The 278979-nt window shown below is 45.0% G+C and overlaps 3 protein-coding genes across 5 annotated transcripts; 1 reads left to right on the top strand and 2 right to left on the bottom strand.

Annotated features, from left to right (window-relative positions):
* Window positions 1-35694: 35694 nt before the first annotated feature.
* On the top strand, window positions 35695-102771 carry adck5 (aarF domain containing kinase 5). 3 transcript variants are annotated; one of them, XM_052015505.1, is made up of 15 exons: window positions 35695-35851; window positions 54247-54350; window positions 59634-59783; window positions 62507-62582; window positions 66003-66161; window positions 67099-67239; window positions 73529-73642; window positions 75261-75392; window positions 77065-77148; window positions 80370-80451; window positions 82042-82120; window positions 91336-91427; window positions 92886-93144; window positions 99718-99834; window positions 102108-102771. In XM_052015505.1, exons 1-15 carry the CDS (start codon window positions 35828-35830, stop codon window positions 102211-102213), a joined length of 1719 nt encoding a protein of 572 aa, XP_051871465.1. In that variant the 5' UTR covers window positions 35695-35827; the 3' UTR covers window positions 102214-102771. The 3 variants fall into 3 exon arrangements, with proteins under 3 accessions (XP_051871465.1, XP_051871464.1, XP_051871466.1); XM_052015504.1 differs by having other exon boundaries at window positions 65961-66161; XM_052015506.1 differs by lacking the exon at window positions 73529-73642 and having other exon boundaries at window positions 65961-66161.
* A 1913-nt stretch (window positions 102772-104684) lies between these two features.
* On the bottom strand, window positions 104685-198703 carry cpsf1 (cleavage and polyadenylation specific factor 1). The gene is given in 39 exon segments (XM_052015499.1): window positions 104685-110695; window positions 111646-111784; window positions 113993-114122; window positions 115241-115396; window positions 116943-116990; window positions 118204-118270; window positions 118989-119165; window positions 121618-121770; window positions 123106-123247; window positions 128131-128215; window positions 128435-128525; window positions 129962-130078; window positions 131584-131736; window positions 133571-133720; window positions 134309-134398; window positions 135429-135635; window positions 137864-138041; window positions 142543-142679; window positions 145766-145944; window positions 149216-149357; window positions 150616-150726; window positions 154813-154914; window positions 158183-158263; window positions 160054-160128; window positions 162834-162929; window positions 164577-164627; window positions 167623-167673; window positions 167676-167747; window positions 169059-169146; window positions 172152-172245; window positions 173049-173159; window positions 176815-176954; window positions 182409-182555; window positions 184372-184523; window positions 185598-185678; window positions 185856-185989; window positions 188705-188732; window positions 190566-190720; window positions 198560-198703. Coding segments are annotated over 38 exon segments (4347 nt in total). The 5' UTR covers window positions 190710-190720; window positions 198560-198703; the 3' UTR covers window positions 104685-110647.
* Window positions 198704-209384: 10681 nt separating this feature from the next.
* On the bottom strand, window positions 209385-249210 carry slc39a4 (solute carrier family 39 member 4). Its single transcript, XM_052016914.1, has 12 exons — window positions 248909-249210; window positions 236790-237083; window positions 233883-234093; window positions 231760-231929; window positions 227360-227537; window positions 225886-226058; window positions 223099-223236; window positions 221553-221660; window positions 220619-220670; window positions 215824-215976; window positions 214453-214640; window positions 209385-212525 (listed from the first exon to the last, which is right to left on the bottom strand). Exons 1-12 carry the CDS (start codon window positions 249125-249127, stop codon window positions 212394-212396), a joined length of 2016 nt encoding a protein of 671 aa, XP_051872874.1. The 5' UTR covers window positions 249128-249210; the 3' UTR covers window positions 209385-212393.
* Window positions 249211-278979: the final 29769 nt, after the last annotated feature.

The raw sequence follows: 278979 nt of genomic DNA, 5'->3' as shown, positions 1-278979 counted from the left end.
GCAATGCGGAATGATGGCAAAAGATGAGTCAGAGAGGGACCCCTGGACTCCTAGATGGAGCGCAAGACATACCCAGACCCTCCAGCTCCTTTAGATCTCGTTCCAAACCCTTCAGACACTCCTGGATGTCTTTAAGAAGCGGCCGGGGTCTCGATTCGAGGACCAGTTTGAGGAGGGCGAGGAGTGCCTTCTTGCTCACTCTCATACTGATCTCTCCATAGGCAACGTAGAACTGGATCTCGTTCGATCCGGGTTCCTCTGATCCATACAAGAATTCATCGCCAAAGAACTCGACCCCGGCGCCGTCGCCGAACGAGAAGGGCCGTTTGTCCAGGAGAGCCTGGACGTAGCGAGGGGTCACTTGGTCATCCAAGCGCCTGAAGAAGGCGCTGATGGGGAAAGGGAGTTCAGACCAGTAGTCACCCAGATCAACCTTCCCATTATCTGCCCAACTGAAATGAGGACCCATCTGGCCCATGCTAAAACGGCCAGGTCGTCCTTGAGCGCTTGCAACAACAACAGCACCACCTTCATCAAAGAGTTACAAGTGAGAGGAAGCCTCCCATCCGCAATGCAGTCAGGAGGTTCAGCATACGCCTTTGGGTGTGTCAGAGCCGCGTCAGGTGATCTCCAAACGTTATTTCTACCCAATTATCATGTTATTTTTATATACAGTGCAACGCATAGGAGTTAACTGATCTTGAGACAAGCGACAGGGCGCATATTTCCTTTGCATTGATTTTACATTCCAAAGAAAAATAAATCTATGTCTTATGTTAGCTCTCCATGGACTGGATTGTCTAAGTAACTGCGGACGGGGTTACAGGAGGTGACGCCGACTCTTTGATCTTAAGGTTTCACTGACCTGGGTACTTCGTAAACCGGGATCCTATGCTGGTTGTGTGATGTGATATGTATCTTAGTAATTAGTTAACACAGTCATCACTGTAGATCCGACTAACCGGATGCAACAATGAAGGGTCGGGGGTGGAGAGGAGATGGGTGGAAATGAGAAAGAGTAAACATTAATCCGTTTACGTGAGCTCTCGGAACGCGGGCTCCCATCAGAGACCTCCTGGTTGGTTTCAGTAAGCCGGTCCATCTCTCTGCAGCCCCCATGTCCGACCGTCGCTGGAGGTTGGTGATTTTGGAGTCCGCCTTCCAGCACTACGATGGCCACAGCGTGCGTGGTCGCTTGGTCAAGGGTTGTCACAACATCTACCGCTTCATAGAGCTGGTCCAGAGCGGCGCTGTGGTGGTGGGGGCCATGACCTCGGACAGAAGGCACCTGCCGGTTGGGGTGGTCCAGGTGCATTACAAGGTTACACAGAGAGGGATTCGAGCGCGGCCTGGAGCCCCCAGAAGAGCACCCACATCTCCCGGCGAGGCTGCAGAATCATACGAGCCCAAGACCCTCACGGAAGCCAACATCTGGACCAGAGATGCGTTGTCCACGGCCGTCAGAGAGGCTTTCCAGGAGGCGTTCAACAGGGATCCCAAGTCTCCCAGAGTGAGGAGCTCTCTCCCGCCACATGGTACCATTGATGCTTATTTTGAGGGCAAAGTGTGCATCGGGAGGCGGCCCATAACCTATGACATCCAACACAATAAGAAGGTTCAGTCCTACATGCCCTTCATATCTCCTTCGGAAGAGCCCTACTGGATTGGTTCTCTGTGCAGCGTCGATGTGGATCGGAAAGAAGTGTCCGTCCGGGTCTTTTACTTCGTCCACAACGAGCAGACATTAATATAACCAGGGGTCACATGCGCCTCTCTCTCCCACACCGACTGCCTCTGTAAACTCGGCTTCCTTCGGGGGGTGGGGGCGGGGGGAAACAGGGTTTCAGCCTAAGGAGCTGAACTTAATTTGTAAAACGTTACTTGTCTTATCGGTTTAACGCAATTTCGTCAAATGGGAAGAGTCCTTGTTTCCGATCTCATTTACCATTATTCATTACTGAGCGATTAGTTGGTATCGCAAATTATTTTATACTTGCCCGCTTTGACATTAGCTGCTAGTTACCAACTAAAATCATAGGGCCTGAATGAAGGAGAGCTCGGAGGGGTTTGGGGTGAAGAAGATTGAAGGGAGTGTGGCCGTGGAGGGATTTGACAATTTAAAAAAACAGTTGTGTCAAAGCTCGGTGTCTCAAGAGGCTTCACAGGAATGTTGATATAGAATTATAGTATTGGGAGAAATGACCAAAAGTGTGATCAAAGGAATAGGTTCATGGAGAGAGAGAGAGAGAGAGAGAGAGAGAGAGAGAGAGAAGAGAGAGAGAGAGAGAATATTCCAGAGCTCTGCGCAATGGCATTGGGAGACAAGCCGCTGGTGGATAATCAACTATTTTAGTGTAGGCTAGTATATACTGCCAACTGTTTGTGGTTGATCATATTATTTACTTCGCTTTTGTTTGGCGCTTATTAACAATAGTGGATTTGACTACTTTGATATATTCAAGTTCAAGTTTATTGTCATAGGCATACATGCACGGTATAAATGCCATGAAAATTAGCTGTTTGCAGCAGCAACACAGGACATTATGAACATGACAAACATAAGTGAACAAAAATTTAAATGATATATAACTAACAGGACAAAATAAACGTAACGACGCTAGTGTAAGCTGAGAAGGAGAAAAAGAAATATTGTCCAAGGTAGTGTTTGGTTTTAGTTGTTTTAATAACATTAGTTAAGTTTACGATATTAGTATTTTATTGATGTTAAGTATTGTGCCATTGATTGATATTTACCAACTTTTGCTTAAAGTTTGTTTTGAAGAAACCATTGGGGTTAATGATAATGAATGCGCCCAAGTTTGAGTGTTAGGAGCGTATGAGATACTACATCCAAGGACAAAAAGAACATATAAAAGGCAAAGAAATGATACGTGTTTATGTCATAAGGCACAGAAACCGGTCCTGAGGACCACTCTGTCCATGCCGACCTTATGACAACCCGCACTAATCCCGTTCGACTGCATTAGGACCGCATCCTTCTACAGCATCACGTCACACTCCTGAAGTCCTGACCAAGTATGAAATTGCAGCTCTACTCAGCTCTGTTAACTCACCTCTCATTTATCTTCAAGGCAGTAACTCATTACTGGAGCCTTTCCACTCTGAACACCAGCTATCCTCTGACGAAAACTGCCAATATCAGTGCCAAACTATAGAAATTTACAATGCTTTGTATCAACTCTGTCACTAAGACAATCCCTTTCTATTTCTGCAATATCTCCAGTCTCTGAAACCTTCATCAATGTAATTTTGTTACCACCGGACGTGTCTATTCCAATACATTCCTGACCAGCTTCCATTTGTCCATCCTCTTGAGACCTCTGCTACCCAAGTCCTAATTTGACCCTTCACTCCTGTACTCACCAATTTATATTGACTCCTGGTTAACCAACATCTTGATTTTAAAATTCTCATCCATGTTTTCAAATCCCACCATGGCCACACTCCTCCCTATCTCTACAATTTTCTTCATTGTTATAACTGAGATCTCTGTGCTCCTCCAAGTCTAGCCTCTTCAGCTTCCTTGACATTAACTGATCTAACATTGACACCTGTGCCTTTGGCTGCCATGGTGCACTGGAATTTCCTTCCTAAACCCCTCAATGTCTCTGCCTCATTTTCTCTTTTAGGTGCCCTAAAAACTTTGGCCAAGCACTTGGTCATTTTCAAATATGATTGTGTGCCAATGTTTGTGTGAAGCTTTTGAGTTGTTTCACTTGATACAAATATATTATCGGTTATGTAATGGAACATCACAATTTTACAGAAAATGATAATGCCAATAACTCAAACTCTCTTAGATTGTGTTACACAGGATGAGTAAGAACAAGCTCTTCTCTGATGTAGTCCAACCTGCTGAGAAATTCAAGCATTTTCTATTTGTACTTTAGTAATAACATAAATGGTTATATCTGTGTGCTGTCTGACATACATCAGCATTCTGTGAAATGCTCAAATAGTCAATGATATATTTACAAACTACTTGACAAAGCTTAGTTCTCATATCTGACTGCTTTAATGATGTTCTAATACTCTCCGCTGTATGCTAAGTCTGATATAAACCAATACTCTGTGGCATTTGTATTTATGAGAGTAGGATGGTGTGTCCAAGTGTTATATGGCAGGATATGTTGTGTGGTTAAATCTAGCACTGCATGCTAAAAATATTGTAAAGCATCTAAGTATTCAATTTACACATAGTTTACCAATGGAATGAGATATTTAAACACTGTTTTTACCCGTTAAAGAATATACAAAATGCATTGTGTAACATATTCAGGTATGTTGTGTTATTTTAAATAATGCACTATACAGCCCAAGTACTGCATGACATTAAATGCATGTCCAGCTATATATGAATGTTTAAATTTGGTATTGCGTACAAAAACAACAGGATACTTAAAAACACGTCATTTAAATAGTAATAGCTTAAAGTGGGGTTCCATCTGTCTTAGCTGAGTGTTGAGGATCTCATGCCACTATTTAGAAGAAATTACCTCAGTATCTTGGTCAATATTTAGCCCTATTTTTGAATATTAAAGGTATCAAGGTTAATGGGGTTGGTACAGGAAATTGGCTCCAAGGTTAAAGACCTTATTGAATGGCAGAGTTGATATTGAGGGCTCAAATGGCCAGGGACTGGGGTTCAATTCCCGCCGCTGTCTGTAAGGAGTTTGTACGTTCTCCCCGTGTCTGCATGGGTTTCCTCTGGGTGCTCCGGTTTCCTCCCACATTCCAAAGATGTACGGGTTAGGAAGTTGTGGGCATGCTATGTTGGCGCCAGAAGTGTGGTGACAGTTGTGGGCTGCCCCCAGAACACTCTACGCAAAAGATGCATTTCACTGTGTGCTTCGATATACATGTGACTAATAAAATATCTTATCTTATTCCATTTATCCTCAGTCAACAGAAGTAGTTTCCCAGTCACCAGACCTCTCCAGGTTGTTCCACCATTAAATGTCCATGGCTGATTCTCTATCTTGATTACTTTCCTACCCAATCCAAAATTCTATCAGTCTTAGCCTCAAATATACTGAAACACAGGCGGCTAAGGTAAAGCTTATAACCCCCAGTGTAGAGAGATCCCTCTTCATTTCAGTCCTAAATAACTGGTTCCTTATCCTGATATCATTCCCCTGGCTCTAGATCACAAAATTAGATTAAATTAGATTAAAGTAGTTAAAATAAGATCCAGCAATGATCAGAAACTCAACTGAACACAACATATAATGACCAATGGCTATAAGAGCAGGCCGGAGATTTGGTGTCCTGTGGCAAGTAGTTCAGGAAGTGACTCCTCAAAACCTTTCCATCATCTGGCCACACACGAGTGGTCTCCATGCTCTCTGCTTGCCTGGGTGAGTGCAGTTTCAATAACACTCAAGGGGCTTGATAGTATACAGGACAAGGCCAGACCACTGTTTCCTCCCCACCCACCACTGCCACACACTGGATGCAGTGTGTGTCACCTACAAAATGGATTTATTAATTGAAGCCAGATCTGTATAAAGCAAATCATATCTCACTAACCTGAGTATATATATATTTATCATAATTATAAGGTAACTGGTTGATGAGGATAATGCATTATCATTGTACTAGTTCCAACAGCCACTTGATAAAATGCCACATAGTAAAGCTTGTCTGCAAGATTCTCTTCAGAGAGAGAAGATTGAGGGAGGTAAGAGTGAGTTGCTCCAAATAATGAGGAGTCTAGACAGAGTAGATAAAGATAAGGATTCCCATCGGCAGAAGGGTCAAAACTAGAGGACACAGATTTAAACCAATCAGCAAAGAAACCAAGGGTGATATGAGGAAAACTTCTCAAAGCAGTTAGTAATTGGCTGCGTGACAGCGTGGTAAAAGCAAAATAAATAGGGAACTTGATCAGTACTTTAAAGAGGAGATTTACCAGGATGCTGCCTGGACTAGAGAGTATTGAATATGAGGAGAGGCTTAAGGTGCTAGGGCTTTATTCACTGGAAAGGAGGAGGATGAGAGGAGACATGATAGAGGTATATAAAATACTGAGAGGAATAGATAGAGTAGACAGTCAGCGCTCCTTTCCCCAGGGCACCAATGCTCAAGACGAGAGGGCATGGCTTTAAGGTTATGGGTGGGAGGTTCAGGGGAGATGTCAGGGGGAGGTTTTTCACCCAGAGAGTTGTTGGTGCATGGAATGCACTGCCTGGGGTGGTGGTGGAGGCAGATACATTGAACAGGTTCAAGAGCTTGTTGGATAGGCATATGGAGGAGTGTGGGATGGGGGGATATGCGGGAGGAGGGGTTAGGTAGTGTGAGGGTGGTTTGATGGATGGCACAACATGGTGGGCCGAAGGGCCTGTTTTGTGCTGTATGGTTCTATGGTTCTATGGAAAAATTGCAGGCTCCAAGGAAGTAGAGGGGGAGTAAAACTAGCTGTAGTGATCTGGCAGAGAGCTAGTAGAGATTCAGTCCGGATAAAGGGTCTCAACCATTTCCCTCCACAGATGCTGCCTGATCTGCTGAGTTCCTCTGTGTGTTGCTAGTAGAGACTCAATGTTGCTATTCTATGACTTTATGTGAACCTTGAAACCAAAACCATTTGATTCAGCCAAGAATGCTGGGAACCAGGCCATGCTAACAGTGGCAATCCAAGGGCTGCAGTAATCAACTTATGAAAAAAAAACTGCGCAGTAATTCCCATTAACAAATACAGATCTGCAGAGTAAGGAAATCTACATCCTGTACGATTGATTTTTTTTTTCAATTCTCTCATCTTCTCATTAATTAAGAAACTATGTATGGAAGATTATTAGAATGCTATAGAACTAAAAATGACAGTAACAATTTTACACAAGTCATTTATGATTCATTTATAATGTAGAATATATCTTCTATTAGTAATGAATCCTTTAAGAGTAAGAAAGTTAAATTAAGCATCAAATCTTTTTCCCTTTTACATATTGATTGGTAAGGCTAAATGGTGCTGCAGTGTTTGCCATTACCCATTTACAATTGATTAAAAGCTTACAAGTATCTTGTGAGCTGCTTCCTCTTTTAAATTCCTAATTTTTTTCTGCTGTAGGGGCACTCTTTTCCCAGTGGCTGTAGTGATGCCACTGATGTGATTTTATTTCGACATTCACACAAGTATATGGACGTAAGAACTTGTTTATAATCTCTCCTTTCTATACAAAAATCCTTCTCAACAAAGAGAGCCCTCTCGCCTTTATCACTTTGGATGGGCTTTTCTCATAAGCTCAACTATGAATTTGGGACTTCCCAAATAAACCTACAGGCAAGTCCAGAGCAAGCGGTCCAAATACATGACAGTCACTGATAGATCTCAGTACTAATGACAATGAAGTCCATCATCTCCTCCCACTTGTTGAAAGCCCTTGTAATTTTTGCCATGTACAACAACTATAGAAAAAAACTGATCAACCATTTCCCCAGAACTTGCATCTCCATCTCCAGAATCTGCATTTGTGCTTTACCTCTGTCCTTGCAAGTTACCAATCTCCAAACTCCCAGGTTCTCCAAAGCTCTTTAGCATGTTGGCACTTCCCAAATCCCGATCCATTTTCCCATAACTCTAAATGTTATCACTTTTATCAGGTTTTTGTCCTGTCATAGCATTGTAAAAGGTGACATGAAAGTCTCTTTCATTGTGACCATGGGGCACTATTCTTCCCCTTCCTGCTCTATCTGTGTGAGAATGCTTGACCACACTATTTAATCCAACGTCTTTCCTCCAAATATATCCACATTCTTAACTGTCCACTTACAGCTAGAGAATCTCCTGCCTTTCTATCTTGGCACTATTAATTCTGGACAACACTAAATAAATATCCTTGGCCATCTCCTCTCACTGACAACATCAAAGACATGGCATCACATTTCACAAGTACATCTACTTCTACTTTGGCATCACCTCTCTCAGCCAACAACACCTCCAATCTTGTCAATCTGACAGAATGAGCATAAGCAAATCGGAGCAGAAATAGGCCACTCGGCCTCTCAAACCTACCCCACCATTCAATATAATCAGTGCTGATCTGTCCCTGACCTCATCTCCTCTTCTGTGCCAGGTCCCAATAGCCCTCAATTCCCCAATCTTTGAAAGATTTATCTACCCCCAATAATCTGACCTCCACAATCCTCAAGGGCAGAGAATTCCAGAGATTCAACACCTTCTGTGAGAAGAACTTCCTTAGCAAACATCTCCTAATCTTAGAACATAGAACAGTACAGCACAGGAACAGGCCCTTTGGCCCATCATGTCTGTGCCGACCACAATGCCAATCCAACTAATCCCATCTGCCTGCACATGGGCCATTTCCCTCCATTCTCTGCCTGCTCATGTGTCTGTCTAAATGTCTCTTAAAAGTTGCTATCATATCTGCTTCCAACACTTTCCCTGGCAGAAGATTCCAGGCACCTACCACTCTCTGTGTAAAAGACTTGCCTCGCACATTTCCTTTAAACTTAAACCTATTACCTCGAGTATTTGACATTTCCACCCTGGGAATAAGACTCCATCTGTGCCTCTCATAATCTTACATACTTCTATCAGGTCGCCCCTCAGCCTCTGACGCTCCAGAGAAAACAATTCAAGTTTGTCCAACCTCATAGCTAATATATTCCAATCCAGGCAACATCCTAGTGAACAACTTCCAGATGCTGTCCAAAGCCTTCACATCCTTCCTGTAGCATAGAACTGAACACAATAGTCCAAATACGGCCGAATCAAAGTTTTATACAGCTGCAACATGACTTACCAACTTTCATATTCAACACAATGACCAATGAAGAGAAGCATGCTATTAGACTTTTTTTAACCACCCTTGGTAAATTGATTTATTACTGTCACATGTACTGAGGTACAGTGAAAAACTGCTTTCCATGCCATCCATACAAATCATTTCATTATATAAGTGATTTGAGGTAGTACAAGGGAAAACAATAACAGAACGCAGAACAAAGCGTTACAGTTGTAGAGAAGTGCAGTGCAGGCAGACAATACAAGGTCATAACAAGGTAAATTGTGAGGTCAAGAGTCCATCTTATCTTATGAGGGGACCGTTCAATAGTCTTATAACAGCGGGATAGAAGCTGTCCTTGAGCCTGGTGGTATGTGCTTTCAGACATGAATATTCTGCCTGACGGGAGGGGGAAGAAGAGAGAATGTCACAAGATCACAAGACAAGGGAGCAGAAGCAGGCCATTCGGCCCATTGAGTCTGCTCCAAGGAAAAGGGAAAAAAAAATTATTCTAATCCCATTTTCCAGCCTTATCCCCATATCCCTTGATACCCTGACTATTTAGATATCTGTCTATCTCCTCCTTGAACAGCCCCACTGATCTGGCCTCCACTGCTGTGCGTGGTAAGGAGTTCCACAATTTCACCACCCTCTGGGTAAAGAAATTTCTCCTCATCTCTGTCTTGAAACTGTACCCTCTAATTCTAAGATTGTGCCCTCTGGTCCTGGACTCACCCACCAAGGGAAACAGCCTAGCCACATCTACTCTATCCTTTCCTGTCAACATTTTAAATGTCGCTACGAGGTCCCCTCTCATCCTTCTGTACTCCAGTGAGTACAGTCCAAGAGCCGACAAACGCTCATCATACGTAAGCCCTTTCATTCCCGGAATCATTCTTGTAAATCTCCTCTGAACCCTCTCCAACGTCAGCACATCCTTCCTAAGATGTGGGGCCCGAAACTGCACACAGTATTCCAAACGAGGCCTCACTAGTGCCCCGTAGAGCCTCATCAACACTTCCTTACTTTTATACACTATACCTCTCGAGATGAATGCCAACATAGCATTCACTTTCTTAACCACCGATCCAACCTGGTGGTTAACTTTTAAGGTATCTTGTACGAGTACCCCCAAGTCCCTTTGTACTACCGTACTTTCAATCTTCTCTCCTTCTAGATAATAATCTACCCGCTTATTTCTGCTTCCAAAGTGTACAACTGCACATTTCTCAACATTGAATCTCATCTGCCATTTCCTTGCCCATTCTCCTAAACTGTCTAGGTCCCTCTGCATCCTTTCTATTTCCTCTATGCTCCCTTCTCCTCCACTTATCTTGGTGTCATCCGCAAACATAGCCACACAACTATTTATTCCATCATCCAAATCATTGATGTACAAGGTAAAAAGGAACGGCCCCAACACCGACCCCTGCGGCACACCACTAGTAACTGGTAACCAACCAGAATGAGATCCTTTTATTTCCACCCTTTGCTTCCTGCCAACCAGCCAATGCTCCACCCATTCTGCTATCCTACCCATAATTCCATGACCTCTCATCTTATTAATCAGTCTCTTGTGAGGCACTTTATCGAAGGCCTTTTGAAAGTCTAAATACACAACGTCTACCACCTCTCCCTTATCCACCCTACCTGTGATTTCTTCAAAAAACTCCAATAGGTTGGTCAGACAGGACCTCCCCTTCACAAAACCATGTTGACTAGGTCCAATCTTGCCTTGCGCCTCTAGGTATTCGGTAACCTCCTCCTTGAGGATAGATTCCAATAATTTTCCCACCACTGACGTTTGTGCTGCCTCCCACCTTTCTTATACAACGCAACTACATTCGCTACCCTCCAGTCCACCGGAACCATGCCAGAATCTATCGAATTCCTGGAAAATAATCGCCAATGCCCTCCGCTATCTCTACAGCCACCTCCTTCAGAACCCGGGGATGCACCTCATCCGGTCCGGGAGACTTATCAGTCTTAAGCCCTTTAGTTTTCCTAGCACCTTCTCCCTATTAATCTCAACTGAACTCAGTTCCAATTCATGAGACTCCTGACTAACGGGCACATTGCTTATGTCCTCCACGGTGAAGACCAATACAAAGTATTCATTCAATTCCCTTGCCATCTCACTATCGTTCATTATAATACCTCCTGCACCGTTATCAATTGGTCCTATGTCAACCCGTGTCTCTCTTTTATTCCTTATGTATTTAAAAAAACTCTTAGAATCCTTCCGAATGTTGTCTGCCAGCTTCCTTTCATAACTCATCTTTGCTTTCCTAATGACCTTCTTAGTTTCTCTCTGCAGATTTTTAAAAACTTTCCAATCTTCTGTTTTCCCACTAATTTTTTTCTACTTTGTACGCCGCCCCTTTTGCTTTTATTTTATCCTTCACCTCCCTCGTTATCCACATCTGTGTCTCTTTTCCATTCAAAACCTTTTTGCTTGGAATATATCTGTCCTGCATTGTCCTTATTTCCCTGTAGAAATTTCTTCCATTTCTCCTCCGCCGTCCCTCCAGCTAACTTACTCCTCCAATCAATTTGGGCCAACTCTTCTCTCATACCTTTGTAATTTCCCTTATTCCACTGAAATATCGATACACCAGTTATCAGCTTCTCCTTCTCAAACTTGAAACTAAACTCAATCATATTGTGATCACTTGTTCCCAGTGGTTCCTTTACCTTTAGTTCCCTAATCACCTCGGGTTCACTACATAGCACCCAATCCAAACAGCCGATCCCCTGGTGGGCCTCCTCAATAAGTTGCTCCAGAAAAACATCCCTTAGACATTCCACAAACTCACTCTCCTGAGTACTACTGCCTTGCTGGATTTCCCAGTCCACCTTCATGTTAAAATCCCCCATAATTATCTTCACATTGTCACTCTGGCACGCTTTTTCTATCTCAATCTGCAATTTATGGTCCACTTCCTGACTGCTGTTCAGGGGCCTATATATGACTGCTACTATTGTCCTTTTACCCTTGCTATTTCTTAGCTCTACCCATAAGGATTCCACCTCCTCTGACCCAATGTCCTTCCTTTCTATTGATTTTATATCACTACTAACCACCATGGCCACACCTCCCCCTCTGCCTACCCGCCTATCCTTCCTATACACTGTATACCCCTTGACATTCAGTTCCCAATCACATCCATCATGAAGCCACGACTCAGTGATTGCAACGATGTCATATTTATTAACCTGTAGTTGTGCCACTAGGTCATCTACTTTATTCCTGATGCTACGTGCACTTAAATATAGTACGTTTAGACTGGTATCTGCTATTGATTTTATTGTACTTCTATTGTTCAGCAGATTATCCTGACTTTCTACCTGTCCATCCTTCTTACTATCTTCGCTACCTACTATCTTAGACATGTTCCTGTAGACCTCATCCCCTATCCTAACATTCGGTATCCTAACATCCTCATCCCCGATCCTAACATTCTGTATCCTAACATCCTGATTTGTTGTACTTCTATTATTCAGTAAATTATCCTGACTTATCACCTGCCTGTCATTCTTGCCGTCCTCAATGGATTCGTTTCTATACACTTCCTCCCTCACCTTAGCATCTTGTAACCTAGCATCCTGGTTACCATCCCCCTGCCAGATCAGTTTAAACCCTCCCCTACAACTAAATTAAACATTCCCGCCAGGATATTGGACCCTTTGGAGTTTAGGTGCAACCCATCCTTAGCAAATAGGTCTTGCCTCCCCCAAAGAAGGTCCCAGGTATCCAAGAATCTGAAGCCCTGCCCCTTGCACCAGTCACTCAGCCACGCATTTAACTGCCAGAGCTTTCTATTCTTCCTGTCATTGACACGTGGCATGGGTAGTAGTCCTGAGATTACTACCCTTGAGGTCCTACTTCTCAACCTTCTCCCTAATTCCTTGTATTCCTCCTTCAGGACCTCTTCTCTTTTTCTACCTACATCATTGGTACCTACATGTACCAAGACTTCTGGCTGCTCACCCTCCCCTCTCAGAATATTCTCGACACGGTCCATGATATCCCGTACCCTGGCACCAGGGAGGCAACACACCATCCGAGACTCATTGTCGGTATCGCAGAATCTGCTATCCGTACCCCTTACTATCGAATCCCCAATAACCACTGCATTTCGCTTCCTCTGCTGGACAGTACCAGACACGGTGCCAAGGTCCTGGCTGCTGAGGTCTTCCTCTATGAAGTCATCCTCTCCAACCGAATCTAAAATGAGATATCGGTTTTTGAGGGGGACCGCCACTGAGGTGCTGTCTACATATTCTTTATAACTCCTGTCTATCTCCTGCTTGCTCTCCCTAACCAACCGAAGGTCATCCAGCTGCTGCTCCAGACTCTCAATCCGTTCCTTGAGAGTCCGGGGTGGGTGGGGTCTTTGATTATGTTGGCTGCTTTACCGAGGCAGTGAGAAGTGTAGACGGTCCGTGAAGGGAAGGCTGGTTTCCGTGATGTGCTGAGCTGTGTCCACAACTCTCAGTTTCTTGCGGTCTTAGGCAGAGCAGTTGGCATACCAAGCCATGATGCATCTGGATAGGGTGCTTTCTATGGTGCATCAATAAAAATTGGTGAGGGTCAAAGAGGACATGCCAAATTTCTTTAGCCTCCTGAGGAAGTAGAGGTGCAAGTGTGCTTTCTTGGCCATGGCTTCCACATGATTAGATCAGGACAAGCTATTGGAGATGTTCACTCCTAAGAACTTGAAACTCTCAACCCTCTCGACCTCAGCACCATAGATGTAAACAGGAGCATGTGCACCACCCCCCTTCCTGTAGTCAATGACCAGCTCTTTTGTTTTGCTGACATTGAGGGAAAGGTTGTTGTCATGACACCATTCCACTAGGCTCTCTATCTCCTTCCTATACTCCGATTCATTGTTATTTGAGATTTGGCCCACTACGGTGATGTCATCTGCAAACTTGTAGATGGAGTTAAAGCAGAATCTGGCCACACAGTCATGAGTGTATGGGGAGTAGAGTAGGGGGCTGAGGACACAGCCTTGTGAGGCACCAGTGTTGAGGGCAATCGTGGCAGAGGTGTTGCTGCCTATCCTTACTGATTGCGATCTGTTTGTCAGGAAGTCCTTCCAGTTGTGTTGCCACTTTCAGGAAACTATGAACTTGCACCCTAAGATCCCTCTGTATATCAATGCTCCTAAGGGTCCTACTATTTACAGTATACATTCCTCTTGCACTTGACCTCCCAAAGTGCATCTCCTCACACTTGTTTGGATTAAACTCCATCTGCCATTTCACCACCCACATTTCCAACTGATCTATATCCTGCTGTGTCCTTTGACAACCTTTCACAACTCCACAAGTCCATGCAGAAAACACCCACTGCCCTACCCTCATCCATCATCTTTGTCACTTCATCAAAAAAGTCAGTTTTGTAACTATGTCCCCTCATTTATGATCCTCCCACTAATGGAAACATCTTGACAACTGCCTATCATGTCCCTTCAGGATCTTATAAAATCATCCCTCATTCTTCTAAACTCCAAAGAACACAGACCTAGTTTCTTTATAGAACATTACAGCACAGTGCAGGCCCTTCGGCCCACAATGTTGTGCGGATATTTTATCCTGCTCTAAGATCTACCTAACCCTTCCCTCTCACATAGCCCTCCATTTCTCTATCGTTCCTGTGGCTATCTAAGTGTCTCTTAAATGTCCCTAATGTATCTGCCCCCACAACCTCTGCCAGCAGTGCGTTCCACGCACCCACCACTCCCTGTGTAAAAAACTCACCCCTGACTTATATCTTATATACTTATACCTTCCTCCAGTCACCTTAAAACCCCTTGTGTTAGCCATTGTTGCCCTAGGAAAAAGTCTCTGACTGTCCACTCGATCTATGCCTCTTATCATCTTGTACACCTCTATCAAATCACCTCTCATCCTCCTTCGCTCCAAAGAGAAAAGCCTTAGCTCACTCAACCTATCCTCATAAGACATGCTCTCCAATCCAGGCAACATCCTGGTAAATCTCCTCTGCACCCTCCCTAAAGCTTCCACATCCTTTCTATAATGAGGTGACCAGAACTGAACACAATACTCCAAGTGTGGTCTAACTAGAGTTCTATAAGAGCTGCAATATTACCTCATGGCTCTTGAAATCAATACCCTGACTAATGAAGGCCAGCACACCATACGCCTTCTTAACAACTCTATCGACCTGCACAGCAACCTTGAGGGATCTATGGACGTGGAACCCAAGATCCCTCTGTTCCTCCACACTGCTAAGAGTCCTGCCATTAACCTTGAATTCTGCCTTCAAATTCAATCTTCCGAAGTGTATCACTTCACAATTATCTGGGTTGAACTCCATCTGCCACTTCCCAGCCCAGCTCTGCATTCTATCAATATCCTGTTGTAATCTGCAGCAACCTTCTACACCATCCACAACACCACCAACCTTTGTATCATCAGCAAACTTACTAACCCACCCTTCCACATCATCATCCAAGTCATTTATAAAAATCACAAAGAGCAGGGGTCCCAGAACAGATCCCTGCAGAACACCACTGATTACCAACCTCCAAGCAGAATTTGCTCCATCTACCACCACAGAGCGAGCCAATTCTGAATCCACACAGCCAAGATCCCCTGGATCCCATATCTCCTGACTTACTGAATAAGTCTTCCATGAGGAACCTTATCAAACACCTTACAAAAATCCATGTATACCACATCCACTGCTCTACCTTCATCAATGTGCTTTGTCACATCCTCAAAGAACTCGATCAGGCTTGTGAGGCACGACCTGCCCCTCAAAGCCATGTTGACTGTCCCTAATCAGCCTATGCTTCTCCAAAAGCCCATAAATCCTGTCTCTAAGAATCTTCTCCAGTAATTTACCCACCACTGAAGTAAGACTCACTGGTCTGTAATTCCCAGGATTATCCCTACTCCCTTTCTTAAACAAAGGAACAACATTTGCCACCCTCCAATCATCTGGCACTACTCCTGTGGCCAGTGAGGATGCAAAGATCATCGCCTATGGCGCAGCAATCTCTTCCCTTGCTTCCCATAATAACCTTGGATATATCCTGTCCGCCCCCAGTGACTTATCTATCCTAATGTTTATCAAAGGTTCCAGCACATCCTCTTCCCTCACATCGACATGACCTAGCATACCAGCCTGTCTTACGCCATCCTCACCCACATCAAGGTCTCTCTTTCTCCCTCTGTGAATACTGAAGCAAAGTATTCATTAAAGACCTCCCCTACCTCTTCCGACTCCAGGCACATGCTTCCTCTTTTATCCCTGACTCTTACTCTATACCTCACTCTAGTCATCCTCCTATTCTTAACATACGTGTAGAAGGCCTTGGGGTTTTCCTTCATCCTACTTGCCAAGGACTTCTCATGCCACCTTCTAGCTCTCCTAAGTCCATTCTTAAGCTCCCTCCTGGCTATCTTGTAACTCTCCAGAGCCCTGTCTGATCCATGCTTTCTAAACCTCAGGTAAGCTTCTTTCTTCCTCTTGACAAGATATTCTACATCTCTCATTAACCATTGTTCCTTCACTCTACCATCCTTACCCTGCCTCAATGGGACAAACCTATCCCCATGCAAGTAGTCCCTAAACAACCTCCACATTTCCGCTGTGCACTTCCCTACGAATATCTGTTCCCAATTTACGCTCCCAAGTTCCTGCCTAATAGCATAATTCCCCCTCCCCCAGTTAAATACTTTCTCATATCGTCTGCTCCTATCCCTCTCCAAGGCGATGGTAAAGCTACTTGAGATAGGGCAAATCAATGAAGATAAGGAACAGTGAGGCACATTCTTGAACCCACATTGGAAGGCAAGTAGATAACATTGGAAGGGCTATGTCTGCAGGTAATAGGAAACATTTTCGGATGTGGGGAGGCTGAGAGGCCGGGCTATACAGAATTCCAGTGGAACTGCTGCCCATTTTCCCTTTGATGCTCAGCTCGCCTTTGACTGGACAGAAATGAACCAGGCAGAGATCCATAAAGGTTAGATGCTGATGCACCTGAGCTCCCACTCTGTGGCTGGACTCATGACGGAGTCCTGTAGAGTTTCCAGATCGAACTGAACAGAGGGGCAGGATGCAGGGCCAGGGGCAGGGACTTCGCATCTGGTTCCTCAACTTTACACTACCCAAATGTGGCGCCCAAATAACAACCCTATTCATGGGAACAGACCTGCCAACCTTCAATAATAGGATATATTCAACTTAAGATTATTTGTTTTCTTTATTTTATTTCATTATCTATTTAATTAATTCACAGGAATTGAATGTAGTTTTAACTAATTAGTTATTTTTATCCTTTTAATAAAAGTAGTCTTTATCTAAATTAATTTAGGTGAAAGTATGTTTTATAGTAGCGAGCACCAGACTTCAGGAAGTATGTCGGTGGCACAAATATTAGAGCTGCTCTTCATAGCTCCAGCAATCAAAGTTCGATCCTGACCTCTGGCTCTATATGTATGGAGTTTTACGTTCACCCTGTGAAAGTGTGGGTATCCTCTTGGTGCTCCATTTTCCTCCCACAGCCCAAAGCACGCAGCTTAGTAGGCCATTGTAAACTGCCCCTAGTGGTAGAATCTGGGGGCAGTTTATAGGATTGTATTGGTATTGGTATTGGTTTATTATTGTCACTCGTACTGAGGTACAGCGAAAAACTTGTCTTGCATACCGATTGTACAGGTCAATTCATTACACAGTGCAGTTACATTGAGTTAGTACAGAGTGCATTGATGTAGTAGAGGTAAAACCAATAACAGTACAGAGTAAAGTGTCACAGCTACAGAGAAAGTGCAGTGCAATCAGGTGCAAGGTCACAACAAGGTACACCGTGAGGTCAGAGTCCATCTCATTGTATAAAGGAACCATTCAATAGTCTTATCACAGTGGGGTAGAAGCTGTCCTTAAGTCTGGTGGTACGTGCCCTCAGGCTCCTGTATCTTCTATCTGATGGAAGAGGAGAGAAGAAAGAATGTCCCGGGTGGGTGGGGTTTTTGATTATGTTGGCTGCTTCGCCAAGACAACGAGAGGTAAAGACAGAGTCCAAGGAGGGGAGGTTGGTGTCCGTGATGTGCTGGGTGTTGTCCACAACTCTCTGCAGTTTCTTGCGGTCCTGGGCAGAGCAGTTGCCGTACCAAGCCATGATACATCCAGATAGACTGCTTTCTATGGTGCTTCGATAAAAGTTGGTGAGAGTCAAAGGGGACAACCCAAATTTCTTTAGCCTCCTGAGGAAGTAGAGGCACTGGTGAGCTTTCTTGGCCGTGGCATCAACATGATTTGACCAGGACAGGCTGTGGTGATGTTCACTCCCAAGAACTTGAAGCTCTCAACCCTCTCAACATCAACACCATTGATGTAGACAGGTGTATGTACACCGCCCCCTTTCCTGAAGTCAATGGCCAGCTCTTTTGTTTTGTTGACATTGAGGGAAAGGTTATTGTCATGACACCATGTCACTAAGCTCCCTATCTCCTTTCTGTACTCCGACTCATCGCTGTTAGAGATACGGCCTACAACGGTGGTATCATCTGCTAACTTGTAGATGGAGTTAGAGCAGAATCTGGCCACACAGTCATAAGTGTACAGGGAGTAGAGTAGAGGGCTGAGGATGCAGCTTTGTGGGGCACCAGTGTTGAGAATAATCGTGCCGTTGGTATTGCTGCCTATCCTCACTGATTGCGGTCTGTTTGTTAGAAAGTCAAGGATCCAGTTACAGAGGGAGGTGCTGAGCCCTAGGTCTTGGAGTTTGGTGACAAGCTTGTTTGGGATTATTGTATTGAAGGCAGAGCTGTAGTCAATAAACAATAGTCAAATGTAGGTGTCTTTACTGTCCAGATGCTCCAGAGCTGAGTGTAGGGCCAGGGAGATGGCATCCGCTGTAGACCTGTTTCGTCGATAGGCGAAAGGCAGTGGGTCCAGGTTGTCTGGGAGGCTGGAGTTGATGCGTGCCATGACCAATCTCTCAAAGCACTTCATGATGGTGGATGTCAGAGCCACTGGTCAGTAGTCATTGAGGTATGTTACCTTGCTTTTCTTCAGTACCGGGATGATAGTGGTCTTCTTAAAACAGGTGGGAACCAGAGATTGAAGCAGGGAGAGGTTAAATATGTCCACAAATACTGCCGCCAGCTAATCAGCACAAGATCTGAGCATACGGCCAGGGACACCATCTGGGCCAGGTGCTTTCCTCGTGTTCACTCTCTGGAAGACTGATCTTACGTCCTCCACTGTGATCACAGGTTCAGCTGCATTGGAGGCTGTAATGGATTAGGGTAGGATCAATGCAAGTGGGTGTTTGATGCATTCGGCAATCATAGTGGGCTGAGAGCCTGTATCTCCCTATGATTCTATGTGAAGGGTCCTGCGGTTGGGGCCTCAGCCTCCATCATCTGAGGCTGGTTGACATTTGGGCCTTCATAGAAGACTCATTGTGTGGGGGTATCCAATATAATGGATCCTTTGAGACCCTGACAGATTAATGCACCCACAAGGTTGATGCAGAGGGATAAAATGTGGTACAGGATGGCTTAATCCCAATCTGGCACAGATGAGAGTTGGGTCTTTATTATAGAGAGAGTGCAGTTTCTTCCATTCAAGGACTGCAAAGGGTAGTTACTATACTAACTCACCTAGGCTACTCCAACAGCATCTCACAAACACACGGTCTCTGCCACTGAGAAGGACAAGGGCTGCAGGTACAAGTGAGCACCACCACCGACATGTTCCCTTCCCTGTCACACACTGTTCTAACAGAGATACATATCGTCATTCGTTCATCATTATTGATCCTAAATACTGGAACTCCCATCAAAACAGCATTGTGGAGCACCTTTAACAGAAGGGCTGCAGCCACTCAACCAAGTGGCTCTTCTCAGGGCAATTAGAGATGGACAATAAATGCTGGTTTTGCACCTGCCACCCAGATCCTAAAAATTTAATGAATTAAAAAAAAATTCAAGAGAGGTTCGGAGGTAGGTTCTCCTTTTACAATCTCTCACCCTCCTGCCCAACTCCCACACCTCACAAGTTTATCTAGTACATTTTCCTGGACTTTATTGAATGTCCATCAATCAAATGAACCACATTCAAAGATGCAGCAAATGGTACATCTCTCTGTAAGGTCAAACAACAAGAAATCCAGTAAAATCCTAAAATTAATAATCAATTCACTTTATAATTCAATAAAGGTCATCACTTCACCAAATGCACTCATGCTTTATTTCTAAATCTTAGTACAAACTTATAACTTTAGTGAGAAATGCTGATTTGTTCTTGTGAGACACTAACGGACATCAGTTGAAACACTAACAATCAGCTTAAAATATTGAGCCGGCAAAGCTTCGGATGAATTTCAAAAAACATGAAAAACAAAATGTGTTTGTTTTTCTTTGCACTAAGGTCTTGCCTTTGCACCGTCTTTTACTTTTTTCACTGCATGGTATAATTTTATGTATAATTTATGTGTAATTTATATTCTGTGTGTTGTCTGCATCTACATGCCTGTGATGCTGCTGCAAGCAAGTTTTTCACTGAGATAGGACCAGGGAGTAAGACTTGAACATGAACTCACAGGTAATGGCAGTTAGCAGAGTATTTATCAGGGACAGTAACATGATGGCATGATGTTGAAAGAGATCATAAAGGATAAAGGCATCACAGATTGAAAGGAGGACATAATTGATAAACTAATTAAATTTACAGAAAATAAAGCTCTGGTCCAAATGGATTGTATCGGCACTTATTAGCAAAAGTTGGGATTGCAGGGGCACTTTACAGCCGTATAAAAGTTCATTAGAAGTAATAATGTTGCAGTTGTTTTGATTCCTGTATATGAAAGGGAATTTAGAAAAGTTCCAGGAAAGTAGGCCCATTGCTATTTGTCATCTATGTCAATGATTTGGATGAGAATGTACAAGGCAGGGTTAGTAAGTTTGCAGATGACACAATAGGTGCAATAGTAGACAGTGAAGATTGTTGTCAGGGTTTACAGAGGGATTAGCTGGGTAAGTGGGCGAGGAATGACAAATGGAGTTTAGTTCGGATGAGGTGTTGCATTTTGGAAAGACAAACGAGGGTAGAACTTTCACAGTGAACGATAGGGCTCTGGGGAGCATTGTAGAGCAGAGGGACCTAGGAGTACAAGTACATAGTTCTGTGAAAGTGGCGTCGCAGGTAGACAGTGGTGAAGAAGGCTTTTGGCACTCTGGACATCATCAGTCAGGCCATTAAGTATAGAAATTGGAACACTATGTTGGTGAGGCTGTACTGACACCAACAAGACATTGATGAGGCTGCATTTGGAATATTGTGTTCAGTTTTGTCATTCTGCTATAGGAAAGATGCCATTAAGCTAGAAAGAGTGCAGAGAAGATTTATGAGGATGTTGCCAGGACTTAAAGGACTGAGTTATGGAGAGAGGTTGAGACTTTTTTCATTGGTGTAGAATGAGGGGTGAACTTATAGAGATGTATAAAATCATGAGGGGCATAGATAGGGTGAATGCAGTCTTTTCTCCTGGTTAGGGAATCAAGAACTAGAGGGCACAGGTTTAAGGTGAGAGGGGAGAGACTTAATAGGAACCTGAGGGGCAACTTTTTCACCCAGAAGGTGGTCAGTATATGGAACGTGCTGCCAGAGGAAGTGCTTAAGGCAGGTACAATAACAACTTTTAAAAGGCAGTTGGACAGGTACGTGGATGGGAAAGGTTTAGAGGGATATGGACTAAATGCAGGCCAATAGGACTGGCTTAGATGGGAATCTTGGTCAGCATGGACTAGTTGGGCCGAAGGGCCTGTTTCCGTGATGTATGACTCTTAAGTACAGATCAACCTTACAACTTATCAGTGTTAGGAAAGATGTCCTTTATCATATTGTAATTGAAAGGATGTTAGTGCAGATTAGTCCTGTTTGATGAACCAGACTGAAGTACTATGATATGGTGTCACAGGGTCAACTTTTCGTTATAATACATGTAATATATTTTGGTTCTCCAAGAAACATTTGACAAGTTTCCACATATCAGCCAAATAACTAATGTTTGAACATACAGGCCACCCCGCACTCCGGCCGCTTTCCGTCGAAGCTCGGCTCCCGCCAGCGTGAGGAAACTGGCAGGCCCGGGGCGGGAGATGGAAACGCCGTTCGATGATTGGAGGATCCGCCGCGTCGGTGGAGGGGAAGCGATGTCGTGATTGGAGGATCCGCCGCGGCGGCGGAGGGGAAACGATGTCGTGATTGGAGGATCCGCCGCGGCGGCGGAGGGGAAAACGATGTCGTGATTGGAGGACCGCTGGAGCGTGAGACGAGCCGGCCATTTCAAATGATGAGCGCCAGCGGCCAGCCAGGAGACTGGCCAATCAGCGCTCAGTGGGCGCGAGAGGCGGGAAAGAGGAAGCTTTGATAGGTCGATCAGTGAGCACGAGGAAAGGAGGGGAAATCTGTGATTGGGCGATGAGCACAATAAGAAAGGAGGGGAAAGCTGTGATTGGGCGATGAGCTCACTGAGAAAGGAGGGGAAAGCTGTGATTGGGCGATGAGCTCACTAAGAAAGGAGGGGAAGCTGTGATTGGGCGATGAGCTCACTGAGAAAGGAGGGGAAATCTGTGATTGGGCGATGAGCACAATAAGAAAGGAGGGGAAAGCTGTGATTGGGCGATGAGCTCACTGAGAAAGGAGGGGAAAGCTGTGATTGGGCGATGAGCTCACTGAGAAAGGGGGAAAGCTGTGATTGGGCGGTGTGAGCACGGGGGTGGGAAAGCTGCGGCTACGATTGGACAATCGCTGATTGCGGGTGGGGAGGAGCAGAAGTTGTGAATGGATGATGAGTCAGACCGAGGGATACAAAGGGGACGCTGTGATCGGTCCAATAGTGAGCGCAATGATACAGAATGGTGCTGGCCGAGTCCATCCAGAGCCGCAGCGGAACGGATCTGCACCCCGCGGAGCTCGAAGGAGAATGCAGGATGCAGCACTTGCCACAATGCATGGCCTTCCTCCTCACTCACAATCAACACAGGACTTGCTCTACTCAAAGTCGAGTTTATAGTCGTAAGCACAAGTCCACGTGTGCACAGGTGCAATGAAAAACTTACTTGCAGCAGCATCACAGGCACATAGCATCAGATAAGCAGCATTCGCAAGAAAAAAACATACATTATGCACGATTATACACAAGAAAAAACAATAAGAACAAAAAGAAACAAAGTCCATTTTAGTGCAAAGTGGTCACAGTGGCAGGCACGGTAGCGTAGCGGTTAGCGCAATGCTATTACGGCGCCAGTGACCTGGGTTCAATTCCAGCCAGTCTGTAAGAAGTTTGTACGTTCTCCCCGTGTCTGCGTGGGCTTCCTCCAGTTTGCTCCCACATTCCAAAGACGTACGGGTTAGGAAGTTGTGGGCGTGCTATGTTGGTGCCGGAAGAGTGGCGACACTTGTCGGCTGCCTCCAGAGCACTCTACACAAAGATGCATTTCACTGTGTGTTTCAATGTACATGTGACTAATAAAGATATATTAAACTGTAGTGATTAGGGTTTTGCCGGTTGGTTCAAGAACCGAATGGTTGAAGGGAAGTAGCTGTTCTTGAAATTGTGGTGCGGGACTTCAGTCTTCTGTACCATGGTCTAGTTTATTGTCATATGCACAAGTACACGTATGCAGAAGTGCAATGAAAAAGCATCACAGGCACATAGTATCAGATACACAAAATTCACAAGAACAACATAATTGTACAACGTTATACAAGAAAGAACATAACTAGAACAAAAAACAAGGTCCATTGTAGTGCAAAGTGGTCAAAGTGTTATCTTGAGGTAGTGATTAGGGTTGTGCAGGTTGGTTCAAGAACCGAATGGTTGAAGTAGCTGTTCTTAAACCTGCTGGTGTGGGACTTCAGGCTTCGGTACCTCCTCCCGAAGGTAGCTGCTAGAAGATGACATGGCCCAAAGCTGTTGTTTCCATGCTGTATGTCACTATGACTCTATATATAGCACAGAAGCAGGATCTGCAGCCCACCATGGTCATTGATTTCAGAGAGGGGGATGGTGCACACACTCCTGTCTACATCAGTGGTGCTGAGGTCGAGAGGGTTGAGATCTTCAAGTTCCTAGGTGTGAACATCACCAATAGCCTGTCCTGGTCCAACCATGTATATGTCATGGCTGAGAAAGCTCACCAATGCCTCTACTTCCTCAGGAGGCTCAAGAAATTTGGCATGTCCCCTTTTACACTTAACAATTTTTATCCATGCACCATAGAAAGCATCCAATCTGGATGCATCACGGCTTGGAATGGCAACTTCTCTGCCTGTGACCACAAGAAACTGCAGGGACTTGTGGACACAGCTCAGCACATCACGGAAATCAGCCTCCCCTCCATGGACTCTTTTCTACAGCTCGTTGCCTTGGTAAAACAGCAGCATAATCAAAAACACCACCCACCCCAAACATTCTCTTTTCTCCCCTCTCCCATCGGGCAGAAGATACAAAAGCCCGAAAGCACATACCACCAGGCTCAAGGACAGCTTCTATCCCACTGTTATAAGACTATTGAATAGTCCCCTGGTATGATAAGGATTCTTGACCTCAAAATCTACCTCATTATAACGTTGCACCTTATTGTCTGCCTGCACTGCACTTTCTCTGTAGCTGTGACACTTTATTCTGCATTCTGTTGTTTTTACCCTGTACTACCTCAATACACTGTGTAATGAATTGATCTATATGAACAGTTTGCAAGACACATTTTTTTACTGTACCTCAGTACAAGGGACAATAATAGACCAATACCAATTCCATGTCCATGCCCATGCCGACCATCAAGTACCTGTCTATACTAATCCTATTTAACAGCACTTGTTCATAGCCTTCTATGCCTCGACAATTCAAGTGTTTGTCTAAATTCTTCTTAAATGTTGTGAAAGTATCCAGATTCCATCCGCTCCCCAGATAAAAATATTCTTATGCATATCCCTGATAAATCTCTTATCTTTTACACTAAATCTATCCCTCTAGTTTTAGGCACCTTTGATATAGGAAGAAGTTTCCTTCTATCCACGGTATCCTTGCCTAGAATAATCTTGCATACCTCCAACAGTTCCCCCTCAGCCTCCTCCACCCAGCCTCTCTGGTTCACGTCATAATTGAAACACTCCATCTCCGCCAACATCCTGGTGAATCATCTTCTCTGAACTACTTCCAAGACATTTCTTTCCATCTTTTAATGCAATACTGTGCACAGCACCTCAGATGTGGGTTTATCTGTTGGCTACATAATGGAGGCATAACCTCCAAACTTTTGTATTCAATTCTTCTGGCAAAAAGTTATAACATTCAGTTAGCTTTCCTAATTAGTTGGTGTACAAAGGTATTTAAGGTGGCATGATGGCTCAGCTGGTAGAGCTGCTGCTTCCCAGCTCTACCCACCCAGGCTCAGTCCTGACCTCCAGTACTGTCTGTGTGGATTTTGCATGTTCTTGCTGTAACCACATGGGTTCCCTCCATGTGCTTAGTTTTCTCTCATGTCCAAAAGTTGGTTAATTGACCACTGTTTTTCTACTTTTCTATAAAAATAGAGGGCTGTGGGTAAACCTAGTAATTTCTAGGGTAGGGACATGTTTGGCACAGCTTTGTGGGCTGAAGGTACTGAATTGTGCCATAGTTTTTCTATGTTCTATCCCCTTTCAATAACTTTCCAACTTAGAGGAATGGAGTTGACATAATATTGCTCTGTTTCTACTGAGAAATTTTAGTCCAGTCTTTTTTTGCTCTTTGTTTTTGTTTGAAATTTTTCTGTTTAATTTAGTTTGGTTTGATGCATTGTTTATAACTTTTCTTATTGATTTGGGTTTTTTTTCTTTTTCTTTCTTTAATTTATATAATAAATCTTTTTCTTTCCTTTCTTTTATATTATATTCATTTACTAAGAGATCGTTGGATCTACAGATTTTTTTATATTTTATTGTTCTTTATGATTATCTCTGCCATGATTGTTCTCCTGATCTCTTTGTATTACATGCACAAACATTGATGTTATATATTAATCTGTATTAATTTGAAAACTAATAAAAAGATTGAAAAAGAAAGAAAGTTTTTCTATGTTCTATGTTTCTATGTTAATTGCACCCCCGTCAGTAAGTGAGTGCTAGAATCTGTGGGGTGCTGACGGGAATGTGGGAACATCTTCAACCTCCCACTGTGGCAGTCTCAGGTTCCCAGCTGCTTCAAAAGTGCAGCAATCATACCAAAGCCCAAGAAGATAGGGGCAGAGAAATGGCAGATGGAGGGGCAGGCATGGTATTACAGCGCCAGCGACCTGGGTTCAATTCCGGCCGCTGTCTGTAAGGAGTTTGTGCGTTCTCCCCGTGTCTGCGTGGGTTTCCTCCGGGTCCTCCGGTTTCCTCCCATGTTCCAAAGACGTACGGGTTAGGAAGTTGTGGGCATGCTATGTTGGCGCCGGAAGTGTGGCGACACTTGCAGGCTGCCCCCAGAACATTCTATGCAATAGATGCATTTCACTGTGTGCTTCAATGTACATGTGACTAATAAAGATATCTCATCTTAACCCAACCAAATGTATAGTGTTGCACTTTGGGAGATCAATTGTAAAGGGATAGTACACTGTTAATGGCAAGACCCTTAACGGTGTTGATGAGCAGAGGGATCTTGTGGTCCAAGTTCATAGCTCCCTGAAAGTGGCTATAGTGGTTGATAGGGTGGTAAAGAAGGTGTACGGCATGCTTGCTTTTAGTAGTTGAGGAACTGAGTTCAAGAGCCAGGAAGTTATGTTGCAGCTTTATAAAACTCTGGTCTGGCCGCATCTGGAGTGTTGCATTCAATTCTGGTCGCCTTATTACAGGAAGGATGTGGATGCTTTGGAGAGGGCGCAGAAGAGGTTCACCAGGATGCTGCCTGGATTAGAGAACATGTGCTATAAGGGGAGTTTGGACAAACTTGGGTTGTTCTCTCTGGAGCGGCGGAGGCTGAGGGGAGATATGATAGGTGTTTATAAGATTATGAGAGGCATAGATAGAGTAGGCAGCCAGCATCTTTTTCCCAGGGTTAAAATGTCTAATACCAGAGGGCATGAATTTAAGGTGAGAAGGGGTAAGTTCAAAGGAGATGTGTGGGGCAAATTTTTTACAGAGAGTGGTGGGTGCCTGGAACGAGCTGCCTGGGGTGGTGGTGGAGGCAGATACTATAGGGGCATTTAAGAGGCTCTTAGATAGGCTCGTGAATGTGCAGAGAATGGAGGAAAATGGACATTGTGTGGGCAGAAGGGATTAGTTTAGTTGGAAATTTAATTTCTAATTTAATTATTTCAGCACAACATTGTGGGCCAAGGTTCCTGTTCCTGTGCTGTACTGTTCTATGTTCTAAGGGCAGGGTGAGCTGCCTCAACAACTATCACCCAGTAGCACTCACATCTACTGTGATGAAGAGCTTTGAGAGGCTGGTCATGGCTAGAATTAACTCCTGCCTGAGCCAGGACCTGGACCCATTGCAATTCACCTACCACCTCAACAGGTCTACGGCAGACGCAATCTCAGTAGCTCTCCACTCTGCTTTGGAGCACCTAGACAACTGCAAAACATACAGCAGGCTGGTGTTTATCAATTACAGCTTGGCATTCAATACAATCATCCCCTCAGTACTAACTGACAGGCTTCAAAACCTGGGCCTCTGTGCCTCCCTCTGCAAATGGATCCTCGACTTTCTTATTGGGAGACCACAGTCAGTGCAGATTGGTAGTAACATCTCCTCCTCGCTGACTATCAACAGAGGCGCACCTCAAGGATGCATGCTTAGCCCACTGCTCTACTCTCTCTACCCTTGTGACTCTCTGGCTAAGCACAGCTTAAACCCCATCTATAAATTTGCAGATGACACCACTGTTGTTGGCAGAATCTCAGATGGCGATGAGGAGGCGTACAGGAGTGAGATAGATTGGCTATGAGTGGTGTTGCAACAACAACCTTGACTCAGTGTCAGCAAGACCAAGGAATTGATTGTGGACTTCAGGAAGGGGAAGTCAGGAGAACACACACCAGTTCTCATTGAGGGGTCAGCGGTGGAAAGGGTGAGCAGCTTCAAGTTCTTGGGTGTCAACATCTTGGAGGATCTATCCTGGGCCCAACACATTGATTGAATCACAAAAAAGGCATGTCAGCGGCTCTAATTCATTAGGAGTTTGAGGAAATTTGGTATGTCCCCAAAGACTCTATAGATGTACGGTGGAGAGCATTCTGACTGGTTGCATCACCGCCTGGTATGGAGGCTCCAATGCGCAGGATCACAAGAAGCTGCAGAGGGTTGTAGACTCAACCAGCTCCATCACAGGCACAACCCTCCCCACCATTGAGGACATCTTCGAGAGGCGGTGCCTCAAGAAGACGGCATCCATCATTAAGGATGCTCACCATCCGGGACATGCCCTTGTCTCGTTACTACCATCAGGGAGGAGGTACAGGAGCGTGAAGACCCTCACTCAATGATTCAGAAACAGCTTCTGCCCCTCCACCATTAGATTTCTGAACAGTCCCTGAATCCATTATTCCTTTTTTTTGCACTATTTATTTATTTTTGTAATTTATAGTAATTTTATATCTTTGCACTGTACTGCTGCTGCAAAACCACAAATTTCATGTCCTATAAGTCAGTGATAATAAACCTGATTCCTGTTTCTGATTCAGATCACTTCATGCATGTACATTGAGATAGTGCAAAAGGAAAACAGAATGCAAAATATACTGTTACAGAATTGGAATTGGTTTATTATTGCCATCATGCACAGAGAAAGTGCAGTGATTCTGATTCTGAAAATAGGATGGGAAAATTAATGGAGGAATATTACAGGCAGCATCAACTTGATCGGCTGAAATAGCCTCATTCAATGTTGTATGGTAACCTGGATAGCAGGTAAGACGACCAGATCCCGCTTTGTCTCAGAATCCTGTACTGAATCGACTTCATAGAATCATAGAACAGTACAGCACAATACAGGCCCTTCGGCCCACTATGTTGTGCCGACCTTTAAAACCTCTCCTAAGGCTATCTAACCCGTCCTCCCACATATGCCCCTATTTTTAAATTCCTCCATATGCTTATCTAGCAATCTCTTGAATTTGGACCAATGTACCTGCCTCCACCACCACCCCAGGCAGCGCATTCCATGCCCCAATCATGAAGAACACATCTTTTTCAGTACTTTATGAGCATAAGTAGAAATCACGAACATAACACACAAAGATGCCAGACAAAGTGGGGGAGAAATACAGCAAGGTGGAGGGCTATTTCTTCGACAATTTAGCAGGTGTGTTTAAAAAAACAGACGCTGGAAAGCTAAAAACAAAAATATGCTGGAAATAGCAGTTCAGGCTGCATCTGTGGGAATCAGCGTGAAATGTCTCTGTTTCATTGGGCTGATAACTTTTATTCCAAACTTTTGTTACGGACTCAGTGAAAGTCCCTTTAAGATAGAGAGTGTGTGTGTATGTGTGTGTGGGGCGTGCTTACGTCAATAGAAGATAAAGGACATAATGACGTTGTTGAAGAAGTTAGAAGAGAAAGAGAGAGAGAGAAGGGAGAGAGACACCAGCCTGCTTGTTTTCTCTATCGATGGATGAGAAACAATAAACTGTGTTTACCACTGAAATCCATGTATGGAAGTTGGAAGTAATCCGGTGGAGTTCACTTTGTTGCTGACCTGTAGAAGGAAACAGGTATTTGTTGTGTGGACGACCACGGTTCGGATGCTTTTCGGGGTGAGGAAGTCACTACCGAGTAAACACTGAAGTGTCGTTGGGTTCCATCGTGGAACATTTGGATTTCGTATGTACTCTCTCTATGTTTCTACATCTACATCTTATCTTCAGACAACGGTGGTTGTTGAAGAAGCCCTTGCTCATGTTTCACCTTATGGCTTGCGGAACTGAACTTTAAGAACCATTCAGGAACTGGGAGTTTTGGGACTTTGTCACACACCACACACGAAGAGTTTAGTTTGGGGTTAACGTTCGAGTTTAACATTCTTGAATTCTAACATACTAACATTTTTACTTTTATTTAACGTATTATCAATAGGTAGTGAGTAATAAAATAGTTTTTAACACTGAATCATGCTCAGTGTGTTTCTTTTGTTGCTGGTTACGTGACAAAATTGGGGGCTCGTCCGGGATAGTTCCCAGGTTAACGAGTGTCCGTCTGGGATTGTACCCCAGATTGACGAAATTTTGTTCGAGATTCAATCCAAAGATTTTTGAGGAAGGTCTGATAAATTCTTTTTAATTGGCTTGTGTGTGTGAAACCAGCAGCAATGGATATTAATGCATTTTTGGAGTCACCACCCAAAAGGGATTGGAGGTGGCGAAAAAGGATGATTTGATAAAGATTGCTAACAAGGCTAAACCTTACAGAAGTAAAGCAGTCCTATGAGAAAGGCAGATATTCAGAGACTGATAGCTGGCCATTATGTGGAAAAGAAAGTGTTTGAGAAGGAAGTGTTAAAACAGTTTCCTGGCAGTGAAATAGCAATTTCTGAGGCACAGGTGCAGCTGGCAAAGATAGAAGCTGAACGAGAACAAACCCAGTTAAAGATAGAGGCTGAACGAGAGCAAAATAAATTAGAAAGCTGAACGAGAAGAAAAGAGATTAGAGGCTGAACAAAAGCTAACTCAGATGAAGATAGAGGCTGATCTAGCACTGAAGCAGATGGAATTGAAGAGGATGGAGCTGGATAGTGAGGAGAGGAGAAACAGAGGCAGCATGAGTTACAAATGAAGCGTAGGAGTTCGGAATCTGATTCTGATGATGGTTTTTCAGCCAGCAGGGAGGTTCAATTAGTCCCCTCCGTTTGAAGAAGATCAGGTTGATCAGTATTTCCAACATTTTGAAAAGGTTGCTGGGAGTTCAAACTGGCCAAGGAAAGGATGGGGTCTCTTATGGTACAGAGTGTGATTAAAGGTAAAGCTCAAAAAGCTTATTCTGCTTTGTCTGTTGAGGATGCAGCTGATTATACCAAGGTAAAACAAGCTATATTGAAGGCCTATGAATTGGTCCCTGGGCTTATAGACAAAAATTCAGAGACTTGAGGAAATCTGCAGATCAGACTTATATGGAATTTGGCCAATGGAAAGAGAATATGTTTTGAACGATGGTGCCTGGCTAAAAATGGTAGATGGGGATTATGATAAATTGACAGAATTGATACTGGTGGAAGACTTTAAAGATGTGTCCAGCTGAATTAACAACATATTTAAATGAAAAGGCAGTGGAAACTTACAAGAAACTGCTAGGTTGGCAGATGATTATGCTTTAACCCATAAATCCAAATGGGGACAACCTAAAACCTTTCAAAAGAGTTACAACAAGACAATCCAAGGTAAACCAGAGATTAAATTGGGAGGTAATCAAAAGGAAAGGATGAAAAGAAGCCAGGGCTGGAGAACCTGTTGAGCGTACTTGTTATTAATGTAAGAAACCTGGCCACGTGATATCTAATTGTGCCCTTTTGAAGAAAAGAAGGAAGCTTGGCCCAATGCTTGCTTTCAGGCAATTAAAAATCAAGAAGGTTTAGACATGCTGTTAAAGATCAGTCCTTGCAAGAGGAAAAGCGGAAAAGTTGGAGGAGGTGAGAAAAAGAATTCCGTTTCGTAGGTATCAGAGGGTTTTGTTTCACTGAATGATGAGTCACCCCAGGTGCCAGTGAAAATTCTTAGAGAATACTGGTGCTTGTCAATCTCTCTTGCTGACAGTGTTTTAAATTTTGGTGAAGAAAGTGACACTGGTGAGGTAAATCTAGTGCAAGGAGTGTTACAGGTGAAACCATATCTGTCCCTTTGCACAAGGTGACTTTAAAGTCAAAGTTCGTAGAAGGACCTGTCGAGATAGGGATAAGACCTAGGTTACCAGTGGAAAGGAGTTTTCTTTGTTATTGGGAAATGACCTTGCAGATGGAGAAAATTGTTCCTGTGGTACGGTTAACGACCAAACCAAGGATTGATGAGTCTGAGGATGAATTCAGATGTTTACCCATCATGTGCGGTGACTCGAGCTAGAGCTAGAGAATTAGCCAAGACAGACAGTCCGGTGCAGTCTGATGTGGTTCCTTGTGACAGTCCTAAACGGAAGAAAATTTTGATGCCTTATCTGAGACTTTTCTGTCTTCACTGGAGGATCAACATCCTTATAGTGAGCCTGAATTAAAGATTTGTCTTTGTCGAGGAAGGATTTTATGGTGGAACAGACCAAAGGACCCTGAGTTGACAGAATTGAAAGAAAAGCTCTCTCATGTGAGGAGATTGAAAAAGTGCCAACTGGATACTATGTCAAAAATGGAGTGTTAATGAGGAAATGGAGACCTCCTCATGTTCCTGTTACTGAGGAATGGGAAGTTATTCATCAGGTTGTTGTTCCAAAAGTTTATAGGGATGAGATTTTAAACCTGGCCCATAGTATGCCTTTGGGTGGTCATTTTGGTGTGAATAAAACTGTAGGGAAGATCTTGAAACAATTCTATTGGCCTGGTTTGAGAAAAGATGTGGTGATGTTTTGTCGAACCTGCCACACATGTCAAATGGTAGGTAAACCAAATCAAAAACCCCCCTGTGGCTCCTTTGAAACCAATTCCTGCTTTTGGGGAGCCCTTTTCGAAGGTGATTGTGGACTGTGTTGGCCCCTTACCAAAGTCTAAGACTGGAAATCAGTATTTGTTAACCATCATGTTTGCCACTTCTAGATTTCCAGAGGCAATACCCCTTAGAAATATTAAGGCCAAGACGGTGTCAAAGGCTCTTGTTAAAATTTTTTACCTTGTTTTGGTTTGCCAAAAGAAATCCAATCTGATCAAGGTAGTAATTTTATGTCAAAAATTTTTCAACAACTAGTCTATGAGCTGGGAGCAAAGCAGATTGTATCATCTGCATATCACCCAGAATCTCAAGGAGCTCTGGAGAGATTTCATTCTACTCTCAATAATATGCTGAAGACTTATTGCTTTGAAAACACCAAGGATTGGGACGAAGGTATCCATTTACTTTGTTTGCCGTTAGAGAATCGATCCAGGAGTCAATCGGATTTAGTCCGTTTGAGCTTGTATTTGGACATAGGGTGAGAGGACCTTTGGAATTGTTAAGAGAGCAATGGGTTAATGAAGAAGTGCACTTGAGTCTGTTGGACTATGTCCAAAAATTTAAAAACTCGGTTGGAGAGAGTCTGTCAGCTAGCGAGAGAGAATCTGAAAACAAGCCAGATAAGAATGAAGACATATTTTGATAGACGTGCTCGGCCTAGGACATTCGCAGTGGGCAAAAGGTATTGGTATTTTTCCCTAGCCAAAATAATCCCTTGCAAGCTCGTTTTTCTGGACCCTATGTTATTGAATCTCGAGTGACTGATCTAACATATATAATCAAAACACCAGATAGACGCAAAGAAACACACAACTCTGTCCACGTAAACATGCTAAAACCTTATTATGAGAGGGATTCCGTTGTGGCTTGGTGGATGGTGAAAAGGTTGTTTCTAGAATGCCTGATGTTGATGTTGAGGAAGGCCAATTTAGACCAAATATTGTTCCATCGAAACTAAAAAACCAAAATATCATGGAGAACCTTGAAACGAAGTTGGACCATTACAAGTTTCACAAAACAACAGATGAGAGAATTAATTTTAAAATTTAAAAATCTGTTCCCTAGATGTTCCAAACAGAACATCGATAATTACCCATGATGTTGATGTTGGGGGATGCAAAACCAATCAAACAACACCCATATCGAATGAATGTGGAAAAAAGTAAACTTGTTGATCAAGGAAATAAAATACATGTTGGAAAATGATATTATTAGACATTCTAGTTCAAATTGGAGTTCGCCCTGTGTTATTGTACCTAAACCTGATGGAACTGTTAGATTTGCACAGATTACAGGAAAGTGAATGCTGTAACAAAGTCAGATGCTTACCCTATTCCTAGGGTGGATGATTGCATAGAACAGAGTGGGAAAGGCAAAATTTCTTACAAAGATTGACCTGTTAAAAGGGTACTGGTGTGTTCCATTAACAGATAGAGGAAGGGAGATTTCAGCCTTTGTAACCCCTTCTGGATTGTATGAATACAATGTTTTGCCATTTGAATGAAAAATGCTCCGGCAACATTTCAAAGAATGATTAATTCAGTGATTCATGGGTTAAAAACATACAGATGCCCTACAATTGACGACTTAGTGACTGGGAATGATACATGGGAGGATCACATCTCTGCGTTAGAAAGGTTGTTTGAAAGACTTTCCAAGGCTAACCTTACAGTTAACTTGGCTAAAAAGTGAATTTGGCCATGCCACTGTGACGTATCTTGGTTATGTTGTAGGTTCAAGGCAAGCAAGCTCCTGTTCAGGCAAAAGTTCAAGCAATATCTGAGTTCCCTATTCCCACAGGTACGAGGACTGTTTAGAAGATTTTTGGGAATGGTTGGATATTACCGAAAAGTTTTGTAAAATTTTGCTGATATTGCTCTTCCCCTAACTAATCTTCAGAAGAAGGGAGTAAAGTTTGTTTGGACAGATTCTTGTCAAGAAGCATTTGAGAAGCTGAAAGCCATTTTATGCTACCATCCTGTGCTCAGAACACCTAGACTTTGAAAAGCCATTTCATTAGCAGTAGATTCCAGTGAATGAAGCTGCAGGAGCTGTGTTGTTGCAGAAGGGTGACCTTGATGATATTGACCATCCTGTAGCTTACTTTTCAAAGAAATTTAATGAGCATCAAAAGAATTATTCCACCATAGAGAAAGAATTACTGTCGGCTTGTTTAGCCTTGCAACATTTCAGGTGTATATGTTTGCACCGCTCAGAAACCATTGACTGTATATACAGATCATAACCCACTGGTGTTTCTGAGCCGAGTCAAAAACAAGAACAGAAGGCTGTTAAACTGGAGTTTAATTTTGCAAGAGTTTGATCTCATGATAACTCACATTAAAGGCAAAGATAATGTGATTGCTGATTGTCTTTCCCGATGTTAAATGGGAAACATGTATCTGTACTAATCTGATAGTCTGTAAGTTGTGTAGCATGATAATTATTAACATTATTAACTATGCGCGGTTAAATTTTCTTGGGAAATTTTTTTTTAGGTGGGAGGTGTTACGGACTCAGTGAAAGTCCCTTAAGATAGAGATGTGTGTGTGTATGTGTGTGTGGGGCGTGCGTACGTCAATAGAAGATAAAGGACGTAATGACGTTGTTGAAGAAGTTAGAAGAAGAAAGAGAGAGAGAGAAGGGAGAGAGACACCAGCCTGCTTGTTTTCTCTATCGATGGATGAGAAACAATAACTGTGTTTACCACTGAAATCCATGTATGGAAGTTGGAAGTAATCCGGTGGAGTTCACTTTGTTGCTGACCTGTAGAAGGAAACAGGTATTTGTGTGTGGACGACCACGTTCGGATGCTTTTCGGGGTGAGGAAGTCACTACCGAGTAAACACTGAAGTGTCGTTTGGGTTCCATCGCGGAACATTTGGATTTCGTATGTACTCTCTCTATGTTTTCTACATCTACATCTTATCTTCAGACAATGGTGGTTGTTGAAGAAGAAGCCCTTGCTCATGTTTCACCTTATGGCTTGCGGAACTGAACTTTAAGAACCATTCAGGAACTGGGAGTTTTGGACTTTGTCACACACACACACGAAGAGTTTAGTTTTGGGGTTAATGTTCGAGGTTTAACATTCTTGAATTCTAACATACTAACATTTTTACTTTTATTTTACGTATTATCAATAGTAGTGATTAATAAAATAGTTTTTAACACTGAATCATGCTCAGTGTGTTTCTTTTGTTGCTGGTTCGTGACACTTTTATCTCTTGAAGTACTGGAAACTACAATACCCAGAAGCAAGCGGGAGAGAGGTCTGTATCACGTGACCCAGAAGCCACCCCTTCGAGCCTTACTCCGTCCCCGTGAGCGTGATGACGTAGATACGCAGCGGGTCGTTGCTAGGAGGCGGTGGGCCGGTGATATGGGACAGTGGGAGTTCGGCGGCCGGGGGTGAAGGATGTGGCGGGACAGGCTGCTCAAGGTAAAGGCGGCGGCGGCGGCCGGATGGGTGGCGAGGCCGGGCGTTGGAGGGCGGAGTGCAGGCTGAGGCGAGGGCTGAGCTGAGGGGCTGGGGAAGGAGGGAGAGAGGAGGGGGAGCTGGAGGGAGATCCAGAGGAGGAGGAGGGGCTGGGGGAGGGGCTCAGGAGGCAGGCGGGCTGAGGAGGGGCAGGGGGAGGGGGAGGGGGAGGGGGAGGAGGAGGTGGGGGCTGAGGAGGGGCAGGGGAGGGGGAGGTGGGGGCTGAGGAAGGAGGGAGAGAGCAGGGGGAGCTGGAGGGAGATCCAGAGGAGGAGGGGCTGGGGGGAGGGGGCTCAAGGAGGCAGGTGGGCTGAGGAGGGGGGGAGTAGGGTGGGGTTGAGTGGGGGAGAGGGGACCTGGGGGGGAGGGGGGGGTTGGGTCGGGGGAAGGGTGCTGAGGTGGTGGGGAGGGGGTGCTGGGGAGGGGAGGGGAGAAGGGGCCAGGGTAAAGGGGGGTGAGGGTCTGAAGGGGGGCCTGAGGGGGGGAGGCTGTGGGAGGGGCCTGGAGAGAGGCAGGGGGGTGGGGGGGCTGATGGGGGAAGGGGGCTGGGGGAGGGGTGCGGGGAGGGGATTGGGCCGGGGGGCTGAGGGTGGGGGGAGGAGGGGTCGGGTCGGGGGGGAGGAGGGGTCGGGTCGGAGGGGCTGAGGAGGGGAGGGGGTCGGGTCGGAGGGGGCTGAGGAGGGGAGGGGGGGTCGGTCGGAGGGGGCTGAGGGGGGGAGGGGGGGTCGGGTCGGAGGGGGCTGAGGAGGGGAGGGGGTCGGGTCGGAGGGGCTGAGGAGGGGAGGGGGGTCGGGGTCGGAGAGGGGCTGAGGGAGGGGAGGGGGTCGGGTCGGAGGGGCTGAGGAGGGGAGGGGGCACGACGTTTGGGTCGGAGGGGCCGGGGAGGGGAGTGGGGTTGGGTCGCGGGGGAGGAGGGGGCAGGAGGGTTGAGTCGGAGGGGCCAAGGAGGGGAGGGGGTTTGGGTCGGGGTGTGGGGGAGGAGGGGGTAGTAGGGTTGGGTCGGAGGGGCCAAGGGGGGAGGGGGGTTGGGTTGGGGGAGGAAGGGGCAGGAGGGTTGGGTCGGAGGGGCCAAGGAGGAAAGGGGGGTTTGGTTGGGGGGGCTGAGGGCACAGGAACTGGGAGGGGAGTCAGGGCGGAGTGCTGGGCAGATGGGCAGTGACACTGGCTAAATGGGTTAAACATACGCCTTCATAGACTTTGAGTAGAGGCATAGTTTTTACATTTCAAAATGTTATTCATAAAAATATGTTCAAAAATACAAAACATCTGTGCATGCCTTTCTTTACAGTCCATAGTCTGTACATTCATCGTGTTATCAGTTCGGTGCATTTGTAATGTGAGGATATGCAGAGTACCTTGCGCCTTTTTGCTTACCTGTACTGCACTTTCTCTGTAGCTTTGACACTTTACCCTGCATTCTGTATCGTTCTACCGTGTACTTCCTCGATGTACTGTGTAATGAATTGATCTGTATGAACGGTATGCAAGACATGTTTTTCACTGTAACTCAGTGACAGTAATATTCCAATTACAGAGCACCATTCCCAGGCTTTGGCTGATACAAAAGTTATAAGTGTTTGAAAGGCTTTTAATTGATATTGGTGTTCACACCCTCTTCTCGTTGCTACCATCAGGGAGGAGGTGCAGGGGCCCGAAAACTCTCACTCAACAGTTCAGAAGTAGCTTGTTTTCCTCTGGCATCAGATTTCTAAATGGTCCATGAGTACTATCTTGTTCATTTTTTTTGTATTATTGTGACCTTTCCCTCAATGTCAGCAAAATATTAGAGCTGGTCATTGGTGTCGGTAAGTGGGGTGGTGCACATGCTCCTGTCTACATCAATGGTGCTGAGTTTGAGAGGGTTGAGAGCTTCAAGTTCCTAGGAGTAAACATCACTAATAGCCTATCCTGGTCGAACCACATAGACGCCACAGCCAAGAAAGCTCACCAGCACCTCTGCTTCCTCATGAGGCTAAAGAAATTTGGTCTGTCCCCTCTAAAACTCACCAATTTTTAGCAATGCACCATAGAAAGTGTCCTATCCAGATGCATCATGGCTTGGTATGGCAACTGCTCTGCCTGTGACCACCAGCATCTGCAGAGAGTTGTGGACACAGTTCAGCACATCACGGAAACCAGCCTCTCCTCATGGACTCTGTCTACACTTCTCGCTGCCTCGGTAAAGCAGCCAACATAATCAAAGACCCCACCCACCCCGGACATTCTCTCTCATTCCCCTCCCGTCAGGCACAAGATAGAAAAGCCTGAAGCACGTACCACCAGGCACAAGAACAGCTTCTATCCTGCCGTTATAAGGCTATTGAACAGTTCCTTAGTACAATAAATGGAACTGTTGACCTCACAATCTACCTCGTTATGACCTTGCACCTTAGTGTCTACCTGCACTGCACTTTCTCTGTAGCTGTAACACTTTATTCTGCATTCTGTTATTTTGCTGTGTGCTACCTCAATGCACTGTTGTGATGAATTGACCTGTATGGATGGTATGCAGACAAGTTTTTCACTGTACCTCAGTAGCATGTGACAATAATAAACCAATTTACCAATTTAGGGTAGATGGCCAGCATCTTTATCTTAAGAAACTATATAAAACTTTGGTTAGGCTGCACTTGGAGTATTGTGTGCAAGGGATCTTGGGGTCCATGTCCATAGATCCCTCAAGGTTGCCCATTGTAGTTCATAGGCTTGTTAAGAAGGCGTATGGTGCATTGGCCTTCATTAGTCGGGGTATCAAGTTCAAGAGCCGCGAGGTGATGTTGCAGCTCTATAGAACTCTGGTCAGACTACACTTGGAGTATTGTGTTCAGTTTCTGGTCCACCTCATTATAGGAAGGATGCAGAAGCTTTAGAGAGGGTGCAGAGGAGATTTACCAGGGATGTTGCCTGGATTGGACAGCATGTCTTATGAGGATAGGTTCAGCGAGCTCGGCCTTTTCTCTTTGGAGAGAAGGAGTATGAGAGGTGACTTGCTAGAAGAGTACAAGATGATAAGAGGCAATAGATCGAGTGGACAGTCAGAGACTTTTTCCCACGGCGACAATGGCTAACACGAGTGGGACATAATTTTAAGGTGATTGGAGGAAGATATAAGGGGGATGTCAGGGCTAAGTTTTTTTTATAGAGAGTGGTGGGTGCGTGTACACACTGCTGGCAGAGGTTGTGTGGGTAGATACATTAGGGACATTTAAGAGACTCTAGACAGACACATGAATGATGAGAAAAATAGTGGGCTAATGGGAGGGAAGGGTTAGATAGATCTTAGAGCAGGATAAAATGTGGGCACAACATTGTGGGCCGAAGGGCCTGTACAGTGCTGTAGTGTTCTATGTCTAATTCTGGTCACCCATTACAGGAAGGATGTGAGCTTTAGAAAGGGTGCAGAAGAGGTTCACCAGGATGTTGCCTGGATTAGAGAGCATTAGCTATAAGGAGAGGTTGGACAAACTTGGGTTGTTTTCCACTGGAGCATCAGAGGTTGAATGGTGACTTGATAGAGGTTTATAAAATTATGAGAGGCATAGACAGAGTAGCTAGACTCTTTCTCCCAGGGTAGAAGTTTCAAATATTAGAGGATGTAGCTTTAAGGTGAGAGGGGGAAGGTTTAAAGGAAATGCAATAATTTTATTTTACACAGAGTGGTGGGTTGCCTGGAACTGGCTGCCAGGAAGAGTGGTGGGTGCCTGGAACTGGCTGCCGGGAAGAGTGGTGGGTGCCTGGAAACTGGCTGCTGGGAAGAGTGGTGGGAATAGATATGTCAGTGGTGTTTAAGAGACTGTTTGATAGACACATGAATATGCAGGAAATGGAGGGATATGGATCACGTACAGACAGAAGAGATTTAGAATAATTTGGCACTGTGTTCAGCACAGACATTGTAGGCTGAAGGGTCTGTTCCTGTGCTGTACTGTTCTAAGTCCCTGAAGAAATGTAATATCCTCAACAGCTAACGTGAATCCCTGACCCAGCACCATCCTAAATGGAAATGAAGCTTCCAGAGTGGCACAGAGACTGGAGTCTCTCTGAGTACATGTGGAAGGTTAGCAACAGTGGCAGGAGGAGCCTACCATCCCACCTATCAAACACTTCGTGCTACCCCACGACACAGTCTGTAGATCCCACATTGGTGTCAGCAGACACTTCAGAACCAAAGATTGAAACGGACAGCAAATCATCCTTCCCAAAGGAACTTGCTCAGAAATTGATTACTTATCCCTCAACCATTTTCTTTGAAATAAATTACAGGTCCTCCCCAGGTTACAAATGCCCAACTTATTGACAACCGATGCATACGAATGAGTGTTTGGGAGACCGGTGGGATGGAAGGGGACGGATTTGCCAGCTGTTGCAGGGCTGCGGACATCATTTTCTGGGTGGGATGGGGCATTTCTCCTCTCTACCCGTGCCTGCTCGCTCTCCTGTCATTTCTGTTTCTGTGATCCTCTCCCACACATTTCTTCATTTTCGCCTTGCGACCAGTTCAAGTTACGAACAGTTCTCCAGAATGGAACCCTGTTGTAACCTGGGACTTCCTGTATTTGGTCACTCACCTCACTGGTACTTGTGGGGTCTGCTAAGTGATAATTTGGCATTTCCTACTTAAAGTGACTAAACTTCACAGGGAAAAAGCAAAGGAAACCAAAGATGCTGGAAATCTGTAGCAAAAGCAGAAAATGCCAGAAACACTCATCAGGTCAGGCAATATCTGTGGAGAGAGAAACAAGTTAGTGTTCGGGTGGTTGAACCTTCAACAGAATGGCCTCCTTCCACAGCTCTCACACCCAAAAACTAGAATTGTGTTTAGACGCTGGACTTTGAATTCTCAAATGGGATTGGTAACTTTCCAGAATTATTCTGGAGTCTTCAGGAGTTGAAAATTAATCTTCAAGCTACAGTGACAATAGAACATAGAACAGGATAAGGTAAGATCTTTATTAGTCACATGTACATCGAAACACACAGTGAAATGCATCTTTTGCATAGAGTGTTCTGAGGCAGCCTGCAGAGTGTCCACCATGCTTCCGGCGCCAACATAGCATGCCCACAACTTCCCACCCGTACGTCCTTTGGAATGTGGGAGGAAACTGGGGCACCCAGAGGAAACCCACGCAGACACGGGGAGAACGTACAAACTCCTTACGGACAGTGGCTGGAATTGACAGTCGCTGGCGCTGTAATAGTGTTACGCTAACTGCTACACTAACCGTGCCTGCCGTATAAAATGCCTACCTAAACTATCCCTTCTACCTACATGATGTCCATATCCCTCCATCCCTTGCACATTGATGTGCCTATCTCAGAGCCTCTTGAATGCTTCTATCGTATTTGCCTCCACTATCACCCCAGCAGTGCATTCCAGGCACCACTTTTTTTAAAAATAACCTGCCCCACCAATCTCCTTTGAACTTGCTCCCTCTTGCATTAAATGCATACTCTTGTACTAGACATTTCAACCCTGGGGAAAAGGTACTAGCTGTCTATTCTATCTATGCCTCTCATAATCTTACAAACTTCTATCAGGTCTCACCTCAGCCTCCGCAGCTCAGAGAAAAACAACCCAAGTTGTCCAACCTCTCCTTATAGCTCATGCTCTCTAATCCAGGCAGCATCCTGGTGAGCCTCTTCTGCACCCTCTCCAAAGCCTCCACATCCTTCCTATAATGGGGCAACCAGAATTAAAAGAAACTTCTTTCTTTTTAAAGATTTAGTTGTTGCAATCAAGGCTAATTGTGTGGGTTGTGTCTTGAAGTTGAACGCAGTTGGAGCATGGATTGAGAATAAGTTATCAAACAGAAAACAGAGTGGGAATAAACAGATGTTTCCCAGGTTGGCAGGCTGTGACAAGTGGGCTACTGCAGGGATCAATGCTTGGGCCCCAGCTATTCACAGTTTACATAAATGATTCAGCTGGCAGGGGAAACCAAATGTCCTATTTCCAAGTTGGTTGCTGACAGAAAAATGAGGTGGGATTGTGAGTAGGGGAGAGGATACATTGATACTGCAATAGCACATAGACAAGCTGGGGAAATGGACAGAATGTGACAGATGAAATAAAACGTGGAAAAAAATTGAAGTTTGGTGCACAAAACAGTATTTTCTTTTAAATAGAGATTGTTGATGTGCAAAGGGACCTGGATGTCCCCGAACACGACACTGAAAGCCATCATGCAGGTACAGCAAGCAATTAGGAATGCAAATAGTATATTGGCCTGGAGTAACTGTTTCAAATATAGGACTGAAGTTGTCTTATTGCAATGAGAGGGCCTCGGTGAGACCACACCCAGAGTATCATGTATGGTTTTGATTATATTACAGCAACAAAAAAGATATTTGCTTTTGAGAGTACACAGTGAAAGTACACTATGCTGGTTCCTGGGAGCTTAGGCTTGCTGTATGAGGAGAGATTGAGCATACCAGGCCTGTATTCTCAAGTTATAGATGATGCAAGGTGATCTCACTGAAACTTGCAAGACTCTAACAGCGCTCGAGAGTCTGGATGCCAGAGGATATTTCCCATCACGCAAACCAGCCTCCTCTCCATGGACTTGCTGCCTCAGGAAAGCAGCCAAAGTAGTCAAGGACCCTCTTGTGATTAAGTTAGTATTTTCACAAGAGGAGAAAGTGAATGCGAGAGGGGTCATTGACTGAGGAAATGGGGAGAAAATAAGACTGAAGTAAATATCTCTTCTCCCGTTGAAAAAGCTTGAGAGCACGTACTTGCCAGGCTCAAGGACAGCTTCTATCTCGCTGTTAACAGACCTCTCATACGTGAATGATGAACTTTTGATGTTCCAATCTACCTCGTCGTGGCCCTTGCACTTTATCTGTTTACCTGCACTTTCTCTGTAACTGCAACACTGTATTCTGCATTCTGTTTTTTCTTTTTTCTTCCTCAATGTAGTTAGGGAATGATCTAACTGGATGGCACACAAACAAAAGCTTTTCACTGTATCTCAGTATGTGTAATGACAATAAAAGAGGTGAGTCTCTGTGCCTGTGCTTGTGAATTTCACCTTGCAAGGGTCTAAACGAGGCACACTTGCAAATTGTTACCAGTTGATTGGCTTATTAACAGCAGCAAATAAAGGGAAGGCAGGTATAAGCGGAGCGGGCATGTTGAGAGCAGCCATTGTGTGAGTGGACCAGTGTTAGAGTGGGGAGCTGAGGCTTTGGCTCGAGGCTTCAGTGAGACGAGGTGAAGGTGAGTCTCTGGTAAGTTCCTTTCTTTGCTTTGGTGTTCCCTTTAGTGCCAAGCCAGAGTAGAGAGAATGGCTCCAGGGTCAGTGGAGTGTTCTGCTTGTGAGATGTGGGAGTTCTGGGAGACATCCAGTCTTCCTGATGCTCCGTACAGAATTGGAGCTGCAGCTGGATGACCTTCGGCTTCTGTGGGATAATGAGGAGTACATAGATAAGAGCTACAGGGAGGCAGTCACTCCTAAGCTCCAGGATGCAGGTAGCTGGGTGACTGTCAGGAGAAGGACTGGAATAGGCAGGTAATGTAGCGTACCCCTGTGGCAATTCCCCTCAGTAACAGGTATACAGCTTTGGATACTGTTGGGGAGGAACGACCTACCAGGTGAAAGCCACAGTGGCCTGGTCTCTGGCACTGAGCCTGGTCGTGTGGTGCAGAAGGGAAGGGGGGAGAAGAGGAGGACGGTAGTGATAGGGGATTCCATAGTAAGGGGGCAGACAGGAGATTCTGTGGACGTGAAAGAGACTCCCGCATGGTATGTTGCCTCCCTGGTGCCAGGGTCAGGGATGTCTCAGATCGGGTCCACAGCATTCTGGAGGGTGAACAGCCAGAGGTCGTGGTACATATCGGTACCAATGACGTAGGTAGGAAAAGAGATGAGCTCCTGAAGAGGGAATATAGAGAGTTAGGAAGCTGAAAAGCAGGACCTCAAGGGTAGTAACCTCTGATTGTTGTCTGTGCCATTGACCAGTGAAGGTAAGAATAGGTTGATTTGGCAGATGAATGCGTGGCTGAGGAATTGGTGCAGGGGGCAAGGTTTCAGATTTGTGCATCATTGGGATCTCTTCTGGGGAAGGTACAACCTGTACAAAAGGGACGGGTTACACCTGAACTGGAGGGGGACAAATATTCTTGTGGGTGGGTTTGCTAGAACTGTTGGGGAGGGTTTAAACTAGTTTGGCAGGGGGATGGGAACCAGAGTGATAGGTCACAGGTTGGTTCATTTAGTGTACAAGTAGATGCAGAGTGTAGAAAGACCGAGGAAGGATAGGCAGTTGAAAGGGCAAAATTGCAATCAGTTGAATGGGCTGAAGTGTGTCTAATATGAGAAGTATCAGGAACAAGGGTGATGAACTTAGAGCCTGCGTAAGTACGTGGAACTATGACGTGGTGGCCATTACAGAGACTTGGCTGTCACAAGGGCAGGAATGGCTGCTGGATATTCCAGGGTTTCGATGTTTCAAAAGGAACAGGGACAGAGGTAAAAAAGTGGGGGAGTGGCTTTGCTGATCAGGGACAGTATCACGGCTGTAGAAAGGGGGGATGTCATGGAGGGATCGTCCACTGAGTCAGTGTGGGTGAAAGTCAGAAACAGGAAGGGAGCAATTACTCTATTGGAAGTATTCTACAGACCCCCCTCCAATAGTAGCAGAGATGCTGAGGAACAGATTGGGAGGCAGATTTTGGAGAGGTGCAAAAATAACAGGGTTGTTGTCATGGGTGATTTCAACTTCCCTAACATTGATTGGCACCTCCTTAGTGTTAAGGGATAAGATAAGATTGTGTGTACATCGAAACACACAATGAAATACATCTTTTTGCATAATGATTTGGGGGCAGCCCGCAAGTGTCGCCACGCTTCTGGCGCCAACATAGCATGCCCACAACTTCCTAACCTGTACGTCTTTTGGAATGTGGGAGGAAACTGGAGCACCTGGAGGAAACCCACACAGACACTGGGAGAACGTACAAACTCCTTACAGACAATGGCTGGATTTGAACCTGGGTCGCTGGCACTGTAAAGCATTATGCTAACCTCTATGATACCGTTCCTGTCATAGATGGGGCAGAGTTTGTTAGGTGTGTACAGGAAGGATTCCTGACACAGTATGTGGACAGGCCGACTAGAGGAGAGGCCATACTGGACCTGGTACTAGACAATGATCCTGATCAGGTTTCGGATCTCTCGATGGGAGAGCATTTTGGAGAAAGTGACCATAACTCCTTGACCTTTACCATAGACTTGGAGAGGGATAGGAGCAGACGATATGGGAAAGTATTTAACTGGGGGAGGAGGAATTAAGCTATTAGGCAGGAACTTGGGAGTGTAAATTGGGAATCGATGTTCTTGGGGAAGTGCACAATGGAAATGTGGAGGTTGTTTAGGGAGTACTTGCATGGGGATAGGTTTGTCCCACTGAGGCAGGGTAAGGATGGTAGAGTGAAGGAACCGTGGTTGATGAGAGATGTAGAATATCTTGTCAAGAGGAAGAAAAAAGCTTACCTGAGGTTTAGAAAGCATGGGTCAGACAGGGCTCTGGAGAGTTACAAGGTAGCCAGGAGGGAGCTTAAGAATGGACTTAGGAGAGCTAGAAGGGGGCATGAGAGGTTCTTGGTGAGTAGGATCAAGGAAACCAGGGATAAAAGAGGAAACATGTGCCTGGAGTCGGAAGAGGTAGGGGGAGGTCCTTAATGAATACTTTGCTTCAGTATTCACCAGAGAGAGAGACCTTGACGTTTGTGAGGATGGTGTACGACAGGCTGATATGCTAGGGCACGTCGACATGAGGAAAGAGGATGTGCTGGAACCTTTGAAAAACATTAGGATAGATAAGTCACCAGGGCCGGATGGGATATATCCAAGGTTATTACGGGAAACTGGGGAAGAGATTGCTGCATCTTTAGCGATGATCTTTGTGTCCTCACTGGCCACAGGAGTGGTTCCAGATGATTGAAGGGTGGCATATGTTCCTTTGTTTAAGAAAAGGAGTAGGGATAATCCTGGGAATTACAGACCAGTGAGTCTTACTTCAGTGGTGGGCAAATTACTGGAGAAGATTCTTAGAGACAGGATTTATGGGCATTTGGAGAAGCATAGGCTGATTAGGGACAGTCAGCATAGCTTTGTGAGGGGCAGGTCATGCCTTACCTGCCTGATTTGAATTCTTTGAGGATGTGACAAAGCACATTGAAGGTAGAGCAGTGGATGTGGTGTACATGGATTTTAGTAAGGCATTTGATAAGGTTCCTCATGGAAGGCTCATTCAGAAAGACAGGAGGCAATGGATCCAGGGAAACTTGGCTATGTGGATTCAGAATTGGCTCGCTCATAGAAGACAGGGTGGTGGTAGATGGAGCATATTCTGTCTGGAGGTTGGTGACCAGTGGTGTTCTGCAGGGATCTGTTGTGGGACTCCTCTTTGTGATTTTTATAAGTGACTTGGATGATGATGTGGAAAGGTGGGTTAGTAAGTTTGCTGATGATACAAAGGTTGGTAGTGTTGTGGATGGTGTAGAAGGTTGCTGTAGATTACAACAGGGTATTGATTGAATGCAGAGCTGGACTGAGAAGTGGCAGATGGAGTTCAACCCGGATAATTGTGAAGTGATACACTTTGGGAGATCAAATTTGAAGGCAGAGTACAAGGTTAATGGCAGGACTCAGCAGTGTGGAGGAACAGAGGGATCTTTGGGTCCATGTCCATAGATTCCTCAAGGTTGCTGCGCAGGTCGATAGGGTTGTTAAGAAGGCATATGGTGTGTTGGCCTTCATTAGTCAGGGTATTGAGTTCAAGAGCCACGAGGTAATGTTGCAGTTCTATAGAACTCTGGTTAGACCATACTTGGAGTATTGGTCAGTTCTGGTCACCTCATTATAGGAAGGATGTGGAAGCTTTAGAGGGGGTGCATGGAAGTGTAGACGGAGTCCATGGAGGGGAGGCTAGTTTCCGTGATGTGCTGAGCTGTGTCCACAACTCTGTGCAGTTTCTTGCAGTCATGGGCAGAGCAGTTGCAGTACCAAGCCGTGATGCATCGGGATAGGATGTTTTGTATGGTGCATCAGTAACCATGGTAATTATTGGAATAGGTTCAAAGGGCTGGCAGTCCTACTACTCTTATTTCCTATGTTCTTATGAAATCTTTGAGACCTGAATTAGATTTTTGGGCCTCTCTGAGTTGAAAACTTTCTGTGTGGCATGTACTGAGTTTTGGACTCCCCAGGGTAGGGGAGTCCAAACTAGGGGACATAGATTGAGGGTGAGAGGGGAAAGATTTAAAAGGGACTTGAGGGGCAACTTTTTCATGCAGAGGGTGGTGAGTATATGGAATGAGCTGCCGGAGGAAGTGGTTGAGGCAGGTACAATAGTATCATTTAAGAAGCACTTGGATAGGTACATGGAGGGGTTTGGAGGGATATGGACCTAATGCAGGATATTGGGACTAGCTGGGTGGGCACTGTGGTTGGCATGGACTTGTTGGGCCAAAGGGCTTGTATCTGTGCTGTATGGCTCCAAGACTATGAATAAGAGGCATTTAAGCGGCTTTTGGACAGGCACATGAATATGCAGAGAATGGAGGGATATGGACATTGTGAAGGTATAAGGGACTAGTTTAGTAGGCTTTTAATTACTAGTTTGATTAGTTTGGCACAACATGGTGGGCCAAAGGGCCTGTTCTTGTACTGTTCCATGTTCTGTGAATGAGGAATCAAGTTTTCTATTCAAAATAAATCCTTGGGTTGTTGCTTATCCCAAAAATTTTTTACTGCACAGTTTCTTCCTGCGTTTCAGGTCATTGTGACCTGCCTTTATGTTAGTGCATCTAGGCAAGCAGAACAGAAGGTGGCTCGGGGCAAATAGTTTCTCAGCTTCCCTGTGGTGGATCACTGTGTGCTGAGTCAAAGACAAGTCAAGATGACATCCTTGAGCTTCTGCCAGTCCCTGAAACTCTCCACAGGGACATATATTTCTGCCAAATACAAATTCTACATTTCCAGTGCTGTCCTGACTACCTTCCCAACCTGCACTTTCAGCTTATTCGAGACTTGGGCATAATCTGGGTGGACAGATCTAGGCTGTGCCTTTCGTACAGACTGGAAATCAGCATGAAAGTAGAGCTAGGGAGATTTTATTGATGTCCTGGTCAATATTTTTGCACAAATATATAAATCACCAAAACTGCATGTAACAATTTAGTTTCCTGAAATAATTTCCTGAAAATAATTTTTAGCTCCCTGAAGTGACCACACAAGTAGATAGTGTGGTAGGGGAGGTGTATTGGCATGTTTGCTTTTATCACTTGGGGCATTGAGTATTAAAGTAAGGAAGTCCTATTGCTGCTGTATCAAACTTTGGTCAGGCATCACTTGGAGTTCTGGTCGCTGCATTACAGGAAGGATGTGGAGGCTTTCGAGAGGGTGCAGAAGAGGTTCACTAGGATGTTGCCTGGATTAGAGGGTAATAGCTGTTGGACAAACTTGGATTGTTTTCTCTGGGGCATCAGAAGCTGATAGAAGTTTATAAAATTATGAGAGGCATAGATATAGTAGACTGTCAGAATCATTTTGCCAGGGTAGAGATGTCAAGTACTAGAGGACGTGCATTTAAGGTGACGGGATATTTTGATTCTAAATCTTCCAGCTAACTTCCCTCTGATATTGTTGATTGGTGTACCTGTATGCTTGAAGACTTTCCATTCCTTCCCCCTCCCACACCCCCCACCACCAATTAAATAATATAACTATAGAGGTAGGTTCTGGCCCACCACTGACCACCTTCCTGGAGACTTGCACAGCAAGCAGTTAATATTTCCTTCACCTTTCCCCTGCCATTCTGTAAAAGCACAGTAGACTGTAACTTGGCCCTGACTACCCAATATATTTTAGCCTGTTGCTTTGGAACATCTATAAATAGCTACTTTAATCTGCAGATGTCAACCAAGGAGTAAGAGATGGTACTAGTGGAATGAAATTCTTGTTCACTCTACCTGATTTTGTGTGATTCACCGCACACTCTTGTTCCCCACTGCTGCCACACTCCACACCCCACCCCCATGCATACACATCACCTCCTGCATTTATTGACAGCCCCTGTTGATTTTATTCATTTTCAAAAATGTTATTTACAGCACTCAAAATGGCAAATCAGCTCAGCATTTTCTTGCTGCCACATCTGATTTTTTTTTAACTAAAGCTGTTGTCTCATCCTCTCTAACATGGTCTTCCTTTAGTCTAAAATTAATCCCACTCCTCCATACTCTGTACTCAGTGCTGCTTTAATCTAATCATTTGGCCTCTTCTTTCACCCATGGTTTGTAGCAAGAGCCATTTTGAATATATATTTTCATTTTATTCTTAATGGATGTGAATTTAAGCCACGTATAAGAGGTGTTTAGATAGGCAAATGAATTGGCAGGGAATAGAGATACAGACCATAGAAACATAGAAAACCTACAGTACAATTCAGGCCCTTCGGCCCACAAAGCTGTGCCAAACATGTCCCTACCTTAGAAATTACTAGGCTTACCCATAGCCCTCTTATTTTTCTAAGCTCCATGTACCTATCCAAAAGTCTCTTAAAAGACCCTATCGTAGCCGCCACCACCACCGTTGCTGGCAGCCCATTCCACGCACTCACCACTCTGAGTAAAAAAACTTACCCCTGACATCTCCTCTGTACCTACTCCCCAGCACCTTAAGCCTGTGCCCTCTTGTGGCAACCATTTCAGCCCTGGGAAAAAGCTTCTGACTATCCACATGATCAATGCCTCTCATCATCTTATACATCTCTATCAGGTCACCTCTCATCCTCAGTCTCTCCAAGGAGAAAAGGCTGAGTTCCCTCAACCTGTTTTCATAAGGCATGCTCCCCAATCCTGGCAGCATCCTTGTAAATCTCCTCTGCACCCTTTCTGTGGCTTCCACATCCTTCCTGTAGTGAGGCGACCAGAACTGAGCACAGTACTCCAAGTGGGGTCTGACCAGGGTCCTATATAGCTGCAAGCAGATGGGATTAATTAGATTGGCATCATTGTCAACACAGACATGATGGGCCGAGTGGCTTGTTCTGTACTGTTCTGTGTTGTACATCTTGGTTGATTTCCTTGCTCGGACAGTTATCCTTCCAAACAAGTTCTCACGATATCTATCAGTGAGGTAGAACATGTTTCCTGAATTTCCACCTTAATCAGAGGCAATCTTTTCCCCTTTGTTCATTCCAGATTACAGAGTACATTCTGGGACTGATGTACACAGCTGTCAATCAACTAAAACTTGAAAAACCGCAGTTGCCAGATATCCAAAATAAAAACAAGTTGGTAGAAATGCTCAGCAGGTCAGGCAGTATCTAGAAGAGTTAACATTTCAAATTAGTGATTCTTCATCAGAGCTGGAAAAAGTTGATGCATTCTGGCTTCTGCCCTCTTTCTTTCCAGACCTGATAGAACATAGAACAATGCAGCACAGGAACAGGCCCTTCAGCCCACAATGTTGTGCCGAACCAATTACATTAGTAATAAAATGACCAACTAAACTAATCCCTTCTGCCTGCACAATGTCTGCATCCTATCATTTCCCTCACTTTCATGTGCCTATCTAAGAGCTTCTTGAACTCCCCTATCGTATCTGCCTGCACTCCCACCCCAGGCAGCACATTCCAGGCACCTGCCACTCTCTGTAAAAACAAAACTTGCCCCACACATCTCCTTTCAATTTACCCCCATCACCTTAAATGTATGCCCTCTGGTATTAGACATTTCAACCCTGGGGAAAAGATACGGGCTGTCTACTCTATCGATGCCTCTCATAATCTTATAAACCTCTATCACATCTCCCATCAGCCTTCGCCGCTCCAGAGAGAACAACGTAAGTTTGTCCAACCTCTCCTCATAGCATGTGCCCTCTGATCCAGGCAACATCTTGGTAAACCTCTTCTGCACCCTCTCCAAAGCCTCAACATCCTTCCTACAATGGGGTGACCAAAACTGAATGCAAAACTCCAGATGCGGCCTAACTGAAAGGCCTCTGATGGTTATTGGTTTACTATTGTCACATGTACCGAAGTACAATGAAAAGCTTGCCTTGCATACCATTCGTACAGATCAATTCATTACACAGTGCATTGAGGCAGTACAGAGTGCATTGAGGCAGTACAGGGTAAAAGTGTCACAGCTACAGAGGAAGTGCAGTGCTGAAGGGTCTTGGCCTGAAACGTTGACTGTTCATTTCCCTTCATAGATGTTGCCTGACCTGCTGAGTTCCACCAGCATTTTGTGCATTGCTCCAAATTTTCAGCATCTGCAGTCTGTCTTGTGTCTGTATTAAAGAGAGACTTGCACTTAAATAGTCTCTTAAGTTAATCAGCACCTCCTAAAGGAAAGGTATGTAATAGAGTGGAGACCAAGGTTGTCCAGGTGACACAATGCATTTACTGCCATCTAGTTAGTAGATGAGTATTGGTATTGTTTTATTATTGTCACTTGTACCGAGGTGCAGTGAAAAACTTGTCTTGCATACTGTTTGTACAGGTCAATTCATTGAGGTAGTACAGGGTAAAAACAATAACAGAATACAGAGTGAAGTGTCACTGCTACAGGAAGTGCAGTGTAGGTAGACAGTAAGGTGCAAGGTCCATCTTATTGTTTAAGGGAACCATTCAGTCGTCTTATCACCGAGGGATAGAAGCTGGCCTTCCACCTGGTGGTACGTGCCCTCAGGCTCCAGTATGATGGGAGAAGAGAGAATGACCCGGGCGGTGGGGTCTTTGATTATGCTGGCTGCTTCACCACGGCAGTGAGGGGTATAGACAGAATCCAGGGAGGGGGTGGGCTGGTTTCCGTGACGCGCTAAGCTGTGTCCACAACTCTCTGCAGTTTCTTGCAGTCCTGGGCAGAGCAGTTGCCGTACCAAGCCGTGATGCATCCTGATAGGATGCTTTCTATGGTGCATTGGTTAACATTCATGTTGATAAGTGTTAAAGGGGACATGCTAAATTTCTTTAGCCTCCTGAGGAAGCCAAGATGCTGGTGAGCTTTCTTGGCCATGGCGTCTACGTGGTTGGACCAGGACAGACTATTGGTGATGTTCACTCACCACAACTCATAGAATCAGCCAATAGCTCAGGCAGCTTCTACAGCAGGAGGTTTATGAATAGAGAGTACCAGTGAGTATTGGTAACTGTTGCTCCACAGGCAACAGTGTAGGAAAACCTTGAATTCGAGGGTTTCTGTTTTATGACTAATTGCACTTTTGCACAAAGTTAGAAATGTTCCCTTCTCACCATCTGGAGTTGAGTTATGTTGATTGACATATTGAAGATAGACATGCATTTAAATGGAGCCTTTCAAGTTGATCCGGATGTCGTGAAGCTTCTTTGACTGATCCTGTTCCAGCAACCCTTGCTACTTATCCTTCATTAGCATATAGGGGTGGTCATATTGCCCGTCTCTCCCTCATTGGGGATGTCACTTCCTTCGTTCCATAGACAATTGATGTGGAAACCCTCGGTGATGTCTTTAGGCTGTGTTTTTGGAATCTGAATGGCCATGTAGATAACTCCCAGCCGACTTGCATTCTCTCTCCTTTCTAACTTGTCCCTCTCAGGGCAGATCACTGCTGCTGTTCTGCATCTCCAGAGCAAGGTCCTTGTTAACTTGCAGCTTGTTATGGATAATAGTCTTGAGTTTGTGATTTTGATGGGAACTGTGCCAGGGTGTGAAGCTGCTCCTTGGCAACATCACTGGAAAACGCAGCATCGTTTCCCACATGTATGCTGCTGATACCCAGATCCACCATGTCACTAAGTTGTGAGATTGCTTAATTGTTCACTAGTATTGGATGAACATTAATTTTCTGCACTAAATCACTGCAAGGACTGAATCCATTTGTCATCAATCCCCTTTCCATTCCCCAACCACAGAATCCATCTCAACATCTGACCACATGTCTGCATCATCACTGATTATTTCTATCTTTTGCCTATGTGTCAGCTAACTGCTGAAAGCCTTATCCATGGCCTTTTTACTTGCAGATGACTAACCCAGCCTGCCCAGATTTGCTTGTTCTATTCTCTGTAAATATGAGGTCATTCAAAATTCATCTCCCTGCGTCCTGATTTGCAGCACTCCATCACCTCTGTGCATACTAACCAATGTTGAGAGCTGTTTAAGTAAAGCATGAGTTTAAGTTCTCACCTCTGTTTTAAAACCCTTCCATTGTTTTGTCTCTCCCTTTTTCTGCACCACCTTCCAGCTCTATAAGCCTCTGCATTCCTCCAAATCTGACCTTTTGAGCATCCCAAAGTCAGTTGCTTCTCCATTGGTGGCTGTGGCTTGAGTTGCAGATGCCCTGGGCTCTGGAATTCCTCTCGCATCACTACCTATCTTTCCTTTCATGGCCCTGTCTACATCAACAGTGCGGAGGTCGAGAGGCTTGAGAGCTTCAAGTTCCTAGGAGTGAACATCAATAGCCTGTACTGGTCCAACCAAGTAGACGCCACGGCCAACAAAGCTCACTAGTGCCTCTTCTTCCTCGGGGCTCCCCCTAGAACACTCTACGCAAAAAGATGCATTTCACTGTATATTTCAATGTACATGTGATCAATAAAGATTTCTTATCTTGTGTCACCTTTGACCCTCACCATCATTTATCGATGCACCACAGAATGCATCTTGTCTGGATGCATCACAGCTTGGTACGGCAACTGCTCTGTCCATGACCGCAAGGATCTGCAGAGAGTTGTGGACACAGCTCAGCACGTCATGGAAACCAGCCTCCCCTCCATGGACTCTTGTCTACACCTCATTGCCTTGGGAAAGCAGCCAACATAGTCAAAGATCCCACCCATCTCGGACATTCTCTCTTCTTCCCTGTCCCATCGGGCAGCAGATACAAAAGCCTGAAACCACATAGCAGCACACTCCAAGGACAGCTTCTATCCCAGTGTTATAAGACTATTGAACAGTCCCCTAGTATGATAAGATGGACTTTTGACCTCACAATCTACTTCGTTATGTTCTTGCACCTTATTGTCTGCCTGCACTACACTTTCTCTGTAACTGTAACACTTTATTCCGCATTCTGTTATTGTTTTCTCTTGTACTACCTCGAAGCACTGTTGTAATGAAATGATCTGTATGGACAGTATGGGTGACAAACTTTTTCACTGTACCTCGGTACATGTGATAATAATAAAGCAATTCCTTTACGACATGACTTTATATCCCACTTCCTTATCCAAGCTTTAGGGTATCTACATCAGTATCTCCTGTGAATAGTGAAAAATTGTCTGGTAACTTCCAAGTGAAGTCACTTGAAGCTTTTATTAAATGAAAGATGCCTATGTAAATCTAAGTTGTTGTTGTTGTTTGTAAGGTATGCTTGTGCAGACATCACTGGACGTTACTGCAGAGGACGAGGCACGTCCCACTGATTCCCACCATCGTTTTCAAGCAGCAATTTAGCTCCCAGCCCATGAGGTAGGTCACAAAAGCAAGCGTGCCTTGGGGGTGTCATAGAGCGCAGAAACAGGCCCTTCTGTCCATCAAGTCCATGCCGACCACTTGGAGTACTGCGTGCAGTTCTGCTCACCACGCTACAGGAAAGATGTCATTACGCTGGAGAGGGCGCTGAAAAGATCCACAGGAATGTTGCCTGGACTGGAGGGATTGAACTATGAGGAGTGACTGAATAGATTGGGACTGTTCCCCAGAGCAAAGGAAGCTGAGGGGTGACCTTGTGGGGGTTTATAAAACTATGAGGAGCATAGATAGGATAGAAAGTCATATTCTTTCTCCCAGGGTAGGAGTGCCTAAAACCAGAGGGCATAGGATTAAGGTGAGGGGGGAAAGATTTAAAGGGGCAAGTTTTTGACACACATGGAGGTGGGGATATGGAACAAGCTGCCAGAGGAAGTGGTAGAGGTGGGTACAATTACAATGTTTAAAAATCATTTGGGCAGGTACATGGATAGGAAAGGTATAGAGGGAAATGGGTCCAATGCATGCATATGGGTTTGGTGTAGATAGGCATCTTGGTCTGCATTAATAAATTGGGCCAAAGGGCCTGTTTCTGTGCTGTGTAATCTGCATGAATGTACGAAATGTATCCATCTATACTAATCCCTGCACTTGATCCATAGTTTTCTATCCCACGGCACTTTGAGTGCTCGTTTCCATAGAACACTACAGCACAGAAAACAGGCCATTCGGCCCTTCTAGTCTGTGCTGAAAATTTATTCCGCTAGTCCCATTGATCTGCACCCAGTCTATAACCCTCCAGACCTGTCCCATCCATGTATCTATCCAATTTACTCTTAAAACTTAAGAGTGAGCCCACATTTACCACGTCACATGGCAGCCCGTTCCATACTCCCACCGCTCTCTGAGTGAAGAAGTTCCCCCAAACCTTTCCCCTTTCACCCTAAAGCCATGTCCTATCGTACTTATCTCTCCTAATCTAGGTGGAAAGCCTACTTGCATTTACTCTGTCTATACCCCTCATAATTTTGTAAACCTCTATCAAATCTCCCCTCATTCTTCTACGCTCCAAGGAATAAAGTCCTAACCTGTTCAATCTTTCCCTGTAACTCAACTCTTTAAGACCCGGTGACATTCTAATAAATTTTCTCTGCACTCTTTCAATCTTACTGATATCCTTCCTATAGATTTGATTCTTAAATTTCTGCCTTAACTGTTCCCTTCAGGCAGTGTGTTCCAGCTGTAGTTTTTCTTGCAAAGAAGTGCTCATTGTGGAGTTATAAAGTCATAGATTTGTACAGCACAGAAACAGGCCGTTTGGCCCACCACATCCATGCCACCTGTTCTATTGATCCACACTAACCCCATTTACCACCATTACGTCTGTAGCCTTCTAGGCTTTTGATGATTCAAGTACTTGTCCAGACACTACACCAACTCATTCTGCATCCGTGTCTTCCAGAATTATCAGGTTAGGGATAGAAAATATCATGGCCATCTTGTCCATTCAACCTTCTGCATCCCAATACTCCTAGAGCAATGGAATTTTATTTTTATTTAGTTATCCATGAGATGTGGGTGTCAATGGCAATGCCAGCATTTGTTGCACAACCCTATTCGTCCCTGAACTGAGGAAGCAACTAAGAGTCAATGGTATTGGTGGGTTTGGAATCGCACACTGAGTAAGGACAACAGATTTTCTTCCCCGAAGGGCATTGGTGAACCAGGTGTTTTCATGACAATCTAGTCTTTTTCATGGTGTTCATTACTGAGTAGCTTTCTAAAAGTTCCAAATTTTTATTTAATTAATTCTCTAGCTGCTGTGGTGGGGTATCTCTGGATCAGTAATTCCCTGCTGTGTGTCCAGTAGTGTAACCATTCTGCCACCATATTTCATATGCCCTGCAAATGGCTGAGAAACCAGGTTAAAAAATCAAAGAGAAAACAATTCTCAGTGAGATTTTACTCCCGAAACCTCAGCGAGATCATATGAGTCATAATTTTTATTACTTTTGGAAGAGTTGTTGGACCTGGGTATGGAACAAGTCAAAAGGGCAGGAGAGGGTATCTATGGATAGATTTGAAAGTGAGTATGAGACAGCAGAGTGGTCAACCAGATCAGCAGTGATGAGTGCTCAAGATTTTGGTATAGAGGTTTCTATAGGATGCTTTGGTTTCATGCTTTGGCTGAAGAGCATCGTGTGTATTTCAGACCCAGGAGTACAAGCAAAATGCTGCAGAAAATGCATTTCCTCCTTTTATTAGGTCTGCTCTCCTTGTTCCCTGTTATGGAACAGGATGGGGCATTGCCTTTACTTCCCTTCCCTCTATGTCTGAGAATTTACGACGGGGAAATGCACCACTGAAATTAAGAAGCTATACAAACTCTGTCATGGAGTTGTTATGACTCCATGTCGGATCTCTATAAATGACTCTGGATAATCCCATTTCCCTGCTCTATTCCCAAAGCTCTTTACTTTTGAAATTGTTGATTGTCTCTGCTTCTGCCACCCTCATAGGTGGCAAATTCCAGGTCATTATCTCTTGCCCTGTAAAACAAAAATACCCTCCTTGTATTTCTTGCCAAAGTCCTAAATCTGTGTATAGGAGGCACTGCCTCAAGAAGGCAACATCCATCATCAAAGATCCCCACCATCCGGGCTGTGCCATCTTTTCACAGCTACCGTCGGGCAGGAGGTACAGAAGCCTGTACCTCCACCGGGTTCAGGAACAGCTACTTCCCTTCAACCATTCAGTTCCTAAACCAACCTGCACAGCCCTAATGACCACTACAGTTTAGTAACACTATAACCACTCTGATCACTTTGCACTAAAATGGACTCTTGTTTTTTTTGTTTTAATTGTTTTTCTTGTAAAAATTATGTATAATTTATGTTTAATTTCTGTTTTTCTTATGAATGCTGCTAAAATGATGATAGGTGCCTGTGATGCTGCTGCAAGTAAGTTTTTCATTGCACCTGTGCACACATGTACTTGTGCAAATGACAATAAACTCGACTTTGACGTAGACCATGTACTGCCAATTATTTAAAAAAAAATTATTCAAGGGGCGTGGGCTTTGCCGTCTGAGCCAGCGTTTAATTGTCCATCCCTACTTGCCCTTGAGAAGGTGGTGGTGAGCTGCCTCCTTGTACTGCTGCGGTCCTTGAGGTGTGGGTATCCCGACAATGCTGTTGAGTTCCAGGATTTTGACCCAGGAATGGTGATATCTTTCCAAGTTGGGACGGTGCGTGGCCTGGTGGTGGTGTCCCCCCATGCTTTTGCTGCCCTTGTCCTTCTAGCTACAGTTTTTCTTTATCTGCCTTATCCATATCCCTTAATGTTCTGTATTTCTGTCAAATCCTCCCTCAGTCTCCTGGAGGACAACCTCAGCTTCTCCAATCTAACTTTGTAACCTAAAATCCTCATTCAGGTAAATCTATCCTGCGCCCTCTCAAGGACCTTCAGACCCTTCGAAAGTGAGATGACCAGAACTGGATGTCGTTGTGGTCTAACCAGAGCTTTCGCTCTGCTTTTATTCTCAACGCCTTTGTTTCTGAACTCTGCCATGACTGATGACAGGCATCACTTCACACTTCCTTGCATTAAGGTCCGCCTGCTCTCATCTGCCCTTTCTGTAGCCTATTTCTGTAGTCCTGTTACTGTTGATTGTTATTGCCTTCAAGTGTTGCTACGTCTCTGTTTTGGTATCATGGGGAAATTTTGAAACTTTCCTCTGTACTTTACATAGGTAATTAATGTATATCAATAAAACCAGTGGTCCCAGCATTGATCCATGGGGAACACCACTGTTTACCATCCTTTTGTCTGGAAAACAACCACATCACTACTCAAAAAAAAACAAAACAAAAGGCTGGAGTAACTCAGCAGGCCATGCAGCACCTGTGGAGAAAAACAGACAGTCAACGTTTCAGGCAGAACCCTTCTTCAGATGAAGATAGGAAGCCCAATAAATATGTGGGGGGGAATCAGGGGATCAGAGCAGTGATAGGTGGAAGGGAGAGAGGGCAGGCCCAAGGTAGGGGCAGGTGAGAGACAGCAAAGGGTAGATGGGAAGGAAAAAGGGGGGGGGGGTGATAGGCAGGAGGGGAGAGCAGATCTCCCAGGGGATAGTGGGAGAGCTGTGGAGACAGACAGGAGGAGGGCAGGTTATGAAGGTGATAAGCTTGTCGGGATAGCCAGAGAAGAAAGTGGGGGAGAGGAGCCCCATGGGGAGAAGGGGACTCCTTGTTTTCTGGCCTTTAGCCAATACCTAATCCAAGCTGATGTTAACCCCCCGTTTCATAAATATGGGTTTTGTTTCTCAACTTTTTATGTGACACTTTTATCAAAACTTCCGTAAAATCCGTATAAACAACAAACACTGCATTCTCTTTGTCTACCTACTTTATTACTAAAGCAAAAAAATTCATGTAGCTTAGTCAAGTAACTGCCTTTTACAAATCAGTGATGGCTCTTCTTAGTTAAGTTAAACTTCAGATTCATTGGGGGCTTTTAAGAGGGGCTTGGATGGGCACGAATGAGAGGAAAATGGAGGGATATGGCCATTCTGTAGTTAGGAGGGATTAGTTATGTTGGCATAACATTGTGGGCCGAAGGGCCTGTTCTGTGCTGTACTGTTCTATGTTCTTTTGCGTTAGCCCTCTATGGTTTCTAAAGCCTTACCCACGCTGACGTTAAAGTGACCTGTAGTTTCAGGGATTGTTCTTGCACCTTCCCTTGAATAGGGAAGTTCTTGGGCACTATTCATTTAGGAAAGATTTATGGCAAGCCCTACCCCGACTTCCCACTCCCACTTCCCTTACAGACCTGGGATACAAGCCATCTGGACCAGCTGACTAATTCACCCTGAACATAGCCAGTCTTTCCAGCCAGTCTACGGGTCTTCACCCCTCCATTATCTCTACCATGTCCACTAATATTTTCTCTGCATCTTCTGTTTTAGTAAACAAATATATAGTATTCATTGACCCATTATGTATTATGGCCTGACCCCACATCTTTAAGTACACATCACTTATTTTGTCCCTGCCAGATCCCACCTCATCTTTCTACCCCCGTACTATCTGTGTGCCAGTGGAAGATTTTTATATTGACTGCCATCCTGTTCTTGTATTCTCTTTCCCAGTCCCCTTTGCCTCTCCCCATTGTATTTAGCCTGGTTTAGCCATGTCACAGGCTTCCAGAAATGGTGATGCAGAGCTTTTGCTGGAACAACATTTTGTGAAGGTGTGGTGTGATCTTGTTTCTGTGCCTCTACAGCAATGTTTATCGCCGAGGCCTGTATAACAAGGTGCTTCTCGGGCTGGTACTCTCTGCGCCACTTGCCGCTGGCGCTGTGTGGTGTGTGTCTGACACACGTGACCGCAGAAGGATGAGGATTCTGGTCGAAGGTATTGGTCGCTTCTACAGGTAAGTGGTATCGGTGTTGGTTTATTATTGTCACTTGTACCGAGGGACAGTGAGAAACTAGTCTTGCAAACCGATCAATTCATTACACAGTGCAGTTACATTGAGTTAGTACAGAGTGCATTGATGTAGTACAGGTAAAAACAATAACAGTACAGAGTAAAGTGTCACAGCTACAGAGAAAGTGCAGTGCAATAAGGTGCAAGGTCACAACAAGGTAGATCGTGAGGTCACAGTCCATCTCATCGTGTAAGGGTGCAATGGTGCGTTGTGGTGTCTCCCTTCGGTTTTCTGCTTCTAGTCCAGTTCTCTCTGTGGGTCTCTTCTGGCTCCTGCTTCTTTCTGGTCCCTTGGAATGGTTTCCAGGTAGCCATCCTCTATCACAAGCCAGAACAGTGACTGTTCTCAAGCTTATGGTCAACTATAGGCCATCGTGGGTACACTCAATAAGCTGATGGGGCACTCCAGGACTGGACCTTCCTGTGGGATGCATTTATTTTTACAGCTGATGATCATGTTCATATTTGTATGTATATCTAATCTCTGCTCTGTAATGTCATTGAGCTACATAGCACAAAAACAGGCTCTTTGACCTACTACGTCCACGCAAGTATTTAATTATAATAATCCTACGTTAATCCGATATTATTCTCCCTGTGTTCCCAACAACTCCCCTCAGATTCCACAACTCACCTCTACAATGGGGGCAATTTGATATACAGTGGCATGCAAAAGTTTGGGCACCCCTGGTCAAAATTTCTGTTACTGTGAATAGCTAAGCGAGTAAAAGATGAGCTGATTTCCAAAAGGCATAAAGTTAAAGATGACACATTTCTTTAATATTTTAAGCAAGGTTACTTTTTTATTTCCATCTTTTACAGTTTCAAAATAACAAAATAGGACAAGGGCCTGAAACAAAAGTTTAGGCACCCTGCATAGTCAGTACTTAGTAACACCCCCTTTGGCAAGTATCCCAGCTTGTAAACGCTTTCCGTAGCCAGCTAAGAGTCTTTCAATTCTTGTTTGGGGGATTTTCACCCATCCTTCCTTGCAAAAGGCTTCTAGTTCTGTGAGATTCTTGGGCCGTCTTGCAGGCACTGCTCTTTTGAGGTCTATCCACAGATTTTCGATGATGTTTAGGTCGGGGGACTGTGAGGGCCATGGCAAAACCTTGTGCCTCTTGAGGTAGTCCATTGTGGATTTTGAGGTGTGTTTAGGATTGTTATCCTGTTGTAGAAGCCATCCTCTTTTCATCTTTAGCTTTTTTACAGATAGTGTGATGTTTGCTTCAGAATTTGCTGGTATTTAATTGAATTCATTCTTCCCTCTACCAGTGAAATGTTCCCCGTGCCATTGGCTTCAACACAAGCCCAAAGCATGATCGATCCACCCCCATGCTTAACAGTTGGAGAGGTGTCCTTTTCATGAAATTCTGCACCCTTTTTTCCCCCAAACATACTTTTGCTCATTGCAGCCAAAAAGTTCTATTTTAACTTCATCAGTCCACAGGACTTGTTTCCAAAATGCATCAGGCTTGTTTAGATGTTCCTTTGCAAACTTCTGACGCTGAATTTTGTGGTGAGGACGCAGGAAAGGTTTTCTTCTGATGACTCTTCCATGAAGGTCATATTTGTGCAGGTGTTGCTCCACAGTAGAACAGTGCACCATCACTCCAGAGTCTGCTAAATCTTCTTGAAGTCTTTTGCAGTCAAACAGGGGTTTTGATTTGCCTTTCTAGCAATCCTAAGAGCAGTTCTCTCAGTTTTCTTGGTCTTCCAGACCTCAACTTGACCTCCACCATTCCTGTTAACTGCCATTTCTTAATTACATTACGAACTGAGGAAACTGCCACCATGAAAACACTTTGCTATCTTCTTATAGCCTTCTCCTGCTTTGGGGGCATCATTTATTTTAATTTTCAGAGTGCTAGGCAGCTGCTTAGAGGAGCCCATGGCTGCTGATTGTTGGGACAAGGTTTGAGAAGTCAGTGTATTTATAAAGCTTTGAAATTTGCATCACCACGATGCGAACAAGCCATAGCCCTAACAAGTTAATGAAGGTCTGAGACCTTGGTATAAGTTATCTGAGAGCTCAAATCTCTTGGGGTGCCCAAACTTTTGCATGGTCCTCCTTTCCTTTTTTCACTCTAAAATTGTACAAAGCAAAAATAATACACTAATCTTGCTTAAAATGTTGAAAAGAATGCTTCATCTTTAACTTTATGACTTTTGGAGATCAGTTCATCATCTAATCACTTAACTATTCACAGTAACAGAAATTTTGACCAGGGTTTGCCCAAACGTTTACATGCCACTGTACCAATCCACAAATCTTTGAGATGTGGGAGGAAACTGGAGCATCTGGAGGAAATCCATGCAGTCACGGGGAGAAGGTGTGAATTCTAGATGGCGCCTGGAGATCAGGGTCGCTGGAGTGGTGAGGCTGCACCTCGACTAGCTGCACCACTGCGCTGCCCAAAGATCTGCCAGTCCCCCCCATCCCCTAATCCCTTCTCTAATGCAGGACTCCCCAAGTAGAGATGAATGGATCCAGATTACTTGGTGCATGGAGAGAGTCTTTCGAGTAAAATTAGATTAATTGGGCCATTGTGCAACATTTTTGTTGCCCTGTAGGATATCGGTTACCCAATATGAAGAATAATTGGTGAGGATGCTTGAGAGCTGGAGCATGTTTTTCACGTCACTGGTCTGTTCTTGCCTATCCAGGTCTATTCACATTGGGATAAGAATTTCTGCAGATTACTGGTGGACCATTAATGTTAAATTACGTGGAATAGATGAGGTAAGCTTCAACTTTATCAGTATTGGTTTATTATTAAGGGTGCGGTTTATTCTTATTACCAACTTAATCGCAAGAGGATATCGCCATCTGGGCACTGTGACAATTCACCTGAGTGAATTGGGTCTTAAGGAAGAAGAGTCACGAGGGCATATTGCATTGACCAGTGTCATAGAGTTGTACAGCACGGAAGACAGGCCCTTCGGTCCACCTCATCCATGCCTACCTGAGCTAGTCCTACTTGCCTGCATTTGGCCCACATTCCTCTAAACCTTTCCTATCCATGTACCTGTCCAAATGTCTTTTAAACATTGTAATTGTACCCGCCCCTACCATGTCCTCTGGCAGGTCATTCCACATATCCACCACTGACTTGTCAAGTTCCATGTTCCGAGAAATCAGTAAGGGGTGTGACAGAGTAGATAGAGAGAAGCTACTTCTTCTGGTGAGACGTTGTTAAACTGAAAATGCAGGAAACACTGGTCAGGTCAGGCAGCATCTGGGACGGTCTACGCCTTGGGTTGAGACCCTTCAAAGTTACTCAACCCAAAACGTTGACTGTCCATTTCCTTCCATACATGCTGCCTGACCTGTTGAGTTCCACCAGCTCCTTGTGTGTTGCTGAAGAGAGGAAAAAAACAAGTTGGTTTTCAGTAGCAGAGAAGGTGAGCGAGATATGGGTGAACAAAAGGAATATATTTTGATCAAGTGAGTCCAGGGACAGTTACAGTATATTACACTTCTTTGTGTAATGCGAGAGGAGTCCAACAGGCCAGACTATATGAACAGAATACAATTTTCCTTCTCTGGGAAGAGATTTGAAAGGAAGCACATCTTTAAACCAAGGGATTGTGAAATTCTGGAACATTCTGTGATTGCACAAACCTTTGCAATAATTAATCTTGTTTTATACTGACAACCTTGGTTGCAATTCTATCTTTAACCACAAGTTCTGCACTGCCTTGTATTTATCCCAGTCCTTTCCCCTTCCTCCCCCCAGTTATTTGAAGTTTACTCTTGCCGCAAGAGTCCATTAACCTCTGCATCAGGCTGCCTGTGGCTGAGTTGTAGCATTGTCACTGCTGAGGCAAAAATCTGGGTTTATTATTGTCACATGTACCGAGGTACAGTGAACAACTTTGTTTTGCATGCCATCCAGACAGATCATTTCACCACATCAGTACGTCGAGGTAATTCAAGGGAAAAGCAATAACAGAATGCAGAATATAGTGTTACAGTTGCAGAGACAGAGTAGTGCTGGTAGACAACAAGGTGTAAGGCAATAACGAGGTAGATTGTGAGGTCAAGAGTCCACTTTATCGTGCATAGTCTCATAACAGTGGGATAGAAGCTGTCCTTGAGGCTGGTGGTACGTGCTTTCAGACTTTTGTATCTTCTACCCGATGGGAGGGGGGTGGGGGGAATGCTGTTATTTGAGTGAGACTTTAAAACCGAAGCCCAACTCCCCTGGCAAGTGACAGAAAAGATCCCAAAGTACTATACTAGAAGAGCAGGAGAATTCTTCCAGTGACCTGTCTAATATTTATCCCTAAACAAACTGCCATCAAGTCAGATTGTCTGGTCCTGTGGGAGTTCACAAACTAGATGCTGCATTCCCTGCTTTAAAACAATGACAGCACTTCAGAAGTATTTAATTTGTTTTTATACATCCTGAAGGCATTGTGAAAATACAGCAACAAATAAACTGCTGGAAGAACTCAGTGGGTTGAGCAGCATCAGTGGAGGCAAAGGGATGGTCAACGTTTTGGGTCGCAACCCCGCATCAGGACTGCGAGTGAACATAGAACAACACAGCTCTGTCCCACGATGACTGCGATGAACATTATCCTGAGTTAAACTAAGTCCCTTCTGCCTGTACACGGTCCACATATCTCCATTCCCTACATATTCATGTGTCTAATAACCTCTTAAATGCCACTATTGTATCTGCCTCCACCACCACCCCTGGCAGCCTGTTCCAGGCACCCACCACTCTGTTTTTAAAACAAAACTTGCCCCGCACTCTCCCCCCCGCCTTAAATGTATGTCCTCTAGTATTTGACAATTCTACGCTGGGCAGTGTAGAGGGCAGGTGGCCAGCGTAAAGAGTGGAGAGTGAGGGGCGAGATGGGCTGGTAAGTGATAGGTGGAAACATAGAAAAATAGGCAGGTGGGGGAGGGGATAGGAAAGGTGAACTGAGGGAGGAGAAACCCTGGTGCAACCTCACGTCCCCTCACTTGCCTCCATCTACCTAATTTTTTCCCCTTTATCTCACCCCTCCCATACACTGGCTAACTCCCCTCTGTACTCTCGCTCCTGATGCAAGGTCTCGACCCAAGATATCAACCCTCCCTCTGCCTCCACAGCTGCTGCTCGACCCACTCAGTTCCTCCAGCTGTTTATTTTTTTTTTACACATCATACTTTAAGGTGAGAGGGGAAAGATTTAAGAGGAACTTGAGAGGCAATTTTTTGTACACCAAGGATGGTATCTATGTGGAATGAACTGCCAGAGGAAGTGGTTGAGGCAGGTACAATAACAACATTTAAAAGACAATTGGACAGGGTCATGGATTGGAAAGGTTTATAAGGTTATGGCCCAAATTGCTGGCAAATGGGGTGTCTTGGTCAGCATGGCCTGTTTCCATGCTGTCTTACTCTGACTTGAATGTGTTATACAATATATTTTACACATACTTTAGTACGTAAAACAGTACTTAAATATCTCATCCCCATTGGTATTTATGTGTAAGTTGAGTACTTAGATGTAATCATAGAACAGTACAGCACAAAACAGACCCTTCAGCCCACAATGTTGTGCTGACCTTTAAAACCTCTCCTAAGACTATCTAACCCCTTCCTCCTACATATCTCCCTATTTTAAATTCTTCCATTTACTTATCCAGCAATCTCTTGAACTTGACCAATGTACCCACCTCCTCCACCACCCCAGGCAGTGCATTCCATGCCCCGACCACTCTCTGGGTAAAAAAAAAACCTTCCCCTGATATCTCCCTTGAACTTCCCACCCATTACTTTAAAGCCATGCCCTCTTGTATTGAGCATTGGTGCCCTGGGAAAGAGGCACTGGCTGTCCACTCTATCTATTCCTCTTAATATTTTGTATACCTATATCATGTCTCCTCTCATCCTCCTTCTCTCCAAAGAGTAAAGCCCGAGCTCCCTTAGTCTCTCCTCATAATGCATACTCTCTAAACCAGGCAGCATCCTGGTAAATCTCCTCTGCACCCTTTTCAACGCTTCCACATCCTTCCTACAATGAGACGATCAGAACTGGACACAGTAATAAAAGAGGTGATTGTGAAAGTCAGTGAAGATGCAGGAATCAGTTATCGGTGCTGTGCTCTTGGATCCTGTCAGGATGATCCGGACTTCATTGCAACCATGTCTGCCTGTCACCAGCGAGCTGCAGACCTCATTGTGGATGGTGCCATTAAGAATGCTGGCCTGTACATCAAGCTGGGCCAGGGGCTGTGCTCCTTCAATCACCTGCTTCCTCCAGAGTACATCAACTCCCTGCGGGTTCTCGAGGACAAGGCCATCAACAGGAGGTACAAGGAGGTATGTCTGTTAATTTCTCATCAAAGGTAGCACTGGGAGCACCTTGCAGGCTGCGAACCCAATGGGGACATCAGGCCTTTTGGTCTGTTACTCTTAGTTCTGCACCAAGCTCCCACCTCATACATACAGCTTCCCTCTCCTGTCATTCAGGCAAGTCTCAGTGTCAGCTCATCAGAAGTGATGAATATCCACTCAAGTTCATGAGCATTTCCCTGAATGGATTGAGTCTGACCCTGTGACCAACCCTTCTCTGCTGGGGATCTGAACTGGACTGAATTTTATTTATTTATTCATTTCTTGCATTGTCTTCCCTGGTTTGGTCTGACTCTGGGCCCTGACCTGGGTCTGAGACACCAGAGACTGCAGATGCTGGAACCTGGAATAAAAAACAAAATGCTGGAGGAACTCGACGGGTCAGGCAGCATGTATGGAGGGATTGGACAGTTGAGGTTTCAGATTGAGACCCTTCATCAGGACTCCGCGTCTAACCCTGTGCGCCGACCTTCTGTGGACCAGGTCACAGTCTTCCCCTGTGCAGTATCTATCTATCCTCCAGAAAGAAAGGAGAGCTTTTCCTCCACACCACGTTCTTGTAGTAAGATAAGATATCTTTATCAGTGACATGTACATCGAAACACACAGTGAAATACATCTTTTGCGTGGAGTGTTCTGGGGGCAGGCCGCAAGTGTCACCACGCTTATGGCGCCAACATAGCACACCCACAACTTCCTAATCCATACGTCTTTGGAACGTGGGAGGAAACTGGAGCACTAGGAGGAAACCCACGCAGACACGGGGAGAACGTACAAACTCCTTACAGACAGTGGCCGGAATTGAACCTGGGTTGCTGGCGCTGTAATAGTGTTACGCCAACTGCTACACTACCATGGTGTTTGTATGAAATATTGTTTAACCTTCTCCCTCTGATGTTGGCAGATTGATTCTTTGTTCCTTGAAGACTTTCAAACCACCCCAGACAAGATGTTCAAACACTTCGAGCCGGAGCCGTTTGCAGCTGCCAGCCTTTCTCAAGTCCACAAGGCTGAACTGCATGACGGGACAGCTGTGGCTGTTAAAGTAAGTCCCCCCACTGCACAAACACACATTCACCACCCGAATGTTAATGCCAAACAAACACTGCTGACTTCAGATTACCACCTTGTCTTGTTCCCTCCTGAATGTATCGGAGATTACTGAGATTACTCAGTTTCCCAATCCATTTTTGAGATTTGGTCATTATGGAATCTTCTGTCATTTAGTGAGGGCAAACCTGAAATGTGTCTTAGCATCTTACAGTACAGCACAGAGACAGGCCCTTCAGCCCATGATGTTGGTGGCTCAATGCTACTTGTATTTTCCCCAGGTTTATGGACTTTAACAAGACTTCTGACAAAATCCTGCATGCCAGGCTGGTCCAGAAGGTTAGAGCACATGGGGTCTAAGGTGTGTTGGCAAACTGGATCCAAAATTGGCTTGGTGATAGGAGGCAGAGGATAGTGGTGGAGGGGTGTTTTCCTAACAGTGGTGAACCGCAGGGTTTGGTACTGGGACCATTGTGGTTTGTTGTACGGCTTGACTGAAAATGTGCGTGGACTGATTAGTAAGTTTGCTGACGGCACAAGAATTGGTGGAGTAGTAGATAACGAAGAAACGCACAGTGAAATACATCTTTTGCGCAGAATGTTCTGGGGGCAGCCTGCAAGTGTCGCCACACTTCTGGCGCCAACATAGCATGCCCACAACTTCCTAACCCGTACGTCTTTGGAATGTAGGAGGAAGCCAGAGCACCCGGAGGAAACCCACGCAGACATGAGGAGAATGTACAAACTCCTTACAGACAGCAGCGGGAATTGAACCCGGTCACTGGCGCAGTAATAGCGTTACGCTAATCGCTACACTACCATGCCTGCCCCTAACAGGACATATACAGGGACCTCAGGAGTGTTAATGTACAGAGGGACCTTGGGGTGCAAGTTCATAACTCTCTGAAGATGGCGACACAGGTGGATAGGCTAAAGAAGGCGGCATTTGTCAGGCTTGCATTCATGGGCTGAGGTATTGGTTTAGTATTGTCACTTGTACCAAGGTACAGTGCAAAACTTGTCTTACAAACCAATCGTGCAGGTCAATTCATTACACAATGCAGTTACATTGAGTTAGTACAGAGTGCATTGATGTAGTGGAGGTAATAACAGTACAGAGTAAAGTGTCACAGCTACAGAGAGAGTGCAGTGCAATCAGGTGCAAGGTCACAACAAGGTAGACTGTGAGGTCATGAGGTCATAGGTCATAGTCCATCTCATTGTATAAGGGAACTGTTCAATAGTCTTATCACAGTGGGGTAGAAGCTGTCCTTAAGTCTGGTGGTACGTGCCCTCAGGCACCTGTATCTACTACCCGATGGAAGAGAAGAGAGAATGACCCGGGTGGGTGGGGTCTTTGATTATGCTGGCTACTTCACCAAGACAACAAGAGGAGAAGACAGAGTCCATGGAGGGGAGATTGGTGTCCGTGATGCACTAGGCTGTGTCCACAACTCTCTGCAGCTTCTTGCGGTCTTGGGCAGAGCAGTTGCCATACCAAGCTGTGATACATCCTGATGGGATGCTTTCTATGGTGCATCGGTAAAAGTTGGTGAGAGTCAAAGGGGACAAACCAAATTTCTTTAGCCTCCTGAGGAAGTAGAGGTGCTGGTGAGCTTTCTTGGCCATGGCATCCATGTGGTTTGTCCAGGACAGGTTGTTGGTGATGTTCACTCCCAGGAACTTGAAGCTGACAACCCTCTCGACCTCAGCGTCATTGATGTAGACAGGTGTTTGTACATCGCCCCCTTTCCTGAAGTCAATGACCAGCTCTTTAGTTTTGTTGACATTGAGGGAAAGGTTGTTGTCATGAGACCATTCCATTAAGCTCTCTATCTCCTTCCCGTACTCCGATTCATCACTGTTTGAGATACGGCCTACAACGGTAGTATCATCTGCAAACACGTAGATGGAGTTAGAGCAGAATCTGGCCACACAGTCATGAGTGTATAGAGAGTAGAGTAGAGGGCTGAGGACACAGCCTTGAGGGGCACCAGTGTTGAGAATAATCGTGCCAGAGGAATTGCTGTCTATCCTCACTGATTGCGGTCTGTTTATTAGAAAGTCAAGGATCCAGTTACAGAGGGAGGTGTTGAGTCCTAGGTCTCGGAGTTTGGTGACAAGCTTGCTTGATATTATTGTATTGAAGGCAGAGCTGTAGTCAATAAGCAATAGTCTAATGTAGGTGTCCTTACTGTCCGGATGCTCCAGAGCTGAGTGTAGGGCCAGGGAGATGGCATCCGCTGTAGACCTGTTTCGGCGATAGGCGAATTGCAGTGGGTCCAGGTTGTCTGGGAGGCTGGAGTTGATGTGTGCCATGACCAATCTCTCAAAGCACTTCATGATGGTGTATGTCAGAGCCACTGGCTGGTAGTCATTGAGGCATGTTACCTTGCTATTGATTATAAGAGCTGGGATATCATGTTGCATCTGTACAAAGCATTGGTCAGACTGCACTTGGAGTTCTGTGTACATTTCTGGTCATAACACTGCAGGAAGGATGTGATAGCAATAGGGAGAGTGCAGCAGAGATTCACCAGATGTTACCTGGAATGGAGGGCTGTGGTTATAAGAAGAGATTGGATAGGCTGGGCTATTCTCACTGGAATGTGGGAAGCTGAGTGGGCACGGTAGTGTTGCGGTTAGTGTAATGCTATTACCGCACCAGCAACCCAGGTTCAATTCCTGCCACTGTCTGTAAGGAGTTTGTATGTTCTCCTCGTGTTTGTATGGGTTTACTCTGGGTGCTCCGGTTTCCTCCCACATTCCAAAGACATACAGGACACTTTTCAGCCACTTCTCAGCCCAGCGCTGCATTCTTTCAATGTCCTGTTGTAACCTAAAGCAACCTTCTACACTATCCACAAAACCACTAAGCCTGTGCCTGTGATGGACCAGGCTGTGTCCACTACACTCTACAGCCTCTTGTGCATTGGAATTGCCATATAAGGATGTGATGCAATCTTAGAGAGGTTTATAATTTATGATGGGCACAGAGTAGATAGTCATAGGGTGGGGGAGTTTAAAATTCTAGGTTTAAGGTGAGAGGGGAGAAATTTAAAGGAGATCTGAGGGGTAAGTTTATGACACTGGGTGGTAAATATCTGAACGAGCTGCCAGAGGAAGCGGTAGAGGCGGGTACAATTACAACATATAAAAGACATTTCGACAGGTACTTGGATAGAAAAGGTGTGGAGGGTTACAGGCCTAATGAGGGCAAATAGGATTTGTGTAGATTAGTGGTTGGTATGGATGAGATTTCTATGCTGTACAACTCACTAGAGTATAACGTGGTCTCCAAAGGCTTGGTTATGAGAAGTAACTAAGGGAATATTTGGCATATTGGTAAATTGGTTTATTATTGTCACATGTACCAAGGTACAGTGGAAAAATCTTTGTTATGCATGTCATCCCTACAGATCAATTCATTTCAACAGTTGCATTGAGGTAGTACAAGGGAAAACAATAACAATGCAGAATATAGTGTTACAGTTACAGAGAAAGTGCAGGCAGACAATAAGGTGCAAGGTCATCTTAGAGTCATAGAATTTAGATTTAAAGGAGTAGAACGATTATAATGGAAGCAATGAGTAGATCTGTAGAGAGCAGCATCCAACGGGTCGCCATGCTCTGACCCCATTGATGTCTTGTTAATGCTAATCAATAAGTTATAGAAAACAAACTGCTTGCCTCCATTTTGAATGAAGGTTGCTGCTTTAGATGCAGCAGCTGTGGTTGACGTGAAGCTGAGGTTCCTTAAGTATTGAAGGTTAAGGGTGAGCTGCTGCCTCACACCTCCAGAGATCCGTCTTCGTTGCTGACCTGTGGTGCTGTCTGTGTGGAGTTTGCACATTCTCCCTGTGACTGCATGGGTTTCCTCCAGGAAGGAGATAGAGAGCTTAGTGGAATGATGTCATGACAACAACCATTCCCTCAATGTCAACAAAACAAAAGAGCTGGTCATTGACTTCAGGAAAGGGGGCAGTGTACATGCACCTGTCTACATCAATGGTGCTGAGGTCGAGAGGGTTGAGAGCTTCAAGTTCCTGGGTGTGAACATCACCAACAGCCTGAACTGGTTAAATCATGTAGATGCCACGGCCAAGAAAGCTCACCAGCGCCTGGAGGTTAAAGAAATTTGGCATGTCCCCTTTGACTTTAACCAACTTTTACCGATGCACCATAGAAAGCATCCTATCTGGATGTATCACGGCTTGGCACGGCAACTGCTCTGCCCAGGACCGCAAGAAGCTGCAGAGAGTTGTGGACACGGCCCAGTGCATCACGGACACCAGCCTCCCCTCCTTGGACTCTCTTTACCTCTCGTTGTTTTGGTGTAGCAGCCAGCATAATCAAAGACCCCACCCACCCGGGACATTCTCTCTTCTCTCCTCTTCCATCAGATAGATGATACAGGTGCCTGAGGGCACACACCACCAGACTTGAGGAGAAGCCTCTACCCCACTGTGATAAGACTATTGAACAGTTCCCTTATACAATGAGATGGACTCTGACCTCACGATCTACCTTGTTGTGACCTTGCACCTTATTGCACTGCACTTTCTCTGTAGCTGTGACACTTTACTCTGTACTGTTATTGTTTTTACCTGTACTACCTCAATGCACTCTGTACTAACTCAATGTAACTGCACTGTGTAATGAATTGACCTGTACGATTGGTTTGTAAGACGAGCTTTTCACTGTACCTCAGTACAAGTGACAATAATATACCAAGACCAAGGTGCTCCGGTTTCCTCCCACATCCCAAAGATGTGTGAGTTAGCAGGTTAACTGGCTGCTGTAACTTTCCCCCAATGTGTAGCTGAGTCAGTCCGACCCTGGTGGGAGTTGACGGGAAACATGAGGAGATTAAATTGGGTCGGGGATTGTCGACATCAGTCCTGAAGCTGTGGACCTTGTTTCCGTACTGTATCTGTTCATGACTCTAACACATCACCGGCTTTTGCCTTTTGAGTGTTACGAATTGTGTAGTGTCGTTTTTGTCTTTGCCTTTTAAATTGATGCCTGGGAACAGTCTCAGGTTTAAAGCTGTGCATGAAGCTTGCCTCCTCTGCCTTTCAGGGAAAGAGTTCCACCCTTCTGCCTTTCTTTTCACAGAGAACAGTTTCCCAGTTCCTCTCCTCAGTGGCCTGGCTCGGAATTCCCCACCACCAACAGCCAGTTTCATCCCATCTCCCCCATCAACTCCCTTAAAAATCCTAAAGTCTCACAGTACAGCACAGAAACAGACCCTTCAGCCTAACTGGTCCATGCCAACCAAGTGCCCATCTAAGCTAGTCCCACATGCCCACTTTTGGCCCATATCCCTCTAACCCTGTCCAAGTGTCTTTTAAACATTGTTAATGTACCTGCCTCAACCAATTCCTCATTCCATATATAGACCAACCTCTGGGTGAAAAATTTGCTCCTCAGGTTCCTATTAAATCTGTCTTCTCTTGCCTTGAGCCTATGCCCTGTAGTTCTCGATTCCCCAACTGTGGGCAAAAGACTGTGTGTGCATTCACCCTATCTATGCCCCTCGTGATTTCATACACCTCTGTAAGATTACCCCCTCATTTTCCTATGCTTTAATAAATAAACTCCTAACCTGCTCAACTTCTCTCTATAACTCAGTCTGTTGAGTCCCAGCAACATTCTCGTAAATCTTTTCTGCACTCTTCCAGCTTAATGGCATCTTTCATATAGCAGGATGACCAAAACTGAACACACTATTCCAAATATGGCCTCACCAATGTCTTGTACAACTTGTCGGTGCAGATTCACTGGGCCAAAGGGGCCTTTCCCATGTTGTATGACTGTAAAGTCTGTTTATGTACCCTGTTGGCAACATTTATGTTTGAGGCAGATCGGCTGAGTTTTAGATCCATACTGCAGGTTCAGTACTCCTTGACTGCTGAATTCATTAGAGCCCCCTCACACAATCTATAACATGTTTAACAGCAGCACCAAGTGCTTGAAATGAAATGTCTGGCATTTGGACTAAGGAATACATTTTTTCCCTACAGCTCCACTGTTTTCTTTTGAATGATGCTGTGGATTTCTTGCATCCATTAGAGAGAGCTCCATTTCATGCCAACTGAAAGATAGGGCCTCCGATATTGTAGCATTCCTCAGTACTGCACTGGACTGAGGCGGACCCATGACCTGCTGACTCTGAGGCTAATTTCCTACCAGGAATGTGGGTGTTTAAGTTGTTAAATGTGTCACCACTCTGTCAGCTCAGCTCAGAGCTGGATATAATTTAATACCTCCTCCTGTTTCAGATTCAATTTATCGATCTACGGGACCGGTTTGATGGAGATATCTTGACTCTGGAGTTCCTCTTGACCATAGTGCAGCTAATGCATCCAAAGTTTGCGTTCAGCTGGGTCCTACAGGTGTGTTACCTTTGCTAACTGAATGCTGAATATATCATGATATATTCTCGGTCAGATTGTTTCGGACAGTGTCTATGGTAGTGTGAGCTTCTTTAAAGAAGCAGAAATGGTCAGTTTCTTGCGGTCTCGGGCAGAGCAGTTGCCATACCAAGCTGTGGTGCATCTAAAAATTGGTGAGGCGTCTACGTGGATGGCCCAGGACAGGCAAATTTCTTTAGCTTCCTGAGGAAGAAGAGGTGCTGGTGAGCTGTCTTGGCCGTGGTATCTACATGATTAGTGATGTTCACTCCCAGGAACTTGAAGCTCTCAACCCTCCCGACCTCAGGAGCATGTGCACCACCCCACTTCCTGAAGTCAATGACCAGCTTTTTTGTTATTTTTCTGACATTGAGGGAAAGGTTGTTGTCATGACACCAGACCACTAGGCTCTATCTCCTTCCTGTACTCTGACTCATTACTATTTGACTCACTACGGTGGTATCATCTGATGGAGCTAGAGCAGAATCTGGCCACGCAGTCATTAGTGTATAAGGAGTAGAGTAAAGGGCTGAGGACACAGCCTTGTGGGGCACCAGTGTTGAGGATAATCATGCTGGAGGTATTGCTGCCTATCCTCACTGATTGTGGTCTGTTGGTCAGAATGTCAAGGATCCAGTTACAGAGGGAGGTGTTGAGTCCCAGGTTGTGGAGTTCAGAAGTGAGTTTGCTTGGAAACAGAAGGCAGAGCTGTAGTCAATAAACAATAGTCTAACCCACGTGTCTTTATTGTCCAGATGCTCCAGAGCTGAGCTTAGGGCCAGGGAAATGGCATCCGTCGTAGACCTGTTTCGGCGGTAGGCGAATTGCAGTGGGTTGAGGTTTTCCGGGAGACTGGAGTTGATGTGTGCCATGACCAGCCTCTCGAAGCACTTCGTGATGGTGGATGTCACAAGGCAGCAGTCATTAAGGCATGTTACCTTGTTTTTGTTAGGTACTGGGATGATGGTGGTCTTCTTAAAGCAGGTGGGGACCACCGAAAAAGTAGGGAGAGGTTAAAAGTGTCTGCAAATACCCCTGCCAGTTGATCTGTGCAGGATCTAAGTAATTGTTCTGTAGGGCTGTATTAGTAACAGATTAGAAGCTTCAGATAGCTTGGTACACAGTGAGCAACAAAACAATTCTGCTGGTGAAACTCAGCGGGTCGAGCAGCATCTGCAGGCAGAGAAGGAACTGTCGACATTTTGGATCAAGACCCTGAATCGGTCCTGCTGAGTTCCTCCAGCAGTTTGTCTTGTGCTCCAGATTCCAGCATCTCCATCTCTTGTGTCTCCATTTGATAAATAGGAGCATTTGCATTGTTAAAGTCAAGTTTATTTGTCATATATACAAGTACATGTATGCACGGGTACATCTACCCTCCTTGAAGTTGTAGCTTTTCACAGTATGTTTTATCTTAAATAATCTGCAGTTTGGCTTCTAGAATTCGGATCTCTGCCTGAGGGGTTAAACGATAACCGATGGAAAGAAAAGTTGCCAATGACCTGAAATTGATAGCAGATTGGCTGGCCCATTACAGTATATCCCAACTGACACAGCGATTTATGGAGTCAATGTATGTGTTGTTCTGCCGTGTTCGCAGGACCTGAAGGGGACCTTGGCCCAGGAACTGGACTTTGAGAATGAAGGCCGTAACGCGGAGCGCTGTGCACAAGATCTCAGTCACTTCAAATATGTTGTTGTTCCCAAGGTGTACTGGGAGCAGACCAGCAAGGTGAGCCTGGAGGGGAATGGATCTAGGGCAGCACAGTAGTGTAGTGCTATTACAGCGCCAGCAACCCTGGTTCAATTCCCGCCACTGTCTGTAAGGAGTTTGTACATTCTCCTCGTGTCTGCGTGGGTTTCCTCCGGGTGCTCTGGTTTCCTGCCACATTCCAAAGATGTACAGGTTAGGAGCTGTGGGCATGCTATGTTGGCGCTGGAAGCGTGGCGACACTTGCGGGCTGCCCCCAGCACATTCTCAGTAACGCAAAAAGATACATTTCACTGTGTTTCAATGTACATGTGACTAATAAATAATTATCTAAGTATCTAATATCTATCTGGGCTGTGCTGAAGTGGGTCTCTTCACCAATAAAATTAAAACAAGACTGTTACTGATGACATGAATCTTCACATTCCAAGATTTTCAGGCAGTGAATTCCAGACCCTTGATGCTTTAGGGTACAAATATACCTCCTTAACCCCTTTTCCCAGTCTCCCTCTCCCACTCCCACTCCTCCAACGCATTCCTAACAATCACCATAAAATTGCTAATTTATCCTGTTCTGAGGGAAATGGGCCCCTCTTTGCCCTGTCCAGACCCCTCTCTTATATACACCTGTATTAAATGTCCCCTCAGTATCCAAGGAAGTGATCTTTCTCTCCATGTCCATACCTCTGACGTTCTGATGAATGGTCTTCAATCTAAAATGTTAGCTCGCTTTCTCTTCCCACAGATGCGGCCTGACCTGATGAGTATCTCCAGCACTTTGTTTTTATTTCAGATTTCCAGCATTAGCAGTTTTAGAATATGGTTTGCTTGATCTGCAGTAACTCTCCAGTTCTAGCAACACCTTTGTATGTCTCCTCTACAACCTCTTGTGTGCAATGACATCCACGTAACGTATAGTCCCTGTTGTTTTGCACCTCTGCCATTAAAGGCAAGTATCCCTTGTGGCTTCTTAACCATCTTGTCCACCTGTCCTTCCTTCTAGGACCAGCCAAGATTCTGATCAGAGTCATAGAGTTGTACAGCACGGAAACAGACCCTTCGGCCCAATTCAGCCATGCCGACCAAGGTGTCTACTTGAGCTGGTCCTGTTTGCCTATGCTTGACCCATTTCCCTCTAAAACTTTCCCATCCATGCACCTGTCCAACCAAATGTCTTTCAAACATCGTAATCGTACCCACCTCTACAGCTTCCTCTGGAGGCCTGTTCCGTATTCCCACCACCCTCTGTGTGAAAAGGTTGCCCCTCAGGTCCCCTTTAAATATTTTCCCCTTTCATCTTAAACCTTTTGTTCTCTAGTTTTGGATTCCCTAACCCTGGGAAACTGACTGTGACCATCCACTTTATCAATGCCCCTCGTGCCTCTACAAGGTCAGTCTTTGACTGACCTTTTTCGTTCAGAACATCATCAGCACTGGGAAAATATGTAAACAAGTTGTAATGTACTAAGAAAGGGGGAAAAAGGAGGGGAGATTAGCTCCGATGATCCGGATTCTCCTTCCACTTACCCATACTGGAGACTTTGTCCCCCTTGGGCTTCTCTCTGGTTTCCTCAGCTCTGAGCACTCCCAGTCCGCGTCCTCCCACGCAGCTTCTGAGCATGTTTCGGGCCCTTGATGTGCTGTTGAATATTCAGTCTACCTCTGTCTGACCCGTATGTACTTTCCCTTTCAGCGGATCTTGACTGCTGATTACTGTGAAGGCTGCAAAATCAACAGCGTCGATGAAATCAAGCAGCAGGGCTTGACTGTGAAAGATGTGAGTGTGGGCTTTGTCTCATGTGGGCAGCGCCACGAGTTTCCATCCCCTCTCTCTCCAGGCACCTACCTCCTTCGGACGTCACCCTAGGTGATGGGTGTTAGAGGGTCAGTGAGGGAGGGGAGGGTCACAGGTCAGTGCTCAGGGAGTTGGGTGGCGAGCCAGGAAGATTATTTTTGCTTGTCCCTGTCTAGTCATGAGGGGCATAGATAGGGTGAATACGCACAGTCGTTTTCCCCAGAGTTGGGGAATCAAGAACTAGAGGGCATAGGTTTAAGGTGAGAGGGGAGAGATTTAATAGGAACTTGGGTAACTTTTTTTTTTACACACTGGACCATATATGGCGGTCCATTTATGGAACGAGCTGCCGGAGGAAGTGGTTGAGGCAGGTACAATAACAATGTTTAAAAGACAGTTGGACAGGTACATGGATCGGAAAGGTTTAGAAGGTTATGGGCCAAACACTGGCAAATGGGACCAGCTTGGATGGGGCATCTTGGGCCAAAGTCAAAAATCACGGACCAGTTGGGCCAAAGGGCCTGTTTCTGTGCTGTATGACTCCAAGTCTGGTCTTTGCGGCCACTTATAGTTTCAGTACACTGAAGCTTGTGTGCATTGAGCACGCGCTGGCTGTGGCTGACTCTCAGAGCATTCGAAGTATTAGAAAGCTTTTGCTTTGGTAGATAGTCACAGAGTAATGACTCTAGTCAAGTGCTGTTGAGGTATTTGTTCAGATTCAGATTAATTTATTGTTACGTACACCAGGGTGCAATGAAATTCCTTGCTCGCGTGAAGCTCACAGTAACAAATATCCATCGTGATAATAAATACATCAGTAAATACAGAGACTAGCGCAAAACAACAAAGTAGTGCAAAGCTTGTAGTGCACACTGAGGTGGCGTGAAAAGAAATGCTAACGTGATGATAACGGAATGACCGAGAGAGGTAGAATTAAGAGAACAAGGCAGCACCACCAGGAGGGAGTGTGAGATGGGACTGGTTCAGGATTCTGACAGCAGTGGGGAAGGAGCTGTTCCTGAGTCTGGACATATGGGCTTTCAAGCTCCTGTATCTTCTCCCAGAAGGTAGAAGAGAGAAAAGGGGATGGTCAGCGGGGCAGGCATCCTTGACGATACTGTTAGCCTTCCTGAAGCAGCGCAACATGAAGATGGTGTCAGTGGTGGTCCCTAGAATATTGATGTGGGGGCCTCGGTGATAGCACTGCCAGTGAATGTCCTGGGTGGGTGGTTAGACTCTTGCGTGGTGTTTTGGGGGTGCCGCTGTTACCAGCCATTTATTAGCCAGTACCTGAGTATTGTCCAAGTCTTGCTGCATGCAGGCGTAGGCTGCTTCATTAGCTGAGCTGTGAATGGAACAGAACATTGTGTACTCACAGAACATGGAACAGTACAGCACAGGAACAGGCCCTTCGGCCCACCTTGTCTGTGCCGACCATGATGCCAAATTAAACCAAATCCCATCTTTTAAAACAAAACTATGAAACTTTATTTATACAGCATGATAACGAGCCTGCGCCGCCCAATTACACCCATGATAACCTACTAACCTGTACGTCTTTGGAACGTGGGAGGAAACCGGAGCACCCGGAGGAAACCCACGCAGTCACGGGGAGAACGTACAAATTCCTCACAGGCAGCGGCCGGAATTGAATCCCAATCGCTGGCGCTGTAATAGCATTACGCTAACTGCTACACTACCATGCCGCCCTCATCTCCCTGCACATGATCCATATCCATCCATTCCCTGTCCGTTCATGTGTCTGTCTAAATGTCTCATAAACACCACTATTGTATCTGCTTCCACCACTTCCCTGGCAGCTCATTCTAAGCACCTACCACTCTGTGTTTTTAAAAAAAAAACTTGTCCCACACATCTCCTTTAAACTTTCTCTCTGGGCACCGTGGTCGTCATTGACTCATTGGGCTGAAGGGCCTGTATCCATGCTGTATTGCTTGATGACTCTCTCTCACCTTAAAGCTATGTCTTCTAGTATTTGACATTTCTACCCTGGGGAAAAAAATTACTGGCTGTCTACTCTATCTATGCCTCTTATAATATTATAAGCCTCTATCAGGTCTCCCCTCAGCCTCCGATGCTCTAGAGAAAACAACCCAAGTTTGTCCAACCTCTCCTTATAGCTAATACTCTTCTAACCTAGTGAACCTCTTCTGCACCCTCTCCAAAGCCTCCACATCCTTGCTGTGATGCGGTGACCAGAACTGAATACAATACTCCAAAGGTGGCCTAACCAAATTTTTATACAGCTGTAACGTGATCTCCTGACTCTATACTCAATGCCTCGACTAATCAATGCAATCATGCTGTACGCCGCCTTTACCACCCTATCCATTTGTGTTGCTGCTTTCAGGGAGCTATCGACTTGTGACCCAAGATCCCTCTGTACGTTAATGGTCCCAAGTGTCCTCCCATTAGCTGTATAATTTCCTCTTACATTTGACCCCCCCCCACAAAGTGCAACACATCACACTTCTGACCTAATGGTGGAAGGAAGGTCATTGATGAAGCAGCTGAAGATGGTTGGGCCCAGAACACTGCCCCGAGGAGCTCCTGGTGTCATGTCCTGGGATGGTTATGACTGAGTATGAGTGCAGTCTTTCCCCTTGTACTACCTCAATGTACTGATGTGATGAAACGGTCTGTTTGGATGGCATGCAGAACAAAGTTTTTCACTGTACCTCGGTACGTGTGACGATAACAAACCAATTTATTTACCAGTCTGCTTAATCTCATCATAGGACCAACCCCCATCTCAGGAATCAATCTGATGAGCCTTCTCTGTTGTGCCCCTAGAACAAGCATGTTGTTTTCTAGATAGGCAGACCAGACCTGCACACAGTATTCCAGCTACGGCCTCACCACTCCCTCCCTAACAACGACACAAAAGCACTTTCATCACCTCCGTGCAGCAACATGGGCAAGTGTCCCACCATTTCCTCAGGGCTCATGGATGTGCTGGAGAAAGGACTGATCACCTTTATTTGAAACAGTGTTTCTAATGTTACAGAAAGAGATTCCAGGGTGGTGCCTGTTAAAGAAGGTTTGTCCCTCCATTATTTCATGCTGTGACACCAGTTCCCGTGTATTGCACACCAGCGCCCTGTTTTGTTGGGTTGTGGTGCAGCTGAGAGTGTGGAACCACAGGCTGACCAACTCTCTCCTTACATCCTCCCTCTCCTCAGGTTGCAGAAAAACTGGTGAGGACTTTTGCAGAGCAAATATTTTACACTGGCTTCATCCACGCAGACCCCCACCCTGGCAACGGTAAGTCCTTGTGCACTGTTGAACGTGACCTTGCTCAGCTTCGAATGATCATCCCTTCAAGGGACAGATCCTGTAGTGAGATAACGGTGGAAAGAGGAGGGCAGGTTTGGTCGGTGGGTGCAGTGTACCTCCATGTTACAGCAGATCATGTAAAGGAAATTGGCTCTTATGGAATCCATAGACCATTACGGCACAGTACAGGCCCTTCGGCCCACGATGTTGTGCTGACACTTTATCCTGCTCTAGTATCTATCTAACCCTTCCCTCCCACGTAGCTGTCCATTTTTCTACCAAAAAATTTGAGATATGGAATAAAAATTTACTCTTACAGAATTTATATGAAATAAAACAAATAAATATGTACAAAATGTTTACAGAGAACTGAAATAGTTTACCAAGGACAATGATGGCAGGATGCTTGTTCACAGCAGGAAGCTACTTAAGGGATTTACTCTGGAAACTGACAGGGCACTCTCTTCCATTAATACTTGTACAATGATAGTTCATCAAACAATGTAACATCCATTTCTAGTTAATTAAAACAACAATTCTTTCTCGGAGCCACACAATCAGGATTCCTGTGCCTGTGGGCTTGTGCACCTGATGAGGGCATTATTGTTGAGAGAAAAACTTCCCTCAGCAACACATTTCTACTTATAACATGGGATCCCATGGAGAAAAGGGTTTGTGTTACTGAAAATTGTGATACAGATGGTTTTCTAGGAATGCAACCCACCTGTAATGTGGGATACACTTGTATTTATTTGCTATCTAATAGTCCTTTTCACAGTTAAATGTAGACGTCGAGTTACTGAAGATATTGGGACAAATGGGCACAAGCCAGCACAGACAGGAAGATTTTGAGGAGAATCTTAAAGGTAGAGAGAGAAGAGTAGAGAGACTGAGGTGTTTAGGAGGGAAATTCCAGAGCTTGGACCTCAGTAGCTGAATGATTTCTCACCGGTGGAGAGCTGTTTTTACTGGAGGCCAGAATAGGAAGAGTGAAGAAATCTTGGAGTCTTGTCGATGCAATCACAAAGAAGGCACACCAGCAGTTCTACTTCATTAGGAGTTTGAGGAGATTTGGTGTGTCACCAAAGACTTCGCAAATTTCTACAGATGTACAGTGGAGAGCATTCTGACCGGTTGCATCACCGCCTGGTATGGAGGCTCCAATGTGGAGGATGGCAAGAGGCTGCAGAGGGTTGTAGACTCAGCCAACTCCATCACGGGCACAACCCTCCCCACCATCAAGGGCATCTTCAAGAAGCAGTGTCTCAAGGAGACGGCTTCCATCATTAAGGACCCTCACCAACTGGGACCTGCCCTCTTCTCGTTACTACCATCGGGGAGGAGGTACAGGAGCCTGAAGACCCACACTCAATGATTCAGGAACAGCTTCTTTCCCTCCGCCATCAGATTTCTGAACGGTCCATGAACACTACCTCGTTATTTTTCTGCATTATTTATTTATTTTTGTGATTTTAGTAATTTTTATGTCTTTGCACTGTACTGCTGCCGCAAAACAACAAATTTCACCTCGTATGTCTGTGATAATAAACCTGATTCTGTTTCTCATTCTCATTGCAGTGTTGGTTAGAAAGGGCCCAGATGGGAAGGCAGAACTGGTGCTTCTGGACCATGGATTGTATGAAACCCTGAGTGCAGAGTAAGTGGTTTTTTTTTGTTTGTTAATGCACTGCAACCTCGATTATAATGTCCCTCCATCATTATTACGGTCTCAGATACACCAAGGGTAGAAATTTCCTCTCACTGAGGGTGTCAAGTCTCTGCAATTCTCTATCCCAGAGGGCTGAGGTATTTAAAGAGGAAATAGATACATTTCTAAAAGGAAAAAAAAAATTGGAGCATTGAGGGTTGTGGGGACTTGGCACAGAAGAGGAGGTCTGGGGTAGATCAGCCACAATCACACTGAGTGGTGGGGCAGGCTTGAGGGGCCGAGTGGCCACCTTCTGCTCACAACACAAAGCACTGGAGGACCTCAGTGGGTCAGGCAGCATCTGTGGAGGGAAATGGACAGTCGATGTTTCGGGTTGAGACCCTTCATCTGGATGAAGATAAGAAGAGAGAAAGCCAGTGTAAAGGGGTGGAGCAAGGGCTGGCAGGTGATAGGTGGATCTGGGTGAGGAGGGGGGATAGGCAGATGGCGGAGGGGAGGGTGGGAAACGGGTACAGAGGCTGGTAGGTGGAAGCAACAAAGGGCTGCAGATGGAGGAATCTGATAGAAGGTGGAGCATGGAACCAAATAAAGGAGGTGTGGAGGGCAGATGGGGGTGGGGTGGATCCCAGTGGGAGGGGTGTGTGGGTGGTGGGGACTGGGGTGGGTGTAGGAGGGACTGGCCCACCATCAGGAGGGGACGGAATGGGGACAGAGGGAGCAGGTTCCCTGAAATTGGAGAACTCAATGTTCATACCGTCAGGTTGTAGACGACCCGGGGGAAATGAGGTGCTGTTCCTCTTGTTTGTGTTTGGCCTCACCCTGGCAGTGGAGGACGCAGAGGACAGACGGGTCAGTATGGGAATTAAAATGGCCGGCAACCGGGAGCTCCAGACAGGGTGCAGGTGCTCGGCGAATCGGTCGCTCAGTCTGTGCCTAGCCCCTCTGAAGTAGAGGAGGCCTGGATACAATAAACAAGGTTGGAGGAGGTGCACGTGAATGTCTGCCTCACCTGGAAGGGCTGTTTAGGTCCCTGGATGGTGTTGAGGGAGGATGTGTCGGGACAAGTGTAACACTCCCTCTGGTTACAGGGGAATGTGCCCGGGGAGAGGGGTGGGGTGGGAAATGAGCAGACCGGGGTCACGGAAAGAGTAATCCCTGAGGAAAGCAGTAAGGGGAGGGGAAGATGTGGCTGGCGGTGGGATCACGTTGTAGCTGGCGGGAGTTACCCATCTTCAGCAGTGTTGGGGTTTTAAATACAAGGGACAGAGCAGTTTAGAACCATAGAGCGCTACAGCACACAAAACAGGCCATTCAGCCCTTCTAGTCTGTGCCAAAACTTTATTCCGCTAGTCCCATTGACCTGCACCCAGTCCATAACCCTACAGACCTTCTCCCATGTATCTATCCAATTTATTCTTAAAACTTAAGAGTGAGCCTGCATTTACCACGTCAGATGGCAGCCCGTTCCACGCTCCCACCACTCTCTGAGTGAAGAAGTTCCCTCTAATGTTCCCCCTAAACCTTTCCCCTTTCACCCTAAAGCCATGTCCTCTCGTACCTATCTCTCCTAATCTAGGTGGAAAGAGCCTACTTGCATTTACTCTGTCTATACCCCTCATTTTCAAATCTCCCCTCATTCTTCTGCGCTCCAAGGAATAAAGTCCTAACCTGTTCAATCCTTTCCTGTAACTCAACTCTTGAAGACCCGGCAACATTCTAGTAAGGTTGTACAGGTTTCGTTCACAGATTGAGGGTGCAGCGGACAGGAAGAATATTTATGCCAGTATGGAGCCGGATTTTCCAACCTACCACTGGCTGCGTGCCAGAAGTCCATCAACTCTGTATTTATCCCCCTGTTCTGTGGAGGGATGTCTTTTCTCAGGAGCCTGCAAGTCGCCGGCCTTGCTCTTTCTGGGGTTGACTGAATGATTCCTGTGTGCGTGTGTGTGTGTGCTTGTTTTTATTTTGGAAGTTAGGAGACAGCCTTGGCAAATTATCAGTTTGCAGAAGTGCTGTCATTATCACTGCTCCTCCATCCCAGCAGAAGGTATCCGTGAAAAGCTGGCCTTCAGGAACCATTTAGCACCGGGTGGGATTGATCACTGCATTTGTCGCACTCACGATCTATCGGTGGATGCAGGAAGACTGCTGAGCAGGATGGTGCCTTTTAACCCACCTCAGTGAAAAGGCCATGATGGGACCTTGTGCCTGAGAGAGAGACACATGGGATTACTTCTGCCCCTTACCTGACATGGGTGCAGTCTCTGCCTACCCCGACCTACTAGCAACTCTCTACAACCCTTCTCTTTCTGAAGTCGCTTGTTCTATAAGAAATAGCAGGAGCAGGACATCTGGCCCTTCGAATATGCTGTCGTACTTTTACCTCGATGCCATTTTCCAGCAATATCTCCATATCTCTTGATTCCACTGATGTCCAGAAATCTTTCAGTCTGTGTTTTGAATGTTTTGGAGGGCTGTGCGAGCTGAGCCTCCAGAGCAGAGAATTCCAAAGGTTCACCGTTACCTGAGTGAAGAACATTCTCCTCGTCTAATGGCCCAGACTCAACAGAAGGAACATCTTCCTGTCAAGCCCTTTAAGAATTGTGTACATTTTGATGAGATTGTCTTTCATTCATCTGAATTCAAGAAAATAGTATTCCCGGGTCAATGCATCCCCTTCAGTCACTTGCTATACGTCAGTATTCAGTAACTTGTGTACAAGCACACCAAGACTCCTTTGAACATTACCCAATGTCTCCCCAATTACCAAATACATCATTTCTATTGTGTGCAGTTCTGGTCACCTAACTATAGGAAGGATATCAGTAAGATTGAAAGAGTGCAGAGGAGATTTACTAGAATGTTGCCGGGTCTTCAGGAGTTGAGTTACAGGGAAAGATTGAACAGGTTAGGACTTTATTCCTTGGAGCGTAGAAGAATGAGGGGAGATTTGATGGATGTTTACAAAATTATGAGGGGTATAGACAGAGTAAATGCGAGTAGGCTCTTTCCACCTAGATTTGGAGAGATAAGTACGAGAGGACATGGCTTTAGGGTGAAAGGGGAAAGGTTTAGGGGGAACTTCTTCACTCAGAGACTGGTGGGAGTGTGGAACGAGCCGCCATCTGACGTGGTAAATGCGGGCTCACCCTTGAGTTTCGGGGCAGACTAGAAGGGCTGAATGGCCTGTTTTCTGTACTGTAGCGTTCTATGTGTGCCAAGTGATAGCTTCTTAGCTTGCATGTTAATTAAAGCTAGCCAGTAACTGAAGCCGGCAGGCTGATGTAGAATCCAGTGAAGGAGTTGTATGGCAGTGAAGGAGGAGCAGGTCCCTGACAGGTAGGGGCTGAGTATTTAAAAGTCGTGTTTATTGGTTAATTAGTGAGAGTGAGTACTTGAGGTAATTGAAAGGGACAAATATCAGGAGCGGTAATAAGAGGAGCGGCCAGTGTGAGAGTGGCTCAGGGTAGGAGTGGAGCCTTGAGGCTTCGGCGAGCAGAGGCCGAGGAAGAGCTAGCACCCTGAGAGGTAAGGCCGGTAAGTTCCTTTAAGTTAATTAAAGTCGGATTGGGTAATGAAGGCAGCAGCTCGGGCAGTTGTGTGCTCCGAATGCAGAATGTGGGAAGTCGGGGACAGCACGCTTGTCCCTGATGACTACACCTGTAAAAGGTGCATCCAGCTGCAGCTCCTGGCAAACCGTGTTAGGGAACTGGAGCTGGATGAACTTCGGATCATTCGGGAGGTAGAGGCAGACATAGATAGGAGTTTCAGGGAGATAGTTACACCTAAAAGTCAGGAGGCAGGTAGCTGGGTGACTGTTAGGAAAGGGAAGGGGATTAGACAGAAGGAGCAGTGCACCCCTGTGGCCGTTCCCATCAACAATAAGTATACCGTTCTGGATACTGCTGGTGGGGACGACCTACCAGGGACAAGTTGTAGTGGTCAAGTCTCTGGCACCGAGGCGGGACCCTCATCTCAGATAGGAGGGAGGGTAAAGAGGAGAGCAGTAGTGATGGGGATTCAATAGTTAGGGGGACAGATAGGAGATTCTGTGGGAGAGATCGAGAATCCCGGATGGTCTGTTGCCTCCCTGGTGCCAGGATCCGTGATATCTCAGATCGAGTTCTTGATATTCTCTGGAGGGAGGGTGAGCAGCCAGATGTCGTGGTCCATGTAGGGACCAATGACGTGGATAGGAAGAAGGGGGAGGTCCTGCAAAGAGAGTTTGGGGAATTAGGTGCAAAGTTAAAGGACAGGACCTCCAAGGTTGCAATCTCAGGATTGCTACCAGTGCCACATGCTAGTGAGGCTAGAAATAGGAGGATCATGCAGCTAAATATGTGGCTAAGGAGTTGGTGCAGGAGGGAGGGCTTCAGGTTTCTGGATAATTGGGCTTTGTTCCAGGGAAGGTGGGATCTGTTCCGAAGGGACGGTTTACACCTGAACTGGAAGGGGACTAACATACTTGCGGGTAGGTTTGCTAGTGCTGCTCCGGTGGGTTTAAACTAGATTTGCAGGGGGAGAGGAACCAGAGTGTTAGAGAAGAAAGTGAGGAGGAAAATGATCGTGCGAGGTCTGCAGATATGGACAGAAATCAAAGGTTTGTACATGATGGTAATGTTCTCAGGTGCATCTATTACAATGCAAGGAGTATCGTAGGTAAGGCGGATGAGCTTAGGGCGTGGATTGGCACGTGGGATTACGATGTTATTGCTATTAGTGAGACATGGTTGCAGGAGGGGCAGGACTGGCAGCTTAATGTTCTGGGCTTCCGTTGTTTCAGACGTGATAGAGGGGGAGGGATGAAAGGGGGAGGAGTGGCATTACTGGTCAGGGAACAGATCACGGCTGTGCGTAGACAGGACAACCCGGAGGGCTCATCTACAGAGGCCATATGGGTGGAACTGAGGAACAGGAAAGGTGTGGCCACACTAATAGGGTTGTATTATAGACTGCTCAATAGTCGGAGAGAACTGGAGGAACAAATCTGTAGGGAGATAGCAGAAAGTTGTAATAGTGGAGGATTTTAACTTTCCACATATTGACTGGGACTCCCACACTGTGAAAGGGTTGGATGGCTTGGAATTTGTCAGATGTGTTCGGGAGAGTTCTCTAAATCAATATATAGAGGTACCAATGAGAGAGAATGCAATACTTGATCTCCTATTAGGGAACCAGGCAGGTCAGGTGACAGAAGTATGTGTAGGTGAGCATTTTGGGTCCAGAGACCATAATGCAATTAGTTTCAAGATAATTATGGATAAGGATAGGTCTGGTTCTCGAGTGGACGTTCTAAATTGGAGAAAGGCCAATTTTGTGGAAATGAGAAAGGATCTAGGTAGGGTGGATTGGGGTAAGTTATTTGCTCAGTAAATGGAAAGCCTTCAAAGATGAAATTTTGAGAGTGCAGACAGAACATGCAGAGTTCTCTATGTTCTTGTCAGGATTAAAGGCAAGGGTAACAAGCTTAGGGAACCTTGGTTTTCAAAGGATATTGGTAAGCTGGTTAAGAAAAAGAGAGCGGTGTATAGCAGGTATAGGCAACTAGGAACGGATGAGGTACTTGAGGAGTATAGGAAATGTAAGAAAATACTGAAAAAAGGAAATCAGGAAGGCAAAAAGAAGACATGAGGCTGCTTTGGCAGATAATGTGAGGGTAAACCCAAAGGGTTTCTACAGGTATATTAAGAGCAAAATTGGTCCCCTAGAAGATCAGAGTGGTCGTATGTGTGTGGAGCCTCAGGAGATGGGGGAGATCTTAAGCAGTTCTTTTGCATCAGTATTTACTCAGGAAACGGGCATCGTGCATATGGAAGGAAGGGAAACAAGCAGTAGTGTCATGGAACATAGAGATTAAAAAGGAGGAGGTACTTGATGCTTTACAGTGAATAAAGGTAGCTAAATCCCCAGAGCCTGACAAGATATTTCCTCGGACCTTGAGAGAGACTAGTATAGAAATTGCAGGGGCCCTGGCAGATATTTAAAATGTCCTTAGCCACGGGTGCGGTGCCAGAGGACTAGAGGGTAGCTCATGTTGTTCCATTTAAGAAAGGCTCGAAGAGTAAACTAGGTAATTACAGGCCAGTGCGCGTGACATCAGTAGTGGGTAAATTATTGGAAGGTGTTCTGAGAGATAGGACATATAAGTATTTGGACAGCCAAGGGTTGATTAAGGATAGTCAGCATGGTTTTGTGCGTGGTAGATCGTGTTTAACGAATCTTGTGGAGTTTTTTGAGGAGGTCACTAAGAAGGTAGATGAAGGTAAGGCTGTGGATGTTGTCTACATGGACTTTAGTAAGGCCTTTGACAAGGTCCCACATGGGAGATTAGTTCAGAAGGTTCAGTCAATGGGTATTCATGGAAAGGTTGTAAACTGGATTCGAAATTGGCTGAGTGGGAGAAGACAGAGTGGTTGTGGATGGTTGTTTCTCAGACTGGAGGCCTGTGACTAGTGGTGTGCCTCAGGGATCTGTGTTGGGGCCATTGTTGTTTGTTGTATATATCAATGATCTAGATGATAATGTCGTAAATTGGATTAGTAAGTTCGCTGATGACACTAAGATTGAAGGTGTAGTGGACAGTGAGGGAGGCTTTCGAAGCTTGCAGAGGGATCTGGACCAACTGGAAGAATGGGCCAGAAAATGGCAGATGGAATTTAATGCAGACAAGTGTGAGGTGTTGTATTTTGGAAGGACAAATCAAGGGAGAACATACACAGTAAATGGTAGGGCACTGAGGAGTGCGGAGGAACAAAGGGATCTGGGAGTTCAGATACATAATTCCCTGAAAGTAGAGTCACAGGTAGACAGGGTTGTAAAAAAGGCTTTTGGCATCCTGGCATTTATAAATCAAAGTATTGAGTATAGGAGTTGGAATGTTTTGGTGAGGTATAAGTCATCGGTGAGACCAAATTTGGAATATTGTGTGCAGTTCTGGTCACTGAACTACAGGAAGGATGTCAGTAAGATTGAAAGAGTGCAGAGGAGATTTACTAGAATGTTGCTGGGTCTTCAGGAGTTGAGTTACAGGGAAAGATTGAGTGTGTTAGGACTTTATTCCTTGGAGCAGAGAAGAATGAGGGGAGATATGATAGAGGTTTACAAAATGATGAAGGGTATAGACAGAGTTAATGCAAGTAGGCTCTTTCCACCTAGATTAGGAGAGATAAGTACGAGAGGACATGGTTTTAGAGTGAAAGGGGAAAGGTTTAGGGGGAACATTAGAGGGAACTTCTTCACTCAGAGTGGTGGGAGTGTGGAACGGGCTGCCATCTGATGTGGTAAATGCGGGCTCACTCTTAACTTTTAAGAGTAAATTGGATAGATACATGGACGAGAGAGATCTGGAGGGGTATGGGCTGGGGGCAGTAAATGGGACTAGCAGAATGTTTTGGCACAGACTAGAAGGGCCAAATGGCCTGTTTTCTGTGCTGTAGTTTTTTATGGTTCTTAAAGGAGAATTATGCTTGAGTTTTTGTTGTTTTTTTACTGCTGTTGCAATCCCTGCAGTTTAGTAATTCAGCAAAGACAGTACTAATCTCCGGGGTAAACACACTATCTGGTTCAGTACACTATCTGCACTTTGTGTACGGAGGCAACAGCTGGGTCAGCACAGTAGGTCTTGGGTTCCATTGCCAGCAGCTACCCTGTGAAGTGTGAGTGTTTGCCTGTACAAGTGGGATGGTGTTTAACTGTGCCCTCAGTTGTCTGACTTTGAGAATGCCCAGTTAGCCCAGTGCCACAGACGCCCTCTATCCCAGAAAGGAGGTTCCTGTTGAAAAATACAGGCATTGTGACCTCGAGGTGAGCTCCACAGGGGCAGCACAGTGACACAGATGGCAGAGCTGCTGCCTCACGGCTCCCGTCACCCAGGTTCTGACCCAGATCCGGTGCTGTCTGTGTGGAGTTGACATGTTCTCCCCTGTGACTGTGTGGGTTTCCCCTGGGTGCTCCGGTTTCCTCCCACATCCCAAAGATGTGTTGGGTTAATTGGCTGCTGTAAGTTGCCCCCTGTGTAGGTGAGGGACAGAATCTGGGGGAAGTTGTTGGGAATGTGGTGACCAGTAATTGGTTTATTATTGTCACTTGCTGAGATGCAGTGAAAAGCTTTTGTCTGCATGCCATTCAGACAGATCATTCCATACATAAGTACATCAAGGTATTACAAAAGGGGGAAAGAACAATGCAGAATATAGTGTCACAGTTACAGAGAGAGTGCGGTGCAGGTAGACAGACAAAGTGCACGGACGACGAGGTGGATTGAGAGATCAAGTATTCATCATTATCGTTCAAGAGGTCCATTCAACAGTCTTATAACAGCGGGGTAGAAGCTGTCCTTGAGCCGGGTGGTACATGTTCTCAACCATTTGTATCTCCTGCCTGATGGAAAGGGGGAGAAGAGAGAGTGACTGAGGTGGGGAGAATAAAATAAGGTTAGGATAGGTTTGGTAATTGCTGGTCAGCATGGACTCGACAGGCCAAAGGGCCTGTTTCTGCACCAAGTCTCTGTGACTATTTATTGTCAAGTCCCGATGCCTGAGATGGTGGGGACTCATCTCCTCCTCATCAGTGTGCCCTGTGTGGTAACAATGCTGCCACGCTGGGAACGGTACAGGAATGGTGAGACCTCCCGAGTCCGGTGTGTGGGAGTTGGAGCTGGTGCTGTTCCCTTCACGTCCTATGGACCATAAGACCCAGGAGCAGAATCAGGCCATTCAGCCCATTGAGTCTGCCCTGCCATTTGATCACTGGCTGATTTATTCCCTCTCAACCCCCTTCTCTCCATAACCTCTGTCGCCCTTACTAATCAAGAGCCTATTAACCTCCGCTTTAAATACACCGAATGACTTGGCCTCCACAGCCGTCTGTGGCAATGAATTCCACAGATTCACCACCCTCTGGCTGAAGAAATTCCTCCTCATCTCTCTTCTCAAGGGACGTCCTTCTATTCTGAGGCCGTGCCCTCTGGTCCCAGACTCTCCCACTGACGGAAACATCCTCTCCACGTCCACTCTGTCCAGGTCTTTCAATATAGGGTAGGTTTTAATTCGCTTCACCCCCCCCCCCCCCCCCCCCCCCCCCCCCAGTGAGGTCCTGTTCGATGCCAGAGGTTGCTGGGGTGGGAGAGACTGTCGGAGGAGGACTGATTTCTCCTTGACCACTTACTGTACCTGGTGGTCACTCATTGCTGCATTTCCTTCTAGAGATCGGGTGAGCCTTTGCAAACTCTGGCGTTCCATTGTCCTCCTCAATGATGCAGCGATGAAGAAGTACTCCAAGGAGCTAGGAGTCAAAGGTGAGACACCTGACCAGATCTTTACTTTCGTGAAGCAGTTCGCTGATCCATCAGCAAATATTATGGAGTCATACAGCACGGAAACAGATCCTTGTGCCCAACTCGTCCACGCCGATCAAGGTATCTTCCTAGTCCCATTTGCCCGTGTTTGGCCCATATCCCTCTAAACCTTCCGTATCCATGTACCTCTCCAAGTGTCTCTTAAATGTAGTTGTACCTGCCTCTACCACTTCCTCTGGCAGCTCGTTCCACATCCCCACCACCCTCTGTGTTGGAAAAATTACCTCTCAGGTCCCCTTTAAATCTTTCCCCCTCACCTTAAACCCATGCCCTCCAATTTAGACTTCCCTGCCCTGGGGAAAGGGATCATGACCGTCCAGCTTATCTATGCCCTTCATGATTTTATAAACATGATATCATAAGGTCAGCCCTCAGCCTCCAATGCTCCAGGGAAAACAGTCCCAGCCTGTCCAGCCTCTCCTTTCAACCCTTACCACCCTCCACACCGGTGGGTGGTAGAGCCTGTGGGGAGCTGTTGGGGATGTGGGGTGATAAACGTAGGATTAGAGTAACTGGGTGGTTGATGGTTGGTGCGGACTCTGTGGGCTGAAGGTCCTGCTATATCACTTTGACTCCATAGGTAACACCTGTTGTTCACAGACCTCTTTCTCATTTATGGGAATGGTTGAAAAGGAGCGGACTTCCTAAGATGTGTGGAGGACCCCGTCCTTACTTGATCTGTCTGTCCCGCAGGGGTGGGAGCGCTGGTAGCAGCTGCTTCTCCTGAATCAATGAAGTTTGCCTCAGTGTTGGGGTGGTGAGGTGTACAGTGTAAGTGGGAGAACAGGTTGGTACAAACAGGGCACCACTGTGTGCTGCATGTCCTGCTGACACTAACAGTCTAGTTGTGGGCAAGGGATTTGTTCTGGCAACCTCTTCCATTGGAGACTGAGGGGTGACCTTATAGAGGTGTATAAAATCATGAGGGCCATAGATAGGGTGAATGCACACAGTCTTTTTCTCGGGGTTGGGGGATCAAGAACTAGAGGGCACAGGTTTAAGGTGTGAGGGGAGATATTTAATAGGAACCTGAGGGGCAACTTTTTCACCCAGAGGGTGGTCTGTATGTGGAACGAGCTGCCAGAGGAAGTGGTTGAGGCAGGTACATTAACAACTTTTAAAAGGCATTTGGACAGGTACATGGACAGGAAAGGTTTAGAGGGATATGGGCCAAATGCAGGCAAATGGGATGATCTATGATGGGAATCTTGGTCGGCATGGACCATTTGAGCCGAAGGGCCTGTTTCCATGCTGTATGACACTCTGACACAGGTTTTAGGGATGTGGGGTGGAGAATGTACACTGCTGTAATCCTGTGATTGATTTCTGCCTTGGAATGGGTGATATTCTTGTGCACCTTAACCTGACTGTAACCTTCCTTCCCACCCTTCTCTGCAGACTACTTCCTGTTCTGCGAGATCCTGATGCAGCGGCCAATCAACATGAAGGAGACGGCCTTCCACCTGGCCAACATCCTGACCCATGAGGAGAGGGCATACATGCAGGACATGGCCAACAACCACTTTGACAGGATCATCCAGGTGCTGAAGGATCTCCCGCGGCCCATGCTCTTGGTCTTCAGGAACATCAACACCGTGCGCAGCATCAACACCATCCTGGGCTCGCCTGTCGATCGATATGTCCTCATGGCCAAAAGGTACAAGGCAAATGCAGTGTTGGTAGTCATTTTGAGGCAACTAGAATGTAAAAGCAAGGATGTATTGCTGAGGCTTTATAAGGCGTTGGTCAGCCCGCATTTGGAATATTGTGAGCAGTTTTGGGCTCTATCTCAAGAAGGATGTGCTGGCCCTGGAGAGGGTCCAGAGGAGGTTCACAATAATGATCCCAGGAATGAAAGGGTTAACCTATGAGAAGTGTTTGTCTCTGGGTGTGTACTTAATGGAGTTCAGAAGGAGATGAGATATCTTGATTAGTCACGTACATCAAAACACACAGTGAAATGCATCTTGCATTTGAGGGGGGATCTCATTGAAACCTACTGGATACTGAAAGGCCTGGATAGAGTGGACGGGGAGAGGACGTTTCCATCAGTGGGAGAGTCCAGGATCCGAGGCACAGCCTCAGGATAAAGGGACGTCCCTTTAAAGCTGAGGTGAGGAGGAATTTCTTCAGCCAGAGGGTGGTGAATCTGGAATTCGTTGCCACAGACGGCTGTGGAGGACAAATCATTGGGTGTATTTAAGGCAGAGATTGACTGGTTCTTGATTGGTGAGGGGGTTATGGGGAGAATGGGGTTGAAAATAAAAAAAAACAGCCATGATTGAATGGCGGAGAAGACGATGGGCCAAATGGCTTGATTCTGCTCCTATAGCTGATGGTTTTGTAACGATGTCACCACACTGCTAACTCCAGGTTTCTGCTCCCTGTCCCTGGCCATCTTCCCAGCTTCCAAATGAACTTTACATTGCCCTTCCGGAGGAGCGGGTTCTCCAAAACACGTCTCCTCCATAGCACTTACCACGTCTTCCACAGCCAGTGGTGTGACGTACACGGGCATGGTCAGAGACTGTGGATTCCACGTGTATGGACACAGTCCTGGGATCGGGGATGAGCTCTTGCAGGATTTTTTGCTGCACTTTTTCTGAGGAGCCGAGTCCTTGGGCTGCAAGGGTTGGCTGGTGTTCTTCTCAGACATTTATCTGGGTGGTTTTCCTCACTGGGGTTTGGCAGCTGGCCGCTGCCTCGCAGTGTGCGGTGTTGATGCCGCGCCTCTTGCTGTTTTCCCTGGGACTGTCTGTAAAGTGTTTCCTTTCCCCACTGGTGATGTGTACAGTCATGGAGTTATACAGCACGGAAACAGGCCCTTCAGCCCAACACGTCTATGCTGACCAAGATTCCCATCTAAGCTTGTCCCTTTTGCCTGCATTTGGCCCATATCCCTCTAAACCTTTCCTATCCATGTACCTGTCCAACTGTATTTTCAGTATTGTTATTGTACCTGCCTCAATCACTTGCTCTGGCAGCTCGTTCCATATATGCACCACCAGCTGTTGCCCCTCAGATCTCTATGCCCCTCATGATCTTATACGCCCCTCAGTCTCCTACGCTCCAAGAATAAAGTCCCAGCCTGTCCAACCTCTCCTTATAACTCAGGCCCTCGAGCCCTGGCATCATTCTTGTAAATATTCTGTGCTCTTTCCAGTTTAATGACACCTTTCCTATAACAGGGTGGCCAAAATCGTACACAGTGCTCCAAGTGCAGCCTCGCCAATGTCTTATACAACTGCAACGTAACGTCCCAACTCTTGTAATCAGTGCCTTGACCGATGAAGGCAAGTGAGCCAAGTACCTTCTTCACCACCCTGTCTACCTGTGACGCCACTGTCAGCGGACTATGTACCCGTGTAGCAAGCAAAGGCTCCCACCATTATCTCTGGATAGTCAGCGCTGTAGATGTTGGTGTCTGTGATGACACCAGCATCTTCCCACTTTGAGGATCTTCCAATGAAAGTGCTGGTGCTGCCATTGCAAGCCTTTCATTAACGCAGGGATCAGAGAAGAGAGTTGGGATCATCACCACGTTGTGAATGCAAAGCCTGTTCTGTAGTCTGTTGCGGTTACTGAACATCAGTCACATCATCTGCCAAAGGTGAGAATCTCAATGTCCTCTGAAAGAGGTGCCTTCCCAGTTAAACAAAGGGCTGCACCTTTTCCATTTGCTCACTGTCGATATAGACCTTTGCTGGGTCCAGTGATCGACTGAAAGGAGCTGTTGGAGAGTGTTTTGCTTTGCTGATGTTGAGGGCTTAGAGGCATCCTTTGAAGGTCCAACTATGACACAGCCCACTGGCTGCTGAAGTTCTGTTACTGACGGGACTGTAGTCCCAGCAGTGGAGAGGATGGACAGCTTGCCCCCAGTCCAGTGTTGGTCTTAGATTGGATTAATGTTTCAAGAGTGGCTGGGAAAATGGAGAAAAGGTTGCGTCCCAGTAGACAACCCTGTTTTATTGCCAGTTGTGGAGGCAAAGCATTCAGATGGGATGGAGCCAGGCATCTGATTGTGGAGCAGGTTTATGTCAGTGGTACTTTTGGGCAGCCAAATATTGGCACGTTTTCCCTCAGCCTCCTGGTTAAGTGGGAGGCTTTGATCATGGAAACAGGCCCTTCAGCCCAACTCATCTATGCTGACCAAGATCCCCATCTAAGCTAGTCCTATTTGCATGCATTTAGCCCACATCCTTCTAAACCTTTCCTAAATATGTACCTGTCCAAATGACTGTTAAACATAATTGTACCTGCCTCTACCACGTGCTCTGACAGCTCGTTCCATATACCCACCACGCTCTGTGTGGAAAATCTTTCCCCTCTCACCTTAAATCTGTGTCCTCTAGTTTTAGACTTCTCTACCCTATGATAAAAAACTTAAATATGCCCCTCATCATTTTATATAAATCACCCCTCAGTCTCCTTCACTCCACGGAAAAGTCCCAGCATATCCAGTCTTTCCTTTTTACTCAAGCTCTCTGGTCCCAGCAACATCCTTGTGAATCTTTTTGCCACCTCTGTAGTGTAATCACATCCTTCCTACAGTGTGGTGACCAGAACTGGTCACAATACTCCAAACACAGTCTCACCGAAGACTTGTACACGATGTCCCAACTCATTTACTCAGTGCTCTATCCCATAAAGGCAAGGGTGCCATACCCCTTCTTCACCACCCTGTCTACCTGTGTCACCACTTTCAGGGAACCATGTACTTGGACCCCTTGGTCTCTCTGTTCTACAACACTCCCCAGGGCCCTGCCGTTCACTGCACATGTCCTGCCCTGGTTTAACTTTCCAAATTTCGGAGTTAAATTCCATCTGCCGTTCCGTGGCCCACTTCTCAGTTGATCTTGATCCTGTTGACAACCTTCACTGTCCACCACACCACCAATTTTAGTGTCATCTGCACACTTATTAACCATGCCCCCTACGTCCAAATTGTGAATATGGATGACAAACGGTGGACCCAGCACCAATTCCCGCAGCACACTACCAGTCACGGGCCTCTGATCTGAAAAGTAACCATGTGTCTTCCAGACCAGTCTACCTTATGGGACCCTGTCAAAAGGGTCCACGTAGACGACGCCTACTGCCCTGCCGTCATCAATCCCCTTGGTCACCTCTTCAAAAAAGCTCAATCGAATTGGTGAGACACGATCTCCCACGCACAAAGCCATGCTGACTATCCCTGATCATTTGTTGGCTTTCCAAATGCTTGTAGATCCTGTCTCTCAGAATCCCCTGCAGTAACTTTCCCACCACTGAAGTTAGGTTCACCATCCTCACAATGTGGACTATGTCTCACTGAGGTGTACCTTGAAGCCTTCGGGTGTTGTACTGCTGGCCATGTGATTTGTTGCAATCCTGATGGAAATAACTGATCTCAATGACAGTGATCAGTCCAACAATTGTCACCTCCTCCCTCCCTCTGAACGCCTCATGGATCCTGCCTTCTAAAAGCTACTGTTTCTTTGGTGATGTTGTTCTGTATCTATTTCTTTGTCTGAAAATTGTGCTTGTAATGACAAGCCCACACTGTGTCCCTTGCTGAGCGGTATGTCCATGCAATTAGTGTTGCCCTCACCTCCATCCCCAAGTGTACCACTCCATATGTAACTCTTGCCTCAAACACCCAAGAGGATCTTGTCTGTATTTGGAATGAATGATAGTTTTGTCGTAGTCAGTATGGACTATGGAGGGTGACGAGGAGTGACCTGGTCTGGAACTGTGGGTCTAGTGTGTACTGATGCTGTCTGGGCCAAAATGTGACCTGTTTGTGTTCTACCCAGTTCGCTGAGCTTGGATACAGGCGACGTGTGTATGTCGCTGAACTCAGATAACACTGACCTCTGGCACTGCTGCTGTTTTCGGATCATCTTTTTTTTCTCTTCCCGGAGCTGTTCTCTACTAATCCTGACCTTGAGAAGTAGTGATAGTAATTTATTGTTAGACACTGGAATTTGTACCACATCTGTCCTGATAAGTGATTTGTGTACAAAATTAGAATCCCAAAGACCAGAGGCCACAGCCTCTCTGGTTGGAGATACTCATGGGCTGGCAGTATGTGATAGAAATGTGACTTCCTGAAAATCAGCCCATGGTCCTCAGGCTTGGAGGTGACTGTGGTGGTGGCAGATCACACAGTGACAGGCTGTCCTCGTTTAAACTGCGACTTCTGGCCTGAGTGTACCCCCATTTAAAACAACCGTCGTAGGGCACTACGCTCCGCTCCGTGTGGTGGCTGTTCCCGTCAATACTGCTCTCGCTGGAACCTTCAAACATTCAGACGCTTCCTGACTTACTACAAGGAAAGAAACCATTAATGTTACAAGCCATCAGTCTTAGATGAGTGACAGCTTGTCAGTTGAGGGGTTTGATGGTGGTAGCCAGGAGGGTTCCCCAAATGCATTTGACGAAGAACCACTGCAGGGTGAGAAGAGCAAACAGACTTGCACGGTCTGACCCTCCAAGCGGAATCCAGTTGCTCCCATTTCCCCACCCCATATGTCATATGAATTCATGCACAACTTTTAACAGCACAGGAACAGGCCCTTCGGCCCACCATGTCTGTGCTGACCAAGATGCCAATTTAAACTGCACAGCTACCTCTATGTGATCCAGATCCCTTCATTCCCTCCCAGTTCACATGCCTGTCTAAAGGTGTCTCAAATTACTTTCATATCTGCTTCCATTACCTTCCCTTGCCAGTGTGTTCCAGGCACCCACCACGCTGTGTAAAAGTAAAACTTGTCTTGTGAATCTCCTTTAAACTTTCCCCTCTTAACTTAAAGCTATGCCCTCTAATCTTTGACATTTGTACCCTGGAGAAGAAAGATTCTGACCGTCTACCCTATCTATACCTCTGATAATTCTATAAACCTCTATCAGGTCTCCCCTCAGCTCCAGAGAAAATGACCCAAGTCTGTCCAACCTCTCCTTATAGCTCATGCCCTCTAATCCAGGCAGCATCCTGGTGAACCTCTTCTACACCCTCTCCAAAGCCTCCACACCCTTCCTGTAATGGGGTGACCAGAACTGCATGCAACACTCCAAGTGCAGCCTAACCAAAGTTTTATGCAGCTGCAACATGACTTCCTGGCTTTTATACTCAACACCCTGGTCGTTGAAGGCAAGCGTGCTGTACGCAGGGGGAGGGGACAGGTTCCATAGTTACAGAAGCCATCCATGAGACTTCACTGCCATTGATGTACAGCAGCTACCCACAGCAATGAGTTAGAGTACAGGAAGGAGATAGAGAGCTTAGTGGAATGGTGTCGTGACAACAACCTTTCCCTCAATGTCAACAAAACAAGAGCTGGTCATTGACTTCAGGAAATGGGACGGTGTACATGCACCTGTCTACATCAATGGTGCTGAGGTCGAGAGGGTTGAGAGCTTCAAGTTCCTGGGAGTGAACATCACCAACAGCCTATCCTGGTCAAATCACATAGATGCCACGGCCAAGAAAGCTCACCAGCACCTCTACTTCCTCAGGAGGCTAAAGAAATTCAGTTTGTCCTCTTTGACACTCACCAACTTTTAGCGATGCACCATAGAAAGCATCCTATCTGGATGTATCACGGCGTGGTACGGCAACTGCTCTGCCCAGGACTGCAAGAAGCTGCAGAGAGTTGTGGACACAGCCCAGTGCATCACGGACACCAGCCTCCCCTCCATGGACTCTGTCTTTACCTCTCGCTGTCTTGGTGAAGGCAGCCAGCATAATCAAAGACCCCACCCACCCGGGACATTCTCTCCTCTCTTCCATCAGGTAGAAGATACAGGAGCCTGAAGGCACGTACCACCATTCTTAAGACTATTGAACAGTTCCCTTAGATGGACTCTGACCTCACGATCTACCTTGTTGTGACCTTGCACCTTATTGCACTGCACTTTCTCTGTAGCTGTGACACTTTACTCTGTACTGTTATTGTTTTTACCTGTACTACATCAATGCACTCTGTAATGAATTGACCTGTACGATCGGTTTGTAAGACAAGATTTTCACTGTACCTTGGTACAAGTGACAATAATAAACCAATACCAATAAAGCCCCAGTTACAGGCTTGCTGCCGGTCGTGGCTTTGGTCGGTTTTGTGACGTAGCTCAGACTGGGGCGCCTTGTTCATTTCGGCTGTTGTTAATTTCTGAGCCATGCTCCCGGTCAGTCTATTCGGGGGACGACTTCCAGAGCTCACAGCTCCAACCCTCTCTTTCCTTGCAGTGCGGTCCAAGGAGGGAGCCTGTTCTCCAGTGAGCACAACAGGGGATTTTGGGCTGTCGGCCCACTCACGTGGATGAAAATGAAGTGGGCAAGGGTCCAGTTTGAGATCAGTCTGAGGTAAGCTCGGAGCTGTCACGGGAACAACCTGCGAGGGGAGTTCTTCACCCCATGTAGGACAGGAGCAGAGCAGACTGGACACCACTGTCTCCGAGGCATGACGATGACCACAGCCGTTGCTGCCTGACCCAGCCCTGCCCTCACCCCCACCCCCACCTCCACAGCAAGAGGGAGAACAAGGTCTGAGAAACAATGCCAGAAACAACTCAGCAGGTCAGGCAGCATCTGTAGGGAGAGAACCACAGTCAATGTTTCAGGTCAAGGACCTGACATCGGAACTGGAAAAGTGAGAAAAAAGGCATTTTTAAGTTGCAGAGACCAGAAGTGTTTCTATTTTTGTGTCTCTCTGTCAGATGTTAAATAATTTTTAACTTTGGTCTGCCTGCACCTCCCCAATTTGTTTCCAGTTCTGATGAAGGGTTCTTAACCTGAAATGTTAATTCCATACCTCTCTCCACAGATGCTGCCTGACCTGCTGAGTGTTTCCGGCATGTTCTGCTTCATTGTTTACCAGGAGTTTGGGTCACTGCGTCCCTAGGTGTCTCGTTTCCCCGCCTATATTCCCCCATTGAGACTAAACAAGAATATCCTGTTCCTCCGAGATCATTCCCTGACTGATTGGTTAAAGATTGCTGGGGCCCTGGCAGAGATAATTCTGTCTTCGTGATCCATGGGTGAGGTACCGTAAGACCGGAGGGTGGCTAATGTTGTACCTTTATTTAAGAAGGGCTGCAAGGACAGGCCAGGGAACTAGAGGCCGGTGAGTCTAACATCAGTGGTGAGAGTTACTGGAGGGGATTCTGAGGGACAGGATTTAGTTGCATTTAGACAGATAAGGTTCAGTCAGCATGACTGTGTGTGGGAAATTGTGCCTGACAAATTTGATCGCAGAGTTGACCAAAAGGATGACGAGGGCAGAGTGTCGGATGTTGTCTTTGTGGAGTTTAAGCAAGGCCTTTGACACAGTCCCACATGGTAGGCTGGTCCAGCAGGTTAGAATATATAGGATCCAGGATGAGATGGCAGATTGGATACAACATTGGCTTGGTGGAAGTGGGGGACTGGAGACCGGTGGCGTGCCACAAGGATCTGTGCTGGGTCCGTTGTTGATCGTTATATATAAAGAATTTGGAACAGAATGTAGAGGTGGCATGGTTAGCAAGTTTTCAGATGACACCAAGGTTGGTGGTGTAGTGGAGAGCAAAGAAGATTGTCTAAGGTTACAACAGGATCTAAATCAACTGGGGAATGATAGATGGAATTTAACTCTGACAAGTGCCAAGTGATGCACTGTGGGAAGTTCAACCAGGGCAGGACATGGACATTGAATGGTAGGGCCTTGGACAGTGCTGTTGAACAGTGAGACCTTGGGGTGCAAGTACATGGGTCCCTAAAAGTGGCGATATGTAGACAGTGATGAAGGAACACATGGTACGCTTGCCTTCATCGACTGAGGCATTGAAAATAGCCGAGACAGACTGCAAATGTTGGAATCTGAGGCAAAAAACAAACTGCTGGAGGAACTCAACAGATCAGGCAGCATCTGTAGAGAGGAATGGACAGTTGACATTTCAGATCCAGGTGAAGGGTCTTAACCCCAGATGTCAACTGTCCAATTTCCTCCAACAGTTATTTTTGTATTGAGTACATGTTACTGTTGTACAAAATGTTGGTTAGACTGCACTTGGAATAGTGTGTGCAGTTCTGGTCACCATGGTATAGGAACGATGTCATTACGCTGGAAAAAGTGCAGAAAGATTAACACAGATGTTGCTGGGATTGGAGGGCTTGAGTTGTAAGGAGAGACTGGATAGGCTGCGACTGTTTTCTCTGGAGTAAAGGAAGCTCAGGGGTGACCCTAAAACTGTGAGAGGCAGAGATATGATGGATGGGCAGCCTTTTCCCTGGGGAGTCTAAAACTAGAAGGCACAAGTTTAAGGTGTGAGGGGAAAAATTTAAAGGGGACCTGAGAGGCAAGTTTTTCCACACAAGGTGATGAGTATATGAAATGAGCTGCCAGAGGAAGTGATAGAGGTGGATACAGTTATGGTGTTTGAGATATTTGGACAGGTTCATGGATAGGAAAAGCTTAGAGGGAAATGGGCCAAACACAGATTAATGGGATTAGTTTAGGTGGGCATCCTGGTCAGCAGGAATGAGTGGGGTCAAAGGGCCTGTTTCTGTAACTCAAACTAGGAATCTGAAGAGCCCTCTGAAGTGTGGCTGGAGCTGACGGCCCTGTGTTTGGTGACCATACTCTGTTTCTCCTGCAGGTCAGAAAGCCTCATGATGAAGGTTGCCTCGATCATCTTCCGCCTGTTCGTTTACTTCGGTCTGGTGACCCCTGATGAGGACCTGTACAATTACCTGGTGCAGTAGTGGGCTGGGCCCTCCCCGTCATCCTCTGCCCTGGGAGGATGCCCCAGACCTCACTGGTGAACTTGTTCCTTTCTTACTTCATGAAGCAGAAGGGAGCCTGAAATACAACACACCTCACAGCAGTGGGAACGAGGGCACTGAACCATGCTGACGATGAAGGAACAGTGGGCCAGAGTGCTATGGATCCCTACCTGGTTGCACCTCGTCTCCTGGGTAAACACTGATTCATCCACATTACACCAGTGTTCCCCACCCCACCCCAGCCAAATAGCCTTCCGTACCCAACTGGCTGAGCATTTCCACTGCTTCTGAATAGACCACAGATAGGATGTCCTGAAATGCAATGAATAAGGAGCTCCTGTTAAGGATCAGACTTTTGCCTGATGGTATCAAAGCTCACTGAGCCCCTCATTTTCCCCCTCCCAAAGACAGGCCAACTGCCCCAGTGAATCTCATCCCCCTCAAGTATTAACTCTCATCATGTACTTAACTGTATTTTGAGTAACAATGTTTTTATTGCCAATATTTTGTTAAGCAAAGATGTTTTCCTGAACCTCACTCATTGGTTTTAGTTTGTGTGTATACTCCACAGTAATCAGCACGGTAACAGGCCCTTTGGCCCATCGATATCTGCACCGACCACGATGTTCTCTCAGCTGCCCCACAGCCACGCCCTTCCCTCTCTGCCTCCTGCCATCAACTTCAATTTACACCACTATTGCAAAATAACTCTCAAAAAAAAATGGATTCTGCGCCACGAGGAGTGGGAAAATCCAATGAGAAAGTAATTGGAGCAAAAGACTGCAGAGGTCTGGAAAACTAAAATAAGAGAATGCTGGAGGTATCAGTCAATGTCTATGGTTCCAGTCCTCAGCAAAGAGTCAGACAGTACATAACAGGCCTTTTGGCCCACTATCAAGCATCTGTCTCCACCAGTCCCATTTACCAGCACTTGGCCATTCAAGTTCTTGTCCAGTTCCCTCCCAGCTGTTGTGAGAATACCAGTCTCCTCCATCCCCACAGGCAGCGTGTTCCGAAATAGAACATTAGCTGTGGAGACGGAGAGACCAAAAGGTAACGATTACTTTAAACCAGGTTCCACCACCAAGCACATTTTCCATTCCTCCTCCAGCGATTTGGAGACCATTCCCTTTGCAACACCCTTGTTGGTTCTTCCAACCACTCCCCTTTTGACAGCACTTTCCCCTCGCAAGAGGAGGAGATGCAACCCCTGTGCTTTCACACCTTCCCTTCCCACCATCCTGGGACCCAAACAATCCTTCCAGGTGAAGCAGTGATTCACTTGCACTGTGGTGTTCACAATGTGGTCTCTTCTACACTGGAGAAACCAAACCCAGAATGGGTGATCACTTTGCAGAGCACACATGCTCAGCCCACAAGAGTGACCCGGAGCTTCTGGTTCCCACTCTGACCTGCCTGGGTCCTCCTGCACTGTTACAATGAGGTTAACACAAGCTTGAAGAATGGCACGCCTTCTGGACTAAAAACTGAATTCTCTCTTGTCTCTAGTTGTTCGCTTGACAACTTTGGGCTGCATCCTATCACACACATTCCTTCTCACCTCCACCCTCCCCATCTCTGCAAATGAAAAATACACTTCTCGCTTTTCCAGTTCTGATGAGGAATCCTTCACAAGATAAGGGAGCAGAAGCAGGCCATTCAGCCCATCGAGTCTGCTCCAAGGAAAAGGGAAAAAGAAATGGGGTGGGAAAAAAAGAGAGAGAGAGAAAAAAAAACTATTCTAATCCCATTTGCCAGCCTTATCCCCATATCCCTTGATACCCTGACTATTTAGATATCTGTCTATCTCCTCCTTGAACACCCCCACTGATCTGGCCTCCACTGCTGTGCGTGGCAAGGAGTTCCACAATTTCACCACCCTCTGGGTAAAGAAACTTCTCCTCATCTCTGTCTTGAAACTGTACCCTCTAATTCTAAGATTGTGCCCTCTGGTCCTGGACACGCCCACCAAGGGAAACAGCCTAGCCACATCTACTCTATCCTTACCTGTCAACATTTTAAATGTCGCTACGAGGTCCCCTCTCATCCTTCTGTACTCCAGCGAGTACAGTCCAAGAGCCGACAAACGCTCATCATACTTAAGCCCTTTCATTCCTGGAATCATTCTCGTAAATCTCCTCTGAACCCTCTCCAACGTCAGCACATCCTTCCTAAGATGCGGGGCCCAAAACTGCGCACAGTATTCCAAATGAGGCCTCACTAGCGCCCCGTAGAGCCTCATCAACACTTCCTTACTTTTATACACTATACCTCTCGAGATGAATGCCAACATAGCATTCGCTTTCTTAACCACCGATCCAACCTGGTGGTTAACTTTTAAGGTATCTTGTATAAGTACCCCCAAGTCCCTTTGTACTACCGCACTATCAATCTTCTCTCCTTCTAGATAATAATCTACCCGCTTATTTCTACTTCCAAAGTGTACAACTGCACATTTCTCAACATTGAATCTCATCTGCCATTTTCTTGCCCATTCTCCTAAACTGTCTAGGTCCCTCTGCATTCTTTCTATTTCCTCTATGCTCCCTACTCCTCCACTTATCTTGGTGTCTCCCTACTCCTCCACTTATCTCCTTGAGCCGAAAAGCTGACTGTTTCTCTAGAGAGTACTTCCAGCACTTTCCAATCAGAAAAGTGGGAGATAATTTCACAGAGTGAAGAGCAATTTTGTTCAAGAACCCAAAGAAAGAACAAGCTACTTTAGGTTTAGTATTGTGTAATAAGGGTTAATTAATCTTGTACTTAAGGAACTTTTTAGGGGAAAATGATCATATGGTAGAATTTTATATTAGGCTGAACATTCAAAAAACCAGGGTTCCAAGTCTGAAGAATGCAAAGCAAACATGAGCCATGAAGATTAGGAAACTACATTGAAAGGACTGAATAAACAAGCAATAATCAATATTTAAAGAATTCATAGTTTACAACAATAGTTCATCCCTTTTAGAGCAACAGGCAAAATGGTTTCACTGTGGCTATCAAGTTAATGGTAGGATTAGGTCACAAATACTGCGATGGGCATCATGTTATGGGCTTTAGTAAAGGATGGTCGCACTTTTAAATCCACATCTTTAGTCTACACTGCTGATGCCACAGGAATGCAGGACCATTTAAGGATTTGTTTTTAAACATAGAGAAAGATTTTAATGAGTGATACAGAGATAAATATGAATAAATTGTCAGGGCCCCTACAACTGGAATGTTCCTACACAAGGGGTAGAATTGGCAGATGTACCATCAGAAACAGAATGTTATTGAGCCTGGGAAATCCAATTACCTGAAGGCATGCATTAATCTGTGGGTCAGACGCACCAAGGATAATTGGACAAATTATGGGTTAAGTGTGGGTTAAGAATGTCAGGAATAGCAAGCATAAGTCTATATCCCTCCATTCCCTGCCTGATCATGCGTCAGTCATATGATGTTGCTGTATGTGTCCACCTTGTCCCCAGTAGCACATTCCAGACACCTACCACTTTGTGTTTAAAAAAAACCTTGCCCCGCACGTCTTTAAGGCTATGTCGTCTAGTATTTGACATTTGCACCCTGAGAGAAAGATACTATCTGTGCCTCTCATAGTTTTATAAACTTCTATTAGGTCTCCCCTCAGCCTCTGACACTCCAGAGAAAACAATCCAAGTTTGTCCAACCTCTCCTTACAGCTATTACTCTCCAATCCAGGCAACATCCAGGTGAAAATCTTCTGCACCCTCTCCCAAAGCCTCCACATCCTTGGTGTGATATGGTGACCAGAAATGCACACAATATTCCAAATGTGGCCCAACCAAAGTTTTATACAGCAGCAGGAACTTGAACTATGCAGGTTTTTAATACATTTGTCAAGATATTAAAAAAACTTGAGTTCTTCAGAAGCAGTGTCGAGAGGCAATGATAAACCTACATATAATTTTCAACAACCTAATTTAAAAACCCAAGGATTAGGAAAGCAGAATTAATAAGGAGAGAGAAATTTAATACATGAGTAACCTAGTTAAAAGTTTGTAAAAGCTGGAAAGATTAGCACGAGTTAACGTGGGTCCCTTACAGACTGTGACATGAGAAATTCCACTGAGTAAGGAAATGGCAGGGAGATTAAAAGCAGTTCGCATGTGTCTTCACAGAAGATGTCAACAAATCTCTGGCTGCAGTGGTGATGACTTCTGAAAGAAATGTGACTGAAAGCTGATAAATCTCCAGAAGCCAGAGGTTTTGAAAGAGTTCCCTCTGGAAATGGTGGATGCTCTGAATGTCACCTTCCAAATTCCAGAAATTTGTGAATTGTCCCTACAGGTGGTAAAGCAGCAAATGCGAGACAACTACTGTTGGGGAACGGAGGAAACAAAAACAGGGAAGCAGAGAACGTTTAGCCTGACAGAAACACTCGAATCTAGCCTTAAGGAAGCGGAAAAGGGCTCATAGAAAATGTGTCACTTTAAATCCCCACCCCCTTCTGACCTGTTCATGGCCCCGTGTTGTAGCTCGAGGAACCACACCTCATCTTCCACCTGGGCACGTTGCAGTCTTCAGAACTCAATCTCCCGCTTTAGGTAACTCGCTGGTTCCTTGTCTCTACCAGTAATGGTCACTTTTGCATGTTCATCATTTCGGCTCAGTTTTTCGTGCATAGTTTGCCCTCCCTGGGTCACAAACAGCTGACTTGTGAGCAGCCCACACGAGCGTTCAGGAGACCGGCGGGACAAATTTGCCGGCTGTTGCAGGGCTGCAGGCATCTTCTGCAGTGTGGGAACGGAGGATGTGCACGTGCCTTCTCTTCACCCTCCCCAGGCAGAGCTGGGAGTGCTGAGCACCGAGTCAGTGAGGCCGGCTGGTGACCACTCTTCCCCCACCACCGCTGTTTCTGTGATCCTCTCCCACATATTGTTTGTGGTTCACTTCTAATGAAGAGTTCAGGTTACAAACAGTTCTCTGGAACAGAACCCCCCGTCATATCCCAGAGACCACCTTTACATTTTTAATCTGATCTTAACTGCCCCGGTAGTTCATCCTGTCTCAATCATTCAGAGAAATTCTACCCATCCCATACCTACTCTGCTACTGAAAACTAACTTGTTTCTCTCCTCCCCAGATCTGACGAAGGGTCCTGGATCTGAAACATTAACTGCTTCTCTTCCCACAGATGCTGCCCCATTTGTTTTCACTGAGAAAATTAAAACCAGATTGTGCAAAGTGGACAAAGGTTTACAAAAGGGAAAGCATGTCGCTACAGATTCTTCACGTGATTAGAACAGGGTACGGTGTCTTTTGGAAGGCCTCTCAGTTCAGGTGTCACACAAGAGGTTGTGGGGAATAATGTACTGGTATGCATCAAAGCTAGTTGCAGCTGTATAACACATTGCTGAGCGTGCGCTCAGTGTATTGTGTACAGTTCTGGTCACCACACTACAGGAAGGATGCAGGAGCAATAGAGAGAGCGCAGAAGAGATTCACCCGGACGTTGTCTAGAATGGAGAGCTGTCACTGTAAGGACAGATTGGATAGGCTGGGGTTATTCTCAGTGGAACAGGGGAGGCTGAGGGATAGTGGTTGAGGAAATTATGAGGGGCATAGATAGGACAGATGGTCAGAATCCTTTCCCCAGGGCAGGAGAGTCTAAAGCTAGAGGGCATGTACAATGTACCCAATGTACAGTAGTGGAGGCAGATACAATTACAACAGTTAAATGACATTTGGACAGGTCATGTGATAGAAAAGGTTCGGAGTGATACAGGCTAAACGGATGAATGTAGATAGGCATCGAGGTCAGCACAGGCTAGAAAGGCCTGGTTCTGGGCCGTACCAGTCTGTAGGTTAACAAACGGAAAACAGCCAGAGTAAGTGGCTTATTATCAAGCTGGACGGCTGTGACCTGGGGTCTCACAGCTGTTCACGATGATTCAGACAAGGAGAGATGCAAGATTTCCACACTTGCTGATGATACAGAGCTGGGCGGCAGTGTGGGCTGTGGGGAAGGTGCCGGAGGGGATACACGCAGGCTGAGGAAGTAGGGGAAGGAGAGGTGGATGGAACGTGAAAAAATGGGAGGTGTCCACTCTGGTCGACAGAAACGTTCTTGCTAGAGGGCGGGAGAGTGAAAGGCACTGTCATTAAAGACCTGCCTGTCCTTGCACACAGATCAGCAGGTTAACAGAGAGCTTTGTGGGCCTTTTGTACTCAAATCCTCCAGCTGGAGAGAGGTACTGCTGGAACTGTCTGCAGCCGCAAACTGGATGACTTTATTGTTGGATCTCCAACCCAAGGAAGCAGTCACAGAGCCACACAGCACAGAATCAGGCCCTTCGGCCCAACTGGTCCATGCTGACCAAGATTCTTATCTAAGGTAGTTGATTTGCCCACGTTGGCCCATATCCCCCTAAACCTTTCCTATTCATGTATCTGTCAAACTGTCTTTTAAATGCTTGCAATAGAGGGAGTGCAGCAAAGGTTCACCAGATGGATTGCTGGGGTGAAGGGGATAGGGTGGTTGCCTTGTGAGAGAGTATACAACTGGGGCCCATTGCATCTAGAGTTTAGAGAAATGATCTCAGTGAAAGACGCAACATCCTGACGGGGCTTGATGCTTCCACAGGCTGGGGTGTCTACAGTGTTGTGGGAGGGTGTGGTGGTGGGGGGTGTCACTGCCTCACTATAGGAGATAAGGTGTTCAGGACAGACATAAAAATCCCTGGAATTCTCGACCCGAGGACTGTGGAGGATGTTCAAGGCAAGGATTGGCAGACAGAGACACAAGAGGGTGCAGATGCTGCACTCTGGAGCGACACACTAACCGCTGGAGGAACTCAGCGGGTCAGGCAGCATCTGTGGAGGGAGATGGATAGTCGACGTTTCGGGTGGAGATGCTTCATCTAGTAAATATTTGGATATTGAGGGAATCAGGGATACGGGGTTAGTGCAGGAAAGTGGTGCTGAGGTAGATCAGCTACGATCTTACACAGCAGAGTAGGAGCGAGACAATGCATGCCACGTTTGAACCAAAGGTTTGCTCGATGCTGGATTTATAGAAGCGTCTTAAATGAGAAGAGGTTTCCAAAATCGTGAGGGGCATAGATAAGGTGATTAGCCACAGTCTTTTCTCCGGGGTAGAGGAGTCCAAAACTAGGGGGCACAAGGTTTAAATTGAGAGGGGAGAGATGTAAAGGGGACCTGAGGGGTAACCTTTTCCACACAGAGGGTGGTGGATATATGGAACGAGCTGCCAGAGGAAGTGGTAGAGGCGGGTATAATTACTATGTTTAAAAGACAGTTGGACAGGTACATGGATGGGAAAGGTTTAGAGGGATATGGTCCAAACACAGGCAAATGGGACTAGCTCAGGTAGGCAACTTGACCGGCATGGACAAGTTGGGCTGAAGGGTCTGTTTTCTGTAATGTGTAGCTTTACAACTCTGAGGTGGAGAGGTTTTGAGGGAATTCCAGAACTTGGCCCTCACCAGTGGTCAAACAAATAACTAACAATGCACAGCGGTCCAGAGGGGGAGGTATGCAGATATAACAGGTGGGAATAGGACTGGGAGAGACTACAGAAGGAACAGGTGTTGGTTAAATGCTGCTTTGTCAATAAAAGAATTGTGAAGAGGTTTTCTAACCTGGGTGAAATGCATAAGGAAAGACAGGACGGTTGTTGGGAGCTACCCTTCAGTGTATCGTGATAGATATGGGCCTTGCAATCCAGGGTATGCAATCAAGATGCTAAGTGCTCTTCTCTAACTCTTGGAAAGGCACAAAGAGGAGAAAGGAGAGAGTACTAAAGAGGAATGGACCTTTCACAGGTAGTGTGGAGCTTTCTGCTCTAGTTGTGGGTGCCTGCTCTTTCACTGTACACAGAACAGGTGCCAAGAAAGGTTTCAGTCCGAACACTTTGCAAAGCCAAGTTGACTTACACAAGGCAGTGGATTGAGAACAGGTGAGGAGGGGGATTTGGCCAAAATGGGCTCTGTGCTGCCTCTGAGAAGGCTCCAGCACCTAACGTCAGCAACCAGTGGCAGGGAAGCCAAGTTTACTCTGTCTCTCATTCCTCTCAACGTGCAGCTTTCAATCCCTTTGGAATCTTTACAGGACTTTCAGATGGAAAAGAAGATAATGATGAAAATGGGCCAGATTAAAAAATAACATCTTTTTTTTACCTCATTTGCATTACAAAATATTTTAAACATGAAAAACATGCACAATGCATTCAAACTAACTCACATTAACAAATCAAGTCCTAAAATCTGCCTCAGACCTTCTGCGGCTCGAGATTCAGTCGCAGAAGGGAGGACCTCCAGCCGCCACCCTTGTGTCCACGTTGTGAACTTTAGAAAGCGCACACACGCTGGCGCAAGGGTTAAAGTCATCAACAATGTCCCTGGGATTTCCGTCGGCTCTCGGTCTGAAATCAGAAGTGGGCAGTCACCCGATCGATCTCCAGCACGTCTTCCAAGATCTGAAAGAAAGGTGGTGGGGAGAATGTAACACCGCTGTAAACAGGCACTCGGGCAGCAAGGGCAACCCCCAGCCAAACTGTGCTCGGTCTGGGCGAGAGATCAGACTGCTCAGTGGAGGGGGCTGGCTGAGCTGGAGATCCCACTGCACAGGGACAGCCGACACGTGCAGGGCATCAGATTCGGAAGCTGCCAACTGCAACACGCATCCCAATCTCCGGGCACCATTAACCCCGTACACCCCAGTCACTGGTCACTGTTAACTCCGTACACCCCAATCAGCAGGCACCATTAACCCCATACACCCCAGTCACCATTAACTCTGTACACCCCAGTCACTCGGGCACCGTTAACCCCATACACCCCAATCAGCAGGCACCATTAACCCCATACACCCCAGTCACCATTAACTCTGTACACCCCAGTCACTGGGGCACCGTTAACCCCATACAACCCAATCAGCAGGCACCATTAACCCCATACACCCCAGTCACCAGGCACCATTAACCCTGTACACCCCAGTCACTGGTCACCGTTAACTCCGTACACCCCAATCAGCAGGCACCATTAACCCCATACACCCCAGTCACCATTAACTCTGTACACCCCAGTCACTGGGGCACCATTAACCCCATACACCCCAATCAGCAGGCACCATTAGCCCCGTACACCCCAGTCACCGGGGCACCGTTAACCCCATACACCCCAGTCACCATTAACTCTGTACACCCCAGTCACTGGGGCACCGTTAACCCCATACACCCCAATCAGCAGGCACCATTAACCCCGTACATCCCAGTCACCGGGGCACCACTAACCCTGTACACCCCAGTCACCGGGCACCATTAATCTCCCACACCACAATCCCCACCCCCCCCCCAGCCCTTGTGTCCAAAGCTGAACGTCATTGCACCATTTGTGCCCATTAACCCCGTGGCTGCCGCGCCCTCACCATATCTGGCGTTGTACCGATTTTCTTGGCCAGCTCGCTGCGCTCCATGGTGCTCAGGTAGAGGAACTTGTTCAGCAGCTCACCATCCAGGATGTTGCGCACGGCGTTCTGCAGGGCTCGTCGGTCACAGTGTAACATCCTGGTGGACACAATACCATTAGGAACACACAGCCGCAGTGAGCCAGTCTATGAGGCAGAGGACCGTGTGCTCACACCTTCCTCCAGAAGGTGAGCACACCACCCAGGGAAGCCCTTCAGTGATCCCCACTCCCTGACTGCAGTGGTTCAAAAGGCCCGCTCACCACCACCTTCTCAAGCGCGAGTAGGATTGGGCAATTATCAAGTAATTAACAGAACGAGACAGGGAGGTCTTGCCACTTCTAGAAAGGGCACTGACGAAGCTGGTCACATTTCTGACAGAGCCGAGCTCTGGACTACAAACCAGCGAGACTACCCACCTCCAGCTCAACAACAGAACCCTGCCTCTCGTTATCTGCTGCTGAAACCCTCCTCCTTGCCTTTGTTAGTGTAAGAAGACTAGGCCAACAGACACCGGTCTCAGAACACAGGACAGTACAGCACAGGAACAGGCTCCACAGCCCACCACATTGGGCCAGACTAGTTAAACTAGTAATTAACTGCCTAATTAAACTAATCCCTTCTGCCTACACGATGTCCATATCCCTCCATTCTCTGCACAGGCATGTGCCTATCCAAGAGCCTCTTAAATGCCTCTATCTTATCTGCCTCCACTATCGCCCCTGGCAGCCCGTTCCAGGCACCCACCACTCTGTGTAAAACAACTTGCCCTGTGCATCTCCTTTGAACTTTCCCCCTCTTGCTTTAAGAGCACGCCCTCTGGTATTAGACATTTCAACCCTGGGAAAGATACTCTGACTGTCTACCTTATCTGTGCCTCTCAATCTTATAAACTTCCATCAGGTCTCCCCTCAGCCTCTGCCGCTGCAGGGTAAAGGACCTTTCGCACAGCAGCAGTGTGTTTAGGCTGGACCATACCTGCAGACATAGAACCATAGAGCACGGAAACAGCTTGACCTTCATTCTGCTCTCCAGATCAAAGGCCATTCAAAACACTGCTGCCTACATCCGAATTTGCACCATGCTGTTCACACCTCACCCCGGGCACTTGCACTCCATCTTAACGCTGCTTCATTTTCCTTCAACCCTCTCCATGGCCACGTCCTCCATCTCTGCACATCCTCCAGTCTTGAGCTCCTCCACTGTCCCTGCACAGCTCCAATCTCCAATTCTCATTTTCTGATCATCCCGAATTATAGTCAGCCGCAGACGTGCCCAATTCTGAATCCCCTCCCCAAATCTTTTCACCCGTTCCCTCCTCTGAGACCCCTTTAATTTCCATCTCTTTCACCAGTCTTTTGATTACTTTTTTTGTGGCTCAGTCACATTTTATTGGACAAAACCTCTGAGAATTGTCTCAGGGTATATCACGTCAGTAAAGTAGCTGATAGTGTCCGGACCTGGCACACCGGTCAAATTACTGAACTGGCAATCCAAAAACTGGAAGGAGTGATCTCAAGAACCAAGTTCAAATCCCACCACCGCAGCTGTGGAACATAAATTCGGTTAATAATCTGGAATTTAATAACACTAGTTATTTGTGAGGATTGCTGTAGAAACCCAGCTGGTTCTCTCAGGCGGCATTTGGGCACGCTTGCCTTCATCGATCAGAATACTGAGGATGTCATGTTACAGCTGTACTAGATGTCGGTAAGGCCACATTTGGAGCACTGCGTACAGTTCTGGTCACCCTGCTACAGCAAGGATATTACACTGGAGAGTGCAAAGAAATTTATGAGAATGATACTGGGACTGTAGGGCTTGGGTTATAAGGAGAGGCTGGGACTGTTTTCCCTGGAGTGTAGCCTGAAGGGTAACCTTATAGAGGTTTATAAAATCACAAGGGACATTTATAAGGTGAACGATCAGTCTTTTTCCCATGGTAAGGGAGTCTAAAACTAGAGGGCACAGGTTTAAGGTGAGAGGGAAAGATTTAAAGGGGAGCAGAGGGGAACTTTTTCCACACAGAGGGTGGTGGGTATACAGAACGAACCACCAGACGAGGTGAGTACAATTACCACATTTAAAAAGCATTTGGACAGGTACATGATAGGAAGGGTTTAGAGGGATATGGGCCAGACACAGGCAAATGGTTCTAGCTCAGTTATGTAACTTGGTTGGCACAGACCAATTGGGCGGAAGGGCCTGTTTCCATGCTGTATAGCTCTAGACGTTAATGAAGGCATTAGACTCCATCTCCAAACCTTCCTGGCAATGCCCAGATCCCAAAAGATGCCTGTTCACTTACCTGAAGGCCTTGGGGTTGAGGCCGGCGTGATGAGGGATCATTGTGATCAGTGCGTTCTGTAACATCAGAAGACGTCGGTATGTCTTCTCCTGCATCGGTAACAAGAATCCAATCCCACCATCCAGCGTCGCTAGAAAACAAAGCCAAACAGACAAAGTTGGCTTGACGGTAGGAGACAGGAGGGTGATGGTAAATCGGAGGCCGGTGACCCGTGGTGTGCCGCAGGGATCGGTGCTGGGTCCTCTGTTGTTCGTCATTTATGTTAACGATTTGGATGAGAAAATAGATGGCACGGTTAGTAAGTTTGTGGATGACACTAAAATTGGTGGCATAATGGAGAGTGAAGATTATCCAAGATTACAACTGGGCCATGGGCCGAGGAACGGCAAATGGAGGTTAATTCAGATAAATGTGAGGTGTTGCACTTTGGGAAGACAAACCAGGGCAGGACTTGCTCAGTAAACGGTAGGCCCTGGGGACTGTTGTACAACAGAGACACCTAGGGGTACAGTTACATAGTTCCTCAGAAAGTGGCAACTCGGGTAGACAGGGTGGTGAAGGTAGCGTTTGGCACGCTGGCTTTCATCAGTCAGGATGTTGAGTGCAGGAGTTGGGATGTCACATTATAGCTATACAAGACATTGGTAAGACCACACTTGGAGCACTGCGTACAGTCCTGGTCACCCTGCTATAGGAAGGAGGTCATTAAACTGTAAAAGGGGCAAAAAAGATCTGAGGATGTTACTGGGACTGGAGTGTTTGAGTTACAAGAAGAGGTTGGATAGACTTGGACATATTTCTCTGGAGTGAAGGAGGCTGAGCGGCGACCTTATAGAGGTTTATAAAATCATGAGGGGCACAGACAAGGTGAATGGTAAGTCTTTTCCCCAGGGAAGGGGAGTACAATACTAGAGGACATAGGTTTAAAATGAGAGGGGAAAGATTTAAAAGGGACCTGTGAGGCAACCTTTTCACACAGAGGGTGACGGGTGTGTGGAACAAGCTGCCAGAGGAAGTGGTAGAGGTGGGGACAATTACAACAGGTATGTGGATAGGGAAGGTTAAGAGAGGGATAAGGGCCAAACGCAGGCAAATAGGACAAGCTCAGGTAGGCACCTTGGTTGGCATGGACAAATTGGGCTGAAGGGCCTGTTTTCCCTGCTGTATGGCATCAGGAGAAGCAGCCAAGGACAAACAAGACCCATCCACATCACCGACAATGCAATGTGCCAGAAAACTGATAGTTACCAAACCAGGTGATGTGTTTGTTCTCCCAAGCCAGGTTTTTCTTATTGGAACCATCCATGATGCCACGGCAGGGTGTTCGCCAGAAGGCATTCACGTGGGCTCCCACATTGAAGTCTGCTCTCCGCAGCAGCCGTGTCCCTCCGTAACTCTCTCTCGCTGAAAAAGAACAACCAGAGCTTCCCCCAACATCTGCTCGTGACTTTCTGAATAAAACCCTCTCCCTCCTGACATCCACTGGACAGTAGAGATGCCCAATATATAACACTGCAGTTATCTACAGCCTCAGTGGGGCCATTGAGCAGTGGAGAGTCACTGGACTACTTCCAGGGGTGGTGGGTTTCTCATACAGGGAGACATTAAAACTGCGAGTTTATTCTCTAGAGTTTAGAAGAATGAGAGAAAATCAGTACAATTCTTACAGGGCTTGAGAGGGTGGATGCAGGGAAGATACTTCCCCTGGCTGAGGAACTGAGAGCCATGGGTCACAGTCTAAAAATAAAGGCCATTGAGTGGAGGATAAATTTCTCCACGCAGCAGGGGGGGGGGGGGGGGGGGGGGGCACGGAGGTGAATCTTTGGAATTCCCCAGCCTAGAGGACTGGGGAGGGTCAGTCGTTGAGTTCATTCAAAACAGAGATTGATAGTTCTAGATATTGAAGGAATCAGGGATAAGGGGCTTGGAAGAAAAAGTGTTGATGTAGAAAATCAGCCATGACCTTGATGAATGCAGAGCAGGCTCGAAGGGCCAGATGGTGGTTCTGCTGCCCCTATGTTCGTAAGTAAAACACTGAATTACAGTGATACTTCTGACTGAGTAGTTGCTGCACAGTCAGACATGCTGCCCAGATCAGACATTGGACAGGGTTCAGAGAAGATTCACTGGAATGATTCCAGGAATGAGAGGGTTAACATAGGAGGAATGTTTGACGGCTCTGGGGCTGTACTCCTTGGGGTTCAGAAGAATGAGGGGGGACCTCATAGAAACATTTCGAATGTCAAAAGGCCTGGACAGAGTAGATGTGGCAAAGTTGTTTCCCATGGTAGGGGAGTCTAGTACAAGAGGGCACGACTTCAGGATTGAAGGGCACCCATTCAGAACAGAGATGCGGAGAAATTTCTTCAGCCAGAGAGTGGTCAATCTGTGGAATTTGTTGCCACGGGCGGCTGTGGAGGCAAAGTCATTGGGTGTATTTAAGGCAGAGATTGATAGGTATCTGAGTAGCCAGGGCATCAAAGGTTATGGTGAGAAGGCGGGGGAGTGGGGCTAAATGGGAGAATGGATCAGCTCATGATAGAATGGCGGAGCAGACTCGATGGGCCGAATGGCCAACCTGCTCCTTTGTCTTATGAACATTAAATAGAGGCCCTGTCTGCCCTCAAGTGGACAGGAAAGATCCCATTATTTTGAAGTGCTAGGTAAATCTCCCCTGTACTCTGCTCAACATCTCACCCTAAATCAACATCGGACTGGTGAATGTGGGAGCTATTTCCAACATCACTACGCTGACTACATACCGAAGGGACTCCCTGGGCTATAATGCACCCATGGATGCACTGGGGTTGTGAAAGGTAACTTGCAAGTCTTTCCTTTGTGGAGACCCCAAGGTTCACTCCTCAGTCCGTGCTGGGCACATAACTGGGACACACTGGCAATCCTGCCAGCACCTCCAGGGGAACGAGAGGTCGTGACAGAGGCTCCTTACCTTCTGGCTGATACATGTACACCAGCAGATTCTTCTCACGGTCAGACACTGAAATCAAAAGGAAAGAAAATTGGGTATCGGCTGCCCAGGGCATTTATAAAAAGAGCCCAGGGAATTTGAGTAGATGGGCAAAAAGAACAGCACGGATATGATGGGCTGAAGGGCCTGTTCCTGTGCTTTACAACTCTGACTCTATAATTGCTCGTGCCCTGCTATCTGCCAGATCCCAAACCTTGCCCAATAACACCCTGAGATCCAAAAACCTCTGAGCAAATTTCTCCCTGAATGTTGGCAGATTATCAACAGCCACTTTAGCAAGAAGGGATCCTGACAAGATGCAGAAGAATAAAATGTTGTAAATCTGAAACAGCCGTGCACATATAAAAAGCAACCTAAAAATCTGTGGTTGATCCCAAAGAATTACATTAAAGGTAACATTCTGGCTGGAGGTGCTTCTCTGAAGATGAGAGTTGAGCCAGTAAGTGAAATCAGGAAACACTTCCTCACAGAGAAACTCTCCCTCGTGGCTGTGGATACTGGGGTCAACTGAACGCGTAACAACGTTAGATTTTTTTTTGTTAATGGGCATCAAGGGATATCAGTCGGGTTCAGGTATAGATTAGCTGAATTGTGAATACGTTTGAGAGGCTGATGGGTTTGTTGGTCCTGGGTTTCTCTGCACTGACAGCGAGGATGCCATGAGACAAGATGCAATGGAAGTTGGAAGGAACATAGAACACTGCAGCACAGTACAGGCCCTTCGGCCCACAATGTTGTGCTGACATTTTATCCTGCTCTAAGATCTATCTAACCCTTCCCTCCCACATAGCCCCCTATTTTCACACAGCACAGGTCACACAGCACAGGTCACACAGCACAGGTCACACAGCAGTGCAGCACAGATGGAAGTGGATCAAGGACCAACCCCAGTGTGACAGAAGCCCATGGAGGCTGGTGTTCTACACCACTCTATAATTGCTCATGCCCTGCTATTTCCCAGCTCCCAAATCTTGCCCAACTATGACACAGGCTGGGGAGAGCCAGATCAGCAGCTGTTCCTGATCCTTTCTCAATATCCCCCGGAGCAAGCACTTATCGGGGCCATTAAACATTGCAGAGTCCTAGCCAGTTACACTGCTGGCTGCAGCGACCCACACATTTTGTCCTGGTAAGTCTGACACAGAGCAGTGCAGCGCACACAAGGACACCGCTGGAAGCAGATCTTTGACAGTAACGGCAAGAGAGTTTGTTTGTAACTCACCGAGGAATCCCAGCTGAGAGTTGTCCACCATGAATTCTATGCTGTAAACTTCTAGAAGCTTTGGATCCTGAGGGACATATTAATGTTAGAGGTGAGTTTTGGTAAAACACTGTACCAAAACATTGTCCTAAATTCCCCATCCAGTTTCCTTCCCTTTCTTTTCCCGGGGTACAATTGTAAACCACTGGTCGTACAATTACAGAAACTGGCCATTCAGCCCATGGTTTTCATGCTTACCTAAGCCACCACTCTCTGTGTAAAAAAAAACATGCTCCACACATCTCCTTTGAACTTACCCCCTCTCACCTTAAATGCCTGTCCTCTGGTATTAGACATTTCAACCCCGGGAAAAAGATACCTGCTGTCTCTACCTGTGCCGCTCATAATCTTATAAAGTTCTATTAAGTCTCCCCTCAGTCTCTGCCGCTCCAGAGAAAACCATCCAAGTTTGTCCGACCTCTCCTTATAGCAAATGCCCTCTAATCAAGGCAGCATCCTGGTGAACCTCTTCTGCACCCTCTCCAAAGCCTCCACATCCTTTCTATAATGGGATTTACAAAGCTACTTTCAGCGTAATAAATGTCACACTGCTCTCTGCCCACAAGAATACACAGCATCAAATCTTTCATTTCACCCAGTCATTTCCACCGACAAACCTTCACTTAATTCTATTTCTCAGGAATGCATCCCTTTTGCAAATCGAGGAATGGCTGTACTTGGCTTAAACTCCCAGCAGTAAGTGACAAAATATCCATGCCCATCCCATTAACCCACTGGTGACCTACCCTGCTAACGAGGGACAGCGTTTTACTCTCCTCTTGGTAGCGAAGGATGGAGACACTTTTCATGATGTCTGCAGCCATGATGAAGTTCTTGACACTGATCATCTGGTGGATGTAGAGCTGTGTGTCGATGAAGGCCATCCCTGTCAGATCGTTGTCCTTCAGGCTCCACAGGAAAATCTGGAGCAGAGGGATTATGAGGGGCGGAGAGAGAGGATAGACGGTCAGAACCTTTTTCCTGGGCTAGGAGAGTCTAGAACCAGAGGGCACAGGTTTAAGGCGAAAGGGGAGAAACTTAAAGAAGATCTGAGGGGTATGTTTTTCCCACACAGAGGGAGGTGGGGATATGGAACGAGCTGCCAGAGGACGCAAGGGAGACAAACCAGGGCAGGACTTGGACAGTAAATGATAGGGTCATGGGAGTGTTGCAGAACAGAGAGACCAAAGGGTGCAGGTACATAGTTCCCTGAATGTGGTGACACAAGTAGACAGGGAGGGGAGAAGGCATTTGGCACTCTTGCCTTCATCGGTCACAATGTTGAGTACAGGAGTTGGGACATCATGATACAGCTGTACAAGACGCTGGTGAGGCCACATTTCAAGTGCTGCATACAGTTCTGGTCGCCCTGCTACAGGAAGGATGTCATCAAACTGGAGAGGTTGCAAAAAAAAGATTTGAGGATGTTGCTGGGACTAGAGCGCTTGGGTTACAAGGAGAGGCTGGGATTCTTTCACTCCGTGGAGCATAGGAGGCTGAAGGGTGACCTTATGGAGGCTTATAACATCATGAGGGGTAGAGATAATACGCCCACTAGTTTCGGATTCCCCAGGGTAAGGGAGTGCAAAACTAGATTTAAAGTGAGAGGGGAAAGGTTTAAGAGGTACCTCATGGACAACTTTTTCCCCACACAGAGGGTGGTGGGTATATGGAATGAGCTGCCAGAGGAAGTGGTAGAGGTGGGTACAATTATGACATTTAGAAGGCATTTGGCCAGGTACGTGGATGGGAAGGGTTTAGAGGGATGTGGGCCAAATGCAGGAAAATGGGACTAGCTCAGGTCGGCAACTTGGTCGGCACAGACAAGTTGGGCCGGTTTCCGTGATATGTAACTCGATGACTTTCTACCATTACAACATTTGAAAGGTGTTTGGACAGGTACATGGATAGGAAGGTCACAGTGGTTATACGAGCCCAATGCAGGCAACTGGGACTAGCTTAGGTGGTCATCACGGTCACCAAGGACGAGGTGGGCCAAAAGGACCCAGTTCTGTTGCTGTACACTTCTACGATTCTATTATTCATTGCATGGTGCAACTGGGAGGCTCCCAGGAGCAAACCAACCCCACGTTCCCTTCCCAAGTCGACCCTACTCTGGAATATGAAATGCAATGAGAAAAATTACCCAAAGAAATCCTGTATTTCCTGATGTTGGCAAGGAACAACCACGGATCAGAACCATGATGAGAACTCAAAATACTTCTGTGGGATCTTTTATCTCCATTTGAAAGGGCAGAAGGGAGCTTCAGATGTGATGTCTTTTGGATGGGATGTTAATCTGATCTGCAACACTTCCTCAAATACAGTACAGAATTCTGGGGGCACAAGCAACCGAGGAAAAGACAAAATGACAGCACTTACAGACTACAAGGCGCTGTAGCCACAGCGAGTCCCCAGTGAGTAACACAGCTGAGGTTAACCTAGTGGACAGCAACGCTGGAAGACTGCACAGGAGAAGGGGTGGTCATGAGACTGAGACAAGGGGCCTGTTGGTTCTCCCGTATTGCTGGAGTCTGGGAGCAGAGTGGGAAGTTGCAGGGTTTAGTTGGTGTCTGCGTGTGATTTTTGTAAGGATTCGGGGAACAGTGGTTTACCATGAGCACGAGGGAAATCAGTGGAATGGAGTGGGGTGGGAGAGGAGCTCCACTTTGTTTCATTAAGTCCTAAAAGTGACCAACTTCAAGTACTAGAATGATTAAAAGAAAGAGGCAGAGTTACAGCTTGATCCAACTGGAATCCTAGAGGCCACGACCTAAACAAGCAGCACCAAATGATCCCAGGGAGACTGGGCAAAAAGGTCTCTTGCAGCGAGTTACGGGAGAGTGGAACGTGACTGGAGCTGAACTGACTGCAGCACTTACACACTACTGGGTCGTCACCAAAGCCGACGTGAACAGGCATTAGCGTAACGCTTTACAGCGCCAGCGACCCGGGTTCAAATCCGGCCGCTGCCTGTAAGGAGTTTGTACGTTCTCCCCGTGTCTGCGTGGGTTTCCTCCGGGTGCTCTGGGTTCCTCCCACGTTCCAAAGACGTACGGGTTAGGAAGTTGTGGGCATGCTATGTTGGCGCCGGAAGCGCGGTGACACTTGCGGGCTGCCCCCAGAACACTCAATGCAAAAGATGCATTTCACTGTGTGTTTCGATGTACGTGTGAGTAATTAAAGATATCTTATGGGAGGAAATCAGGGTCATTGGATCAATGCAGGAAGAAAAGCTGAAAAATTAAGCTGTGAACAGAATTTAATGTATCCTTTGGGACATGCAGCTCAGTAGACCACAGAGCTAGTGTCCTCACTAACAAGGCACTGAATGAGGGTCGTGGTGGCAGTGCGGGGGTCAGGGACTAGTGTCACCTTCTGTCCGATCGCCGAGACGAGGTATCCGTTGCAGTTACACAGGGCAGTCACTGGGCCCTTCTGCTCCTTCTCGTACAGCACTTTGAATTTGTTCTTGGTCAGAGGTTGGCCAGGTTCAGGCACAACTTCGATCACGTCAAGGATCAGAATCTGGAGAGAAGGAAAAACAATCACGGTCTGCGACTTTGGTCCTAACTTTACATTCCCAGCTGCCTGAAGGAGTTGGAACAATGATGAAGAAATGCTGATCCATTTCCAGATCAGCACGGTGTACGACTGGAGGGGAACCGCTAGGTGACAGTAGTGTCACGTACCCTGCTCATCTTGGTAGAACAGCAGGCTGTAGAAGGACCACAGGTGAGTTACACCCCTCCACCCTGCAATGGAGGGCTGCTGGCAAAGGGAGTGAACGTTTACACCAGAGGACCGTGTCATGTTCAAATGGATTAGTGCATTTTCGGTAACTCAAGAAACTCAATAATGTCCAGACAAATGGAGATCATTGCCAAACCCCCTTAACATGTGCCTATTGGCAGTGAAAACTCCTTGGGGAGTTGGAAGAGTAACTTACTGCAGACCACACAGCTGACCTGCCCCTTCTACATGGTATTTACGTAGCTAACACCACAGGGGATATCTTAGCACTTAAATGTACATAATCACACAAGCCAATACTATCCGAGAGAAGGAAAATGCCCTCCTTCTCTGGGGATGCCTCCAGTGTATCAGAGAACGATGGTGTGATGGAACTTAGAGAGCTGTGTGCAGCGAACCCTGAACTGCCCATCGCTCCTGCAACCTTCAGCAGTTTGGTTATTTGCTCCTTCTACCGTGTCAGGCAGTTGCAGAGCTCCCAGAAAGCAGAGCTGTCCGTAGGAGAATGCTCAAGAGAAACAAGGTGGAAGGAGCTGAATGTCCCAAGTGGGGGCATTAATATTTGATGGATCCACACCCACACAGGGAGGCTGCGAACCAGTGCATGAACAGCGCGCATTTCCACATTTCTTTATTTTTAACTTCCTCCACTAAACCAGACACTTGTACAAGTGGTACATGTACATATCTACATAACAATCTGCTGGAGGAATTCAGCGGATCGAGCAGCCCTGCATCAGGGTTTCAACCTGAACCTGACAAAAAGGTCTGTCTATCTACCCGCACTGCACTTTCTCTGTAACTGCAACACATTATTCTGCACTCTGTTATTGTTTTCCCCTGCATTACCTCAATGTACAGATGAAATGATCCGTACGGATGGCATGCAAAACAAAATTTTTCACTGTACCTCGGTACATGTGACAATAATAAAACAATTTACCAATTCCTTGCACCCCCTGCCCCCCCACCCCGCAACACACACACACAGATGCTGCTCGACCCGCTGAGTTCCTCCAGATTCTGGCATCTGCAGTCTCATGTCTAGATAGTGAGATAATGTTTTTTAACACCACGATTACTGAGGGAAAAATAAGGCATCTCACTCACCCGCCCCCTGCACGTAACCTCCTCCCCCTGGGTCAGGCAGGTCCCCACGGCAATGTAACCTTTCAGTCCTGACACAGTCTCCTCGCTCCGCAGGGACACGGTTTTCATGCAGGTTACGTGCTCCCAGTCCTCCATATCAATCCTACACAAATTGAGAAATGGGAGTCAGGGAAGCTGGATTAACAAAGGCACTGGGTGCACGATCAGTGTGAGCAAACTCTTCGGTCTGCATCCTAACCCGCTCGGTCGTACTCAGGTTCAAGTTACTTTACTGTCATTCACCCACATGCTATATAGACACATGGAGGAACGAAATGTTGTTTCCCCCAGACTCACACAACAGAGGTCGTACATAGAACAGAGGACATACAATAAACACAAACAAAAAAATTCTGCAAGTACAAATAGTGCAAAAAACGGTATATACGGAATACAATTTAGTGCAGGGTTAATGCAAAACCCGAGTTGGATGAAGAAAATCCAGAACTCAGTGTGTTGCACTAAATGTATAAACATGTTCAGCAGCGGCCAACGTTCTTATACGCCGTTGTGCAAACCAGGGCTTTTGATGCAGCATTTGTCTGAAACTGTCTCCAGGGTATTCAGGAGCCTGGGGGGAGAAAACTGTTGTACAGTCTAGTAGTTCTGGCCCGGATGCTCCGGTACCGCTTGCCAGACGGCAGTGGGACAAATAGGTCGTGGGAGGGATGAGAAGGGTCACCTATGATTCTGCAGACCTTGTGTGTGCATCGTGTGTTATAGATGTCCAGGATGGAGGGAAGAGGTACTCCAATGATCTTTCCAGCTGTACTCACAATTCTCTGCAAAGACTTACGGTCAGAGATGTTAGTTACCGTACCAGGCAGAGATGCAGCTGGTCAGGACACTCTCAATAGTCTGACGTCTCTATAGAATGTGCTGAGCACCCCCATGCTCAATGATCTGCAGCATGCCCCAGGTTAAATCCTTCCCTCCCTATCTCACACGTCCCCAACCCTCTGCCATCTCTGCACATCTCCAATTCTCACTCACTGGCAGCCTTGGATCAGCTGTCTAGACTCTCAGCTTTAGAAATCCCTCCCTAGAGCTCTATCTATCTCCTCTACAATACCTTCTCCTGTGATCAAGCAGCTCTTGCGAGGCTTGATGTCAACTGTTGTTTAATGGCAGCCCTGTGGAGAGTACCGAGATGTTTAGATCTTGGATAAATGCTAGACACCTGTCACAGAGACCAATGGCAGAGTCGCCTGCAGCTGTGATGGAACTCGGAGAAATGTACAAGTACATAGTTCCCTGAAAGTGGGGTCACAGATAGACACGGTGGCATTTGGCACACTTGCCTTCATCGGTCAGGGCACTGAGTACGAAAGTTGGGACATCGTGCTACAACTGTACAAAACTTTGGAAAAACCACACGGCACACTGAGTGCTGTTTTGGTTGCAGCTTTATAGGATGGATGCTATCAAGCTGGAAAGGTGCGGAGAAGATTCAAGAGGATGTTGCCGGGACTGGAGAGCTTGAGTTAAATGGAGACTGGATAGGCTGGGACAGTTTTCCCTGGAGCCTCGGAGGCTGAGGGGTGACCTTATGGAGGTTTATAAGATCACAAGGGACAAAGATAAGGTATGGATCATCAGTCTTTCTCCCCAGGATAGGGGAGGCTAAAACTAGAGGGCAAAGGTTTAAGGTGAGAGGTGAAAGTTTTAAAGGGGACCTGAGGGGCAAGTTTTTCAGAGGGTATATGGAACAAACTGCCAGAGGAAATGGTACAGGCAGGTACAATTACAATGTTTAAAAGAAACTTGGATGGGTTCATGGATAGGAGAGGTTTAGAGGAGAGGGATCTGGGCCAAACACGGGCAAATGAGATCAGCTCCGGTCTGCACCTTGGGTGGCATGAATAAGTTGGGCCGAAGGGCCTGTTTCCATGCTGTATAACTCTATGTGTGCAGCGTACCCTGAGCTGCCTATCGCCTCTGCACACCTTTAACACTTCGGTCCTTCTGCCCTTTCAGGCAGGCGCAGAGCTCTCAGCAAGGAGAGATGCTCGGGGGAATGCTCAGGGAAAGCAGGGCTCACAACCCATGACTTTCCATCTGTCCAATGTAACGGACAGAAGAACAGAGCTGTCAGCCCAACTCCTCTGTGGGAGCATCTCACAGAATCAGACATTTTATTTCAAGGAAATAAATACAAGGCAGGAGACGTCTAACAATCAACACCATAACCAAAGACTTCTTTAAATGTAAGAATTTCAAAAACCTTTTAAACTGATAATTGCAAACAGATTTTTTTTTGGGGGAGATGATGAAATACCTAGCTATATAACATTTAAATATTCTTACTTACACTTTACTCCTATAATTATTAAACTCTAACTTCCTGGAAGGAATTAACAACAAAGGGGCACGGAAAGAATTTCAGCAAAACCCACATCCACTAACAAACATGTTCAACCTACGTGTGCCTTTCTCAAACAGGGTACGTCAACTGCTGATCAGAGTGCAAGGACACATGGATATGTCGTCAGAAGTACAACCTGCAATGTCTGTTGAATGTAAAAACTACAATAACTGGAACAAGTCTTTCATGTTTAACTAAAAACAATGAGAGCTTGAAGAAGAGGCACTTTCTAAATGTTGCACTAGCTCACTTTACCAGCGTCTTTAACTTTCTTAAGAGGATAAGGAAGTTCAGCTCATCACCGAACGCTGTAATAAACTTCTACAGATGTACTGTTGAAAGTATCCTGACTGGTTATACATGGACATCTGCATATGACAATATACTCGACTTTGACTTTTGTTAGTGTTATTAATCTGAAGTTCCAAATCTGCATTTAAAAAGTGACTCATTTTTGTTAAATAAGTGATATGTGCTCCCCCCTCCCCCCCCACCACCCCCCCAAGACCAGTGCACTGCCCAGGTGTCAGGATTAGATCCTCAGCCAATCCTTGGAGTTTGTGATCTCTGCCAGGGTGCCTAAAAGCACAGACCCACTGGCATCAGCACCTCTGAAGCAGGGAGAAGGGGCAGGGCTAAAAACATCAACTATACCTTTGTCTCCACAGATGCTGCCTGACCCACTGAGTTCCTTCAGCAGCTTGTTTTTTTTGCTGAAAAAAGAGCCGTGCCTCGCACAGGCACACTGATCAACATACTCCCTGTAAGCTCATATTGATCAAGTCAGTATCTAAGGAACCTATCCCATGGCAGAGAAAGAGGGATAGAAAATAGAGTTACCTATTTAGAGTCATAGAGCACATAAAAAAGCCCTTTGGCCCAACTCATTCATGCCCCTGGTGTGAACAAGTTGCCCCTCAGGTTCCTATTAAGTCTCTCCCCTCTCACCTTAAACCCATGCTCTCTAGTCTTGATTCCGCAACCCTGGGAAAAAGTGTGTGCATTCACCCTATTGAGGTCCCTCATGATTTTATACACCTCTATAAGATCACCCCTCAGTCTCCTAAACTCCAAGGAATAAAGCCCAAGTCTGCCCAATCTCTCCCTACAACTCAGTCGCTTGAATCCTGGCAACATCCTTGTAAATCTTTTCTGAACTCTTTCCAACTTAATGGCATCTTTCCTATAGCAGGGTGACCAAACCCAAACCCCACCCACCCAGGTCATTCTCTCTTCTCTCCTCTTCCATCATAAAAGATACAGGAGCCTGAGGGCACATACTGCCAGGCTCAAGGACAGCTTCTGTCCCACTGTGATAAGACTATTGTACGGTTCCTTTATATGATGAGATGGACTCTGACCTCACAATCTACCTGTTTTGACCTTGCACCTTATTGTCTACCTGCACTGCACTTCCTCTGTAGCTGTGACACTTTACTCTGTACTGTTATTGTTTTTACCTGTACTACCTCAATGCACTCGTTACTAACCCAATGTAACTGCACTGTGTAATGAACTGACCTGTACGATCGGTTTGCAAGACAAGTTTTTCACTGTACCTCGATACAAGTGACAATAATAAACCAATACTTGTTGCAGAACTCAGAGCCACTAAAGAGTATGGAACTGTTGCTCGTCTGTTGCTGTAACCAATCACTGGAATTTTTTTAAGGCACAACGTATTGCTGAAGATCAGAAAAACTTCTTGAAGCTTTACACTGATTGCCTTAGTCAAGAACAGCTATTGTTCTATACGTCTCAGCACTGTACCTTGAGTTTGGTCATCTGTCAGATCGTTTAATGTTGCTTTATATCTAACAACAAATATTTGAACAAAGAAAATCCAATCTGACAATAGGATTCTGGTACTGGATGCAGGTTCTATTATATGTCACAAGCACATTCATACTTGACATTCACACATTCATTCTGTTTTCTCTGGAGTGGCAGAAGCTGAGGGGAGACCTGATAGAAATTTATAAGATTATGAGGGGCATAGATAGGGTACATAGCCGCTATCTTTTTCCCAGGGTTAAAAAGTCTAATACAAGAAGACATGCATTTAAGGTGAGGGGGGCAAGTTCAAAGGAAATGTGTGGGGCAAATTATTTTTTTTTAAATTACACAGAGAGTGGCGGGTGCCTGGAATGTGCTGCCAGCAATGGTGGTGGAGGCAAATACGATAGCGGCTCTTAGACAGGCACATGAATGTGCAAAGAATAGATGGATATAATGACCTTGTGCAGGCTGAAGGGATTAGTTTCGTTAGGCGCTTAATTACCTTGGCACAACACTGTGGGCTGAAGGGCCTGTTCCTGTGCTATACTGTTCTATGTTCTACTGTACACCACATCTACAAAGCCATGCTGACCATACGCAGAATCACAATGCCATTGTTCATTCCTGATCAGTTAAACCCTTTGAATATGATACTGGACTTTGGGTACAGATCTGAAACTGAAATCCAAACATTTAGAAATGCTTCAACGTACATCGTGCATGCTGAGAAAATTCACTCGGTCCCTTGGTTAATGGATAGTAAGACAGACACTTAAATCAAGTGCTGTTCACACACAGAAACAAATCAATTCTTTCCAGCAAGACAAGTCGCTCGAACTTACCTGGTATTGGGAATGGCTTCCCAGCTGACAGGGGAGATCAACTGAATAGAAAACTTCTCCAGCATTGGATAGATATAGCGGTCATCTGCCGAAAGAGCAAGGTAACAGAATCTAAGAGACCAGGTCTGTTCTTTTCACTACCTATGAGAAACTGTTACCATTCATTTCAATAGCAGACGAATGGGACAATCTCACAGCACAATGAGAAGCCACTCTGCTCGATAAAAGGCTTAGTTACTCAGCCTGCACAATTCTCATTTTCCCGAGATTCACCATTTCTCCTGGTTGGTTGCTCTGGACTTACCACGTTCAACGTTCTCAAACTCTTTGTCCTCTCCCGTCATCTTTGGTATTCTATTACAGATCTCCGTCACGCTCGTAGTTACTGCATATACCTAAAGAAGAGGAGACACTTACACAGTATCCACAAAGAAATCGTTATCCAGGTGCCTGAACCATTGGATGACAGATCCATCGATCTCCATGCTGTATGACTTTCTAGCAGGGATGGGGGTGAGGGCCAAGACTAACTGTAGCATCTGTATTATTTCACTGACTTATGCTAGGTAACTCAAATAAAACCCACAATCAAACCTGCTACCGTTCTGGTCTCTAATGCACCATGTGGTTTACTTCAAGGATCCTTAACTTTTATTGGTCTCACCAGGACACTTAAGACGTATATTTCTAGCTTTGTGGTGTTTAACAAACGGCTCACCACACCGACGATTTAATTCTCCCCACAAACCCATCAACTCCACTCTCCCCACACCCTCCCTCCCCCCCCCACCACACCCACACACTAGGGGCAATTTGCAGCAGCCAATTAACCCACCAACCTGCACATCTTTGGGATGTGGGAGGAAACCGGAGCACCGGGAGGATATGTGAATGTACCCGCCCAGGGAGAACATGCGAACTCCAGACCAACAGCACCCGAGGTTAGGATGCAACCCGTGTCACTAAAGACGTGAGGCAGCAGCTCTGCCTGCTGCTGCACTGGGCTGCCCCTAAGGTATAAGAAATGGTCAATAATTTCTTCCCTATCAGTGCTCGGTGACTGTCTGCTGGGAATGGTCACTGCCTGGAACCACAGAGGTTTGAAGACCTCTGCCTGAGTGTTGGGCAACCTCTCTGAAGTGAGATTATGAGAGGCATAGATGGGAAGGCAGTCAGAATCTTTCTCCCAGGGTAGAAATGTCAAATACTGGAGGTCATGCATTTAAGGTGAGAGGGAGAAAGTTTAAAGATGTGCAAAGCAAGTTTTTTTTTAAAAAACAGAGTGGTGGGTGCCTGAAACGGGCTGCCAGGAGTAGTGGTGGAAGCAGATACAATAGTGGTGTTTGAACTCGTTACATAGACACATGAATACGCAGGAATGGAGGGATATAGATCATGTACAGGCAGAATTAGGTTTATTATCACTGACTTATATGTCATGAAATTTGTTGTTTTGTGGCAGCAGTGCAGCGCAAAGACATAAAATTACTGTAAATTACAAAATAAACTCATAGTGCAAAAACAAAAGAATAACAAACTAGCGTTCATGGAACATTCAGAAATCTGATGGCGGAAGGGAAGAAGCTGTTCCTGAATCGTTGAGTGTCGGTCTTCAGGTTCCTGTACCTCCTCCCAGATGGTAGTAATGAGAAGAGATTTAGTTTAATTTGGCATCGTGTTCGGCACAGACATGATGGGCCGAAGGGCCTGTTCCTGTGCTGTACTGTTCTTTGTTCCAGCTGAATTTGGTAAGGTGGTACATATAGGCAGTCCTGAATTCCTTGACCAGTATCATGGGGCAAACAGGACAAGATTTCAAACAGTCTTTTACCTTGGTTTCCACATGATAAGATACGTAGTGTGCTGTGCAGCGCAAGGGGATCTTTCGAACAGGCCACGGTGCATCGTAAGACAAGTAGGTCGGCAACACACTGATTCGGAGATCGCCCTAGAGCAGAGGGAAAGACTGTAAATGTGAAAAGGCAAGTGGAAGGAAAATACAGTCAAATTCATGCTTTTAAAAATAACCTCCCTACTGTAGTGTCTGCTGTGCCTCTGAGAAACCAAGTGCCTCTCCTCCATGGACTGTCTACACTTCTCGCTGCCTTGGTAAAGGAGCCAACATAATCAAAGACCCCACCCACCCCGGACATTCTCTCTTCTTTCCCCTCCCATCGAGCAGGAGATATAAAAGCCTGAAAGCACGTACCACCAGACTGAAGGACAGCTTCTATCCCACTGTTATAAAACTATTGAACGGTCCCCTAGTACGATAAGGATGGACTCTTGACCCCACAATCTACCTCGTCATGGCCTTGCACCTTATTGTCTACCACACTGCACTTTCTCTGTAACCGTAACACTTTATTCTGCATTCTGTTATTGCTTTTCCCTCGTACTACCTAGAAGTACTGATGCGATGATATGCTCTATACAGATGGCACGCAAAACAAAGTTTTTCACTGTACGTCTGTACACGTGACAATAATAAACCAACTTACATCAGTACCCCTCAAGTCTAAAGCATCAGGAACATTGGAGAGAAAGGACAACAGGCTAACATACCATGGTGATACTGTGCAGCAGAACGCATCCCAGGTTCATCATCCGCTCCATTGCAAGCCAGCATGCTCGAGGGAACTTTACACCCGAGCCTGCAGCTCCCAGGTTAAGGAGAAGCAGAGAAAACACACAGGGCTCCCAACACATTTGCTCTGACAAAATGACCTAAAATGCTAACTGTTTTTTCTCTCCACAGGTATTACCTGACCTGCTCTGAGACCGGGGCGGGAGGGGTCCTCGATTACGTTGGCTGCCTGCCTGAGGCAGTGGGGAGTGAGGTCGGAGTCAATGGAGGGGAGGCTGGTTTGCGTGACGCACTGGGCTGTGTCCACAACTCTGCAATTTCTTGCGGTCCCGGGCAGAGCAGTTGCCGTACCAAGCTGTGATGCATCTGGACACGATGCTTTCTATGGTGCATCCATAAAAATGTTCCCACTCCCTTTAAACTCACCACATTCACTGGAAAATTTTACCATGTATAAAAGTGAAATAAAATTGCGTTTGGGTATTAATTGGAGTAACATCCAATTGCTCAGAAAATCTGCCAGCGAAGCACTGCCAAAGAACCAAGGGTACTGGATATTCAGAGTTTTACTGTAATGAAGAAAATCTACCCATTATAGCTAGACCTAGTGGAAAGAGATCAGAACAAACAATAAGCACTCAGACTGAAAGATGAATGTGGTAAACCATAGTGTCTTCGCTCAGGAGGACATTATCTTTTACATCTCAAGTTAAGTCAAAAAGAAAAAGCTTCCATTTAAAACAGAACCCATCTCCACTGACAGTTTTCTGTCAGAAGGGCTCAGCTCCTCAAAGAGGGTCAAGTTGCTCTGTCAATCAGCCTCCTGACACACTAACGTTACGCAGAGCCGTGACCCTCCTCCATACCTGCTTGTTGAAGTACAGGAAGCCTTTTGGACAATTGACATTGTGAAAGGGCGCAAAGGATTCAATCGGTCCGTCGACAGTCATGGGGTGCAAGCGCAGCGCGCCTCGTGAGGTCATGAACAGCCAATGCGGGGATGGGCCGCAGATGAACACCTAGGACCGAGGCAGAGGGCACGTTAACCATGCATCGAAACTGACAGCAGCAGTACCATCATGTAACAGTGCGGTGGGGTCTTTGAACAACACCAGGACAAGCTGAATTTCTCATATAGTTGCTGGCGTTTGCTTGAAGTTTCAGTACCCAGATACCTGCCATCAGTGATACGACCAAAAACACTCAACAAGTTCTTCATCTCTTGCTGAGAAAAACAAGGAACCTTCAAACTTAATCCCTTTCAACAGGCGCTAACCTGCCCTGTTGAATGTATCCAGCATTTTCCTCCTTTTGTTCCAGATTTCCAGCTGACGCATTATTTTGCTTTTGCTTTTTCATATGACAGGGCACTAAGAAAGATTGTGGAAGTCTTAATAAGGAGCTGGCCACTCAGGACAAAGATGAAAAGAAATGTCTACACCCAGATGTTGGTGAATCCGTGGATTTCTCTTTCTGAGATGAGTGCAGAGGGTTAGTCATCGAGTACATTTACAACAATCATTGACAAATGTTTGGATATTAGGCGAATCATGCAATATGGGGTTAGTGCTGAGGTAAAAGATTAGCAATGATCTTATTTAAAGGGGGAACAGGTCATAGTCGTACAGCACGGAAATAGACCCTTCGGCCCAACTGGTCCATGCCAACCAAGATTCCCATTTAAGCTAATCCCATTTGCCTGAATTTAGCCCATATCCCTCCAAACCTTTCCTACCCATTTACCTGTCCAAGTGTCTTTTAAACACTATTAACGTGCCACTTCCTCTGGTAGCTCATTCCATATATGGACCACCCTCTGGGTGAGTCACCCCTCAGGTTCCTACTGAATCTCTCCCCTCTCACCTTAAACCTATGCCCTCTAGTTCTTGATTTCCCAACCCTGGGAAAAAGACTGTGCGCATTCATCCAATCTATGCCCCTCATGGTTTTATGCACCTGTACAAGATCACCCCTCATTCTCCTACATTCCAATGAATAAAGTCCCAACCTGCTCAACCTCTCTCCATATCCCAGTCTCTCAAGCCCTGGCAACGATCTTGTAATTCTTTCTGCACTCTTTCCAGCTTAATGGCCTCTTTCCTGTAGCAAGAGCTGAATGTCCTACTCCTGTTTCTGTTTTTAATGTTCTTTTCCAAACATGGAACCAGGACTTTTGGGACTTTCTATTCAACACTGAATTACACACAGGTTAAAGTCATTATTTTTTTTAAAAATTGCCAAGTTCTCAAAATTCAGATTAAGAAAGATGCCCTGCATTTATATAGTTATCACGGCACCATTTAAAGTATATTACAGTCAATTTAAACATACTGTGGTGCCACAACAGCATTGGACAGATAAGTCAACGCTACTGGGAGCGAAGTCTTGCCGATAAATAATGATGAGAAGATGGAAGAGAATCTCCTCAAGATTCTTTGGCATCACTTTGATGTGCTCCAGCCAAAACTTTCTGTGCAGCGCCCACAACAGAAGAATGGAAGCCTGGACAGACTGCTTCTCAGACACTGGAGACACAAGGGACTGCAGATGCTGCAATCTGGAGCGACACACAATCTGCTGCAGGAGCTCAGTGGGTCGAGCAGCATCTGTGGGAGGAAAGGAATTTTTGACCTGATTCAGGGCTTCAGCCCGAGACCTCAACAACTTCTTTCCTCCCACGGAAGCTGCTAGACCCGCTGAGTTCCTCCAGCAGATTATTTGTTGCTTCTCAGACACCCTGCTTCTAAGATAAAGCAAGGGACTTTTAATTTATGCACTATATCATCCTGGCGTTTTGCTTCTGCTCAAAATGTCTGTAGAATGGATAACAGTAAGTCTGCACCGATCCCTTACCCCCGAGTATCCAGATATATCTTCAAAGTAGCGGAAGCGAGCAACCCTGGCTTTCGGAACTATCAGTTCCTCGCCTGTGGCTGACTCAACCTTCTTCTCCTTCTTGGATTGTTTGAGCTTCTTCTCTCTGAAGTTTATATTATGTGGCACCTGGGGAAGAAATCAATTTAACACTTGTCACCAGCTGAAGACTGCCTTTGGGACAAGGGCAACTTCATGGTCCAGCAGAAAAGGAGCTTATCAAAACTGAGTTATGACTTCAATGTACACAGAGAAGTTCCAACCACATGAATAAAATTTAGAACAGTTAACTGGGAAAGTGAAAGAGACAAAATTAACGGGACTGCTCAAGACAAACAGGTACTCTGATGCAAGGGTTTGTGTGTGAGAAAAGACAATGTACTCATGCAGAGCCTTTCTATCCAAAAATACTTCAGGAGGAGTTAATTATTTTTAAATATAGCTACTTTATACGGCAGAAAATCTCTGCACAGCAAGGTCCTATGAACAACCCAGTTAATTAGATTAATAACTAATTAAGATTGATTTTGATTTTGCACCTGAGGCAAATGCAGCACCTGATAATTCACTTATAAATAAAGTGGTAACAATTTAAATTTTGAAATGTTTTAAATAATAAATAAAAGTGTATTGTTATCCAAAAAGGTGTGTCTTAAGGAGCCAGTGATATGGGTGAGACGCTCAAGGTTCAAATTTTCCCACAGTGGTGTTACATACCTTTTTAAATCGCACTTTCAGGTTGTTCTGGCTTTGCTGTGCGTCGTAGGAAAAGGCCTCATAGATCAAAAGCTCCTGTTCCACATGAACCTGCAGCAGACAAGTTGCAAAGAAAGTTAATTATCCATCCCCACAGCTGCTTTAGAAAGGAGCCAGGGACAATATCACCTTAGAAATGCAAAGAAAATAATGCACTGCAGGTTTGTTAAACTGTTGCTCCCCCTTATTCTGTAATTTGGCCACTCTTCTTTAGCCTGATGTCTAACAGCTTAGAGGGGGGAGTGAGAGCAGAGGAAAGGGAAATGGATGAGATGCGGCCAAGGGCTTTGTTAACGACGGTAGAGGAGAAGCTGCAGTTCAGAAAGTAAGACGACACTTCAGAGGCACCTGTACAGAAAGTCTCAGCATTGGAGCAAATACGACGGAGATGGAGGAGCTGGGAGGATGGAATAGAGTCCTTACAGGAGGCAGAATGGAACAAAGAATAATCATGATAATATTGGAGAATTCAAGTCCATATCCAAGTTGGAGAATTCAATATTGAATCCAGAAGGCTGCAATGTGCCCAGACGGAAGATGAGGTGCTGTTCCTCAAGCTTACATTGGGCTTTGTTAAAACAGGGCAGTGGAGGGCACAGAGAGAGAGGTCAGAGTGGGCTGGGGCATTAACGTGGTGGGTGACTGGAAGCTAAGGGTCACTCCTGCAGAATGAAACAGGGGTGGTTCAAAGCCATCACCAAACCTGCATTTGGTTTCCCCAATTTTTTTATAACACCAAGGGTGGTATGTACATATGTGGAACGAGCTGCCAGAGGAAGTTGCTGAGGCAGGTACAATAACATTTAAGAGACAGTTGGACAGGTACATGGATTGGAGGTTTAGAAGGTTGAAGGGCCAAATACTGGCAAATGGGACTAGCTTGGATGGGGCACCTTGGTCGGCATGTTTCGTGCTGTAAACTCTAAACTAAGATGCTGCCTGACCTGTTGAGTGTTTCCAGCATTTTGTTATTTCAGATTTCCAGCAACTGTGGATTTTTTGATTTTCATCCGTAGTCCTGAGGTAGAGAATTACCACAATTTCCAAGGAGATGCACGAGAAGATGTACGCCAGTGCTTACCAGAAGGAAAGGCCTCGTCTGGCGATTGCCGAGCCCAACCAATAGGACCTCTCTCACTGCTGGCATCTCCGTCAGGCGGGCAAATTCCTCCTTCTTCACCTCTCCCTGGGTAACGTGCTGTCCGGAGGAGCTGTCCACCAGCACGCGCTGCCCCACTGGAAAATTCTTCACCAGGAAGACCAGGCGCCAGTCGGGCAGCTGGTAGATCTACACAGAAGCACAGGAAGAGTTCAATCGTGGCTGCTGGTTCCCGGTTCCCAAACCCGCGGAACTGGATGGGTACTGAGATGGTGGCACAGTGAGTAGAGTGGCTGCCTTACAGAGCCTGAGACCCAGATCCAATCAACCCTGACCTCTGGTGCTGTGTGTGGAGTTTGCATGTTCTCCCTGTGACTGCGTGGGTTTCCCCCAGATGCTCCGGTTTCCTTCCACATCCCAAGCACGTGCAAGCTGGTAGTTTCAAATTCCAAGTTTCCAATTTATTGTCACAGGCATACGTACCCCAGGTATAAATGCCATGACAGTTAGCTTTCTGCGGTAGCAGCACAGTACATTACAAACATGACAAACGCAAGTTAACATAGACTTAAATTAACTAAAATTATACACAACTTACACGGCATGGTAGGTTCATTGGCTGCTGTAAACTGCCTCAAGTGTGGAGGTGAGTGATAGAATGTGGGGGCGGTCTGAAGGTGTATTGTGGATGGTCGTGGCTGTCACATGACAACACTGCCCCTACCTGGTCGAAAGACACACCACTGTCAATCAAAGTGCCCCTACCTGGCCGGATGACAGCACTGCCCCTAACCTGGTCAGAAGACACACTACGGTCAATCAAGGTTTGGCTCCACGCCACCCATCAGTGCACAGCTGACCATTGGTCCCTTTAAGCACCTTTGTACTTGGTCTCGGGCCATTGGCCTGTTTGAACTACCTGGGCTGGACCCCCCAGCCTGCCACATGTGCTGGGTTCTCTCTCTTTTTTCTCCGAGGGATGGCTTGTCGGTAAGCTGTGCACTGAACATCTAAGTTCGCATTCCCAGTAGCGTAGAGCTGTGCCAGCACTGAGTCAAGGGGTGGCGGGTAGCATATTGCTTTTCCTTGATTGTTTGTACCCAGTTCGTTGTGTGTGCATCTTACCCTTGTTGCGATTCCCCCACATTCACCATCACCAGTGCGCATGTGTGTATATGTGTGTGTTGCCCCCGTATCTTTTCCCGTGTTTGTCTTTATAAATAAATCATTTAACTCCAAGACTGTGTTCAGAGTCCTTGTCCTTTGCGACCGAATCTGTTTCACAACAGATGGGAATGTGGGTTAGGATAGAGTCAGTCTAAAAACGGGTGCTTGATAGCACGGACTTGGTGGGCTGAAGGGTCTGTGTCTCCATGCTGTCTCTCTCCCAACCACTCATTCCAGCCCATCTCATTACAGAATTCCCTCTGCACTAGTTTGGTTACAGCTCCTTCTGAACTTTCTCTTCTTGTTCATTCTCGGCTGCACAGTTCCACAAGAGGGGGGTGGTGTACTGTCACTCACCAGGTACAAAAATATATAAATGGTCCAGAGATTGCCATGAGCAGGGCCTTTTCCCCTGTAGGAGTTAGAGGGGGGACAGGTCTAACTTCTGACACAGCAGTCATTGGTCTGCTGCTGTACAAGCCCTTCACTATTGAGAGGCTGATCCCAGTCATGCAGCACAGAAACAGGCCCTTCAGCCCCACTCATCCATGTTGACGAAGGTGCCTACTCAAGTCCCTAGCTGACAGTAACAGCAGACATCCAAACATCTTAGAGGGGTTTATAAAATCATAAGGGGCATAGATAAGATGAATAGCCAGTCTTTTCTCTAGGGTAGGGGAGTCCAAAACTAGGAGGCATAGGTTTAAAGTGAGAGGGGAAAGATTTAAAAGGGACCTGAGGGGCCACTTTTACCACCTGGAGGGTGGATCGAATATGGAACGAGCTGCAAGAGGAAGTAGTTGAGGCAGGTACGATTATGACATTTAAAAGACATTTGGATAGGTACATGGATAGGAAAGGTTGAGGGGGATATGGGCCAAACGCAGGCAAATAGAACAAGCTCAGTCAGGCAACTTGGTCGGCATAGATGAGTTGGGCCAAAGGGCCTGTTTTCTGTGCTGTCATCTCTAGTCAGGGGGTGAATAATACAGAGAGGGTCAGGAGGTGGAAATAACTTACATAAGTTAAAATTAATTCAAAATGTAAGCTAAATTATCAGAAGCATAATAATTCAATTAACACCACTCTGGAACCAAAGTTAACACGCAGGGTAAACCGATAGGGAGGTGCCGTTGGCACAGCCCCTGACCAGTGGCAAGCATGGGAGGGAGATTCACCAGGGTGGTCAGGTGCAAGGTTTATGTCCGCCTGTTGTCCCTCTGCCAACTGAACACAGGTCCCATTCTCACCTCCATGACGCCGTTCTCCCTCACCAGCATGCACCAGTTCGTGGGGTCTATTTTGAAGTGTGACGGCTCTTTCTCGGCCATCGGCACGGAGGTACGGCTCGGCTCCTCTTTGGGAGGGCTGAAGAGTGCTGACCCCGACTCTCCGTACAGCATCTCCTCCTCATCATCCACGGTGGTGCTGTGGGGGGGGGGGGGGGGGTGAAAACAACATATGGGTGAAGCACCAAAACCTTGGAGGCCATGGATGAGAAAACTAATCAGCAGCATCCAGTCAGGATATAAACAGGATTGGATTCAAATGCAGACTTCAGAACTGAAAAGGGCAACTCCTGGGAGCGAACATCACCAACAGCCTGTCCTGGTCAAATCATGTAGAAGCCACGGCCAAGAAAGCTCACCTGCGCCTCTACTTCCTCAGGAGGCTAGAGAAATTCGGTTTGTCCCCTTTGACTCTCACCAGCTTTTACCGATGCACCACAGAAAGCATCCTATCTGGATGCATCACAGCTTGGTACGGCAACTGCTCTGCCCAGGACCACAAGAAACTGCAGAGAGTTGTGGACACAGCCCAGTGCATCATGGACACCAGCCTCCCCTCCTTGGACTCTGTCTTTACCTCTCGTTGTCTTGGTGAAGCAGCCAGCATAATCAAAGACCCCACCCACCCGGGTCATTCTCTCCTCTTTTATCGGGTAGAAGATACAGGTGCCTGAGGGCACGTACCACCAGACTTAAGGACAGCTTCTACCCCACTGTGATAAGACTATTGAACAGTTCCCTTATACGATGAGATGGACTATGACCTCACGATCTACCTCATTGTGACCTTGCACCTTATTGCACTGCACTTTCTCTGTAGCTGTGACACTTTACTCTGTACTGTTATTGTTTTTACCTGTACTACATTAATACACTCTGTACTGACTCAATGTAACTGCACTGCATAATGAATTGACCTGTACGATCGGTTTGTAAGACAAGCTTTTCACTGTACCTTGGTACAAGTGACAATAATAAACCAATACCTCCTTGCCTCCCCAGTTTAAAATAGCAAAGCTACTTGTCTACTTCTTGCCTTCATAGAGTCAGTCATTCAGCTGAGAAAGAGGACCTTCGGCGTCTATGCTGACCACCATGCTTATCTGCACTAATCCCACTGCCTGCATTAATTCCATATCCCTCCGTGCCCTGTTCATTCAAGTACCTGTCCAGAAGCCTCTTGAATGTTGTTGCACTGTTCCTCTGGCAGCTCATTCCAGATACCAAACACTGTGTGAAAAATTGACCCTCAGATCCCCTTTAAACCTCCTCCCTCTCACCTTGCACTATTCCCTCTAGGTTTAGACATCCCTACCATGGGAAACAGACGCTAGCCATCATAATCTATGCCCTTCATAATCTTATACAGCTCTCAGCCTCCTTTGCTCCAGAGAAAACAGACACAGCCTATCCAATCTCTCCTTGCAACTCAAGCCTTCCAATTCAGGCAACATCGTCGTGAATCATTTCTGTACCCTCTCTAGTCACATCCTTCCTGGAGTGTGGTGACCAGAACTGCACACAATATTCCAAGTGCAGCCTAACCAATGGCTATTTCATGTTACAATGAAGCATGTAGGAAAATAAGCACAGCAGAGAAATTGGTAGGAAAGATCTATTTTCCTTGAAAACTTATTCTTAACATGTGCTTCAAGTTGCCACATGAAGTGCGTTTCTACATTCTGCTGTGTTCCTCAGTTCCTGTCCTCTCCAGCTTGTAGTTTTGTTAACAGAACCAGCTTATATCCAAATCGTTGATAAGAATGTACAAGGCATGGTTAGTAAGTTTGCAGATGACACTAAAATAGGTGCTTATAGTGGACAGTGAATAAGGTTATCAAAAATTACAGTAGGATCTTGATCAGTTGAGTAACTGCGCTGAGGAATGGCAAATGGAGTTTAATTCGGATAAGTGTGAGGTGTTGCATTTTGGAAAATCAAATCAAGGTAGGACTTTCACAGTGAACGGCAGGGCCCTGGTGAGTGTTGTAGAACAGAGGGACCTTGGAGTACAAGTACATGGTTCACTGAAAGTAGTCACAGGTAGACAGGGTGGTGAAGACGGATTTTGGCACACTGGCCTACATAAGTCAAGGCATTGAGCAGAAAAGTTGGGAGGTCATGGTGCAGTTGTACAGGATGCTGGTGAGGCCGCACTTGGAGTATTGTGTACAGTTTTGGTCACCCTGCTCTAGCAAAGATGTCATTAAACTGGAAAGAGTGCAGAAACAATTTACAAGGATGTTGCCAGGACTTGAGGAACTGAGTTATAGGGAGAGGTTGGACAGGCTAGGACTTTATTCCTTACAGCATAGGAGACGGAGGGGTGACCTTAAAGCAGTGTATAAAATCATGAGGGGCCATAGATAAGGTGAATGCATTCAGTCTCCACATCCCACCTCCACTGCCCCCCCCCACCCCCAGATTTGGGTTTTCAAGAACTAGAGGGCATAGGTTTAAAGTGAGAGGGGAAAGATTTAAGAGGAACATGAGGGGCAATTTTTTTTTCCAAAAGCGAAGGGTGGTATCCATGTGGAATGAGCCACCAGAGGAAGTGAGAAAACACAATGACGCTGGAGGAACTCAGCAGGCCAGTCAGCATCATTGGAGAAAAGCAGGCGTTCAATGTTTCGGGTCAGGACCGTTTTCTCCACAGATGCTGCCTGGCCTGCTGAGTTCCTCCAGCATCATTATGTTTTTCTAAATTCCAGCATCTGCAATCCTTTGTTTCTCTAGTTCTGCCAGAGGAAGTGGTTGAGACGGGTACAATAACAACGTTTAAAAGATAGTTGGACAGGTACATGGAAAGGTTTAGAGGGATATGGGCCAAAAGCTGGCAGATGGGGCTCGGATGGGGCATCTTGGTCAGCACGGACCAGTTGGGCCGAAGGGCCTGTTTCCGTGCTGTATGACTCACCGTAATGGACTTTCAGGTTTGGCTGTTTCCCACTATCAAAATTTGCAGTTGCTGAAAATTTGAAACAAAAACAGAAAATGCTGGAAATACCCAGCAGGTCAGGCAGCATCTGTGGACAGAAGCAGAGTTAATGCTTCAGGTCAAAGACCCTTCATTAGAACTGGGAAAGGAGAAAGAAGTGAAGGATGGATTGGACAAAGGGAATATCTCAGGTAGGGTGAGGGCAGGGTTGGCCTGAGGATAAGCAGTAAATGATGTCATCTGGTGGATGGGGGTAGGTAGGGAGAAAACTTTGTTTATACAATAACTCAAGTATGTTTGAGTTACCCTTGGTCACTCCATGCTAAACTATCACACCTTGTTAGTGCCACAGGGTTAGAAAGAGAAGGAGAAGAAAACAAACAAATTATTAAATAGTCAAGCCAGCTACACCTGGAGTCATTGGCTGAGGGCAGGTTCAAGCATTTTAGAGTACTGTGTCCAGTTCTGGTCACCTCATTATAGGAAGGACATGGAAGCGTTGGAGAGGGTGCAGAGGAGAATTTACCAGGAGTATGGATTATGAGGACAGACTGAGGGAGCTAGGGCTTTACTCTTTGGAGAGGAGGAGGATGAGGGGAGACATGATAGAGGTGTACAAAATATTACAAGGAATAGATAGAGTGGACAACCAGCACCTCTTCCCAGGACACCAATGCTCAATACAAGGGGGCATGGCTTTAAAGTAATGGGTGGGAAGTTCAAGGGAGATATAAGAGGAGGGTTTTTTTTACCCAGAGAGTGGTTGGGGCATGGAATGCGCTGCCTGGGGCGGTGGTCGAGACAGGTACATTGGTAAAATTCAAGAGATTACTAGATAAGCATATGGAGGAATTTAAAATAGAGGGATATGTGGGAGGAAGGGGTTAGATAGTCTTAGGCGAGGTTTAAAGGTTGGCACAACATGATGGGCCGAAGGGCCTTATTGTGCTGTACTGTTCTATATCCCTCATGGTCTAAACCTGCCAACAAAAGATCTGGGTTCACCGTAGATACAAGAGACTGCAGATGCTGAAAACCCTTCATCTGGACTGTCTCCCCCTCGCTAGCATAGAGGGGTGGGGGTGGGGAAAGAGGCAGCAAGCGACAGGTGGATCCAGGTGAGGAGGGGCTGACTGGCAGATGGAGTCAGGTGAGGGAGGGAAGGGTGGAGATAGCGCCAGAGGTTGGGAGGCGAAAGATGGAGGTTACAAAGGGCTGCAGATTGTGTACTCTAATATGAAAGGAAGGTGAAGAGGAACAAAATAAGGGAGGGCAGATGGGAACAGTGGGGGATGGGGGTGGGTGGTGAGGGGACCCAGTATGAGGAGTGTGCGGGTGACCGGCAGATGGAGTGGGTCAAGATTTAGGTTTACATATAAATTCTGGGCCAAGTGTGGAGCTGTCAGTCTGACACCCATCCAAGTCACCTTCATCCAGAGAGATAAAAGGAGAGAAAGAGGATGATGGGGAAATACAAGTACTTATAGTAAACCGACAGATGACTACAGGAGGCAAATGACACAAGAACTGGAAATGTAGTGAATGGTGGGGTGAGGAGGAGCTATACACTCATTATATTCCTGTACACATTTAAAAAAAACTAGGATGATCACAAAGGCTGTATAAAAGCCTACTGGACCCTGAGGCATTGAGCATAAAAGCAAAGATGATTCAATGTACATTCCTGCACTTAAGACCTTACCTGATATTGGTGATCATGGTTTCCATCTCCGACTGACTCCCTTTCATCGTGTCTTCCTTTACGACAGAGGCTCGGCTTTCTGTGGTAAACATTCCACTGACATCCCGATACGCACAAAGGGCTATCACCTTGGACAACTGGAAAGGCAGTTTTTGAAAATGCAATGATGTTAGTCAAGCACCTGGCCAGCATTGCAGAGAATCAGGATAGCACAATGTCACAAGACCACAGCAACACTAATTCCACTGTTACTTCAGTTCAATGTGCAAGCAAAGGCACATCAGAACATAAACTGTACACAGAATCAAAGGACTATTAAGGCACAAAAGAAGGCCACTCAGGCTATCGAGCCTATGCCATCTCTCAACCCTTAGTTCCATCTCCCCTGAGCCATTCAAATTATTCCCCAGGCACCTGCCCAATTCCTTTCAAGTTCTGTGGTTGATTCTATTTCCACCAGCCCTACAAGCAGGGAGTTCCAGGGAAATAAAAGCAGCTTTTTCCTCAGTGTGTCTTTTCTGAAGAATCTTGTACTCTGGTTCTTTAACCGTTAGCTCATGGTCCGCACTTTGTTTCTTCCCTAATCAGCCAGCCTATCTCGTCTTCTTTCGGACTGTTACCATCCTCACCAGTTACTGCACTTCCAAGCTGTGTACTCTCTGCCTCTTTCTGTGCTGTATCTCTCTACGACTCTACCCTCTGGCCTGAATAACTACTGTTCAGTACTATAATCTGCTTTAAAGCTAATCTCCTATCTGTGCTGCCATTGGCTTTAATTTCATGAGCCTCAACTTTGATACCCGGGTTTTTATGCAAGAACTTATGAAAGTCTGTAGACAGTTCCTGCATCACCAGTCCCCGTAACCGCTTCAGATACCAACAAGGTTCATGAAACTTGATTTCTCTTTAAAAATTCCTTGCTAGCTCTTTTTCTAACTCAAATTCCCTCAGATAAAAAATAATTCCCTATTTTGGCCCTGATTACTGGTTCTAAAAGCTGCCTCACAATTGAGGATAAACTATAGCTCCTTGGATGTTCATGCGCCCCTTTTTGAAAAAGGGGGTTACATTTGCCATTTTCTTGTCCTACTGACATCACCATCCACACATCTCAGGAGGATTGTTAGACCGTGGCAAGACCTTCTGCAACATCCACCATCATCGCCTTCGGATGCATCCTATCCGGGCCTGGTGCTTTACTTTAAACATAGCCAACCTTTCTGGGAGAACCTTCCACAGTGCAATTTTTAAAAAATGATTCCCTATTTTATCCCTACACCTGGAAGGTGTTGATGGCCAATAGGAAGACTGTCTTACAGGCCCTGGAACTGAGTTGTCATTGAACATAGAACACTACAGCACATAATTGGTGTCATCTTCAGCTGATATTCAAACATGCTCCCATACCTAACTGGGCAATGGGAAAATTCTGACTGAGCCTGTGGACAGAAGCCAAGTGGACCACTCCTTAATTCCGGGCTCTGTTCTTTGAATCTTAAATGAAGACCACTCTGTCCATTGTGCTTGTGCTGTAGTTCCCAGAGAATACTCTCCATTTCGTCTCCTCCATCAGTCCTGATGCGGGGCTTCGACCTGAAATGTCGACAATTCCTTTCCCCCTTCACAGATGCTGCTCAACCTGCATTTAGTTCCCTTCTCCTCACCCCTTTGCCTTGCCTTTTTTTCATTTTCAATTAATAACAATTCCCTTTTGAATCTGCTTCCACTGCTCAGCCAGTGTACTCCAAAAGTTAAAATAATTCTCACCTGTCCCCCGGTTCTTTTGTAGTCAACTCAGACTAATAACTAAACGTGGGAGCTTCTTGGTCTGTTTGGACCAGTCCTGTAAACACTGACCGAGTTCTAATTATTAAGAAATTCCAATGACAACACCAAATTGTTTAGAGTTTTCTGCAGCCGATAACAATATTGAAGACCAAGGGGGATAGATTTCCGTGCTCAAAGGTATTCAAAGAATACAGGAATGAGGCAGGCACATGAGAATGAGGTTGAAAGTCAGCTGTGAATTTTAGCTCAGGAACACCAGAGCCATATCGGATAGCACAACGCTATTACAGCGCCAGCAACCCAGGTTCAATTCCAGCTGCTGTCTGTAAGGAGTTTGTACGTTCTCCCTGTGTCTGCGTGGGTTTCCTCCGGATGCTCCGGCTTCCTCCCACATTCCAAAGACGTACAGGTTAGGAAGTTGTGGGCGTGCTATGTTGGCACCGAAAGCGTGGCGACACTTGCGGGCTGCCCCCAGAGCACTCTACACAAAGATGCATTTCACTGTGCGTTTCGATGTACATGTAACTAATAAAAAAATCTTATCTTACTTTATGTTCATTTCCCCATTTCAAATGTTCCTAATTCACAGCATTGACGAGGAGAGAAGAGGAGGAGGAGGGTAATCAGTGGGCAGTGGTAAGCTGAGGGTGGTTTGAGCCTGAAAGCCTTGCCTGGTGTGCAGCTGAGTGGTAGAATCTGGGGGGAGATGATGAGAACGTGGAGACAATTAAAATGGGATTCGTATAGGATTAATGTACAGGGTGGGGGATAGTCAGCATGGACTCAGCGGGCTAAAGGACCCTTTTAGTTGCTGTTTATTCTGTGAACACCTCGTTATTCTTTGTTTTGCACTTACCTCGTTATTCTTTCTTGCACTATTTTTGTAATTTATAGTAATGTTGCTCTGTACTGCTGCCACAAAACAAACCTCATATCATGCAAGTCAGTGATAATAAATCTGATTACGATCTGCTTCTTCTGATCTGCTACTGAATCCAAGTTGCTTGTAGGGAATATTAGCCCGAGAGGCATCACTTCCCCAAGTTGTGATCTGAACTTCCTTCAAGCACAGTGCTTTGCAGGTGGCACTTGACTGACCATAAAACATTGGAGCAGAATTAGGCCATTTGGCCCATAGAGTCTGCTCTGCCATTCCATCGTGGGCGAGTTGTTTTTCCTTCTCAACCCTGTTCTACTGCCTTCTCCCCGTAACCTTTGACACCCTTACTAATCAAGAACCTATCAACCTCCACTTTAAATATACCCAATGACTTGGCCTCCACAGCCATCTGTGGCAATGAATTCCACAGATTCACCACCCTGTGGCTGAAGAAATTCCTCACCTCTGTTCTAAAGGGACGTCCTTTTATTCTGAGGCTATGCCGTCTGGTCCTAAGGTTGCTCCTCTCTCCTTGCGTTGTGCAGGAATACTTACCATGTGTATCTGTGGTTTCTGCATGGTCAGTCTGTGGGTGTTTCCTCCGTATGTGTCGCGCTTCAGAACAAACATCGTGACCTGACCTTCTCCACTCATGATCACCACATAGGGATCACACACTGCACAGTGCATTATCGGCGAGCCCAGATCCACAGGAATGAAGTGCAGCTGGTTCACTGAGAGAGAAGGAAGGGTCATTCAGAAGCAGCAAAAATTGGAATAAAACATAGAACAGTACAGCACAGGAACAGGCCCTTCAGCCCACAACGTCTGTGCCGACCATGATGCCAGATTAAACTAATCCTGTTTGCCTGCACGTGATCCATATCCCTCCATTCTCTGCCAAGTCATGTGTCTAAATGCCTCTTAAGCACTTAATCTGCTTTCACCACCTCCCCTGGCAGCATGTTCCAGGTACCTACCAGCCTGGGTAAAAAAAACTTGCCTTGCACATCTCCTTGCCTACTGTTACAAGACTATTAAATGGTTCCCTAGTACAATAAGGTAGACTTTTGACCTCACAATCTACCTCATTATGACCTTGCACCTTATTGTCTGCCTGCACTGCACTTTCTCTGTAACATTATTTTGCATTCTGTTGTCATTTTACCCTGTACTACCTCAATGCACATGTGATGAAATGATCTGTATGGACGGTATGCAAAATAAAGTTTTTCACTGTACCTCGGTACATGTGACAATAATAAACCAAGTTACTTTAAACTTTCCCCCTCTTACCTTAAAGCTATGCCCTGGAATGGGACAACAGTTGAGACAAGTCTAACCAAACTACACTACACAGTCAAAAATGCCAACACCCCTGCAATACAGGTAACTGCAAACTAGCTCATGAGATTTAGAAAATGCATTGATACAGAATTTTCACAATATCAGGATGTCACAGACTGCTTCACAGCCAATGAATTTACCGCTAAAGCATCATCACTGTGGTGTGAAAAGTAGCAGCCAGTGCGCAGCAAGATTCCAGAAAGAGAAGCAAGAAAAACAACTCTGTATTCCATTGTTTCAACAATGTTAAGGGACGGTGTCACAGGTAGACAGGGTGGTGAAAAAGGCGTTTAGCACACTGGTCTTCATCAGTCAGGGCACTGAGTCTAGGAGTTGGGATATTATGCTGCAGTTGTACAAGTCATTGGTGAGGCCACACTTGGAGTACCGTGTACAGTTTTGGTCAATGTTATAGCAAAGATATGGTTAAACTGGAAAGAGTGCAGAGAAAATTTACCAGGATGTTGTCAGGATGAGAAGGCCTGAGTCATAGGGAGAGGTTGACCAGGCTGGGTCTTTATTCCTTGGAACGTAGGAGAATGAGGGGCGACCTTATAGAAGTGTTCAAAATTATGAGAGGTGTAGATAAGGTGGATGGTCTTTCCCCTAGGGTAGGGGAGTTCAAAACTAGGAGGCGTGGGTTTAGGGTGAGGGGGCAAGATTTGAAAGGGACCTGAGGGGCAACTTTTTCACACTGAGGGTGGTGAGTGTATGGAACGAGCTGCCAGAGGAAGTGGCTGAGGCAGGTACAAAAGTATCATTCAAGTACTTCTTAAATAGGTACATGGAGCGGCGGGGCTTTAGAGGGATATGGGATGAACGCTGGAAATTGGGACTAGTGGGTGTGGGCACCGTGGCGGCATGGACGGGTTGGGCCAAAGGTTCTGTATCTGTGCTGTATTGCTCCATGACAAGTTCTCCAAGAACCAGGAGAACTTTCTTGCTTAATAGTGTTGGATTCCGCTTGAGCCGGCAGAAGAGACCTTGACTGAAGTTTTCATCTGAGAGACAGCACCTTTGATGGCGAAGCACTCCCACTGTGTGGACACTAGGAATGTCAAGCCACCTTCGCTCTAAGTTATACAGCTCAAGCACTCCCTACAGGAGAGAACTCCCAGGTTTGTAAGGATAAATTCTATAACAGTACTGGGTATTATACATAAGCGCATTACTGAAGCCCTGCCACACGAATGCTGGGAATTGTATAAACTACTGGTGCCCAGCACAGATCCAATACCAATAGCCTACAAGCAGCTCACAGCACAATGATGCACGATAGACCGAGTGGAAGGTACACAACCTGTGGGTTATGATGGGCTGAATGAATTGATTTCCACACACTATTTAATGGTAACATTACCACAATCATTGATGTCTGATTGCTAATCATGCCAAACACCATCTCATTAGGCAGGGAGGTGCAGATCTGCTCAACATGTCGATTCTTTTCAAAGAAATGCACTACACTGAAACCAATGCAAAAAACTACTGAAGGAACTCAGCAGGTCAAGCAACATCTGTGGAGGGAAATGGACAGTCACCGTTTCAGGTCGAGACCCTTCACCAGTTCCTCCAGCAGTTTGTTTTTTTGCTCCAGATTCTAGTATCTGCAGTCTCTTATATCTACTGAAACTAATGACAGGTTCCAATAAAAAGAACCTGCAATGTTCCACACTCATGTTATCATGAGAGCCTCTGGCCTGGGAATCAGAAGACAGAACAAGAATCCTTGACTGTTGTCTCAGATGGATGCAGACAATGAGGGCTGTTTTCTCCAGAGCAGCGTAGGCTGAGGGAAGATTTGATAGAAGGTTATAAAATTATGCGAGGCATAGAGTACACAGCCAGTATTTTTCTTCTCAGGATTGAAATGTCTAGTACCGGAGGGCATGTACTTAAGGTGAGAGGAGGGAAAGTACAAAGGAGATGTGCAAAACAAGTTTTTTTTTTAACAGAGTGGTAGGGGCCTGGAATGCACTGCCAGGGGTGGTGGTGGAGGCAGATGGCATAAGAACAGCTAAGAGACAGGAGTATGAATATGCAGAGAATATGGTCAATGTCTGGGGAAGAGGGATTAGATTAATTAGGAGCCATTGGTTTAATTAGTTCCGCACAACATCATGGGCTGAAGGGCCATGACATTCTATGCAATCCCGCACACTGCTTCAAAGAACAGGGGTGGCCTCCTCAGTATCCTGCCTAGTATTTATCAGTCACCTTGCTGGATGTGGGAACTTGCTGTGCACAAACTGTTTCCTACATAACAACAGAATTACACTGAAGTACTTCACTGGTTAGAAAGCATTTTGGAATGTCTTGATTGGGAGATTTGGGGGCACAAAGCAATTATCAGACTTTTACTTCGTTCGGCTTTCTCTCCACATAAAGTATATATTTTGACCAAATGTTCTCAGCCACAGCAGCAAGAATGTGTTTCATCTCTGGTTTTCTATCCTTTTCACTTGGTAGTTTTTTGTCTCTTCTCTCTGTACCCCAATACAAACTATTGGTACAATTTGTTTTCTTTAAGTAAGGCGCCACTAAATGGCTCCGCTAAAGTGTGACTTGCAGGTAAGAACATGAATAGATTGAACCTGTTGTAAGACACACTGATGCTAGGACTGATTACAGCTGCATCCATTAGGTATAAATACTTACCACCCTCCAGTAGCCGGATTCCCAGCGGTGAAACCTGCACAATGTATTTATTGTCTCCAATGTTGCCGGCAAAAATGGTTGGACCTTGTGTGGCAAAACCACTGGCATCCAGCTCCATGATTTCCTGACCAGTCTGCAAGATCTGCCATTAGGAGAGATGGAGACACAGACGAGTTAGTGTTAACCAGGGCAACTGAACAAGCATCAGATGTGGCTCACAGAGCAACTTTCTCAACCGTTCAAGTTCACATACCACTTGAGTACAAAACCTAAGCTGATATTGCAGTTGACTCAAGGAAGAACATAGACAGTACAGCACAAGAACAGGCCCTTCAGCCCACCCCATCTGTGCTGACCATGATGCCAATCCAAACTAATCCCATTTACCTGTACATCATCCATATCCTTCCCCTTCCATTCTCTGCCTGTTCATGTGCCTGTCTAAATGCCTCTTAAACATTGCTATCGTATCTGCTTCCACACCCACCCCTGGGCAGTGCATTCCAGGCACCCACCACTCTCTGTGTAATAAAAGTTGCTTCGTAAATCTCCTTTAAACTTTCCCCCTCTCACTTTAGAGCTATGTCCTCACGTAATTGACATTTCCATCCTAGCAAAAAGACAGTCTACCCTATCTAATTTTATATACTTCTATCAGGTTACCCCTCAGCCTCCGACATTCCAGAGAAAGCAATATTAGTTCGTCCAACCTTTCCTTAAAGCTAATGCTCTCCAATCTAGGCAGCATTCTGGTGAACCGCTTCTGCACCCTCTCCAGAGCCTCCATAATTCAGCAACCAGAACTGCTCATAATACTCCAAATGTGGTCTGTGGTGCAGTTTTATACAGCTGAAATATAACTTCCCGACTTTCATACTCAACACCCCAACTGATGAAGACATGCATGCTGTACACCTTCTTTGCCACCCTATCTATTTCCATTGCCAATTTCAGGGAGCTACGGAGAAGCTGGCTTAAGGAACTGTTAAAGCACGTGAATGCAAAAGATCCCAAGACTCTATTCAGAGTGGAGCTACCCTGATGTCCAAGCCATTATTCATTCTCCAGTCAACAACACCAAAGCTCATATATGACTTTGCTGATTGTAGGAGTGTGCTGTATACAATTTAATAATTTATAACAGTGACTACACTTTAAAAATTATTCCATTAACTTAAAATGCTATAGGATAACCTAACATTGTGAAAGACACTATATAAAAGCAAGTACTAAATAATTAGTTCCCAAGGAGTAATAAAGCACAAGTCAGTTCACAGAACTGGATGCAAAAGCCTCTTTAAGAAGTTATTTTTCATGGGAAATCCAGACTAGTTTCAGACACAAAATGGCACTCCAAGGGAGAAAGGTAAGATGAAGACTATTCAGAAAGCACTGCCTACCATTGTTGAGTCCTCTCGACTTAAAATGAGGAAACCATGTTTCTTCACATCTTCCTCTGGGGTGACATCTTTAGATTCCTTCTCTGCCTTCTCTCCATCTCCCGTTTGATCCTAAGTGAAGAATACCGAGTTGGGGATCAGGAAAGGAAAAAAAATTCTCAGACAGAAACAACTTAAGTTTAACATAAAGTGGAGTTCTTCTGAATAACAAATTCCTCAACCAATAGGTGAGCAGGTTAATATAGAACAGTACAACAAGAAACAGGCCCTTTGGCCCACCATGTCGCCGAATTAAACTAATCCCATCTGCCCGCACACAGTCTGCATCCCTCTATTCCCTGACTGTTAATGTGTTTGTCTAAATGTCTCTTAAGTGTTGCTATCCTATCTGCTTCCACCATCTCCCCCAACAGTGTGCTCCAGGCACCCACGACTCTGTGTAAAAAAAAAACTTGCCTCATAAATCTCCTTTACACTTTCCCCTACTCACCTGAAAGCTATGCCCTCTAGTATTTGACATTTCTCCCCGGGTAAAAAGATTAGGATTATCTACCCTATATATAATATTATAAGCATCCAACACATCAGAAAAAACAATCCAAGTTTGTCCAACCTCTCCTCATTGCTAATGCTGTCTAATCCAGGCAACACCCTGGTAAACCTCTTCTGCACCCTCTCCAAAGCCTCCACATCCTTCCTGTAATGGAGTGAACAAATCTGCACACAACGCTCCAAATGCGGCACAACCGAATTTTCATACAGCTGCAACACGACTTCCCAACATTTATACTCAACACCCTCAATGATGATGGCAAACATGCCATACACCTTCTTTACCATCTACTTGTGCTGCCATTTTCAGGGAACTGTGAACTTCCACCCCAACATCCCTCTGTACGTCATTGCTCCTGCCATTAACTGTTTAACTTTCCTCTTATATTTGACCTCCCAAAGTACAACACCTCATATCATTAAACTCCATCTGCCATTTCTCCACCTACATTTCCAACTGATCTATATCCTGCTCTATCCTTTGACATCCTTCCTCACTATCCACAACTCTGTCAACTGTGTCATCTGCAAACTTACCAATCAGCCCACCTACAGTTGCACCCAAGTCATTTCTATATATCACTAACAACAGAGGTCCCAGCACTGATCACTGCGGAACACCACTGGTCACAGACCTCCAGTCAGAATAACACCTCTCCACCACTACCCTCTGTGGCCAAACCAATTTTGAATCCTATCAAATCTCCGTGGATCCGATGTTTCTTAATCTTTTGGATTAGCCTCCTGTGAGGGACCTTATCAAAAGCTTTAGTAAAGTCCATGTAGACGACATCCACTGCCCTATCCTCAATCATCTTTGTCTCCTCCTCAAAAAACTAGTCAAGTTTTTAAGACATGACCTTGCTCACACAAAGCCATGCTGACTATCCCTAATAGGTCCATGCTTTTTCCAAATACGAGTAAGTTCTATCCCTAAGAATTTTCTCCAATGATTACCACTGACACAAGGCTCACTGGCCTATAGTTTTCCGGATTATCCCTATTGCCCTTCTTATACAAAAGGAACATTGGCTATTTTCCAGTCTTCTAAAACCTCACCTGGGGCTCAAGAGGATACGAAGATCTCTGTCAAATCCCCTGAAATCTCCTCTCATCTCCCTTAATAACCCGGGATAGATCCCATCAGGTTATTCCATATTTTTGCATTGTAGCCTAACTGCACATGGATTAGTCATGGCACTTGCCCAACGATTGGGTTGTCCTGAGGAATTGAAAGGTGCCACGTAAATGAAAGTTTCCTGCAACCCATGCTGACAAGTTAGTCTGTTTGAAGCAGTTGGTGTGATTATTGCACTACAACAATTAACATAGAACAGTCCAGCAAAGGACAGGCCATTCGGCCCACGATGTTGTGCCGATCTTGATGCCAATTTATACTAAATGTCCTCCTCCTGTGGACCATCCATATCCTTCCATTCCCTTCATATTCATGTGTCTGTCTAAAAGCCTCAAACTCCACCAGACTGCCTGCTTCCACTACTACCCCGGTAACCCATTCCTAGCACCTACCTGCGTAAATAACTTGCCCCTCATGTCACCTTTAAACTTCTCCCCTCTCACCTTAAAAGCATGTCCTCTGGTGTTTGATATTTCTACCCTAGGGAACAGATTCTGACTGTCTACCCTATCTATGCCTCTCATAATTTTTTTAGAAACCTCTATCAGGTCTCCCCTCAGCCGCCGACGTTCTAGGGAGAACAACCCAAGTTTGTCCAACCTTTCCTTAAAGCTTATACCCTCTAACCCAGGCAGCAACCTGGTAAAACTCTTATGCATCTTTTCCACGGTCTCCGCATCCTTCCTACAATGGGGTGACCAAAACTGCACACACTACTCCAACTGCGGTCTGACTGAAGTTTTACATAGCTGCAGTTACAATGAATTTCAGGCTTCCTGCAGCTATTCTTGCAGTTTTAGCTATACTAAAAATTATTCCTCAATGAACGAGATCACCAATGGATCTTGGGGCATGCAAAGAAAAGATTTAGTGAGCTTCGTTAACATGTGGGAAACAAACTAACAAAAAGGTAAATATGGTCCGATTCCTCTGGGAACCTAAATCCTTTAGCTAATTTCATCATAACAACATAAAATTAGCATTTTTACTGTAAATCAATTAAGATTCTTCAGGCAAAATCAATGACAGATGAAAACATCATCCTCCACTGGGCTAGGGAGCAGCAAACAGCCTGGGAAAATGAAGATAGGGTTTAACATGTCTTTTCATGTAGTGCAGCCAAAGTAAAGAATGGTACAGCGTTGAAGGGGAATCACTGTATGCCTGGGTCTGCCCTTCGAAAGAGTCCAACTGGCTAGGACTTTCCGCATTGCCCTGCATCCAATATCCTTCAATTATATATAAAACTTCATTTTATAAATGACTATAAACCTATTTCTTTGATTGCCATAAGATTCTAAGGAAAGGCAGATAAAAGTCAGAGCAATCCAGCACAGGCCCTTTGGCCAAACTCATCCATGCCAACCATGGTGCCCACCAAGCCAGTCCCATTTGCCCACATTTGTTCCATATCCCTCTAAACCACTCCTATCCATGTACTTATCCAAATGTCTTTTAAATGTTGTTATTGTATCTGCCTGAGTCACTTCCTCTACCAGTTCATTCCATATACACACTACCCTCTGCATGAAAAAGTTGCCCCTTAGTTCCCTTTTAAATCTTTTACCTCTCATGTTAAACCTGTGCCCTCTAGTTTTTATTTCCCCTTCCCTGGGAAAAGATTGTGTGCGTTCATCCTATCTGTGCCCCTGATGATTTTATACACCTCTAATAAGGTCATCCCTCAATCTCCTACATTCCAATGAATAAAATACTAGCCTGTGCAACCTCTCCCAGTAACCCAGGCCCTTAAGTCCTGGCAACATCCTCATAAATCTTCTCCGCACTCTTTCAGTTCAATTATGACCTTCCCAAAGTGGCAACCAAGATGGTACAGAATCACTGCAAATCAAATTTATGTTGCAGTTGTACAAGACATCGGTGAGGCTACACCTGGAATACTGCATACAGTTTTGGTTACCCTGTTATAGGAAAGACATCATTAAGCTCAGTACTTTGCTCACTTTCTGCTATACAATCGCCCTAACATTTATCACTAGTCTCCTTTTTAAATTTATTTTAATCTCTATGTCCTTATTATCCAGAGCCTTGTGGATCCAGTTTGCCCCAAATCAGCTCAATGTTCACTTACTGTTTGACCTGATGATTTTTGATTCCAATCATCTCGAGCTAAATCCCTTTTAATTGATTCCTCTCCAATTGAATGTTGTCAAAGTTTGATTTTTCCAGAACTTCTGGAATCACTATTGTGATTAATGAATCACGTTACACTTGCACCCACTCATTCCCCAGAACCAGGCCTACAAAGACTGATTGTGCATGTCGTGATTAACTGCGTAAATGATCATCACAGCATCCAAAATAAATTTTAAAATAAGACTCCTAATTATCTCCTCACAATTCCCACTCTCTGTTGCTGCTGCTTCTCTTTCTGGAGATAAAACACTGCTGATGTACGTTATACTGTGCTGAGAGAAAAGCTTAAACAGCCCTTTGGTTAATATGTAGAACTTGAAAGAATCTCAGATAATTATCTTAGTGCATACCTTTGTGTTCACCTCATCCTTCTTATCGGAGGCAATCACCGTCCACATATCATGGCAGCCAGGAAGCTCAAAGGTTGTGACCACCTGGGCTCGGATACTTCGCTGTTTGAACAGAAGGCACAGGGTCATCTGGTTAGCTGCCTTTCATAATAATTACCATTGAATCTCCTCTGGCGAGCCTCATTGTTGTCACATTAGCTACTGATCGGGGCATGTCCATTTTAAAGAGCAGCTACCCAGGGACAACCCACGGGGAACTGGAATAAATTGATCCACAGATCGGTCACAGACAAATTACAACAGTTGCTGCAAAGTGTCTCTGGACTGACAAACGCTTCGCGCCCAACTCCAGTTATCCCCTTGACCCAGAGGGAAATCTAATGCTTAAATTCCTTGTAGTAGTAGGAATTGGAAAAGGCAAAGAGGCCAGAATTAGAGGTGCAGCAATAGCGTGGGGGAGTCACAAGCCTGGAGGAGATGGAGGCCAGCGGCAAAGGTTCAACCAGGGAGGGAGACAAAAGCAAGCATTTTAATATCAAAGCACTGCTCAACAGTAAAGCACAATCAGCAAGAATGACAGACAAATGGATCCTTTGCAAAAGTGTTTTAGACAACCTTAAGTTTACAGAGGGCAGAATAAGGAAATATGGCTAGGAAGGCATTGGGAAAGTCAGGTCTGCAGGTAACAAAGACAAGAATGAGCAGCCATTTCACATAACAAGCATAATATTGTCCTCCACATCGCAAATCTAAAAATAATAGGTTACACCACTTGTCAAAGAGTCAGTTGAATAACAGGTCTATCCTTGGGTGTTTACAGACTTTACCAATGATCTCTGGTATAGTCCTGGTAATCCCAACCTTTAATATAGCACCAGTGGCACTAGGGTCTGCAACAGTAATGTCTCACTATAGCAGATAGTTGCGGGGTGCAAACTGATATACGTCAAATACAGCATGGAAACAGGCCCTCCAACCCAACCATGCCAACCTGAGCTAGTCCCGTTTGCCTGCATTTGGCCCATATCCTTCTCAACCTTTCCTATCCATGTACCTGTCCAAATGTCTCTTAAACATTCTAATTATACCCACCTCCACCATGAAAAGCTTGCCCCTCGGATCCCCTTTAAATCCTTCCCCTCTCACCTTAAACCCATGCCCTCTAGCTTTACACTCCCCTGCCCTGGAAAAATAAGACGATGACCATCCACCTTTTCTCTTATATGCCTCTACAAGGTCACTTATCAGCCTCCTTCACTTCCAGAAACAGACCCAGCCTTTCCAGTCTCTCCTTATAACTCAAGCCCTCAAGTCCCGGCAACGTCCTTGTCAAGCTTTCTGTACCCTCTCTAGCTTAATTATATCCCTCCTATAACTGGGCAATTAGAACTGCGCACAATCCTCCAAGCGTGGTTTTACCAACATCTTGCGCAGTAACGTGACGTCCCAACTCTTATGCTCAATGCCCTGACCGATGAAGGCATGCGTGCCAAATGCTTTCTTTGCCACCCTGTCTACTAGTGTTGCCACTTTCAAGGAACCATGAATGTACCTGAAAGGTGTCTCTGGTCAAATCACATAGATGCCACGGCCAAGAAAGCTCACCATCGCCTCTACTTCCTCAGGAGGCTAAAGAAATTCAGTTTGTCCCCCTTGACTCTCACTAACTTCTATCGATGCACCATAGAAAGCATCCTATCTGGATTATCACGGCTTGGTACGGCAACTGCTCTGCCCAGGACTGCAAGAAACTGCAGAGTTGTGGATACAGCCCAGCGCATCACGGACACCAGCCTCCCCTCCTTGGACTCTGTCGTTACCTCTCGCTGTCTTGATGAGGCAGCCAACATAATCAAAGACCCCACCCACCCGGGTCATTCTCTCCTCTCCCATCAGGTAGAAGATACAGGAGCCTGAGGGCACGTAGCACCAGACTTAAGGACAGCTTCTACCCCACTGTGATAAGACTATTGAATGGTTCCCTTATACAATGAGATGGACTCTGACCTCACGATCTACCTTGTTGTGACTTTGCACCTTATTGCACTGCACTTTTCACTGTTTCGATGTAAGTGTGACTAATAAAGATATCTTATCTTACTTTCCCTGTAGCCGTGACATTTTATTCTGTACTGTCATTGTTTTTAACCTGTACTACCTCAATGCACTCTGTACTAACCCAATGTAACTGCACTGTGTAATGAATTGACCTGTATGATCGATATGCAAGATAAGTTTTTCACTGTACCAAGTGACAATAATAAACCAATATCAATACCAGGGGCCCTGCTGTTATCTGTGCACATTGCTGCCCTAGTGTAATGTGCCAAAATGCATCACTTCACACTAGTTCAAGTTAAATTCCATCCACCATTGCCAAATTTTCCTGTTGATCAAACTCCATATTCTACCACTCAGCTACATACTAGAGGCAATTTACACTGGCCAATTAACCCATCAACCTGCATGTCTTTGGAAACTGGAGTGCCTGGAGGAAACCCACACGGTCGCAGGGAGCACCCGAGGTCAGGATTGAACTCAGGATCCTGGCGCTGTGAGGCAGTGGCTGCACCAGCTGAGTCACTGTGCTACCTGTGCGGCAGTGAGCATGAGTTGTGAAGGCTGTGTTGCCTGCCAGCCACCACCTCTGGGCAGTAGAAGGACTTGCAGGGGAGCAGAAATATCCAGACGCATGGGTCTAAAGATGGGAAGCGCCTCACTGGAATGTGTAAAAGCTAAAACTGAGGACAGATGGAATAAAATGCAGAAAAAATGTGAAGTTATCCACATTAGTGCATAAAATGGAAAGGCAGAGTAATTTTGTTTTAAAAATTGTGGCAGACTGGGAAATGTTGCTTTTTAAAGGGATCTCAGTGTCCTTGCACACAAGTCACTGAAAGCTGATGTGCAGGCACAGCCAGCAATTCGGAAGCCAAATGATCCTCTGCACCCTTTCCAACGCTTCCACATCCTTCCTCTAATGAGGCGACCAGAACTGGACACAGTACTCAAGTGTGGTCTAACCAGAGTTTTATAGAGCTGCATCATTACCTCATGGCTCTTAAACTCGATCCCTCAACTTATGAAAGCTAACACCCCATAAGCTTTCTTAACTACCCTATCCACCTGTGAGGCAACTTTCAGGGATTTGTGGATATGGACCCCCAGATCCCTCTGCTCCTCCACACTACCAAGAATCCTGTCATTAACTTTGTACTCTGCCTTAGAGTTTGTCCTTCTAAAGCGTACCACCTCACACTTCTCCGGATTGAACAAGTACAACAAATAGACAGAGGCTGGCAGGACCTGCGTGTTAGATGCAAAGCTTTGTATCTAAGCTGACACCAGGAGGCTGAGTGGAGCCCATTACCTGTAGAACGGAGAGTGCACCATTCTTTCCATATCCAGAACATACAACTATCTCCAAGTCTGGCTCTGGGTTATTCTGAAACTAAAAATGAAGTGAAAGGTTAAATAAATTGTAACGAAAACAGAAGGCAATAAAGAAGACACCTGTAACTTATGCTTGGAAACACCAAATGACGCTTCTATCAAATTCCGATTTAAAGAACAGTTGTGTGTCCTCCCAACGTTCTGATGTTGTCACCATAGTCTTTCCTCTGGCAGAGACACAGATCTGGACTGCTTGGTGCTGCTCCACAACTGACAAAATAACTCCTGAGACAGAGTAAAAGACAGCAAGATGTTTAAGTCAACTGTATGAGACCATTTGTCTGAGCTGGGAATACTAAAGAACTGTTATGGCACAGAAGGAGGCCATTCATCCCATTGATACTACGTTGGCTCCTGGTATAGAAACACCACCAGTACCATTAACCCATTCTTTCCCCATAGACCTTTAAATTATTCTTTCTTGTGTATCTAATTTCACTTTGAAGCTAATGATTGATTCTGAATCCAACACATTACAGTCAACCTATTTCAGGTCATAACCACCTTCCCTATGTCAAAACATCCCCCCTTAGATTTTAAACTTTGGGTAGTAACTATGTGTCATCTGGTCACAGAGTGAAATAGCATGGAAACTGACCATTCTGCCCATCAAGTCTGCACTGACTATCAAGCCTGCACTGACTATCAAGCACCCTTTGACACTAATCCTACACTGTCCATTTTTATTCTCTCCTCATTCCCATCAACCCACCCCCCAATTCTACAGCTCACCTACACACCAGGGACAACTCACAGTGACCAATTACCTTACCAACCTGCGTATCTTTGGGTTGTGGATGTGGGAAGAAAACCCTTTCAGTCACAGGGAAAACTCCACATAGACAGCACCTGAGGTCAGGATTGAACACAGGTCACCAGAGCTGTGAGACAGAAGCTCTACTAACTGCGCCACCATATCAGTGAACTATCGACTATTAGAACATAGAAATAGACCATAGAAAACCTACAGCACAGTTCAGGCCCTTCAGCCCACAAAGCTGTGCTGAACATGTCCCTACCCTAGAAATTACTAGGTTTACCAACAGCCCTCTATTTTTCTCAGCTCTGTAACTATCCAGAAGTCTCTTAAAAGACCCTATCGTATCCACCTCCACCACCACTGCCGGCAGCCCATTCCACGAACTCACCACTTTGAGTAAAAAACCTACCCCTGACATCTCCTCTGTACCTACTCCCCAGCACCTTAAACCTGTGCCCTCTTGTGGCAGCCATTTCAGCCCTGGGAAAAAGCCTCTGACTCTCCACACGATCAATGCCTCTCATCATCTTATATACCTCTATCAGGTCCCCCCTCATCCTCCGTCGCTCCAAGGAGAAAAGGCCAAGTTCCCTCAACCCTGCTTTCATAAGGGATGCTCCGCAATCCAGGCAGCATCCTTGTGCCAGAGGAATAGGTTCCCTCTAGTTGCTTTATCTAAAGCAACTGGAAACAGCTGCACAGCTCTGCTACTTCACCATGAGCTAGGAACTCTGGTTTCCTCTCATACCAAAACAGTGAGGCTAGACCAGCAAACACAAACCAATACCACCCAAATGGCTGGCTAACACATACACACACACTTTTACTGATTTGTACATGAATTTTATAAACTTGACCATGCAGAAGAGAGACTGCAGGTTCTCAACTCTGTTGTTCCACCTGCCATTCCCTCCCCCACACTCTTTGGGGAGGGGACTCCTGCTGACAGCCTTGCAGGTGGGAAAGTGTGTACCCAAGATAGCACCCTCCCACCCGGATAGTCAGACCTGCTACCGATTCTCACTCACCTCTTCAGAGAGGAAGGCAGGTTCTCCCATGGAAGCATTTACACAAGGACCAATGTTCAATATACTGTCACAGACCTGCAGGAAGACACCAAGTAAACTACTTAGACAGCAGAGTAGCTAGAAAATTGGTGTATTTTCAAAATAAGCTTTACAGTTCAAATTCTGGGTTTTAGCCCACAGTGGGTCAAGAACATATAATAATATAGCCTTTCAGAACCATACTGAAGGCTCCTCAGGAAGGTAGTTCAATATACGTCACAGAATGTTGGAAACAAATGGAGAAATATAATTTTGCATCTGCTCTTTTTATATCGAGTTATAATCATAGAACAATACAGCACAGAAACAGGCCCTTCGGCCCAACCAGTCCATGCCAACCATGGTGCCCACCCATCTAGTTCCAATTTCCTGCGTTCGGCCCATATCTCTCTAAGCCCCGCCCCTCCATGTACCTATCCAAGTGCTTCTTAAATGACACTATTGTACCTGCCTCACCCACTTCCTCTGGCAGCTCGTTCCATATACTCACCACCCTCTGCGTGAAAAAATTGCCCCAAGTCCCTTTTAAATCTTTCCCCCTTCACCCTAAGCATATGCCCCTACCCTGGGGAAAAGACTGTTACCGTCCACCTTATCTATGCCTCTCATAATTTTAAAACTTCTATAAGATCACCCCTCATTCTCTTATGCACCAAGGGATAAAGACCCAGCCTGGCCAACCTCTCCCTATAACCCAGGCCCTCTAGTCCCGGCAACATCCTGGTAAATCTTTTCTGCACTCTTTCCAGTTTAACCACGTCTTTCCTATAACAGGGTGACCAAAACTGAACACAGTACTCCAAGTGCGGCCTCACCAATGACTTATGAATGGCAACATAATGTCCCAACTCCTGCCCTAACTGATGCAGCTCCTTCTACAACCAAATTACCAGTTTAATTTCTGTTATCAAATGCATAAAAACATATCAAAATATGAGGAAGGCCCACTGGTCAACTCATGCTCACCCATTCTGGTACAGCTCGCATGCAGGCAGAAGGGATTAGTATAATTAGGCATCGTTAGCTTAATTAGCTCAGCAGAACATTGTGGGCCGAAGGACCTGTTCCTGTGCTGTGCTGTTCCATGTTCTGTCTCATGCACCAGATTCCAGTATGAAGCTAACTACTTTAGGATGGCAATAAAACATTGGCTAATGGAGACATAAGAGACTGCAGATGCTGGAATCTGGAGCAAAAAACAAACTGCTGAAGGAACTCAGCAGGTCAAGGAGCATCTGTGGAGGGAAATGAATGGTCGACGGTTCAGGTCGAGATCCTGCAAAAGGAGCCCTGAATTTGCAGCACAAAGTAAACTTGCCAACAGCTCCTCCACTCCGAAGTACCAATTTTTAAAAGGAGCAGAAACAAAAGTAGGTCACAGATCTATGAACCACTCCCTTTCACATCACCCCTCAACAGGTCCATCTGTTGTAAAATTGACCTATCACTCTCTCAACAATTACAAGGTAATTTTATTTTCTTCCTTGTTTTGCACTATTTATTTTTGTAACATAGTAATTTTATGTATTTACACTGTACTGCTGTCGCAAAACAACAAATTTCACGGCATACAAGTCAGTGATAGTAAATCTAATTGAGGTAATTGGTGATTGGTCCATTACAGTCACATGTACTGAGGTACAGTGGAAAAACTTTGTTTTGCATGCCATCCGTACAGATCATTCCAAACACAAGTACATCAAGGTGGTACAAAGGGAAAAACAGTAACAGAATGCAGGATATAGGGAAACAGTTACAGAAAGTGCACTGCAGGTAGACAATAAGGTGCAAGGGCCATGACGAGGTAGGTTGAAAGATTAAGATTTCATCTTTATCGTACAAGAGGTCTGCTCAAGAGGCTTACAAACAGCAGGATATAAGCTGTCCCTTGAGCCTGGTGTCACATTTTCAAACTTTTGTATCTTCTGGATAAGGGAAGGGGTGGGGGGAATAAGAGAGAATGACTGGTGTCAGAGAAATCTTTGATTATGTTGGCTGCTTTCCTGATGCATCGGGAAGTGTAGACAGAGTCGATGAAGGGAGGCTGGTTTTCATGATGGACTAGACTGTGTTCACAACTGTCTGCAGTTCTTGCAGTTTTGGGGCAGAGTAATTACCGTACCTAGCTTCTGATACATCTGGATGGAATGCTTTGATAGAAAAGCTGTGATACATCTGTAAAATCTGATGAGGTCAGTTGGGACATGCCAAATTTCCTCAGCCTTCTGAGGAATTAAAGGCACTGGTGTGCTTTCTTGGCCATAGTGTCTACATGGTTGGACCAGGATAAGCTATTGGTGGTATTTACACCTAGAAGCTTGAAGCTCTCAACCATCTCCACCTCAGACCATTGATAAGACAGGGGTGTGTCCTCCACCCCACCTCCTGAAATCAGTGACCAGCTCTTTCGTTTTGCTGACATTGAGGGAAAGGTTGTTGTCTGACAGCCAGGATTTCAAACATCCTTTTCTGTTTCACGGTTTCACCAAACACAACAACTTCTGATGACAGCAGTGACCCTGCAGCAGGAACATCCACAATTACAACTTGTACCCCAAACCCCTTCTCCTCCTTGGTCACCTCAGTGGTGACGATGCAAAGAGAACAATTTGACACAAGGGGTGGTTCTTTGCACACTTTCCTGCTGAAACACAGAGGTTATCTATTAACAGTTTTGCATATAATGTTAAGACCTGCAGGGTTTCAAAACCCTCGATGATACCTGACAAATCACATCTTACCTCAAAGGAATAAGTAGCTAGCTGAGTGCCTGACTGGGCCTCGTTCCCGTACACTTCAAATCTCATCCATGTCATCCAACAGAGCAACATCACCAGCTGCAATGTTAACCAGCGAGTTAAAATGTATCTGCTCTCTTCCTTTGCAGTTTTCCTGTCATTCTGTCGCAGTATCTGTGGAATAGGTCAGGGTTCAAGACATAGCGCTGGGGAAGGTGGAAGGGGAGGAAACCATCATCCTCTTTGATAGGGGCCCGGGGAAGTGTTATGGAACAGAGGGACCCAGGGAGTGCAAGTGAAAGTGGCGTCACAGGTAGATAGGGTGGTGAAGGTAGCATTTGGCACGCTGGCCTTCATCAGTCAGGGCACTGAGTATAGGAGTTGGGAAGTTATGTTGCAGTTTTAGAAATCATTGGTGAGCCACACTTGGAGTGTTGTGTACAATTTTGGTCGCGCCTGTTACAGGAAAGATGTTATTAAAACTAGAAAAGAGTGCAGAAAAGATTTACCAGGATGTTGCCAGGACTGGGGGCCCTGAGTTACAAGGGGAGGTTCTGTATACTAGGACTTTATTCCCTGGAACGTAGGAGATTGAGGGGGTGACCTGATAGAGGTATACAGCTCATGAAGGGGCAATAGGCAGGGTGAAAGCACAGAGTCGTTTTCCCCAGGGAGGGGGTGCTAAAAACAAGAGGGCGTAGGTTTAAGATCAGAGGTGTGAGATTTAAAGGGGACATCAGGGCAGCTTCTTCACGCAAAAGGGTGGTGCGTATTTGGAATGAGCTGCCAGAAATAGTGGGTGAGGCGGGCACATTAGCAACGTTTAACAGCCATCTAGATAAGTCCATGGATAGGAAAGGTTTAGAGGGCTATGGGCCAAACGCAGGCAGATTGGACTAGCTCGCTGGGCAACACAGTCGGCATGGACGAGTTGGGCCGACGGGCCTGTTTCCATGCTGTATGACTCTATGACTCTACCTCTGGTGGAAGCTGACTGAGGAAAGAGATGGTACCACGAGGGACAGAGACCACCAAAGCACACACCATGAGCATGTCACCAGTCTATTACAATTCCAGCATTATTTCACGGCATGCATTGAGTATAAGACTCAGGAAGTCACGTTGCAGCTGTATAAGACTTTGGTTAGAACCCATTTGGAGCATTGTGTGCAATTCTGGGCCGCCCAATTACAGGAAGGATGTGGAGGCTTTGGAGAGGCTGCGAAGAGGTTTACAGGATGCTGCCTGGATGAGGGGGCATGAGCTAACAAAATTGGTTGGACAAGTTGTGCTGTTTTCTCTGGAGTGTCAGAGGCTGAGGGGAGACCTGATAGAGGTTTATAAGATTATGAGAGTCACGGATAGGGTAGACTGTCAGAATCTTCTCCCCCCCCAGAGTAGAAGTGTCGCATAGTAGAGGACATGCATTATAAGGTGAGAGGGGGAAAGTTTAAAGGAGATGTACAGGCAGGTTTATTTTTAAAAAACACAGAGGGTGGTGGAAGCAGATACGATAGTGGCATCTAAGAGGCTGTTTGGTAGATACATGAATATGCAGGGGATGGGAGGATATGGATCATGTGCAGGCAGAAGGGATTAGTTTAATTTGGCATTGTGGTCAGCACAGACACCATGGGCCGAAGGGTCTGTTCCTGTGCTGTACTGTTCTATGTTCCAAGCAGCTAATGATGGATTTGCAACCACTCCTCAGACATGTAATGGAAGACAGCCACAGGAGATACTCACCGATCCAGCCTGCAGACAATCCAGACGCTTCTTCTTATTGGGTGGTTCTTCCTGCAGAACAAAGCAGAACTAAAACAATCAGGGATACCAGTCAGGAAAATAATCCTTACCTTTATGTAACTGACCATAATTTCCCTGTGGTAGCAGTGAGCACCCCACCTTTTCCCGTGTATTACCCTTAATGGGAACGGTATATTGCCCTGTGATTGGGCCCAAGTGGCCACTCTTCAATGTCATTCTGAACACAGATATTCAACTGGAAAATATTACTCTCCAAACTCAGTCCTTGTCCAACACCGAACCATAATGCATAGGAGGTGGCTATTCAGTGCATCTTGCCTGCCCTGGCTCTTTGAATGAGCCATGCAGTTAATTCCTCCTCCCTGCCCTTTCCTCATAGCCCAGCACATTTTTCCTTATCCAACTTTATCCAGCTTCTCCTTCAATGTAACTTGTGACTTTGCTTTAGGTACTGTGGTATAGATCATAATTCACTGTGCTTAAAATGAATCTCCTGCTTCATTTGCCTATGTGCGCCCTGGATATAGTTTTCTCACTGACTGCACTATCAAAACACCTCAAGAAGGATTTGGATGGCATTCAGGCTCCAATCACTTCAAAGAAGCTAAAGCCCAGCCATTTCCCATTCAGCTTTAATGATATCATACCCACCACCCTTCACTCCAGGGCTCACCTTCACCAACATGTTTACTTAACTGGAGTACTTTAACGAACAGTTCATCTCACCCCTGGAATCTTTTCCTAACTGCAAGGGTTAAGCCAGGTACATGATGCCACATTCAGTAATCTTTCACATGCAAGCAACATTCAAGGAACTCAATTCTATCCAGGAGTTTGTTTGACCAAGGCTTATGCTACAGTTCTCAAAAGGAACCAACTCAAACATCAGCGTTTGGTTCTGAAAACAGATGTTTCAAGATCCAGTTGCAACACATTTTTCAGTTCTCTTACCTCAGCAGCAGCTGTGTCTTGAAATTATGCCATTAGCCATCAATCACAGAAAATTTACAGAAAGGAGGGAGGCCATTCAGTGCACCAAGCCCTATTCATGCCACAGTCTTAAAGTTCTTTCTGCTTCCACTATGGCATGGCAATACTGCATAGTTTACCCTCTTGTTACATTATATGCAAGCAGATGTGTAGCTGAAATTGGCATCATGGTCAGCACAGACATCGTGGGCCAAAGGGCCTGTTGCTGTGCTGTAATGTCCTACGTACATCCTCTAGTTCTTGATCCAAGTGTTGTGGGAACAGTTTTACTTGATCAATCTGTCTACATTCTTCGTGATGTTAAATATTTTTTTATCAGATCTCCTCACAATGTTTACTGTTCCATGGAGAATGGCAAAAACAAGGGCAGGGAAGCAACATGAGTGCTGATAACCGCAGTCTGTGGGGAGGGGACAGCATATACCCTTATGTCTGTACATCTATTATAGTCACAATAGGGAAAACTGGTATAAAGACAATATTGAAAGCTCTATCCAAATTCATGTAGCATTCATAATAATATTTGTGGATAATGGCAAGGTTACATAGAGCATAGAACAGTACAGCACAGGAACAGGCTCTCCGGCCCATGATGTCTATGCCAAACACGATGCCAAATTAAATGAAATCTCTTCACACGATCCATATCCCTCCATTATTTACAAGTCTATCTAAAGGCCTCAAAGTTGATGGTTTCTCTTGCTGGGGTGTCTAGAACCAGGGGTCACAGTTTCAAAGTAAGGGGTCAACTATTCAGAATGGAGATGTGGAGAAATTTCTTCACTCAGAGAGTTGTGAATCTTCGCAATTCTCTACTACAAGAGCGCTGTGAAGGCTTAATTGGCAAGTGTATTCAAGAAAGAGATCAATAAGATAGTTAGATTTTCGGGCAGGGAAGTGGTACTGAGGTAAAAGGTCACCACCATTAGAAGTGGTGGTCACCACATCCAATGTTGGAGCCGGCACCACTGGTAAATTCTCGCTTCTATTTCTCATGTTCTTATATTTTTCCAATCTTGTCGGCACTTGCTCCAAGGCCTTCATAGCTTTCTTAAAGTCTGGTACCCCAAATCAGACACCATATTCCAACTGGTGTAATGAAGATTTATCATGACTTGCATTCTATGTCCCTATTTATAAAGCTCAAGATTCCATATTCTTTTTCACCACTTTCTCAACCTGCCCTGCCACTTTAAACAATTTATGCACATTTCCCCCAATCACAGAAAGTTTACAACATGAATGTGATCTCTCTGTTCCAGTATCCATTTTAAAACTCTGCCCTCTAGTTCACAGAGCCTGCAATTTAAAGCTCTTGAGACACCCTGAGGTTATGGCAGATACTGGTTAAAAACAAGCTCATATTTCCTAAAGGTCTCAAATAAATGTGTACACTAAACAAGGGGCTAAAAGAGCCCTAAAGTCACTAGGTGAACGAGTCACCTTAACAGAGAAATTATGTTCATACACCAGTAATTATTGGGACTACCAAACATTGCAGTTATATCTACAAAACAATCAATTCAGAATGAAATTCCTCTTGCTGCCTATTTACATCAGTTGGAGTTAATACAAAGTTGAAGATTCTGTTTGATAACCATATCAATGACCTCCACTCCAAACATAAGAACTTTGTCCCTGTGTAGATGCCAAACACCTTCACACCAAGACTATTTTCCCCACTGTCAAGCACTAACAGCAAACAGAGATAATTGTGTAGTGGTTAGCGTAACACTAATGCAGCACCAGCGACCTGGGTTCAATTCCGGCCACTGTCTGCAAGGAGTTTGTACGTTCTCCCTGTGTCTGCATGGCTTTCCTCCGGGTGCTCCGGTTTCCTCCCACATTCCAAAGATGTACAGGTTAGGAGCTGGGGGTATGCTATGTTGGTGCTGGAAATGTGGCGACATTTGCAGGCCGCCCCCAGAACACACTATGCAAAAGATGTATTTCACTGTGTGTTTCGATGTACATGTGACTAATAAATAAATAACTAAATATCTAATATCTAATTACAGAATAATGTATTTAATACCTGTTTCTCCCGATCTTTTCCAACGTCCATTGGAGCTTCCTGCAGTTTCTCTCAGTATACCTAAGTAATAGGGAATTGCCCAAACGGGATCCGAGGAACAAATAGCCTGGCTCCAGTGTGGTCATCTGTGAACAAAGAAGGATCAGTGTGGCCCAGTCCTTTGCCAAAAAGGAAAAGCAATCCTAAGCCATGCCTCACTCAACTATCAGGGAACGCAACGAAGGCTTGTGATTTCCCTCAGAAAGGAACGTCTAAGGTAACTCATACTACTGTTCAGTAGACGTAGAGCTCTCCTGAATAGCTGCAAGGATGAAACCGGCAGACCGAATGAAATGCATCCTAGCAGAATATCAACATCTTCCCTCATGAGAAGGACTAGTGAAAGGCCTTATTATCCCATGTTTGAACACTGCAGAGAAGGAACTGCTTTGAATCTACCTCAGCCAGAATTCCAAAGAGTCCAAGAGCCATGAATAAAATAGAGGTGGTTGAACATGACCCTCTTCCCAAGCCGGGCAGCTCATCAGGAACAGAATGGAGACACAAGAGACTTGCAGATGCTGGAATCTGGAGCAACACACTAACAGCTGGAGGAACTCAACGGGGTCAGGCAGCATCTATGGAGGGAAAATGGACAGGAGACTATCGGGTCGAGACCCTTCATCTGGACTGTCCATTTCCCTCCACAGATGCTGCCTGACTTGCTGAGTTCCTCCAGCTTTTTTTTTGTGTGTTGCATCAGGAACAGAAGACCATTTAGACCCTTTAATCCACCACTCCACTCGTCCACGCCTCGTGAATACCTTGATTCCATTTATCGTACTGAACAAGAGAAGCTAATCACTCCAGGTATTGGAAGCTCCAATGTACTCAACACACTGGAGTCATTTTGGGGAAAGAGTTCCAGATTTCTAGCATCCTTTGTGTGGAAAACGGCTTTCTAATTTTTCTCTTAAGTGATTACTCTAATCTTATTATCCATCACACCTCACTATTCCTCTTCCCACATCAGAAAATAATTTCCCCATTTCCAATCCGTCACGTTTCAAAATTTTAAACAACTTGTTCAGATCGTCCTCAATCCCCTAAACTTAAATCAACATTACATATCACTCCAGCAATGTTTGAACAATTAAGGCAGAATTTCTACATCAGCTCTCACGCACACGCGCATGCGCGCACACACACACACGCGCGCAGAGGATTGATAGATCAGGAAGTAACTTGAGGTGTTAGAAATGCTAGTTCAGAGTATCATTTCTTTTTCCAAAGAATTCAGCAGGGAGACATCACTGCCCTTTTTATTCAAGGCAGTTCTAACACGCAGGATTCCATTATGGAGGATTAAGTGTGCTGACAAAACATTGATCTATTAGTACTTAACAAGAAGCTCAAAAATGAGGAAAATCAGAATATATACAAGGGTTAAAACTTACACAGGTGGTAAGGACGCTGGCTGCTGCCTTGTCAAAGTGGAAGGCGCGTACGCTTCTCATTCCGTCAGTTATCAGAGTCAACACGTAGCTGTGGGAATCAAACAATGGCAGCTGCTCAGATGTTGTAACTGGGGACACGGGAACACAAGGGAAAGGAGCAGCAGTAGGCCCACCGGGCCCCTCGAGCTTAACTCGTCATTCAATATAGCCATGGCTGATCTACACCAGCCTCAACTCCACTGCTAGGGCATGGAGGACAGGCCATTCAGCCCACCATGTCCACACCAACAAATAGGGACCCATCTGTACTCATGCTATCCCCCAGCACTTGGCTCATAGCCTTCTATGCCTAGGTGATTCAAGTGCCCGTTTAGATACTACATAAATGCTGTCAGTGACTCTGCTTCCACCACTCTCTCAGGCAGTGCATTCCAGGTACTCGCCACTATCTGGGTGAAAAGGTCCCCCTCAGATCCTCTCTAAATCTCCTACCCCTTACCCTAGATCTATCTCCTTTAGTTTTATCTACCTCTGATAAAGGGAAAAGTTTCCTGTAATCCACCCTATCTATACACCTCATAATTTTACATTCCTTAATCATGTCCCTTCTGAATCTTCTCTGGTCTAGGGAAAACAGACCCAGTCTCAACAGTCTCTCATCATAACTGAAACGCTCCATCCCAGGCAACATCCTGGTGAATCCCCTCTGCACCCCCTCCAGCACCATCACATCCTTCATATAGTGTGGTGACTAGAACTGCAGCCAAGGTCTAACAAGCTTCTGTGCCAGCACCCCTGACTGAGTCAATTTTTCAGTCTTTCAAATACTTATCCATCTCCACCTTAAATGTACATACCAATCCGACCTCCACCAGTCTCGGGCAGAGAATTCCAGGGATTTAAGAAATTTCTAAGCACCTGAGTTTTAAATGCCCGGCCCCTAGTTTTGCGGCAATGTCCTAGTGTTTGTGACTCTCCCACCATTGAAAACATCTCAACATCTACCCTTTCGAGCCTATTTAGGATTAAATTGAATGTGGTCATCCCTCATTCTTCTAAACTCCAAGGAAGCCAGACGAACACTGTCCAGCCTCTCTTGGTAGGACAACCCTCTCTTCTTAGCCTGGGGAATCTCCTTGGAACTACCTCCAATGCAACCATATCCTTTTTTAGATAAGGACCAGTAACAGACCTGAACAAACAACTAAAGCCCATGGAGACACAAATGATTCTGCAGATGCTGGAATCTGAAGCAACACACACAAAATGCTGGAGGAACTCAGCAGGTCAGGCAGCATCTGTGGAGGGAAATAAACAGTCAACGTTTCAGATCGAGACCCTTCGTCGGGTCTGGAAAGGAAGAGAGCAGAAGCCAGAATAAGGAGGTGGGGGAGGAGCACAGGCTGGCAGGTGATAGGTTAATCCAGGTGAGAGGGGAGGGATATAAGAAGCTGAGAGGTGATAGGTAGAAGAGGCAAAGGGGGAATCCGGTTAGTGAGGACAGTAGACCATGGAATAAAGGAGAGGGGAAATAAAGCCTAATGACCAAGTATATTACAGAAGAAATGTGTCCATGAGTAACACAGACCATTGGGATTTTAGATTCATCGAGTTATACAGCAAGGAAACAGGCCCTCCAGCCCAACTCAACCATGCCAACTACAATGCCTATCCAAACTAGTCCCATTTGCCGGCATTTGACCCTTACCCCTCTGAACTGTTCCTATCAATGTACTTGTCAGATGTGTTTTAAATGTTGTAATTGTACCTGGCTCCACCATCCCTGCTGGCAGTTTAGTCCAGATACCAACTACTCTTGGTGTGAACACTTTATCCCTCATATCCTCTTTAAACCTCCTCTCTCATCTTAAACCTATGCCCTCTTGTTTTAGACTCCCTACATGGGGAGAAGACTGTGAATCTCTACCTTATGTATGCCCCTCATACTTTTATAAACATCTGTAAGGTCACCCTTCAGCATCTGAACTAAGGGAAATAGTCCCAGCTTATCCAATCGCTCCAGCCCAGGCAACATTACTATGAATCTATTCTGCACCCTCTATAGCTTAACCACATCTTTCCTACAGCAAGGCAACCAGAACTGCACACAATACTCCTAGTGCAGCCTTGATGTCCCACCTCCTATGCTCAATGCCTCGGCCAATGAAGGCAAGCGTACCATACGCCTTCTTCACCACCCTGTGTTACCACTTTCAGGGAATTATGTACCTGTATTCCAAAGTCTTCCTGTTCAATAATATTCCACAGGGCCGTGCCATTCACTGTGTATGTCCCGGCCTGGTTTAACTTCCCAAAATGCATCACTTTGTACTTGTCCGAGTTAAATTCCATCTACAATTCCTTTGCCCACTTTACCAGTTGATCCTGATGTAGCCTTGGACAACCTTCTTGACTGTCCCCTATAGCACCAATTTTAGTGTCATCTGAAAATTCATACCTACATTCTCTTGCAAATCATTAATGCATATATGACGAACGGTAAAGGGCCCAGCGCCAATCGCCATGGCACACCATTGGTCACAGGCCTCCAATGTGAAAAGTGACCCTCCACAACCACCCTCCCTCCTACCACCAAGCCAATGTTGTATCTATCTCACCCTGGATCCCATGTATTCTAACCTTCTGGACCTGCCTACCATGCAGGACCTTGTCAAAGGCCTTGTTAAAGTCCACTTAGACAACATCAACCACCCTGCTCTTATCAATCCACTTGGTTAGCTCCTCAAAACAGTCAATTAAATTTGTGAGACATGATCTCCCACAAACAAAGCCACGTTTATCCTTAATTAGTCCTTGCCTTTCTAATGCAAATAATACCTGTCCCTCATTTATTAAATTTGCATTCTGCCAAACTGTTTACAGAAGGAAGCTGCATTTAGAACTCCTCACATGGAGTCTAATCTTCAAATGATATGAAAACTGCTGGGCGGGTGGGCAGACCGGTGGGGGGGGGAGGTGGTGGAGGTGAGTATGAAAGTGGATATTATAAAAACAATGAACTTGATTGCATATTATATTACAGTGTATACTTAACACTTATTGAAATGGAAGACCAAAGCTAATAATACTTACATTTCACCTCCCTTTAAGGAAATGACCATCTTATCATAGGACACAAAGGCAGCCTGGGCACAGTCCAGCATAATCTTCACCCCTTCCTGAATCCCTGTAGGATATAAACACATACACACACTCAGAGCAATGGTTTCCGAAACTTGGTTCAAAGCTGACCTGGTAAATGGAGAGACATCCCAGTCACATGACCAATATTCTCCGCAGTGACAAGTATCAATTCCTCATTACAATCAGTATAATCAGTCACTCTGTCTCCCAGACTATTCATCCAGTGGTGATGTAGATTCTGATCCAGTACTAAGTTACTAGGGGCTTCACTCAGAACACAAGCACATATTGAAGAAAGGAAGGAAACAAAAGATACCTGATGGCAAAACCAGGGAATTATGGACCAGTAAGACCAACACCTAGGAAATATTTGGATAATATTGGACAATGGACCTTTTTTTTTGGTCTAATTGTGTTCTTACTTGTAAAAATTGTGTATAATTTATGTTTGTCTTGTGAATGCTGCTTACATGACGCTATGTGCCTGTGATGCTGCTGCAAGTAAGTTTTTCATTGCACCTGTGCATATGACAATAAACTTGACTTTGACTTTTGAATCTGTAACATAGGAGAGAATGACTGAACACCTTGAATATATTCAATTGCTCATGCTTAATGAGAACGTGAGAGTGTGAGAAAAAGATGAGCAAAATAAGGAATTATATTGTTTAAAAATTTCCAAACCAAACCAATTTTTAAATTTATTTATTTCAAATGTCCATTCCATTCATCCATGAACTAAGGATGAACGCAGGCACAAACATGCATTAATTGAAGAGTGAAAATGCGAACTGTGTCCAATGACCCTCCAGATCAGGGAAGACAAAATGTGAACTGACAACTTACGGAGCGGGAAGGACGTTGTACCATTGGTCAGGCTGTTCAGGGACACTCCATAGGGTGGGACACTCTGGTTGAGGTACAGCAGTGAGTTCACTGCAAAGATGACCACACCACCTGCAAAATGGAGGAAGTCCACATCATACTTACAGAAAATGAGTTTACAAGGCACTGGAATAACATAACACAAAGAAGTGGAAACTGAAGTTGTCAAGTCACGGAGCAAGATCTCAGCCGTACCAAGTCCACTTGGTCTTTTTATGCAGCTGGGAACCCAAACCCACAAAAAACTGCTGCAAACCTGAAAAATTGTGCCTCTTGTTATAACAGGGTCAGTCTAAGCTTAAGGAACAACAACTCATCTTCTGGGTGGCCACACTGCAGCTTTATGGACTAAATACTGAATTTAACAATTTCAGATAACTTGCTTTCTCTGTTTGTATCATAACTGGCTATTCTGTAGGTTATTCATATGTAATGTTAACTCAGTTTTTCTCTCTGCACTGCAATTACATCTGCCTCCACTACTCCCCAGCTGTGTATTCCAGACCCAAAGAAATAATTGTATAAAAAAGTTTTCCTTCATGTCACCTTTTGTTCTTTTGCCAATCACTTTCATTCTATGTCCTCTGGTGCTTGATCTCTGCACCAATGGGGACAGTTTCTCTCTTCCAACTTTGTCCCTTCATGATTTTAAATACTTCCATCAAATCCCTTCAACTTCTGTTCCAGGGAGAATAACTCCAACTTCTCCAGTCCATCCACAGACATGAAGTCCCTCATCTGTCGAATCATCCTGGTAAATTCCTTCTACACCCGCTCCTAAGCCTCACATCTTCCTAAAGTGCAGTAAACTTCCACCTATGGGTGAACCAGGTTCATTATGAATTCCCTTGCTATCATGTTCTGTGCTTCTATTTATGAAGCCTCAGATCTCATATGAACCATTTTCAACCTACGGTGCACATAGACCCCCAGGTCTCTGTTCAACCCTATACCATAGAACCATACAGCACAAAACAGGCCCTTCGGCCCACCATGTTGTGCCGTCCATCAAACCACCCTCACACTATCTAAACCTTTCCTCCCGCATATCCCTCTATCTCACATTCCTCCATGTGCCTATCCAACAAACTCTTGAACCTGTCCAATGTATCTGCCTCCACCACCACCCCAGGTAATGCATTCCATGCACCAACCACTCTCTGGGTGAAAAACCTCCCCCTGACATCTCCCCTGAACCTCCCACCCATAACCTCAAAGCCATGTCCTCTCGTCTTGAACACTGGTGCCCTGGGAAGGAGGCACTGGTTGTCTACTCCATCTATTCCTCTCAATAATTTATATACCTCTATCATGTCTCCTCTCATCCTCCTCCTTTCCAGTGAATAAAGCCCTAGCACCTTAAGCCTCTCCTCATATTCCACATGCTCTAATCCAGGCAGCATCCTGGTAAATCTCCTCTGCACCCTCTCCAACGCCTCCACATCCTTCCTATAATGAGGCGACCAAAACTGAACACAGTACTCTAAGTGTGGTCTAACTAGAGTTTTGTAAAGCTGCATCATCACTTCACGGCTCTTAAACTCAATCCATATCTTTCACATTTCTCAGCATTAACTTTCATCTACCACATACTGCCCATTCTACTAGCCCACCTCTGTCTCCTTGAAGTCTAATTCAGTCCTCAATTCATTGCACCTTCAGGTTTTGCTTCATCAACAAATTTGGAAATTGTGCCCAGAACACCAAAGTACAAGCCTTTGGGGGAACTCCACTGTATACTTACTTTCAATCTAAAAAAAACATCTTTAACTACTACGATGCCTGAGCAGGGTCTCAACCTGAAACATCAGCAACTCCTTCCTCTCCCACCCCCGCCCCCCCCCCCCCCCCACAGATGTGTTCAACCCACTGAGCTCCTCCAGCAGATTGTTTATTGCTCCAGATTCCAGCGTCTGCAGTCTCGTGTCTCCATGTTTCTTGCTACGTAGCAAGGTTTCTAACCACTCTGCTACCTCCTTTTTAGTCCACTGCCTTCAATCTCAATGATAAGCCAATTATACAGCACCTTAGCAAGTGCCTTTTGGGACTCCATATTTAACATCTTTTCTTCATTTCGCTCATCAGTGCTATGGTGTTTCATTTAAGAGTTCAAGATACACAATTTTCCTTCAACAAATCCATACTGCCTTCTCTAATGAATCCACACCAAGACCAACAGCCAATTATGTACCTGTTTGTGGTTTCTAGAACCTTCCTCATCACCAGGATTAAACTGACTAATCTGCAGTTACTATGTTTATCATACACTGTTTTCAGAACAGTTTTCTAGTTCTCAGGTGAATCTATGGATATTTAGAAGATTTTAAGCATCCTACAATTTCCTTCTTTGTAAGCTTCAGCAACCTGGAATGCATTCCATCTGCACCAGGTGGTTTATCTACTTTGCAGTTCCTCCTCCTCATCAATTTTTAGCCATCAGGAATCCCAATGTCATCTTCCCTTGCTGAGACTCCAGTGCATCACCATCCTTGCTGCAAGTCTGTTTTTGTGCCTTCTTTGTCTCTTATTCCCTTTCTTACTTCCCCTGTGAACTTTCTGGAATCAGCCCGGTTTTAATTTGTATTAACAACCTGACATCTGTCATATGCTTTTTTCTCCTCTGTTTTACTCTGCAGCTTTTTCAACTGGGATCTGGAACTGATTCAGGAAGTGAAGGCATTTGTCTACTGATTACCTGAAACTGATTGGTTTCAGTTTCCCAGCCATTCAGTGTCGAAGCGCACACCAGTTGTCAGATTTTCACACATATATATTTTCCATCTGTGAAGATGATGTTTTATTTGAACCCGAAAATAGCACAGGAGTGAACTGCTAACTAATTTAATTTAGAATTGTGAAAGGCCAAGGATTTTGCACTAGCAGCAAAGAAAATAAAACATGGCAAGGTAAAAAAAAATGACTAAGTATCCCCAAGTAATCAACTGGTACATTGTAAACAAATAGAACGCACACAGATCAAATCAGACATGCAACACCCTCACATGCACAGATGGAAGGAGATCAAAACTGTGCAGTCATGCCATGTCTAATCATGAATAGTGATGGACAATTAATCAGCTAACGGAAGGAGGCAGCTCCAAGAACATCATCAACAACGGCAGGACACAGAATGTGGGTGCTAAACACAAGGCATCTGCAACCATATTCAGCCAGAAGTGCTGAATGAATGATCTAAATTGGCCTCCTGCCAAGATCGCTTCCATCATAGAAGCCAGGCTATATCTATTTTCATTCACTCCGTGATATCAAGCAGCATTTATTCCTTCCACCACCAGCATGAAGTGGTTGCAGTGTGCACCAAGTAGAACTGCTCACCTAGACTATTCAACAGCACCTCCCAAACACAACCTCTACTACCAAGAAAGACAAAGGCAGCAGCTTCTCTCCAAGTTGCACATCATCCCGACTTGGAAGATGTCACCATTCCATCATAGCTGATTGGTCTAAATCGTGGAACTACCCACCCAAAAAGCACAGTGGGTGTACCCTCACCAGAATGTTTGCCTTTGTTCAAGAAGGCAGCTCATCAGCATCTCCCCAAGGGCAATTAGGAAATAGGCAATAAATGCTAGCCTTCCCAATGCTGCTTGTATCGGCCAAAAAGGAATTTCAAGAAGAAAACAACATCACCGATGCATACATACATGGACAAAGTAGCACACATATCAACAGCCTTGCCCATTCCCTTGCTTGGTCACTTGCTCACCTATGGGCTTTGGTACTGCCAGGGCCTGGGTGCAGTCAAATGGTAGGTTGCTCAATGACCAGATAACAGGGTGAACCTTCTGCATGATATTTAGAGAGATAGCCACAATGCTGCAGGTGTCCTGTCGCACTGCCACTCGACTGCAGGGGGGAAAAGGAAAGAAATACAATGAAAACCATTCTTTATGGTACTTTTAAACATTTCACCTGAAGAAATCAGAATCAGCGAGCAAATCAAGCAAAAAGAAATCATTTTCACAGAATGACCTAGTGCTGTTGAATACAAACAAATTGAATTGGAGTTTTCAATCAGAGAAAATGTGTGACTCAGAATCCTAATCCCAATCTCCAACGCTCTATCCATAGCCCTGCAGATTGTGGCTCTTCAGAAAAAAACCATCCAAACTTTTTCCAATGTGATGCGAGTTTCTGTTCCCATCATTCCAGGCAGTGAATTCCAGAGCCACACAACCAACTATTATTTCCGAATCCTTTTCAATAACTTCCTATTTGAATATAGAGGAGCGGAGTCAATGACATAATAATGCTTTTAACCAAAGGAATACAACAGTCCAGTTTTTGTTTAGTTCTTGGTTAGTTTTTGTTTTGTCCATAACCTTTAAAATTGTCATGGACAGGGACAGGTGCAGAGAGGACAAGAAGATATTTAATTGGGGAAAGGCGAATTATGAGGCTATAAGGCGAGAACTTGGAAGGGTAAATTGGGATGTCCTTTTTGAAGGGAAACGTACCATGGAGATGTGGTCGATGTTCAGGGATCTTATGCAGGATGTTAGGGATAAATATGTCCCAGTGAGGCAGAGAAGGAATGGCAGGGTGAAGGAACCGTGGGTGACGAGAGAGGTGGAACGACTAGTTAGGGAGAAGAAGGTAGCATACATAAGGTATAAGCAGCAAGGTTCAGACAGGGCCCGTAAGGAATATAGAGTAGCGAGGAAGGAACTTAAGAAAGGGCTGAGGAGAGCGAGAAGGGGACATGAAAAGGTGTTGGCTAGTAGGGTTAAGGAAAATCCCAAGGCCTTTCTCACATATGTGAAGGGTAGGAGGATGGCGAGGGTAAAGGTAGGTCCGATTAAAGACAAAGGTGGGAGAATGTGCCTGGAGGCGGCGGAAGTGGGAGAAGTTCTCAATGAATACTTCTCTTCGGTATTCACCAAGGAGAGGGGTCTTGATGATGCGGAAGGGAGTGCTGGTAAGGGTAATGTTCTCGAGGTTGTAGATATCAAGAGAGAGGATGTGTTGAAGTTGTTAAATAATATCAAGACAGATAAATCTCCGGGGCCTAACGGGATTTTCCCCAGGCTGCTTCGAGAGGCGAGGGAGGAGATTGTTGAACTGCTGGTAAGGATCTTTGAGTCCTTGTTGTCCACGGGGATGATGCCAGAGGATTGGAGGGTTGCGAATGTTGTCCCTTGTTCAAAAAAGGTAATAGGGATAGGCCAGGGAATTACAGACCGGTGAGTCTCACGTCTGTGGTGGGTATGCTGTTAGAAAGGATTCTAAGGGATAGGATCTATGAACACCTAGAGAATCATGGACTGATTAGGGACAGCCAGCATGGCTTTGTGAAGGGAAGATCTTGCCTCACAAGCCTGATAGAGTTCTTTGAGGCGGTGACGAGGAAGATTGATGAGGGTAGTGTGGTGGATGTGGTCTATATGGATTTTAGTAAGGCTTTTGATAAGGTTCCTCATGGTAGGCTTCTTCAGAAGGTCAGAGGCCAAGGGATCCAGGGAGGCTTGGCTGTGTGGATTAGGAATTGGCTTGCCTGTAGAAAGCAGAGGGTTGTGGTGGAGGGAGTGCCCTCGGATTGGAGGGCAGTGACTAGTGGTGTCCCGCAGGGATCGGTTCTGGGACCTCTACTTTTTGTGATATTTATTAACGACTTAGATGAGGGGGTGGAAGGCTGGGTTAGTAAGTTTGCGGACGACACTAAGATCTGCGGTGTTGTGGATAGTGTGGAGGGCTGTCGGAACTTACAGAGGGATATTGATAGGATGCAGAGCTGGGCTGACAAATGGCAGACGGAGTTCAATCCAGAGAAGTGTGAGGTGGTACACTTTGGAAGGACAAACCCCAGGGCAGAGTACAGGGTAAATGGCAAGGTACTTGGCAGTGTAGAGGAGCAGAGGGATCTGGGGGTTCATATTCACAGTTCACTGAAAGTTGCCTCACAGGTGGATAGAGCAGTTAAGGCAGCCTATGGGATGTTAGCTTCCATAAGTCGTGGGATTGAGTTTAAGAGCCACGAAGTGATGATGCAGCTTTACAAAACTCTAGTTAGACTACACTTAGAGTACTGTGTTCAGTTCTGGTCGCCGCATTATAAGAAGGATGTGGAGGCGTTGGAGAGGGTGCAGAGGAGATTTACCAGGATGCTGCCTGGATTAGAGCGTATGGAATATGAGGAGAGGCTTAAGGTGCTAGGGCTTTATTCACTGGAAAGGAGGAGGATGAGAGGAGACATGATAGAGGTATATAAAATATTGAGAGGAATAGATAGACAGTCAGCGCCTCCTTGCCAGGGCACCAATGCTCAAGACAAGAGAGCATGGCTTGAGGTTATGGGTGGGAGGTTCAGGGGAGATGTCAGGGGGAGGTTTTTCACCCAGAGAGTGGTTGGTGCATGGAACGCACTGCCTGGGGTGGTAGTGGAGGCAGATACATTGGACAGGTTCAAGAGTTTGTTGGATAGGCATATGAAGGCATGTGAGATAGAGGGATATGCGGGAGGAAAGGGTTGGACAGTGTGAGGGTGGTTTGATGGACGGCACAACATGGTGGGCCGAAGGGCCTGTTTTGTGCTGTATGGTTCTATGGTTCTATTATTATTATTTTTTTGTTTTATTTTTTTTAATTTTGTTTTTTTTTCATATAATCAAATTTTTGGAATCTTTTTCATGTTCAATTAACAAGAGAGTGGGAGGTTCAGATTATATATCTTACTCCTTGTGTCTGTAGATGTTAACTGTTATCATTGCAATCCCGATCTCTTTGTATCATGTGTATAATTACTATTATGTTTTATTAATTTGAAATTTAATAAAAGATTGAAGAAAGAAAGAACTATTCCTTTCTTTTCTCAATACTATGACTTTCCAACATCTTTCTGAACCTCCATACCTTATCTGGTGCAATCACATCTTTCCTGTAAATGTGGTGACCAGAACACATTAGAGAGATACACAGCACGGAGATAGGCCTTTTGGCCCACCGAGTCCACGGCAACCATCAAGCACCCATCTACACTAATCATACCCTAACCCACTTTTATTCTCCCCACATCCCAGCACTCACCACACACTAGAGGCGATTTTAGTGGCCAATTAACCTACCTGGTGTTACATACAGTTCCAGCATAACCTCACTGCTTATATACTATGCCTCGTCCCTATTAACCAGTCTGTTCATCTATTCTGCTATCCTGAGTAAATGAACTTCAAGATCCCTTTGCCCCTCTGAACACCTATTAATATTCTGCTATTTATTGTATAGTCTCGTCTTGTATGTCTTCAAATGCATCATCTTGAACTTGTCGGGATTAAATTCCATTTGCAGTTTTTTTTTGTCCAACCATCTACATCTTTCTCCAGTTTAAAGCTCTCCTCCTCACTGCGAACAGCACTGACAATTTTTGTAATACTTCCAACTTGAAAACAAACTTGTTCTCTCTCCCAGATGTAACAGAGGTCTTGAACCATTAACTCTTGGTTTCTATAGAGGCAACACAAGATACCGCAGATGCTGGAATCCGGAGCAACAAACTATCTGCTGAAGGAACTCAGCAGGTCGAGCAGCTTCTGTGGGATGAAATGTTGACAATTCCTTTCCTACACAAATGCTGTTTGACCTGCTGAGTTCTTTCAGCAGATTGTTTTTTGTTCTTTTTCCCCAGATGCTGGCTGACCTGCTGAGTGTTTCCAGCATTTTCTGTTTTTCATTTAAAAAACGTTTCAAATTCTCAACCTATGGCTCAACAGCCAAAATGTGTGAAGAGGAGACACTGCACATAGCCTAATGAGATGGCATCGTTCCACATGAATATTTGACAAGAGGGCTTTTGACTTGAAACTAAACTGAAACTATTCTCCAAAAGACCCCATAGCTCAGCTATCCATGCTAGTAACTAAGGGATACATATCAGTAAGAAATGATATTTGACATGTGCTGCAGCTCAGACATTACTGGCTATAGGCTAAAGGATTAAATGAACTAGGATTCAGCTCAGCTTGTCCCTAACAATAGCTTGTGTTCATGGGAAGTAGCGAATTGCTGCTGGTGGCCAAGGAACCCCAGCCACAAATCAAAACTTCATAAGTTTAAGGGTAAAAATTAGAAACAAAAAGGCACTTAAATACAATCCTTCTGTTTTTCAGCAAATAAAACTCTCTCTCAATTGACAAGAACATATGCACAAAATGGTTATATTAGATTCAGTGGCAAATCTAGTCAATTAAATTAGGATTGGAATAAAAACCACCCTTGTCAAGCAAAGTGACAACACAGATTGCTCAATCTAAGTACATTCTCTGTTCATTAAGGAAGGCAACTGCTAAATTAGGTAAATCAGAGCGTGATGCAGATGCAATCAATCAACTGTAGGGCTCTGCTGCAAAATTAATGTTATTCTTGCCTCTGTATAAAGTGCAGTTGGTTTGAACCATCCAACAGCTTTTAAAAAGTCTATATAGCATTAATTTTCTAGACTGTAAAAGCTTAGCAGCAACTTCTCTTTTACTGCAACTCAGAACTCCAAAATACTCTAAAAATCCGACTGGGTCTGAAGAATATTACATCTTGATAATTACAGTTACCAGTCCTCTCCACAATTTCTATTTCACTCATTAATACCCACCCTCATTTCCAATGACCTCCAATTCTGTGATTTCCATTATGTTCTGCTTTCCTCTCCATCCTTTAATTAGCAACATCTCTTCTTCACCTCATCTGCACCACTGTGATGCTTTTACAGGGCAGCAGTGAAGTGTGTAACTCAGCAGTTACAGCTCCTGGCCCAATTAAAAATCTGCATCTGTGCCTGTATTTCTGAGAGCTAATTGCCAGTGATAAAGCCACGAGCTGCAATGAAACTTTAGAGAACACGGCTGGGTGAACACCACACAACTAATAAGAGCTCAGTACTGCAATGCTCCCTGAGACCACTCAAGTCCAATCTACCTTGAACCTTGCAGCCCCAGATTTGTTAATGAACGTTTCCTACACAAAGAGCAAGCAGTAGGGGTGAAAGCTCTGAAATTATTAATAAATGACTCAGTTCTCCATCTCTGGAAGATTCAGACAAGGGAGCATTAGGGCTCTAATGAAAGGGCTGAGAGATTGAATGAATGAAGTGGAGAAAATAACTGACAATAACGAAAACAAATAAAGATTAACCAAATAAAAACAATGACCCGAGAAAAAAAAGTTTCTTCAGCGACAAATCTGATAGCTTCTGAAAGAGGGAGAAATCATACAGATTACCACCCAAAACATGAACCTGGCTTTTCTTCTTTCAGATGCTGCTCGTGTATATTTTCACAATATTTCATTTATAAGAGAGTAATGTGTACGTACCCAGGCCATGTCTGGTTAGGCTCATAGAGGATGAGTAGGGTGGGCTCATAGTAACCGTACAGGAACTGCATGTCAATCACATTCAGCAACTTTTCATCTAGCTCTCGAACGTCAATGATGTAACTGGGAAGGAAACTGGATTTCTGCCTGTGGATGGAAAATAGCTGATAAGATTACACAATTTCACTCTGCAGTGATGCTGCTATGAAATATTACATACCTTCACCAATTTTTATAGATGCACCATAGAAAGCATCCTATCTGGATGCATCATGGCTTGGTATGGCAACTACTCTGCCTGAGACTGCAAGAAGCTGCAGAGTGTTGTGGACACAGCTCAGCACATCACAGAAACCAGCCTCCCCTCCATGGACTCAGTCTACACTTCTCACTGCCTCAGTAAAGCAGCCTGCATAATCAAAGACCCCACCCACCCCGGACATTCTCTCTTCTTCCCCCACCCACTGGGCAGAAGATACAAAAGCCTGAAAGCACATACCACCAGGCTCAAGGACAGCTTCTGTCCCGCTATTATAAGACTATTGAACAGTCCCCTAGTACGATAAGCTGGACTCTTGACCTCACAATCTACCTTGTCATAGCCTTGCATCTTATTGTCTGCCTACAATCTCTCTGTAACACTTCATTCTGCATTCTGTTATTACTTTCCCTTGTACTAAATGTACTGATGTGATGAAATGATCTGCATGGATGGCATGCAAAACAAAGTTTTTCACTGTACCTCGGTACATATCACAATAATAAACCAATTTACCAATTTACATATCCCCCCACATTAGAGCTAGACATAACAAGAAGCAATCTCAATACCAGAGAAACTGTTAGTATGATTTCAGTCAAACAATAGTGGATCACTCATAATGCTGCCTTATAAAAACAAAGAAGAATTAGAAATGCACATATGGGAAAATGACTTGCAGGACTGTGGGGAAAGAGCCAATGCAGATTCGACAGAGCAAATGACATACTCCTGTGCTGTAACGAATTTATGATCCTATAGCAGTGTTTTACTGTAGGACGGGATACACAAAAGGTGCTTTTCTTTAAATGTTAACCATTGCACACATTTACTGTCATAGCTTTTAACATAGTTTCCCAAACTACCGTTGCCAATGCATGTCCTAAACCTCAGTAGTTTGTTTAGATTTAACACACTGATTTCATGTCAAACAAAATCACTTTCAATCTTTAAATAAAATTGTCACTCTTCTCCGAAGGCCCATTAACTCTTTCTTTTTGCGCAATACTAGACCTAGTTAGCTCTTAAACATGGGAGTTCCAGAAAGCCATTTCTTGTACACTCCATGAATCCATCCTCCAAACTATTAGTGCTAACTTGTTTTGCCCCTCAACACGTAGATTGAGATCTGCCCTTGCTGTTTCTCAGTTCCATGCAAACCAACTCTACTTGATTTCCAAGCCAAGATCCTTCCTCTGCTGCCTTTATCCCACTCGTTACTATGAGGTCCATCCATCCTTTTCCACTCTGCCCATCTCTTCTAAAAGTTAACTGTCCCTGAATATTTAACTTCTAACCTTGATCACTTTAGAAACAGGTCTCTGCAATAGCGAATCGAGCCATAATTCATTTACCATTACAAATACTGTAGCTGATCACACAAAGTTGCATATCAGCATCCTAGAGATAAAATGTCGTGAAATCAGCTCCTTCTTGATGTGTTTAATTTCTTTTCTTCAACGTGATGACTATTTGCTTTAGAGTAGATTCACAGTTATCATTCACCCCTTAATCACACAGGCCACATGTCTGGTATAGCCTTCTGAATAGCATATCAACCAGTGGGCACTGATACTCGAGGGGAATTGATACTGGGAGGGTTCCATGCAAGCAAGAAGTCAATGCCAAGAGAAAGGAAATGGAGGAACAAAATGAAAAGTTCATGAGATATTTCATACACGTAGCAATAAAAAAAAAACTTACCCCTCCCCCATAACTCCATCTTGCTCATCACTTAAGGTGTCCCTCCGGAAAGGCAAGACCACCAGCTGTGTCCCATAGATCAGCATCACTGCACAGCGCCCATCTGGGTCCACACGTACTAGAGGAATGTGAACATTTTGCACAAAACCATCCTATCAAGAAAGGCAGGAACAGAAAATAAGGTACTCATTCTGCAAATCCAGCATAGAATCCAGGGAAAAATTCTTTACAAAATAGAACAGTTGAGACAAAAAGGAGTTAAGGCACCATCCAGGCCATACCATCTTCTTGCAGCTACCATGGGGCAGGAGGTACAGAAGCCTGAAGTCCCACACCACCAGGTTCAGGAGCAGCTACTTCCCTTCAACCATTCGGTTCTTGAACCAACCAGCACAACCCTAATCACTACAGTTTAGCAACACTATGACAACTTTGACCACTTTGGACTACAATGGACTTTGTTTTATTTTGTTCTAATCGTTTTCTTTCTTGTAAAAAATTGTGTTTAATTTATGTTTATGTTTTTCTTGTGAATGCTGCTTATCTGGTGCTATGTACCTGCGCATACATGGATTTGTGCATATGATAATAAACTCAAATTTGACTTTGAAAATACATTGCTAATAGGATAAGCTGAAATGATGATGTTGAGTGGGAGGGTATGAAACAACTGGGCAAGTGGTCTGCTTTTTAAATTTTATCACATTCTGTGCAATATGGACCTCTTTAGTCTCAGTTTTGACACTGCTCTTGACTTCCACAGCATTTTGGTGGAGATACCACCAGATTTCCCCGATCCTGTGTATAGGAGTTCTTCCTGATAACCCCAAGCTTAGTCAAGAACAATAAGCCCTTTGATTTAGCCTTGCCTCCATAGGAGCTAGTTTTCCTCTTATTCACCCCACAATTAATCATCTTAAATGCTTCAATTAGACCTTGCATTCTATTCCTTTGTTGATACACAGATCTTGAATAATCGCTCCTACTCTTTCCCTGGAAGTTGTAATTATGGAACTCCTTCTCCCCGTCTCAGTCTTCCATTCTCCAATAATCAAGCACAACTCTCACAGTCACCTAACCACCGATCCCTCAATTTTCCTCAACTCCCTGTTTGATACTTTACTAACTTTCTGAATTAAAAAGGGAAAGAGAAAATAAAATAGAAGAACACAAAGATTTTGTCTCTGTGTGTTATGCTGCAGTAATATTCGTAACTGATGTCCTACCTTCAACTCAGGTTCTTCAAAATAATGTAGTGAGAGGGTTTTTAGATCATGGGTCCCAGGGTCATACTCAACAACAGACAGCTTTAAAATGAAAAACAGCATTCATTAGAAACAAACACAGTAACTCCAGCGACAGAGAACCAAATTGTGGTCTATACTTTTATCTAGAGATGTTATTTTCCTCACTCTGTTACAATGTGGTATTAAGCTCAAATCATCATAAACTCCACTCCCTTCCCCCCACCCACACACACTTACCTTGGCATCCTTGAAACTGAGTAGGAGTGCATCCCGTTTGGAACCTGCCAGCTGGACACTGGCTATGGACATAACATTGCCAAACAGGGAAAAAGATGCCACCTGCTCCAGCTTTTCTTTACGACCTTTGACCTCTAGAAAAATCAGGAGGCAGTGATTAACATATAGAAATAAACCTGACTCCTATCATTTTTTTCATGTTAATGCAAGATAACAAATTATTCACACCTCCTTTATGTGGTTTAATGTTTAACCATTTGCAGGCCAGCCACTCCAGCTGGTCTCAAAGCTATCTCAGGCAAATTTCTGACAGGTCACTTTAACACTTTTAATACAGTCCCACTTTAAATGCAGACAAGTAGCCCAGCAAGCGATATGGCGTACACGGAGAGCCCACACAACGAAGACACAAGGGACCGCAGATGCTCTCTACAATCCAATGGCATGAACCAAGTTTTCCAATTTTAGGTAACCCTCTACTCCAGTAGGTTCTTTCCCCCTCCCAACCCACCCCTTCCCGTCCCTCACTCCTTCTGATCCTCCTCCAGGGTCCTCCCATTTTGGTCCCCTTTCCCTCAACCTCCAGACTCCTATCACCCATCTTTGTCCCCCTCCCCCTACTGGTTCAATCCACACATTATACACCAGTTCACCCACAGGCTCCCCATGCCGCCCGCCCCCCCCACCCCCCCCCCAATCTCGTTCCTGTTCCACCTGCCATTCACCTCTTCCCCTAATGGTTCCCATCATCACCTCCTTTAGTTATCAGAGTCCAGCACCAGTAGCCCTTTGTGTTCCTGCTCATCTCCCTTCACAGCATCTGTCCCCCACCTCACTCCACCTGCTGAGCTCCTCCAGTGCTTTTTGCGTTGCTCCAGATTCCAGCATCTGCAGTCTCATGTCCTCCTCTTACACCCCTCTTCAGTCCACCAGTCACCTCAGGCACCCATCTCACCACTCCAGCATATCCTGCAGAGCTCCTCCGGCAGCATAGTGTTCTTCATCTAGATACTCCAGCATCTACAGTCCTTTGTTTCTCTAGTGTTACTGCTCCACTGCAAAGTCTCTTCAAGGATAATGCTTTGAAGAAGTTTTCTTCCTCATTTGATGGGAGCTTCGTGACTCACTGCTCCCCGTGATCTCCTCTGCTCTCCAGCTCCTCGATCTTGCGCTCACTCACCACCTTATGCCCACCCCGCCTCCTCACTTCTGTCCACCTATCACTGCCCTGCTTTTCCCTCCTATATATTGGGCTTCCCCTTGTCCTATCTTCAGTCCTGAAGAAGGGTCCTGACCCGAAACTTTGACCGCCTGCTTTTCTCCATGGACGCTGCCTGGCCTGCTGAGTTCCTCCAGCATCATAGTGTTTTTCATCTAGATATTCCAGCATCTGCAGTCCTTTGTTTCTCATCACTCCCCTTCCCCTCTTTATACCAGCCATCTTCCCTCTCCGCTCACTCCTGATGCAGGGTTTGACCTGAAACATCGATCCCTTTCCTCCCACAGATGTTGCTCGACTGCAGAGTTCCTCCAGCAGATTGCTGGTTACTCCGGAGCACGTACAAATCTGCACTGCTGCAGTGATATTCTAAAAACTGACCTCCTACAACCACTTTCTTAATGCAAGGTCTGACTCCTAGCCATTGAAGGGTTTGCCCCTTGATGCCCATTCACTTTAGTTTCTGGCTGAACAGACGTAAAAGCTTCAACCACAGCTTTACCGATCACCAGCCGTGCCCTGATATCATTTGAACCTCCTCCTCCCACCTGATACTTAACTGTCCACCACCACTCACCACTATTCACGGCAATACTGATGTCCATTTAAAATTGACTCAGTTTAACATCTCAACAAAAGACAACATCTTTGAAGTATCCCCCTCGAATGTGTGCTGTCATAGAAGTAAACTCAGAACTTACAAATCAGAGTTTCTAAGTCACAACTTACACATTAATTAACTGGTCTTTTTTTAAACTTTCCAACACATCCAAAGCACTGAGTAGACAGAACTGTACACCTGCGTCCAAATGGGATTTGTGTAAATGGCTAAAAAGGTCTACACAAAGGGCCCGTTTCTGTGCCATGGAACTGTTACGGACTCAGTGAAAGTCCCTTTAAGGTAGAGAGTGTGTGTGTGGGGCGTGCTTACGTCGATAGAAGATAAAGGACGTAATGACGTTGTTGAAGAAGTTAGAAGAAGGAGAGAGAGAGAGAGAAGGGAGAGACACCAGCCTGCTTGTTTTCCCTATCGATGGATGAGAAACAGTAACTGTGTTTGCCACAGAAATCCATGTATGGAAGTTGGAAGTAATCCGGTGGAGTTCACTTTGTTGCTGACCTGTAGAAGGAAACAGGTATTTGTGTGTGGACGACCACGATTCGGATGCTTTTCGGGGTGAGGAAGTCACTACCGAGTAAACACTGAAGTGTCGTTTGGGTTCCATCGTGGAACATTTGGATTTCATATGTACTCTCTCTATGTTTCTCTACGTCTACGTCTTATCTTCAGACAACGATGGTTGTTGAAGAAGCCCTTGCTCATGTTTCACCTTATGGCTTGCGGAACTGAACTTTAAGAACCATTCCGGAACTGGGAGTTTTGGACTTTGTCACACACACACGACGAGTTTAGTTTTGGGGTTAACGTTCGAGGTTTAACATTTTTGAATTCTAACATACTAACATTTTTACTTTTATTTTACGTATTATCATAAGTAGTAATTAATAAAATAGTTTTTAACACTGAATCATGCTCAGTGTGTTTCTTTTGTTGCTGGTTCGTGACACAACTCTGTGATCCCATGAGAATCAATTATTAGATACCTCCATGAGAAAAGGACAGTCTTACCTGAAGGTTTGTCTCCTTTTACTGTGCTCTGCAAGTACAAACAAAAAGAGATACAAATAGCATTAATCCCTGGACTGGGATCAAAGCACTTTGGATGCTGTAAATCTGAAACAAAATTGATGGAACCTCCAAATTTCATATTTCCGACAGGCAGCCATTCAGCCCTTGAAGTCTATGAAAATAAAAAAAAACTGCAGATGCTGCAAATCTGAAATAAAAGCAGAAAATGCTAGAAGAAGTGCTAGCAAGTGAGGCAGCATGTATGAAAGGAGAAATAGTTAATGTTTCAGGTTGGAGACCTCTATTACCTCTCAAAGCTTTCCCAATTGTCCCTTCTCCCACTTTCATTTCCATATACCAATTCTCTCTGACATTCTCATCAATTTGGCCACAGGGAGAACATCAATGCCAGCAGTCTCCAATCCCCATCCAATATCTATAGGCACACACTTTCACCAAAGGTAGCTGGGATTTAACTAGAGGCAGAAGCTGAGCAACATTTTTCTCTTGAGCTAAAGAATATCAAAGTCAATGGGGGTGGTCAGATGAACCCTGGCACTCCTGAAAATCCTCCAGGAAGAAATCACAACTTTACTTGGGATAAAAGATAATGAATATTAACTTCTAAAACAGTCAAAACTAAGATATTTTATGATAACAGAACTTGTGTGGTGATGGAGTACAAATCCAGTGGTTCCAATCATAGGTCTTTCAACATGAGACATTAACTCAGTTTCTCTTTCACAGGCGCTGCCTTTACATGCTGTGTCTCCAGCATTTTCTGTTTCTGTTTCCAGCATCTGCAGTTTTCTGATTTTCACAACTGCAATGGTGTTTTGCCCAAACTATCACCATTGACATGGTTATTTGTTCAGAGAGCACAATCAGTTCCAGAGACCTTGGGAGGAACCATTGTGTCTGATCTTCAAATTTCTATCTAGTGATCCCTGCTGGAAACTGAACACGTCTATTGAAAATAGTATCATGTTTACCCCCAAGTCCCTTTGTGATATAACGTCCTCTCAGTTTAACCACTTGATTAAGCTATTAAAGGGCATTAGGTGTGGTCTAATTCCCTACTGAGGAAGCAATGTCTCAGGCACAAGTACAGAACAGGTTGCAGCGCAGTGAAAGGGGCCCTCCCAGCAGTTCCTTCCTGTACAGTTGGAATATCACTCCCAACGCACTCTGCCCTTGTTATGACAACACTGGGGAGAAGACAGTCACCCACCTCTTTGCAGACTGTGGATTTACTAAGAGGGTATGGAGGAGGATGCAAGGGTCCTTGTCATAGTACATCCTGAGCAGCTGTGTAAGAGAGGACTCTGATTTACAGGCTGTTCCCAGGGACACATGCAGAGACACACATCAAGTGCTGCTGGAAGATCATCAACTCAGGGAATCAGTCTGCCCAAAATTTGTTGGTCTTTCAGTGAGATGTTCATAAGGGAATGCTACTGACAGACACATTTGAGGGTGAGTACGTTATGAGGGACGCACTGAAGCTCGATGCAGCCAATGCAAAGGATCTGTGGGGAATGACCACAGTCTAGGGTCATTCCGCTACTGGACATTGACTCCGGCAGGAAGCCCCTCAAACCATGAAAGGGTACATCACACCAGGAGGCCACAAGTGGCAATGGTGCTATGTACAAATCAAAAAATGTGTTAACACTACTGAATGTATTGACCAAATGACAGTAAGAATGTAAAGAGCGTTGCACCATATTTATTATTTTGTGTGTAATTTTCATTAATAAACGTTTACTTTGGGAGAAAAAATTGCAGCACTTTTCTTAAAAAAAAGTAGGTAAACACACTTTCAAATAAATTAACATTTAAAATTTTCATTTGAGCTCACCTCTGCATCATGAATCAGTCTGTAAACCTGCAGCTGGGATGTCCCAGCCACCACCAAATTTCGTTCTGCATTGGAAAAGAAGCTGCAGTAGATGGCAAACTCAAGCCCCGTCGGGGGATGCACCTGGCGATAGACTGCATACATACCGTCAACTCCTGAAAACAATCAAAATACAAGAACCATGACCACTTGCCCTCATGATCTTCACTGGTATTATATTGGCTGAATCAATCTTTCTATTCAGCTCACTCTACGTAACTAACACCTGAACTTGTTACACTGTCTCAGGGCTAAGTGTAACATTGTCATGAAACCTATGGAAAGGACAGTACACTTGTCATTTGACAAATCAACCTCCACTTGTGGGACTTCCCAATTCAATTCTTGTAAACTCTGATTTTCCTAACATTCATAAATCTACTGACCTCAGCTTTCTCATCAACTGAGCATTCACAACCTTCCTGAAGTGTAAACCTTTGGAACTTTCTAACCCACTGCACAAATTTTTCCTCATCTCAATCCTAAATGGGCATACACTTTATACCGGACTATAATTCTAGACATTTCAGCTCGAAGCAGCATCTTAACATATACCCTGTCAATTTACCTCAGAATCTTGGTATTGGTTTATTATTGTCATACGTACAGTGAAAAACTTAGTTTTGCAAGCCATCCATTCAGATCATTTCAAAGCTCAAGTACTTTGAGGTAATACAAGGGAAAAGCGATAACAGAATGCAGAATATCGTGTTATAGTTACAGAGAAGGTGCAGTGTAGGCTTACAATAAGGTGCAAGGCCTTGATGAGGTAGAGTGTGAGGTCAAGAGTCTACCTTTAACGTACAAGAGGTCATTCAAGAGATTTATAACAGTGGAATAGAAGCCGTCCTTGAGCCTGGTGGTGCGTGTTTTCAAGCTAAGTTGCAATGAGATCTTGCATTGTTCCGAACTTTTGTCAGGATAGGCCAATCTTCATCACTCTCTCTTCACCGTACATCACTTTCCTAGAAGGCTGAAATAAGCTCGACACCTCATTATAGAACCACAACTGAATGTCAAGTGATCACTTTCAGTTGCCGTTGACCTCACCTTCTCTGGAGATTTTACATCCACAATCAGAATTAGAATCAGGTTTATCATCACAGACATACGTCATGAAATTTCTTGTTTTGTGGCAGCAGTACAGTGGAAGACATAAAGACACAAAAATTACTAAGTTACCAAAATAAATAAATAGTGCAGAAGAGAAAGAACGAGGTAGTGTTCATAGACTATTCAGAAAACTGATGGCAGAGGGGAAGAAGCTGTTCCTGAAATGTTGAGTGTGGGCAGGCAAGGTAGTGTAGTGGTTAACATAATGCTATTACAGCACCAGCAACCCGGGTTCAATTCTGGCCGTTGTCTGTAAGGAGTTTGTACGTTCTCCCCATGTCTGCGTGGGTTTCCTTTGGGTGCTCTGGTTTCCTCCCACATTCCAAAAGACGTACGGGTTAGGAAGTTGTGGGCATGCTATGTTGGCGCCGGAAGCATGGCGACACTTGCGGGCTGCCCCCAGAACACTCTACGCAAAAGATGCATTTCACTGTGTGCTTCGACGTACATGTGACCAATAAAGATATCTTATTTTATTCTGTAACTCTTTCCTGATGGTAGTAACGTGAAGAGGGCATATCCCGGATGGTAAGGGTCCTTAATGGTGGATGCCCCCTTCTTGAGGCACCACCTCTTGAAGATGTCCTCGATGGTGGAGAGGGTTATGCCCGTGATAGAGCTGGCTGAGTCTACAATCCTCTGCAACCTCTTTCAATCCTGCACATTGGAACCTCCATACCAGACGGTGATGCAACCAGTCAGAATGCTCTCCACCGTACATCTGTAGACATCTGCAAGAGTCTTTGGTGACATACCAAATCTCCTCCAATTCCTACTGAAGTAGAGCCGCAGGCGTGCCTTCTTCATGATTGCATCAATGTGTTGAGCCCAAGTTAGATCCTCTGAGATGTTGACACCCAGAAGCTGCTCACCCTTTTCACCGTTGACCCCTCAATGAAGACTAGTGTGTGTTCTCCCAACTTCCCCTTGCTGATCTCCAACCTAGTAGTTCCCACAAAGACAAGACTTTTGTTTCTAAGGGGAACCAAATTTGAGGATGCTCCACAGTCCCTCTGGATAAACAGAGTCAAAGGCTTTAGTAAGGTCAAAGAAAAATACCTATCATGGTTAGTGCTACGCCCTGCATTTCTCTTGGCATTGACAGGCAGTGAAGATCATGTCCACCATATTTCTAGATGGACAGAAGTCATACAGGAAGCAACTCTTCTGTCATTGGGAGGAAGCAGCTGAGGAAGACCAGAAGACCATTTTGATGCCTTTCCCATTGCCAGACAGCAGGGAGACCTCCTTTAGTAGTTACAATCTTCTACAGCTTCTACCCTACTGTGATAAGACTATTGAATGGTTCCCTTATACGATGAGATGGACTCTTGACCTCATGATCTACCTTGTTGTGACCTTGCACCTTATTGCACTGCACTTTCTCTGTAGCTGTGACACTTTACTCTGTACTGTTATTGTTTTTACCTGTACTACATCAATGCACTCTGTACTAACTCAGTGCAACTGCACTGTGTAATGAATTGATCTGTATGATCAGTTTGCAATACAAGTTTTTCACTGTACCTCGGCACAAGTGACAATAATAAACCAATACCAATCAGATTTTTCTCATTTCTTCCAGTTGTGGAAGACAAAGCCCTGAATTTGTCCCTGAAACTCCTCTCTGCGAAGTTCTTGAATTTGAGCAGGGATACCATCTGTTCCTGAACATCACTGTAATCTCAATTGTCAAACTATTTCTTATTGGTCTAGGTTGGCATCAAAACCAGACCAGACAGTTTGCTGTGGATTGGAGTCACGGATGCACATGTCAAGAAGGCACCTGTGAAAAGGCTATCAAATAACACCATGACCTATTTGATGAGGTTTTCTTTGATCATAAGCTCCATCAGGCCTCAAGCAAATCCAAGTAGATTCACAGACAATTGATGGCCATGGTCTAACCATAAACTTGTAACCCAAAGAACAGATGGTGGATGAAAAGAGCGCAGCAAGGTCAACAACTTGCTGATGATTATGATATTCAGATTCCTCAATGCGGTCACATTTAACGATGGCCCAAACAGCCAAGGAGCTCCAAAAGCCAAAAATGTTAGTGAGCATCAAGGACAGAGAGGCAGTCAGCATCCACGAGAAGTAGCACTTCAAGGAATTCCTCAACAATCACTCTATCGCTCCATAAGCGTAGTTGGCTCCATTCCACTACAAACTATCCAGTCGACTCTCATCGCCAACCATGACCAACAAGGAATTAAAAGGCTGTATGAAAATGGAAAACCATGACATCTTGAGACCTGACAGTATCCCTGAAGTTCTAAAACTAGGCAGAAAGGGACTTCTGTCACAAATTCACCACCTCATTTTCCACATCTGGGAAAAGGAAGATTAGCCAGGGAACCTCAGATACTGTAATTGTGTTCATTTTCAATAAACGAGACAAATCTGACTGTAATAACTATGGAGAGGTCTTTCTGCTGTGTACTACAGAGAAACTTACCACCTAGGTCATTATTAACTGCTTGCTCCCAATGGCCTGAGTGATGCTCCCTGAATCATAAGATGGATTCCGCCTAGAAGTAAATAGATGGGATCTTCACAGTGTGACATCTCCAAGAAATACAAAGAGCAGCAATCTCAACAAGTTTTCTACTGTAGTAAAGCTAAAGAGCTACCTCCATCAGCTCCACATCACAACCAAGGTCATCCCAACTTCAGTCATCAAGATGCAGTGAGTAGACAATGCTTCCCTACAAGCATGTTCAGCTCCAAGTCATTGTCAATTCACTCACCAAAACATACAACAGAATGGGCCTTACACCAACATCTACAAACCAAGAGTCAAGATATCCATGTAAGAGCCCTCTGGCAATAAAGTTCCACAAGGAGACCCTGAGAAACAGAAATCACTTGCCAAATCTCAGGAGCCATCTCTTGGGGAAGGCATATAATGATGCCAAAATTCACCACTCTTTCAATTGCACAGACTTTGGCCTTCTGAAGAAAACAATACTTGAAGATCAAGATCACAAAACTGATGACCTGTATGGTATACCAAACTGCAGTGACCCCTGCCCTCTTGTATGCTTCTGGAAGTGGACTACCTACAAAGTGTCGAAAGGTATTACCAAAGTGGAGTCTGCAAAATCCTCCAAGTCCACCGGCAGGTCGACACAGGCAGTCAGTGTCCTCTTCCAAGCCAACATTCCCACCACTGAGACCTTAATTATATTCTGTTAGCACTAGTAGGCAGGCCACATTGCTTGCATGTCCGACATAACACTCCCAAAACTCTACTCCATGCTCCAGCATGCAATAAGAATATCAGGAAAACCAAGGACACGTTTCATGGATATTCTCAAAGCTTCCTTGGCCCATGTGAATTGCTGGCCCATAACTGGTCAATATAGATATATATATATATGCATTCAGAATGGCACAGAAAACGTTGAATTCATTCGTTAGCAGCTCATGGATTCCCAGCACTGCATCTCCCAAAATACCTACAACTCCACTCTGCCAAGGACTTCCTCTTTGACCTGTGGTTAATTCCGCAGGTCCAACAATGGCCTCATTAGCTACCTCAGAACCCACAGAGCTAGAATGGAAACAAATCATTCTGGATCTCAAGGTGATCTCTTGGGAAGCAGTGATTCCCTCCTTCCCAAACAATGACTTGGCCAAACTGATCGTGAGCTGTGGGGTTAATAGGTGTCCCCAATCCAACCAGATCCTGGGCCTCTCGAGTTAATGGATGTGATTTTGGGGGTTATGAGATTTATAAGTGATCCCACAGACCATATCCTGGTGGCCATGTGGTTAACATATTTTTGGGAATGTCCCACAAGGTTAGTGTATAAAATTGAAGGACCCAAAATTAGGGATAATACCTTGTCATGGATTGAGAATTAGTTGACAGACAGGAATACATGAACCTTTTTCCAGTGACAGGAAGTGATCATTGGGGTGCCACAAGTATCAGTGCTTCAGTGCTAGCTTTTCACAATATTTATTAATGACTTGAATGAGGAAACTAAATGTAACCTGGATGTCCTCCTGCACCAGTCACTGAAAGTATGTGTTCAGATGCAGCGTACAGGGAGGGAGGACTGGCCTTGATTGCAAGAGGATTTGAGTACAGGATGTCTTGCTCCAGCTGTAGAGGGCCTTGGTGAGATCACATTTGGAGTTGTGTACGCAGTTTGATCTCATATCTGAGGAAGGATGTTCTTGACAGGAGGGAGTACAATGACAGTTCACTAGACAATATCCTGTGATGGCAGGACTCGCATGCAAGGACAGATTGGGTCAGTTAGGCCTAGAACCACTGGAGAATTGAAGTATGAGAAGGGATCTCACAGTAATCCATAAAGTTCCAACAGGACCAGACAGATTAGTTAGAGCAGAATATTCCAATGGCTAGATAATCCAGAACTCAGCCTCAGGATATCAGCAATGCCATTTAGAACCAAGATCAGGAGATACTTCTTCACCCACCAGGTGGTAACCTATATAATTTTCTATCACAAAGTTGTGGAGGCCAAATCATTAAAAATATTCAAGTAGATAGATATATTTACTATCCAGGGATAAGGATGATTATCACAGTGAACGGTGGAGCAGGTCCCAAGAGCTGAATGGCCTATTTTATGCATTCCTCTGACTCCAGAATGATGTGATCCTGGGGGCTGTGGAGTTAATGGCCAACTCCAGATCAATGCAAGCCTGGGGCCTCTGGAGTTATTCCAGTCTGAAGTCTGATCATAGAGTCATATGGCACAGAAACAGGCCTTGGCCCACCAGGTCCATGCCAATTGTCAAGTACTCATCCATACACATACAGCACTTGCTCCTGAGCCTCCTATGCTTTGGCAATTCAAGTGCTCATGTAGTTAATTAAATGTTGAGAGAGTACCTGCCTCCACCAACCCCTCAGGTTCAAGATCGCAACCACCCTCTGGGTGAAAGCTCTGGTTTTTAACATTCAAGCTAAATCTAGCCTTGTACGGAGTCAGCAAATCAAAATAATGACTTGAAATTGTCCTTGGTGCTGGCAACCTGTAGCTATATTCCTTGACCTGTAAAACGGCAAAGATAGAGGAAGATCGGGAGGCCATGCCGCACTTAAGAGCCAAAAAAAAAGCAGTATCCATGGTGAAAGTTCTTCCTCAGATTTCCTCTAAACCTTATCCCTTTTCTCAAAACCTTCAGCCTCAAGCTTTAGACACTTTAATCATGGGCAAAGGTTTTCTACCATCTAGCCTGTGCTCACATAATTTTGTACTTCTCTATCAGGTCCTCCCCTCAGCCTCCTCCGTGCAGAAGAAAACAAACCCAGGCTGTCCAGTGTTTCCTTGTGACTGCAATGCTCCATCCCAGGCAACATGCCAGTGAACCTGCTCTGCACCCTCTCCAGTCTTGGATCATAAAACAACATATAGGAGAGAACTAGACCATTCAGCCCATCAAGTCTGCACCACCATTCAATTATGGCTCATTTTTTTTTCAGTCCCATTCTCTCACCTTCTTCCCATAACCCTTAAGCCCTTTACCAATCAAGAACCTATCTTCTACCCGAAACATCAACATTTCCTTTCCTCCCAGAGACGCTACCTGACCCACTGAGTTCTTCCAGCAGATTGTTTGTTGCTCAAGAACCTATCAATCTCTGCCTTAAGTATACCCAATGACTTGGACAGCCCTGTGTGGCAATGAATTCCACAGATTCAGCACCCTCTGGCTAAAGAAATTCCTCCTCATCTCAGTTCTAAAGGGTTGTCCCTTTATATGAAGGCTGTGCCCTCTGATCCTATACTCTCCTACCAAATGACACATCCTCTCCACATCCACTCTATCCAGGCCTTTCAGTATACTGTAGGTTTCAATGAGATCCCCCCTCATCCTTCTGAACTCCATCAAGTACAGGCCCAAAGACATCGAACACTCCTCATATGTTAAGCCTTTCATTCCCGGGATCATTCTTCTGAAGCTCCTCTGGACCCTTTCATTCACACTCAACAATTCAGGAACAGCTTCTTCCCCTCTGCCATCAGATTTCTGAACAGTCCATGAACACTACCTCTCTATCACAAAGGAGGCACACCAGCGGCTCTAATTCATTAGGAGTTTGAGGAGATTTGGTATGTCACCAAAGACTTTCGCAAATTTCTACAGATGTAGTGGAGAACATTCTGACTGGTTGCATCACTGCCTGGTATAGAGACTCCAATGTGCAGGACTGAGAAAGGCTGCAGAGGGTTGTAGACTCATCCAGCTCCATCATGGACACAACCCTCCCCGCCACTGAGGACAACTCTAAGAGGCAGTGCCTCAAGGTGGCGGCATCCATCATTAAGGACCCTCACCACCCAGGACATACCCTCTTTGTGTTACTACCATCGGGGAGGAGGTACAGGAGACTGAAGACCCACACTCAACCTTTCAGGAACAGCTTCTTCCCCTCCATCATCAGCTTTCTGAACTGTCCATGAACACTACCTTGCTATTCCTCTTTCACACTATTTATTTGTTTTTGTAAGTTGCAGTAATTTTTATGAGGGGAGGGGAGGGGAGAGGGGAGAGGGGGGAGGGGAGAGAGGGGAGAGGGGAGAGAGAGGGGAGAGGGGAGAGGGGAGAGGGGGGATGGGAGAGGAGGGGAGGGGGGAGGAGGGGGGAGGAAGGGAGGGGAGGTGGGAGGAGGGGAGGGGAGGGGAGGGGAGGGGAGGGGAGGGGAGGGGGGGGGAGGGGAGGGGAGGGGGGGGAGGAGGGGAGAGGGAGGGGAGGAGGGGCCGCCCCACCGTGGGGAGGGGAGGCCGAGGGCCCGGGCCAGTGGCCAGCGGCGCCACTCCACCTGCCCCACGGTACACTCCAGACTCACTTACCACAAGGTCCCGCTGGCTAAGAGCACAAGACCTTCCCCCACGCCGGGGCGGGTGACTTCTCGGAGGGCGGCGGGCCGGCTGAACATCAACGACAACTCACTGATGCGGACCCACTGGACACAGCCGCCATTCCTGCTGCGCCGAAATCTCGCGATAGTGACCGACGCGCATCAGGCTGGTGGTCCTCGCGTCGCGCATGCGCGGGAATCCAGCCCGCCCGGACGCCGGCGTGTCACGTGACCGCGCGGTGTTTTTGGCGGGAGCGCGGCGGCGGCCGTTTCGCGGAGCTTCCTCCCTCACAGCGAAAGCAAACGGTGACTGACTTACTTCAGGATTTTGTGTAAAACCTATCGTCTGTTTTTATTTGGGAGGCAAATTCTTATTGGAACCAGCTCCGTGCTTTCTGTGGCGAGGGACTGCAGATGGCGGAGGAACTCAACGAATCGAGCAGCATCTGTGGAGGGAACAGGACAGTCGACATTTCGGGTCGAGAACCTTCGTCTGGACCCTTTATCGGGTTCAAATGAAGGATCTCGACCAGAAACATCGACAGTCATTGAGTCATACTTCAGCCCAACTAGTCCATGCTGACCATGATGCCCATCTAAGTTGGTCCCATTTGCCTCGTATCCCTCTAAACCTTTCCTTTTAAATGTTGTCAATGTATCTGCCTCAACTACTTCTTCTGGAAGCTCGTTCCATATACTGACCACCCTCTGGTTCCTATTAAATCTCTTAACTTAAACCTATGCCCTCTAGTTTTTGATTCCCCATCCCAGGGAAACAGACTGAGTACATTCACCCTATCTATGCCCCTTGTGATTTTATACACCTCTATAAGATCACCCCTCAGTCTCCTATGCTCCGGTGAATAAAGTACCAACCTGTTCAATTTCTCTCCATTTCTCAGTCCCTTGAGTCCTGGCAACATCCTTATAAATTTCTTCTGCACTCTTTCCTATAACAGGGTGACCAAAACTGAATACAAATGACCAAAACTGAACGTGTCCATTTCTCTCCATAGATGCCACCTGACCTGCTGAGTTCCTCCAGCATCTTGTCAGTGCCTTTTGTGTCAGCCATCCTGTTCCCCACTGTAAGGCAGCACCGTCCACCTTCACCTCTCCACTGTGCTATTGTAGAGTTACACAGCAGGGAAACAAGCCCTTTGGCCCAACACGTCCATGCTGACCAAGATGCCCATCTAAGCTCATCCCATTTGCCCGCACTTGGTCCATATCCCTCTAAACCTTTCCTGTCCATATACCTGCCCAAGTGTCTTCCAAATGTTGTAATTGTACCCACCTCTACCACCTCCTCTGACAGCTCGTTCCATATACCAACCACTGTCTGTGAGAAAAAAGTTACCCCTTTAAATCTTTCCCCACTCAATTTAAACTTATGCCTTCTAGTTTTAGTCTTCCCTACCCTGGGAAAAAGACAGTGACCATTCACCTTATCTGTGCCCCTCATGATTTTATAAACCTCTATAAGGTCACCCCTCAGTCTCCCACACTCCAGGGAGACAGTCCCAGCCTATCAAGTCTCTCCAAATAACTCAAGCCTTCCGGTCCCAGTAACATGCTTGTGAATCTTTTCTGCACCCTTTCCAGCTTCAGCACATCCTTCCTACGGCTGGGCAACCAGAACTGCACACAATACTTCAGGTCCTGACCCGAAGCGTTGACTACCTGCTTTTCTCCATGGATGCTGCCTGGCCTGCTGAGTTCCTTCAGCATCATAGTTTTTCATCTGGATTCCAGCATCTGCAGTCCTTTGTTTCTCTTGTACTTAATGTCCTGACCGATGAAGGCCAACATGCCGAATGTCTTCTTCACCACCCTGTCTACCTGTGTTGCCACTTTTGGGGAAGTGCCTATACCCTTAGGTTGCTGTTCTATAACACTCTCCAGTGTTCAACACTGTTCAAGTCCTTGGAGCTCTGTTGATATATTGTGTTGCATACTATGTTCTGAGAGCCTCATATATTGTTTGGACAAAATGAGTTTTTATTTTGCATTTAGGCTAAAATTGGCTTCGTATTGGATCTGCAAAACAAAATATTGACATCAGATTGTCCTTGATGCTGGCAACCTGTGGCTATATTCCCTGACACAGAAAATAGTGGTGCAAGACTGGCTCTTAAGTGAGACATGGACTCTCAACCAAAGCATGGATTCCTTCAAAAAATAAGATGGGCAAGTATCTGGTTAGGAATGGGATTGGATTTACCAGGATAGGCTGAAGCAAGAATTATCAGTCACTTAAGAGAATATAATGGATTTGCAACCAGCAGGTCTTACTTATTACACACAGAAGGAGGCCATTTGGCTAAATATGCCCATGCTGGCTTCCATCACTGCTGCCTTCTTAAGCCTTGCAACATTCAGAAGATCACAAGACAAAGGAGCAGAAGTAGGCCATTCGGCCCATTGGGTCTGCTCCATGAGCTAAACTAAACTATTCCTATCTAGCCCCAATTTCTGGCCTTATCCCCATATCCCTTGATACCTTGACTAATTGGATACCTATCAATCTCCTCCTTAAACACCCCCAATGATTGGGCCTCCACAGCTGAACATGGCAAAGGATTCCATAATTTCACTACCCTCTGGCTCAAGAAATTTCTCCTTATTTCTGTTTTAAAATGGTACCCTCTAATTCTAAGACTGTGCCCTCTAGTCCTGGACTCACCCACCAAGGAAAACAGAACCACATCTACTCTATCCAGTCCCTTCAACACTTTAAGTGTTTCTATGAGGTCCCCTCGCATTCTTCTGTACTCCAGTGAGTACAGTCCAAGACCTGACAAACGCTCATCATAAGTAAGCCCTTTTATTCCAGGAATCATCCTAGTAATGCGGGAGGGAAAGTTTAGATAGATCTTAGAGCAGGATAAAATGTCGGCACAACATGGTGGGCCTAAGGGCCTGTACCGTGCTGTAATGTTCTATGTACTATGTACTAAATCTCTTCTGAATCCTCTCCAACATCAGTACATCCATCCTAACATATGGGGCCCAAAACTGCACACAGTATTCCAAATGAGGCCTCACCAGTGCTCCATAGAGCCTCATCAACGCTTCCCTACTTTTGTACACTATACCTCTCGAAATGAATGCCAACATAGCATTCGCTTTCTTTACCGCCGATCAGACCTGGTGGTTAACCTTTAGGATATCCTGCACGAGTACCTCTCACATGCCTGTCAACTGCCCTTTGATTGTTTCTGTCCCTTACCTATGTTAAGGATTAATTTAAAGTAGGCAATTACTTGCCACACCTTTGGGAGGTGGAAGAATGTGTAAAGTCCATACAGGCAGCACTTGAAATCAATATCAAACCCAGGGTCCTTGAAATGGCACTATCTACTGCACCACTATGTAATTCACAAAGAATGACCTATCAGAATAAATGGCTAGAATACAATAAGTGTAAGATGTATGTGGGCATGGATGTTGGGGCAATTTACCTGGTTACCTTTGGTCCCCATGGTCCCTAATGCTTTCCATTATCACCTTCCTTATCAGATTCCATCATTGGTGTTCCTGACTTATCACCCTCCAGCAGCTGTCTCCACCTTCACACTCCCCTCCCCCCTAATTGGCTCCATCTCCATCTTTTTTTATCTGCCTCTATCCATCGTCCACCTGCCTCTGTCTTCCAACTCCACCCCTCCCCTACCTGGCTCAAATTGCCCTTCATCCAATCTGCTTCCTCGCTCCACCAATCACCTTGGGTTCCAGTCTAACCATTCCCCCTCTACTCTTTATACTGGCTATCTCCCCTCTCCACTCTTAGTCCTGGTGCAAGGTTTCGATCCAAAACATCAACAGTTCCTTCCCCCCCTCTCCCTCCCCTCAGTCTGCTGAGTTCCTCCAGTAGATTGTTGCTCCAGATTCCAGCATCTGCAATCTCTTGTGTCTACCTTTGGTATATCTATGGAAGAAATTTGGCAAAATTGTCCCAAGGGACAGCATATGTTAAGAGTTAGTCATAAGGCATGTTCTACAAATGGGAAGAAATTACCCTGGACTAAATGAACACCATCCATTCATGCCTTGTTAGATCTTTATTTTGTTATATATTAATTTCTGCTGTCATTTCCCACAGGGAGTCAAGATACAATAGAAATAGATTGTACTTTAATGCCATACTGTAGCTGCACTCAATGCGCTATTAAAGGAATACACGGAGCCAGAGAGTGCTGAACTTTTTACTGATTCAAAATCGTGCACTTCAATCTCCCATCCCATGGGCCCCCGCGACCCGTGGGGCGGACCTGATGTCCGACAGTTCCCGGACGGTCCGCCCCAAGCGGGTAGTTCCAAACGCACTACCACCTGTCTGCCCGCGGCTCCCGATGGCGATTCGAGTCCCGCGTGTGCGGGCCACCACACCACCACCCCCCAGAAACATCCATCGGGGGAGTGGAGCCCCCAGTCTGTGTGGCTTGCCTGGGTGGCCGGCCTCGACGGTGCGGTGCGGGTACCCTCACTGGTTGCTCAATGTCCAAGTGCGCCAGTTTGAGGCAGTCCACTGTAAAAGTTTCTTCCCGGCCTCCCATTTCCACGACACACGTGGATCCGTTGTGCCGGATCACCTTGAAGGGTCCTTCGTACGGCTGCTGTAGAGGTGACCTGTGCATGCCCCTGCGAATAAAAACATACTCACAGACTCGGAGGTCTTGATGGTGTGGGACCATGCCTGGAGTTCGGGACCAGTGCCAGGGTCCCTACTTTGTCCCGCAGCCTCATTAGCACCGCTGCTGGAGTTTCTTCCGAACCTCGGGCCTCTGGTACGAACTCACCCGGGACCGTCAGGGGGGCGCCATAGACCAATTCCACCAAGAAGGTGCCCAGGTCCTCCTTGGGGGCTGTGCGAATGCCCAGTAGGACCCAGGGAAGCTCATCTGTCCAGTTGGGGCCCCTGAGGCGCGCCATCAAGGCCGACTTGAGATGCCGGTGGAATCCAAATATTGATTGGCACCTACTTAGTTCCAAAGGTTTAGACGGGGCGTAGTTTGTTAAGTGTGTCCAGGACGGATTCCTGACACAGTATGTTGACAGGCCAACTAGAGGGAATGCCATATTAGATCTAGTTTTAGGTAATGAACCGGATCAGGTGACAGATCTATCAGTGAGTGAGCATTTGGGGGGACAGTGACCATTGCTCCATAACCTTTAGAATTGTCATGGACAGGGATAGGAGCAAAGAGGACGGGAAGATATTTAATTGGGGAAAGGCAAATTATGAGGCTATTAGGTGAGAACTTGGGAGTGTAAATTGGGATGACATTTTTGAAGGGAAATGTACTATGGAGATGTGGTCAATGTTCAGGGATCTTTTGCAGGATGTTAGGGATAAATTTGTCCCGCTGAGGCAGAGAAGGAATGGTAGGGTGAAGGAACCATGGGTGACGAGAGAGGTGGAACAACTAGTTAGGAAGAAGCGGGCAGCATACATAAGGTGTAAGCAGCAAGGGTTGGACAGGGCTCGTGAGGAATATAGAGTAGCAAGGAAGGAAGTTAAGAAAGGGCTGAGGAGAGCGAGAAGGGGAGATGAAAAGGCTTTGGCGAGTGGGATTAAGGAGAATCCCAAGGCTTTTTTCTCGTACGGAAAGAGCAGAAGGATGGCTGGGGTCCGATTAAAGACAAAGGTGGGAGGATGTGCCTGGAAGCTGTGGAAGTTGGTGAGGTTCTCAATTAATACTTCTCTTCAGTATTCACCAAGGAGAGGGGTCTTGATGATGCTGAGAACAGTGTAGGTGAGGGTAATGTTCTAGAGTATGTAGATATTAAGAGAGAATGTGTTGGAGTTGTTAGAAAATATTAGGACAGATAAGTCCCTGGGGCCTGACTGAATAGTCCCCAGGCTGCTTCGTGAGGTGAGGGAGGAGATTGCTGAACTGTTGGTTAGGATCTTTGAGTCCTTATTGTCAACGGGGATGGTACCAGAGGATTGGAGAGTGGCAAATGTTGTCCCCTTATTCAAAAAAGGTAGTAGGGATAGTCCAGGGAATTACAGACCGGTGAGCCTTACATCTGTGGTGGGTAAGCTGTTGGAAAGGATTCTAAGAGATAGGATCTATGAGCATTTGGAGAAACGTGGACTGACTAGGGACAGCCAGTATGGCTTTGTGAAGGGAAGATCTTGCCTCTCAAGCCTGATAGGGTTCTTTGAGGAGGTGACCAGGAAGATTGATGAGGGTAGTGCAGTGGATGTGGTCTGGTGGATTTTAGTAAGGCATTTGACAAGGTTCCACATGGTAGGCTTCTTCAGAAGGTCAGAGGCCAAGGGATCCAGGGAAGCTTGGCCGTGTGAATTCAGAATTGGCTTGCCTGTAGAAAGCAGAGGGTTGTGCTGGAGGGAGTGCATTTGGATTGGAGGGCTGTGACTAGTGGTGTCCCACAGGGATCGGTTCTGGGACCTCTACTTTTTGTGATATTTATTAATGACTTAGATGAGGGGGTGGAAGGCTGGGTTAGCAAGTTTGCAGATGACACAAAGATTGGTGGTGTTGTAGATAGTGTGGAGGGCTGTCGAAGCTTGCAGAGGGATATTGATAGGATGCAGAGCTGGGCTGAGAAGTGGCAGATGGAGTTCAATCCGGAGAAGTGTGAGGTCGTACACTTTGGAAGGACAAATTCCAAGGCAGAGTACAAGGTAAATAGCAGGATTTTGGGCAGTGTGGAGGAGCAGAGGGATCTGGGGGGTTCACACCCACAGGTCACTGAAAGTTGCCTCGCAGGTGGATAGGGTAGTTAAGAAAGCTTATGGGATGTTAGCTTTCATAAGTCGGGGGATCGAGTTTAAGAGCCGCAAAGTGATGATGCAGCTTTACAAAACTCTGGTTAGGCCACACCAGGGCGCCTATGCTCAATACAAGAGGGCATGGCTTTAAGGTATTGGGTGAGAAGTTCAAGGGAGATGTCAGAGGGAGGCTTTTCACCCAGAGAGTGGTTGGTGCATGGAATGCGCTGCCTGGGGTGGTGGTGGAGGCTGATGCATTGGACAAGTTGAAGAGATTGTTAGATAAGCATATGGAGGAATTTAAGATAGAGGGATATGTGGGAGGAAGGGGTTAGATAGTCTTAGGTGTAAGTTGAAGGGCGGCACAACATGGTGGGCCGAAGGACCTGTATTGTGCTGTACTGTTCTATGGTTCAAATGATTCAGTGGATCGTAGTTGCTTCTCAGAATGGATATAAACACAATGTTGATTGTTGGAAGAGGAAAGATGAAACAGGCAAAGAGCTCCGGAGTTTTAGGCTAGGAGAATGCAATATATCTGAATTACAACTCAACATTTTGGTTAAACCTTATCTAGGAAAACTGCAGGGAAGGTCACTAAAGCATTCATTCCGATTTATTTATTTATTGTTATCTGGGCATCAATGGCAAGTCATCATTTATTGTCCACTCCTAATTACTCTTGGCTGGTGAGCACCTTCATGAACTGCTTCAGTCCTGGCGAAGGTATTCCCACAGTGCTGTTGGGTGGCGGGAGTAGGGGAATTCCAGGAATTAGATTCAATGACAGTGAAAGGCCACCGATAAATTTCCAGGTCAGGATGGTGTGCAGCTTTGAAGAGAACCTGCTGGTGATTGTGCTCCCATACACCTACTCTCCTTGTCCTTGCGTGTAGAGTTTGAAGCTGCGGGAAGTGTTGTAGGAATAAGCTAGGTGAATAACAGCAGTGTATTTGTAAATGGTAAACAGTGCAGTGCTGGAGGAAATTAATATTTTGGGTGGTTAACGAGGTGTCAGTCAATGGGCTACTTTGTCTTGGATGGTGTTGAGCTTCTTTAAAGTTGGTGGAGCTGCACTCATCCAGGCGAGTGGAGAGTATTCCATCATGCTACTAATTTGCGACTTGTAGATGGTGGAAAGGCCTTGGAGTGTCAGGAAATGAGTCACTTCCCACAGATAATCCAGAGTCTGACCTGGTCCTGTAGCCGTGTTATTTGCGTGCTGGTCCAGTTGAGCTCCTGGAGAATGGTGACCATAGGATATTGGTGGTGGAGTCTCAGCAATGGAAATGCCATTGAATATCACGGGTAGGTGGTCAGTCTCTTGTGTTGGAGATGGGCATTGCCTGGCACTTTTGTAGCACAAGTGTTACTTGCCACTTATTAGTCCCTGCCCAGATGTTGTCTAGGTCGTGCTACAAGCAGGCATGGACTGTTTCATTTGCTGAGGCATTGTGAATGGAATTGAATGTTGTTCAATCACCTGAGAACATCCCCACTCTGACATTATAATGGAAGCAAGCAGCTGCAGACAGTTGGACCTAGGACACTGTCCTGAGGAACTCTTGCAGTGATGCCCTGGGACTGGGGTGATGGATCTCCAAAAAACACAACCTTCTCCCTATGTATGAGATTTGACTTCAACCGTTGGAGTATTTTCCATTTGATGCCCATTGACCTCATCTTCAAATTGGTAAATTGGTTTATTATTGTCACATGTACCGAGGTACAGTGAAAAACTTTATTTTGCATGCCATCCGTACAGTTAATTTCATTACAACAGTGCATCGAGGTAGTACAAGGGAAAACAAGGGACGCCTTGATGCCACCCTCATTCAAATGCTCTTTCTTGCCATTCCCACCTCACCCATGTTTGGACCAAGGCTCTGAGATTTGGAGCGAAGTGGTCCTGACAAAACCCAAACTGCACATTAGTGAATGGGTTATTGATGAGTAGGTGATTGATGATTGATTGTAGACTGATTGGACAGTAAGTAGCCAAATTGGATTTGTCCTACTTTTTGTGAGCATAAGCAATTTTCCACATTGTTGGTAGATGCCGGTGCTGTTTTTGCTGTATTTTGTTTGTCCTGTATTGCAGCTTCATTGGATTGACATTTCATCATTTTTAGATGAGCCTGAGGTGTTTGTGAAGAGGGTCTTGCAAGGTCAACTGGACTGGGACTGAATTTGCTGTGTACAAATTCGGTGCCTAGGTCAATGCCAGGTGATCTCTCCAGTTTTATTCCTCATCTGTTTGAAGATAATAATGACTGTACATCTAAGTAGTTTGCTAGGCCACTGCAGAGGGCATTTAAGAGCCAAACACCTGGGCTAGATCTGGAGTCACATGTAGGCCTGGCCAGAAAACGATGACAGATTTCCTCCCCTGCAAGATGTTGGTGAACCAGAGGGGGTTTTTACGACAATCCAATAGCTTACATGGTCATCTTACCTGAATGTATGTTTTTCTCCAAATTCCAGTTTATTAACTGAATCTATAGTGGTATTTGAAATCAAATCTCTGGATTGTAAATCCAGATTGCTTGATTATTGGTCTAGTAATTTAGCCACTGCGCCATCAATGCACCTAAATTGGGAAGGACATATGGGTGTGGCTGAATGTTAAGGAGGTGCTAGAAATGATCAGAAATATCAACAATATTTATTGGAAATGTACAACAAATATAAGGAGCAGTCGAGGAACAGCAAAGGTTATTGAAGTGAAGATGAAGATACAGCAAAGATCATCATTGAATTTGTTGCTATTGTTGTCATCGTGAATGTGTTTACGGAGCAAGTAAGACTTTCCTGGAATATGATGTTTGTGGATGACATAGTTAGTTGCAAGTTGGTTTGGATCTCCCCAAAGAGAGAAATGCAGGAGGGATGAAGAATGAAGATTAGTTGATCTCAAAACAAAATATGTACACCTCAATGAAGTAACTGAAGTTGGAAATGTGATCGTTCCTAAGGAGTATGTTGAAAAAGTTGATATTGTAGCGACTCACCACACCGGCATCGAACCGGCTACCGACATCATGAATGTTGTCGGAGGCCCCGATCCAAGATGGCGCGGGGCCCTCCTTCTTCCCCATCGTCGGGCTGGGAAAGCCCGCGCGCAGGAAGGTCAGGTGACCTGCATATGATGTCAGTGCGGGAACTGTAGCATGGGAAGTTTTCGGATATTAAAGGCGCACCGCGCCCCTGTCGTTCATTTGACTTCGGATTTCAAACCAGCGACTCTGTGTCCTCATTTTGTAGTGTGTAGCTAGCCGCTACAATATTCAAATATCAAAATAATTTGGTTAGATGAAGAGTTGAATCATTGAATAACAGCAACAGGAATATTATGTGACAGGAAAAGATTAGTGATGATGAAGAGGAAAGTATTCCAGACGCGTTTGTTGTGTAGAACAGAGGCTTGCCCCCAAAGAAAAAACTCAAGATACTGAATGTGACAGATGAGAAAGCTCTGATGGATGTATGGGTTGAAGAGGATTGGCAAAGTGAGAAAAATTCACATCAGAGGAATGGTGAAATTAGTAAAAGCATCTAAGAAAGTATTAGAATGGCATGGACATGTTTAAAAAAAAGGATATGTAAGAAAAAAGTTAGCAAAATGGCACTGCCAGAGAGAAGAGGACCAAAGATGATGCAGAATGATATAGTATAAAGAGCCATGAAGGAAGGAGTCAGCAGAAGAAAATGATGAAGGGTCTTCGACCTGAAACGTTAACTGGTTTCTCTTTCCACAGATGCTGCTTGATTAGCTGAGTTCTTCCAGCATCTTTGTCTTCGTACCAGAAGTTATGTTTGACCAATGCAGATGGAGAGCCAGAGTACACAACAGTAATGTCATTAAGGTAGGAAGAAGAGCATGGCAGGATGCTATGGTGTCAAGGGAAACCAGAGGAAGATATACCGTAAGAGTTGGGATAAGCAGATGAGACTGTTCGATCTGCATCTTCCCCTTCAATCCATGCAGTCTATTGAATGGAAGAACACACAGCTACCTTGTATTACATTGTTTATTATGGTAGGGAATGATAATACCCTACCCTTTGAAAAAGTAAACAGTAATAATCTAATGTAAATAACAAAAATAAACAAACAACATATACATAGGTAGATATTGGTCTCCACATTTAAGGAAGATTGTGGAAGGCTTTGGAGGCATTGCAGAGAAGATTCCTTAGGTTGAGTCCTGGGATGAAGGAGTTGACGTAAGAAGAAAAATTGAGTAGATTGTGCCTATACTCATTGGAATATAGAAAAATGAGAAGTGATCTCAGATTCTGAGGAGAATTGACAGGATGGATGCTGAGGAAGTTTAACCTCCACCGCCCCCCCCCCCCCCAGTGGAAGTATCTAGAATAAGGATTGCCCAATTCAGACAGAGAAATTTCTTCTCTCAAAGCATTTTAACTCTTTAGACTTCTCTATCACAGAGTGCTGTGAGGGCAGAGTCATTGAATATATTTAAGACAGAGACTGGCAGACTTTTAAACTACAAAGGAACTAAAGGGTACAGGGAGAGAGCAGGAGAGTTATGTCAGCCCCAATTTTATTGAATCGTGGAGCAGGCTCAAGGTGCCAACTGCCTTACTTATATTTTTATGTAAATTAAAACATTCCCATGTGATTAGAGAAGCATTTTTCTACCCCTCAAATAAAACATTAGGAATGAGAATTACAGTTTCTAATCCAGGGAGAAAATGCCAACTCTCAAAATCACTCGACTGTATAGGTAGTCGGCACTTTAGATGTAGTTTTAGTTTGGAGTGGTTGTTTGGACGACCTGGGCATTTTTGATTGCCATCTGAAGGCATCATGGATTGAAGGGCACCTTCCTGTGCTGTACTGTTCTATGTTCTAAGGCATGGGATATGGGCTCTTTTCATTGGTGAATAACTCTGAGAATCATGTTACCTAATGTGTGGAAAGTATAATGCAAATTTAAATCTGCATTATTTCTGCTTCATCATGAAATCACCTCAGTACTCAGGGAACTGTTTATCAGCCATACATAATTCTCCTTGTAATGTTGTTGAAGGTTCTCTCACAATGCTGTTAGACTAGAACTTTTCAAGCAATTTTGATACAACTAATTGTTAAGCTTTTCAGGGTCAATCACTTTGCTGTGTTTCTGGGCTAATATATAGACCAGATTGTTTAATGGCAGTATACTTCCTACCCTGAACAATATTGTTGAACCAGATGAGATTTTGCTTGGATAATTTAATGGTTATCATTACTGACACTAGCTTTTCATTCCAAAACTTTGTCAAATTAATTGAACTTAATTTCCTCAACAATCTTTCGTACCACCTGAGAGAGCAAACAGAGCCTCAGTTAAATGGCTCACCCAAAGTGTGAATCCATTAGTGCGGCACTTTTGGTACTGTACCGGGATGCCAGCCTCTATTTGGTGTTAAAAGCCTCTGGAGTGAAATGTGGAGCCTCAGCATTCTGATTCAAAGATACGAGTGTTATTAATGGAGTCAGGGCTGACCACATTAGTGGTAATGTCACAGGATTTACCACTCAGGTCCTGCACCACTTCACTAACTTACTTTAACAAAACATTTCCAACTTTGAGAGAAACAAAGGATTGCAGATGCTGGAATCTAGATGAAAAACACTATGATGCTGGTAGAACTCAGCAGGCCAGGCAGCATTCGTGGAGAAAAGCTTTTCTCCACGGATGCTGCCTGGCCTGCTGATTTCCTCCAGTATCATAGTGGTTTTCATTTCCAACTCTTGAGTTTCATCACTGGAATGGAATTTGATCCTTGCTATCCAGAGCTGAGTCAAGGCCGACATTTTGTCAAATGTTATTCATTTTTTTTATAGCAATGATAAATGGCATATGTTTGGAGATAGTTTACATGTTGTAATGAGTACAAGAACTTCAGATTTGCCTCAGCTATTCACTGAATATATTTGCTGAATCTGACAGGCAACTTTTTCACGCAGAGGGTGGTGAGTGTATGGACTGAGCTGCCAGAGGAAGTGGGTGAGGCAGGTACTATAGTGTCATTTAAGAAGCACTTGGATAGGTACATGGAAAGGTGGGGCTTAGAGGGATATGGGCCGAATGCAGGAAATTGGGACTAGTCGGGTGGGTACAGTGGTCGGCATGGACTGGTTAGGCCGAAGGGCCGGTATCTGTGCTGTATTGATTTATGACTCTATGGCTGTGATTTCTCATATGTGTACTTGCTACATATTTGTAAAGTTCAAATCATCTTGCCTTCATTAAAAAAAGGGGGGTTGATATGTAATGCATATATTAAAGTCTAATTTATGTTGCTTAAATTATTGATGATTTCTGCTTGGTTACACACCTTGCTATTTCCTCCCTGACTTGTGACCTGGTTCATCTCCTCTTTGTTTATACTGACCTTACTACTTAAATGGTTCTCACTTTTCAGCCACTCTCCATAATACCTCCAGATACCACTACGTTAATACTTATTAACCTATATTCTCACTAATTATCATCTCTCTGACTTATCCATGTAAGCAATATCTGATCTTTAACAATTTATCCAGCTCCCTTAGTATTTGGTCTACTGTGTCCACTTTATTTGCAAACCCCAAATTCCACCTTTGGCACCACCAGCATATTATATATCTATGTTTTAGTCCCTATTCCTTAACCTGTGCACATTGTAAATGATAGTAACCCAAGCACCAATATATGGTCACATTAGAATGTAGCATCTTTTGGAGGTTACCCATTGTTTCCAATATTTCAGCCAGTTTTCATTGCAGAATCTTGTGGTCGGCCTTGCTGAAGTCTTATCGTTATCTCTTTGTTAATTATTTCTTCCTTCATGATGCCTCAAAATTTAACCCACTAAAGGCTGTTTGTCCTGATGTTTCTAGGGACCAGGGATATCTCCATGTGCCTCTTAAAATAAAATTAAATTGGATTGGCAAATTAAACATTACTGAATAGACATGTTCCACCATCAGCTTTGCAACTGCAATCCACTGTCCTGCAGTGAAGATTAAAAAAGAGAACTACGTAAACTGCCCCAACAGAAAATATTCAGAGCAGAAACATTGTGCTCTATCCAAATTGAATCTGATCCTCATAGAGCGACAATAGGATTAAAATGGTCCAGCCGACAAATAATCCCACATTTTGCAGAAGGAATAAAATCCAGGGATTCTTGCTCTTTGCTTGCATCATCTCTGGAAGCTAAAGGAAAAGGGAAAAAAAATAATTGTTTTCCCAGCAAGGTTATTGGTTGAATGCCTGAACATGATATGTTATCACATTGTGGACTGGCACTGGAAAGAGCAGGCTTGAGGGTTAAGAGTCCTTTGTTCCCTGTTATCATTCCATTTTAAGAATTTTGTTCCAACTGGACATACCTTCTTGAACCACATTGTTGTAAATTAAATTAGCCAGCCATGACTCTGTCCAACAGTATGAGTAAATGTTGTGCACCCTGTCTGTTTCCTGGTCGACCTTGGTTCCTAATCCAATCTGCACTTCTCTCGGCGGTCTTGTAGTTTAACCCAGCCCTCTGGTCCTGAGCTCCTCCTTCATCTTGCTATCTGCTCCTTGATATATGACCTGGTTCATCCTCTCTTCAGTTATTACTGGCCATTCAATGCTCCTCCTCAATAATTCAACCATTACAACTCAATCTTGTCCCAACCCTAAATTTCCACTCCCATGCTTTCTATTCTTCAGCCATTAAAATTTTACAGGGAATTTGTCATTTCTCTCTGACAAGTAGAACTATTACTTGGCATGCAATCTTGCAGCTGTGTAGGTAGAGTATACAAGGAGTGACCAATTTGTTAAATTCACAGCTATAGATAGTCAGGAGAATTGGAAAGGCTGGTAAGAGACAGATTATACCAGAGATTAAGTTAAAGTAAGAGCAAAAAATGACAAAGAAAACAATACCAGAGAAAAAAAGCAAAGACTTATAAGGAATAATGTAGGAGATGTAGAAAAATGCCAAATGATTATTTGAAAGAAGTAGAAAGGTATCTGTGGAAGAGAAATATTAGTGCAAAAGCAAGGGTGGTGAGGCAAAAAAACTAATATCAAACAAATAGGAGAGAGAGTGGCAGATAGATTTCAGGTTAGAAAGGTGCAGAATCATAGTGGGACAGAAAGAAAGTTTGAACTCAGAGGAACAGACTGGAGCACACATGAAAATTAAAAGTTTAGAGGATTCCAAATATTGCCAGGTTGTAGTAGTGCAGCAGAAAGTGTAGACACAGAAGAGAGGAGTCCAATCTTTCTGGCATTTAATTATCTACCATTCATTTTTCTGAGTGGTTTCGCGAATTCTAGCTGGGCTTCTACACTTGCGAAGCTTTCTAGATTTGATGAAACACATAGCTATCCAATAATAGTATTATTCCTTCCAGTAATTGAGGTGATGTGTGACAGTGGAGAGGTATGCCTGGTCCAGCACCAGAGAACTAGGAAATAGCTTAAAAGCATCTCATGGTCCAAAGGCAAGGTCAATGATCTTAAATGTTAATGCTCTTTTGCTTTCGATAGATGCTGCCTGACCCATTAAGTATTTCCACCATTTTCTGATTTTATCCCAAAGTAGTTGTCTCATGATTCTTCCCACATATCCATTTCAATACTAAAGATTGTAGTACTATTTTCAGACTGTTCTGGTCCTTAAGCAAAGCCATGGGCTATAGTGAAGGACAGAAGGCCACTCCTTCTCCATCTAAGCTTAAAGCTTACAGATACTACCCCAAATACTCCTCCACCCTTTCTGTTGGCAGTTGCTAGGTACAGTGGAAATAGGAGCAGTAGGTAGATCAACAGATTATTTGAAAGAAGTCATGAGTTCTACCTAACTGGGGACATGAAGAGAATGTTCGATACTGGTAAAATAGTGTGAATTTTCTCATCTCTAACCAAATTCTACCTAATTTGCAGCAGAATTTACACCCCATATTTTGTTTAGTTAAGGTATTTTAAGTAAAGGTATCATTAATATGACACTAAGAGTGATTGATAGTCCATGCTGATTTAAATAATGTTGACTAGTCTAGTATTTAGTGTGTAAATTCTTAATTACACATGTACTCAGACCCAAATATGAGCAGCAGTAATCTTTAATACATAAAGTTATACGCACCATATCTGCAAGAGCCACGTATAGAAAGAGCCCAGTTGCTACGGTGAATATCCACTCTTGCACTATCTCATCTGTCGCAACAGCTAATGATATGTAAAGTCCAATAAATGCAGTCAAGGCACTGCCAAAGTTCATGAGGATAGATTTCTTCACAGAAATTCCAGAATGCAACAGAACTGCAAAATCACCTGAGGTATAAGGAAAAGCAATCTCATCATTGTTATCAAGTGTTGCCGCGGAATTTGTTGCCACGGGCAGCTGTGGAGGCAAAGTCATTGGGTGTATTTAAGGCAGAGATTGATAGGTATCTGAGTAGCCAGGGCATCAAAGGTTATGGTGAGAAGGCAGGGGAGTGGGGCTAAATGGGAGAATGGATCAGCTCATGACAGAATGGCGGAGCAGACTCGATGGGCCGAATGGCCTACTCCTGCTCCTTTGTCTTATGGTCTAAGTGCATCTCAGAACCGCACTGTCAACATTTTATACCCATATATTTTGAATGAGACCATACACCCAAAAATTTCTGAGCAAGGGAGAAATATAACAAAGGAGTTAAAATTATGATTGTGGATTCTCTGAAATCTACTGCCATCCTCAAAGTGTATTTATAATCAATGTATTTGTTATTGGTTTATTATTGTCACATGTAGCGAGATACAATGTAATCTGTTTGCGTGCCATCCCATCAGATCATGCCACACCTAAGTAAATTGAGGTAGTAAAAAGAAAAAACAGTAAGTAGAATATAGTGTTGCAGCTAAGGAAATTCTTGAGCTTTTCTTTTAATTTTATTGTTGAACTGTTTCTAATAGAGTACGTGATACTTCCCACATATCCATTTCAATATAATATTTAAGTACTGAAATATTTAATATTTAAGGGCATAAGTTCAAAGGCAATGTGCAGGGTAACTTTTTTACAGAGGTAATGGTAGGTGCCTGAAATGCGCTGCCTGGGGTGGTGGTGGAGGCAAATACGATAGGGGAGTTCAAGAGGGTCTTAGATAGGTACATGGATGTGCAGACAATGTAGGAATATGGACATTGTGTAGGCAGAAGGGATTAGTTAGGCATTTAATTATTAGTTTAATTAGTTCGGCACAGCATCGTGAGCCAAAGGGCCTGTTCCTGTGCTGTACTGTTCTATGTTCGATTTAAGTATGTGAAACAAAGGAGCCCAAAGTAACTCTCGGAGGAATTTAGGGTGTTTATGGATAGAAAAAACAAGTCGAATCTAATGGTCTTCCTTGTTTGGGTATCTTGTGGTGAAGGATAAATGTATCCAACTCCATAAAATAACTGAATATAGAAAAATGTTCACAGCTAAATTGTAGCTAATCAGGGAGTATTAAATGACAAAATCAAATCTTACCCATTTCATGAGGAAGTTCGTGACATAAAACTGCAAGTGTTGTGGCCAGTCCTGTTTTCCAAGAGACAGAGAAAGCTGCTCCCAGAGCCAGCCCATCTGCAAAGTTATGGATCCCGTCACCAATCACTATCATGTATGGAAGTACCCGCAAAGCTGTAGGGAAAGGGAGGTTCAAGTTGTGTTACCATTTTTTTTGCAGTTCCAGCAGCCAGAGCAGCAGAGGGGAGGGAGCAGCAGCCCTTCTGTTCTGCCCTCTTCCTTTCCAGTCCTGATGAAGGGTCTCGGCCTGAAACGTTGACTGCTTATTTCGCTCCATGGATGCTGCCTGACCTGCTGAGTTCCTCCAGTACTTTTTGTGTAATGCTCCAGATTCCAGCATCTGCAGAATTTCTTGTGTCTCAGCTTTCTTTTTTAAAGTTGTTTCTGATTGGCTAAGATTGTGGCAACTCAGCCAACAAAAGGCAGGTAGAGTAACACAGAGTGGCCATTGTGTGAGTGGGCCAGTGTAAGAGTGGGGGAGCTGAGGCTTAGGCTAAGGTGAGGCTCTGTTAAGTTCTCGTTCTTTCTTTATTATTGCACAGGTAGAGCAGTGAGAATGACACCCGGTGCAGTGATGTGCTCCTCTTGCATGATGTGAGAAGTCTGGAAGACCTCCAGTGTCCCTGATGACTACATCTGTGAGAAGTGTATCTGGCTGCAGCTCCTTACAGACTGTGCAAGGGAACTGGAGCTGGATGACCTTCAGATCATTCAGGAGACTGAGGGGTTGATAGACAGGAGTTACCGGGAAGCAATCACACCTAAGTTGCAGGAGGAAGGTAACTGGGTGACTATCAGGAGAGAGAAAGGGAATAGGCAGTCAGTGCAGGGTACCCCCGTGGCTGTTCCCCTCAATAACATGTATATTGTTGGGGGAGGATGACCTACCAGGGGAACGCCACAGTGGTCAGGTCTTGGGCACTGAGTCTGGCTCTTTGGCTCAGAAGGGAAGGGGGAAGAAGAGTCAAGTGATAGTGATTAGGGGAGCAGATAGGAGGTTCTGTGGATGAGAATGAAACTCTTGGATGGTATGTTGCCTCCCAGGTGCCAGGGTCAGAGATGTCTCAGATTGAGTCCATAGCATTCTTAAGGGGGAGGAGCAGCCAGAGGTTGTTGGTACCAATGACATAGGCAGGAAAAGTGATGAGGTCCTGCAAAGTGAATTCAGGGAGTTAGCTGCTGTTAAAAGACACGACCTCCAGGGTGGTGATGTCAGGATTGTTACCAGTGCCACGTGCTAGTAAGGCAAGAAGTAGGAAGATAGTGCAGTTTAACACATGGCTAAGCAGATGGTGCAGGAGGGAGGGCTTCAGATTTTTAGATCATTGGGCTCTCTTCCAGAGCAGGTGGGATCTGTACAAATGGGACAGTTTGCACCTGAACCGGAGAGGGAGCAATATTCTCGCTGGAAGGTTTCCTAGTGCTACTCGGGGGGTTTAAACTAGAGCTACAGTGGGGTGGGAACCAGAGTGGCAGGGCAGCAAGTGGAGAGGCTGTGGGGAAAGTAAATGTTAAGACTACAAGCAAAGATGGAAACCGAAAGGTTGAGTGTGGTGGCACTAATGTTCTGAGTTGCTTCTATTTCAATGCAAGGAGTATTGTAGGTAAGGCAGATGAATTTAGAGTGTGGATCTGTACGTAGAATTATGATGTTGTGGCCATTAGTGAGACTTAGTTGCTGGAGGGGCAGGACTGTCAGGTCAATGTTCCGGGATTCTGTTGTTTTAAACATGATAGAGGGGGAGGTATTAAAGGGGGAGGGGTGGCATTACTCATCAGGGAAAACATCACGGCAGTGCTCAGGGAGGACATACTGGAGGGCTCGACTACTGATGCAATTTGAGTGGAACTGAGGAATAAAAAAGGGATGACCACATTAATGGGACTATATTATAGACCTCCCAATAGTCAGCAGGATTTAGAGGAGCAAATTTGTAGAGAGATAGCAGACAGTTGCAGGAAATATAAAGTTGTTATTGTAGGTCTGGGGCTCCCAAACTGTAAAAGGACTGGATAGGATCAAGTTTGTCAAATATGTTCAGGAAAGTTTCCTTAATCAATATGTAGAGGTCCCAACTAGAGAGAACACGATACTGGATCCTCTTAGGGAATGAGACAGGGCAGATGACAGAAGTTAGTGTAGGGGAACACCTTGGATCTAATGATCATAATTCTATTAGTTTCAAGATAATTATGGAAAAGGATAGAACTGGTCCTAGAGTTAAGATCCTAAACTGAAAGAAAGCCAATTTTGATGGCATCAGAAAGGATCTGGCAGGTGTGGATTGGGATGGGTTGTTTTCTGGCAAAGAGATGTTTGGTAAGCGGGAGGCCTTCAATAGTGAAATATTGAGAGTACAGAATCTGTATGTTCCTGTTTAGGATAAAAGGCAAGGCTAACAGGTTTAGGGAACTTTGGTTATCGAGGGATATAGAGGCCCTGTAAAGAAAAAGGAGATGCATATCAGGTATAGGCAGTTAGGATCAAATGAGGCACTTGAGGAATATAAGAAATGCAAGAGAACACTTAAGAAAGAAATCAGGAGGGCCAAAAGAGGACATGAGGTTGCTCTGGCAGACAAGGTAAAAGAGAATCCAAAGGGTTTCTATAGCTACAGTATATTAAGAGAAAAGGGATAGCCAGGGACAAAATTGGTCCTCTTGAAGATCAGTGTGGTCATCTATGCGTGGAGCTGAAAGAGATGGGGGATATCTTAAAAGGATTTTTTGCATCTGTGTTTACTCGAGAGACACACACAGTCTATAGAAATGAGGAAAAAGAGTAGTGAGGTCATGGACCGTATCCAGATTATGGAAGAGGAGTTGCTTCCTGTCCTGAGGTGAATTAGGATAATTAGATAAATCCCCAGAGCCTGACGAGGTGTTCCCTCAGACCTTGTGGGGGGCTAGTGCAGAACTTGCAAGGGTCCTGGCAGAGATATTTAAAACATCCTTAGCCATGGGTGAGGTGCTGGAGGACTGGAGGATAGCTAATGTTGTACTGTTGTTTAAGAAAGGCTCTAAGAATAAGCCGGGAAATTATAGGCTGGTGAGCCTGACATCAGTTGTGGGTAGATTATTGGAAGGTATTCTGAGGGACGGGATATATACTTTAAGTATTTGGATAGACAGGGCCTAATTAGAGATACTGGACATGGCTTTGTGTGTGGCAGGTCATGTCTAACCAATCTAATAGAGTTTTTCGGGAGGTTACCAGGAAGGTTGATGAAGGAAAGGCGGGGGGTGTTGTCTACATGGACTTTCGCAAGGCGTTTGTCAAAGTCCTGCATGGGACGCTGCTCCAGAAGGTTAAGTCACTTGGCATTCAGGATGAAGTAGTCAATTGGATTCAATGTTGGCTTAGTGGGAGGAGCCAGAGTTGTAGTAGATTGTTGTCTCTCTGACTGGACGTCTGTGACTAGTGGTGTGCCACAGGGATCGGTGCTGGGTCCGTTGTTGTTTATCATCTATATTAATGATTTAGATGATAATGTGGTAAACTGGATCAGTAAATTTGCAGATGACACCATGATTGGGGGTGTAGTGGACAGCAAGGAAGGCTATCAAAGCTTGCAAACTATCTGAACCAGTTAGGAAAATAGGCTGAAAAATGGCAGATGGAATTTAATGCAGACAAGTGTGGGGTGATGCACTTTGGAAGGACAAAACAGGGTAAGACTTGCACAGTGAATGGTAGGGCTCTGAGGTGTGCGGTAGAACATAGGGACCTGGTAATACTAATCCATAGTTCCTTGAAAGTGGCATCACAGGTAGATAGGGTCATAAAGAGAGCTTTCGGCACATTGGCCTTCATAAATCAGGGCACTGAGTACAGGAGTTGGGATGTTGTGTTGAAGTTGTACAAGACGTTGGTGAGGCCGAATTTGGAGTATTGTGTGCAGTTCTGGTCACCTACCTACAGGAAAGATATCAATAAGCTTGAAAGAGTGCAGAGAAAATTTACACAGATGTTGCCGGGACTTGAGGACCTGAGTTACGGGGAAAGGTTGAATAGGTTAGGACTTTATTCCCTGGAGTGCAGGAGAATGAGGGGAGATCTTATAGAAGTATAAAAAATTATGAGGGGTATAGATAGGGTGAATGCGTGCAGGCTTTTTCCACTGGGATTGGGTGAGACTAGAACTAGTCATTTCCATTTACAGGATGAAGGAAAATTTCTAGAACTTTGTTATCAAAGTTGAGTAGGAAAAGATTCCTCATTATATTCTCAAAGATTCGTCCAGAGTTTCACAAAGCTGAATACTGCACACAGAACTTAGTGTCAAACTGTTTTTTGGATATGCTGATGTAGATTTTTGGAGTCAAGAGAATCAAGGGTGTTGGGGAGCCGGCAGGAATGTGCATTTGTGTCCAAGATCAGATCAGCTATGATATTACTGAATGACAGAGCAGGATCAATGGGCAATATAACCTGCTGCTTCTATTTCTTATGATCTTGTGTAAATTGCAGAGCATGGACAATGGTTGAATTTCTGTGCAGTAAATTCTGTATAGTTCTAACAGTTGATTAATTGGGATTAAAAATCAATGCAATATTCTGTGATCAATGTGAAAATGGTTATATCAATGATCCTGAGTTTCCTCAAAGCTTATTCCTCTGTTTTAACATAACTTTACAGGGATTCCATCACACCTGCAGAGAAATTCCAATAATGTGGCTGCAAGGTGAAGGAAATTCAGATCCAAGATCTTCGCAATCCAACAAAATCAAAATATGATTTGTAGGCAAACTAACCTTTATTAGGATGTTGACCAAAGTCACCTTCTAAGGACACTTCCGAGGACATCTAAGCATGGAAACAGTAAGGATGTGATTAATATCTGATTCAAATGCAAGAAAGGGGAGGGAAAGGCAAGAAATACGAAGAACACGTAAAGTTTGAAAATAAGAATAAGAAAGAAGTGGTAGAAAAGTCAAGGGAAGAATTTTCTGCTTCATGCTGGAGTTCAAATGCAGGAAGATTCCAACAGTCCTTCCTTATCTGTCCCAAACCTCAAATTAATTTTGCTGTTTGTGGTTCACTCCACATTTCTGGTGTGACTCCCAGAGCCTCCAGAACAAAAGTAGAGACTCTCACTGGTCTGGACAGTAATGCAACACCAACCGAGACCAAGTCCTTCATTACTTGCTGGAAAGGATGGCAGGCAGGATGTAGCAGTTAGTGGGACTTTTTTCAATCCTAATCCATTTACATGATCTGGATGCCAGTAGCATTTATTGTCTATCCCTACTTGTACCCTGAACTGGGAATCAAACTTGTCAATGGCTCTGGAATCATATATTGGCCAGGCCAGCTGGCAGATATCTTTCCCTGGAGGATGCTAGTGAACCAGATGGGTTTTACAACAATCCATCAGTATCATAATCACCATTACTGATACTCAATTCCAGATTTATTCAGATGTTTGAATTTAAACTCCCCAGCTCCTGTAGTTGAACTTAAACTCATATCCTGAGATCAGTGGTCCAGATCTTTAGTTCAGTAATTTAACCACTGTGTTATTGGTGGTGAAAGGAAGGTCTCATCAACCAAATAGTGCAACATTCTTTCACATTTTTACCCAATTTCTAGCTGAATGAAGGAGAAAAATTTCACCCAAGTAATTAAGAGAATGCACAGGAAAGATGGAAAAACACAGGTTAGAGTCTGATTTCTTACAATACTTACCAGTTCAACCTGGGATGTTGTCTGCTTTTTCTTCTGCTGACTGTTTTGATTATCTTTAAATGCTTGAAGTGCTAACTCATGGTCACAGTGCTGATGGTCCTTTACATCCTTCAACCAGAAAAAAGAATGATACTTTTCACAATCACCTGATTGACGCAGCAGGATTCTTTCTTGTAAAAATTGTGTTTAATTTATGTGCGGTAGTGTAGCGGTTAGCATCGCACTATTACAGCGCCAGTAACCGGGTTCAGTTCCAGCCGCTGTGTCTAAGGAGTTTGTACGTTCTCCCCATGTCTGCGTGGGTTTCCTCCGGGTGCTCCGGTTTCCTCCCACATTCCAAAGATGTACAGGCTGGGAAGTTGTGGGCATGCTATGTTGGTGCCGGAAGCGTGGCAACACTTGCGGGCTGCCCCCCAGAACACTCTATGCAAAAGATGCATTTCACTGTATGTTTCAATGTACATGTGACTAAAGATATGTTATCTTGTCAATGCTGCTTATATAATGCTATGTGCTTGTGATGCTGCTGCAAGTAAGTTTTTCATTGCACTTGTGCATATGACAATAAACTTGACTTTGACCTTGAGGCATGTGCTTGGCTGCATCTCAAATAGCACCAACTCAACTGATGCATTTGCAAAAGCCCCTAATTCAGAAAAGTGGTTCACAATTCAGATGTCCATTGTACTTAAGGATGGCAAAGCAAGACCAGTTGTAGCTCTGGCCTTTGGAATCAATTTCCATTCAAACAATTAACACTCTATTTAATGTTGGTTTCTATTTGTATTATCCATTCTCAGATTATGGCCAAGATAATTGGAATTGGTTTATTATTGTCACAAGATACAGTGATAACATTTAGTGCCCATCCCTGGCAGAGGTGGATCTTTTAATGAAATCACTGCCAGTGAATTTGGCTCACTGGGTCACTTCAGAGGGTAGCCAGGAGTCAACATACTGGTGTGGGAAGACCAGTTGCCCTCTCTAAGGCATACTAATCCGGCAACCTGTCTGTTCAGAGAAGCCTAAAACCAGAATAAAACTGCAGTTACTGGAAACCTAAAATGAAAGCAGACAATGCTCAGAATACTCAGCAGGCTGAGCAGCATCTGTGGAAAGAGAAATAGCTGATATTTCAGGTCGAAGACCCTTCATCAGAACTGGGACAGTTAGTTGTAAATTGCAGAGAGGGTGGAGGAGGGATGGACAGGACTAAGTGAATGTCTATGGTAGGGCGAGGCCAGGGTTGCCCTGGTGATTCTGACAGATCGTTAAAGGCAATGGGGCAATGAGAGCAAGAGCAAAGCAGTGAAGTACAGATCAGAACCAATACTTTACTTGAAACCAAAAAGAATTCGGGAAATGCCCTGCATATCTCAGAATCAGTTTTATTATCTCTGACTTAAAGGAGGTGAAATTTGTTGTTTTGCGGCAGCAGTACAGTGCAAAGTCATAGAATTATACATAGGAAATACACTGTGCATAGGTATGGAAGAAGAGTAGAATTGGTCAGTTACTTTCCTTTATTCTTGATAAAGCTACTTACATCATCTTTTATTAGTATTCCAAATAGCTTTTCCATCACGAAAAAAGCATAGATGCCTCCAAGAACGGCCATCAGCTTCCAGATGTGAGGGGCTGGCATGTGATGGTGACTATTCTCGTGAGAGTGTAAGCCAAGAAACTAAAAGAAACAGGGTAAAGGAAACTTTTCTTTAGAAAGTACTTAGCATGGAAACAGGCCATTCAGCCCATCAAGACAATGTTTCCCACCATCCTCTTCTGCCCTTCATCATCCAACTCTTTCAATTGCTTCTTATTTCTCGTATGGTCTTACCTTTCACTATAGCATTTAATTATAGTTCATTGAGATAGTGTTCCACATGGTAAACACTCTGTGGGTAAAGAAATTTCCTGCCAATTCCCTATTACTGACTATCTTACTCCATGACTCCGTATCAGCTCTATGACTGCTGATAACTCCCCAGCCCTAGCTTTAGATCCTGACCTCAATCTCACACCCATCCCACCAAACCCCTGATCTCTGCATTCCCCCCTTCCACTAAAAGCCACTAAAAATTTCTGGGCCCCCCTCCCCTCAACCCCCAGAGTTTGATCCAACTGCTAGCCCTCTTTTCCGCCCTGCTAGAACTAGGCTTGGGTCCCAGACTCGTTATATTCCTTCCTTCATGTGCTCCATAGCCGGTGAAGAAAGCATGCGACAGGTGATCAGTAGCAGCCAACACAGTGACCCTTCAGCATCACTGAAGTTTGCTGTTTATGGCACATGACAAAATGATCTTTGGGTCACCCAATGACCATTTGGTACCTTTTAATGGTGCCAGAAGAACTTCTAAGCTTATATGTATCTTCAGTTAATGCTCTGAGAAATACAGAAAAATTAAACATACTGCTGCTAAGGTCAGTTTAATGTGAGCATTTGATAATGTGTCATATGAGTTTGGAGCTTAAGAAAATCAGTTCTATAAGGTCATCAGAAACTGCAGTAACAGTGGGCCGTTCTGGTTTCCTCCCACATCCAAAGGCCTGCTGGTAGGTTAAACAGCTACAGTCGCGTAGGTTAACATAGCACAGAAACAGATCCTTCAGATCTCCATGTCTGCACCAACCATGATGCCAATCTAAGTATTGCAACCTGCTTGCACATGGTCCAGATCTCACTGTGTGCCTGTCTAAATGCCTCTTAAAAGTTGCTATTGCATCTGCTCCTACCACCTGCCCTGGCAGGTTAATGGCAAAAAGCATAGAGGGGAGTTGGTGGACATGTGTGAGAGAACAATAAGTTGCAGGGATACAGGGAAATAAAGAGAGGGGGAATGGGACTGATGGGTTTGGTCGCCTGGAGCTAACTCAGTCACAATGGGTCGAATGGCCTCCTGATGGACACAGAAAGTTATTTACATAAAGAATTTCCAATCTTTTTACAAATACTATAGCAAGATTTGATACTTTTCAGATCAGAGCTAGGCGCGTCTTTGTATGCAAAGCACATAGAGTCATAGAGCTATACAGCACGGAAAGAAGCCCTTTGGCACAACTGGTCCATGCTGACCAAGATTCACATCTAAGCTACTCCCATTTGCCCCCATTTGGCCCATATCCCTCTAAACCTTTCCTATCCATGTACCTGTCCAAACGTCTCTTAAATGTTGTTAATGTGTCTGCCTCAACTACTTTCTCTGGCAGTTCATTCCATATACAGACCACACACTGTATATTAAAAAAAAATTGTCCTTCAGGTTCCTATTAAATCTCTCCCCTCTCACCTTAAACCTATGCCCTCTACTTCTTGGTTCCACAACCCTGGGAAAAAGACTGTGCGCATTCACCCTATCTATCTATGTCCCTCATAATTTTATACACCTCTATAAGATCACCCCTCATTCTCCTACGCTCCAGTGCATAAAGTCCCAATTTGCTCAACGTCTCTCCATAACTCAGTCCCTTGAGTACTGGCAACATCCTTGTAAACCTTTTTTGCACTCATTCCAGCTTAATAACATCTTTCCTATAGCAGGGTGACCAAAACTGAACACGATATTCCAAATGCAGCCTCACAAACATCTTGTACAAGATGCTGCCTCACCAGCATCTTGTACACACACCTTATAACCTGGGACTAAAAGCTGAAAAATCCCCTAGAACTAATAGCCTGCATCTTAGGACTTCATTGGAGCCAGCTCCAGAGATAGTGGATCACGGATAAATCATTTGTTTGGACGTATTGGGAGAATTCACATAAAGTTGGATTTCCCTAAGTCAGGTCTTCTGTAACCTGGGGAGTCCCAGTACAAGGGGAATCAAGAAACATAGGGGCTGCAGCAGAAATCAGACATGGTACAGGATAGCATTGAATGGCAAAGTAAGTTTAAAGGCCATTTGGCCTATTTTGTTCTAATATTCTTAACAATTGTCAGGGCTGGATTGGCCTCCTGAACCAGTCTCAATCACTAAAGGGAGCTGGAGAGGAGCTTCCCATATCTTTTCTCTCATTAGCCTGTGATCTACATGGCTATGTCCTCATCCTGAAGAAACATGGCTTTCGGGTGGTGAGAAGACCATTTACATTTGTGATGCACCAAGTCATCACAGTTGTGTGGTTAAACCAACAGGCAACGTAATTGTGAATTGTGATCACAAGAAGTTGAAGAGGAATTGCTCAAATATACCAGATTGTTAATAATACTTACATACTGCATCATTCCCATTACAGAGTCAAATGAAGGTTTCACCACAGGAAGCAAGCAAGTTAAGTGATATTAGTTTGTAACATATAAAATGTCATGAGAGAATTAAGTTCAAGTGTACTCACCGTGGGTATGAGATGCAATATAGCATCGCCGGTTAGTGACCCCACAGCCAGACTTACAAAACCCTGTATGACATACTGATAAGCATTGGTGCAGCTGGTGAATAGAACAACCACGATCCCAATCACCGCACAAAGGCTGACAATCAACGTTGCAATTGATCCATAAATAAATTCTGGAAAATAAAAATGTCTAAAAATCAACAATCCACAAAGATTAAAAGTTATTATTACTGAGAATGTAATACTTTAAACATATCTTCTCCCCTCCCTTTTTCAGTCTTCCCATCTTGTACTGCACCATGATATCAGGAAAGTTTTCTATATCCCATCCACAATGTTCTAAGCATTTTACAGCCAATGAAAAGTTTTTAAAGTTTGCTCACTTTAATGTAGACAATATTGCCATCAGTTTATGCACGGTAATCTCCCATAAGAAACATGATCAAATAATCTGCCTTTGTAATATTGATTAAATGAAAGAGAAAATTTCCACCACCAAAGTGCTTAACCACAATAGTGAGGCATGAAATCAAGGATCCTCTGTTTGTATTTTCTTTTCTGTCACGCTACTTTTACTAATTAGAATTTCTTTATTAGAATAAAAATAAAGACAAAATGAAGAATTTGCCGTTTAATGTCAACTTCCATAACCTCAGGTCATCCCAAGCATTTTACAATTACAGGTCCTCCTCAGGTTACAGGGTTCTGTTCCTGAGAACGGTTTGTAACCCAAGCAGTTTGTATGTGGGAGAGGATCACAGAAACAGCTGTGATGGGAGAGCGAGCCGGTGGGGAAAGAGCGGCAGCCAGTTTCTCGCCGACTCAGTGAGTAAGTGAATCTGCTCAGCGCTCCCATTTCTGCTCGCCTTGCTTGTTTCAGCTCAGTGGGCAGGAGGGCGGAAATGGTGGGGAGAGAAGGCATTTGGAAAAGCCCCATTGCCATCCAGTAGAAGATGCCTGAAGCCCTGCAGCAGCTGGCAAATCCATCCATCACCGTCTGTCTTGCCAGTCTCCCAAACACTTAATTCGTATCTACGGGCTGTCCATAAGTTGGGGTTGGTAACCCAGGAAGGACCTGTAATAAAGTGTACTTGGAGTGTTGTCAATAACGTAATACAGCAGTTAATTTACAGACCAAAAGCTCCCACTGACATCCTGCTCAATATTAATTGAGTCATTAGCAGAGGGGACCTCCATGCTGTTGTTTGAAATATTGTCATGAGATCTTTTAGATTGATCAGAGGTAGCTGCAGTGTCTTAGTTTAACATCTCATCAGAAAAATGGCATGTCCAACAATGCAGATCTCCATCATTCCTGGATTAGATTACATGCTTAAATCTCTGGAATGAGACAACCCCAAAAGCTTTCTAACTTTGAGGCAAAAGTACTTCTCAATTAAGTCATGGCTCACATGTGTATCGCATTTGTAAAATTAAGGAGAAATGATACGTAATCAAATGTTGGAGACCTTACTTTCGGCAGTGGTCAGCTGAAATTTGTGGTGTTCTGTGCCTTGGTGTGTTCTGGTGCAGGCTTGACTCAGAAGCTGCTGGATTAATGCAGGGCTCAACTGAACGAAATCACTGTGGGAAATCATGCCATTGGTCGCAATCTGATGGATCATCATTATTTCACTGGAGCTAAAACATTTCTACAAACAGAATGAAAAGGAATAAAAGAGAGCCCCACTGGCAGACCAATCAATCCACATTCCAAATTGCACTTACAGACTTCCTAAATATATTTTTTTGGGCGAGTTGGCAAAGAATAGCCTTGAGGCAGTATTCTAGATGGGTGGATATATTAGAGCCATAGAACAGTACAGCACAATACAGGCCCTTCGGCCCACAATGTTGTGCCGACCTTTAAACCTCACCTAAGTCTATCTAACCCCTTTTTCCCACATATCCCCCCATTTTAAATTCACCCATATGCTTATCTAACAAACTCCTGAATTTGACCAATGTACCTGCCTCCACCACCACCCCAGGCAGCGCATTCCATGCCCCAACCACTCTCTGGGTAAAAAACCTTCCTCTGATATCCCCCTTGAACTTCCCACCCATTACTTTAAAGACATGCCCTCTTGTATTGAGGATCAGTGCCCTGGGAAAGAGGCGCTGGCTGTCCACTCTATCTATTCCTCTTAATATTTTGTACACCTCTATCATGTCTCCTCTCATCCTCCTTCTCTCCAAAGAGTAAAGCCCTAGCTCCCTTAGTCTCTCCTCATAATGCATACTCTCTAAACCAGGCAGCATCCTGATAAATCTCCTCTGCACCCTTTCCAATGCTTCCACATCCTTCCTATAATGAGGTGACCAGAACTGGACACAGTACTCCAAGTGTGGAGTGAGGATGATAAATGCCATCGGAAGAAAGAAACAGCTCATTCAGCCCCTCATGCCTGTTCTGCTATTCAGATTCTGTATCTCAACTCCACGTACCCACTTCAGATCTGTAACTTAAAAGCTTTACTTGCAATAAACCTACCTGGTTTTGAAAGGTTTGTTGACCCCCAGCCTCTGCACTTTTGGCAGAAGAAAGTTCCAGATTTTTATGACTATTATGGGGTACTATGACCCAAATTGCCCTAGCATTAATTTTGAGATTATGCCCCCTGCTGTGGACCCCTACCAGAAGATGTATTTTCCCTGAATCTACTCAATTAATTAATTTAAATATCTCAGTTAGATTACTCTTATTTTCCGTTTTCAGATTCTGATTGTCCTGCCATTATTTTTAGTGATCTGAACAATGTAAGGGACCCACATTTTTGGCTTTCCAAATGAGATAAAAGTTATATAAAATATAAAAATATCTCTTTCTGAAGTGCTCTTCCTCTTAACTCACAAAACCAAATTATAATACAGCCCTGCCCTCTGGTGGTCAGATATTGGTTATTTGGGTTCTAGATCCTGGCTCAACTTTTCTGACATTCCCAGACAATCAAAATGGTAAACATTCGGTGCAGTGAACACTAGAAATCACAGTAACGTCTCCCACTTGAACCAAGGATGGCAGAAATTACTTACATACGTGTTATTCACATAGTATGGTTTAAATGGGGAATAAATACAGAAAATGCTGGAAGTATTCAACAAGTCAGGCAGCAACCATGAAGAGAGAATTTGTAGGAAGGATTCTGGAGAGGAACGGAGTTGACGACATAATATTGCTTTGTTTCTACTGAGAAATTTTAGTCCAGTCTTTTTTTTTTCTTTTTTTTTGAAATTTTTCTGTTTAGTTTGGTTTGATATATTGTTTATAATTTTTCTTATTGATTTGGGGATTTTTTTTCTTTTATTTTAGATATATAATTAGTCATTTTCTTTCCTTTCTTTTATACTATATTCATTTACTGAGATCATTGGATCTACAGATTTTTTTATATTTTATCGTTCTTTATGATTATCTATGCCATGATTGTTCTCCTGATCTCTTTGTATTACATGCTCAAACATTGATGTTATATATTAATCTGTATTAATTTGAAAACTAATAAAGAGATTGTAAAAGAAAGAAAGGATTCTGGTGAAAGGCCATTGACTTGAAACATTTCTTTCTTCACAGATGCTGCCTGTACCTGCTGAGTATTTTCAGCATTTTCTGTTTTTATTTCAGGATATTCAGCAATTGTAGTTGTTTTTTCACTTTTCCATTTTAAATGGATATGTTTTTCAAAGTGAATAATTTTCTTCTGTGAATGCAGTTTATCCCAATGGACAATTAGAAGGCATTTATACAGATGTAGAAGAAACAGCCTCTCACCATCTACCCTGCCATTCCCTCTCAGAATCTTGTATGTTTCAATTAATTACCTCTTATTCCTCTAAACTGAAATGACCATAGGCTAATGCTAATCTCTCCTCACGGGACAACCCCTCATTCCAGAAATCAATGTAGTGAATCTACACTACTACTTTCAAGGCAATATCCTTCTTTAAGTCAAAGTCAAATTTGAGTTTATTGTCATATGCACAAGTACATGTTTGCACAAGTGCAATGAAAAACTTACTTGCAGCAGCATCACAGGCACAGAGCATCATGTAAATTGGTTTATTATTGTCACATGTACCGAGGTACAGTGAAAAACTTGTCTTACATATCGTTCATACAGATCAATTAATTACACAGTGCATTGAGGTAGTACAAGGTTAAACAATAACAGAATGCAGAATAAAGTGTTACAGTTACAGAGATAGTGCAGTGCAGGTAGACAATAAAGTGCAAGGTCATAACAAGGTAGATTGTGAGGTCAGAGTCCACCTTATCGTCCTAGGGATATAAGCAGCATTCACAAGAAAAACATAAATTAAACATAAATTATACACAATTTTTACAGGAGAAAAAACATTATTAGAACAAAAAAACAAAGTCCATTTTAGTGCAAAGTGACATTTAGTGATATTTAGATATTGATTTAGAAACTTTACGTACACGAATCCAAGCGTGGTCTTACTAAAGCCCTGTAAAGTTGCAGCAAGATGGCATACTTCAATCTCCCTTTCAATAAAAGCCAACTAATTGCCTTTCTAATTGCTTGCTGTATTTATATTCATTAACCAGCAAACCAGGGTCCCTTTGTACATCCACTTTTACTAGCTTTACACTGTTTGAAAAGGGTTCTTTCCCTACCAAAGTAATTTTATTATTCTCCACTTGCCACCGCTTGTGCATTTATTTAAATAGTTCATATCACTTTGCAAGCTCATCTAATGTCTACGTATGGAATTCCAGTAGGAGCTATTGAATTGTGATCTGGGTGGAAATCCTGGCTGAATTTTTTACCCCCTGCACCCAGGGATAGTGAGAACAATTGCAACACCCTTATTGCCTTCGCTCAGATCTCAGGACGCTATCTCAACTGGAACTTGACCGGGTCCACATGGCTCATTGTGAAATCCAGCTTCTCCAGTGGTTACCCTGATAAGTCTGACTTCAACAGAATATGATATCATATCACTGATCCCTGAAGCAGCTGAGGCTGGGTGTCCTGACAGATGGGCAGCAAAGGTTGAGAGAACATAGAACAGTACCGTACAGGAACAGCCCTTCGGCCAACAATGCTTGTACCGAACACAATGCCAAATTAAACTAAATCTCTTCTGCCTGCTCATGTTCCATTACCCTCCATTCTCTGCATATCTCGGCATGCTATGTTGGCGCCGGAAGCATGGCAGTACTTGCGGGCTGCCCCCAGAACACTCTACGCAAAAAGCTGCATTTCACTGTGTGTTTCGATGTACATGACTAATAAAGATATCTTATCTTATCTCTTATCTTATATTCATGTGCCTATCTAAAAGCCTCTTAAACGCCACTATTATATCTGCTTCCACCCCCACCCCTGGCAGCCCGTTCCAGGCACCCACTGCTCTCTGTGAAAAAAAACTTGCCCTGCACATCTCCTTTAAACTTTTCCCCTCTCACCTTAAATGCCTGTCCTCTAGTATTTGACATTTCTACCATGAGAAAATGATTCTGACTGTCTACCCTATCTAAGCTTCTCATAATTTTATAAATTTCTATCAGGTCTCCTTATTTTTCACAAAGGGTGGTGTGTGTGTGGAATGAGCTGCCAGAATAAGTGGTTACAATAACAACTTCTAAAAGTCAGTTGGACAGGGTCATGAATTGGGAAGGTTTAGCGTGATATGGGCCAAACGCTGGCAAGTGGGACTGGCTTGGATGGGGCATCTTGGTCGGCATGGACCAGTTGGGCCGAAGGCTCATACCCTCTAATCCAGGCAGCATCCTGATAAACATCTTCTATACCCTCTCCAAAGCCTCCACATCCTTCCTGTAATGGGGGCGACCAGAATTGAATACAAGGAAGAGAAGAGAGTTGCTGTAAGGTATGTAGCATTTACCATATCCCAGGCACTATCCTCTTCCTCCTGGCCATGACTTGGCAGTTGGTTGGACCGATGGCCATTATTGCTTTCATGCCAGTGATCTTCACTATCACTCTCTTGCCCGTGGTCTTGATCCTCTTGGTTATTATGACCTAAACCGATTTTACCCATCAAGTCTTCAAGTTCTGAAATGAAAGAGAGAAGCCCTTGCATTTATATAATTCCATCCTCCAACACTTAACTGTTCCTCTTAACCCCACCACAACAAGCCCACTCTGCAAAATTTGACCTGCCCACCACAGGAGTATAATATAGGAAAATGTAAACTTGTTCATTTTGAAGGAAGAAGCAGCAACCCATTACTTAAATGGAGAAACACTGCAGAGAGCTGCAGCACAAAGGAATTTGGGACTCATTATGCATAAAACACAAAGGTCTAGCACGCAACTGCATCAGGGAATAGGGAAGGCTAAGGGGATGTTGGAGACTGCAAATGCTGGAATCTGGAGCAAAAGAAAACACAAACCACTAGCGGGTCAGGCAGCATCTGTAGAGGGAAATGGACAGTCAACGTTTTGGGTCGAGACCATCTGGAGGCAATGCTGGCCCATGGTTCAAGGTAGTCATAGACTTGTACAGCATGGAAACAGGCCCTTTGGCCCAACCAGTCCATGTCAACCAAGACACCCATCCCATTTGCCCGTGTTTTCCCCACATCCCTCTAAACCTTTCCTATCCATGTACCTGTCCAAGTGTCCTTTAAATGTTGCTAATGTACCTGCCTCAACCACTTCCTCTGGCAGTTCATTCCATATACTGACCACCCCCTGGGTGGAAAAAGTTGCTCCTCGGGTTCCTATTAAATCTCTCCCCTCTCACCCTAAACCTGTGCAGATTCCCCAAACCTGGGAAACAGACTGTGTGCATCCACCCTATCCATGCCCCTCATGATTTTATACACTTCTATAAAATCATCGTTCATTCTCCTACACTCCAGTGAATGAAGTCCTAGCCTTCTCAACCTCTCTCCATAACTCAGTTCCTCATGTCCCAGCAACATCCTCATGAATCTCCTCTGCACTCTTTCCAACTTAATGACATCTTTCCCATAGCTGGGTGACCACAACGGAACACAATATTCCAAATGGAGCCTCACCAACGTCTTGTACAACTGCAACAGAACATCCCCACACCTATACTCAGTGCCCTGACTGATGAAAGCCAGCGTGCCAAAAGCCCTCTTCACCATTCTGTCTACCTGTGTTGCCACTTTCAGGGAAGTATAGTTGGAGTATAAAAACAGGGAGCTGTACGGGGCACTGGAGTTGAGCACAGTTTTGATCACTCTATTTAAGGAAGGATATTGGTTCTTTGGAGATGGTTTAGATAATGTTCACTAGGGTGATCCCAGGTATGGATATTTATTTTGAGGAATGGTTAAGCAGGTTAGGAGTTTACTCATTAGAATTTAGAAGAATGAGAGGTGATCCTATTGAAACATTGGAATATTGGTTTATTATTGTCACATGTATCAAGATGCAGTGAAAAGCTTTTGTTGTTTGCATGCCATCCAAGTAGATCATGTCATACATAAGTACATCAAGATAGTAAAAAAAACAGGATGCAGAATATAGTGTAGCACCTACAGAGAAAATGCAGTGCAGGTAAACAAAGTGCAAGGTAGATTAGGAAATCAAGAATTCATCTTTAGCACATGAGAGGTCCATTCAAGACTTTGACAACAGCGGGATATAAGGTGTCCTTGAGACTTGTAAGATTGCTAGGGTCTAGACAGAGTGAATGCTGAGAAAATGTTTCCTATCGCGAGGAGTCCTGAGGTAGATTTCTAATCAGTAATGAAATGAAGGAATGAACAGGGAAGAGAACTTAAGAAATGTTGGATTAGCCATGACCTTATTGAACAGTAGAGCTGAAGGACTGAATGACCTACTCCTTTTCCTGCTTCTTATGGCATTGGGACATTGCAGGAATTCATGCTGCAGTGTGAAAGTAAGGCCATCCAGTTTCAATGCTATGAATCCTAGTTACAATGGCAGCACCTGCCTTGGTCTCCCAGGACAATACATCAGTTCGTACCACTAATGAAACAAAAGCTGAACAAAGAATATTTTCCTTACCTGTTCTGGTGAGATTCCTGGATTCATTATGATACATGTGAAATATAAAGTTAAGGAAGTACTCAGGCCCTGGCAATAGATATTGGAGTATGCAATCTCCTTGTAAGACATGGCAAAGGACAATAGCAGAAAAGCGACCAATATTAATTCCCTTCATTCCATTAGACACCAATTCGTATTCTTCTAAGATTTGAGTTGAGTTGACACAAGGCTAGGGATTAAAAGAAATTTGTTATCAAACATAACTTGTAACTAAACATCCTGTAACAACCCATACTTCTTCCTTACCCATCTTTTCTCTCCAGACCTTTCTCAGTGCTACCTAATTTTCCCTTTCTCCATCATCTTTCCCTGATGCAAAGAGGGAATTGGATAGATACATGGTGGAAAAAAAAATTGCAATGGATGGAGAAGGGGCCAGGGGATGGAAGTAGTGAGTTGCTCTGACAGAGTGCTAGCATGGACATGAAGGGCCAAATGGCCTCCTGCGCTGTAGTCATTCTATGATAGATCAAAATGCTTCACATTTTGACAACTGAAAGATCAAGTATGGATATTTAACATGGGATTAAGCATGGTTGTAATGACTTTCTGCACTGCTTTAGACTTGTGGAACACTCCATTAACAATATAGCAATGCAATGGTCATGAAGTAGTTCTATCTACCGTTGTATACCTTTCAGGATAATGCCACCTACATGATCATTAGCACATCCACCTACAAAACATTTGCTTCTTACACCATGATTGCAGTGGACACTCTGGAAGATGCACAGCACGAAAGGTGCTTTTGGCAGCTGCTTGGCCACATCACCACCACCAAGTTTCTCTTTAACTCACAAATAATCTTGACTTGGACATGTTTCACTTTACCTTCTGCATTTTAGGGTAAAATCCTTGAACTCAACACTTAAAATTACCTTCACTGCATGGGGACTGTAATGATAGCAAAAAGGCAGCTCAACACCATCTTTTCAAGGGTAGCTGGGTATGAGCAATAAATGGTGGTCTTACACTCACCACCCATATCCCAAAAAGGAACATTTTAAAACATTGTTTAAATATTGTAAAACAGGCTTACAAAATTATGAGGGGTATAGACAGAGTAAATGCAAACAGGATCTTTCCACCTAGCTTAGGAGAGATAAGTATGAGAGGACATGGCTTTAGGGTGAAAGGGGAAAGGTTTAGGGGGAATATTAGGGGGAACCTTCACTCAGAGAGTGGTGGGAGTGTGGAATGAGCTGCCATCTGACGTGGTAAATGCAGGCTCACTCTTAAGTTTTAAGAATAAATTGGACAGATACATGGATGGGAGAGGTCTGGAGGGTTATGGACTGGGTGCAAGTCAATGGGACTAGCAGAATAAAGTTTCGGTACAGACTAGAAGGACCGAATGGCCTGTTTTCTGTGCTGTAGTATTCTATGGTTCTATGGTTCTTTGTGATGAAAATAATAAGAGAAATGTAGAAATTACTAGACATGATCCACCCAAGTGGTCAGATAATATAACAAAAATTGAATTGGTAATTGCTTTATTATTGTCACACGTACCGAGATACAGTGGAAAAAAATTGTTTTGCATTCCATCAGTACAGACCATTCCAAGCATAAGTACATCAGGTAGTACAAAGGGAAAATCACTAACAGAATCCAGAATATATTGTTATAATTACAGAGAAAGTACAGTGCAGGTAGACAAACAAAGTGCAAGGGCCACGATGAGTCAGGTTGAGAGATCAAGAGTTCAATAAACTATAGGGATTAATTTTAACTTGAAAGCAAAAAAAATGCTGGAAATGCTCAGCAGATCAGGTAGCACCTGAGGAGTAGAGTTTCAGGTCGTTTCAGGTCAATTACCTCTCGTCAGCACTGGAATAAAGGTGGAGATAAGCAAGTTTTACAATGTAGAGAAAAAGGGTGTGGAAGATAAAAGTGAAGGACTGTGATAAGACGAAACATTGAACATTAAGAACATAAGAACATAAGAAGTAGGAGCAGGAGTAGGCAATTTGGCCTGTTGATCCTGCTCCGCCATTCAATAAGATTATGGTTGATCTGGCTGTGGGCTCAGCTCCATCTACCTGCCTTTTCCCCATAACCCTTAATTCCCCTACTATGCAAAAATATATACAGTATAACTGTGCCTTAAATATATTTAATGAGGCAGCCTCCACTGCTTCCCTGGGCAGAGAATTCCGTCGATTCACTACTCTCTGGGAAAAGCCGTTCCTCCTCATCTCCATCCTAAATCTACTCCCCCGAATCTTGAGGCTATGTCTCCAGCACAGGAACAGGCCCTTCGGCCCACAATGTCTGTGCCAATGGTGATGCTAGTCCAAACTAATCCCACCTGCCTGCACGTGGTCTAGATCCGTCCACTTACTGCCTGTTCATCTGGCTATCCAAATGCCTCTTAAACATTACAGAGATGTTAAATGGAAGATAGAAGACATTAAGTGACAAAAAACAAGGATATAGTGCAAGATGAAAGAGGGACAAATAATGGAAGGAAAGAGAAGTCTGGAAGAGGTGTCAATGAGAGAAACTGATAATGTCTGCCAGGTAATGGTGTTCCCATGCTTATGCTGCCCTTGTCCTTCTGGCTGGTAGAGGTGGTGTGTTTGGAAAGAGCTGTCTAAGGAGTCTTGGTGAGTTGCTGCAATGAGTCTTATAGATGATACAAACTGCTGCTACTGTGCGTCAATGGTGCACTGATTGAATGATTGTGGATCAGGTGCCTATAAAGTGGGCTGTTCTGTCCTGTCCTGTATAGCGTTGAGCGTCTTGAGTACTCTGATAGCAGTTTTGCTAATTATTTTAGTGCCGTGCAGAGTTCAGGGTTATGTTGACACATTATTGAATCATGGAAAAAGAAGAAACTGCCAAGTATTTATTCCCACTTACCTGACCTTTGGCCACTGTCAGATAGTTCTTTTGTATTTTCTGCAGCACCTCTTCCACTTGGTCGTAGGTGAGTTCAGGGATTTGGCTGGTATCATTTGCCGTCAATAGATTTTCTGTGAACACTATTGTTTCTTTTTCCCACTTGTTGGCCTGTATGTCATGGCACACTTTCTGTGGGTCGCTCAGAAAGAGCAGCAAACCAGGAGAAATTTGAAAAAAGTCATCAGATGTCAGTGCTTTGATGTCACTGCTGTTCTTCCCAGCAAGTTCAAAAATATCATCGGCTGATAAGCACTAATTAGGAGAAAAGAGATGGAAGAGAGTTGTTAATGAACAAGGAATATTATTTTCTTAAGGCGATACTGTCATCTACAAAACCGTACGCGTGTGTGTGGGTATTTGCATAAAACTCCAATAATCCAGCATTCTGTTGTTTGTAAATGCTGATAGTTTGGCATCTGAATCACTCATTAGTTCAGAGTGTGAGCAGAAGTCCAGGGTAGGAGTGGGGTGTGCAGCCAGAACCAGAGGTCTGGTGTGTGGGCCCGGTGTGTAAATGGAGCTGGAGTCGGGCTTGGGAACACCAAGGGTCAGGAATTGGTATTAGTGTTGGTTTATTATTGTCACAACTCCCAAGGTACAGTGAAAAGCTTTTGTTTGTGTGCCGTCCAAACAGATCATTCAATACATAAGTACATCGAGGTAGTAACAGAATAAAGTGTTACAGTTACAGAGAAAGTGCAGTGCAAGTAGACAAATAAAACACAAGGGCCACAATGAGGTAGATTAGGAGATCAAGAGTCCATTCCCTAGCGTATGAGAGGTCCATTCAAGAGTCTGATAACAGCGGGATAGAAGCTGTCCTTGAGCCTGGTGGTATGAGCTCACAAGCTTTTGTATCTTCTGTCCAAAGGGAGAGGGGAGAAGAGAGAATGACCAGGGTGGGAGGGGTCCTTGATTATGTCGGCTGCTTTTTCAAGGCAGCAGGAAGTGTAGGAGGGGAGATTATTGGTTTGTGTGATGGACTGGGCTGGATTTGCAGTTCTCTGCAATTTTTTATGGTCATCTAGTCCACGGTAGGTTTGTGGCTGGAGCTGAAGTCCAAGGTGCTTGTGTCTGCTCTCTTTAGGTTCACCAGGTTCACAGTAACATTTAAAAAGCAAAATAAAAGTGTGTTGAGGTATTAATGGGAGTAATATCCAATAGTCTGAAAAACCTGCCAGGTGGCACCACCAACGTCCTGACGTTGCCGGATTATCATGTTTCACTGTTCATATAACTTTTGAAGTATCTCACAGGGGCAGAGAGACATAGGGTTCTAAAGAGACAGAGTCAATTCTGTGTAAATACAGGGAATTGAGCATAAGAGTTAGGATGTTACGTTGCAGTTATCCAAGACGTTGGTGAGGCTACACCTGGGGTACTGTGTACAGTTTTGATTACCCTGTTATAGGAAAGGCGTCATTAAACTGGAAAGAGCACAGAGAAGATTTACGAGAATGTTGCCAGAACTCGAGGGCCTGAGTTACAGGGAGAGTTTGAGCAGGCTAGGACTTTATTCCTTGGAGTACAGGGCACTGAGGGGTGACCTTATAGATGTGTATGAAATCATGAGGGGCATAGAAAGAGTGAGTGCACTCAGTCTTTGTCCCAGGGAAAGGGAATCAAAAACTAAGGTTTAAAGTAAGAGGGGAAAGATTTAAAAGGGACCTAAGGGGTAATGTCTTCACACAGAAGGTGGTGCGTATATGGAGCGAGCTGCCAGAGAAAATGATTGAGGCAGGTACAATAATGACGTTTAAAAGACACTTGGACAGTAACATCTAGGAAAGGTTTAGAGGGACATGGGCCAAACGCGGGCAAATGGGACTGGCTTAGATGGGAATCTTCATTGGCATAGATGAGTTGGGGTGAAGGGCCTGTTTCTGTGCTGTATTACTCTATGATTCCATATCTACCTGTGTGTGTGTGTGTGTGTGTGTGTGTGTGTGTGTGTGTGTGTGTGTGTGTGTGTGTGTCTACATCCTGCCATCAACTGCCCCACTGCTGCTGCCACAGGAATATTGACTCCAAGTGTAGCTCCAGTGCCATCTACAAATTCGCCATCGACACCACTGTTGTTGGCAGAATCATGGATGGTGACAAGGAGTGAGATAGGTCAACTAGTTGTGTGGTGACATTACAACAACCTTCTGCTCAATGTCAGTAAAACCGAGGAACTGATTGTTGACTTTAGGAAGGGGAAGTCAGACGAACACACACCAGTCCTCATTGAAGGGTCTGCTGTGGAAAGGGTGAGCAACTTCAAGTTCCTGGATGTCAACATCTTGGAGGATCTATCCTGGGCCCACCACATAGATGCAACCATGAAGAAGGTGCGCCAGCGTCTCTACTTTCTTAGAAGTATAAGGAGATTCGGCATGTCATTGAAGACTCTGATAAACTTGTATGGATGTATGGTGGGGAGCATTCTGACTGGTTGCATCACAGCCTGTTGTGGGAGCTCCAATGCACAGGATCACAAGAGGCTACAGAGAATGGTGGGACTCAGCCAGTCCCATCACGGGTACAGCTCTCCCTACCGTCGAGGACATCAACAAGAGGCGATGTCTTAGGAAGGCGACATCCATCATCCGGGACTCTCACCATCCGGGCCGTGCCCTCTTCTCAATGCTGCCATCAGGCAGGAGGTACAGGAGCCTGAAGACCCACACCTCAAGGTTCAACAACAGCTTCTTCCCCACTGCCGTCAGGTTCTTGAACCCACCTGAGAAACCTTAATGTGACCTTGGACTATATTTCTTCCCCTCTCTTTCTGAACTTGCACTAATGTCATTTGTTTATTTTGTCATGTAAGTTATGTATAATTTATGTTAATTTAAGTTTATGTTACCTTATGTCTGTAATGTACTGTGCTACTGCTGCAAAAAGCAAATCTTCATGTGTTTATCCCCTACGTCTTAATGCCTATGACAAGAACTTGACAGGAAAACTGCAGGCTGGCATGATCATTATTGAATCATACAGCATTGAAGCAAAGCTACTTGGTCAAACAATGCCTGTACCTGTCACGGTTGCCAAGGCAGAGTTCTGTTTAGGACAGCATGTCTTTTTTAACCCACAAAGTGAAACTGATATGAACTGCAAAGTTAGACAGACATTAATTGTTACAGGTGAAGGAAGTTTGCAGATTTCTGCATGCTCATAAATTTCTGGCACCAGTTCAGCAACGAGATATTTTAGTTTATAGATAAGGTTACATAGGGTTCATTTTGCAGGCTACAGAGTTCAACTAATAAATCATATGAACTTGGACATTAGTTTGAACTTGGAACTAAACGGAACTAAAAGGACATGGTATAACTACTCTGGGAACTAAAAGGACATGGTATAACTTTTATCTAGTCTTGAAAATAAATTACAACACTAATGTGCTCATTGCGGAACCATAACGAGTTCCCGAAAGCAGACCTTGCCCCACTAGACACGAATGCAATACCTTTATACTCTGTCCTCACACAGGTGTGTACTGAACAACTGTTTGCAAGATGCAAGATTCTGCTAGCTAGGTTTGCTGTTCTACCTACGTCACAAGATTTTCTCTGATATTAGCCAACAGACTCCCGTGTTAACCAAGTGAGACAATTAATATTTTTACAGCTAAAGCACATGTTTAACGAGAAAATTACTATATGTGTGATGGCAACAGTGAGGAACTTTGATACAGGTCTGTTGCCCTGTGAATTCTTTGCAACAGCCTACTGCGTCATTCACAGAGGAAACAGAACAGATCCTTTCAATCTTATCAACCTTCAGATTTCTCCAGAATCTTGCTTTTAAATGTTTTTTTTACCAATATGTAGATTCATCATTTAATATCAACAATTACTACTGTCTGGTTGAATCACATGAAAAAAAAGCTGTAGCAAAATCAAACTGCTTGAGGAACTCAGTGGGTCAGGCAGCATCTGTGGGGGAGGTGGAATTCAACTTCAAGTTTATTGTCATAGGCACACATACCCAGGGTATAAAAGCCATGAAAATTAGCTTTTTGCAGCATTACAAACATAACAAACATAAATTAACATAAGCTTGGAAGGTAGAGGACAGAGAGGTGATCTTATAGAGGTGTATAAAACAATATGGGGCATAAATGGTAAATCCACGGAGTCTTTTTCCCAAGGTTAGGGAGTCAAGAATGAAGACGTAGGTTTAAGGTGAGAGGGGAAAGATAGGAACTTGAGAGGCAACTTTTTTTACACAAAGGGTGGTATCTATGTGGAACGAGCTGCCAGACAAAGTGATTGAGACAGGTAAATTAACGACATTTAAAAGACAATTGGACAGGTACATGGATAGGAAAGGTTTAGAAGGTTATGGGCCAAATACTGGCAAATGGGACTAGCTTGGATGGGGCGTCTTGGCCTGCTTCTGTGCTGTATAACGCTATGACAAATTAACATAAGTTATACATAACTTGCACAACAAAATAAACATAAGGACATTAGTGCAAGTTGAGGGAGAGAAAAAGGAAAATATAGTCCAAGGTAGCACCAGGGTTTTTCAGTTGACACTTCAGGTCAAGACCCTTCATCTGGAGCTTTCCCTCTACAGATGCTCCCAGACCCACTAAGGTCCTCCAGCAGTTTTTCACTGCACATTCTAGCATCTGCAGTCTTTTGTGTCTCCAGAAAAATTGGTAAATTGGTTTATTATTGTCATGTACTGAGGTATAGTAAAAAACTTTGCATGCTGTCCATACAGATCACTTAATTAACAGTGCATTGAGGTAGCACAGGGGAAAGTGCAGTAGAGGCAGACAGTGAGGTGCAAGGCCATAACAAGATAGATTGTGAGGTCAAGAGTCCATTTTGTCCTACTAGGGGACTGTTTATTAGTCCTATAACACAGAACCATAGAACCATAGAACACTACAGCACAGAAAACAGGCCATTCAGGCCTTCTAGTCTGCACCGAAACTTTATTCCACTTGTCACATTGACCTGCACCTAGTCCATAACCCTCCAGACCTCTCCCATCCATGTATCTATCCGATGTATTCTTAAAACTTAAGAGTGAGCCCGCATTTACCACGTCAGATGGCAGCTCGTTCCACACTCCCACCACTCTCTGAGTGAAGAAGTTCCCCCTAATGTTCCCCCTAAATCTTTCCCCTTTCACCCTAAAGCCATGTCCTCTCGTACTTATCTCTCCTAATCTAGGTGGAAAGAGCCTACTCGCATTTACTCTGTCTATACCCCTCATAATTTTGTAAACCTCTATCAAATCTCCCCTCATTCTTCTACGCTCGGGATAGAAGCTGTAAAAATCTGTAAAGTAAAAAGATGTCTCAATTACATCATCAGAGCCCCTCTGTTTGAGATTATTAAAGCCAAGCAGATTGGATAGTGAGAGTCCTGGTTAACTCTCCATCCTATTTTATCTCTCTTCAGTTTCACCGCACCCTGTCTGCCTAGTTCCTGCTCGACAGAAGGAGTTACAACCTTTAAGTGCCACTTGAAAACCTTTGAGTGCTACTTGAGACTTCTAGTAGCAGATGAATTTCCAATTGTCTCTACCTCATACCTGAGAAAACTGCTCATTTATTCAGTTTGTGGTTTGGCAACATTTAATCTACTTGCTGAATTTTGTAATCGAAACATTAAATGTGATATTGCTAGCAAAGAGAAAGTGGAAAAGGCTTTATCGTTATCACACCCTTTCTCAGCTGACCCTATCACCACTTATGCCATTCAATCTCTCCTAACCTCCACTCTGTTACAGACATTCCCTTTGTTCTCTTCACCCCACCCTCTTCACTGCAATTTAAAACAGATTTGATTTCAGGCTTTGCCCGGTCTGGTGAAAGGTCACTGATCTGAAACATTAACTCTGTTTTCCTATCTCTCTCTCTCTCTCTCTCTCTCTCTCTCTCTCTCACTCTCACTCTCTCTCACTCTCACTCTCTCTCTCTCTCTCCACAGATGCTGTCTGACCTGCTGGGTATTTCAAGCATCTTCTGTTTATATTTCAGATTTTAGCATTGGCAGATTTTAGAACACAAAGCATTGAACAGTACAGCACAGGAACAAGCCCTTCGGCCCACTATGTCTGTGCTGAACATGATGCCAAATCAAATTAATCCCATCTGCCTGCATGTGATCCATATCCCTCCATTCCCTGCATGTTCATCTGCCGATTTAATAGCATCTTAAACACCACTATCATATCTGCTTCCACCAGTCTCTGCAGCAGCCAGTTGCAGGCACCTAGCATTCTCTGTGTGAAAAAACTTACCCTACACATCTTCTTTAAACTTTCCCCATTCTCACCTTAAAGCAATGCCCTCTGGTATATGATTAGCTTTTGGTAAATTTGATGATACGGTGCAGTTGAAAGCAAATTACGATGGCAGTGTCTCTGACTCATGGAGTGCCAGTTTATGCTTGGCATATTGATTCTTAACTTTTTCAAATGAACCAAGAAAAATAAGGCACAAGAAAATTCTGGAGATATACAACAGGTCAGGTAGCATCTGTGGGGAGAGAAACAGTCGATATTTCCAGTCAATGAGTGTTTCCAGCATCTTATGTTTTTTCGTCAGACAGAAGGAGTTGGGTAGTTCCTCTTCCACTTTCATTTCACCACCTTTCTTCTTAGAAATGGAGGCAATTTCTTGAGTAAATTTTTACATCTTTCACAATATTTTTACCTTGACTTTAGACGAAACAGCCTGCTAGTTCACCTGCAAACTGTGTTGCAGGTCTTCTCCTCTCTCCCATCGGACAGGAGGTACAAAAGCTTGGGAACACGTACCACCAGACTGCAGGACAGCTTCTAATCCCACTCAAGACGAAGACTTGATCTCCCAATCTACTTCGTTGTGGCCCTTGCACTTTATTTGTTTACCGGCACTGCACTTTCTCTGAAACTGTAACACTCTATTCTGCATTCTGTTTGCCTTTTTACTACCTCAATGTACTTATGTATGGCTTGATCTGCACGCATGGCACGCAAACAAAAGCTTTTCACTGTATTTTGGTACATGTGTCAATAATAAACCAATACCAAAGTCAAAACTACTACTTTCTCGTCAACCCATTCCTCCCCAAATCTTCCAGTCACCATGTCTTGTAATTTATTGTGCAACCATGTTATGCTATGCATAAAAAGGTTCTTCTAACTTCCTTTATAGCTCTTAAGTTATCTTTTTAAATCTGTCTCTCCATGCCCATGAACATTAATCCGAGTGAGCAATGCACCTGCAGTAACTGGATCTTGAAAATCCAAAGAAAATGAGCCTAATCACTTTGCCAATCACTAGGAATAAATTTTTAGTACCTGCTATCATTTTTAAGATAAGATAAAATAAGATTTCTTTATTAGTCACATGTACATCAAAGCACACAGTGAAATACACCTATTTGCATAGTGTGCTGGGGGCAGCCCACAAGTGTCGCCACGCTTCCGGCACCAACATAGCGTGCCCACAACTTCCTAACCCGTACGTCTTTGGAATGTGGGAGGAAACCGGAGCACCCAGAGGAAACCCATTTTTTTAGCATCTATCCCTGTTGAGCTATTTACAATGACCATTTACATATTGCTTTAATACAGAGAAATATCACAAAATCCTTTACTTAAGAAGTAAAATTTCCGTGCTTAAGGCTAGGACTTTATTCCTTACAGCATTGGAGACTGAAGGTTGACCTTATAAAATCATGAGGGGGCATAGATAGGACGAATGCCCAAAGTCTTTTTTCCAGGGAAAGGGAATCAAAACTAGAGGGCATAGGTTTAAGGTGAGAGGAGAAAGATTTAAAAGGGACCTGAGGGGTCCTTTTAAGCACCATGCAGAGGGTGATGGGAATATGGAATGAGCTGCCAGAGGAAGTGGTTGAGGGAGATACACTAACAACATTTAAAAGACACATGGAACGGTACATGGATGGGAAAGGTTTAGAGGGATATGGGCCAAACGCGAGCAAATGGGACTAGCTTAGATAAGCATTTTAGTCGGCATTGAGGAATTGGGCTGAAGGGCCTGTTTCCGTGCTGCATGACTCTGAGAGAGACACAGGAGACTGCCAATGCTATAATCTGGAGCAAAAAACAAACTGCTGGAGGAACTTAGTGAATCAGGCCGCATCTATGGAGGCAGAGGGATGGTTGACATTTTGGGTCAGACCCATGAAGAGATGAGAACAGAGAATGGGACAGGAGCTGGCAGGCAATCCATCACTTAAAGCTTCATTGAATAAAAACTGTCATCCTGTCAGTCTGAATTTGAAGCCATCAATGTACATTGAATGCTTTGTCAAGGAGTTAGGATTTAAGGAGGGTCTGATAAGAGGGGATAGTAGAGAGGGTTACCGAGACAATTCTAGGACCCAGATAACCCCTGATTAATTGGTGCTGCCTATCCAGAAGAAAGCATTGATAGAAGGAAGCAAAAGTTGTCAACTTCAGATCAAAGGGATGTAAGTACAACCAGTTAAAGGAAATATAACACACAATCTGCTGGAGCAACTCAGCAGGTCGAGCAGCATCTGTGAGGGGAAAGGAATTGTCGACATTTCAGGTCAAAACCATGCATCAGAAAATGCAAATCCAGCCAATATCAAGGATTTAGGCAGGAAAAAGAATGATCTAAGAATCAGGCAAACGAGCCAAAAACACAGAGTCATTCAAGAGCAGGTTTGTTGGAATTGAAAAGATGACTAAATGGCCTCACCCACTTGAATTTACTACTTGTGTTCTTATGTCTATCTATAGGTCCTGGCAATGTATGTGGAAAATAACAAGTCACTTTTGAATCATCAAACACAGTCTGTTTACGTTCACTCTAATGTCTTGTATTTACTCAAATGTCTCTCAAGGTTAACATCACAGTAGAAGAATGATCTCACTGAATAAAATCGTTGCTGCTTAAACAAAGCAGATCATAGCCAACACAATGAAAGGTCGCCACAAAATCATTGGCAAAGGCTTCACTGGCAAAACATTAATGTTTTCCTAACCTTTTATCAACAGGTTTTGGAATTTTGACACACTGAGACACATTAGTTTCCTGACCTGTTATCATGGATGTGAATCAGAAGCCTCTCCAATAGCAACAATGACAACCACATTACTTGATAACTTGAATCGCTTCTCTGCAGGGTTTCTCATTGCTTTCTATCAACTCACTGATCGACTACCAGCATGATTGTCATGATTCACAAGTGAACTAAAGGTATTCTATCCTACTAAATTAAGAAGCAACTTAGATCAATTAAGCCTTTAAGTTTAAGTTGTTCTCAGTGAAAGAAATGTTGCTTCCTGCCATAACTCACCCTCTAGATTTTCTTTTACAGCTTTTGTACCTTCCTTTCAAAGTCAAAGTCGAGTTTATTGTCATAAGCACGTCCATGTGTGCACAGCTGCAATGAAAAACTTACTTCCAGCAGCATCACAGGCACAGAGCATCAATACAAGCAGCATTCACAAGAAAAACATAAATTAAACAAATTATACACTATTTTTACAAGAAAGAACACAACTAGAACAAAAAAAAGTCCATTTTAGTGCAAAGTGATCGAAGTGGGCATAGTGTTGCTAAACTGCAGTGATTAGCATTTTGCCAGTTGGTTCAAGAACCGAATGGTTGAAGGGAAGTAGCTGTTCCTGAACTTGGTGGTGTGGGACTTCAGGCTTCTGTACCTCTTGCCCGATGGTAGTTGCGAAAAGATGGCATGGCCCGGATGGTGGGGATCTTTGATGATGGATGTTGAGATCTTCAGATCTCCCAGAGCTGAGAATTCCTTCCCCATCTGTAACTTCCAGTCTCTCCCTCTCTCCCCGCATCACAGCTATCCTTCTCTCTCGAATAGTGACCAAACCATTTGCCACTGATCCACAATTGCTCCATGCCAAATACTTGTTAATATCGTGGAAAATTCATTTCCTTTGAGTTCTCCAGCTCCTTTTCTGTAATTTGCAACGTAATCATGTTCCTCCTGTGACTCACTGTGCATTTTAATACTTTCTCTTGTGAAGCTGAGGTGCAATGCATTTTTAGTGTAGAATATGTGGAAATAACTTCCTCATTGCAAAGTGCCTGTGTATTTTTAAAGAGCTAATTGATGATTCCATTCCCCACACAGAAACGTAGTGGAAAACACTCGAAGAAATCAAGTAAAGCATTGAGGTACTGCTGCTATCTCACAGGTCTAGTGTTCCAAGTTCAATTCCAACCTCCACAGCTTTTCCAAGCATTTGCGCGCCATCCTCCATGGCCATCTGGAGCTCCCAGTTGTTAGCCATTTTAATTCCTTTCCCCATTCCCACACCAGTCTGTCTGTCCTCATCCTCCTCCACTGCCAGGGTGAGGGCAAACACAAACTAGAGGACCACCTCATATTCCGCCCAGGTACTCTGTAGAGTTCTGGAATGGCATAGAACATAGAACAGTACAGCACCAGACAGGCCATTCAGCCCACAATGTTGTGCTGATCTTGATGCCAATTTATACTAAATGTCCTCCTCCTGTGTACCATCCATATCCCTCCATATTCATGTCTATCTAAAAGCTTCGATCTCCACCAAACTACCCCTCATAACCCATGAACATTGAATTTTCCAATTTCAGATAAACTGAGCCCCCTCTGTACCTTTCTCTCTCCTGATCCACCCAGGTCCTCCGACACACAACCCCCCCAGCTCCCCTCCCCAACCCATCTGCCCATCACCCATACAACTCCTCCCACTGTATCCCCTTCCCCCTGTTCCCACCTGCCTCCCTATTTGGTTCCATGCTCCACCTTTCTTTCCTATTGGATCCCATCATCTGCAGCCCTATGTCGCCTCCACCTATCACCTCCCACCCTCTGTTGCTACTTCCACTCCTCCTCCCCCAGTTGATTCCACCTGTCAATCACCCCTCCTCACCTGGATCCACCTATCGCTTGCCACCTCTTGCTCCATCCCTTCCCCCGTCTCTTTATATTCCCTATCTCCCCTCTACTCTTTCAGTCTAGATGAAGGGTCTCGACCCGAAACGTCGACTGTCCATTTCCCTCCACAGGTGCTCCACGACCTGCGAGGTTCCTCCAGCAGTTTGTTTCTCACTCCAGATTCCAGCATCTGCAGTCTCTTTGCGTCTCCTCAATTGTCTTTGTGGAGTTTGCATGTTCTCCCTATGACTGTGTAGGTTTCTGCTGGGTGCATTGGCTTCCTCCCACACCCCAAAACATACAGGGTTAGTAGGTTAATTGGCTACTGTAAATCGCTCCTGGTGTGTAGGTGAGTGGTAGAATCTGGGGGGAGATTGATGGGAATGTGGGGAGGTAAAATTCATGTAAATGGGTGCAGACTCAGCGGCCGGAGCTGCTCTCTGATCTCACACTTTCAGGCAACATGTCCTCGGCTCGTAGCAGTGGTAAAAAGTCTCCCTCTTGCCCCCTTCTTGTTTTTTTTCCCAATTATTTTAAACTTATGTTCTCTATTTACCAACCCTCTTGCCATTAGAAACAGCATTCCTTATTTACTCTGCGAAACCTCTTCACGATCGTGAATGTCTCTTCCAAATCGCTTAACCTTCCCTGCTCCTGGGAAAATAATTCCATCTTCTCCAGTCTCTCTGCATAACTGAGGTCTCTCATTCCTGATGCCATTCGAGCAGTTCTCCCTCTCACTCTCTCCGGCATTATTGTTAACAACAAATGACGCAACTCATCGGTCACCCCTCCCCACTTGCCCCATTGCTCCATCCGCGCCAGAATTCATTCAATTAGCATCATGTAACAATGAACTTAGCCCAAAATACATTTAGGAAAAGTGAGTACTTTCTAAAATTCATTCCTTAAATACTTGTGTCTTTGTAGTCGGTGAACCTGAACTGTTCCATTTCCAGAATATATTCACATTTATTAATATTAAGAAATATATCAGGAATTAAATTGCAGAATCTTAATCCACACTATTATAGAACACATTTAGTGTGATTATCTTGCTAGTCGCTTTTCAATTTAAAACCAACTAAAAAGCTAGGTTAGTGCTTAAAGCCGCCTTGAGGTGGCACCAGCAGTCTATGTAAAGTTTGTCACCGAAACTCAGCGATCGGAAAGCCTTGCATTTACCTTTTCACACGGCACCTCAGAACACTGCACACGGTTCTCTAAGATACTTATTAAAGAGGTGACTGCTGTCTCACTCAGGATGTCTTCTCCAGACACTAGGAGGTCCACCACTCTTTTGAAGAGCTCTTGCTCAGTGACAAAGAGAGATTCATTTCCTTGTGAGGCTGCTAGCTTCAAGACAGCCAGAAGCACAGGGAGCAGTACGGACAGACAAGTCATAATGCAGCAAACAAAAAAAAAAGAAAAAGGATCTCTCCAGCTCCTTCTCACAAAAACTTCTTGACAAAACCTTGATTACTTGTGTGCAAAGAAGGTCAAATGGCTGCTGGTTAAAGTTGATGAGTTTTATATCTAACCTAGTGGCAAATGCCCCCCCCTCCCTCCCCCTTGCTCTTGATTGGCCAGGGAAAGATTAATGATGTCCAAACCACTCACGGCTGAAAGGAAACTCCCAGGTTTGCAAATCTTGATTTGATTGACACAGAACCAGCTCAATGGGGTTTCCAAGCAAACACACTCACCTTAAACATATACATTTCAATTTAAATCACAGACAGTTCAAGAAAGAAAATATACATTGCTTCCAAAAATATATACCTACCCATAGTGAAGTTACTTCACTGATGTATGTTCCAAGTCACATGCTTCCCTTTAATAAATTACCAGAGACATTTAAAAAATGTCAGGCTGATTTTTAGGAATGTACAAATCAATACTTCATGCAAACATCCCTACCCTGGACTCTGTCCAGTTTTTCTATGTTCTTTCTTTGACTTCATTTGTATTTTTTTGAATAACCTGCCACAATGAAATATTTGACCTTTTTTCCCCATTGTTCCTTGTAGTCTTCCCCCAGTTTACCTTCCATTTGTACTTTGTGCAAGGGTGTTTTGATTTTCAAAAATGTATTGTTTTATTAAACTTGAAATTGTAAATGTTAGGAAGGCAGATCAGCTGTTCTGCCCTCATTCAGCCCTTCCAGACCTGGAGGCACTGGCACTGGAATGGGATTAAACCTGTTCTCTGACCTGAAACACTGAGAGTGTTTGTCAGAAGCAATGGAAAATAAAACTTAGAACAGTACAGCACAGGAACCACAATGTTGTGCCGAACTAATTAAACTAGTAATTAAACACCTATCTAAACTAATCCCTTCTGCCTACACAAGATCCATATCCCTCCATTTTCTGCACATTCATGTTCCTACCTAAGAGCCTCTTAATCACCTCTATCGCAAATGCCTCCACCACCACCCCTAAAAGCATATTCCATTCTCTGTGTAAAAAAACTTTCCCCACACATCTCCTTTGAACTTACCCCCTCTCACCTTTACTGCACACTCACTCCTATTAGACATTTCAACCCTGGGAAAAAGATACCGGCTGTCTATTCTATCTATGCCTCTCATAATCTTATAAACTTCTGTCAGGTCTGCCGTCAGCCTCCGCCACTCCAGAGAAACGAACCCAAGTTTGTCCAACCTCTCCTTATAGCTCATGCCTTCTAATCCAGGCGGCGTCCTGGTGAACCTCTTCTGCACCCTCTCCAAAGCCTCCACATCCTTCCTATATGGGGTGACCAGAATTGAATGCAATGCTCCCAATGCAGCCTAACCAGAGTTTTATAAAGCTGCAACATAACTTCCCGACTCTTGAACTCAATGCTTCGATTAATAAAGGCAAGCATGTCATACCCCTTTTTAACCACCCTATCAACTTGTGCAGCCACTTTCAGGGAGCTCTGGACTTGGACCCAGCTCATTCCATATACAGACCATACTCTGGGTGAAAAAGTTGTCCCTCAGGTTCCTATTAAATCTCTCCCCTCAAACCTATGCCCTCTAGTTCCTGATACCCCTGGCCACGACCTTGTCTATAATTAAGCCTCATGTCTCATCCAGATATTTCCAATGAACTGTAGGCTCCTCGGAGGCCTCCAGAGAAGGGTTTCTGGAATGTAGGATTCCAGCAGGGATGGAATGTATACTGAAAGCACAGCTCAGTGGTCGCATCAGAAAACAAATAAAACTGCAGATGTGGAATCTAAAACAAAAACAGAAATGCTGGAAGAACTCAGCCTGTCAAGCAGCATCTGTGGAAAGAGAAACATTTCGGGCCAGGGAGCCTTTCTCTGAGCTGACTCCCCTACATAATGCTGTGGATTAAGGTCCTGCAACTGAACTAGTTCTGAGGAAGGGCTTCTTACCTGAAATGTCACTTATCACTTTGCCTGCATAGATGCTGCCTGACCTGCTGAGTTCCTCCAGCGGTTTGATTTTTATCTCCAAATATGATTCTGCAGCAAAAGTGGGCAATATTAGCATAAGGTATGGCTTCAGAAATCTAGAGAATATACCGAGGGAGTTCTTTGAGAATCATGGATTCTCAGTGAACACCATTGGAGGTGGGTTTGTCATATGTATATTTCACGACTGATCAGATGAAGAGGGTTTTTCCCAGCAAGGTACCAGGACTATGGTTATTGACTACAGCAGCTGTAAAGGCAGCCATGAGGTTGAGAAAGAGACTAGTGCAGCAAAGTAAGAAACCCAGAGAATTGGACCTGGGTAAACTGTCCCAGAGGGGAAGTTGTTCCAACGCTACTGAGAGGGACTTCATAGTGATCAGCCTGAGTCAAAGGCATCACAGGATGACAATGACACTATTCACAAACCTCAGGGAAAAGCCTCTGAACTGTTTGAGCATTAGGGAGCCAGATCACAGAGGTTTTAGGAAAATATCCAAAGAGTCCACAAACAAAATGGGAAGCAAATACTGGAGGGCATAGGTTTAAGGTGAGAGGGGGAAAGTTTAAAGAAGACTTACAGGGCAAGATTTTTTTAGACAGAGAGTGATAGGTGCCTGGAATGGACTGCCGGAGAGAGTGGTGGAAGCAGATACGATACCAATGTTTGAGAGGCATTTAGACAGACACACGAACAGACTGAGAATGGAGAGATATACACCCTGTGGAGGCAGGTGCTATTCTTTAATTTGACAGCATGGTTGGTACAGACATGGTGGGCCAAAGGGCCTGTTCCTGTGCTGTACTGTTCGATGTTCTAAAGTAGAGATCATTGTGACTGAGTTCATGGTATCCTGTGGTATCACATACAATGTGCAATTAGGACATTTGGAGAGAGATTTGATAAGGTGCTACATAACAGGTTTGTCAACGAGATTAAAGGCCATGGAATAAAGTGGCTGTAGCAGAATGGATACAAAATTAGGGATATAACAGGAAAGATAGAGAAGTAATGAAGGATTGTTTTTCAGACTGGAGAGAAGTGTATAGGGGAGTTCATAGAGCCATACAGCATAGAAACAGGCCCTTCGGCCCAATGAGTCCATGCCAACCAAGATGTCCCATCCAAGCTAGTAGTCCCACTTGCCAGCGCCTGGCCCATATCCCTCTAAACCTTTCCAATCCATATATCTGTCCAACTGTTATTGTACCTGCCTCAACCACTTCCTCTGGCAGCTCGTTCCACATACATACCACCCTTTGTGTAAAAAAAGTTGTCTCTCAAGTTACGATTAAATCTTTCCTCTCTCACCTAAAATTGATGCCCTCTCGTTCTTGATTCCTCAACCCTGGGAAAAAGACTGAGTGCATTCACCCTATCTATGCCCCTCATGGTTTTATATAAGCTCACCTCTCAGTCTTCTAGGCGCCAAGGAATAACGTCCTAGTCTGTCCAACCTCTCCCTATAACTCAGTCCCTCAAGTCCTGGCAATATCCTTGTAAATCTTTTAAGATCATAAGACATTGGAGCAGAATTAGGCCATTCGGCCCATCAAGTCTGCTCTGCCATTTGATCATGGCTGATTTATTTTTCCCTCTCAACCTCATTCTCCTGCCTTCTCCCTGTAACCTTAGATGACCTTACTAATCAAGAACCTATCAATCTCCGCTCTAAATATGCCCAGCGACTTGGCCTCCACAGCCATCTGTGGCAATGAATTCCACAGATTCATCACCCTCTGGCTAAAGAAATTCCTCCTCATCTCTATTCTAAAGGAATGTCCTTCTATTCTGAGGCTGTGCCCTCTGGTCCTAGACTCTCCGACTACTGGAAACATCCTCTCCACGTCCACTCTATCCAGGCCTTTCAATATTCGGTAGGTTTCAATGAGATACCCCCTAATCCTCCTAAACTCCAGTGAGTACAGGCCCAGAGCTATCAAACGCTCCTCATACGTTAACCCTTTCTTTCCTGGGATCATTCTTGTAAACCTCCTCTGGACCCTCTCCAATGCCAGCACATCCTTCCTTAGATGGTTCCCAAAACTGCTCACAATACTCCAAATGTGGTCTGACCAACGCCTTATAAAGCCTCAGCATTACATCCTTGTTTTTATATTTCAATCCTCTCGAAAGGAATGCTAACATTGCATTTGCCTTCCTTACTACCGACTCGACCTGCAAGTTAATCTTTAGGAAATTCTGCACTAGGACTCCCAAGTCTCTTTACACCTCTGATTTCTGAATTCTCTCCCCATTCAGCACGTAGTCTACACCTTTATTCCTTCTACCAAAGTGCATGACCGTACACTTCCCTACGCTGTATTCCATCAGCCTCTTCTTTGCCCATTCTCCCAACCTGTCCAAGTCCTTCTGCAGACTCCCTGCTTCCTCAACACTACCTGCCCCTCCACCTATCTTTGTATCATCTGCAAACCAGGCCACAAAGCCATCAAATCTGTCATCCAGATTGTTCACATATAAAGTGGAAAGTAGCGGACCCAACGCCGACCCCTGCGGAACACCACTAGTCACCGGTAAGATTGCCCAAAATGAATGAAAGAAACAATAAACAGTAACTCCCACAGCCTGGAAAAAGGAATTTTAAGAAAATCAGTTGGCGAGCCACATGTGATTGTAAATGTGGCCATCACGTGGTTCAACAACAGCTTCTTCCCCACTGCCATCAGGTGCTTGAACTGACCTGAAAAACCCTAACACTTCCATGGAACCAAAAAACACTACAGCGCAGAAAACAGGCCATTCGGCCCTCCTAGTCTGTACCGAAACTTTATTGCGCTAATCCCATTGACCTGCACCCAGACCATGACCCGCCAGACCTCTCCTGTCCATGTATCAATCCAATTTATTCTTAAAGCTTAAGAGTGAGCCCGTGCTTACCACCTCAGATAGCAGCTCGTTCCACACTCCCACCACTCTCTGAGTGAAGAGGTTCCCCCTAATGTTCCCCCTAAACCTTTCCCCTTTCACCCTAAAGCCATGTCCTCTTGTACTTATCTCTCCTAATCTAAATGGAAAGAGCCTACTCGCATTTACTCTGTCTATACCCCTCATCATTTTGTAAACCTCTATCAAATCTCCCCTCATTCTTCTACGCTCCAAGGAATAAAGTCCTAACCTGTTCAATCTTTCCCTGTAACTCAACTCCTGAAGACCCGGCAACATTCTAGTAAATCTCCTCTGCACTCTTTCAATCTTACTAATCACCTTCCTATAGTTAGGTGACCAGAACTGCACACAATACTCCAAATTTGGCCTCACCAATGTCTTATACAACCTCACCATAACATCCCAACTCCCATACTCAGTACTTTGATTTATGAATGCCAGGATGCCAAAAGCCTTCTTTACAACCCTGTCTACCTCAGAATATACTTCTTTTTCTCTCTCTCAACTTGCACTCATGTCATTATGTTTACTTTGATATGTAGGTTATGTATAGTTTATGTTAATTTAAGTTTATGGAAAGTTATGTGTATAATGCACTGTGCTGCTGCTGCTGCAAAAAGCTAATTTTCATAGCATTTATTCCCTGGGTATGTATGCCTGTGACAATAAACTTGAACTTGTCACTTCTTGCAAGGTTCTCAGCTAATTATACCTCATCTAGCTCGTTCCTACTTCATCAATGGTAACCAGATCTATGAATGGTTTTGGCATTGTGGGCCAACTAGTGTACTACTTGAGAAAGAAATCCGGCACGCATTTTAGAAATCCTATTCGTTTTCTTTATTTACTCGCTCTATTCCCCAATCACTGAGTAAGTAATTAAAAACTTCCTAAACCAATAATTTGTCATTGATGTTTCCACATAATTACTTGCCGATTTCCTTTCCATAATTGGAAAGTCTCTCGTGTTTTCTTTACAAAGCACTGACAAAGGGAGTTAGAGGAGGGCCGTGCCCTCTTCTCGATGCTGCCATCAGGCAGGAGGTACAGGAGCCTGAAGACCCACACCTCAAGGTTCATTAACAGCTTCTTCCCCATTGCCGTCTGGTTCTTGAACTGACCTGAAAACACTACCTTAGACTACATCTTTTCCTTTCTGTCTCTCAATCTTGCACTGGTGTCATTGTTTATTTTGTTGTGTATAATTTACGTGGCAGGCACGGTAGTGTAGCGGTTAGCGTGACGTTATTACAGCGCCAGCGACCCAGGTTCAATTCCTGGCGCTGTCTGTAAGGAGTTTGTACATTCTGCCCGCGTCTGCGTGGGTTTCCTCCATATGCTCCGGTTTCCTCCCACATTCCAAAGACGTACAGGTTAGGAAGTTGTGGGAATGCTATGTTGGAATCAGAAGCATGGCGACACTTGCGGGCTGTCCCCAGAACACTCTACGCAAAAGATGCATTTCACAGTGTGTTTCCATGTACAGTACATGTGACTAATAAAGATACCTTATCTTATGTTAAGCTTATGTTAATTTATGTTTGTCCTCGCCTTGTACTGTGTTGCTGCAAAGAAACCTAATCTTCATGGCATTTATACCTTGTGTATGTATGCCCATGACAATAAACTTGAACTTGAACTAGTAATTGTGGGGGTTGATTTGGTATTGGTATTGGTTATAGGTTTATTATTGTCACTTGTATCGAGGTACAGTGAAAAACTTCTCTTCCATACCGTTCATACAGATCAATTCATTACACAGTGAATTGAGGTGGTACAGGGTAAAACAATAACAGAATACAGAGTAAAGTGTCACAGCTACAGAGGAAGTGCAGTGCAGGTAGACAAGAAGGTAGATTGTGAGGTCAAGAGTCCATCTTATCGTATAAGGGAACTGTTCAATAGTCTTATAACAGCAGGATAAAAGCTGTCCTTGAGTCTGATGGTATGTGCCCTCAGGCTACCTTCTGCCTGATGGGAGAGGGGAGAAGAGAGAATGACCCGGGTAGGTGGGGTCTTTGATTATGCTGGCTGCTTCATTAAGGCAGCGAGAGGTATATACAGAGTCCATGGAGGGGAGGCTGGTTTCCTTGATGCGCTGGGCTGTGTCCACAACTCTCTGCAGTTTCTTGCGGTCCCAGGCAGAGCAGATGCCGTACCAAGCAGTGATGCATTCAGATAGGACTCTTTCTATGGTGCATTGATAAACGTTGGTGAGTGTCAAAAGGAACATGTGAATTCCTTTAGCCTTCTGAGGTAGTAGAGGCGTTGGTGAGCTTTTTTGGCCATGGCGTCTACGTGGTTGGACCAGGACAGGCTATTGGTGATGTTCACTTCTAGGAACTTGAAGCTCTCAACCCTCTTGACCTCAGCACCATTGATGTAGACAGGTGCATGTACACCACCCCCTTTCTTGAAGTCAATTACCAGCTCTTTTGTTTTGCTGACATTGAGGGAAAGGTTGTTGTCATGACACCATGTCACTAAGTTCTCTATCTCCTTCCTGTACTCCGACATTGTTATTTGAGATACGGCCTACAACGGTGGTATCATCCGCAAACTTGTAGATGGAGTTAGAGCAGAATATGGCCACACAGTCATGAGTGTATAGGGAGTAGAGTAGAGGGCTGAGGACGCAGCCTTGTGGGGCACCAGTGTTGAGAATAATCAGGAATGTCATCCTGAGAGTGTGGGGGGGGGACCAATTCAGTAATACATTTCAAAAATAGTTGCATAGTGCTTAAAATAGGTAGATCTGTGAGGAAATACATGGATATCTGGATACTTCATTCAAAGAGTGAGCACAGGCACAGTGTATGATTCACGGAGCTGTCACAGCACGATGTGAGGATCCTTGATGAGCTTCTTCCTGAGCAGCCGTGTAACAGAGGCCTCTCTGATTCATGAGCTCTTCCCAGGGACGCACTCCAAGACAAACGTCAAGTTCTGCTGGAGCATCACCAGCTCAGTGAAAGACCCACTTTGGTCTGCCCGAAACTTGTTGGCTTCCAGCACAGCAACATGTCCGTCAGGGAATGCTGCTGACTGGCTCATTCCAGGTTGCAGGAGTACGTGCTGAGGGACACTCTGAAGCTTGGTGCAGCCAACGCAAAGACTTTATGGGGAAGGACTGCAGTCTAAAATCCCGCCACCACTGGACACTGAGGGTGTATTGTTCAAAGAGGCCACATGAGTGACACTGGTGCTTTGTACACAGAATGTAATAACTTGATGACACCACAGATATATTGACCAGACAACACTATGAATAAATCGATGATGACATTATGATTGTAAAGAAAGCCATGCACTCTTGTGCTTTTTGTATATTTTTTATGAATAAAAAGTTATTTTTGAAATACAAAATAGAGCTGTTGCAGTACAGAAGTCGAACCACCACTATCGTATCTGCTTCCACCACCAGTCCCAGCAGCGCGCTCCAGGCACCCACCGCTCTGTGTAAAAAAAACAGCCCTGCACACCCCCTTAACCCTTTTGACCCTCAACTTGAACCTACGTCCTCTAGTATTTGACATTCCTACAGTGGGAAAAAGACCCTGATTTTCTATCTTATCTGTGCCTCTCGTAATTTTATAAACTTCTATCAGTTCTCCCCTCCGTCTCCGACGCTCCAAAGAAAACAACCCAAGATTGTCCAGCTCTCCTTTTAGCTAATACTCTCTAATCCAGGCAGCTTCCTGATGAATGTCTTCTGCACCCTGTCCAAAGCCTCCACATCCTTCCTGTAATGGGGTGACCAGAACTGCACACAGTACTCTGAATGCGACCTAACCAGAGTTTTATACAGCTGCAACACCTGCAGTCTGTCCACAACGGCCATCCTGAGCTTCTGCTTGCCTGTCACTTCAACTCCCATTATAGGAAGGATGTAGAGGCTTTGGAAAGGGTGCAGAAGAGGTTCACCAGGATGCTGCCTGGATTAGAGGGTATGAGCTATAAGGAGAGGTTGGACAAACTTGAGTTGTTCTCTCTGGAGCAGCGGAGGCTGAGGGGAGACCTGATAGAGGTTTATAAGATTATGAGAGGCATAGATAGAGTAGACAGCCGGTATCTTTTTCCTCAGGGTCGAAATTTCTAATACTAGAGGGCATGCATTTAAGTCGAGAGGAGGGAGTTCAAAGGATACGTGCGGGGCAAGTTTCTTTTTACACACAGAGTGGTGGGTGCCTGGAATGCACTGATAGAGGTGTTTAAAAGGCTCTTAGATAAGCACATGAATGTACAGAGAATGGAAGGATATGGACATTGTGTAGGCAGAAGGGATTTGTTTAGTTAAGCGTTTGATTACTAGCTTGAGAACTTAATTACTAGCTCTCAAACTAATGGTATGAACTGAACATTGTATTTCCAATTTCGAGTAGCCTCACCAATTTTTATAGATGCTTTTTCTGGAGCGGCAGAGGGTAAGGGGAGATCTGCTAGTGTGGTTCAGGAGGGTTTAAATAGTTTGCAAGGGGGATGGAACTGGAGGGATAGATCAGTGGAAGAAGTGCATGGAATAAAGCCAGATCTAACATACAGAGAGGCTTTGAGGAAGGAGAAGCAGAGTACAGGGTATAAAAGGAGAAAGGTGGATGGGCTAAATGCAAGAAACATCAGGAATAAGGGTGATGAACTGAGAGCTTCGATAAGTACATGCAACTATGATATTGTGGCTCTTGCAGAGACTTGGCTGCCACCACGGCAGGAATGGATACTGAATATTCCCGGATTTCAGTGTTTTAAAAGGAATGGGGGGGGGGGGGGGGGGGAGAAGAGGAGGAGGGGTGGCGTTACTGGTCAGGGATACTATTACAGCTGCAGAAAGGGTGGATAGTGTAGCAGGATCCTCTCTAGAGTCAGTATGGGTTTAAATTAGGAACAAGAAAGGAGCAGTTACTCTACTGGGAGTTTTCCATAGGCCCCCTGGTAGCAGCAAGGATACTGAGGAGTAGATCAGGAGGCAGATTTTGAAAAGGTGTAAAAATGACAGGGTTGTTATCATGGGACACTTCAACTTCCCAAATATTGATTAGCACCTGCTTAGTGCCAAAGGTTTAGATGGGGCAGAGTTTGTTAAGTGTGTCCAGGACGGATTCCTGTCACAGTATGTTGACAGACCGACTAGAGGGAATGCCATATTAGATCTAGTTTTAGGTAATGAACCAGGTCAGGTGACAGATCTATCGGTGGGTGAGCATTTGGGGGACAGTGACCACCGCTCCCTAACCTTTAGCATTGTCATGGCCAAGGATAGGAGCAAAGAGGACAGGAAAATATTTAATTGGGGAAGGGCAAATTATGAGGCTATAAGGCTAGAACTTGCGAGTGTGAATTGGGATGACATTTTTGAAGGGAAATGTACTATGGAGATGTGGTCGATGTTCAGGGATCTTTTGCAGGATGTTAGGGATAAATTTGTCCCGGTGAGGCAGAGAAAGAATGGCAGGGTGAAGGAACCATGGGTGACAAGAGAGGTGGAACAACTAGTTAGGAGGAAGAAGGCAGCATACATAAGATGTAGGCAGCAAGGATCAGAAGGGCTCGTGAGGAATCTAGAGTAGCAAGGAAGGAACTTAAGAAGGGGCTGAGGAGAGCAAGAAGGGGAAATGAAAAGGCCTTGGCGAGTAGGGTTAAGGAGAATCCCAAGGCTTTTTTCACTTATGTGAAAAGCAGAAGGATGACTGGAGTAAAGGTAGGACCAATTAGGGATAAAGGTGGGAGGATGTGCCTGGAAGCTGTGGAAGTGGGTGAGGTTCTCAATGAATACTTCTCTTCAGTATTCACCAAGGAGAGGGGTCTTGATGATGCTGAGGACAGTGTTGGTAAGGTTAATGTTCTAGAGTATGTAGATATCAAGAGAGAGGATGTGTTGGAGCTGTTAGAAAATATTAGGACAGATAAGTCCCTGGGGCCTGATGGAATATTTCCCAGGCTGCTTTGTGAGGCGAGGGAGGAGATTGCTGAACCTTTGGCTAGGATCTTTGAGTCCTCGTTGTCCACGGGAATGGTACCGGAGGATTGGACGGTGGCAAATGTCGTCCCCTTATTCAAAAAAGGTAGTAGGGATAGTCCAGGGAATTATAGACCAGTGAGCCTTACGTCTGTGGTGGGCAAGCTGTTGGAAAGGATTCTCAGAGATAGGATCAATGGCCAGCATGGTTTTGTGAAGGGCAGATCATGTCTCACAAGCCTGATAGTGTTCTTTGAGGACGTGACCAGGAAGATTGATGAGGGTAGTGCAGTAGATGTGGTCTGCGTGGATTTTAATAAGGCATTTGACAAGGTTCCACATGGTAGGCTTCTTCAGAAGGTCAGAGGGCATGGGATCCAGGAAAGCTTGGCCATGTGCATTCAGAATTGGCTTGCCTGTAGAAAGCAGAGAGTTGTGCTGGAGGGAGTGCATTCGGATTGGAGGGCTGTGACTAGCGGTGTCCCACAAGGATCGGTTCTGGGACATCTGCTTTTTGTGATATTTATTAATGACTTGGATGAGGGGGTAGAAGGGTGGGTTGGCAAGTTTGCAGACAACACAGAGGTTGGTGGTGTTGTGGATAATGTGGAGGACTGTCAAAGATTGCAGAGGGACATTGATAGAATGCAGAGCTGGGCTGAGAAGTGGCAGATGGAGTTCAATCTGGAGAAGTGTGAGCGGTACACTTTGGAAGGACAAACTCCAAGGCAAAGTACAAAGTTAATGGCAGGATTCTTGGTAGTGTGGAGGAGCAGAAGGATCTGGGGGTCCATATCCACAGATCCATGTAAGTTGCCTTACAGGTGGATAGGATAGTTAAGAAAGCTTATGGGATGTTAGCTTTCATAAGTCAAGGGATCAAGTTTAAGAGCTGCGAGGTAATGATGCTGCTCTATAAAACTCTGGTTAGACCACACTTGGAGTACTGTGTCCAGTTCTGGTCGCCTCATTATAGGAAGGATGTGGAAGCGTTGGAAAGGGTGCAGAGGAGATTTACCAGGATGCTGCCTGGTTTAGAGTGTCTGCATTATGAGGAGAGACTAAGGGAGCTCGGGCTTTACTCTTTGGAGAGAAGGAGGATGAGAGGAGACATGATAGAAGTGTACAAAATATTAAGAGGAATAGATAGAGTGGACAGCCAGCACCTCTTTTCCAGGGCACCAATGCTCCGTACAAGAGGGCATGCCTTTAAAGTAATTGGTGGGAAGTTCAAGGGAGATATCAGAGGGAGGTTTTTCACCTAGAGAGTGGTTGGGGCATGGAATGCGCTGCCTGGGGTGGTGGTGGAGGCAGGTACATTGGTCAAGTTCAAGAGATTACTAGATAAGCATATGGAGGAGTTTAAAATAGAGGGATATGTGGGAGGAAGTGGTCAGATAGTCTTAGGCGAGGTTTAAAGGTTGACAAAACATTGTGGGCTGAAGGTCCTGTATTGTGCTGCACTGTTCTATGTTCATAGAAAGCATCCTATCCAGATGCATCACGGCTTGGTATCGCAACTGCTCTGCCCGAGACTGCAAGAAACCGCAGAGAATTGTGGACACAGCTCAGCACATCATGGAAACCAACCTCCCCTCCATGGACTCTGTCTACACTTCTCGCTGCCTTGGTAAAGCAGCCGACATAATCAAAGACCCCATCCACCCCGGACATTCTCTCTTCTCCCCCCTCCCATCGGGCAGAAGATACAGAAGCCCGAAGGCACGTACCACCAGGCTCAAGGACAGCTTCTATCTCGCTGTTATAAGACTATTAAACGTTGTGGCCTTGTACCTTATTGTCTGGCTGCACTGCACTTTCTCTCTATTCTACATTCTGTTATTGCTTTTCCCTTGTACTACCTCAATGCACTGTTGTAATGAAACGATCTGTATGGACGGCATGCAAAACAAAGTTTGTCACTGTACCTCGGTACATGTGACAATAATAAACCAATTTACCAATTTACCATCACCTACACACCTACCTACCTGGGTGTCATCTCCAGTGGCCTACCCTCCCCTTACACTCCCCCCACCCATCATCCCTTCGTCATCTGGTTCCACCTATCACCCACCAGTACCTGCCTCACCCCTCCCCCTCACCTCTTTATACTGGCTATCTCCCCCTTATACTCTCAGTCCTGATGCAGGGTCTCAACACAAAACATTGACCATCCCTCTGCCTCCACAGGTGCTGCTCGACCGCTGTGTTCCTCTGGCAGTTTACCTATTGCATCAAGTATCTCTCACTTGTGAATGGTCATCTTCCCATGCACCCAAACACAATACCCCAACATTTTCAGCTGCATTTGGTGTTGCCTACAGAGGTTTTGTTACGGTTGTACATAGTGTTGATGAGACCACAGCTGGAATAATGCACACAGTTATGATCCCATACGGCCATAAGATATAGGAGTAGAACTAAGCCATTCAGCCCATCGAGTTTGATCTGCCATTCAATCGTGGCTGATTTTTTTTAACCCCATTCTCCCACCTTCTCCCCGTAACCCTTAACCCACTTACCAATCAAGAACCTATCATCTCTGCCTTAAATACACCCAGTGACTTGGCCATCACAGCCCTCTATGGCAACGAATTCCACAGATTCACCGCCCTCTGGCTGAAGAAATTCCTCTTCACCTCAGTTCTAAAGGGACGTCCCTTTTTTCTGAGGCTGTGCCCTTGGATCCTAGACTCTCCTACTAAGATAAGATAAGATCCTACTAATGGAAACATCCTCCCCACATCCACTCTATCCAGGCCTTTCAGTGTCTGGTAGGTTTCAATGAGATCCCACCCTCATCCTTTTGAACTCCCAACGTGTACAGGCCCAGAGACATCAAACGCTCCTTATACATGACGTCTTTCATTCCTGGGATCGTTCTTCTAATCCTCCTCTGGACCCTGTCCAGCACCAGCTCATCTTTCCTAAGATACATTGCTCAAAATTGCTCACAGTATTCCAAATGCAGTCTGACCAATGCCTAATAAAGCCTCAGCAGGACAGCTTTGCTTTTATGTTCTAGTCCTCTCAAAATGAAAGCTAACATTGCATTTGCCTTCTTCACTACCGACTCAACCTGCAAGTTAACCTTGAGGGAATCCTGAACTGGGACTCCCAAGTCCCTTTGCACCTCCAATTTCTGAATTCTTTCCCGATTTACAAAATAGTCCACACCTTTATTCTACACCTGAGAAAGGATATAGGCACCATAGAAAGCATCCTATCTGGATGCATCACGGCTTGGTATGGCAACTGCTCTGCCCATGTAAGAAACTGCAGAGAGTTGTGGACACAGCTCAGCACATCACATAAACCAGCCTCCCCTCCATGGCCTCTGTCTACACTTCTTGCTACCTCAGTGAAGCAGCCAACTTAATCAAAGGCCCCATCCACCACAGACATTCTCTCTTCTCCCCCCTCTCATTGGGCAGAAGATATAAAAGCCTGAAAGCAAGTACCACCAGGCTCAAGGACAGCTTCTATCCCATTGTTGTAAGACTAGTGAATGGTTCCCTAGTACAAAAAGATGGACTCTTGAACTCACAGTCTCCCTCGTTATGGCCTTGTACCTTATTGTCTGCCTGCACTGCACTTTCTCTGTAACTGTAACACTTTATTCTGCATTCTGTTATTGTTTAACCTCATACTACCTCTATCAGAATCGGGTTTATTATCACTAACACATATTGTGAAATTTGTTGCTTTGCGGCAGCAGTACACTGCAAGACATAAAGACATAAGTTACAAAAATATATAAATAGTGCAGAAAAACAATAACAAGGTAGTGTTCATGGGTTCATGGACCATTTAAAATATGATGGCAGAGGGGAAGAAGCTGTTCCTGAAACATTGAGTGTGGGTCTTCAGACTCCTGTACCTCCTCCCTGATGGTAGTAACGTGAAGGGGGCATGTCCTGGGTGGTGAGGGTCCTTAATGATGGATGCTGCCTTCTTGAGGCACTGCTTCTTGAAGATGTCCTCGATGGTGGGGAGGGTTGTGCCCATGATCGAGCTGGCTGAGTCTACAACCCTCTGCAGCCTCTTTCGATCCTGCACATTGGAGCTTCCATACCAGGTGGTGATGCAACCAGTCAGAATGCTCTCCACTGTACCTCTGTAGAAATTTGCAAGAGTCTTTGGTGACATACCAAATCTCCTCAAACTCCTAATGAAGTAGGGCTACTGGCGTGCCTTCTTCATGATTGCATCAATGTGTTGGGCCCAGGACAGATCCTCAGATGTTGACACCCAGGAACTTAAGGCTGCTCACCCTTTCCACCACTGACCCCTCAATGAAGACACGTGTGTGTTCTCCAGACTTCCCCTTCCTGAAGTCCACAATCAATTCCTTGGTCTTGCTGATGTTGAGTGCAAGGTTGTTGTTGCAACACCTCTCAACCAGCTGATCTATCTCACTCCTGTACGCCTCCTCATTGCCATCTGAGATTCTGCCAACAACAGTGGTGTCATTGGTGAATTTATAGATGGTGTTTGAGCAGTGCCTGGCCACACAGTCATGAGTGTAGACCGAGTAGAGCAGTGGGCTAAGCACGTATCCTTGAGGTGCACCTGTGTTGATTGTCAGCGAGGAGCAGATGTTACAACCAATCCACACTGACTGTGGTCTCCTGATAAGGAAGTCAAGGATCCAGTTGCAGAGGGAGGTACAGAAGCCTAGGTTTTGAAGCTTGTTGATTAGTACTGAGGGGATGATGGTGTTGAATGCTCAGCTGTAATTGATAAACAGCAGCCTGACATATGTTTTGCTGCTGTCTAGGTGATCCAAAGCTGAGTGGAGAGCCAGTGAGATTGCGTCTGCTGTAGACCTGTTGTGGCCGTAGGCAAATTGCAGCGGGTCCAGGTCCTTGCTCAGACAGGAGTTAGTTCTAGCCATGACCAACCTCTCAAAGGGCTTCATCGTAGGAGATGTGAGTGCTGCCAGGTGAAAGTCATTCAGGCAACTCACCCTGCTCTTCTTGGGCACTGGTATGATTTCTGCCCTTTTGAAGCAGGTGGGAACCTCCGACTGCAGCAGTGAGAGGTTGAAGATGACCTTGAACACTCCAGCCAGTTGGTCGGCACAGGTTTTCAGTACCCTGCCAGGTATACCGTTGGGGCCTGATGCCTTGCAAGGGTTCACCCTCTTGAAGGATGTTCTGGCTTCATCCTCCCAGACAGAGACCACAGAGTTGCCAGATGCTGTGGGGCTTTGCACAGGTGTAATGTTATTCTCCCTTTCAAACGTACATAAAAGGAATTGAGCTCATCAGGGAGTGATGCATCACTGCCATTTATGCTGTTAGCTCTGTTGTAATGAATTAATCTGTATGAATGGTGTGCAAGACAAGTTTTTCACTCTACCTCAGTACATGTGATAATAATAAACCAATTCAAATTCCAATGTCATAACATCAGAGGCTAATTCGTGGGATGACAGGGTTGTCCTACCAAGAGAAGTTAGACAGATTAGATCTGTATTCCTTGGATTTAAGGCGTATAAGATCCTAAGGGGACTTGACAGGTGTTGAGATGTTTCCACTAGTGGGAGATTCACGATCAAGGGGACATAACTACAAAATGTCCCCTGTCATTTAAAACTGAGGTGGTGTCACGAACCAGCAACAAAAGAACCACACACTGAACCTGATTCAGTGTTAAAAACTATTTTATTAATTACTACTTATGATAATACGTAAAATAAACGTAAAAATGTTAGTATGTTAGAATTCAAAAATGTTAAACCTCGAACGTTAACCCGAAAACTAAACTCTTCGTGTGTGTGTGTGACAAAGTCCAAAACTCCCATTTCAGGAATGGTTCTTAAAGTTCAGTTCCGCAAGCCATAAGGTGAAACATGAGCAAGGGCTTCTTCAACAACCACCGTTGTCTGAAGATAAGACGTAGACGTAGAGAAACATAGAGAGAGTAAATACGAAATCCAAATGTTCCACGATGGAACCCAAACGACACTTCAGTGTTTACTCGGTAGTGACTTCCTCACCCCGAAAAGCATCTGAATCGTGGTCGTCCACACACAAATACCTGTTTCCTTCTACAGGTCAGCAACAAAGTGAACTCCACCGGATTACTTCCAACTTCCATACATGGATTTCAGTGGCAGACACAGTTATTGTTTCTCATCCATCGATAGAGAAAACTAGCAGGCTGGTGTCTCTCTCCCTTCTCTCTCTCTCTCTCTCCTTCTTCTTCTTCAACAACGTCATTACGTCCTTTATCTTCTATTAACGTAAGCACGCCCCACACACACATACACACACACTCTCTATCTTAAAGGGACTTTCACTGAGTCCGTAACAGTGGGTAGAAATTTCTTCTCTCCGAGAACGGCGAATCCCTGGAATTCTCTGCCCCCGAGGGAGGTGGAGGCCGGATCATTAGATATATTTAAGGTGGAGGTAGATAAATACATCCATAGAGCTACACAGTACAGAAACAGGCCCAATGCATCCATACTGATCGTTGCCTGCCTGGGCTGATCCTATTTGGTTGCCTCTGGCCCATATCCCCCTCAACCATTTGAAAGATCGGGGAATTGAGGGTCATGGGGAACTGGCACGGAAGAGGAGTTGCAGCCAGATTGATAAGCCACGATCATGTTGAATGGTGGGACAGGCTAGAGGGGCTGAGTGGCCTACTCGTGCTCCTATTCTCTTGTGTCATTGCTTCTCTCCACAGATGCACAGAATAATGCAGAATGCAGAATAGAAGGCAGAGGGTGGTGGCAGATGGAGTGTATTCTGCCTGGAGGTCATGACCAGTGGTTTTCCTCAGAGATCTAGAACATAGAACATAGAACAATTACAGCACAATTCAGGCCCTTCGGCCAACAAAACTGTGCCGAACATGTCCCTACCCTAGAAATTACTAGGCTTATCCATAGCCCTCTACTTCACTCAGCTCTATGTACCGATCTAACAGTCTCTTGAAAGACCCTATCGTATCTGCCTCCACCACCGTCTCCGGCAGCCCATTCCACACACTCACCACTCTCTGAGTGAAAAACTTACCCCTGACATCTCCTCTATATCTACTCCCCAGCACCTTAAACCTATGTCCTCTTGTGGCCACCAATTCAGCCCTGGGGAAAAGACTCTGACTATCTACCCTATCAATACCTCTCATCATCTTATACACCCCTATCAGGTCCCCTCTTATCCTCCATCTCTCCAAGGAGAAAAGGCCGAGTTCCCTCAACCTGCTTTCATAAGGCATGCTCCGCATGCCAGGCAGCATCCTTGTAAATCTCCTCTGCACCCTCTCTATGGCTTCCACATCTTTCCTGTAGTGAGGCGACCAGAACTGAGCACAGTACTCCATGTGGGGTCTGACCAGGGACCTATATAGCTGCAACAATACCTCACGGCTCCTAAATTCAATTCCCTGATTGATGAAGGACAATACACCATATGCCTTCTTAACCACAGAGTCAACCTGCGCCGCCACTTTGAGCATCCTATGGACTCAGACCCCAAGATCCCTCTGATCCTCCACACTGCCAAGAGTCCGCCAACATATTTGACCTACCAAAATGAACCACTTCACACTTATCTGGGTTGAACTGCATCTGCCACTTCTCAGCCCAACTCTGCATCCTATCTATATCCCTCTGTAACCTCTGACAGCCCTCCAAACTATCCACAATACCCCCAACCTTCGTGTCATCTGCAAACTTACTAACCCACCCCTCCACTTCCTCATCCAAGTCATTTATAAATCTGTTCTGGGTTTAAACAGGCAGCAGTTTAAACAGGCATTTAGCCTCTAGGTTTTGTTCTAGCTGATAAGTGTGGGAGAAAGGTGTACCCTAGAAACACAGCTGGCAACCTCAAGGAGATCTCCTGTCCACTTCCCCGGTCTGTTTGTAGTCCACAAAATGGTCATCCATAGGGATTGTTAACCCTCCAAGGTGGGCTAAAAAATCTCATAGACACATAGAACATTGGAACAGTGCAGCACAGGAACAGGCCCTTCGGCCCACCATGTCTGTGCCAAACACGATGATGACTTAAACTTATCCCATCATCCTGCACATGATGCATATCCCTCCATCCCCTGCCTGTTCATGTGTCTGTCTAAATGCCTCTTAAAACACCACTAGCATATCTGCTCCCACCACCTCCCTTGGCAGTGGGTTCCAGGCACCCACCACTCTCTGTGTAAAAACATTGGCTTTGTAAATCTCTTTTAAACTTTCCCCCCTCACCTTAAAACCAGTGCCCCTCCAGTATTTGAACATTTCCACCCTGGGAAATATCCTTTTGTCCCCTCCGTGGACTCTGTCTACACTTCTTGCTGTCTCGGTGAAGCAGCCAGCATAATCAAAGACCCCACCCACCCCGGGCATTCTCTCTTCTCCCATTGGGCAGAAGCACGTACCACCAGGCTCAAGGACAGCTTCTATCCTGCTGTTATAGGACTATTGAATGGACCTCTTGTATGATAAGGTGGACTCTTGACTTCACAATCTACCTCATCATGGCCTTGCACCTGCACTGCACTTTCTCTGTAACTGTAACACAATATTCTGCATTCTGTTATTGTTTTCCCTTATACTACCTCAATGTGATGAAGTGATCTGTATGGATGGCATGGAAAACAAAGTTTTTCACTGTACCTTGGTACATGTGACAATAATAAACCAATTCACCAATTCACCTCTCAATCTGTAAAGATGAACTCTTGATCTCGCAATCCACCATATCGTGGCCCTTGCACCTTATTGTCTGCCTGCACAGCGCTTTCTCTGTAACTGTAACACTTCATTCTGCATTCTGTTTTCCTATTGTACTACCTCGATGTACCTATGTGTGGAATGATCTGTCTGGATGGCACGCAGACAAAAGCTTTTCACTGCATCTCGGTACACGTGACAATAATAAACCAATATTCAATATTCAAATAGATATCACTAAATTAGTGATTTAATTAAGGGAAGAGATTTAATAGGAACTTGAGGGGTGACTTATTTACACAAAAGGTGGTATGTGTGCGGAATGAGCTGCCAGAGGAAGTGGTTGAGGCAGATACAGTAACAACTTTTAGAAGACAGTTGGACGGGTACATGGATGGAAAGGTTAGAAGCTTATGGGCCAAATGCTGGCAAATGGGACTGGCTTGGACGGGGCATTTTGGTCGGTCAGGACTAGTTGGACCAGAGGGCCTGTTTCCGTGCTGTATAACTCCTTGACTCTGACTCTAATTCAAGTGGCTGCAACGCTCTTTGTTAATGCTCTTGTTGAAACACAGGACAACAGTGTAAGCACTTGAAGAGAACTTAGGAGAGTGACGTCAACAACAACTGTAGCCACAGTTTATCTCTCATGTTAAATTTCACATTCCACATTCTGGGCTGCCCCTGAACACTCTACGCAAAGATGCATTTCACTGTGTGTTTCAATGTACATGTGACTAATAAAGATATCTCATCTCACATTGCTTTCTCAATCAAAGGATTCCTCTCTCAGTTACAGGGGCCTCTGGTGTTTACACATGTAAACTGTGAGAGCAGTGTGAACACACTCTTTCAAAAATATTTGTTTAAGGCTGATGAACCGGAGGGAAGAGGTGAAACATTGCAAAATCGGCCTCAGATTATTCCTGCACAACTTGTTGAGCAAGCGGTGCCTTTGAGAAATGACGCTAGGATCTGTTATTTTCCAAGGAATTCAGTGCATTTTGTACTCGGTGACTCAGACTGGGCTCCCTCCCAACATTCAGGCATTCCCTGTGAAGGCTGTCATTGTTCCTCCCCCAGTAACCCCAACACAGCTTCAGGGAGGGGATGTGTCACATGATGCAAGTACCAGGCACTGTACTGTAACACAGGACTTTGAGAGGTTTGAACATGCAGAACCAGTAACAAAGTGGCTCTGTTGCTGCTCCCTCTGGCATGGGTGTAAAAGAAAATGTACCACCTGTCAGATCATCCAGATACGTCTTAAATGCTGTGAGAGTTTCTGTTGCCATCGCCATTCAGCCTGTGCATTCCAGATTCCGACTGCCCACTGCGTGAAAAAAGTTTCCGCATTAGCTCCCCTCATCTTAAACTTATAGGCAGAGAGAGATGAGAGAGAGATATCTTTATTAGTCACATGTACATCGAAACACACAATGAAATGCATCTTTGCGTAGAGTGTTCTGGGGGCAGCCCGCAGGTGTCGCCACGCTTCTGGTGCCAACATAGCATGACCACGACTTCCTAACCTGTGCGTCTTTGGAAGGTGGGAGGAAACCGGAGCACCCGGAGGAAACCCACACAGACACGCGGAGAACGTACAAACTCCTTACAGACAGCGGCGGGAATTGAACCTGGGTCACTGGCGCTGTAATAGTGTTACGCTAACCGCTACACTACTGTGCCTGAGGGCTATGAGGGGCATAGATAGGGTAGACAGAGAGAGTCTTTTTCCCAGGGTGGAAATGTCAAATACTGAAAGGCATGGGTTTAAGCTGAGAGGGGGAAAGTTTAAAGGGGATGTGCAGGGCAAGTTTTTTTACACAGAGTGGTGGGTGCCTGGAATAGGCTGAGACACAAGAGATGCTGGAGTCTGGAGCAACACAGACAACATACTGAAGGAACTCTTCATCAAAGGCACACAGTCTTTTTCCCAAGGAAAAGGACTCAAAAACTAGTGGACATCGGCTTAAGGTGGGAAGGAAGATTTATAGGGTCGTAGCATCATACAGCACAGAATAAGCCCTTTGGCCCAACTGGTCCATGCCGGCCAAGTTCCCATCTAAGTTATGAGAGACACAAGAGACTGCAGATGCTGGAATGTGGAGCAACACACAATCTATTGGAGGAACTCAGTGGGTCAAGCAGCATCTGTGGAAGGAAAGGAATTGTCGACAATCGGGTTGAGACCCTGCATCAGGCTTGTTGTCTCATCTAAGCTAGTCCTATTTGCTGTCACTTGGCCCATATCCTTCTCAACCTTTCCCATCCATGTACCTGTCCAAGTACCTTTTAAATGTTGTTAATGTACCTGCCCCAACCACTTCCTCTGGCAGCTCTTTCCAATATACTGACAACCCTCTGGGTGAAAAAGTTGCCCCTCAGGTTCCTATTAAATCTCTCCCCTCTCACCTTAAACCTGTGCCATCAAGTTCTTGATTCCCCAACCCTAGGAAAAAGACTGTGTGGATTCACCCTATCTATGCACCTCATGATTTCATACACGGCTATAACATCACCCCTCATTCTCCGAACCTCCAAAGTCCCAGCCTGATCAACCTCTTTCCATAACTCAATCCCTCCAGTCCTGGCAACATCCTGTAAATCTCCTCTGCACTCTTTCCAGCTTAATGGCATCCTTCCTATGGCAGGGCAACCAAAACCGAACACAATATTCCAAGTGCGGCCTCACCAATATCTTGTACAACTGCAAAATAAAACTGAGGGGAAACTTCTTCATGCAGATGGTGTTGGGACAAACTGCCAGAGGAAGTGGTTGAGGCAGGTACAATAACAACATTTAAAAGACATTTGGATAGGTACATGGATAGGAAAGGTTTAGAGGGATATCGGCCAAACGCTGGCAAATGGGACTAGCTTAGGTGGGCACCTTGGTCAGCATGGACGAGTTGGGCTGAAGGGCCTGTTTCCATGCTGGATTACTCTATGACTCTATCCTCCCCTACCACCTCCTCTGGCAGCTCATTCCATAAACCCACTACCCTCTGTGTGAAAAATTTGCCCCTCAGATCTTCTTTAAGTTTCTCCCCTCACCTTAAATCCATGCCTTCTACTTTTAGACTACCCAACCCTGGGAAAAAGACTGTTACTATCTACCCTGTCTACGTACCTCATAATTTTATAAACCTTGATAAGGTCACCCCTCAGCCTCCTATATTGCAAAGAGAATAAACCCAGGCTATCCAATCTCTCCTTTTAAGTAAAGCCCTCCAGGTAACATCCAGAGAATCCCTTCTGCATTCTCTCTGCAACAGGATCGCAAGAGGCTGCAGAGGGTTGTAGACTCAGCCAGCTCCATCACGGGCACAACCCTCCCCACCATCGAGGACGCCTTCAAGAGGCAGTGTCCCAAGAAGGCAACATCCATCACTATGGACCCTCACCATCCAGGACATGCCCTCTTCTCATTACTACCATTAGGGAGGAGGTACAGGAGCCTGAAGACCCACACTCAATGTTTCAGGGACAGCTTCTTCCCCCCACTATCAGATCTCTGAATGATCCATGAACCAATGAACACTACCTCATTTCTCTATCCCCCTGTGTTTCCATTTTCAGGGAGCTATGAACCTCTGAAGAGAGAAAAACTCTGCTTCTCTGTCCACAGACGCTGCCTGACCTACTGTGCGTTACAGCCCTGATTTATTTCAGATTTCCAGAATTTGCAATGTTCCTCCACCGTCTGAGTTCCTCCAGCAGATTGCTTGTTGATCCAGCACTTACGGCTTGTTGATTTTTTCTCTTTCTCTAAGAACACTCCCAAGGCAAATATCAAAAGAGCCTAAGACAGGGAGGTGAAGTAAACTGTTTTCTACAGTGAGTTGGATGATCTGCCATGCGTGGTCTTAAAGGGCTGTAGAGGCAGATTCGATGACAACACCCAAAAGAAAATAAGTTAAATACTTGGATGAAGATAAATACAAAATTAGATAAATGCAAAAGCCTGAAAGCACGTACCACCAGGCTCAAGGACAGCTTCTATCCCGCTGTTATAAGACTATTGAACGGTCCCCTAGTATGATACCATGGACTCTTGACCTCACAATCTACCTCGTTATGACCTTGCACCTTATTGTCTGCCTGCACTGCACTTTCTCTGTAACTGTAACACTGTATTCTGCATTCTGTTATTGTTTTACCCTTGTACTACCTCAGTGGACTGATGTGATGAAATGATCTGTATGGGTGGCATGTAAAACAAAGTTTTTCACTGTACCTCAGTACATGTTACAATAATAAACCAATTTACCAATTTAGGATGGTCGGCCCCTTCCTCACAGTTCCAGAGACCCGAGTTAAATTTAAGTTTATTATTGTCATAAGATAGAGGGGAGATAGCCAGTATAAAGAGGTGAGGGGAAGGGGTGGAGCAAGAGCTGGCAGGTGATAGGTGGATCCAGGTGAGGAGGGAAATAGACAGATGAAGAAGAGGAGAGTGGACCTGACCCGAAACGTTGACCGCCTGCTTTTCTCCATGGATGCTGCCTGGCCTGATGAGTTCCTTCAGCATCGTCATGTTTTTCATCTAGATTCTGGCAGCTGCAGTCCTTTGCTCCTCTGGAATCCGTCTACCTAAGATCGGTGGTGTTGTGGATAGTGTGGAGGGCTGTCGGAGCTTACAGAGGGATATTGATAGGATGCAGAGCTGGGCTGACAAGTGGCAGAAGGAGTTCAATCCGGAGAAGTGTGAGGTGGTACACTTTGGAAGGACAAACTCCAGGGCAGAGTACTGGGTAAATGGCAAGGTACTTGGCAGTGTGGAGGAGCAGAGGGATCTGGGGGTTCATATTCACAGTTCATTGAAAGTTGCCTCACAGGTGGAAAGAGCAGTTAAGAAGGCCAATGGGATGTTGGCTTTCATAAATTGCGGGATTGAGTTTAAGAGCCGCGAGGTGATGATGCAGCTTTACAAAACTCTAGTTAGGCCACACTTGGAGTACTGTGTTCAGTTCTGGTTGCCTCATTATAGGAAGGATGTGGAGGCATTGGAGAGGGTGCAGAGGAGATTTACCAGGATGCTGCCTGGATTAGAGAGTATTGAATATGAGGAGAGGCTTAAGGTGCTAGGGCTTTATTCACTGGAAAGGAGGAGGATGAGAGGGGACTTGATAGAGGTATATAAAATATTAAGAGGAATAGATAGAGTAGACAGCCAGCGCCTCCTTCCCAGGGCACCAATGTTCAAGACGAGAGGGCATGGCTTTAAAGTTATGGGTAGGAGGTTCAGGGGAGATGTCAGAGGGAGGTTTTTCACCCAGAGAGTGGTTGGTGCATGGAATGCACTGCCTGGGGTGGTGGTGGAGGTAGATACATTGGACAGGTTCAAGAGCTTGTTGGATAGGCATATGGAGGAGTGTGGGATGGGGGGATATGCGGGGGGAAGGGGTTAGGTAGTGTGAGGGTGGTTTGATGGACGGCACAACATGGTGGGCCGAAGGGCCTGTTTTGTGCTGTATGGTTCTATGGTTCTATAAATATTCAAAGACCCTGCTTCCACTATGCCTCAAGGAAGAGAGTTCTGAAGACTTTAATTATGGGGAGAGATTGGATAGGTTGAGTTTGTTCTCCCTGAAGCGAAGGAGGCTGAGGGGTGACCTGATAGAGGTATGTAAGATTGTGAGGGGCAAAGAGAGGGCAAATAGAATCTTTTTCCCATGGTTGGGGTACCTACAACAGGAGGGCACAGGTTTAAGGTGAGAGGTAGGAGTTTTAAAGAGGATCAGAGGGTATGACTTCATACTCAGAGAGTAGTTGATATCTGGAACTCGCTGCCAGAGGTACTACATAGAACATAGAACAATAAAAGGCCTTTCGGCCCATGCTGTTGTACTGAAATAATTAAGCTAGTAATTAAACGTCTAACTAAACTAATCCCTTCTGCCTACACAATCTCCATATCCCTCCATTCCCTGCACATCATGGACCTATCTAAGAGCATTTAAATGCCCCTATCGTATCTGCCTCCACCGCCACCCCTGGCAGCACATTCCAGGCACCCACCACTCTCTGTGTAAAAAAACTTGCCCCACACATCTCCTTTGAACTTACCCCCTATTATCTTAAATGCATGCCCTCTGGTATTAGACATTTCAACCGTAGGAAAAAGACACTGACTGTCTACCCTATCTATGCTTCTCATAATCTTAAAAACCTCTATCAGGTCTCCCTCAGCCTCCGTTGTTCTAGAGAACAAACCCAGATGGTGGAATCAGATACATTTACTATATTTAAGATGCATTAGAGAGACATTTAAATAGCCAAGGTATAGAAGGATACAGTCCTAATAGGATCGGTGTAGATGGGCAAAATAGGTCAGCATGGGCATGTTGGGCCAAAGCGCCTGTTTGTGTGTGGTACAACTCTCTGCCTCACCAACCGCTGTGAAAAATAATTTTACTATCCCTTATTTTTAAACAGTGACTCCCCATTTCATTTTAATTGCAAATTCAGTTCAAATAATTATCTTATGAGGAAGATGGTTATCATTTATAGAGGGTAAAGGTTAAAGAAAACACATAAAAGATAAGCCAACAGTTCCTGCAGGAACTAATCATTGACTTCAGAAAGGGGAAGTCGGGAGACCATGCACCAGTTCCCATTGGTGCGTCAGAGGTGGAGAGAATTAGCAGCTTCAAATTCCTGGGCGTTAACAGCTCAGATAACCTGTGATGGGTTCAGCACACAGATGTAATCACGAAGAAGGGTTACAGACTCAGCCAGCTCCATCACGGGCACAACCCTCCCCACCATCGAGGACATCTTCAAGACGCGGTGCCTCAGGAAGGCAGCATCCATCACTAAGGACCCTCACCATTGGGGACATGCCCTTTTCTTGTTACTACCATCAGGGAGGAGGTACAGGAGCCTGAAGACCCACACTCAATGTTTCAGGGACAGCTTCTTCCCCTTCCACCACCAGATTTCTGAACAGTCCATGAACCCCATGAACACTACCTCATTATTCCTTCTTTTTGCACTATTTATTTATTTTTGTAATTTACAGTAATCTTTATGTCTTTGCACTGTGCTGCTGCCGTAGAACAACACCCTTCATGTCATATAAGTCAGTGATAATAAATCTGATTCTGATCCTGAAGAAGGCGTGCCAGTGCCTCTGCTTTCTTAGAAGCTTAACAAGATTTGGCACCAAATACTGCAACAAACTTCTACAGACGCACTGTTGAAAGTATCCTGACTGGTTGCATCATGTCCTGGTACAGTAAATCCAGCACACAGGAATGCAAGAAGCTGCAGTGGGTTGTGGACACAGCTCGGTCTGTCATCAACCCCACAACTGACCCCATCTACAGGAGACACTGCCTCAAGAAGGTGGCATCTACCATCAAGAAGTCCCACCATCCGGACCATGCCATCTTCTTGCTGCTACCGTCAGATAAGAGGCACAGAAGCCTGAAGTCCCACATCACCAGGTTCAGGATCAAAGTCAAGTTTATTGTCATGTGCACAAGTCCATGTGTGCACAGGTGTAATGAAAAACTTACTTGCAGCAGCATCACAGGCACATAGCATCATGTAAGCAGCATTCACAAGAAAAACATAAATTAAACACAAATTATGCACAATTATTGTAAGAAAGAATACAATTAGAACAAAAAATGTCCATTGTAGTGCAAAGTGGTCATATTGTTGCTGAACTGCAGTGATTAGGGTTTTGCTGGTTGGTTCAAGAACTGAATGGTTGAAGGAAAGTGGCTACTTTCCTACAAACCATCAAGTTCTTGAACCGACCTGCACAACTCTAACCCCACCTCAGCAACGGAACACTATGGACCTCCTCTTGCTCTACCATGGATGTATTTTGTTTTGCACTAATATCTTGTTCTGCATAGTCTCTTTCTTCACTGTCTTGTATACTTTATGTACAATTTATGTTCTGTGTGTTGTCTGAATCTACGTGCCTGTGATGCTGCTTCAGGCAAGTTTTTCATTGTACCTGTACCTCACCGCACTCAACAAGTCAAGTCAAGTTAATGACAACTAACTCGACTTGACTCGTCGAGTCCTGATTCAGGGTTTTGACCCTAAATGTCGACAATTCCTTTTCCTCCCACAGATGTTGCTCAACCCACTGAGTTCCTCCAGCAGACTGTTTGTTGCTCCAGATTCCAGCATCTTGTGTCTCCATTGTGTCTCTAATGACTACCCATTAGCAGCTTCAAGTCGAGACAAGTCGAGTTTGTTGTCATATGCACAACAGTAGTGCATGACAATGCTCATCATTCTTGGCCTGTGACTGAAGGAACAGTTTGGGTGTAATATAAACCTGCCCCACCAAACCAAAGCAACATAAACACCATCCCTGATACACCATGCCATATTTACATAACCAGCCAACATGCAGAGTGTACAATCACACCTGAAACAATGCTCCCTCGGGTGAGTCAGCAGGGAGCAGTGACCCAGCAGGAAATACAGACATTTTAATAACATTGATTGATCTCCAAACAGGACATCGATAGCAGAGAGCTCAGAAATGCAGTAAACAATGAGAAGGGAGTGTTTGGGAGCAAAGAGAGAGAGAGACAAAGAGAGTACACTTACTATGGATCATTGGAGACTCGAGAGAACGCAAATGCTGAAAACTGGAGCAACAAAAGATCTGCTGGAGGAACTCAGCGTCTGTGGAGGCAGAGGGATGTTCGACATTTCGGGTGAAGATAGTAGAGGTATATAGAAGTGAGAGAAGTTTGGCATGGTGGCCTTCTTCAGTCAGGGCATTGAATATAGAAATTGGGACGTTTTTGTCGAAGTTGTACAAGACACTGGTGCGGCTGCACTTGGAGTATTGTGTACAGGTGCCCTGTTAGAGGAAAAACATCATTAAATTGGAGAGAGTGCAGAGGAGATTTATGAGGATGCTGCCAGAACTCGAGGGACTGAGTTATAGGGAAATGGAACTGGAATTGGTTTATTATTGTCACTTGTACCAAGATACAGTGAAAAACTTGTCTTGCAAACCATTCCTACACATCAGTTTATTACACAGTGCATTGAGGTAGTACAAGATAAAACAATAACAGAATGCAGAATAAAGTGTAACAGCTACAGAGAAAGTGCAGTGCAGGCAGACAATAAGGTGCAAGGGCATAATGAGGTAGATTGAGAGGTCAAGACCATCTTATCGTACTAGGGGACCGTTCAATCGTCTTATAACAGCGGGATAGAAGCTGTCCTTGAGCCTGGTGGTACGTGCTTTCAGGCTTTTGTATCTTCTGCCTGATGGGAGGGGGGAGAAGAGAGGGGAGGAGAGGTTGGGAAGGCCTTGGAACTTCCTTCGAACATAGGAGACTGAGGGGTGACCTTATAGAGGTGTATAAAACCATCATGAGGGACACAGATAGGGTGAATGTGCAGTCTTTTTCCCCAGGAAGGGGAATTAAAAACTAGAGGGCATAGGTTTAAGGTGAGAGGGGAAAGATTTAAAGGGACCTGAGGGGCAACTGCTTCACACAGAGGGTGATCCATAAATGGAACGAGCTGCCAGAGGGAGTGGTTGAGGCAGGTACAATAACCACATTTAAATGACATTTGGACAGGTACATGGATAGGAAAGGTTTAGAGGGATATAAATTTTAAATTTAAATCTTTAAGTTTTATTTACAGTGTGGTAACAGGCCCTTCCGGCCCAACAAGTCCGCGCCGCCCATTTTAAACCCAAATTAACCTACCCGTACGCCAAATGTGGGCAAATGGGATGAGCATCTTGGTTGGCATGGACCAGTTGGGCTGAAGGGCCTGTTTCCGTTCTGTGTGACTTCTCTGAGAGGGAGAGGGGGAGACAGAGGCTGGCAGGCGATAGGTGGAATCAGCTGACATGGGAGATGAGAGGTAAATGGAACCAGGTGGGGGAGAGGGAGGGACGGAGGCTGGTGGGTGATAGGTGGAGACATATAAGGAAAACAAAGGGCAGAGAGAGCCGTTCAGGGAGGGGAGGGGGAGGGTAGAGTTGGCTGACAGAGGCAGGTGGATGATAGATGGAGGCAGAGGGGCAAAAAGGAGGCAGATGGAGTGAGGTGGGGTGAGGGGAGGGTGAAGCTGGCTCGATCTGTCCATCATCTTTCACTCTTCACCTACTGGCCCCTGTCTCACCACTCCCCCTCTCCTCTTATACTGACCATCTCCCCCCTCCGCTCTCAGTCCTGATGCAGGGTCTCGACCCGAAACGTCAACGATTCCTGATTCCTTTCCCCCCACAGATGCTGCTCGACCCTCTGCGTTCC

Source organism: Pristis pectinata, chromosome 5 (assembly GCF_009764475.1).
Source record: "Pristis pectinata isolate sPriPec2 chromosome 5, sPriPec2.1.pri, whole genome shotgun sequence".
NCBI lineage: Eukaryota > Metazoa > Chordata > Chondrichthyes > Rhinopristiformes > Pristidae > Pristis > Pristis pectinata.
This window is presented reverse-complemented; position numbering and strand designations above follow the sequence as displayed.

What these genes read in the sequence shown, in the direction of transcription:
- adck5 (XM_052015504.1), top strand. Translation starts at nt 35,828, where the DNA reads ATGTGGCGGGACAGGCTGCTCAAG. An exon ending in GGTATTGGTCGCTTCTACAG is followed by an intron (nt 59,784 to 62,506) that starts GTAAGTGGTATC and finishes TTGCCTATCCAG; the next exon opens with GTCTATTCACATTGGGATAA. An exon ending in CAGTTTGAGATCAGTCTGAG is followed by an intron (nt 99,835 to 102,107) that starts GTAAGCTCGGAG and finishes TTTCTCCTGCAG; the next exon opens with GTCAGAAAGCCTCATGATGA.
- slc39a4 (XM_052016914.1), bottom strand. Translation starts at nt 249,127, where the DNA reads ATGACTTGTCTGTCCGTACTGCTCCCTGTGCTTCTGGCTGTCTTGAAG. An exon ending in CTGAGGTGCCGTGTGAAAAG is followed by an intron (nt 237,084 to 248,908) that starts GTAAATGCAAGG and finishes TCTCCTAATTAG; the next exon opens with TGCTTATCAGCCGATGATAT. An exon ending in ACGTGGCTCTTGCAGATATG is followed by an intron (nt 212,526 to 214,452) that starts GTGCGTATAACT and finishes CTTTTCCTTTAG; the next exon opens with CTTCCAGAGATGATGCAAGC.